This window comes from Gopherus flavomarginatus, chromosome 4 (assembly GCF_025201925.1).
Source record: "Gopherus flavomarginatus isolate rGopFla2 chromosome 4, rGopFla2.mat.asm, whole genome shotgun sequence".
Lineage (NCBI taxonomy): Eukaryota > Metazoa > Chordata > Testudines > Testudinidae > Gopherus > Gopherus flavomarginatus.
In genome coordinates, this window is record NC_066620.1 from 108,050,613 (window position 1) to 108,338,970 (window position 288,358).

Here is a 288,358-nt window from a genome sequence, read left to right on the forward strand (position 1 = left end):
CTGGCCGACCTTGGTTAGGTTGGTCAGCAGCGCCTGGTCAGACATGGGTGCTCCTGGCTGGCCTTGGTGAGGTCAGTCGGGGATGCCTGGACAAAAATGGGAATGACTCCAGGTCATTCTCTTTTTTAAGTTTTGTCTAATGGAGGAGATTCAGTCCTGCCTGGAATATCATGCCAGCTGGAGGCTTCTGCTTCAGGCTGCTCTCCCAGTCAGCAACACCGCACAATCGCACCTACCCCAGCCTATCCCTTGCTCCCATGGGTCATGAAGCCTGGACAGTTATAAGGAGCAGTTCAACTACAGGCTGATCAAGTGAAGAATGGTGGTAGAATGTGCCTTTGGACGTTTAAAAGCTTACTAGTGCAGTTTACTGACTTGGTTATACCTCAGCAAAACCAATATTCCCATCGTTATTATTGCTTGCTGTGTGTTGCACAATATCTGTAAGAGTAAGGGGGAGATGTTTATAGTGGGGTGGGAGGTTGAGGCAAATCACTTGGCTGCTGATTATGCGCAGCAAGACACCAGGGCGGTTAGAAGAGCACAGCAGGGTGCGCTGTGCATCACAGAAGCTTTGAAAATCAGTTTCATGACTGGCCAGGCTATGGTGTGAAAGTTCTGTTTGTTTCTCCTTGATGAACCCCTGCCCCGGGTTCATTCTACTTCTATGTAAGCCAGCTGCCCTCCCCTCCACCCTTAGATCTCCGCTTGCAGAGGCAATAAAGTCATTGTTGTTTCAAATTCACGTATTCTTTATTAATTCATCACACAAATGGAATTACTGCCAAGGTAGTCCGGGAGGGCTGGGGGAGGAGGGAAGCACAGGGGTGAGGTAGTTGTAGGGGCACCCTCTAGAATGGCATGCAGCTCATCCTAGAAGTGGCATGTCTGGGGCTCTGACCCGGAGCGGATGTTTGCCTCTCTGGTTCTTTGGTTTGCCTGAGGTTTTTTAGTTTCACGCGGCACTGCTGTGAGTCCCTGTTATAACCTCTGTCCTTCATGCCCTTGGAGATATTTTCAACTATTCCAGCATTTCGTCTTTTGGAATGGAGTTCGGATAGCACGGATTCGTCTCCCCGTACAGCGATCAGATGCAGTACCTCCTGTTCGGTCCATGCTGGAGCTCTTTTGTCATTCTGGGACTCCATGGTCACCTGTGCTGAAGAGCTCTGCATGGTCACCTGTGCTGATCAGCTCGCCATGCTGGCCAGACAGGAAATGAAATTCAGAAGTTTGTGGGGCTTTTCCTGTTTACTTGGCCAGTGCATCTGAGTTGAGAGTGCTGTCCAGAGAGGTCACAATGGAGCACTGTGGGATAGCTCCCGGAGGCCAATACCGTTGAATTGCATCCACACTACCCCAAATTCGACCCAGCAGGGTCAATTTCAGCACTAATCCCCTCATCAGGAGGAATAGAGAAATTGATTTTAAGAGCCCTTTAAATCCACAAAAATGGCTTCGTCGTATGGACGAGTGCAAGGTTAAATCAATCTAACGCTGCTAAATTTGACCTAAACTCGTAGTGTAGACCAGGGCTAGGACTACACTGAGGTCGAGCTGTGGAGGTACAGCAGCCAGTAGAGGTCGAGGGTCCTGCAATAGGACAAGACACAGAGGGTTATTGTTTCAAAGAGCTCAATAGAGGAGCACAGAATTAATTCTTGTGGAATTTCAAGGACATAAAATGTTTTATTTCACAACTGAACTTCAGTATATTGTGAAAGGGATGCTTCAGTCCACAGACTCTCCCTGGAGACAGCCTTGTTAATCACAGCTAAAGTGGTGGCTAGTATCAAACCTAGGACCTCTGGAGCTTAGTGCATGAGCTTCTACTGCATGAGCTAAAAGATGCATCAATCTCTCTTAGTCAAAGCTGTAGCAGACTCATCAATCTCTAGCTGGTCTAGCTGCCACTAGAGGAGAACTCCAAGCAGGCATAGGTTACACAGAGACAATAGTAAGTTAAAAATTCTAAGCTCTTTTTGTTTTACAAAAATTGATAATTATTTGGGTTGGGGGTGGGCGGTGGTCAGTGTCCTTGCTATAAAAGCTTTTTTTATCATTTCAGGCCTTTCACATTTTGGAAGACATAACTGTCCTTGTGGTGCCTGACTGCAAAGGAAGGTATTGTTCCAAACTGCTGGTGGGAAACCTGCAGTTTATTCAAAGTTTTCAAACGTGTAATGACTGAACAGCACATTTATGACTGGAATGGGTTGGTCAGCTACTGAAGTGTCCCTGGCAAATATGCCGTTCCCTGCAAAGTGATTAGCTATCTGGAGTTCCTGCTTCAGGGAAAGTTTGCAGCTATCAGCACTTGGGATTGGATCAGGTCAGAATTCATGAGCTTAACTGACCTGGTTCTGTGGATCCTGCCGACTATGCCACTGTAACGATGCTGGCTCTGGCGGGACCCAACTGAGAGTGCCAATTCAGGACAAATTGCTTAAAACAGGGCAGTTACAGCCCAAGGCTGGGGTTTTTCCACCTCTAAGGCAAACCAAACCAGCCAGAAAAAGAGGACTTTGGTCCCACCCCACTGGCTAACCACAAGTCACACAAGCAATTCCCTTAGACACTTCAGTTTGCCAGTATCACCACCAGTTCCACTCATTATGGGGACAAATGGTTATGACAATCAATACCCCAGTAAAAGAAAAAAGGACCAAGCCCCAGACCCAGGTCAATATACAAATCAGATCTTACCCACAAATCACGCTTTTGCCAATCCTTTTGAATCTAAAATCTAAAGGTTTATTCATAAAAGGAAAAAGATATAGTTGAGAGCTAGAGCTGGTTAAATGGAATCAATTACATACAATAATGGCAAAGTTCTTGGTTCAGGCTTGTAGCAGTGATAGAATAAACTGCAGGTTCAAATCAAGTCTCTGGCGTAAATCCACAGCTGGGGTGGGTCATCAGTCCTTTGTGTAGAGCTTCCGTTTGTAGCAAAGTCCCTCCAGAAGTAAGAAGCAGAACTGAAGACAAGATGGAGGGGAGGCCTCAGCTTTTTATAGTCTTTTCCAGGTGTAAGAACACCTCTTTGTTCCTACTGTGGAAAATTACAGCAAAATGGAGCCTGGAGTCACATGGGCAAGTCCATGCATACTTTGCTGAGCTACAAGGCGTATCAACCTTCTCTCAATGGGTCAATTGTATAGCTGATGGTCCTTAATGGGCCATTAAGCCAGCTAGGCAGAGCTGACACTAGCATAAGTTTGAAATACAGACAGTATAGAGCCAATATTTATACCTTCAACTACAAAAATGATACACACATAAAGAGAGCATAATCATAACCAGCCAACTATAACCTTGTCTTAGACACCTCATCTGACCCCCTTTATACAAGATTTGATGCCACTGTAGGGCCTTGGTTGCAACAATGATCTACACGGTCCCAATTCAAATCAATAATGTGACAGCGGATACACACTGCTAGCCAAGGCTTCACATAACTTTTGCATTCATTCATTGAGTGGAAATCCCTCCCATTACTGTATCAATAAACATTAATGTGGAGTCAGAAACTTACAGGGCTCAGGGGCAGTTTCTGTCCCTTCCATATCTGCTTCAGATTCAGCAACAGGATGGTCCTCGGGGGTACATCAAATAGCACCTCTGAGTATGGACCCAGAATTTGGTGCTGATCCTGTTCTGAAGTGTGCTCTGGGACTGGTTTCAGCAACAGAGCAACTTCATGGTCCTCACTCAGTGTCTTCTACTGGCTCCCATTAGTCCCCCTGCTGTATTCTAGGGTCAGCAGGGCACCATCCAGACTGACTAGGTCATCGTTCACCATGGTTGGCTCTGTGAAACTTCCCATTAAACAGGCACAATATGAGTTTGTTGCCCAATGTGCGATTCTAGTCCTTGGTCCCTGGTCCTCTGGTGCTCTCCTGAGCTGCTTACCCTGCTCTCTGCACTGGTCACTAGTCAGGTAAATTTGTAATGCTGCAAGTTTTTGGCTATTTGCTGGTATGTATGGTCATTCCTGGTACTCTTACTAAAAAGTCCACTGGCATTGTTGGCCTTGAACCAAAGATTCACCAAAATCTGGTTATGCTCCTGTGACCAAGAAGCAGCACACTTTGCAAAAGGGTTGCAGAAGGTCAGTCTCCATTGCAAACACAAAAGGCTATCTAATGGTGAGTTTGCAGCTAGGTGGTCAGAAGCTAATGGAAGGACTGATTCACTGAACTGCCGCTGTATGTGTAAGGGGCGAGGTGGCTTCCATTTTCACTTGAGTCAATTGGAGAATCTTGGGATAGAGAGGATAAAGGAAGTTGGTCTATGGGATTTTGGGATACTTTTGGCAGACTACTACGACTCAAGTCGGGGGGACGCATGTACACTGCAAAGCAACAGGGCTTGAACCTTGGGTCTTGGCATGACTTGGGCTTGGATCCTCCATCCCCACAAGCTAGAACCCTAGGTCTGAGGCTGAGTCCAAGAGATTCATGTGTAGATGGAAGGCGTGGAGGTTGGGCTCACGCCTGATTCTGAGCCCAAGCTTTCATTGAACTGTAAAGATACCCTTTTAGCCCTACAGCCTGAGTCAGTTGACCCTGGCTCTGAGATTTGTGAGTTTTATATTGCAGTGAAGACAAACACCCTTTGTGGTATTCTACAATCCACCAATATTCTTCTTCTGTTATGGTAACTTTTGTACAGCACAGAGTATCTTAGACCTTATTGACACTCAGCTACATTACTGCCTTTGCTTACCTGGATACAACCTCAATGAAATCCTGTTGGGTTGAAATCAGTGGGATTGCCCAGATGTAATTGTCAGGCAAAATTTATTCTTATAACAGTCACCTGTTTTGTTTTGTGTTCTATCTCTCCTGATAAAATTTAGTATATTATTTCCTTTTATTTGACTGCAGATGTGCCTTGAGCTAATAGTTTAAATGATTTATTTTTTTCACAGTAACTCCCACTTTTCATCTAATCAGTGCATTGAAAGGTTTTTTTTTAAGTTAGAGCCAAATTCTGTGCTGATTTACACACCAGGCGTTTCCATTAATTTAAGATGGATTGCCGGGGTCATAAGTCAATGCGGTATTTGGCCTATAGCCTCTAGTTTATTTTTGTTCTCAGACTAAAAACCACATTCTGCTCTTTTGAAGATAAAAGCACTTAGCCAAAAAAATTTAACAGACCTCTTTGCATAACCAGTCCAGAGAAAATGACACAAAATTATGTCCTTTTGATTTTTGTATGAGTATGGATATGGCTGTGCTGGAGGCTTCCACAATCATGCTCTGTTCTGAATGTGGTCTGTATTTGATAATGCTGGGGAGAATTTCAAAAATGTTGAAATGTAAGTGAAAATTGGGGGAAAATTTCTATAATTTTGTGCCTGTTTTCTTCCCTGCTTTTCACTAGTTCTAGTATTTGATCTATGCAAACATTCCAGGGTCCTGTCTATTCCAAACAATTTGCCATGGAGTCCACTCTAATTTTTTATTAATTTAAAAAATAATTATGTGACAGTTTCATTTAAATTATTTCCAGCCTGTTGCACTAGAGAGCTGCGGTCGCAAAGGATCTTGACCCAGAGTACACAGGAGCTGGAGTATGCCCCATAAATGAATGTATAACATGTTATGTGACCTGTTCTAATTATCCAAAGCAGAACAGACTTCCTAGTAATTCCTTTATTGGACATAATCATTGTACCAGTAACAAGTGTTTTTAGCACTAGAGTAGAAATAAGTACTTCAGTACCTTGTTGAATTGGGGCCTTGCTAAACTGACTGCACTATAAAGACCATATCCAGCTCCCATTGAATCAGGTCCAACTCAAGTGATGTTGAATATTTCGTTAGAGAAGTGTTGTTTCCATTACAGTGTACAACATTTTTAACATTTAAAAACTATTATTAAAATATGTAGTTTTAAAACATATTTTATCTTTATAAGCAGCAGATTGCTGCTTAATTGGCAACTGTCATGTATCAGTAGATTAGAAATGTACTTCCTGAATATGATTAATGACTCATTTCTCTTTCCTATCAGTTTATTACAGCTGAATGATGTATGGATTATAAACTACAAAATATATTCTGAACTTCTAAGTGGAGAAACAATATGTTTTTAAACTATCATGAGAAGTCCAAAATATTTTCAACTAATACAAAAGTTTGTTGTTAATATCTCACATTTATAAACCTCTGGCTTTCAGAAAAGAGATTTTTACATTGGTGTTTTAGATACTAGAATTGGCCAATTCCTAGCAAAATCAATACACAATTATAGTTTTTTTTTAAAAATGCCAGATTTATTTTAATGTGTCTGTTTCAAAAGAAGGGAATGTGAAATATATTTTGCAACTGTATCTGTTGTTACACTCTCAGAATAAAAAAATAATTTGAAGAAAGCTGAATTTTTCATCAAAAGCTTCTGCTGAAAAATGTAGCAGAATAGAAAATTTTGAAAAAGCTAAAATGTTTTCACAAAAGCTTATATTTTTTAAAAAAGGCTATTTTTGAATTGAAATATATTTTAACAAATTTCCACTGTTTTAATGCTGGTGTCTTTATTCCTCAATTATGGTGAAAGACTATCATATATTAAAGGATGATTAACATATGAAGACTTATTTGCTGCAGAGAGCTGGTGGAAATGTCTTATATTTTCAAAATGTAGATGAACTTTTATGAAAAAATTTGTTCCTTTTTTAACTAACTGATGTGTGACCATCTCTTAAAGACTTATGTCCTGATAACCAAGAATTTCAATGACTCAGGATTTATATGTTCAAGGTTTGTTGCCACATATATGAACTGGATTTGGATCAATGACTTAGAAGTGAAAAGTTCCCGTAATGAATATCTTGAATCATTGTGTCCTCCAAATTGAACTAATATCTATTTGACCCAGAATAAGAGTTTGAAATCAGAGGGACAGTCTTAGCTGCTATTTAATTATTTATTTAAATGTACTGATCGTACAAGCACCTACTGTACTTTATATAAATAAAAGGTCAAATAAGTACAAGCTGCTAAAAGGACAATAAACCATAATTAAATATGTGCCAAGTTTTTTTTCCAAGATGTCATTATAATGTTTCAGTAATATTCCAGAATGACACATACTGCAGAGTAATCTAATAACATAAGATGCAGGTAACCACAGGAAAGTTTCTAGGTGCCTTTAACAGATTATGACAACACCTGTGGAGAGTTTCCTTTGTTCTTGCTCAATCAAATGAGTAATTGAAGAAAGTACACAAAGGGAACTACTATCTGACAATGAAGCAAGAGAGGGTGTTCTCTACGTTGTCAGGACACATAGATAGCAAATACCTTCAAGGTCGGTACATGGGCACATCCAGTTGGTGTGGAAATCATAGTGAAATTGTAGTATTTGAGTTTTTTGCAGTTACAGAAATCATTTTTGAGACTTAGTACACTTGCAGTTGCAGCAGCAGCAATGTTAGAAGGCATAACTTTTATATTGGCTTTCAGAACTGAGAATTTCATTTTATTTCAAGCTACACTATTACTATAACTGCTACAAGTAAAGGACTGAATCAGTCTGTAATAGGCTTGTTCATGTTGGTAGCGATGCCTATTGGGAGTTTGTTAGAGTTTATTAGCTTTCGCAAACTAAGCAGTGTAAAAGCCTGGGCAGTGCCCTTTTCTGCTGTAGCAAGTAGCATAGGTCATTCAGTAGGTGGCACACTTCCCTCTAAGACAGTACTGAACCAATGCACCAGCATAGTATTAAAAGGCATTGTGCTGTGGGAAATATCATGAGATGTAAAACCAAGGTCTCAACCACTTGTGCTCATTAAGAGTCCCATGTCATGTTTCAGAAGAGTAATAGTGTTAGCCTCAGTAATGTGGTCAAAATTCAGCTGATTTGTTTGGGCAAATTTAATTTTTCCTCTCTAAATTCCCCTTGCCATTTCAAGTGGGTATGGTATTCTTCTTCACCTATCCTCAAATTGTCAGGTAGTATTACTGTGTGCAGTGTTCCACCCCAAAATAAGTGAAATTCTCTCTCTAGATAAAAGGCTGTCTGGGATTCTTTGAAATGAAGATATTCTAAAAGTTAAAGTTGGCTGTTTGAGAAGGCTACTAATGAGAGGATATCAGGTACTAATGAGAATGTAAGTAGTTAAGCTTTAAAAAATAAATCCATGTAATTGTTAAGGTTATATAACTCAGATGTTGTTAAATCATGCCATGCTTTTGGCAAGCTTTTACTTCATCTGTGCTAAGAAAAACTGAAAAAAAAATGATTGAATACAATATGCAAAATAAATTTGAGAACTGTTTCATTTGAAAAGAAAAGAGAGAGAGAGAGAGAGAGAGAGAGAGAGGAGAAGTGACCTGTTCCTGTTAGCATAGTGTGGATGTTGACAGGGGAAATTTTTTTAATGCCTGAAAGTAAGGATTTTTAAAAAAATTATCTGATTCTGATATTAAAATGCAAGATCAACAACAAAATGGGGATGGCACTCAAGGGATTAATTTATTTTAAATTAGAAGTGCTCTTAATGGCTTGGCAGAATACACAATGCTGCCTGCACATTCTCTTATCCAGCTTGCCAATTAGCTCTGAAAAAATATGAAGAGTAAAAGTTACATTATTCAAAATTTTTCCAAGATTTGTGGGCCTTAGAAAGTCCTGAAAGGGCCAATATCTATAATTATAGTTTTCAAAAATCTCTGCCCCTCTCTCATTTTTTTCCTAATCACTATGTCGAATGGTGATGTGTTACTATCAAGTTACAGATATTCATACATAACAAGTTAGTTCTGCCGAAGATATATTTTTAAGTAAAGGTCTAGATTTTGCAAAAGGAAATCACATTTTTTAACAGACAGCTCAGAGAAACATTTTCCTCCAGGAAATGGTTCCATTAATTCTTTACCATGCTAAGAGCACATCCCTTGGGGGTATGGATCAGCATTCACATCGCACTCCCAGTCAGTCCCTGGGCCGGGCCGGGGAAGCTAATGATCCAACCAGCAGACCAAATTTGATGATGAATCCTGGTCATGTGCCACCTGAAGCACGTTGCACATACACTAGGAAGCACATCCCTTCTACTAAGCCCTCTTCCACTATTATTTACCCACAGTGGAAAGCTAAATACCTTCACTTTCGTCCTCTTCCACACCATTTGAGGGTGAGCTTCAAAAAATTTCTGGCATAAAGATCTGCTTCATTGTGACTTAATCAGATTATGTGGAAAAGTCATGGAAAAACTTCCATATGAGGAAAAATTAGTATTATTTAGATTAGTGAGTGCATAGGTAAGAAAGGATATATTAGAGTTGCTTAAAATAATTAATGGAATAGAGAAGGAAAATTGGGAGGGTCGGTTTACCTTCTCTTAATACAAGAACGAGGTGGCATTCAATCAAAATGAAAAGCAACACATCTAAAACTGATAAAGGGAAACATTTTTTAACCTCATAAATAATTGACTAGTGGAACTCATTGCCAATAGATATAACTGTACAAAAGAGTTTACAAGCGTTCATAAAAAGATTACATGTTTATATGAATAAAAATACCTCGCCACCTGAGCAAGCAATGCTCCATAGAGAGACCCTGCTGCTACCTATGGCAGGTGGGAGACAAATATAAACAATTACTTTCCTTTCTGCCCTCTGCCCTTCCCAGGATTCTAGTGCCCTCTCCTCCCTGTTCCTGTTCTCAGAGCAGCTACTGGCCGATTGTGCTCCTCCCTTTCCCTCGCTTCCAACGGCAGCTCCCTCTTCTTAGTCCCCATCTCCAGCAGAACCCATGATGAGTGGCTGATTGCAATCCAGCTCACTGCCTGTCTAAGACTAAACTAAGCATAGTAAACTGAGTGCAGACCAGTGCCCTGAGCCTAAGATCCAGCTCAGTGCCTCTCTTCTGAAGGAGAAAAAGAAAAGGACCTTTCTGCAGCAACCCCTTCTCTCATAGAGACAAGAAATACACACTGCCACCCAGCATCGGAAAGACATCCCCAGTTGTGTGAGTAGGTGCCTTTATAGGCCTCAGGAACCGTGTATGAACAGATATGTGGGTGTGGGGGGAAGTGAGTGTGAGTGGATTGTGTGGGTTTGAGGGAACCCTGAGTGGGAAAACAGAAAAAGAAGGAGGATAAGATACACCAAAATATAGTCAAATGAAGGGGGGGGGGAAAGGAGTGAAGGAAAAGAGAAGGAGGTATAAACATAAACAATACATTAAAATAATAATATAAAGCTATTTCTATTAACATTAGTTTATTGATTTGGATTCCCATTAACAGAAGGTTTCATATCCCATTAGTTTCCTGAACCATCCAGTCCTCAAGAAAAAACACAATTCATTGAGGAGTAATAATAAAACTACTAATAATTAGCACCTCTTTCTTTTAAGGCCATCAGATAAGTTTCTACATTTGGATTAATTTAGCCACACAATAACTATGTTGAAGCAGGTAAATATCATCAGCTCCTTTCTACAAATGGAGAAATTGTACTAATACTATGGTTTCTCTAATAGTAGCTTGATGACAAAGTAGTCTGGTCTTCAAGTGCACAGGGATCAGGTAATTTTTCTCAGTGAAAGAATGTATTTCTTTAAATGTGTTAGCTATTTTTAAAAGTTATTTTACATTTCAACTCAATTGTACTAGAGTAAGAAAAATAGTATGTCATTTTCTATTGTCTGGTTGTGGGAGCAGCAGCAGTTTTCAAAGCTAATAAATGATTAAGCTCCAAGATCCGATCGTATTGGATTTTAATATAAATGGCAATGTTTAATAAATTGTGTACAATGCTGATGATTGTTATAATTAATTATATTTTCCCTGTAGCAACAGCTATGATGTGCTAGGTGCTTTCCACACATACAAGAATGAATGATCCTAGTGGCCTGTGAATTTTAAATAACAGTTGAAAATGTGACTCTTTGGAATTTTCTTACTTTTTGACTTCAACTTCTTTGTTTAAAAACCAAATGGTAAAAATATAAAGGTAATATCACAGAACCCAGAAAGGAGAGAGAATGGGTGACTCAGATGCCCCTACTGCCTCTTCATGAAAGAACGTGCTCTGGCATCTCAGGCCACGAGACTATGGAGACTATCATGGCATAGCTAAAGTGCTCTAGTTGTACTGGTATAACCCTATAATGTAGATGCAGCCTACATGACAGAAAAGGTTTTTCTGTCAGTGTAGGAGCACCACCTCTCCCAGAGATGGTAGCTAGGTCAACAGAAGCATACTTTGGTAAACCACTGTACCTGCACTGTGGTTAGGTTGGTATAGCTACTGTGCTCAAGGGTATGGATTTTTCACACCCCTGAGTGCTATAGCTATGTCAATTTAATTTTAAATGTAGACCCGTCCAGGTAGCTGCTGTACCAACCCAAGACAGTGTTTCTACCTGCTCTTCCCTAGTGTTGGCTCTGTCAAGACACAAGTAGTCAAACGTAGGCTATGCAGTTTGTCAAAAATAGCTTTGGAACCAGAACTGAAAGAGACCTTGTCAAGTTTCGTCCCCAGCTCTGAACTTTAGGGTACAGATGTGGGGACCTGCATAAACACTTCTAAGCTTAACTACCAGCTTAGATCTGGTTTCGCTGCCACCATCCAGATTCCTCCGTCTGGAACACCTACTTTCCTCCCAAAACCTTCCCCTCCCTGGGTAGCCTTGAGAGACTTTTTCACCAAGTTCCTGGTGAACACCGATCCAACCCCTTGGATCTTAACACAAGGACAATTTAACCATCCCCCCCTCCTTTCCCCCACCAATTCCTGGTGAGTCCAGATCCAATCCCCTTGGATCTTAAAATAAGGAAAAATCAATCAGGTTCTTAAAAAGAAAGCTTTTAATTAAAGAAAGGTAAAAATAATCTCTGTAAAATCAGGATGGCAAACACTTTACAGGGTAATCAGATTCATATAGCCCAGAGGAACCCCCTCTAGCCTTAAGTTCAAAGTTACAGCAAACAGAGGTAAAATCCTCTCAGCAAAAAGGAACATTTACAAGTTGAGAAAACAGAAATAAGACTAACACGCCTTGCCTGGCTGTTACTTACAAGTTTGAAATATGAGAGACTGGTTCAGAAAGGTTTGGAGAGCCTGGATTGATGTCTGGTCCCTCTTAGTCCCAAGAGCGAACAACCCCCAAAACAAAGAGCACAAACAAAAGACTTCCCCCCCACCAAGATTTGAAAGTATCTTGTCCCCTTATTGGTCCTTTGGGTCAGGTGTCAGCCAGGTTTCCTGAGCTTCTTAACCCTTTAAAGGTAAAAGGATTTTGGTGTCTCTGTCCATGAGGGATTTTATAGTATTGTACACAGGAGGGCTGTTCCCTTTTATAGTTATGACAGACCTTCATGACATTGGCTTAAAAATCCTGATACTTTAAACATGAATGCTGGGTACTTTTTATTTGCCTTCTGGTATTTGAGTCTTCAGGATTCACTTTTCTTTGCAACTATAAGGATTAGAAACTTTTTAAAATGAAAGCTGAAAGTCTCATTTAATCATGTGACTCCAGTAGCTGGGGATTTAAGAAAATCAGCAAATGTTGCAAGATTTGTGATAACATTGCAAGTTGGTAACACTGTAAAAAATGTCAGTTTTGTGTGGGCCTGAATTTTCATTACAGGTTTACAAAACCTAGTATGAATAAAAAGTTTTTAGTATGAAAATTAGAATAAATAATACTTAAAAAAATAAACATTCTGCTCAAGCACTGTGAAGCCAAACAATTAAGATGATTGCGCTAGTACCTAGAAACAAAAGTGAAACTAGCCAGCTTGATTTTACTCTGAGCAAAAAGGTAAAATCAAAAGCACAAATGGTGAAAAATAACTGATTTGTAATATCCATATTGGTTTAATTTTCAAAGATATTATTACTACACACGTAAGGAATTTTATTTAAATATATGATTTTATTTTGATTTTATTTCTCTATTTAATTACTCGTTTGGAACACTAAAGACTTGTTTTATTTTATGAAGTGATAAGAAAAATAGTGGAATGAATGTAAAAAAGTTAAATCAGAGTGCTTTGTTTCTTTCTTGCTTTACGTAGTACTACAAGAGAATATTTTCCCCTGAGTTATGTGCTTATTGGAGACAAACTATATTAAGAAAAAGGTGGGCACAGATATTCTAGAATAGAATGAATTGGCACCACCCTCTTATTTCTGCCTTTCATATCTCCCTTTACTCCCTAGAACATGAGAGCAAAAGCAGCTGATATAAAACGTTCTGAATCCTCATTGGCTGGCAGGGTCAGAACTTAAGCTAACAGCAGACCACAGAGACCATATTGGGCACAAGTGGAGCACTTGTCCTGTCTCAGCCTTTTCACTGTCTGCTGTAGTCTGCAGGCCTCTGTACTCAGAGCAGCAGCCTTGAAAGTAAATTTTGCTAGTCAGTTCACATGTATGACATCCAGTCTTCTTTAAGATGAACATTTCCTATCATCTATAACACTGAAAGCAGGGAGTCCTCCAGCTGACAATAGTTTGTATTATTTTGTATATGTATATTAAACAAGTTACTTCATTTTTTAAATTGTTTTCTAGCGACTCTTCAGATAGATATGAAAATAAAACATTTTAAAACAAGTAAACAAAATAAGCCCAGAAAATGTTTAAAGTTGAAGATTCTCTTTTGGAAATACACGCCGAGTTTAGAAATAGACGCTGAGTTTACAATCAGAGTAGTATGGAAAAAGCCAGTACTGCTTTGAGCAATTTGTTTTGTTTTTATATTTCCAAAATCCCATTTAGAGAGTAATGGAATAATTGCTGAGAATCCTATAAACCTTCCCTTTGGGAGTAGGGGGCAAAGCAGCACATGATTTAAAATACGTATTGCTTGACACAGACAAGCTACTTGGACTGGGGATGGGAACCGCAAGAAAACAGGTTCAAATGCTCAAGAAATGCAGTCAGCATCAGGAACTCTGGTATTATTTTGTTCTTCCTGACAGATAACATGATCTTGACCAGGCCAGGGAAAGGGGGTGGAGGTGGTGGAAAATAAAAAGGGCGGGGGGAGGAGGATCCCACATCCTTAAAGGAAATTCTCAAGCTGGGAAGACGCACAACTTTTGCATGGCAAGTTGAGACTGGCTCTCCTGGGAGTTCCCTTTTCAAAGGAGGGGGAGGGGGAAGCAGAGATCTCCTCTGGCTGGGGGAGGCAGCTGCTTTGCACTCGGAAGCCCTGCCTCTTCCCTCCCCCTCTCTTTCTGTCTGCACAGTGCACCTCTCTCTCTCTCTCACACACACATACACACACATACACAGAGCCCATCATTCTCTGGAACTGGATCTTCTGGTTCAACCTCCCTCCCTTTCGCGCTCCCTCCCTGGGACGCGCTGGGGGATCCGATGACATCACTGGCTGAGCTCTCCCCTCTCTCTCCTGGTAACTTCTGTTCTGGGAAGTGGTGCCAGGAATAACCCAGTCTGTCTGCAGCTCCGAGAGGCTCCCTCCTCCGGAAAAAAACTGCGGCTTCTCCGGCCTCTCTCTCGCCCTGATTTTATTCTCATTTTAAATCAAGCTCCACCATTTAAAGCGAGAGAGAGAGAGAGAGAGAGAGAGAGGAAGCCCGAGAGCAATGGTCTATCCTACTACAAGTCAATGAACCAGACGCCCCTTGGCTGTCGGAATATCTCGATCTGTCTCTATATAAAGCAATGCCGCGGGCCACCTCGCTCCAGGCACCACCTTAGCAAAGGAGCAACAAGAGCCCCCCAGCGGAACCAACAACAAGGGTACCAGGAGGGGTTTCCTCCTTCCGGCTCGGTGACTTTCCAGGTGAGCGGCAGCAGCTGCTGCAAGGACCCCTCCCCCCTTTAGCCCCCCTCTCCCCGCCCCTGTCACAGGCACCAGCTGACAGCCGCTTTGAACTGGTGCGGGGCGGAGGGGAGAGACACTCGTTGAATGGTGATTTAGTTATTTATTTTGACTGTAGCAGAAAAGTCCTTGACAAGTTGAGTGTTTTGAGGCGCAGGCTTGCGAGGGTCTCTGGAGCAACTTGCAAGTGCGCTGTGGCACTGGGGGCTGTCTGGTTGCAGCAGGGGTCCATGAAGGACATGTGAAGAATGGGAGGGGGGCATTGAGGGAAACCAGTGGGGCTGTAAACCCACCCGAGCGGTAAGTCGCCTCTTGAGGCGTGCTGAGCTTGTTGCGATCATCGGCCCGTTTTCCCTCGGATGCTGGGAACCGTTCCCCTCTTCTTGCACTGGGGGTGTCTTTGTTAATAGCCCGCTGTTAGGAAATGTGGGGAATACCCAGCATGTAAATATATGCAGATTAGGAGCAGGCTGCCTTTCGTAATCTCCTCCTGTGGCGAAGAATGGGCATGGTTACTAAGGAGAGACACGCAGGAGGGGACACGGCTGCTCGGCTCTCACGCTGGGCTCCCGATGGCAAGGTGGGGGGTGGGAGTGGGACGCAGACGCTCGGTGGAAGGGCAGAGGGTTGCATGGAAGAGCAGGGTTGCTGCTGGAATGATCCCAGGGGCTGGATGGGGAGAGAAGCGGAGGGGAGGAGACGGGTGGCTTGACGGACGCTTCAGCTGGCTGTCGCGGCTGACTTGTCCTTGTGCGTATATGCGGGGAGGGGGGGGACTGGACGCGCGTGTGCGCCCCGGGCTGAAGGTGGCGGGGGCTGGATGCGTGTGCGGGGCTGTGCTGCGCTCTGCGCCTTGATGCCTGTTCCCTGAAGTGGGTGGAACGTTGGCCCGTTCCGGGAATGTTCCATGACGTGTAAAAGCCACAGGAAGGGGGTTAACAAGGGGCTCTGCCTGCTGCTGCCATCAAAGCAGATGTGTTCGCTCTCCTTTTGCACATTCTAAACAGACCATTGTTCCCTTGGGGGAGGGAGACTGGAAGTCAAGCTTGCAAGGGGAGGGGGAGCGGCGGCTGTCACTGCAGAAATGAATTTATTATATAACCAGTGTCTATGGTCTGGCTGCATCTGATTATGTAACAGGCACATCCATGTTTGTTATATGTGAGACCCTACCTTGAAACATCTACGCTGCAGTGTGTGTGGGGGGGGGGGGGGGCGTCATAATATGCAACCAGATATTAGTCCTTCAGGAAGCTCTGTGCTGTGAAGGAGGAAGGAAGGGATATTCTTCAAGTTGTTTCTCACAGTTTTCTTTGGAATATATTACCTCTGTAATTATGGGAAAATAATATTTGGAGGGGAAATCCTAGGTTTGGAGGGGAAATCCCAGGTTTAGTTTGGCTAGTATTACTTCACTTTTACTGTCTGGAGTTCTTTACATTTTCAAAGTGCTTCACAAACATTCACCATTCCCTGCTTACAACACCCCTGAGAAATAAGTACAGTAAATGTTATTATCCCCATTTTACAAATGAGAAAGTGAAGCAGAGAGGAAGGAGATGCTATTTCTGTTCTGTTTAATATACTTAGAATCTATGATTCTGTAGAATATGTGGAATAATCATTTTAGGGCAACTGATATAATAAAAAGCCTCATCTAGCAAGGCCTAAGCCTATCTTCAAGGGTTTGTTTCCATTATTTCCATTACAATGGTAATGTGAATTGTTCAGTTTTCTTATTGTTCCCTTGTGCTACTGGAATCTAATTCAGTTTTGCCCTCACATAAATGATTATGCTATTGGAAAAAAAAGGTCTGACTCTAATCTGCCATAAGAACTCAATATTTTTCTAATTTACTGACAGGAATATTTAAAGTATTATTTTACTTCTATTATATCAAGAAAAATGTACTAATCAGGAAGGCTAAAGACTTGAAATGTTAATCACGTCATTAAAGTAAGCAGTTTTAATTAAAAATTTAAGTGAAACTCTTGGAAAATGCCAATTAGCTCCATTTCTTTCAACAATTTCTGTTCTTTTCTCCTTTTGAGATGGAACAAGTTGAAGTATTAGAATCTGGATAATTACATACCTTACTAGCGTAGTAAAAGTTATGTGCACAAAGAGTCAAGGATACTAATTTTTTTTAATACCTTGATCTTATAATGAATCTGTGTTATGGTTTATGATGGAGGGAGTAAATAAATTGGCCTGCAAAAGAGAAAACAAATAATTACCTAGGTGCATTACTGTATTAAGCTCTTTGGGCAGACACCATCATTTAATCAGCATCTAGCACAAGGAGACTGATCCAGATTTTGGTTCTGGTGCTACTGTAGGGTAAAGTAAATAATAGTAATTATTAAATTGAAAGAACAAGTGGTCTACCAAGAAAGAAAAGCAGAGAATGGGCCCAACTCTTAAACTATTTATTCAGGCTAAACTCCCATTGACTTCAACAGGAATCTAATCTTTAGATTAATGTAAGGATGTGGTATTGAGTCATATGTATTTTGATAATGAAGATGACATGTAAACATGTTAGCCTAACACAACTAAGGTGCCAGATTCTTTGCCTACTAGGTTTGCAGTATACAAACATACATCATCACTTCCACATTATCTTACAGAGTCTTTTACAATTATATTTTAAATTTCTCTTTGTCTCAATTTAGGAGTCACTTCTGAAACTTTGGGAATTGGAAGCTCTGATATCTTCCACATGGTTTCTGTTGTTTTGCCTAATTTAAAAACCATGACTGTTAACAGTGAAAATGCAGATTACTTATCTCACAGAGCTGATTTTTGCACTTAGCTTTTTATTTTTATTCCTGTAAATGAACTCTAGGTTGGTTTGCTTTTCACCTGTGTAAATGATCTTGATGTGCTACAAAATCAACGTATCATTAATTTTGACATAGCTGATGAAATCTTCCCAAGTGTTTAACATCATGCAATATATATTTTTATAGCATTTACTGATGGTTTTCAAAAGTGGCAGAAATAAGTTCTGGCTACAGTGACATGTTTCAAATTTGTTGGTATTATGAGGTAAAATGAAAACAGAATTTGGTCTGAAGTAGAAGACATTTAGTCACATATTAACACAACTAATCCTATTATTTGGCAACAGTGCAAAACTGGTCTTCACAAAGAGTTTTTTAGATTCTCAAGTGACTAGATTTCCTCCTATGTGAGATCTGTTTACAAACCTTCTTGTTACTATGAAGACAAAACAGAACCATATGCATTCATGTGGTTCTTGCTGAATAATGGTAGGTACATATGTCTGCTTTAATGTTTAGATTACTGGTGGCACATTATTTTTTTTTTTTAGCTTTTGGTTTATTGTTTCTAGCTGAATGTATTTATTTTAATAACGCTATGATGTCACTGTTAATATTTACAGGCTGTACCTATTGATTTTAAGAAAAGAAAGTTTATTGTATAGCCAAGCTTTCAGAGTTGGTTGGGTATTTATTTATTTTATTAGCAGGAGTGATTGCAAATTGGCTTTAAGCAAAAGTGAAAGTGACAAGTACCATTTTGGTGTTTTCTTCCTGACTCATTAACAAGGACAGTTCTTGATATTAATTTAGAATCTAACCATTTTGGGAATGGTAGCAGGAATATGGAATCTCTGTGTCTAGCAGAAGTGGTTGCTAAATACTGTAATACTTAATACTGTAATTTTCCTTCTTAGGGGAAAATGCCTACTGTTAAACAGTATTACTGTAGGTGGCAAATTGATAAGATCAGCTATGTGAGATGTAAAGTATTGTGAAATAAGGCAAGTCATCAAACTTTCAGACTTCAGTATGCGGGACGGTAGGATGTTGTAACAGGCTGTGGTTCTGTATATTGATGGCTATCAGTCCAGTCCTGGAAGTGGAGGAGTATGGATGACACTTCTTCCACATATCAGAGGGGTAGCCATGTTAGTCTGGATCTGTTAGTCTTCTTCCACATGATTCTTGTTTGAGTTTGCACATGAATTTCAGTTCAAGATAAAATAGTCAGGCCTGCATGCTAACCTTCTACAGTTGGATTGAGTTATGACTTAAATGAGATACATCTTCATGGTAGTGTCCTTGTCAGGATACAGAGGAAAGAATGTTCTATTCAGTCTAATTCATCTCTTCTTTCCAGAAAAAGTGAACATGAAAGTGCCATTGTAAAGGTCCGTTCTCCTCACAAGGGACATGCATAACTGTTATTAAATTTGATGGGTTATAGTCTTTTACAAATTAAGTACTCACTCTTGGGAGAATTGAAGGGAAGAGTTGTATGCAGAAACTGCATACCTTTTCTACTTAAGATAGTACAAGTTGCCAGGAGATTTTGCCGTTAAAATAATTGGTTTTTGCAAGCTTTTAATTTAAAGAGACACAGGCAACCTAATTTTTAACTGATTTTAAAAAATCCTGTTTTTGATAGAAATCCTTTAAATAGTGTATTCTGAATTTTAAAAAAATCACAAGTAGTTATTTTAATGATTGTTTTGCTCGCTTGTTTAAGTTTATAAGAGTCTTTTCAGAAAGGAGGAACTGACTATCTGGTCCTACAGGGGAAATGGTAAACTATCTAAAGACACAAGCCAAACAATATTTTACACTAGTGTCCTTCAGTTATATTGATCTTGGGTGTTACTTTTCATTATGGTAGGTCCGAAATTATCATAGGGTAATTTCAAACTAGCAATGTCTCTCTAAAGGGTGCAAACAGCAAATAAGAGTCTTGTAGTCTTTCATCATTGCTGATATTAATATGTTTATTAAGCAATTTTTAAGAATTGTTTTATTTCAACAACATGAAAAAGGAATATTTGATAAGAGCTCCTTTTTTCTTTCTTTAGTGAATTTAGGGTTTATATAAAGTACTGGATTGACAGCCTGAGAGTAAAAATTCCATGCAAGTACAAGTATTACAAGTTTTCCCATGCTAACCTGCCAGTGTACCTTAACTCTGACTTGAAAGGACTGCTAGTGGGTTAAAAACATGTTTCTGTCCAACAGCATCCATTTTTTGGCTTTTCTACTGAGAGGGCACAAGGATGCCACCGGTTAGTGCCAATAGTGTCAACATGCACCCCTGTTCATTTGTGAGACCACTAACTCTGTATACATATACAATGGAACCACAATAATATCCTGCAAAATATTCCTTATTCTGTTTTAGATCCCAAAAAACCCTTCCCACAACTATTAAAATGGGTGGGGACATTCTGGCCCATGTTTCCGTGACTCCTAATATGAAGTAATCAGAAGAAATAAAAATATTCTAAATAATTATGACTGTCAAGTTAAAATTATGTTAACATTTTTGTTTACTGTGTGGTTTAATATTCACTCTCATCTTATATAGCCTAAATATAAGACTGCATATGGATGCAAAGCCTTAATTTCATTTGCTTCTGATTCGTACATCTGCAAAAGTGTTCAGTTTCTGATCTCATCATACTGCTATAATGAGAGTGGAGTCTGGATAACAACTCTTTATGCCCACCACATTATTTGTGCATCTATATTTGTTCATGCTGCTTTGGACGTATATTTTTTTCACCTTTTTCCAGGCACAGAATTGAAGGCATAGTTGAAAATATGGCCTTTTACTTTTAGTTGATTTCTAAATTTACCATTGTTGAATGCATTTTTTCTATACTTTCTCTAAATGGGCCCCACAGGTAATGTCTATACACAAAAAATTGTACCTCTTTAACTATATCAGTATAGATAAAGTGGGTGCCTGCAAATGTGAATGCAGTTACACTGGTATAAAGGTGCTTATACTGGTACAGTTTATTCTCTTTAATTTACAGGAATAAGCAATACCAATATAAGGCCGTGTCTGCACTAGGAGTATTGTACCAGTGCAAGACTACCAGCATACTATATCAACAAAGCTTTCATATTGTGGATGCAGCTATACTGGCAAAGCTGCGCTTTGTACCAGTTTAGTAAAAGCACTCCTCATGAGTGAAACAAGCTATATTGATAAAAGCTCAGCTTTGCTGGTCTAGCTGTATCTACACTAATGGCTTCTTCCAGAACATCTACGCCAGTAGAAATCATGTCAGTTTTCACCCCTCCAACATAGCTGTGCGACTGTGGTGGCCAAAGTCTGTAGTGTAGACCCGGCCTAAGTTACCTTCATGCTGTTATAACTGTGTCCACACCAATTTAACTGTTGTGTAGATTAGGTCTCAGTGCCAGTTCTCATTTTCCTTAGAATGACACACAAACCATAACTAACTTGTTATGTTTTAATGACTAGTTATGTAAATATTTTGGGTGTGTTTTACTACATCTGATTTTTGTTACTTTAGTAGGAGCTTTACTTAGGTAAAATACTTTTGACAACCTCTCCATTCTGAGAAGTTTATACTGAATCATAAAATGCCACTTTCCAATATCCAAAAAACGTCAGCCCCTCAAAAAGGAATTATAAAAATATTTCAGTTCCTGAGCACTATCTGTTTTAAAATACAAGTTCACTTGAGTACAACAGTGGTAGATGGTACTGTACCTATATTATATTGGCATTGGCAGAAATCTTTCTGGTTTATATGAGCTGCCAAAGAAAAAAAGGTTGTACATTGTTTTTTGAAAGGTGCACTTTAATTACTACTTTGATGTAAGAGGAGTCCATGCTTGAATGTTGTGGAAAATGTTTTTTTAAAACAAGATTATCATAAATTCTATATAAAGAATTACACAGGAAAGAAGCTAGATAATTTGCATGTATATAGTTTAGCTTTTTTTTTAATTTTTTTTTAAACAAAGAGCTAAAGGGAATTGAAACTATGATGTCAGCTGACATGTAACAGTAACCCAGTGGTGTTAATTTGAAATAGAAAGGGATTGATTCTGTTCAAACAGAAAGCTAAAATTCCTTGTCAGTCATTCAAAGGAGGATTATGAGGACAAAAAATAATTTCTGTTAATTTGTACTAACTTTTCTTGGTTTAGTGCTTCTTTCAGACATATTTTCAGTTAGTTGGAAAATTCTATCAGATACTATACGATCATGTGTTGGAAATTTTATAATAATGTTATTTTCTAGTCATTAAGGCTGCAATAATGTTATGGGCCCAATTTTGCAAGCTTGTCATTTCAGACCACACAGTGAAGTCAGTGAGACTTCTATGTGTGATGGACTTGCAGAACTGGGCACAATACTTTCTCTCAAAGTATGTTATGAATAGAGAGAATTGTTGGAGATATTTAACAATCTCAAAGAAACTCCCCATTATGTGTTGTGGAAGATGATACTGCCTATAATGTAATAATAGAAAACAACATTTTAAATTTGTTAAAATAGGATTTTTAATAGGCAGTTTTTGCATACAGTAATGTTTATTCTTAACAGAAACTTTCTGTTTAAAAAAAAATTAAAGGGACATGATCAGAATTTCTAGATCTTACAATAAGCCTTTATTGGCACTGTTATTTTGCCTATTTTACCTTATAAATCACATTGTTGTCATTATTTTAAATAAAAATCAACTTCTTTCTGCAGTTCCATGGTTTTGTCTGGAGTTGTTTTAAAACAAAATCAATGTGTGGTGTGTCCCATTGTAAATAAACTGCCGCTCAGACATTAACTGCAGTGCTGTTGTAGACATGCACACTAATTTGTATACGATGGTATTATTTGCTAAACTAATGCATTAGGGACTTTAAAAATTGTTAACTGTAAAACTAAATTTACTGCATATCATTTTAATGATGGTATCAAAATAAAACATACTACTAAGTCACGTGCATTTTATTTTTGATTCAGATCAAATGCAGCCACAAAACAAATATGACTTTGTTGGATAGAAATGTCGTGGCTGGTCAAGAAACATTTAAAATTGAAATATACTTATTTCTGAGATAATAATTGGGAATACCCTTCTTTGACAGCAAGATGTGATAATATTTAGTTATAGAGAAAAGCCAATATGCAGTAGAACATATCTTGGTGACAGGTATTAACCGTGTTTATAATATAGTGCAAAGGGTTTTTTTAGTGGAGGTCTGCTTGAAAAAGTGACTGATGATAATGTATTGTGGAGTTCCATGGTTATTGTCTCTCAATGATTTCCAGTTCAGATGACAAGTAAACATATTTTTCTAAGTAAAAGTGCTGTGAAGTTGTCCTGGGATCTGAGTCAAATTTTTTTTCCTCACAAGCATGAACAGTAATGAAGGTTCTATCAAGTGAGCTAGGTCCTGAGTGACACCGGTGCAATCCCTGCCCCTTGCCTTCAACTACATATGATCAGTTGTCACTGACTGACCCCAGAATTGGAACTGAGTAAACAATTGTGTTAATGTTGCATCAAAAAGAGTAGAATCCACCTCAGTTTCTTTTAGAACTCCAGAGATGGACAGCAAGAAGGAGTAAATAGTAGCGTAAAAATAAAGTTTTGGTGACTAAAATACGCTGATAGGACTCTGAATAAACAAAGGGAAGAAATCTATTGAATAAGATGGTGCCAGTTTACACAGTCACTTTTCAGAGCGGAACCACAACCATAATGCATTTTATGTGTGAAAATAATTTCTATTTCAGATCAATTTTGTGTGAAAATAATTTCTAGCATCTTGGTGCAGTGGATTATTTTGAAATACTGCAGTACTTGTATGTCACCACAATTTATATGTGACAACAACCTCAGCAGTAAGATAATCACCCTCACTTTCTGACAAAAGGATGAGATCAATTACATTTGTAAGATCAAAGGCATTTGTTTTTTGTGCTTGGGAGAGACAAAAATGATTCTTTAAAAAGAAAAATACTTATCTCTGAATGGACAATGATAGATTCATGGGTGAAATCCTGTCCCTCTTGAAGTAAATGGTAGTTTCACCATTGACTTGAGTAGAGCCAGGATTTCTGTATAAATGTTAAGATCAGAAGCCACAATTATAGTAATCTAGTTTGACCTGCATAACAGAGGCCATAAACATGGAATAGACTCCTTTAAACTACATGTGACTTTCGAAGAATGACTTTTTCTTCTACCTGTCAAAGCATTTGGATGTAGACTTTTTCACAGTACTTTGATAAAGAATGGCGCACAAAACATGCAATGTGTTCATTAATTATTTTGTGTCTAATTCTACAGTCCTGATACAGGGAAAAACTCCTAATTAAGGCAATAGGAATTTTACTTACTGTAGGACTGGGCCTCTTCAGATGCAGTTTGTATTTCTTAATATATAAGTGGTGGACAAGTTATGTTCATTTGACTTCATGATCTACAGCTGATTCCTGGCAGTGACTGATAAACATGTTACTAATACATCTGAAGTGATTTATGATTAACGTTAGGATTTTAGTGTGTAATAAAATACCTGACTAGGAAATCGTGGCCTGATATTAGCAAACTAAAAACAAATGATCCAGATTTTTTTTTAAAAATAATGTGTTGCCAAATACACCTCTATCCTGATATAACGCTGTCCTCGGGAGCCAAAAAATCTTACCGTGTTATAGGTGAAACCGCGTTATATTGAACTTGCTTTGAACCACTGGAGTGTGCAGCCCCGCCCCCCTGGCACGCTTATATCCGAATCCGTGTTAAATCAGGTCACATTATTATCAGGGCAGAGGTGTACTATGTTGCTAACATCACAGTGAGTTAGTTGCAGTGGGGAGGGAGATGAGCTGGAGAGAGGTGCCTGAGATCTGTATACATGAATGAAGAACATCACCACCATCAAGTCACCAGTAGCATCCTATATGTATTTTGCTAGTATTAATATACATCCAAACATGTTTTATGCAGATAGCAGATTTTTGTTCAATTACCAATAATAAATGTTGTACTTTGACCTAATTTATCATAGCAAGTTGTTTTCATTTTGCTTTTCTTATGAAAACTTCAGAATCAGCAATTCCCCAGTGAAAACTACTGCATAGTTTGCCCCATTTGTTAGTGCTGGCTCCAGCAAGCTATGTTGTTGGCAAGGAGCAGGGTCACGAGTCAGTGCTGACAGGTGCTGGCAGAGTTGTACAGGGAAGCTCCATAGTGCATCTCTTGTTGTTTTGCTTGGCTGCTGTCAGTGCTTTTGGTCCCCAAAATATTAAAAGATGAAAACAAATGGGGAGTTGTTAGTGGCAGATAGTCTTTCTTCTCTAGTACCTGATGTGATTTTTGGCTTATTTCACTAGTGATTTGAAATCTCTTACCTCCTTATGGCTTTTTGGTGGTCTTTGTGAAATGAGTTGCTGTCTTAGGGCTTCTCTGTACAACAGCACTGCAACAGCACAGCTGAAGTGCTTAGTGAAGACACTACGGCAGCAGTCTCCAACCTTTTTACACCCAAAATCACTTTTTGAATTTAAGGGCAACCCAGGATCTACCCCGCCCCTTCCCTGAGGCTCTGCTCCTTCCCCAAAGCCCTACCCCACTCACTCCATCACCCGCTCCTTCCATTACTCGCTCTCCCCTGCCTTCACTCACTTTCACTGGGCTGGGGAAGGGGTTCAGGAGGGGGTGCGGGCTCTGGGCTGGAGCTGAGGGGTTTGCAGTATGGGAGGGGACTTTGGGCTGGGACAGGGGGTTGGGATGCAGGAGGGGGTGATGGATGCAAGCTCTGGGAGGGAGTTTGGGCACAGGAGGGGTCTCCAGGTTGGGGCAGAGTGTTGGGGTGCAGGCGGGGGTACAGGGTACTGGCTCTTGGAGGGGGGCATGGCTGCGGCAGGGGGTTGGGGTGCAGGAGGGGGCATGGGGAACTGGCTCCGGGAGGGGGCTCAGAGCTTGTTTGGGGTGCTGGTTGTGGGAGGGGGCTCAGGGCTGGGGTTTGGGGTGCAGGAGGAGGTTTGGGGTGCTGGCTTCAGGAGGGGGCTTAGGGCTGGGGGTTGGGATGCACTTACCTCCGGCGGCTCCTGGTTGGCAGTATAGCATGGCTGTTGCTAAGGCAGGCTCCCTGCCTACCCCAGCCTCAAGCAGCTCACGGAAGGGGCCAACTGTGGCTCCTGGAGTGGGGGGGGACACATGGCTCTGCATGCTGCCCCTCTCTGCAAGCACCACCTCTGCAGTTCCCATTGGCCACAGCTCCCTGTTCCTGGCCAATGGGAGCTGCGGGGGTGGTGCTTGCAGGCAGGGACAGCGCGTAGATGGAGACCCTGCCCCTCTGGCCGCAGGGCCATGCTGGCCTCTTCTGGGAGCGATGTGGGGCTGTGGCAGGCAAGGAGCCTGTTTTAGCAGCAGCCCTGCTGTGCTGCTGCAGATCGAAGTCGACTGGGAGATCCTCCAGGATCTACTGATTGGTAACCACTGCCCTACAGTAACTCCTCACTTAATGTCCTAGTTATATTCTTGAAAAATGTAACTTCAAGCAAAACAATATTAAGCGAATCCAATTTCCCCATAAGAATTAATGTAAATTAGTGTAGCTAATGGGAGAGGATTTTCCATACCCCTGAGCAACGTAGTTGTATCAGCATAACTCTGTAGTGTAGATCAAGCCTTAGTCTAATTTCTTGTGGGCAAAACCCACCATCTCAGATGGCACCCTTGTTGGCAGTTTCAGCAGAGAGGCCAGGCATGGAAATGGAACTACTTTCTTACTGACTCTTCAAAATGGGACCTCTGGAATAGGGTTGGGGTACCTTTGCAAGAAAATGCGTGAATGCTTTTCCCTGCTGCTTGACTGTGCAGACTTCAGTCTCTAGCAGTGATAATTTGATACCTTTCCTGGGTGCTAAGTTAACCTGAGGACAAATGCTAATATTCCCAAGCAAAGGCTAATTCTCTGAGGCCAGGGAGGAAATGAATCTTGTTGTACGGCCCTCAGCCTGCAGATACGGTGCTGAGCTGCCTTATAACTTCTACAACACCCAAGGGTCTGTAGTAGTGGCTGGGTTGAAGGTGTGGGGGGGTGGGGTTTTAAATTCAGTGAACCTGCACAGCTACTGCCCTGGATTTCTGTCACTGCTCCCTAAGCCACACCTCACATTGCAAGGGACTGGCATGCAGAGGGCTGAGACATCTCCTTGGTGCACACCTCTCTAGACCCTGAATGTGGCAGACCTGTAAAGTCTTCTTTGCTCATGGTGTGCCCTTAAGAGAAGGAATATCTAATCTACTTTCTACACCTTTTATTCTTAGGAATTAAGAGACAAGCACTGGAGAAAACTGTTACACTTAAATATGTATGGTTGGATGTATGCTGACTGAGGATGAAGTACAGAGGGGAATATTCGTGCTTGGTGGGTTGTTAATGTGACTGACAATGGGGCATTATCGCCGGCTAGTAGTTATGTTTATCAACACAGGTTTTCCCTATGCCATAAAATCTCCAACTTCTGTATGTTTTTATTTTACCTTTTAAAAGCCTTGCCTCAACCGAGGCTTTTATATTTTAGCTGCATGGGTCACACGAGCTTGCCTCAGACAGTAGCTGAGCTCCAGCAGAAATCGCTGCCACCATCTTGGATTAATGTAAATGATAATGGTGCTGAATTTCTATTGGTTCAGTACTCAGAGCAAGCATTTGGAAGTTTTTCCATTGACTTATATACCATTTTGGTTTAATTTAGTGTCATTTGATCATGGTCAACAGTTTGAGATACTTAACCAGCAAGAAAGGCAATAGTGGAGAACAATTCTGATCACTTGAACGCTGTCTCAGTCAAGTGGCTTGTCTGTCAAACTAAGAGTGTAATAAATAGAGACTGATTATTTACAGATGCATATACTATAGTATAGAGGTGTCCCATACTTTCCAGCTTGATTACATGGAAATGCCATGGACTGTCACAGCTGAGATGGAGGGATCGTATCATGATTTAATTTTCAGCCAGAGAATGCATTTCAACTCCACTGCTTGGACAGATTTTTTCTGTAGAAAATAAATAGAAATTTCAATAGAAAATTTAGGGTTTTGTTTTTGTCATATTGTATAGAGCAATATATAAACACACACAGCTTGAATAATTGCATCAAGTCAGTGGTTTCAGATTTATATCTGTGTAACGAGAGCAAAATTTGGCTTTTAGTCCTTGCTTTGATCTTATGCCTTTTGATATTCTTTTAAAAACAGTTTAAATCATCCAGCTGTTAATGTGTGAACATCAGCCTCTGCATCCACACGAAGGTGCTCACACGGGGTCATAGTCTGTTACAATAGAATAAGATGCTTTCAGTATGATTTGGGTATTAAAACCTTTAAAGGATTAGGCACAAAAGTTGTGACAGTGGTTTAGAAGATGAGGGAGACCTACATCTTTTCTCCAGGTCGTTCGTGCTTCCACTTTAGTTATATGTTAACATGATACGTCTGACCCTAGTTTGTCTCAAGTACCATCATTTTTGAGTTGCATCAAATGAGTAATTTTTTGTAAACTACTGATATTATTCATCATGAAAACAAGAAAATAATGCCTTCAGTAAAGCTGTACGGTCATATATATTGCTGTGTTGTAAAAGCAAGGATGGAATCTTACATATCCAGCCTTCCATACAAATTACCATAACCAGCGATTAAGCCTAATCATAACCCAGCAACACTCAACTGAGTCAACCTACAGCTAAACCTTCCATCTTTACTTCTCCATTTTAACTGTAGTGCTTACTGGAAGAACTTTTAATACCCAGGGTGACTGTGTAGAAGAGTTATGGGGAAATCATTCCTTTCTTATCACCAAACCAAAAACACCACTACCACCACAACAAAAAACCCTTGAGATACGAATTTAAAAGATACAACATTGGGCAAAAGAGGTCAAATTATGAATAAATGGAACACTGGTTATTTGATATGATTATTTGATAAGGATTCTGCCCTGTGTAGGTGGTTGTTGTTGGGTGTTGGAGGCACTCAGTTTTTGACTTTGTACCTTTTTTCACACCCTGAGGTTTGTGTACAACCCACTATAATTGCAGACTGAGTTGTTTGTTATTTTGCTAATAATAGTTATGTTAATGTGTCAGCTAAGGAGTGCCATCTAGTCCTGGTACGATCTCTTAATTGTACAGGGCTCCATGCTCCTGCAGCTTGCATGCAACAGAATGATGAAAAGCAAAGAGGTGAATTACAAGCCAGGTCTCAAAAACCCAAGCAGTGCCCCAAGCCCCTTATATGGTATGATACTGTAAGCCAGTAGCAAGCTAACTGGCTGGGAAAGTAGAATAAAGCTTCTAGTCCAAGACCCTTCCTGCAGGGTTGGCTTTATTTAAATAAAGGAAGAGGCAAAACAAAATCGAATAAACACAAAATACCAACCACCTCAGGCTTTGCTAGCTGGCAATGAAAAGGATGCACCCTTTCCTCTTTAGTTGCCCTTCCTAACAACAGTGGTGAGCCCTAAGACTTCCCTGATCCTGAGTCTTGTCTGACTACTCTTCTGCCTCAGAAGCAGGAAGCCCAATATGTGATTTCCTGTAAGGCACATAACTATGAGCAAGCATGTGGCCTGCAACTGCAGCTCCCAGTTTTAAAGGGCCTAAGGGTTGTAACAGATGTACTGGGAGGCATGTGCATATGCCTCCAAACCAGTGCCCTGTTACCAATACCGTACCCTAGCCAACAAAATCAGCACAGGACAGAAGATCCACAAAACAACAGCAAACAGCATCAGTTGGGGGGCAGCTCTGCAGAAATATGCAAGGAGTTGGGAAAACCCAGTTTACTGTGTATGAAACTGGAAATAAAACATACCTTACTATAGAAAAGACCTAGCAAGTTGCTGCTGCTATATGAACCTTGGTGGTACATTATAAAAATGTGTTAGCGAAGTTCCAAGAACTGAGGAGCCATTTGAAAATGTTATGGCAGTAGGGGCTTCATCTCCACCTGTCAAAGAGTTGTACATTTTCACTGACCACTTATGCATATTCTGGCCCCTTATTACATTTGCTGGTATGGTGCTCCACAGCTTTCAAAACTGCTCTCTACAGATTTTGGCTCTTTTACAATGGCCTTTCATAACCACACCTCTTGTGGTTTTGCTACAAAGTGGTTTTCACTTGGAAGAGCTGGTGTGTTACGTAGAAACTTACTATACTTCTGTGTCACTGATATTATTTGTGCATTCCAGGTCCTCCATTTTTTTTTTTGTCAAAAACAGGTGAGGATATATTGCCTATGTATGTAGTCTGGAATCCTTGTGAGATAGTCCAATTATTTATCTGTCTACTTCAGACTGAAATATTTTTCTCTTAGTGCTGTCTGTGCTTTTTGGAGTGTTTTCTAAGACATTTTGACTCTTTTCAGAATTTTAATTAGCTCAAAATGGTTAAGGAAAAAGAGATGTAATATCCTGAAAGAGACTTTCTAATAAAACGGAAAAGAATAATATAAATATTTCTACACAAAACAATACTCAGTGAAGTACAAATTCACTTTTAACTCAGTATCTGGATTTTCTGTTTCTGATCTTTGTTACTTTAATTGATATTGTGTAGTCAGTTTGAGTGAAAATGCTATTCCCATAAGACAAAATATTTATTCTAAATATTATTGTTGCCTAGGCTCTTGTTGAGTTCATGAGAAACAGCAACAATTAAGTTGGATTAATTTTTTAAAATATCTGATATGTTTTCTCATTGTTTCCATGAAAGCGATTTCAGTAAATATTGTAATGATTGCACTTTGTAGTTTAAAATGAGATTACTGGTTTTTGAGATTTGCGGGTTCTAGCTATTTTTCAGATCTGCTCTGTCATGATTAGAAATTTAAAATAAAATGGGAATATGTGATTGAAATTCCAAAAGAGTAAAGACCGTTCTTCCTACAATTAGCTCCCTTGCTTTAGTGTCTTATTTTTGTTCATTATAATTTCTATTTACACAGTGCTGATATTTATAAAAGATGATTACTAAAGTGCCATTGAGTTTTGCTTTAACTGAGTCTTTCAGCTCCTTGTTTCTTAAAGTTTGTAGAATTGTATAACTGTGTACACATGCACACACGCAGACAATTTAAACATGCAGCATCACCCCAGAATGCTACATAAATTTAATTTATTTTTTCCCATCAAGTCAGTTTTTCTAGCATAATCATTGTAGCAGTTTTCTTCGCAATTTACTATTTTTTCCAGTAACTTCTAAGGACAAAATCCTGTCTTTACTATTTGAAGACATGTTCAGTAAGGGAAGGAGCAGAATAATGCTGGGAGCAACTCTGGCACCATACCTGTCCTGCTGGCACAGGATAGCATTGCTTAGAGCAGCTGGGTGCGGTGGAGAAGAACATATGTGGTGAGGCATACCTCACTGGTCCCGGAGGGCCCTACCCATCTCTCAGTGAAGTCAGTTGTTTCACTGGGGATGTGAATTGATCTTTATAAAGGAACAGCATGCACTCTCACTTAGTCCCGGCTGTGTACTTGCTGTATATGTTCTGGGAGCCAGGGTCACATCAGAAGCAGGCAGACTACATCCCCTTGGTCCCTAACGCACAGCCTTCGAGGTAGCAGTTTCCCTTTTCAGGCCCTATTCAGAAGCTCATTCCAATTTAGCAAAGCACTAAAGCATGTGCCTAAATGCTTTGCTGAATTGGGGCCTTAGTGCTGCTGCCTTAAGTACTATGTTACACTCCTCCCCTCTTCTACTACTCCGATGTATGTGTTGGGAGAGGAGAAACTCCCTTCTATCCTCTTCTCCCATTACTTCACTTGAGCATCACAGGGTAGGATTTTGTCCGAAATATTTAAATATCTGAAAAGTAAAAAAAAGATAAAAGAAGTAACACCTTGGTTCATCACTGTGAGGTATATGAATTTACAGTGTGATGCAATCCTCAGGTTTCCAGTAGCCAAGGCATTCAAGCAGTAAAATAGACTGTAGTTATATCTAGGGCTATGATTTTGTCATGCAGGACATGGTGGCTGTAAAAACACATTTGGTTAGGCCCCCAAACCGAGTGGTGTTGGGACCTAGTTGGACGGGGTTGCAGCACTACTCTGGTTTGGCCAATCCACCCCTCTGGGTCCATCTATGGAGGGATGGATGGGCCAAACCTGAGTGTTGCTGCAACCCCGTACACCAAGGTCACAACACCTTGAGCAGGGAATCAGGCCCAGCCCCATGGAGCAGGAGCTGCTGCTGTGGGGTAAGAGCAGGATGGGTTTGCTCTCCAACACAGACCCCTCCCTCCTGAGCCTCATCTTTCAGCACCTTCACTTACATCAGCACACGCAAGAGTTATGCCAATGACGTTATTTGGTGACCTTTCCATGATTTATCTTTTTTTTCCCTTTGCATCTCTACCATGAAATTTACTAACAATTTCCATGCCAAAATCATAGCTGTTGTGTATCCCTACCATCTCCTTAGAGAAACATTTACCTGCATCAGCTTTTTGGCATATTTATTTTAAAGAAGTAGAATTGTCTGTTAACTGGGAAGTAGCTCAAAAATTGAGCCAGCTACTACTTTGTTTTATTTGTTTACCATGTTCTTCTCATAAAAATGGCATTAGCGTACTTTTAATGATCTGTTTATTGGAGCTAATTCCTTTAAGGATGAGGCAGTTCAACTGAAAATCTCAAGATAGTTACTATTCCATTTGCACTTCTTCAAATATCATTCAGATAGATCTTGAATAATTACAATAAACATAACTTTTTAAAATTAAATTCCCTTGTTATGCAACATACTACACAGGTTTTAAAGGGTAAGACTACTGTATATTTTGCAGGTGAAAATAACTTTGTTTAAAGTATACACAAAATATTTTGTGAAATCTTCCCTATATATTTGTATAGTTTTTTAACCATTACCAGAGTGAGCTGATTTAGAATGGACGTGCACGTATTTATTAGCAGCATTTCACAAGAGACAACAATTTGACCCAATCACAATTTCCATCCATCTATTTGTGTTTGCTTAAAGTCTCAAATTTTAAATGGAAAAAGAAAAGTCAATAGAATTAATACACTTTTAAGGTGTAATCAGCATATTTTGCTACAAAATGCAGTACAAAGAACAGATGGCATTTTCCCATGTCAGATCTCGCCAAAGATGGTTTAATACTACTTCGATTATTTGAAGAACTGTAATACATAATTACCCAAAGATTAACTTTCAGGATGTCGATAGCTGTTTGAAAACACTATTCCTTATTACTTTCTGTCCTTAATAGATATATAGCATAGTGGTAGCCACTTTTCATATTTACATTCAGTCTAGTCTAGTAGGGCTGTGCTCTGTGGCAACTGTTTCAGTGCAATCAGAAGTATAACTCTTGTGTCTTAGATAGTTTTAGTATAACTCTCTATCCCTCTTAGATATGAGGCTTAAAGTAATGACTCAGGCTTATTAACTTGATTCAATTTAATACAGTACACTAGGTTTGAAATTTCAAGAAAAGCTGATGAGTAGCATCCAGGTCTTTTAGGATGTTTATGTTCAGTGAAAATTTTCTCACAGCCACTTGATTGAGTGTACTGCCCAGCCTCCCTTTCCCCAAGAAATCATTCCATTTTACAAGTAACTTGATCATAAATGTCTAGATTCTGGTTTCTCTTACATCTGACTTAATCCAGAGGAACATTGCTGAAGTCAATACTGCTTTGAATTGACATGGGTGAGATTAGAATCTCTCCCTAAACCTGTATACTAGAAACTACTGACCAATATCAAGTATTAGTTTTTTAAACGGAATGTAGTTTTAGTGATAGGTGTTAGATTAACAAACCTGGAGACTGATGTTCTTTCTATAATTGCAGAATGTGTGCATCTGGGTAGCTGCACAAGCTTCCCTATGCCAACTGCCTAATGATCCTCAACTGTAATTTAGAGGAATCACCTTTAATAAGTTGTTTAATTGCTATTCTTATTAAGTCATTGGCTCTTGCTGAGACCAGTTGCTCTGGTGTTGGATTTAGAATGTGTACTCCTGCACCTTAGGAATTGGACTGACACCATCACATCATTTCACATAGGCCACTGAACAGCTATCGGTTGGTGAAAACTTTAAATCATTACGAACTTATGTTGGCTTTGAACCATTTACTTAGAGGAGAAAAGGTCCATAATCCCATTATGAAACCAGCTAATACCCTCCTAGCAAAGTGTAATTCAGAGTAAATAGGATGTGTTTTCTTAAAAAGCTGACCATGAAAAATACGTTCTTTGACCTTGCTTTAGTACAACAAGACATTTGGACACTGATCAAAGAAGTTACCTGTTTAGTTGATGATGTGCAATCAAATCATGGAAAATGACTTGTTTTAAAACATCAAACAGCCTTCCTTTTCACCAGAGAGACCATGCATTCCCTGGCTATTGTTTAAAGGTCAGCATTCACCAGCTGAATACAGTTACCGCAGATATCTTCTCTTGAATGTATAGAGAATGACTGTGGTATCTCAGACACCACTGTGTGACTACATGCTGACTTAATGGTGACCTCTGTGTTTATAGTTTTACTTTTAAATGTTATTCTGCTGGATCCTTAAATCATTTCAGGAAGGGGAGGAGGTGAAGCAGGAAGGAAGTATCTCTGTTCACTTGTGCTTTGCTGGACTGTCAGAACTATTGAGCAAGGGAATCCCTTAAGCCTCTAATTTTACACTAAATGTGTGTTCATGAAAACTCATTTCCCCTGAATATCCCAAAATGTGTAAGGAACCATTCATATTTAATTATACAAGCATTTACAGTAGGTAAGAGCTTGGTGTATTGTTTGTATTGCAGCAATGCTCCCTAGACAAGCGCTACAGAAAAAATAGAACAACTTACATCCCAAGCAAACATTGTTTCTAGTCACACGTTACTTAACTGTTTTGCTATGTAAGCACAGAGAATGCTTTTAGCAATAAAAGCCACTGCTGGTTTCTCCTCAAAAACCTTGCAATGCATTGGAAATGACTGAATTTTGGCCCTCAGTCTGCCGACACCCTGAGGGACTGTAAATGTAATGACGTCTTTGCTTGTTTCAGCTGCACAACAGGAAACGCTTATGGCCTCCCCTTCTTCCTGCTTTGAGAAAATAGTGCTCTCTCTCTCTCTCTCTCTTTTTTTTCTTCTTCCTCCTGCAGTATTGCTGGCTGAGACCTAGTTTCAGGTCTGCACTCTGCAGTGAGCCAGTACTAGCACAGTACCCTGATTGATGTTTCCATCTCCTAGAGTCAGCCAATGAGCTTGCTATTGCTCTGCTTTAGTGATGATGTGAGAAATAGAATTTCTTTTTTTTTTCTCTCTCCGGAGAAGTAACAGAGAGGAGAACACAGTTATATTGCAATGGCTTATTTTACAGAGCATGTCAGTGGATACAGCTGAGCTGAAAAGACCAGGATGGTCGGGTGATAATTTGCCTTGGGGAGACTACATCACTTGCATAATATAGAGGATACACTGTCAGGTGGGCATAAGACATTCATGGGATCCTGAAATGTGGTCCAAATAGTGCTGAATAATGCTGAATATAAAGGGCCTGAACAGATTTCTTTGCCACGATGGAATACAAAATCTTGCTTTTCACAAAGCACTGACAGAAAACCTCTTGTTTAACCCTTTCTAGCTGCTGCCTTTTTACTTTGTGACAACGCCACAGATATAAATAACGACGTTTATTGCAAAACACAAACAGTTTGCAGCTAATTGGGAGAGAATTTTGTTTTATCCAAGTCAGTCATAGCATTGAAGCAAAGCAGAGTATTGACAAATGAAATTAATGATGATGGAAAATTCCACTTTTTTAACAAAAGGCAGATGCTCTACTGATTTTGTATATTGTAGTATGATAAGAGGCAGATGTTTGAAAGATTAGTTACCTTCAAATATAAATGAATTTGGTGCAGCTGATTTTTTTTAAATAACTGTATAGAAATACTGTTTTAAGAGCAGGTTTTGTCAGTTTTCATAAGCAAGTTCTGAATTTACCTCTTTAATCTTCAATTCTATCCACCACAGGAGTCATTTGGTTTTAATAATCTGTAGTTATGTAGCATGAATCTTGCATGGAAAGATGCTTGCAAGCAGGAGAAAGAGTGAGATATGCACTGAAATAATGACGTTCACTGTTTTGCAAAAAGGGAGATGACTAGGCTTTGAAATTAAATACTATATACTGGTCCTTTCTGTCACATAGCCTCATTCCAAATATTCATAATAAAATTTGCAAAGTGTCTTGAAGCAGAGTCTTGAGATGGAAATGTTCTAACACATAGAAGTGTTATTTCACTCAGCGATGTGCAGACTCTGGAGGATTTTCTGTGTGTATGGGATCGGGGTTGAGGGAGTGTCCTTTTTTTCCTCTCCCAGTAAAGCAATATAGATTAATAAATGTAAGGTGTCTAAAATGTGGCTGTTCTACATGCATAAGCTAAAGTGAAAATAACAGTTTGTTGGGTTTCTGCATCTCTTAAATTGTTACATAACTCTTCCCCCCCCTTTTAATAACCTCCCCCCAATAGGGTCATTAGGTATGTATATAGTACTACAGTCCTCCCCTTGGGAGATTTTGCAACCACTTTATGTAAAAGGGAGGCAAAAGGTTATTTGAGTGCATTTTGAATGAAAGTGATTGATTTTAAATTAGATCCTTTTCTTTGACAAATTATTCTATCATTATTCTGTTTTTATCTTCAAAGCCATGCCCTAGATATTAGGCCTGGACCAGCCTTTTTTTTTTTTTTTTTTAATTATTATTAAATAGAGAAAAATACTCACAAATAATGTGAGGAGAGACAAGTTGGGAGGGAATCCTGGGATGAAAGGAATAATAGTTACAGAGAGGCAGTGTGATCAAGTGGGTAGAGTAGGGGACTGAGAGTCAGGACTCCTAAGTTGTGTTGAAGGACTGCCATATTATCTCATTTTGGGCAAGCCACTTAACATCTTTGTGTCTCAGTTTACAGATATAATAATAATCAACTATATAACAAGGCATTAAAAAGATTAGTTAACATCTGTAAAGTGCAGCTGAATGCTCAAAGTATTGTTATTAATAATGGAAAGTGAAAAATGAGAGTTAATGCTTAGCTATGTCTTCAGTTCATCCTGCTCTATGTAGGTATTGCATGCCATGGTTGATAACGTTTAGCATATATATGGCGCAATCGCTAGGAAGAGTAGATTATATTAAGAATTTAGTGATATTGCATGAACTACCACTGCAACTGGCACTAATTCTTACCCTTATTGATAGTCTGAGCAGGGAGGCCAAGAGCTGAATGTGCATGGACTGAGACTAAAATATTTTCTCACACCTACAGGTCACTCCAAGTCAGGGCTGCGGGACATCAATAGGGCAGCTAAAAGACAGATGTTTGCAGTGCTACTGTTTGTGATTTTCTTGTTTCCTGGATAAATAGTGGATTTCTCCAGGACTGTCAGTGCAGCATCTTTAAGAAGCAACTAAAGTTTTTAAAAATGGAATGTCCATCTTTAATATGAATTTCTTGTACTGTTCAGTTATAATCACACTACTTTTTTATTTTATTTTGACTTATTATTTTATATTCATGTATTTTTCCTAGTGTGTCAAAGTAATTGCACTGAACATGTAGGTAGCACTTGCATTGACATTAAAAAGGCTTACTATGTGACATTTCATGGCCTTATAGCATCTGAATTTGCAGGATCTTTTAGATACAGTACATGTCAGCTGAGTTTTTCTGTTCACACATTATACAAGATATTTTCTTTCTTGCTTTATGGCACTCTGTAGCTACTTAATACTAAAATCAGTTCTGCAGCTCCTGATTCCACATTATGCTATCAGTGGTAACAATAAATATTATCTGTGGACATCATATTAGATTTCTGAGTCTTTCAGTTCAATGTCAGTGGGACGATCAGAGTTTTCTCATATGGTTACTTATAATGGATCAAATCATGAAGGGTGAAGAGGTCCCTTACTCTTGCAGAGTGGAGCTCCCTGCTGGTTTTGCCAGTCTTGGGCATTACAAACCCAGTGAGGGATCGTTGAGAATACCAGGGCGGGGGCTTAGGGTGTGGGAGGGAGTGGGGCTATGCTGCTTTCACCCAACATTCTGATTGTCTCTGGGAACACTCCTCTGCCAGCTGGTAGCTTTTTGTTTTGAACTCTCATCTATTCCTTGCACCAGTGTTAGGTTTGAATAGGGTGCTCATCCTTTTCTCTTTGGCAGTCGCTCCATGAGTGAGAGCCTGTCCCCAACCAGATGTCACTCCCTCATGATCTGACTGCCCCCCACAAACTCCACTTGGATGGTCTGTGGGTATCTATATCCTTGGGGTTGCAGCACTGCTCTGTGGGTCTGGAGCCAGGCCAGGCTGAACAACTGTGGCTGGGCTTCATGCCCATGAAGGGGCAGGGACATGATCTGGGCCATTGTTTGAAGTGTGGATAAAGAAAAAGAGGTCGGCCTTGATTTCTTCTGGAATTCCCACTGATGTCAGTGGGTGTTGACTGTGTAAATCTAGGGCAGCATATGTTTCTTAGATTAGAGAAAATAATTACTAAGGGTGACATTAACCCCGGTACAGGACCAAGCCCAAAGCCTGTGCACCACTAAAATCTCATTTACATTAGACTTGAATAGATCTGAATGGGTTCTTGTGCTGGCTCTCTGCCGAGGAGTAAATTTCACCCTCTGTGTGCATGGTGACTGCATAGAAATACATTTTTTCCTTTTTAAAAAAAACCATAAACATATACTCATCCATACTAAGGTCTAAATCTTCGTATTTTGAAGCCAGCATCCTACTGCTGCAAAACTTAAAATAATTACCATCAATTACATTTTACTATTTTTTCTCCATTAAAAATATGAAATTTAATTTGCACTAATTATTTAGCAATATGGGATGCTCTGCATGAAAGTTATGAAGCACAAATTAAATTAAAACGAGGGAAAAAAAAGAAAAATACATTGTGTATTAGACTTTTCATATTTCATCTTTTATTTGTATTTCTTTACCAGTCCATCTGGAAAAAGGATTTTCTTTGCAGATTGAAGCAACTTTTTAGAAAGATGAAATGCACTTGCAGTTAGTCAGCTAACCTGAAATCAAAGTTTTAGCCTGAAATGGATTAAAGAGGAAGAGTCATAATAATAACATTCTTGTTATTGCAAGCTTTATTTACCCTGCATTGTGGTGATAGTAGCAAGTAGGGTGACCAGACAGCACGTGTGAAAAATCGGGATGAGGGTGGGGGGTAATAGGAGTCTATATAAGAAAAAGACCCAAGAATCAGGACTGTCCCTATACAATTGGGACATCTGGTCACCCTAATAGCAGGCATGGTTATTATTTCACAGAGCAGTAACATAGTGGTGATAAAGGGAAAACTTCTTCCCTGTGCTGCACGGCTAAATAAGAGGGAACAGAGAGTTTCTTACAACTGTGCTAGAACAGGGCATGATCTCACAATAGACCTCGAGAGAGAGTTGCGAGAGGGCCAGGTAATGAAATACTGTCTTCCCAAAGGATTGTGTCCAGACTAGCAGCTAGCTAATGCACATGGATGAAATTCACCCCTATGCATTTACGTCCCACTAAGGCATAACCTAAGTGGTGCATAGGCCTTGGCCCCGTCCTGATCACAGGATGAATTTTATGCATGGTGCTTTTATTTGCAAGTACTTGCAGGGGCCTCAGCTGCTGCTCTTGAAAAGAGCAACACCTGTGACCTATCACACTGCAGGTGGTCCCAAAGAACGTTGCTGTGGCTGGAGGATCGCTTTCAGAGAGAAGGATCTCAAGAGGTAAAGTATCTTGCTCCCCTTTGTTGGGTTGATTTAACCTCTTGGTAGGTAATAGTGGCAAAAATGTGGGTCTTTGTGACTGGTACATCTGTAGTTTATTACAGAGATGGGCCCTAATATGTGGTGGTGATGTGTATGTTTGGCTGGGGGTGTAGAGGTCAGATGCTTCTGAATTTTAGTGAACTTCATATCTGCAACCAAACATATAGGCGGTCCTTGTTTTTGCTGTGCCTGAATCAAGACCCTCGATCTTAACATTTCCAAACTTTGGAGACGTTTTGGAGTTGAACTTTGCTGCTTGACCACATTTCAGTTTTATCAGGTACATATTAGCCCCATGAAGAACTTGGTTCATCTTCATGGAGATTTCTTGCTTGAGCAGTTTCTTCTTACAGTACAGTGCCTTCTGGTAGATTAAAACTTTTTCCGTTGCGGTTGTAGCAATTCAGTTCATTTTGCAGCAGGCCAATTCTGCTAGCAATTGCAATGTGGTGACTGGTTGTGTTAGTGGAAAAGGATATTTTTCATTTCCGCTGAAGTGTTGCTCATGTAGATTTGAAATAATATTGCTGCAGTTTTAAAATCCTGTAGCTTTTGTTTTTTTCCCCTTAATGTGGGCTATTTCAATTAGAGACTAGATTAACTTTCTTATAAAAAGGTTTTCACCGTTTCATGTATCAGGCTAGTTTTAATCCAAGTTAGCACTTGGCATTTGAATACTTGGCATTAATACTTAAAATGGCAATTTCATATGGCTGAAATATGTATGTGTAGGTTTATTCAAGCATATGTTATTGGCTGCAAAATGTGACTGCACAAGCTATTCTGCACTCAGTCATTCTGCAGTATTTGACAAGATTCTTTATGTAAGTGAAGCAGGAAGTATTCTCTAGTAGTTAGGGTTCTAGCTAGGGGCTCAGGAGACCTACGTTCAGTTCCCTCCGGTGCCACAGACTTCCTGTGTGACCATGGACAAGTCGCTTGGTCTCTTTGTATCTCAGTTTCCCATCTGTAAAATGGGGGTAAATAGAGGGGTGTGAAGAGGATAATCAACATATCTTGCTGTTGATCCACATGAAGACTGCTATTGGAGTCAATAAGAGTTTGCTCTAAAAACAAACGGCAGGATTTGGACCGCAGTCTTTTTTTTTTTTTTTCTTGAGATGAATGTCAATTTTTTTTCAAGTGACCCTTCTTTGATCAGTATGAACTTTTTTCTCAGAGCAGAATGCCATTAAAGATCATGCCAGGCGTTGTAAGAGTGGATTATTCTATCCCTTTCTGAGCTCAATTCTGCCACCTTTACTTACATGTTGAATGGTAAGACAACCTGAATAAGGCGAAGTCAGACAGGTGGGCCACAGAATTTCAATCTGCATCCAAATGTCAAACTCCCCAAAGTTTGTGAATATTTAAATAAAGGGTTCAGGCTAATTAATTTTTATGGCTAGATTGTGAATTCTTACTCATATTGGTGAGCTTTTCAGTATAAAATAAAATAAAACTTTTACTGTAATATTAAATGTTGAAACAACAACAAAAAATTAAAGATAAAATTCTCTGCCCTCAGGCCTGTGCCTGATCTGGCTACAACTGAACAGCTTTCCTTTCAAGATGGAGCATTTAAATCAATGGCTTAAACCTCCTGTCTGGTAGATGAAAGGTAAATTCTTATCACTCCCTCCCCACCTTCCCGAGCAAATTGGTAAAATCTCATGTAAGAGAAGGAAAGTAAAATTATGCTTCAGCGGGAAATGTGAACTGGAAAACAATATGTCCAGGTGAGTTACACACACTGGTAGCTTTGGGGATGACTTGATGCTTTGCTTCTGAGTGGATGCGTGTGGGCAGAGCTCTGTGTTCCAAAATTTACTGTAAGGTTTGTAAACCTACTGAAATCTGCCAGAACCACTGAAAAATTGGATTTATTGCTTTTAGGCATTTTAAAGGGTAACATGCCTGAAAAGTCTTGCTTATACAATGTAGTGGGAGAGGTAGAAAAGCTTTTCATTTTACCTGGCTCTGGTGCTTTCTAAACCCAGAGCAGTGCATGTGAAGTCTTGTAGTCCCCCTCCAGGGGAAACTGGGGAAGGCCCTGGGCTAGATCCTTAGCTGGTGTAAACTAGCATAACTACACTGGAGTTGCCAGAGGAGCTACACTGATTTACACCATATCTGGCCCTCATAGCTTGAAACAGAAGATGATTATGTTGATCTCCATCGGATTCAGGAAGAAGTAAGGAAAGCTAATTGTTCTCATGACAGAGAGCTACAAAACGCAAAATGACATTCAAGTACTGATAAGATGATCATAATTTGACTTTTTTTACAATGAGATACAGAAGCGAAAACTAAATAAATATGCAATTTGCTAGGGGAAAAAATACCCTTGAGAATTACCACTGATAGTCAAATTTTAGAGTGGTGACAATTATTGTGAATTCTCTGCCTTTGCTACTGCTGACTCTTGGCGCACGTCCAGACTAACCCGCGGCATCGGCGGGTTAAAATCGATTGCTCGGGGATCGATATATCGCGTCTAGTCTGGACGCGATGTATCGATCCCCGAGCGCGCTTACATCGATTCCGGAACTCCATCAACCCGAACGGAGTTCCGGAATCGACACGGAGAGCCGCGGACATCGATGCCGCGCCGTCCAGACGGGTGAGTACCTCGATTTTAGAAATTCGACTTCAGCTATGTTATTCCCGTAGCTGAAGTTGCGTATCTAAAATCGATTTTAATACCTAGTCTGGACGTGGCCTTGGAATCATGTAGACTTAGTGGAACTCCACATATGTCTCCATAGTACTGGATCCCATTATAGGATTGGAGCCTAAAAATTTGCATATAATAAAAATAATACTAATGAGATAGATACACAGGAATGTGTCGGATAAAGAGTCCGCCCTCTGTTCTGTCCTCCCATTACTCAGTGGATTTAAGTGGTGTATAATCATCTTAAAACCAATATCAATGTTCTTGAATCAAAGAGCCTAATAATAGTAAGCAGACAGAGATGCCCCCACCTGTCATCTCTTTTATTTTCCCTTTCTGTGGTACCCCGGTGCAATTTTCTTGAGAACAAAGATATTTTGGGTCCCATTAAAAATCAGACTAAACTTAAAAGTAGCCCCATGTGCTATGCCACCTAAATTTTTGCCTCTGCCCTAAGAATTTCTTTTCCAAATATTCTAAAGTTACATGATCTTTTTGGGTATGTATCCAGGTTTCAAACTAATTGTGATAAATAACAAGTATTCCCTATTTTGATATCTAAGACTACTCACTGATTTAACCTTTGATAGGGCACGAGACTCAAGTTAAGTACTTAGGTTTGTATATTTCTCTAATAATTTAATTTAAAAAAAGGCAATCTGCTTCTGCTGAGGAACATAACTGAAGACTGGGAAACCTTAATGCCATCTTGAATTGTTCAGATCAGTACTCTGAAATTGATTGTCCTACTTAAGTTTAATTACTTGTTCGGCATTCTCCCTATTTCAGTCTCATACTCTTACAAACACAAAAATGCAAGATTGTTCAAATACATTTTGTAGTTACTGTTAGAAGTCATAGTATTTATTGTAAATAAGGAAAAGAGTCCCCATTTCAGGAAAACATTAAAGTACCTGTTTAAGTCTGTTCCTGGTCAGCAAGGCATTTAAGCATATGCTTAAAGTTAGGTGTGTGCTTAGGTGCTTTGCTGAATAGAGATGGACTCCCCTACTTCTGCTTTTAATATCTTTTTACAGTACAGCTTTAAGGCTGCATTAGAATGATGCCAAGTAGATCGACAACAACATTGACAGGAAATTGAACAATCAGTTGTTGCTCCTATGAATTCCATATTCTTCTTCTCTCACAAAAATGGATTGAAATGTGTACTTACAAGCCCATGTATTATCCATATTCTATAAATAAAAAGAATACCTAGAATCTTGAAATATTCTGTTTATCCATTCCCTTAACTTGAATTCAAAGCTCATCTGTACTTAAACTGCAGAGATTTTGGGCAACAGCTATTTCTGCAGTTTCTTCTAATTGCTCAAATGTTTCTCACTGCCAACTGGTGAGACCCCTAACTGACTAAACTGAGAAAAGGTACTAATACAGTATGGCAAAGATTGTTAGTAGATGGATTGACCACTCTCAATAATATGAGTAAATTTGCCTTAATACCTTCCTGTCATCAAATATTCACAAAATATTAAGTTGATTCAAAAGGTGCGTCTCACAATTTCCCCCATACTGATAAAATTAATAATAAAGATAATATTCAGTTCAGAAGATGTCACTTGGCCATGCCCTGGTGGGGGGGAGCCTGGAGTGGTATCTATAGGGAGTCGAGATTGACATTCTGAGGCAGCAACATGCAGGGCAGAAGTGCTGATGGCAGGAACTTCAAAAACGACTTGTAGAGATGCATTTACATTGCATTAATGCTTTAATATTTCTTTATTTAATGTCATCTATATTCGAAACTTAGGCTAAAGATGTAAAGGACAGTGGACTACAAGCACGGTAGAACATAGCTGGAAGGCTACAGTACTTGTTCTGCAGCTGTGAAAACCTCTGTGTTCTTCCTGCAGTTTCAACTCTGCACCTATTTAATAGTAAAAAATTTTTAAAAAGGGGGGGGGGGCTGGGGAGGGAGGATGGAGGGAGAAATCTAGGCAGGATGTCCGGGGCTCATGCCCTCGTACATACTCTCTACCTAGCCCTAGGAAGCTTTGGGAAAATACTAAAATTATAGAATTGCATGATGACGCTACCTTATTATTGTTGTTTTTATTATAGTAGTGTCTAAAGGCCCCAACAAAGATCCATTGTACGGTTCTCTTTGAACACACATTATAAGGGAGTGTCCCTGCCCTGACGAATTTACAATCTAAATAGACCAGGCAGGCAAAAGGTGAGAGGAGAGGAGTGTTATTACAGATGGGGAGCTGTAGCTCAAAGAGATTAAGAGACTTGCCCATGGTCACACAGGAAATCTGTGGCAGAGTCAAGAACTGAACTCACTTCTGGCGTCCTAGTCCAGTGTCTAAATGACAAGACCATTCTTCATCCTGTCATATGTTAACTTAGTAAACACACTCCTATTATTTTACTGTACATTGCTCAGCAGCATGATAATTCCTACAGCCCTGATCCTGCAAACACTTTACCCACATAATTTTAAGCACACAAGGAGGCCCGTTTCAATGGGTTTCTTTGCATGCTTTAAACTAATTACATGCATATTTGTTAGCAAGATTGAGCTCTTTATTTGCACATTTTGCTCTGAAGCTCAGAGCAGCTTTCTGACATATAACACATTTATTTATCAAGATCTCTGAAATAACATGAACTGTGGATATCTTTTTTTAAAAAAAATTTACTGACTTAGCAAAGTGGATTTCATGTCTTTTTGTGTCTTTGGTCAATATGTTCAGAGCATTTTGAAAGGAAGTTTTGGATTAAGGAGATGTCTGTGCTGGGGGGCAGTATCCTGTGTTTCATTTAGGTCATGTCAGGCCATTGTTATGTTTTTCTTATCATAAAGATCTTGTGTCTGTTCTCATGTTCAGCTGTAGACTTGAGTTTCCAGGATGAGAGAAATATAGTTAGGAATTAATGCTGCAATATTATATACTATCTGACTTGCCATTAAGCCAAGATTTCTTATGCTTTATTACTTGTTGACAATTATTAGTGTCTCTTTAATAACAATAACAATTAATACATTTACACTTCTGTAACACATTTCATTTTGGGATCTCACACAGCGGGATTTTTATAGTGGTAGTGAAGTATTATTATCCCCATAAACAGGGAAACTGAGGCACAGAGAGGTTAAGAGAGATGTCCAAGGTCAACCAGCAAGCCATTTGCAGAGCTAGAAACAGAACCCTTGACTCCTAGTTTTTAGCCCCAACTAGGAGGCCATCCATTCTCAGCCACAGTCAGGTTAATCAAGAACCCATTATAAGTATACTAATTAATATTAGTAGGTGACACATCAAGTACATTTGAAGTTTAGATGTTTTATAGTAGTCCTGAGAATTGCTACACTAGGATGGGAAGTCTAATGTGTGTTGTGTTTTCAGACATGCTTTAGCTTCCGTTTACATCCTTGTGTGTCTTTCTCAGATGAAGGTGTCCAGATCATTAACAATGTTGATAGTGTTATTATTTTAATAGTTAATATTATTTTGCCCTACCTACATTTCTTTTAAGAGCATAAAGGAAAGAGCCTCTACTATATATGTCACACCCAGTCCAAGTAATCAAATTTATTACCGCCTGGTAGGCGCCTGTTTGAGCTTGTGAAATGACTCGGTGGTCCCAGTTGACTTCCTAAAAGAGTGGTGTCTATATTGCAAAGGTCATCAATGCAATTGGCACTAATTATCACCCTAGCTGGATGTCTGAGCAGACAGTCATAAAGACTGATCTGCCTGCAAACCCATATACCAGAGCTGAGTCACGTTATCATGGCAACGGATGGAAGTTTGCGTGGTCACTGCACATGATGTGTGTACCTGCTTTGCAAATAAGCAGAAGTTCTAGAATTTCCAGCCCTGACAATGAGACACCTTTCACAAAAACCAAAATTATAATCAAATTAAAAGACATTTTGAGGGTGAGGCTTGTAAGTCTTATGTGCACAGAACTGTTGCCTTAGTATTCCATTTCCTCCAAGAGTTCCTCTTGGAAACACACAGTCTGGATTTTTTATGAATTTTATCACTTATTGTCCAACAGGCATTCTCTAATTCTGAATTATGGTCACACTTTCTTTCTAGCTTATTCACTCCCAGCCACTTTCACTCTGCTCTAATGCTACATTGAGCCTCTTAGCTTCCAGGACACATAGAGGAGATACTAGAAGCCTCAATAGATCCTGGAAGCAGAGCAAAGGTGGCATGGCAGACTGAATAAAACAGACAGTAAGTGTGTTCAACAGCAAGAACATTTGGCAGTCCTCCAAATTAGTGGCATTTTGCACTTCCTGCAGAAATCCAGTCTTCCCATCTTAAGAACCAACACTCTTCCCACTAAATATAACAAAATTGCACAAAGTTTCCTATGACAGTGTCTTCCATTCTTCATTGGTGGGTGTGTGGAGAAATAACTCCAGGTGTGTGGGGCATAGGTTGGTCCTGCTGAGGTTGTCATTTTTTACTTAAGTAGCAGAGTCAGAAAGAAAGGAAACTGCATATCTATTTGCATAGATGTGCCAGCATCTAAAAATCAGACTACTGATTCATTCAATCATCTGCCATGTTCCCTTTAGAATATAGGCCAAACTATCCAATACCAATTTAAGCTGCAATGGGCTGTTCATCAGGCTGTGGAATTCTGGCAAATAAACTTCTGTAATCGTGTCCTGAAAAATATGAATTTACCATCCACAAACCTATCCTGCTTTTTGTCAGCTAATTGCATTTATTTTTGAATGCAATTCTAAACCAGTTTGATTCTATATTTCTAAGGCTGCAGAGCCAGTTGTGACTTCCACATGGGTTTCTGGCTCCAGTTAATGATCACATCACTTCTTTGTGCTCCAGACTGACTCTTTTTCTGTGTGTCTCACACCTTCAGTTGTGATCTTAGAGAGTTGGTTCCCCCCGCCCCCATGCTTTCATAGCTTCAACACATATAGTCACATTTGCAACATGTTCGATATAATGGCTTTTGCTCTCTGAAATGAAAGTTTGTTCACTGTTTGCTGATGGAGGTGCTGGGAATAGAAATGGTTGTGAACTACACCTACTTGTAGGTCTTGAGCTCGGGAGTTGTTTTTCAGAGGTGTTGCTCTCTGGAGGATATTTTGAGTGACCTTATGCCACCATGCCAGTACACCAGCCTCTGGATGATCATCTACATCACAGATCAAGTACAAAATCCTCCAGTAGTGTTTATTATCTGTCACTCTCAATATATTTTGTTGTGATCATGGGTACTGAGGAGACCATAAAGAGGAGAAGCTAAGGAGAAAGGGTACAAAAACAACAAGAAAGGGCAACACATGGCAGGCTGTTATGAAGAACAAGTTGATTATTTGAGTAGTATTGAGAGCATGTACTGTGTCAAAGACAAATTGGCATTTATTATACGAATTTATATGCTTTTCAGTTTTGGATTCTGAAGAGAGGCTGAGAAGAAACTAGCTGTCCTTTTTTTTGGGTGGAGGACGTTGCTTTGCTGTGAGTTCTGAAGTGTCTGCCATTTCTCTCCTGTAATTTATGCCAAGGGGATCTGATCAACTGTCTAGTTCCTAAAGCCCATCATGCTTTGGGGAAGAAGTATGCAATGTAGCTTTCTGATTCAGTTTACCCTCTATTCTTCTCTTAATTATCATCTCTCTCTCTCTCTACTTGTTGATTTTGCTGGCACACTGAAAGGGACTGGTAATAGATGACACTTGGAACTTGCTTGTTTCATTTATTGTTCTAGAGAGAAAGCATGTTAGTTGGAATACTGAGAGGGGAACTGTAGCCCAAAGCTTCTATGACAATACAGAAAAAGAGGTTAGGAAAATGTAACCTTAACAATGTTGGTAAAGATTTACATATACAGAGGTTGACAATGAAAGTCAGCGTTTATCCGCAGTACAGTTTGTCAGTATCTGAGAAACTGCAATTATGTCCTTGACTAAGTACAGAAAAATACTTTTGGTGCTTCAGTTAAATGCTTTTTTAAAAGATGACCACTGTGCCTGCACACTATGCTTTTTCAAGTATGGTTAATTTAACTTAGGGCCAGATTGTGAATTCCCAGTGCCAATCACATGAATAGTCCTGTCTATTTCTGTGGGACTAATCATCGGAGTAACTGCTCAACGGTGTGAGTAAGGTGGTCACAATATGGCCCTTAATGATTTTCTTAGTCTTTAATATAATAAAGTTCTTCTGTTAATTATACATCCTGCTGGGGGAGGATTCTTTAAGATGTTATTTCCTAAGCATATGGAGAATCAGGAAGCAAAACTGATCAGTTATGACACCACACCACAGACTTACTGTTTGGAAGTGGCGGGGGGAGGGGGCTGTTAAATGTTTTGCTATTGGAAAGAAGAACAAAAGTTGAAATTGTCACGGTGCAGCATTCCACCAAGAGAATATCAGGTGGATCACCAGTTAATCAGGAGTCTCCAGTGTCCTGAGAAGTTGCATGAGAGGCACTTTGCCAGTGAAAGTGCTTCAGAACTGTGGGGAAATCTGGGTGCTAATTGACTGGAGAGGAAGGGTTGGTGATCCATGATCATGGAAACAGTAGAACAGTGGTCAGCAGCCTTTCAGAAGTGGTGTGCCGAGTCTTCATTTATTCAGTCTAATTTAAGGTTTCACGTGCCAGTAATAAATTTTAACGTTTTTAGAAGGTCTCTTTCTATAAGTGTATAATATATAACTAAACTATTGTTGTATGTGAAGTAAATAAGGTTTTTAAAATGTTTAAGAAGCTTCATTTAAAATTAAATTAAAATGCAGAACCCCTCGGACTGGTGGCCAGGACCTGGACAGTGTGAGTGCCACTGAAAATCAGCTCACTTGCTGCCTTTGGCGCGTGTGCCATAGGTTGCTTACCCCTGCAGTAGAACAGTGTTGGACTGGATGACTCAGGGAACTGACTGGTCCCCGGAACAGACAGCCGACTGCGACCCGACATCTTCATGACCGATGCGGAAAAGAAGAAGATCCTCATGGTGGATGTCATGGTGCTATTTCAAAACAGGTCACCGGCTTTCCATGAGGCCCATGCTCGAAAGGTGCTGAAATACACTCTGCTGGCTGACACCCTGAGAGCCCAGGGCTATGAGGTCCAGATCCACACCCTGGTCGTGGGAGCCCTGGGCACGTGGGACCCCCACAATGAGCCAGTGCTGAGAGCGTATAGAATCAGTCGAAGCTACGCCTAGCTCACGAGACAGCTCATGGTGTCAGACACCTTCAGGTGGTCCAGAGACATATACAAGGAGCAAATCACGAGACACCGCCAGTACCACGTTGAGTGATCGAGAATGCCGGTCAGGGTAATAACCCACTTCTTTCCTTCCTGGATGAACCAAGGGACACACTCCAGCCATGTACTTATGCACTACACCACTGCTGACTTGGACTCTAAATACATTCCAGGGATGGCGTGCCCAAGCCCACTTATCCACCGACGTTTTAAAAACCCAATATGGGTCTATGTTGGTTATGTACTATGTATGTATCTTGTGAACCTTGTAACCGATGCTTGTAATCCTTCATAACCCAAGCCTGATGTACAGTACCTTCCCCTTTAATTTGTGTAAATTTGACTTTTAAATTTTTTATTAAAGTTAATGTTGGGGTTTTTATCTCTTGGTCATTTATCTGAAATTTGGCTGAGATTATTAGTGATCCACAATCATTACCATCTGATTGATGGGCAGTGGATGGTGTGGAAGTGAGCTGGTGGTTTCTGTGTGTTTCCTGGTGGACAGATGTTTGCTGAAAAAGCCCCAAACTTTATCACAATTGGCACTAATTAGCACTTTTGCTAGCATTCTCAACAGAGAGGCCAAGGAGCTGGGAATGTAGAATTAATGACTTTTGACCATAAACCTTGCCTATACTAGGGAAATTTTGCAAGAAATGCTGCCTTTGTTAGCACCAGTTCAGCTCCAGTAATGTTAGGCGACAGTGGGAGCCCTAGTGTAGGATGGCCACTGGCTGCTGGTGGTGTATTTAGCATGGTCTGCACAGGATTAGATGGCACAGTGCTCGAAGTTCCAGCAGCTGTCCACAGCTCTTCTATACTAATGTGTCCCAGAGTGGAGCGGACAAATTTAGCAAGAGTGGGAAATTTTTGAAAAATCCTCATTGTGCACACAAGGTTTTGGAAGTTGGTCCTGCCAGAACAGGGCTGAAGCATATATGTGGGATAAATTTTGTGAGGAAGCTTTTACTGTTACTGCATGCATTTTACTGCATGCATTTACTTTTACTTGTTCTGTGAGAAGTGGAGGGCTTTAGTCTCTAGAACTCAGTTCAGTTGATTTTTTTTATTTAAAGAAAGACAACTGAATGGTAGGTACAGGCCTTTGTTTTATGAAATTTATATGTTTTATATTATGTAATAAAATGTTCAAGTACCAGCATGTCTGTAATGCAATTATTGACATTAGACATAATTAAATACCAGCCCTTTCGCCTGTATTAACAAACATTAAGGTTTGACACAAAAAGACAAATGCCAGGAAATTAAAACCTGAGGCTGAAACTATGTTCTTAATTCATTAACTTTGTTGTGAAGACAAGGGGAGGGAAATAAATTCAGCAGACTGTGATAGGGAGAAAATGTCTGACATTTTGGATTTCTTCGTCATCTTGGCAAAATCCCAGGTTTTTAAAATTCACTTATTTGCATTTAATTGTGTTATTCCTTGTTTTCATCATCCCTTTTAAACAGTTTTTTTTTCCTAAAGGTTATACAGTGCGTAGTTCTGTTTCAAATTACCTGAGTTACAGAGTAGAGCTATTGTTAACTATAAATATAAATGTATTTTGCAGAGCTGTAGCCCTGTTAGTTCTGGGACATTAATGAGAAAAGGCGGGGTGAAGTAATATCTTTTATTGGTGGAAAGATAAGCTTTCAAGCTACACAGAGCTCTTCTTCTTCTATACAGATCTCTTCTTCTTCTCCTGAAGAAGAGCTCTCTTTAGCTTGGAAGCTTGTCTCTTTCACGAACAGAAGCTGGCCCAGTAAAAGATATTACCTCACGCACCTTGTCTCTCATATATATTTTAGCTTTTTGAGGCCTGTTACTTAAGTACGATATTGGTAAACAAATATCTAATCTATATTATCTAATCTATCTAATCCAGTTTGTTTTTGTACCTTATCCATATATCATTATGTAAATCCTTATGAATTTTTCTAGTAAGAAAATAGCATTTATCCAGGGAGGGGTAAGATTTTATCTGCAAAGTGTTGAGACACAGCAATTGTTTACAGACATGTTATACATCTCTGTGTTTAACTCTCTCTCGGTATGAATATGTTGCTCACATCATCAAGTGTGAAATTTTGTAATGCCCCTTCTTCCCCCCCGGTCCCCCCCAAAAAAGAATATTTGCCTTAATGCTGTGTTTTACTGTAAAAAGGTGAATATTTCTTAGTTTTTGGTTTTGTCCATATTTTGTTACTCTTAAATATAGTCTTATCATTGTTTTAAAACCAATTTATTAAAAAAAGTATTCTTGCTTTCGAGCAAGAGAGTAACATGATTTTTGGTATTGCTAATTCAATTTCCACTGATTTATTTAACTGAGTTCTACATTTACATTTCCTTAAACGTATGAATTTATTGCTCATGAAAGTTGTTTAAACCTTCATTCATAACACTGGAGATTAAAGACCACTAGTTATCCAGTGAAGAAATAATGTTTGAACAGTAGCAGTACACATTTTCCTTTAGAGACTAGTACTAGGCATAGTTAGTATGTTTAATCCATGACCTTTCTGCTGAGACTTCAGCAAGATTTTGTGTACCAGTTGTGCAATTTATCTGTCTGTCTGTGTCAATCTTAGGGATTTCTATAGTGCCTATCACCACTGTATTGATATAAACATAAAGAAATAATGTTATTTAATAGGAACTGAAGATTTCAAAACTAATTTACCAATAGTCTTAGGCTACAGAAGCATATGTCAGAGCTCTATGAATTTCTTGTTAGGGCGGTATGTTGATTAGCAGTAAGATGTTTTTATGAACAAAAGGGAAAACCTCTTTGGAATTATGAAATATGTTGAATATGTATGGGCTGGTTCTTCAGCTCTGATGCATCCCCTTTGTGTCAGAGTGTCCTAATCAGGCCGTTGGGGATTCCCCTGGCTTTGGAGAATCCCTGGCTGATATAGAGCCAGAGTTGCTGGCTTTATGCCAAACCAACCCAGGCACTCCTGGAATACATACTACAGGGTATGTCATGTCCAGAGTACTTCTGCATTCAGGCAGTCAGTGCGTGGCATAACAGCTCTTTGGGGGCTATTACCAACCAGAATAGGTTAGGGCAGGTATGTGACTATTCTGCCTTGAACTAGGGGTTGAACTGGGAATTAGGAGTGTGTAAAAGTTGTGTGCAGCGATCTTTGTCCATTCTGACAGGATCTTGTGCTGAGCACAACTTAGCCAAACTCAAAAATTGGAGCCATAGTGTTTTGCATGTATGGAAGTATATGTAGGGATTGACAATTGATATTTTACCTATAATATTTACCAACTAAAATTTGTACTATAATACATTATACTTCAGAGTCATAGTATATTGGATGGACACATCTTGATAAAAAGTGGGATTTTAAAAGCTAGTGACATGTTCTTAACTTTACATGCTTTTTTATTCATATAATAAGGGAGAAAAATAAAGATTAACTTGGAAGCTGTGACTTTCTTGGGCTGACAGTAAGTGAAAAAAGAATATCTGGCAGGAGTCAGCAACCTTTCAGAAGTGGTGTGCCAAGTCTTCATTTATTCACTCTAATTTAAGGTTTCACGTGCCAGTAATACATTTTAACGTTTGCAGAAGGTCTCTTTCTATAAGTCTATAATATATAACTAAACTATTGTTGTATGTAAAGTAAATAAGGTTTCTAAAATGTTTAAGAAGCTTCATTTAAAATTAAATTAAAATGCAGAGCCCCCTGGACCGGTGGCCAGGATCCGGGCAGTGTGAGTGTCACTGAAAATCAGCTCCTGTGCCGCCTTCGGCACTCGTGCCATAGGTTGCCTACCCCGATATATGGAATGAGTGAACTGCCTACATCTCTTAATTAGCCAGCAAAACATAACAAATATCAAGGTCAAACCTTTTTGGAGAGCTGATGAGCCAAAAAAGCATTAGAATAATTTAAAAAATGTAAACTACAGCAAAAATTTGAAAACGTCATAATTTAAAACTCTGATCATTTCCAAACTTCCCCCTCAAAAACGTCTTATCCTGGGATGAGATGCAGCTTGCAAAATAGGAAGATCAGTTTCTGTTGAGGAGGCTAGTTTGATTTGTTTTTTAAATTGGAAGCTAGCTTTAGTCTTAACTATGGGACGACTACTGCAACTGCATAACAATATCTATGTTGGGGGTATCATACGCACAGTAAATCAATTTTTTTCATACCCGCAGTATAGAAGAAAAATACAAATCTGCCTTTTAAATCAGCCGATCTATCTGTTTGCCTCATTTTCATTATAACACGTTTAACAGAATGACTGAGACGATTCAATTAAAAACAACCAAGCATTGTTTTAATTCCAGTTTAATTTGGAGATTCGAGAACCTGAATACTCAAGGAGAGTCCTAGTATAGTTAATGCAGTAGTCTTTTAAGTTGCCTGAGCCTGCCTCTGTCCAGATCAGTTGTGTTTTTGTCATCAAGTCCCGCAGGAGAAAGACTGAGCCCTTCAACTGAAAAGCTTATTTAATTTCTATCATTGATATCTTCTTATTCAAGATGCTGCTGCTAGTACTGGTTCATTTTTTTTTGTATCTGTTTATTAATTTCCCATGTTTAATACAAAAATGTTCAGTAGCAGACGCAGAGATCTAATAAATACACAAATAAACAAATAAAATGATTACAGCCACTAATGGAAAGGCAGTAACAAGTACAAAAGGTCCTTGGAATAGTTTATGAGAACACTGTAAGGAAGTTACTTTAAAAAAAAAATCATTGTTTCATATTTTTTTTTAAATCACATCAATCAGATAGCAGTGAAAGGTCAAATAAATTAGGTACTGGTCAGTGGATTGACAGCAGAAAAAAATGAAGTTCTCTCGTTATCCACAGAACAGTTACGCTGGGCTTCAGTGATGCAAGCTCCTCCCCATTACTTCGTCAGTGTGCCTGAACTCCGATTTGGAGCCATCAGACAGGCCCATAGTTGTAGAGAATTTTGCTTGCCCTTTTGTACAATGGTCATTTCTATTGGACTGAAAAGAGTACAAACACTTTCGAACGCTTTTCATGTCTATTTCACTTTTTATTGATTTGTATTTTATATATTTTTGTACTACCAACTCTTTAAACTAGCCAGATTTTTTTTGTTTCTGATGGACTTTGTATGGTAGTAGAATAAATGAAAACACAATAATGTACTGGTAAGACCCTTATGTGAATCCCTGATGTATGGTGAATTCAGTCAAGGCATGTGTTTGTTTTACATTTTTCAGATGGAAACCTCCTCTTTCATGTGAGCTGCTCCAGCTACATTTAAACATAGGATGAGTGTCATCATTTCCTAATCCATGAACCAGTTTATTCACAATCATACAGTACGTGAATTCCTGCATCCTATATTGTTGAAAGAGCATCACAACAATATCACAGAGATGCCGGAAATAAACTGGAAGCAAATTTTCAGCCATGTATGTAACGTATTAAACCCAGCCATTCCACCACATGTTCATTTCTGAGGCCTAGTCCAAACACAGGTTTTGGACTGGTATCACTGTTTTGGTTAGGAGGTGTGACTTTTTAAAAAAAGGATAATTCTGATACCTTTTATACAGGTACAACCCCTGGTATAGATGCAATTGTACTGGCAAAATGGTGAATTATATCATTAGGGTTTATTCCCCTTCCCATACAGGAATAGTTATAATAGTATAAGCACTATTATATTGCGACCACTGAGTCTGTGCAAATGGAGGTTGTACTACTTTTACTTTACCAGTGTAGTTAAAGCAGTCCAACGTTTGTGTGGAGAAAAAGGCTTAATTGCTTTCTTTGTTACTTTCTTATTTATGCCTCTGAACATCTAAATTAGATTAATTTTGCATGCCCACTGAATTTCAAAGTAATGCAAGTTACTCTAGTTTACCATATACAGCCATATTATGGCAAATATACCCCTGTACATGTAGCTTTCACTACCATTTACATCACCACAGAACTTGACCCAGAGACTTTGATAAGAATTAAATCTGCATAACGGGTCTGGATTTTTCTCAGAGAGTGCAGGGAATTTGACACACTATTCTCTAGTTAGTGAGAAATGTGCTTTTAGTTTGTGATACATCAGGCTGAAAATTCACATTCCATGATACTTGGCACATTCTTGTTGTTATGCTGTTCTGACAAACAATTGTTAATACAGGCCTAGGTACTGCAAAAGTATGAATAAACTGGTTTCATGGAAATAATGACATCTTTGTCTTTATGTTTCAGTGAAGTTTGTAACACATCATGTATCCAATACCTTGGAGCTCCTTGATTGGATTGAAGGGCCTGATCCAACTCCAACTGAAATCAATGGAAAGACTCTCCTTGACTTGAGGGGTTGAACTGGGCCTCATGTGAGGACCGAGACCGTTAGACTGATGCTATGGGCATCTCTTTTGCGAATAGCTACTTCTTTGGAATCTTGTATTTTTATATCCTTGAAGGACCTAACAGTCAAAGTTAAAAGGTATAGGGGTACCAAAACAGAATAGAACACATTAGTGGACATGCTTTTCTAATTACAAAAAGTATAAAGATGAAACACTGATGTCCCTGTGTGGGTTATCGCCAGCAGGAATAAAATCTGAGACTTCTGGATCTTAATACGTGAGTCTCTATTGCCTGAGTTAAAAGACGTGTCTATCAACCAGAGCTGCAGGAGGCTCATCAGTCTGTAGCTGGCCTATCCACCACTAGTGGGAGACAACATGCCACACTGAGCAGGCATTGATTACAAAGAGATGAGAAGTATCCGAGGGGTAGCCGTGTTAGTCTGGATCTGTAAAAGCAGCAAACAGTCCTGTGGCACCTTATAGATTAACAGACATATTGGAGCATGAGCTTTCGTGGGTGAAGTGGGTATTCACCCATGAAAGCTTCACCCACGAAAGCTCATGCTCCAATACGTCTGTTAGTCTATAAGGTGCCACAGGACTCTTTGCTGCTTTTAAAGAGATGAGAATAAAGGAGGATTATTTGCTCCAAAAGTACACATCTTAGTTCCAGGAAGTTCTGATTTTATTTATAATTTTGAAGACACTTTTTCTTGTTAATATGGCGCAATTATTGCTCCTTCAACAAAACTTATGAGAAATGCTAAAAATAGAAATAAAGTGGTGTAACAGAATTAATTTTAGTTCTGGACTTTATCCTCCAGGCCTTCAATTAAAGTTTGTTGGTAGAATAGAGTGAGGTAAATGCAAACTCTGGATGATTCTCCTAGTCTGTCTTTCCAGAAACTCTGTATTTACATTATTGGAAAACCTAAATATGACTCTCTGAAATCTGAATCCTGTCAGTTCTTGTCTGTGGGTTAAAAACATGGGCTTCAGAGCAAGCAATACTGAAATCAGAGTTTTGCAGATGGGTTGACCTTAGACAAACACATCAGTGAACAAAAACGGGACAAACTCCTCAGCAATCTTTTCCTTATTAAGGGGGGGAAATGAACATGCTTTATAACACAAGTTTGAGTGCTTAGGAAAGCAGTTCAAAATTGAAGGTAATTTGGTATTTAGAATGGTGAAGGGCATTCTGGTCCTGACTTAATTGTGTTTCTAGAAAAAGAAGCTCCCTGAGATTGTATCTCTTAGATGTTGAAGAGGATCTTGTTTACATGTAAAGGACATATAGAATGCCCATGTGGAGACAATAGGTAATTCCAGCTTGGCTAATACAGTTAACATCATCATTCGCTATCTGTCTGTCTGTGCAGGTGCTTTTACGACTCCCGTTACTTTAGTATGCTAAGCATTTGAAGATTGAAATAGCAATAATCTCTGGCTAATCCTTTCTTCCCAATTTGTAGAAAAAATAGCTTGACTAGTGTATAGGGGTTTTTTGTTTCTTTGTTTATGTTTTTGCGTGAGTGGCTATGATGTGCATATGTTAAGAAATTTCTGAGGGAAAGCTAAGCTGAAGAAACAATTTTTACATTTTATGCTGAAAGAAATCATTCTCTTCTCTTAGGGGTGTGAATCACTGTCCTACACCCACCACCCTTTCTTTGTTGGGTAAGAGTTTCATGGTTCTGGTGAAATGAAGTAGGTGCTGTGGGATTTAATGGTTGCAAATGGAGAGGTGATCTCTTAGGTATTTTAAGGTCACTGTCCTGGAGGAAATTGATTATCAGGCCAGATGCCTTTAACAAGACTCTATATTCAGTGAAGAGACAGTGCAGGGACTGAAGCACGGAGTGATATGCAGACAGTGGCCTGTATTGCTAAGCAGATAGGTTGTGGTGTTTTGTACCTATTAGAAATGTTCATGGTATGTTTCATATCTTAATGTCAGGAAGATATGTGAAGGACACCAGATTATAATTTTCACAGATTTGGCACCCTCTACCCATCTCAAAAGGAAATTGCTTTTGCCTCTTAAAGCCTGTTGAAGGGAGAGGCCAGAAGAAAAAAGCAAAGAAGCTTCTCCGCCCACCCACCTTTGGCAGTCTATCCATATACCATTGCAAAATATTTTAGGAAACCAATCTGAACAAGTGCATTTGATAAAAAATCATGTCCTCAGAAGAACTTGTCTCCTCGTGTTACATAAAAGTGTCTGAACTAGTTACGCTTTGCAAGACTGCAAGCCTCTACTGTACATGTACTGAGAGAATATTTTTCTGACTCCTTTATAACAATGAAAAGATGGAAACTATGGGAGAGCATAAGCAACATGTCTCTGATTATTGAGTGGTTAAAAAACTTGAAGTCCAATCTTGTGTGTGTAACTTCTAGATTTTGCCATAAAATTATTAACATTTTAGAAACATTTAATTCCACCAAATTAGTTATTGTATGTAGGAAAACTGTCACTGATTTCTATTGGATTTCTTTTGAATTTTGGACATTTTGGACATAGACTATATTGTTCTTTACACGGAATTTAAGACTGTGGCTGGAAAATTCAAGTACACTGCATTCTTCATTGGAAGACACTTACATGACATCAAAACAATTAGGGCATGAAAATCAGGGTTAGGCCTTCTTTGAGTTCCTCCTCTCCCACCTCATTGTGCAAACTTGGCAGAGAGCAGAGAAAAAGGGCGGAAAATGTCTCATTACAGTCTCTCAGTGTCCAGGTCAGAAAGGACCAGTGCAGCACTTAAGCATGTATGTCAGTTTAACTATGCAAGTTGTCATGCTGAAGTCCCATTGAAGACTATGCATGCACTTGAAGTTTCACATATACTTAAGTGCTTTGCTGGATTGAGGTCCAGTGCTGTTCCACTGCAGATCAAAGATGTAGGTAATTAATAATGTAACCCATCCACTCTCCCATCTCAAAGTCAGTTTAGAACCTACGGTGAGCTGGAATCTGCATAGGCCAGGTCGTTTGCTACAGTAAGTATAGATTTCCTCAAAAGAGAATTCTTTCAAAGGGAATAATATTAACCACCATAACGTTAATAACTTTCCTTATAATATCTGGTTACCTCAAACTGGACAGAATGATCAGAAGTTGTGGAGGTTTAGCTTTGTTAACTATCAGAAAGCCTTTCCTTTTGACTGTAATCGTCCCTGGGGTCTTCTTAAAACTCTTGACATTGCAACAGCTCTTTGTCAGAATACAATACATGTTCTTCTGTAATTAGACAGCTGATGGTGAGGGTCTCATCTAGACCAGAAGTAGTGGAGGCAGTGAAGGTTTTGTGCTGTCACATCAGAAATTCATTGTCTGTACTGAAAAGAAAACCCTTGTCACATCTGTACATTTGGGAATGCGGTTAGACTGCTGACAGCAGTCTTTTCATCAGTGGAATGGATCCTTGTGGCCATAGCTGCTGCCACACCACTGAAGGCCTCCAGAAAAGTCCTCTAAGCTAGTCATAGGATTTGGGTACTGTGCCAGATGCCACACCATGCCTGTCAAAATAGTCTTTCTGTGACTAAGGAATAAGAAAGGAGGGGGCCTGTTCTTACATTCAGACAGCACCAGGCACTTTCCATCTCTTGGTGAGAATCTTCCATAAGCCTTTGGAAGATGGCGGCAGAGGGATGCCTTTAGCAAAATTTCAGTATGTAGTATAATTGTTACGGACATGAGCCTGAGACGTGCTGTTAAAATTCATAAAGACTGAACAAGGGAATGTGGGCTAAATAGGAGAGGCAGTGTCACAACAATGTCCTGGAGTTCAGAGGAGTTCCCAGTCTAATGTTGGCATTTAGGAAACTGGTGACTAGCCATGTAGTATTGATATCGACAGACAATACAGCTATTACATCAGATACTGGCAAACTAAGTGGAATGAGGGGCAAAAATCTGGCTCAGAAAACTCATTTATGAACAAGCGGAAACTCCATATCCCTGAGGGCAACTAACTGTAGGAAATCACAAACTCCAGGTAGACTGATTCAGTCATCAGGAATTACTGCAAAGAGAGAGGTCACTTATACCACAAATATTCTAAAATCCTGCTCAGCATGAGGTGTTCTAAGAATAGACCTTTTTCTCTCCCTGGACAGCGCCAAAGAGAGGAAGCCCTGCAGCATATCAGGGCAAGCCTGTTCCATAATATGATTCTCTGGATTTACTGGCTTTCCTTCCTTGCAAATCACACACAAGATTCTCTGGAAGGTGGAAGTGGGATTCCCCAGCTGGTGTTCTCTGCTCCCTTTGTGCTCCCCGAGGATTTGTGTTATGGAGAAGGTATCAAGAGAACCTGGCCCTGGCGTAAGAGAACTAAATACCCTGTTATTGAACCATAGATTTTTTTATTTTATTTTTTTAAGTCAAGCACTCGGTATAACAAGAAAGAAAATATGGTCCCAATTCAGCAGGGTACATAAGTGCTTGCCTAATTTTAAATTTAAAGGACATACTTCGGAACTTCACTGAATTGGAGCCTAAATTAGGAACAGGGTGGGCCTCACATTGGTTTCAGATTAGGAGATGGCCTCAAATTGGCCCAGCATGCACAAGTCCTATATGTGCACAAATGATTATTTATGGTCATTTTGCATCTGAAAGTTTGGTAATTGTGTACCCAGTTTCTTGAACACAAAAATAGGTGTCAATGCAATCTTCAGAGCCTGTGGCTGAAAACTAAGACTATTTTGTGTTTAGATTAATCTAATTGGTCATATCCCTAGATGATGCATCATCGTAGTGAATAATTATTATGGATTATTTATTTTACAGTCGTACCAGAGATGCTAGTCTCTGTTGGAGCCCCAATATGCCAAGCTATATGTACACATTCAGAAATACTTGGTTCCTGCCGCAAAAATCTTACAATCTAATTTGGTCTTTTTGATAAATACACACAGGATGTCACAGAATAATTGGGTTTGTAATACCAGAAATGAGCATTTTAATTAGCATTATAAATCAGCTACTAACACAGCATATTATATCTGCTTTACAACACAGTCTCCGAAACCATATTCTATTTCATATACTTATACCCTCTCTGGTCCCTGCCTCAGTTGCTTCATGCTTGCAAACCACTTTTGATTTAAAAAGGGGAAGTCCATAGTTTGGTGGACCCTCTAAAATGTGCTGAGCATGTGAAATATTGGATACATGTAGCAAGATAGAAAAACAAAGTCTGAATGTCTAGAATACTAGAGGATTTAATGCTATGCAGTGATTTTTACAGTACCGCAGTTATAAGCAGTGTAAGAACAGAATGCTCCCTGGCATACATTACCATCAAAAACTGCAAAGGTTTCAGTTCCATGGCAACACGATGAGCCCAGTTGTGTTCAAGGTGGAGGTATTAATACATTCAGAGTGAGGGGCTGGGTGTGAGTTGGAAAAAAAATAAAAACACTCTGAATTTATATATATATATATATATATATATATATATATATAAAAGAACTGAGACGAATGCGAGCTCCCCTTAAGGTCCTTCAAATAGTCTTTACATGTTTTTTTTTCCAGATACATGGCAAAATGAGGATATTAAATTAAAAATGTTTTTGGAAAAAGCGGGCAATAGCAGTCAAATGTTGAGCCAAGAGAATGTACATAATTCTTGAGATTGTGATGTATTCCCTGAAAATGAAGGCTTGGTCAGTTTGCATAATCAAGGGAATTATTTTTCCCTCAAGACTCGCTACTTCACTGCCGTTGTCCCCAGTGTTTTACTGTTTTCTTTCTTGATTTGTATCTATCTCCTTGTGACTCCTCACTCCTTTCTCTGCATCCCCCTCTGGCTTTCCTCATCTACTCCAGCGGAAAAGCAGGAACAGCTACATTGTGTCTCCTTCCTGACATCCCAGGAGCTGTCAGAGTATGATGGAAGAGCAATCGGTATTTTGCCTGCCTGTTCCAGCTTCTGTCTCTGATGCTGGCCTGCTTTTCACAGAGGCACGCTGGTGCTAGTGCATTAGGATTAGGTACCCTATGTTGCCATAGTTCCATGATAGGCAGGCAGGTGGGGATGTCCAGATGTTAGTACTTTGCAAGCCAGTGGTAATCTGGCAAGGTAAAGCAGCCATGACTCCAGTTTAATGGGCCCATAGTTTTCAGTGGGGTTTCATGGGTGTAACTCAGGGAAGAGTAGAGGCTGGCAAGTGGAATTTAGTCAGGCGCGGCTCCAGGCCCCAGCATGCCAAGCATGTGTTTAGGGTGGCATGCCGCTGGGGGTGCTCTGCCGGTCGCTGGGAGGGCGGCAGGCAGGGTGCCTTCAGTGGCGTGCCTGCGGAGGGTCCGCTGGTCCCGCAGCTTTGGTGAACCTCGCCTGTGGGAGGTCCACCGGAACTATGGGATCAGCGGACCCTCCGCAGGCATGCCTGCGAGAGGTCCACCGGAGCCGCGGGACCGGTGAGCGGCAGAGTGCCCCCTGCGGCATGACGCCGTGCTTGAGGCAGCAAAATGTCTAGAGCAGCCCCTGAATTTAGTTAATTGTTCTGTTGATGATGTGCCAGTGGGTAGAATTCAGCTCACTTTATCTTTTCTGTGTTGGGTTTTCATGGCTAACTTGAGAAAAAAATAAGAAATTTGTTTTTGTCATTGAAGTTGGAACATCTGACTCTTAGTATGCACAAGAGGTGAAATTTGCCCTTGTGCAGAAGACCAGCACAGGGCTTATACATCTCTTCGGAAGGCTTAATGGGTCTTAAGAACTGCACTGGCCTTCTTTTGGCTTCTGCACAGGGGTGAATTTCACCTCCAGGAAACAGAACTAGTATGAAGGTGCCATTTTTTAACCAGTCTTTTTTTCAGAGTGCTGCAGCTCTTGGTGGCCTAAACAACTTGACTAATGCCACATTTGACATGCTCCCTAATATGGGATTGTTGTGATTCCTGGTTGCTTGCTACATAACCGAAATAAATAAATTACAAATGCAATATGTTAAAATCTTGGATTTCAAATTAGTCTGTGGTGTCCCATATTATGTGATACCTTCATCTTCAATTTCCTTTTCACAAAGGAACTGTACATACACTGCTGAATGAATAGCAGGGTCATTCAGGCTGAACAGTGTAGTATGTATAGCTCCAAATTCCATTCAGGTTCCCAGAGCTGGTACAACACTCTAAACAGGGTGTCTATTTTTGAAAAGGACTTTCCCAGTAGGGGACCTCACTCATTCATTCTGACAGGAAAGATAAGGAGAAAGCAACAAGAGAAACATAAAAGAAAGGAGAAAACAAGGAGAGAGAATCAAGAACGGGAAGAGAGATGAGTTGGGGAGCAAGGGCAGAAGGATGACAGAGGAGTGACGGGGGCTATGGGGGAGGGAGAATGGAGAGAGTACAAAACAGGAAGACGATGCTGCTCTGGTTGATTTTTTTTTTGTGGGGGGGGGGTTATTTTCTCTGTTTCTCCTGAAAAATAACAAGGAGAGGAAGGAAAAGAAAATACCACCAAAAAAAAAAAAAGCAGTAGAGAAATGAGAGAGGATCTGGAGGAGAGAGTAAGACTGAGAATAATCAAAAAGAGAAGGGTATAGAAGATATGGGATTGATATGATAAATACAGTTTTAAAATGTGGGTGCCAAGGTTGTGGTGTCAGCAGTGCTGCTTTTGCATGCTGACCTCAGCACCTAAGGTGCCTAAGCTCAGTTGATAGGACTCTAGGACGAAATTCACCCTGGTGCAGAAGACCAGTACAAAGCCTATGCACTACTTAAGCCCCACTCAAACCTTATTTTGAGAGCTACTGGGGGACATAACTTATATATGGTCTATAGGTGCTGTGCTGGTTCCCCCTGCACAGGGGTGAATATTATCTGCAAATGCATAATTGGGTGATTAAATAAAGTGTCATAACTGAGAAGTAGGGCCTGCAGTGATTAGGCTAGAGGCATTACTTCTCTGGAAAGCTTCTCACAAGTCTGGTAATTTTGAGAGGGAAGTAGGTAAGTCAGAATTCTGTTGCTAACGAGATTTGAGTCAGATTGATGATAATTGTTACCACAGGACTTGTAGAGTAATTAGACTAACAGGTCAGACTTTTTTTAAAAAATTGCATATCACACTAGTATGTTCATGTCCTCCCACAATGTCAAGCTCAGTAGTTATGCAAAAGGATAAGAAAATTGATTTTGCATTGAGACTTACTGTAAGCAGATTGTTATTATTGACTCTGCTCATTGATAGCAGAAGCAGTGCTATTGTTATGCAATCAGCTAGCGGTGTTAATATACACTGAGGTCTCTTCTCTGCATAGCAGTACTTCCACTTGTTCAGACAAAGTAGACTACCCAAAAATACCAGACTAAAAGGGAATTCTAGACTTGGCTTGGGAATGGGTTTGTGAATGAATTATGTATCATATAACACATTTATTTCTTCCTGCTCCAGACTGTCTTCTTAAACATGTCTCTTATTATCATTCTGTGTCACTTGGGCTTGGTTCACTATTAGGCTCAAAGATCAGTAGTGAGAGTGTGGGGTGGAAAACCTTCTCTTGTATCAGAGGGAAGCAAAAGCTGGGTTAGAGCTGCTTTCCCTCCTCGATCTCTCCTTCACTGGGTAAAGAGGCTGAGGCTCTGAAGTTGTTTTCTTCCCACTCTGCTGGTCTCTCATAGACTCATAGACTCATAGACTCATAGGTCAGAAGGGACCAATCTGATCATCTAGTCTGACCTCCTGCACAAGGCAGGCCACAGAACCCCACCCATCCAATTTTATACAACCCCTATCCCAGGACCGAGTTATTGAAATCCTCAAAAATGGTTTGAAGACCTCAAGCTGCAGAGACACCACCAGCAAGCGACCCGTGCCCCACGCTGCAGGGGAAGGCGAAAAACCTCCAGGGCACCTGCCAATCCGCCCTGGAGGAAAATTCCTTCCCGACCCCAAATATGGCGATCAGCTAAACCCTGAGCATGTGGGCAAGAGTCACCAGCCAGCACCCAAGAAGGAGTTCTCCGCAGCAACTCAGTACCCATCGCATGCAACATCTCCCCGCAGACCATTGAGCATCTCTGCTCTGATGCAGGGATCATCAGCATTCAGATGCTTACTCTCCCCTTGCCTGTAATGCTGAGAGGTGGCTTCGGCAAGGCTGTGCTTTCCATGTCTTCGCTTGGCCGAGGGACGTTATTTCTGCTCCTGGGCGAAGGCAAAAGAAGATTGGGCTGGACTAGGTCACCAGTGCTACCAAACCCATGAGTCAGAGGTCAGAAATCATGAGATAGGGTTAAAATCCTGAAGTTTTTTTACAAAGTGATAAACGTTAGGTCCATTTTTTGCTTTCTGGTTTCTGAGCCTGTAGGCTGCACTCAATTCACATTTTAAGCTTTTCATCACAAACATGAGAGCTGGAAACTTACTTTTTCTAAAAAAGGAAAGATGAGATTCTTACATCATCGCAAGTCTCCAAGAGCTCGGGCTTTAAGTAAAGCACCTACCATTGTGAAACTTGTAATAAAATAGCAAGAGTTGGCAGCACTGGGTCACCACCCTCTCTCTCCTCAACAGTTTTGTTTTTATATGTAGCCCACGTTTTTCACTAAGGAACCAGAATGTGAGAGAACTTTTGTTTCTCTCCTTCACTGAAGAGATCAGGCCACACATTGCTCAGGCCTAGATCCTCAAATGTATTCAACTCCCATTGAAATCAATGGAAGTTAGGTACCTAAATATCTTTGCAGGTCTAGACCTGAGCCTCTTTGCCCAATGGGAAAGGGAAGTGATCAGGCCTGGGAGCAGCAAGCATTGGAGTGGGTTAGAGGGAAGGAGGAATGTGTGTTGGAGGTTTAGGTTTATTGTTGGAGAAAAGGAACACATAGGGGACATGTTAATTGCATATGCAAGGTATATATCAAGGGGGTCTCACATATTCTGCAGCGGTGTGTTTTAAGTGGCAACACATGGTGAGGGTGGGAGTGTCTAGGGAAAAAGAATGGGGAGAAGAGCTCACATTCAGGGATGGTATCTCCCTGAGTCTTCCTGCTATTAGGAAAGCACGTGGTGAAGGAGCATAAAAAGGAATGATATCCGTAGGTAAAAGTAGACTTCTTGTCACCACACCACCACCGCCCTGTTGTCTTTGGGGTAGCAGGAGGGACGCCCCCATGTATTACACTGCAATTATGTAGAATGGTGGCTGATATTTTTTTCTTGGATCACTGCTGAAGAACTGAAGTGGGAAGCTCCATGTAGATTTGGCAAATTGTAACACAGTAGGATAAATACACTGGATCAGCTAAAATCAAAACCAGCTCAAAGGGCAAACAAATGAGGGTTGTGGTTTCATCTTAGTGTTCAAGAGAAATCAGTATACATTATTAAATTTGGAAAGAGAGGGAACAATATGTCTGGAAGCAGTAGCCACATAACAAATGACAAAGAACTTACTATGTCAGTGAGAAAATCACTAGCTTCTGGTATTTAGTTTTGGCTTTGGGAGGGGATTTGTGAATGAATTACACAGCAAATAATTTCTGGCTTTCATTTCAGAGTTCACTTAATGTTTTTAAAGCAAAGGCAGATGATACAATCAATGGTGTATAAAAACTCAGACATGCGTATATACTCTCCCAAAAGCAAATTTATTCATGGTCTCCATTCATCTTCATTTGATTTTATTTTCAAACCTCAATAATTAGCTCCCTCCTCCTTTGGCTACAATATTTATTCAGCCCTTGTCAAAAAGTCTTGTAGGAGCATTGACTGGTAGCCTTAGAATGTGATATAAATGCAGGTGCAGTTGACACACCAGGCTAATGCATTCTCAGTCGTTTGGAAAGTTAAAAAGAACATCTTTCATTAGGCAGCCAAATTTTCTTCCTAGGTTTTTGAGGATAAGAACTCTTTAGTTGATGCCATGAGAAATGGGAATCCATGTCTACACTTCAGACGCATGTAATCCTTCTCCAGCTTTTCCCCTTCCCTCCTCTTGTTGGGTCAGTACTGCAGTTAGGAGTTGTATTTATTTTACTTCCAGTTTTTGTTGTAGGCTTGATGGCTCTGTAATGTTCTTTTTCCAGCAGTATAATGATCTGTATTAGTCAGTAGCCTGTCTGTTAATTTGCTTATAATCGTTTTTTCAAGGGGTTGCTTTAATACAGAGGGGAAATCAGTTATTTGGGCTGCAAATGCCTGATGCTGTATGTTCCGCAACTCCCTGTCATTGTGGTAAGTTTTTACATTAGGGCACCTGGGCTTTTAAATGAAAGTGTCAAGCACCTTGTGGTCCTGGAAACTTGAAACATGTGGCTGCCTGTAGAGAAACCATACACTAAGTTACAGCCTGTGTAGGCCCAGATTTGCTTGGCAAGCATTACCATGCCAGCATGACTCTTAGTAGGAGTGGAGAGGGGATGGGTAGCTGCCAGTCCTGATTTTTATGTATCTCTAATGTGTTCTGACACCCCAGTTTGCAGGACTTGAAATCCCCACGATTCTTGTTTCAGGCTGCTGACCCCGCACATATGGTGGTGATGTGACAAAAAACTAAAAGATGTAACCAACTCTCTCCAAAAGCTTTGTCTTTTTTTCCCTCATTTCCCCTGCCACCTCTTTCCATTTTGGAACTGTTCTGCAGGACCCTGCTCTCTCAAGGCTCCCTGCCTCCTCTGTTCTTCTCTTTTTTTCATCTATTTTTGCAAAGTAGAAGGATGCGATTTGGGGGAGAAATTACCTGTTGTAGAACTCTGAATTGCCTTCTCTTCATGTGTTGTTGTCTTTCCTCTCTTCTTTCTTCTCGTGATCTCTTTTTCACTTTGACCCTCCCCATGCAGGTCAGTGACTCAGTTGTAAGTCTTGGTGAATACTCTTTGTTCTCTGTAAGTGACTTCTTCATACAGAGAATACAGGTTCACAAGCTGTTCTCTTGCTTTCCTTCCTGCAGCTGCCATAATAATTCCTCTGCTCTTGTGGGTAGGCCAATTTTGGCTGAAAAACTTATAAACAACTGAGTAGGGCTGTGAGGGCAGTGAAATATTGGTTGCTTTGCAGTTTGGATATTTAAAAATGGATTGTATATACAAAAAAGTGTTCTCTTTAGTATTTCTGTAATAATTCAGCTCCCTACATGTTTTTTTTAATGTATGTTTTTACATTACAAATATTAGGTGCTTGATTTGCTTTTTTGTCTTGCATCTTTGTCAAACTGTGGAAGACTTGGACTGTGCCATCACAGCTCGAGTCTGAAATCTGACCTGCAATTAGGCTGGGAGAGCAGTATCTCAGGTTTCAGCTCAATTGAATGGCAAGGGAATGATGAAACTAGGCTCTGGTCTACACTATGGGTTTAGGTCAAATTTAGCAGTGTTAGATCAATTTAACCCTGCACCTGTCCACACGTCAAAGCCGTTTTTGTTGACTTAAAGGGCTCTTAAAATCGATTTCTGTACTCCTCTCCGATGAGGGGATTAGCGCTGAAATCGATCCTGCTGGGTTGAATTTGGGATAGTGTGGATACAATTTGACAGTATTGTCCTCCGGGAGCTATCCCAGAGTGCTCCATTGTGACCGCTCTGGACAGTGCTCTCAACTCAGGTAGACAGGAAAAGCCCCGCGAACTTTAGAATTTCAATTTCCTATTTGGCCAGCGTGGCGAGCTGATCAGCACAGGTGACCATGGAGTCCCAGAATCGCAAAAGAGCTCCAGCATGGACTGAACAGGAGGTACTGGGTCTGATCGCTGTATGGGGAGACGAATCCATGCTATCAGAACTCTGTTGTAAAAGACTAAATGATTAAGCACAGCCAGACACCAGGGCAGTTAGAGTGCAGTAGGGCATGCTGCACAGCAGAGAAGCTTTGAAAGCCAGTTTCATGACTGGTCAGGGGGCTACAGTGTGAAAGTTCTGTTTGTTTCTCCTTGATGAAAACCCACCCCCTTGGTTCACTCTAGTTCCCTGTAAGCCAACAGCCCCCTCCTCCCTCCTTTGATCTCCACTTGCAGAGGCAATAAAGTCAGTGTTGTTTCAAATTCATGCATTCTTTATTACTTCATCACACAAATGGGGGGATAACTACCATGGTAGCCCAGGATGGGTGGGGGAGGAGGGAAGCACAGGGGTGGGGTAGTTGTAGGGGCACCCCCTGGAATGGCATGCAATTCATCATAGAAGCAGGATGTCTGGGTCTCTGATGACCTGGAGCATCTGGTTGCCTCTCTGGTTCTTTGGTAGGCTTGCCTGATTTTTCCGGCAGGACTGAATCTCCATTAGACGAAACTTAAAAAAGGGAATGACCTGGAGTCACTCCCATTTATGTCCAGGCGCCCCCGACAGACCTCACCGAGGCCGGCCAGCAGCACCCATGTCTGCCTAGGAGCCCCCGACCAACCTCACTGAGGCCAGCCAGGAGGACCCAGGAGGCAGCAGCAGACGATACAATATGGCTGCTAACTGTCTTCGCTAACTTGCAAAGACAAGGCGCTGCTGCTGTGTAGCACTGCAGTACAGCATCTGCCAGCAGCGCCCAGGAGATGTACGGTGACAGTGAGCTGAGCAGGCTCCATGCTTGCCATGGTATGTCGTCTGCATGGGTAACCCAGGAAAAAACGCGAGAAACAATTTTTTGCCATTGCTTTTGGGGGTGGCTGACAACATGTACCCAGAACCACATGTGACAATGTTTTTGCCCCATCAGGCATTGGGAGCTCAATCCAGAAGTCCAGTGGGCGGCGGAGACTGCAGGAACTGTGGGATAGCTACCACAGTGCAGCACTCCGAAAGTCGACGCCAGCCTCTGTACTGTGGACGCACTCCGTGGACTTAATGGTCTTAAGTGGGGACACACACAATCGACTGTATCAAATCGATTTCTAAAAAACTGACACATTAAATTGACCTAATTTCATAGTGTAGACATACTCAGAGTTGTCTACTGTCAGAGTTATAACTCAGGTCTCACTCCAGTTGTGATGTCATGGTGTAGGTCCTCCAAAGATTGCCAAAGTCTGAAAAAAACTAAGTGCATGGGAATCACAGTGTGCTGGGCATAACCATAAAAGAGCGGTAGAGTAGCCCCTAATGGCAGGAAAGAGAGGGGTAGCACAGGTACCAGAAAGCAATGATTGATAACATTTTTATTCAGAGAAGCACAAATCTTATGGAAAATTTCTATAGAATTTAGTAGGGATGAAACCAAATAGGGTTCAGTCAAAATGCTGTAGAGAGTCTACTGAAATGTCTCTTAAAACCTGTAGAATTTAATGAAGAATAATCTCCTTTCTGTAGGTTTTTAGAACTGTATGATAGTATAGTTCTCCATTAAATTCTATAGAATGGTTGGGGCAAAAACACCATAGAAAAGTTATAATTTTCCATTACATTTGGTAGGATTGATATGAGGGAATGTTTAAACTGAGAATATAATTACTATTTTCACCTAAATGCATTTTTTCTTCACGTGAAGATGTTTATACAGAAGAAGGTACTTAGGACTAATGTTACACCTTAACTTTCATGGAGGCAGCTGGTATTGTATTATTTAGGCTTGGCGTGGTTTGAATGGATTCTTCACTTAGATGTTGTATATAGGGTGTTACAGCATTGTTGATAAAGATGACAGGGATCCTGGTCTGAAAAGGAAAAGCTGTTCCTTGTACTCCCCCTTATGTTAACTCCAAGTCACATGATGTGTTTCTCTTTCCTGACTGAATTAGAGATGAACAATACTTTTAGGATTGGCAGGGCTGGTTCCAGCGTTTTTGCTGCCACAAGCAGCAAAAAAAAAAAAAAAAGAAAGCTGAGATCAGTGGCACTTCAGTGGCAGCTCTACCGCTGCTGCTTTATTCTTCGGTGGCAATTCAGTGGCAGGTCCTTCCACCCGAGAGGGACTGAGGGACTTGCTGCCGAATTGGCGCCGAAGAGCTGGATGTGCCGCCCCTTTCCATTGGCCACCCCAAGCACCTGCTTGGTGTGCTGGTGTCTGGAGCCGGCCCTGAGGATTGAGATTCCAATGTTTGTGATTATCAAATTCAAGTTTGCTCGTACAAACTTACCATGAGAGTTCAGGCTGAAAGGAGAGTGGTTTGGTTTGTTTGGGGTCTTTGTACTTCTTTGCAAAGGTAAAAAGGGTCTGGTAGAGATTAAATGAGGCTGCATCTAGTCCTGCTGCAACCCCTTACTACCAAGCATAGTTCTACTTACTGGGCATGGACCCGCTGCCCCAGATTGTGATTTATGAGATGGCCCCCTTTATGTTGTTCTAATTGCATAAATCCAGTGTAAACAGACATCACATATTACCCCATCCAGTATAACAGCTCAGTGTAGGGGACTTGTCTGTGGTGGGTTAGAGACATGCTGGGAAGGGTGATCATGGTCAGAGTGTGCTATGATCTGGTTATTGTAGGTTGATATATGGTACATATAGGACAATTACAAGGCAGCACAACCTAGAGCAGCCTTAGGGCTGCTCTAAATTGTGTCAGGGGCTGAACAGTCCCTTAAAGGCAGCTTTGCCTCCCCTCCCTTTCCCTATTCCTGTACTTACTGGTGGAATGAAGAATTGAGTGGCTGTAGTCAAGCTGTTTTTATGAGGAGGGAGACTTAATGTGGACAAGGGTTTGCAGTATCAGATCCCTAATTATAGAATAATTCATAAGGCAACATCAGAGATCCATCCCCTTGGGCAATATTTAAAGGTCACTTTTCAATTAAATTGAAATGATATCTGATCTGCAAATGTTACAAATGTGCTGTGCCACAAAATTGAGGCTCAGATATCTTTACAAGAAAATGAGCTACAAAAAGGGAGAGTCCTGTGAGAGGGATGCTGATACTGAAGCAGTATGAGATACCAGGCCTTTTTTATGTTTCTGATATCAACATCATAGTTTGTCTAACGTTGTGTGACACTGTGGCTAAGTTCTCCACACTGTTCATCCTCAGCAAGCCAAGTGTTACTGCCAAAATTGCTGTTCTAAAAACTTATAAAATAATTTGCTAATTTGGGGCCTGGTCCTGCATCTTTTGTCTGCCCAACATTTCTCCCTGAAGTCCTGCATTCAGTACAGTTCCCAGCTGCAGAAATATAACAGTGGTGTCCATTTTTATCTTTGACAATACAGTATATAACTTCTATAATAAAAGTTTGCACACTTACTTTAGCCCACAACTTATACTGCTTCTCTTCTCTTCTGTTATGTTCTCTTGTATGTCTGCTGCCCTCTGTATTACTAGTTATATAAGAAAATAACTTGTAATATCAACAGTACGGTTTGCCATGTAGTATCTAGAAATATTACCTTATCGCCTTATTACAATGGAAAAATGGGAGAGAAGGGGTAATTAATCATTTCCTGCTCATGAATATCTTCAAAACAGCAATGAAGCTTTGCCACTACACATATTCCTCCAATACTTATTAGATAAGAGAGTGTATATAGTTATGACCTTAGATCTCCTAGACCTTTCCTTTACATTTCCCCCTCTGCTGATTTCATTCATGCCTACCACTGTCATTGGCAGCAATATATCTGCCATCTCCAGCCTTTCCAAATCCTTCTCTTCCTCTTTCCCCATCTCCCTTTATACCAGCTGGACACCATCTTCTTTTCATTGGAAGCATGTATTACAATCAGGCCTATTTTGAGGGTTTTTTTAAAACAAGTCTTTTATTTCATTAAAAACAAACTTTAAAAATGTGTATGTTTTACTGACGTGTTAGAAACTCTCACACACTAGCATTGTGCAAGTTCTAAGCACAGTGGTTTTCAACCTTTTTTTCCATGTGTGGATCCCTAAAAAATTTCAAATGGAAGTGCAGACCCCTTTTGAAATGTGTGACGTACTCTGCAGACACCCAGGGGTCCGTGGACCACAGATTGAAAACCACTGTTTTAGTGTATGAGAACTGAAAACTAAAACTGGCTATAACAAAGTGAAACTGGCCAAAAGTTTCACTTTCTAAACTGAGTGCAATGTCAGAAATAAAATATTTTAATTATTCTTTATTTGAACAATCTGTGGTGTCTTTAGTAACACAAATGAAGAGTTTTGGTTAATATTCAGCTTTTATCTTGACTGTGTCCATTTGTGTAATAAGATTTTTGTTGTCTCTGGAATGTAAAAATAGTTTCGCCCTCTCTGCTTGGAATAAATACTGTGGTATCATGTGGTTGCCTAGGTAAAGGTGATTTTAGTTGTTTAACAATGCAGTTATCAGATGCTGGCCAAACACACCACCAGAATCTTTCCTAAATGACATGGCAGTGTGATTGACCCTTCTGTATTTCAGGACAGACTATGTGCATGTAGGAAATTAACTTTCTCAGTGCAGCTGGATATTCCAGGACTAACTTTGTGTTCCCCAGTCATCTGAATGAATGTGGTATTAAAACTGTTGCCAAACTGCATGCTGAAGCATTCTTTTTCTCAGATGCAGTGTTGCCAAAAAGCAAGCATTAAAAAAATCATGAGTCAGGACATCAAAAATCATCATTGTCTGAAAAATAATGAATTTTTAAAAATGATAAATATTGGGGGATAGGCGTTGGTGTTTGCCTTCTGGGCTCCAGCCATATCCCTTATACACACCCATGCCCTGACACATTACCTTATACCAGGGCCAGAAGTGGGGTCGGCAGAGAGTTATGTAAGATCTCCTCCTCCTGAGTTTGGGATTTCCCTATGCGGGAGGAATACCCAGATGGCCAGTTTAGCCAGTTTTTCACCTGCCTTTCTCTGTTAGACCAGAACGGGGACCAAGATGTGGCTGATGATCCCTGCCTCAGAGCATTTACAGTCAAAGTAAAGAAAAGAATTGCAGAAGGATACAACAAAAATAGTGCTCCAGGAGTGGAATACACTGGGGCAAAGATAACAATCTGATTATGTGGCCATATAGAAAAATAATGTCCATGCCTTGACTCTAAATGCTAAACCTTCAAGGAGGGACTTGAGTTAGAAGAGGATAGAGTTATGGTACGTGGGGTCAGAAAGAATGTTTCCTCCCTAAAGTGCAATATATATGAGTCCCAATCTTTCTCCCATCAAAGAAAAGAGGCAAAACTCTTGTTAACTTCAGGGGGAGCAGGGTTGGGTTCTTAAATTTTTTGCAGAGTTAGGATAATCCATGACAAATTATTATGTTCATTTAAAAAATGTGACAAAAAATCATAGATGGGTGTCTGATATGCCTTTGAGTTATTTAAAGTTTCCTGACAAAAAGAGAGAATTAAATACCCACTTCTTATTGGTGAGAGACTTTGTGCATTTCATGTGAAATATTGCAGGTTGTGATTGCCTCTTGAATTAGCAAACTTGCTATAAAGGATGTTTCACAGATCTTCAGTGACGTGGTATCTTACACATTTACACCTTTGCTATTTTTCACGACACTTGTTTTTGTGAGAGCTCCTACAATAGAGTGCACTACAGGATTGGACGGTTCTGTCTCCCACATTTTCTGTAGGAAATACATTGTTTTAGTCTTGCTGAGAAACTGAGTGGGCACTCAGGGAAAAGGCAGGGGGCTAGTAGGTGACAGACGGAGAGAACAAAACAAGGCTCCTTTCAGCAACTTGGGATAATCATCTAGAGCAGGGGTTCTCAACCTTTTTCTTTCTCAGCTCCCCCCAACATGCTATAAAAACACCAGAGCCCACCTGTGCCACAACTGTTTTTCTGCATATCAAAGTCAGGGCCAGCATTAGGAAGTAAGCAAACAGTTGCCCAGGACCACTACACCACAGGGGACCCCACAAAGCTTAATTGCTTAGGCTTTGGCTTCAGCCCTGGATGGTGGGGCTTAGGCTTTATGCCCTGGGCCCCAGTGAGTCTAATGCTGTCCCTGCATGACGGACCCCTTGAAATCTGTGTGCGGCCCCCTGGGAGCCTCAGACCCCTGCTTGAGAACTGCCAAACTAGAGGGCACCGATGAACACTTCTACTTAGGGTTGTTAAACTAGGCCAAGCAAACTGCTAGCCTGTGGGCACAGGAAAAAATGTGCATGCTTTGTGAAATTGTTGTACTAAAAATAATTTGCATTTTTGTTTATAGCAGTGTTATCATAGTTGAAGAAAGTGAAGTAGAACTTAGCTGCCTGGGACAAAAATGTCCGTTATTGTTTTCATGATTGCCAAGGAGAGGCGTATGAATCCCTTCGTGTTTGGCTAGGGAAAATAAAGGGTAACATTTTCCAAACTATGTAAGTACCATTTTCAAAAGAGGTGATTTAGGCTCTTAGCAGCCTAAATCTCATTGAAAGTCAATATGATTTTGGATCCTAAGTGCCCAATACACTTTTGAAAATGAGACTTAGGAGCCTCAGTTACGTTAGGATTTTTGAAAATGTTATCCAGAGTTTTTTAATTTGGTGAGAAGTTGCAGCACAACCGCTAACATAATTGCTGTCAAGAGTTTTGACCGGCTCATTGATATCTTAGTAAATGCCATTATAATTGAGATCATATAGAATTAATAGTAAGGAATAAGAGATTATCCATAATAACTGATTATTTAATGTAGAACATCACTGTTTTGTTCTAGATATTAATGTCAAAATACCTAGTAATTGTTTGATATGGGCAGTAAAGTATCTTGACAGTGTTTTGGATTCTGAGTTGAAAGATTTGCACTGCAGTTCTTTTTGAATGAATGACGGCCAAATGATACAAGAAAGGCAGAAGATGCAGCACAAAGTATCATACAAAGATTATGGCCAAGATAGCTGTGAACTGTCCCAAGAAATAATGCCCATGGAACAGACAAAAAAAATCACATCAATTTTTTTGGGTTGATATTTTATTTCAGACAAACATTGCATGCAGGTATGTTAGGGTGAGATGCTTCATTTGAGTATCTCTGGATTAATTGAAATTGTTTACTTTATCCCCCACTAATATGCTAAAAGAGTTGGTAAATTAAAAGATGCCAAGTGAAAGATAAAGACTGTATATATAGCATTTTGTAGTCAGTGCTTCTCTTTAGGCTTAATCCTTGTATTGCAGTGTTAAAATTTACAGAACAGCTTGTAATTGCAGTAGTTTATTTAAACCATCTATTTGTGGTTATGGCTGCTGAGGAAGTTTAAACTTCAACATTCCCCAGCCATCTAATACCAGCAAATTGACTTCAGGTCTCTTGTAAGAATATCTAAATGTAGGCTGTTGAATAATCCCTTTGGGGGCCCTGTAACTATTTTTATGCCTGGATATGCGTCATCAGTGGGTATTTTCTCTGGTGACTAGCTTACATCAGTAGGTCTCCTACCATACATTCTATCAGTGAGTGAGTTATGATTGATGGGAATCACGGTCGCTGTTTAGCTTTTATCTGTGACCTCAAATAATGGACAACAGGAATTTCCAGGCTGTTAAATTCTTTGAATGACTGAAGATACGGAATTGCAGTGCTGATAAACAGAGGTAGTACTGAGATATTATTCACTACAAGAGGGGAGCTAAAGGGGGGGAGGAGGAGGTTCCTTATCTGAAAGGCGGTAAATCCAGCTCTATTGCTTTGCTGTTAGTGGAACGGTATGCTTCCCACACCCAAAGAAAGTAGCTGTGCTGGAGAATTGTCAAACATGATGCACTGAATAACTCTGCATGGCTTTCTAGTGATGTATGCCTGACTGTAGAAGCATAATTTAAATGTGTTTAATTAGCTGATCTTTAGGGCAGTTTGTCAGTCTGGTTTTATCCCAGGGGCACATGCTGTTTGCAGCTGTACCAAGGGAAATGCTGTGGAATTTGAAGTAGATTTTTTTCTTTTTTAATAGTTGGGAATAGGGGATGGATTAATCGGTAAATTTAATCTAGAAGTTATCTGGACTAAATCTAAAGGTGCAGTAGGTTAGGTGCTTTAAAGGTTATGTTGCACTTTCCACAGTGACCCACTGAGATTGTGGTAGCAGTTCATTTCCTGATCTTAAATACTTTCTGTTATAGAAATGAGTATGATGAATGCATGTGATGATTTATCTCCCTTATTTTCTTTCACTGTACCTTTCCCACCTCCTCTGTCTCTGACATGTGTAAATGAGGCTGCAGTGTAGTTGTGAGATTGTGTCAGCATCATTCTGTGATAATTTAACAGCTCGAGCCAGCTCTAGATAGTGAGATACTTTCCCTTTCTTCTTTTGTGCTTACTCCTTTTGGCACAGATGTGACCAGCAGATACAATATTCAGCTCCTCCCGAAGGCTGGCTCAGAGACCTGGCAAACCCTTTTGCTGACAGTCAGACTTTTCAAGGCATGACAGTGGGGTGCACAGAAACATAGAGTGGATGCAATATAAAGAACTGTGCAGCTCGTTGATTAAAATCATCTTTGTTTATCAAACTATATGATATAAGGGACAGTAGGTAGCTGGCTCTGAATTCCTTGTGGGGGATTGTTCTTGCTGCCATGTAGCCCCTATGCATGGTCTGCCCCTATTCATTTTGGTGCTGTTTGTTTTTCAGCATTCTCAGCTAACAGCCACATGATTTCTGGGCAGGATTTTAAGACTTTTAAGCTTTCAGAGGAAAAATGTGATCTTGATTTTTATTTCTTTGTGGTGTTTAGATGTTGCTTGTAATTATTAGAACTGGGAGCACTGGCTGTTGGGAATCTGAAAGGACAGGAAATAGGAAGGAGTGGGGAGGAGTTGAGGAGGCAGAGTGAGAGTTACAGAGGGTGCAGCAACAGCTTGGTAAAGAGCTTTCCACTTTAAAAATAAAGTCCTGTTAAAGTTTGTTAGTAATTTGCCTGGTTGATACAACATTTTTGGCGACGAGGATGGATCTTCTGCCTCTGAACCCACCTGCACCCTTTCTGCAAAGCCCAGGTGAGCCTCCAATTGCTTTTACTGCCTGGATCCATATGTTTGAGACTTATCTGCTTGCAGTCAGTGCTACAGAGATTTCTGAAGTAAGAAAGCATGCTCTGCTAATCCACTGCCTTGGAGCAGAAGGGCAGTGAATATTTTACACTTTTCCCCTTGCAGATGATAAATATGAGACTGCACTCGCTGCATTAAAGAACTTTTTTGTGCCAAAAATGAATGTAGTAGCTAATCACTACGGATTTCGCCAGCATGAGCAGAAACCAAGGGAGACTGTAATGCAGTACATTGCTTCCCTGAGCAGTCTGATTGTAACTTGTGACTTTGGGAATATGGCAGATGAGATGATTAGAGATCAGCTCATTGAGAAAACAACCATGCTTTATGTAAGAGAACACTTACTTCCAGAATCACAACTTACACTAGAAAAAGCAATAACCATTGCTACTCAGATTGAGTCAGCTACAGCTGAAGCCAAAATAATGAGCAGGGATACAGGAGGCACAGTCCAGGCTGTGACTCCTTTGCAGAAAAGTTCACTATCGCTGCAGACAGACAATTGCAGGCGGAAAACTAATGAAAAGCTACTGAATCAGCAAATGCAAAATACAGTAAAAGCATGCTTTCGCTGTGGATCTTCACAACACCTTGCAAGCTACACAGGATGTCCAGCAAAAGTAGCGCAGTGCAATCATTGCAAAAAGATTGGACATTTTCCTAAAGTATGTTGCAGTAGCCAGTTCAATCAACAGGTTCATGCAGTTACAGTACCAGATGTTACTGTGCTGAGCGTGGACAAAACCACTACTGCACATATTTCAGAACAGATAACGTGCACTGTAAACATTTCCGCAATACCCTCAGGCAAATCACACTTGATTCAGCTAATGTTGGACACTGGCTCAGCAGTATCTATACTACCTGATTCCATCTATTTGCATTACTTTAAAGATGTGCCTCTTACTGAACCCAAACTTCAGTTGGTGTGCTATTTGAAAAACCATATTCCAGTACATGGCTGCCTGCCAGCAATAGTTATTTTTGGTGATTGCTGTGTAACTGCAGAGTTCTACATTGTCCACAAAGGCACTCCTATCCGTGGCAGAGATTTATTGGCCGCTTTAAATCTCAGAGTAGTTAATGGACGAATGGATCTTCCTCAGCAAAGCACTCTTGCAGTACATATATCAGTTTCAGCTGGGACCCAACACCAGGTGGAGGAGAAACTCGGCTGTGCTTATGGGTTACTGCATAAAGTTAAAATGCAGAATAATGTGATGCCTGTATGACAGAAATTACGGTGCTTACCATTTTCAGTCAGGGAAGCTGTTTCGGAGGAACTTAGAAAACTTGTTCAAAAGGACATTATTGAAGAGATTAACGCCTATAGTAGTGACGCAGAAGAAGGGTGGAGGCATTTGCCTTTGTGTGGACTTAAGGGAGCCAAATAAAGCTATTGTGATTGACAGCCATCCTCTTCCTCACATAGAAGAAGTATTTGCAGACCTCCTTGGAGGAAAGATGTTTTCTACTTTTGATTTGCAGAGCGCATACCACCAGGTTATGTTGCATGAAGACAGCAGAGACCTCACAGCATTTATTACACACGAGGGACTATTTCGTTTTAAACATGTTCCATATGGTCTCGCATCAGACCCAAGTGCCTTCCAAAAAATGATGTCATTGATTCTGAAGACTCAACATGGAGTTCAGGGCTATTTGGATGATATTATCGTGTTTGGAAATACTACTGAGGAGCATGACAATAACCTGCAGTCTGTACTAAACTGCATCAGAAAAGCAGGCCTCAAGTTCAATAGGTCCAAATGCAAATTTAGACAAACTGAACTCTCCTTTCTGGGGCATACAGTTTCACAGGCTGGACTAAAATCTGGTCCAGATCATTTCCTGGCAATTTCAAATGCTCCTTCTGCAACAGATTTGCAGACTTTACGTTCCTTCTCAGGTCTTACCTCCTGGTATGCAAAATTCATTCCCAATTATGCTTCTGTCATTGAACCGTTACGAGAATTACTACAGAGAAGTTCAACCTTAGTGTGGACAATGGATTCACAGTCTAGTTTTGAAACTGTGAAAGACTTGATTGTACATAGTCCAGTACTTGCACTATTCAGTCCTGCATTGTCCACAATTGTAACTACTGATGCTTCTGATTATGGACTTGGGTCTGTCCTCACACAGCTTCATGAGGACAATGCAGAGAGGTCTGTGGCATTTGCTTCAAGGACACTAAGTAATGCTGAGAGAAAATATTCTGCAGTCGAAAAAGAAGCACTTGCTTGTGTTTGGGCTACTGAAAAATGGAGAACTTACCTGTGGGGCTGCACATTCAAGTTGCGCACAGCCCTTTGATGACGTTGCTCACCATGAAAGGACTGGGAAGGGCAGGATGTCATATTGCTAGATGATCTGCAAGACTACTCTTTCAATTATGAACTGGACAATAAGCCTGGAAACAAAAATGTGGTAGCTGATTGCCTTTCTCGCCTGCCTTTGCCTTTACCAGATGGTCCTCTGGAGGATGAGGATGTAATAGTTGTGCTTATTACAGACACTCTTACTGCAGTTACAAGAGAACAATTTCAAGCTGCTTGTTCAGCATGTCCAGTTCAACAAAAACTACGAGAATTTCTGACAAAGAGATGGCCCAGTAACCCTAAAAACCTTGACCCAGTTTTGCTGCCCTATTTTAGAGTTCGGGATGAACTTTCTTTGCTCGATGGCTGTGTACTACGAGATACACACTGGTTACTTGTGCCAGAAGAATTACAGTCAAAACTCATACACCTGGCACACGATACTCATCAAGGAATTGTCAGAACCAAACAACAGCTATGGGATCTGTATTGGTGGCCAGGGATGGACTCTCAAACTGAAGCACCCATAAAATCCTGTGTCATTTGCCAAATGCATGATAAGACAGCAGTAACATGTACCCCTCCATTACAGCCTGTTCTTCTTCCTGAATTTGCATTGGAAAAAGTGGTGATTGACATTGTAGGATCCTTTGATACTGCTCCAGTTGACTGTCGTTATGCCATCACTTTAATAGACTATTTCAGTAAATCGCAAATCTCTTCTGCTGCAGTAATTAAGTTCCTCTCTTCAGTTTTTAGCAAGGAAGGTAACCCCAAAGAACTGGTTTCGGATAAAGGTAGTCAATTTACTTCCCTGAAGTTTGAAATTTTTCTAGCAGAGAGGAACATTTTACACAGAAGTTCATCCTTATCTTACCCTCAAGCCAGTGGGGAAGTTGAATGGTTTAACAGAAGTTTGAAAGAGAGTTTGCAAACGGCTAAACTGGAAGGGCGATTGTGGATGCCCTTCACTACTGATTTCTTGCACGCATACTGGGCTATATAATATGCCACAACGCAAAGATCACCTGCAGAGTTACTACATGGGAAACAAGTGAATACTAAACTGAACATTACTGGATTGTTAAAGGCATGACCTGATGCCTCAACCGAGGATGATGTGAGAAAAACAATTGAACAGAACCAAGCAAAGTATAAGGCTTTCACAGACAAGTGACGGGGTGCTAAGGAACCAAAGTTTGAATGTGATTCCTTCGTTAGAATATGAAAACCTGGAATTTTACGCAAAGGGGACCATAAATTCACAGCTCCTCTTAAAATCATAGAGAAGAAGGGACCTTACATCTATCGACTTTCTGATGGGCGGGTATGAAATGCTTCTTATCTTGCACCTGCCTGTGCACCAAGAAGAGATTATGCCAACACCCAGTCTGCATTGGATGACTTCACCGTAGTATCAACACAACATGACATCACATTGGAACCGGGGCTTGAGAGACGGCCTGTCAGACCCAGATGACCATCTGTCTGGACTAGAGACTATGTTATGAAGTATCTACAGTGTTTTCAGTGTAATATTTTTGCCAATAGTATAGCATCTTGTTTCCTATTTGTTCCTGTGGTTAGAACAACGTTTATTGTAATTGGGAGAGTTTCTTAAGAGAAAAGGGAATGTGGTGTTTAGATGTTGCTTGTAATTATTAGAACTGGGAGCACTGGCTGTTGGGAGTCTGAAAGGACAGGAAACAGGAAGGAGGTGGGAGGAGTTGAGGAGGCAGAGTGAGAGTTACAGCAGCAGCTTGGTAAAGAGCTTTCCACTTTAAAAATAAAGTCCTGTAAAAGTTTGTTTGTACCTTGCCTGGTTGATAAAACATTCTCCTGCAAATCTTTTCTTTCTAATTTAGCACACCAGTGATTGGTCAGTGAAACTAGAATTCCTGTGCTAGTTAATTAACAGTCCCAATGATTATTTGACTAATTAGTTATGCTAAAGCTAGAACTGAACATGTTGTTGCAACATAGGTGCCCTCACTCTGTGATGAAGCAGGCCATGTATATTGCACCTGAACACTCAACACAAATAGATGCATGTAATGACATGGCCAGTGTCTCTAAATCTGCTTTCATATTAGTTGGGTATTGGTTAGGAGAGTCATTCATTAGAATTACCAGCAAGTGAAGTGGCAATTTTACAGTCACTTCAATGGGATTTTATGACTCATGACAAGCTAGTTATGTAATTCAGAATCTATAAACTGTTAAGCACAAAAAGCTTGATGAGTCTTTGAGTCATTTGCAGTAGAATTCACTGAACTCTCCTGGGATGATACACTTAGAATGTTTGTGAATGCTACTTTTTGGTGATTATTTACTGAAACTTGACAAGAATCTTTACTAACCAGCTTCACTTTAATATCTGTGGGAAAGTCACACAGTTAATGAAAATTCTTTCCCCCTCTTGTGCCCCCACATGGATTGTTATAATATTTTATGGTATTTTTGCAAAAGCTCAGTATCACAATCCAGAAGAATTATATAGACATTCAAAAATATTTTGACAAGGATTGTAAGTTTTGCAGAAAATAAATGTTAGCAAATTGTTTATGGGTTCCTGTTTCTCACTGCAGAGCTACGTGTAAGAATAAAGGTTGGAGTCCATTTTGACATGTAATATATAAGTGTAACTCCCTATGTCTTGTTACAGGATGTCATTCTAGGGATGAATACTAATTTAGGCCTTGATCTTGCAATAAACTTATTGCAGATGGATCCTTGTGCCCACTGATTGCAATGGACTCAGTGTGGATAAGGAGGTCCACTTGCACACAGTTCATTGTAGGATTAGGATCTTGGTGGTGAAAACCTTGTCTCCTTGGGAGAACCTCTCTGTGTTCAGTGGTGATGCTTAAAATCTTACCGGTCATTTTAGAAAATGCCTTGCTACATATTTCATCTTAATATTTACATTATTTTGCATATTCCCTATAGGGAATACTGTGGACACTGAGGTAACTATCTAATGAGCTAAGGCAGAATTGACAGGTGCTTTAGGGCAGTGTTTCTCAGTGAATCAGCCCCAGTCCCTGAGATGTCACTGATGCAATTTAGGAAGGCAGCAAACAGGTCCTTGGTATCAAAAAGGTTGAGAAACACTGCTTTAGGGTGACCATTGTATCTTGTAATAATATTATAAGCAAACTGGTTTTGTGCTTTAATGTATAACTGGCTCCTTCTATGCACACAGCTGTAGCTGCTATCCTTTGGGACGGAAAACAGAAAGCTGAATATGACAGGTTAATAATATCAGGTGCTGAATTCTAAAATTGTTTTGGATAAGTTTCAAAATTATAAGGGTAGTTAAGCTCTGGAATGGGCTTCCAAGCAAGGTTGTGGAATCCCCATCACTGGAGTTTTTTAAGAACAGGTTGGACAACTCCTCTCAGGGATGATCTAGGTTTACTTGGTCCTGCCTTAGCACAGGGGGCAGGACTTGACCTCTGAAGGTCCCTTCCAGCCTACATTTCTATGATTCTATGTATCTGTTATTTAAGTCTTTGGCAATCCAATCCTGTAACTCCTACCCACTCAGGTTGTCTTATGAAAGTCTATGTGATCTCTTGCAGTAGGAACGACTGCACAGATAAGTGAGGGCTGCAGGATCAGGCCCCAAATGTCAAGGAAACTTTCTGTGAGCCTGTTCATCCAAGCTTTATTATACACCTGCATATAAATGATAAAAGGAGGCGGAAATCTCCATTTTTGTTTAGTGGAAAAAAATACAGTACTGAATCATTCCTTTTTCCAATTCCTTATTTTTGTAATGATACTTCTTTACTGTACTGCTTTTGGTCGTTTTTTCCTCCCTTTTTGCTAAACTTAATAAGAACATCAAAATGTATATTAAGAATCTGTTATTTCCCCCCCACACACCTCAAAATACAGTGCAAAACGAAGTGTTTAAAAAGTGTATTGAATTTTCCCACCTATGTTTCCTTTATGGTACTTGAAAGCTTTCTGGTAACATAATCAGTGCATCTTGAGCCCTGGTCATGGAAGCTGACCCGCTCTGGAAAACAGAACATGAAGACTCAGTGTTTTTAGCAGAGTTACCTGAAGATTCAAGGGGTCTATCTGCATGGATCACCTTTCAGGATTGGAGTTTTAGCCTTCCCAGAATCATGGAAATGGAAGACTGGAAGGAACCTGAGGCTCGAGGGATCATCTGGTCCACCCCACCCTCCGACCCCTGCTTCTGAGGCAGGACCAAGTAAACCTGTAGCATCCCTTATATGTGTTTGTCTAACCTGTTCTTAAAAATGTCCAGTGACAGGGATTCCATCACAGCTATAGGTAACCTATTCTAGTGCTTAACTGTGATTTTAATAAGATAGTTACGAACGAACACGATCATAAGCTTTTGCATTCCTAGAAGTGGTTAAGTCGCTACTTAGCCTCATGCTTCAGAATGCCCTTAAGCTATGCAGTTGACTCATGTCAACAGCATATCTTGACTTGAATGAATGTTTTCATTGATTAGTAGACAGCGATGTCTCCTCCAAACAGGCCCTCTTCACTGAAGGCAGTGGGGCAAGGAGGGCCTCAGGCAGGATGGATCTTTTGTTACCTCTGGAATTCTTTGTATTGTGTGCAGTGTGTGCCCTGTGTATCCTCTTTACCCCTGAGAGGACTGAGGCACCCAGGGTGCTTGTTGAAACAATATATATTGATTAGTTGTCACTGTGATATAATTCCCAACAAATATCATACACTAGAGCAGTCGTTCTGCATATGGAGTCATAGTACAATGAGTCCCAGGTAACACTGAAATTAAATGCATATAATTAGGGCCCTACCAAAATCACAGCCATGAAAAATGTGTCACGGACAATGAAATCTTGTCTCCCCCTGTAAAATATGGTTTTCTGTGTGCTTTTACCCTATATTATACAGATTTCATGGGGGTGACCAGCATTTCTCAAATTGGTCCTGACCCAAAAGGGAGTTGCAGGAGGGGTCGCAAGGTTATTTTCGAGTGAGTTACAGTATTGGCACCCTTACTTTTGTACTGCCTTCAGAGCTGGGTAGCTGGAGAGTGGCGGCTCTTGGCCGGGCGCCCAGCCAGCAGCAACACAGAAGTAAGAGTGGCTATTCCATGGGAAAAAAATCTCCATGCCGCCCTTACTTCTGCGCTGCTGCCTTCTGAGCTAGGCAGGCAGAGAGTAGCAGCTGCTGACTGAGCATCCCCATCTGCAGGCAGCAGCTCAGAAGTAAGAGTGGCTATACCATACCATGCCATCTTTACTTTTGCACTGCTGCTGGCGGCGGCTCTGCCTTCAGAGCTGGGCTCCTGGCCAGCAGCCGCCGCTGTCCAGCTGCCCAGCTCTGAAGCCAGTAATGGTAGCAGTACTGCAACCCATCCTACAATAACCTTGTGAACCGCCAAAACTCCTTTTTGGGTTAGGACCCCTAGAATTACAACTCCGTGAAATTTCAGATTTAAATAGCTGAAATCAAGAAATTTACCATTTTCAAAATCATATGATCATGAAATTGACTAAAATGGACCAAGAATTTGGTAGGGCCCTACTTAAAATTAGAATTTTTTTCCTAAAATCTAATCTAAATCTCTCTTGCTGTAGGTTAAGCCTGTTACTTCTTGTCCATCCTTCCGTGGACAGAGAGAACAATTTATCACCATCCTGTTTGTAACAGCTCGTAACATATTTGAAGACTATCAGGTCTCCCCTCAGTCTTCTTTTCTCAAGTCTAAACATGCCCAGTTTTTTTAACCTTTACTCATAGATCAGGTTTTCTAAACCTTCTATCATTTTTCTTGCTTTCCTCTGGACTCTCTTCAATTTATCCACATCTTTCCTAAAGCATGGCAGCCAGAATTGGATACCGTATTCCAGCTGAGGCCACACTTCTCTGTCGGGGGGGAAGAGAGGATTTGAACAAGGTTCTCCCACCTCTCAGGAGAGTGCTCTAACCATTGAGCAATGGGATATTCTGATGTTGGGCTCCCTCGGTGTCTCCTGTTGAAACTGTTACACTCTGGATAAATAATGGAGTGATTCGAGCAGGGGGACTGAACCCAAGATCTCAAACAACTGGACTACAGAGTCATTCTCATTCTCACTCTCTAGGCCAGTGGTGAGCAACCTGCAGGCTGGACGCAGCCCATCAGGGCAATCTGCTGGCAGGCCGTGAGACAGTTTGTTTACATGCATGGCCAACTGCAGCTTCCAGTGGCTGTGGTTCACCGTTCCTGGCCAATGGGAGCTGCGGGAAGCAGCCCAGGCCGCAGGGACATGTTGGTGTAAAATGATCATGTTATTGCCAGAGTCACCAGATGCTGCTGTTACACATAGTCTTACAAAGTCTTTTTAGTAGCTTGTGAAGAGCTGTTATATTGTTGTTAGCTTTTTGTGTGTGTGTTGTAGGAAGCTGTTGCAAACGGCAAGAGAGTTTGGCCTTTGCCTTAATGTCCCTAACGAGTCAATTTTTGGTGCAGAGTAACTTTCTGGGAATCAGCCTTTGGAGTTTAGGCTGTGATTTCTGAAAGCTTTTGTTTGTGATCACCTCCTTTCAGGGACCAATGTATTCAGTATAGATAAATAAGCTTCGCTAAGAAAATAAGTTGATTGTACATCACATATTGTGCCTCCAGTTGGAAACCAACTCACAAGGCCCTGACATCTGGTACTCGTCAGAAGGACGATGATACCATTCAGATTTGGTTGTGTTTTAGGCTTGCTTTGCATGAATATGAATGACTATGCAAGATGTAAGGTTGTGGAGAGTCAGGCCCTCAGGTTTCAGTAAGACAAAAAAATCATTTACTGCGGTTGGAGTTCTTATTGGAAATAAGAAAGAAGAGGAGTTATGCTGCAAGGGGGTGCAAAAATATTTAATATTTGCATGGCTAACATGAGGAGAGAGTGACGTGAATTAGATTACACTAGTATAATGAAATGGTGTAAAATGAGTAAGGATCCATTTTTCTGGGGTTGATGTATAGAGCTGCTTCTCTAGTAGATTTCCATCTTCCAGAGCTCATTATATCATTAAAGCTACTTATATAGCCACTGTATTGCTGATTTAAAGATCGCCTTTCTTTCAAATAGGAAAGTTGGCCTGTTTTCACTCTCTTGATCAAGTGCTCAGTCCTGCTCCCACTGGAGATTTGCCATTGACTACAACAGGCACACAGCCTGGCCCTATATCAGAGGATCAGAGTTCTCCTTTTAATTAAGCTTTTTTATAAGGTACATCTTTCCACTTTGATTGGTTTTAAATTAAATATCGTTCTGTGTGAGTACTTCAAAGCTGTGAACACCCAGGAGGGAGTGGTAATCTTCAGAGAGTGTAAGGAGGTGTTATAAGCGGTGAAACTGAGCAAAAGGAATTTTAAAAGTTGCCATATTCGAAAAAAATCCTACTGGTGAAATCTGTTGGACAGCGGAGCAGCCTCCCAAAGCAAGTCATAGAAGCTTTATCATTTGAGTACTTCAAAAATAATCTGGACAAAGCACTGGGAAGCATACTATAAAGAATATTCCTATATTGGCTGGGAGATGAGTAGTAAGTGGTCTCCCTTCCAATTTCTATGATTCTGTGCTCACTCTTTCAAAAATAGGTATTTTTTCACTTCCAGAGAAACTCATTCCCTTTCCCCTTCCTCTGCATCGTGACCCACCTGTCTTCCTCTTAAAAATTGTATTTTCACTTGAAAGGGATTTTAATTTTTAAACTGCAAATTTGATGGGGTTTCTAATAATTTAAATAGATTGTGTTTATGGTCAAGTCCAGCCATTGTTCTACTTGTGAATTTCCCAAAGAAGATAATGGGAATCTTGCACAAAAATTGATAGCAGGGTATGGTTATACAATATCCTCTTCTAAGAGGCCTGATTAATAGCCACACATTACAGTCTGGTGATCATGAGAACTGAACTTGAGAAGCTCTGGTTTCTGTTGAAGCTACAATCTAGATTTGGCAGGAATTAATAGTCATATCTACCATACTATAATTTAAATGCCCAGACACATGGGATTTGCAACTTCATTTTGTTTGTTCTGGTCTGACTTTTATAAATGTGTTAGCTTTCAATTGCAAGTTTACTGATAACATGAGTCTTATAAGAAAGTGTTATTGGAACCACATGTTCAAATCCAAACCATGTATTAACAGTAAAATGAATAATGAACCTGTTTTAAAATGCACTGTTAAAAAATACAGTTTGTTTTTGAACTAGTTGTTCCTTTTGTATCACTACAGCCAATATTCCCCCATGGACTTCTAACAATTTCTCCAGAAATTTACTGCATCAGCTGTTTAAATGATACCAAAAGTTTGTTTCACAATTGCAGTCTCTTTCAGGAATCTCCTTTTTCCCCTTTATAAAAATTGATAATGGGATGTGTAAACAGTAGGAATGGAAAATCAGAGGTATGTTAAAAGAGTTCTGCATTCCTCCCAACCAGTCACTAGACTAGGCATGAAATCCTAACATCTGTTTGGAAAATGAGGGCACTGTGTTGTTTAAGTAGGGTTTATGTTAAGGGTGAACTGCTTGCTTTGAGCTCATTGTGCCTGCCAAAGGAGCACAGATTTTAACCTTCCCTTTGTGGGCTATTACAGTAACGTGGCAGCACCACAGGGATCCTAGCCTTTGGTGGTGGGTGCAGGGCCAGCTCCAGGTACTAGCACAGCAAGCAGGTGCTTGGGGCGGCCAACGCAACGAGGCGGCCAAAGAATGAAGCGGCAGTGGTTGCAGCTTTTTTTTTTTTCCACTGCATGGGGCAGCAAAAATGCTGGAGCTAGCCGTGGGTGGGTGGGTGGGAATACAACTTCCGAATGCCTTTTTGACCTTTTTTAAAAAAAAAGCGGGGGGGAAGGGGGCAGAAGGAAGTGCACTGCACATGTCAGCATCAACAGACAGAAAAGCAGAAGGCAGGAGAATCACTGCCAGCCCTGGCTGTTCTCTCCAATTTCTTTCTTCAGATTTACACAAAAACAAAACGTGACAAACTGAAATGAGATGCAGCTTGAACTTTTGTTCTGAAGCACATCAAAGAGGCACTGAAACACTGACTTTGAAGTCAGAATTGTGCTCTTTTCTGTAACACGTTCCAGAGACGAAATTGTAAACTTTTATATTGGCTTTTAAGGTAAATCCTTAATTGTTTGTTTTAACAGTAATAATCATTAGGAGCATAATCTGGATTATATTACATTATTGTGTCTGCGGTAAGTGGAGATTTGCTTTCTTCTAAAGAGAGAAAGGAGATTCCACGCAAACAAGAGTGAAATGATTACAGAGGTTGCCAATAAAAAGGCCGTTGTGTTTGTGGAGATTGCTGTTACATTCAGCAAATGCCAGTTATAGAAATGTCATCTTTCGGTGTGTGATGGGTTATCATCACGCAAATGCTTTAGGATTGCAGTTGTTCAAAAGTGTAATTTACCTTCTCCTCACGAGGGCTGCCAGGAAGGGGGGCTAGTGGGGCAATTTGCCTCAGGCCCCGGGCCCTGCAGAGGCTGCCATGGGAATATAGTATTCTATAGTATTGAATTTTTTTTATGGAAGAGGCCCCTGAAATTGCTTTGCCCTAAGCCCCCTGAATCCTCTGGGCAGCGCTGCTCCTCACAGCTATTTTAAAGCAAACAAAACAAAGGGTATGGCTACACTTGCACTTCAAAGCGCGGCAGTGCTTTGAAGTGCAAGTGTGGTCGCAGCGCCAGCACTGGGAGAGAGTTCTCCCAGCGCTGCACGTACTCCACATCCTCTACGGGTGTAGCTTGCAGCACTGGGAGCTGCGCTCCCAGCGCTGCGGCACTGTTTACACTGAGGCTTTACAGCGCTGTATCTTGCAGCACTCAGGAGGTGTGGTTTTTTCACACCCCTGAGTGCGAAGGTTGCAGCGCTGTAAAGCGCCAGTGTAGCCATGGCCTAAGTGTCAAGCAGTGGTGAAGGGAGGTTGTAAAGCAATGAATGTTAGTCTGTATTCCCCCCTCCTCACAACTGAAGAGAACAACAAATGTATCAAGGTACAACTTGAGGTAATTTGTACTACGTCTTTGCAATGGATGAACTGGGAATGCCATTTTAACATAGCAGGGAAGCCAGCCCTCTCTCCCAGTGCTTAAACACAGTTAATGTGCTGCTGTGTTCTGACACTTGCAAATTGAAAGCGATGTATTTATTTTGTCAGTTTGCCTTCTTTTGTACTGGATTACTTATCCTCTGCATGCCTTTGTAAACTGGTTCATATATTTCCGTTTCTTTCCTCGTCTTATGCATCTTTCATTTAAGGGCATACCTTGCTCTCAGTCTTCAATAAATGGCAGCTCCAGTGTGACATGACAGTAAAATATGGCCTCTGGCGTTAGTGAGTGGACTTGTTTGCAGGTGTCTGGTTTTTGGTTTGCCTGGAGGAGGTGATTCCTTTCAACTTGCGTTGTTGCTCCCATTTTGAGTGTATAAAGAGTTTGTAAAATGAAAATTGAGCATCAACATTTTTAAGGATATGGGTTTTTTCTTGCTTCTGTGATTGATTAATGACATTATCTTAGCTGCTTTTTGTCATTTGACTAAAATATTATCCTTCCTATGATCGAAGTGGCTTTTGTCATAGCCATGGCCTTGAAGATTCTTTGTGTGCTCCAAACTCCCATTCACAGCACTGAGAGATTTGGGTGCTTGTGTAATGCAGGATGATGATCTTTGTGGTAACAACTCTGAGGTCTTTGGGCTATGGGTTTGGATCTCCTCTTTGTATGGTAAACACACGGGAGCATTTCTAGCTGAATATTCCTTTTACAGCATTAAAACCACTGTGTCCCCATACTGCCTCTTTATCAGGCTCCCCAGGAGTAGCTAAAGTGCATTATCAAAAAGACTCACTGGGATGTTATATTTTCTGGAGCAAGACAGGACGAAAGAGGCTAAAAGAAGAATGTTGATTTGAAAGGTTTATGAAATCACCCTCCTTTTCAATTAGTTTACACAGACGGCTGTCTGGATTGCTGCTTTGTCCTTACTTAATCGCAGCTGTTTATGGAAAAATTGCTGCTTTACAGAAGTGAATCCAAAGACTCGTGTTATTGTTTCACTTGCTGGAGATCTTCACGTTATTCTGGGCACACAAGGACTTGGCTTGAAACTGAGATTAATTACTAAACCCATGGTGAATAATTAACTATTTGACTAGTTCCCAAGTTCTGTACTCATTGGGCTAGATATGATTTCCCAAACTGCTGAAGATAACAGAGGTTATTCCTGGTTTCACAAAGTCCTCATTGTTACTGACTTGTGTTGTGACATCAGCTGATACCTAAGCAAGTCTGGTCCAGCTTCTCATACAAACCACTTCCTGGGGTTTTCTCGGGTAATGGCAGTGATTCAAAAGATACCGCAATGCCTCAGAGTACTGCTTGTTGTACGTTGCACTGAGACTTTATGACGGGGAACAATGAGGTTCTAAGGAAAGAGCTTTGCTTTAGTGCTATTAAAACACACTTTTCTTCCTGTATTTACTTAAAATTTTGCTGCATACTGTTCAACAAATGTGGATGTTTTCAAATCCCTTCTTATATGTAAGCAGTAGTTATTGCAGATCATGTGTATGCATGGACATATGCACATGTGTATATGTGTATTAGACAGGAACCTGAGCCTAACAACCGGATAAAAAGATCACTGAATTTTGGATCTAGGTGCAAACTTTGTGGCTATTCCCTATTTCTGTTATCACAACGAAATGGGAACCAACTAAAATTATTAAGCAAATCAAATACAGATCATGGTATTTTGTAGCACCTCAGAGTGCTTTAGAAAGGTTAATTGATGAAGCCTCCAAACATCTCTGTGGAATAGGGGTATAGGTAAATATTATTATCCCCGTTTTGCAAACTGAGGCCTAGGACTGCTAAAGCAGTTTGCCCAAGTCTCACAGCAAGTATATGTGAGAGTGTAAGAGCTGGGAATAGAATCCAGTGCATGCCCTAAATACAGATTCTAGCAGTGATCAATACTTATAAATTAGTCTTGGTTCCCTCTCCTTTCAGTGAAGCTAGTGGTGAATTTTTAGATTCTGATCACGTTCAGGATGGTTCTTTGTAATTTCAGTGTTATCTTACAGAACAAGTTAATCTTCACAGAGTACTTTTTTCCCCCTCAGATCTTCTTCCCTTTCTTATTGTGTGACTTTTTGCACTACATTATCTGGGAAATATGAACCTCATATATGGATAATTAATGAGGATGGTCAAATATATTCAGATAAAACATGAAAAAACCTGAACCCTCACCTGTCCCTTAAACTGGACCCAAATCAAGTCTTTTATGATGTCCAGAAATGTGTAGTTAATGTTGTTGTTGTTGTTGTTTTTTTTTTTTTTTTGTGCTCTTTCAAACTCCTTGATTCCTGCCAGAGCCAGAAGGTCTGGAAATCTTGTGAGAAAACCTCTTCTTTTTGAGATTTGCCACTTGGGGTTGCAGACCCATGGGGTTTGGATTATGTGAGTAACTGTAAGAACTAAAACAATGTAAAATTTGAGAATCACCATTTCTAGTAGCAAAGATGATGATTTAGCACTGTAACGTCAATAAACTTGCCCTATGCAGGAATAACCCACATGTGAGGAATGGAAACTCTTGATGTTCAGTTTGCCAGGTTTCCTTCTGAGTCTACCTTTGAGAGGGTAGGGGAGATTTTACTCACTGTGGTAATCTGAGGATCTCAGGACATCTGCTGACTTCACTGCTGCCAGGCCCCTAGCTCCCAGGGTTCTAGCTACTTAGCTCACTTGACATTTGCAGTGGCTATTGGAAACTCCCTTTAAACTCTGCGGTTATTTACCCCAACTTCCCTTTTGGTTTTATGAGGGAAAACCCAGTGGCCCTTCTGCTTCCTTATCTTCTCCTCCCAGTCCATGGTGTTTGTATTAGCAGGAACTGCATAGGGATCTGGAATTTGGCCTTTTATAATTTAGGATTCTCATTTTCTTTAAACCAATGTTTGTTCTTAAAAGCCTTCTTGAATAAATAACTGTCAGTAAATAGTAGCATATCTATCTTGTCTAGTCTGTAAAGGAAGTTGACTTTAGTTGCATGTGGCTCCTGATCCCTCCACCCCCAATTGTCAACTTTTCACTCATCCTTGTAAGTTTCCCATTTAAGATCAGGTTGTAGGGCAGACAGCTTGGGATGTGCATATCAGAAAAATAGCTTTCAGTCCAAGATCTACATACCTCCCAAAATATATCTCAGTTCTTACAGAAAATAACATTTAACCCCCCCCCCGCCCCCCAAGTTTAACTGGAACATTAGCTACCAAAGTTTCCATACTCTTAAAAATGAGGAGGGGGGTGTTGTTCAGAGGCAAGTTACTTATTTGCAAATAAAGGTTCGTGGTTCAGTAAGATGTGTGGCAGCATTTATTAATTGAGGCCTTTACACTATACAATAAGGTTATTAATTTAAATCTCCTAACTTTATTCTTTATTTTTAGATTTATCCTAAACTCAAACCTTGTTGAACCAGTGGATTAAAGATGTGGATTTGTGTGTGCACTTACAATCTGTTAGAAACCATAACTGTTTCAGTAATAGTAAAGTTGTGACACACTACACACTGACCAGCATCAAATTTTATCTGACAGGGCCATTTTTTGCCCAATTTAAAATAACTGAAAACAAGAGTTTACCGTGAAATTGCTGACATGGCATTAACTGTAATGATATGAATGCATCACTGTAGTGCACACTTATCTCTGTCATTCACACCCAGAATTGAGTTATGCAGCATGCGATTTCCAAAGGTGAGACCACCTGTTTGTTCTGTGTTTGTACAGCTCTGCTAAATACCTTTAAAGATTTGACCTGTTCTTATTTCCTAGTTTTAAAGCAAAAGTAAGTGGTCGGGGTTAGTATTACTTTACTGTAGATAAAGTGCTTGTAATCTATAGAAGTGCATTTATGTGATTCCGTGTTAGTGATGGTGGGACAGACACGGATGACTCTTCCCTTTATTCCTAAAATGACCCGATGATAAACAATCTCACAGTAGTGAAGTGTTAGCTGGCATTGCCAGGCTTTTTAAGTGTATGTTTTGTTAATATAGAACTTGTACATGCTCTGAGTAGTGAACCACAAGCTGCAGATGGAGCCAACTGAGAGGAAGGAATTTGTCTGCTGTACAGTAAAAGGAAGTATTTGCTGTGTTATTATAGTACATGGCCTTTTGCCATCTTTGATAAAGTATTTAAATGTTGTGCACCCAAAGTCTGCTGCCCTTCTGACCCATCATCAGTCATCAGCTGGACAGCGAGGCTGGATGAAACAGTAGCTCCATAGGAGATCCATTGTTTAAGCTTTGCACAAATTTTCTGAAAACGGAAATTGCAGACAAAGTAGCTTCTTGAAACACTGGATGATGCAGCGTATCATAGTATGCCCTCTTTAATATATACCTTTTCTGGCTCCCTTCTGGGCCATTGCAGGCAGGCAGAAACATTAGAAATTTGTGGGCTTGAACTTCATTCTGATGAATTTCATTGCCTGTGAGTGAGACAAGGATTTGGGGTTTTTTTAATGTAAGAAAAAGAAAAGGCAATTACAATAATTCTGCATTGTGGCCATATTTTTATATGTAGCTCATAAGCAGCCTCTTTCGTAGTTTTTTAAAACTGTTTGTTGACAGTGCTTATAACACTGAATATGCCCATGACTGTTCTAGGTTATTTTGCAGTGTTTTCCCTTTTAATCTCTCCTTAGTAGTTAAGATTCCATCAACTCCAGTAAGAATGCCAAGTATGCACAGCTATATTTTATTCTCTTAAATTAATAGAAACAATTGTAGATACAGCTCCCAAATGGAAAAGCTTTCTCTTTAGTCCAAGTCTTTTATGGTTTACAATTGTAAGTTGCACAAGTATCACCTAAAGTGTGAATTTAAACCATTATAATATACTAAACTGGCACAAACTTGTGTGTAGCCAGTCTTATTTAAGAGGGCTTATTTTTTGGTTTAGCTTAAATCGATCGGGAATAGGTTTTAATTGAACTGAAATAAAAGTGTTGATACGGGGGTTTGCACCAATTTAACTGTAGTGGTTTAAAAACTAATTTAAGTTATACCTGTGCAACATTCTGATGTGGAGAAAGACAGAGATACCCATTCCTAGAGAGATTTTTCACGCTTCACCATAAGTAAGGCTAAAATACTGAACCCCAGGCACCAGCCACGACTAATTGGGCCTGGGCACTAGGGAAACAAGCAGGGCGGGGATGGATTTGAGAGAGTACCCTCAGGCGGGCGAGTGATTACAGAGCTACTCCACAGAAGCTACTGATGGCTGAAGTAACCTACTCTATATGAAGCACTTACCAGAATTCCCTGCTGGGAAATCTATGTAGTGTAAGATCTCTTTACCAGCCCTTCTCTGTTCCACCCCTGCCCTGCCTCGTCTGGCCCTTGTGTGCTACTCTGAAGGAGGACGCATGAAGCAGAATTCTATGCTTTGCTGAATTCTCTCCAGCATAAAGAACAAAGTTGTCGGGTACATGCATCTTTTCTGTAATAACTGGCTTAGGAAAAAAGCTACTAGTATCAATATAAATTGCTCCCTGATTTATGCCATCAGTCCATATATTTGAGACTCTGTCATAACATATTTCCCAGATTTGGACCTTAGCGTCCAAAATATGGGTGTTAGCATTAAAACCTCCAAGCTTAGTTACCAGCTTGGACCTGGTAAAGCTGCCACCACCCAAAAAATTAGAGTGTTTTGGGGCACTCTGGTCCCCCCAAAAACCTTCCCTGGGGACCCCAAAGACCCAAATTCCTTGAGTCTCACAACAAAGGGGAATAAACCATTTCCCTTTCCCCTCCAGGTGTTCCCTCCCTGGGTTCCTGGAGAGATATACAGAAGCAAGCTCCGTGAATCTAAACAGAGGGACTCCACCCTCCCTATTTCCAGTCCTGGAAAACACAAGTACTCCCCCCCCCCAACCCAGAGGGTATGCAAAGTCAGGCTTAGTAAATCTAACACAAAGAGATTTCCCCCCCGACTTCTTCCTCCCACCAATTCCCTGGTGAGCTACAGACTCAATTCCCTGGAGTCCCCACTAAAGAAAAACTCCAACAAGTCTTAAGAAGAAGGCTTTATATAAAAAAGAAAGAAAAGGACATAAAAATGGTCTCTCTGTATTAAGGTGACAAATACAGGGTCAATTGCTTAAAAGAAATATGAATAAACAGCCTTATCCACAAAGAATACAATTTAACAAATTCCAGCAACTACACACATGTAAATACAAAAAAACCAAACAATATAAACCTACTGTCTTATCTCTTTGTACTTACAACTGGGAAACAGAAGATTAGAAAGGCAGGAGACAGAAAAATCACTCTCATAGCCGAGAGGGTACAGACCCAAGACAAAGAACAAAGAACTCCCACACAAACTTCCCTCCACCCAGATTTGAAAAAGTCTTGTTTCCTGATTGGTCCTCTGGTCAGGTGTTTCAGGTTACTGGTGTTACCCCTTTACAGGTAAAAGAACATTAACCCTTAGCTATCTGTTTATGACAGACTCGCTCTTCTTTTTGCAGAACAGACTACAGCAATTTGATAAAAACTGTGATAAAGGGAGCAACCATGCATGGCAGCTTGTAGATGGGAGGGCACATGGTATCACTTTTCTGTGGTGGCCATAGCTGACTGGGGGAAAACAGTTCAAAGCTGTATATTTTTGTTTGTTTTTAGTACCAAGTTGTGTTTATGAAATAGCTGTATGTCGCTGTATGCTGATCTTTATTTTTTTCCTGATGAGGAAGAGTAAAAGGACAGTGGTTTCCTCATATATATTGCACATTATATCTGTTGTAGTTTGATTGCTTCTGAGCAACATTAAAGTAAAAATTAAGGGTTTGATTCTTTAATTTACTCCAAATTTATACAAGTCTAATTTCATTAATTACTTGGAATTTACAGTCATGTATGTGAGAGGAATTAAGCCCTAAATGAAATAATAGCAATATCAAGTGAGCAGACCTTGATTATTACACTGAGTGGTGCAGATAGTTTTCAATGTTTTCACATGCAAGTTTTTGACATACTAGCCAGGACTAATCTGGGTTGAGGATTGTTAAACCTGTAGCCCATTGAATACTGTTGACTGTCTCTGCCAGGTGAAATGGTTTAGGAGATTTGCCTCTCTGTAATCACGTTTTCTGGGTATGGGTTTCATGGGATGATGTGAGAGAGGAGATTTACTGATTACCGTACTTACAAGGAAGGAAAGGGCCATTCATTTTTACAAATAGATTTTAGGTTGTATAAAGCTCAGGTATCTTACTGTTCCTGGAACCCCTTTAGGCTATTAACCGCTAAATCTAACATGATTCACATGTACAAAAAGATGAATTCTAAAGGAGATTATAACCAGTATTCTGAGGAGGAATCCAACATTCTGTAAGAGTCTACTGTACATACTATGTTGAGTCTACTGTACATACTATGTTGCATGTCTCTATCATTACAGGTGTTCAGATACTAGATAGATACATTAGATTTGATTACTTTGAGCTGCTGCTTCATTTCACAGTATTTCTAGTTTTCAGTGTTCTGTACTATTCTATTCCTGTTTATAAATCTTTTAAGTGTGCTCATTAAAAAAGTAATTAAATTGTCATTATAATGTATAGTATGCCTGAAGTCAGTCATCTAATTAAACTGAAAGAGTAAAGAGAGAGTAGCTTCATAAGCATTTATTAAGTACTACAGTATTAATTATGCAGGGCTTCTGAACCAAGTAAAAGAGGAAGGAATAGAAACACCAATTGAAAAAGGTTTTCCATTGTTGCCCTTCTCAATGTAATAGTATGAGACACTGCCCACCCACTAGTTAGTAACATAGCACTACTGCTTTCTTTTGGTTAATTTTTAATGACATTATTGATTTTTTTTTAATGACTGTTACAGCATTTTCCTGTAATAGTTTTGACAAAAAAATGGACCTTCTCAGGTATCTCTAAAAATATCTCTAGAATATATGTTTAAAAATATGGTGTTAGATAGAATATACATTATGGGCTTGATTCCGATTTCTCACTTCTGCAAGTAGAATTCCATTAGCTACAATGGAGTTACTTCTGATTGGCAAAGGGGAAAGTAAGATCAGAATCAGGCCCTATAAAAGGCCCAACTGTAAGTATATCAAAACAATGAACTTGTGATACGAGGCCATCTTTAACTCACCATGTTTTGACAGGTTGGTGTATTAAGAATGTGTGTATGATTTGGTTCACAATAGGAGGAGATCAGAAAGGAGCAAGAGCCTTAAGTTAGAATTTCTTGTTTGTTTTGTTTTGTAATATAGATTTTAACACATTGAAATAATCTTTTCTTCACACTTTCCTTATGGTGTATTCCACTTTGTTTTTTGGGCACTTCATTTCAGTCTTAGGTGGGGTTCATGTCTAGATCTCTGATATAAAGTGATCCTGTACAGCCGTAATGATTTATTGTGGCATAGAGGGTCTAATCCCACAGCTACTCTGTGCATGGAACTTTGGTTGATTTAAAATGAGCCATCAGTTTTGAGAGAGAGCGAGAGCATAATTACTTCAGGTGAAAGATTGGTAAGCGTTCAAAACAAAAATAAATTTTAAATTGTGCATCTCAGTTCAGTGCTAAGTGCTCCTTTGAGAGTCCTGTAAAAGAAAGTCCTTTGTACTTTTCAACAAACAGATGCAGCAGCCCATGTCTCTCCACAAATGGGCCGTAATTCTCTTTTGGACAGGTCACTTCTGAGGATAAGAGGTCATTTTTTCAAAACTAGTAAGCTGATAGGCAAATGGCAAAAGCCACAACAGTATTGCCATGGTCAGTTTGAGTGTAAGTGTTTGGAAACCTGGCTGCACAAGGATCAGTGAATCTAGAATTTGTTAAATGGGAACACATTGGCAACAATCTAGTAGCAGCATCTAAAAGTTGTGGGCCTTAGTTATTTGTGAACTGTGAGCCTTTATCCAGTAGTCTTTGCTCTGGCAAAACCTGGAATGTGGAATTGGACTATAAATCCTGTGAAGAACCTGTTCCTTTTTATCTTCATTTTGATAGGCTGCACTAAATTGGAAAACCAACCAAGCAATCCCACAACCCCCAAATTTGCCTGTGGATGATCAAGGGAATTAGGATAGTTTTTAGGTACACAGAATAAAATTAAAATTGAATAAATTTGTCAGTGAGCAGTGCAGTATTCTGTGTCATCATTCACCTGTATGCATTTGTTTTGGGATGCAGAGCACTGTGCGCTAAGGCCCCAATCTAGCAAAGGACTTAGTTTTATGCGCATGACTTTAATAGTCTAGTCACCTGCTGAAAGTTAAATGTGCTTAAGTGATTTGCTGGATTGGGACCTATGATCCTATCCTGCATCTGCTGAAGTCAATAGGAGTTTTGCTACTTACTGCAGTGGGTGCAGGACCAGACCATAAATAAGAGATTCCCTGATGATAAGGGATGGATGTTCACCCTATGTGGAACTGAGAATATTATTCATAGATAGATGCTGAGGCCACAAGGGACCTCTGTGATCTAGCCTGACATTTTGTGTAACACAGTCATTGACAGCTCTTGATCTCAGTGATTGGGATAGCAATGTTTCCTCATACTCTTGTTCAGTCACTATCATCACCACTTCAGGTCAGTACCAGGGCATCTTGACATAAGGAAAATAACTTGAGGGTTTAATGGAAAAAAAGGGGGGAGGAGAAGGAAGACTGAGTAAAGGATATCAGTCTAATGGAGGTCTTGGATTACACAATACAAGTAGGGTTATACAGTGCATGTTGTGGTCAGTAAGCCTGTGTTCTGAGCTGTGCACTGGAGACTTAACGCTTGTCTGTTTGTATTGGACTTTACAGCTATCTCTGTAATAAATAAACTGCTCATGCCATGCTGTTGTTTAGCATGTTTGCAGCTTTTTACACTACCGGCATGCAGAGGTACAGCAGTCACCCTTCCCAGCTGATTGCTAAGGCAGCTCCATGAAAACCATGGAAAAAAGGCCCACCCTTGCTTTTATGGATTCTGAAAACACGCTGGCTACATATTATGGCACAGCTTTTTGCGACAATTGTGAAATCCTCCACTCAGGCGTCCTCTCTCAATTTCATCTTCAAAAGGAGACCAATAATTATTTCCTTTTACTATCAGCGTTTTTCACTACCACTTAGTTTATTTATGTATTTTTATTGGTTAAATGCATCTATCCTATGCTGTAGCCACATAATTCATTGGAAGTCCCAAACTTGGGGACTTGGATCATGATCTTAATTTATTTAATTTCTGTGTTGATTTATTTTTAAAATTTTTATTTTTATATGCAAAATTAATGTAAACCTTTAACACAGGGCTCTGGAAATATTAACTAATCCTCACAGTGCCCCTAATGAGAGAGGAATTATTACCATCGTTTCATGGGCGGAGAAACTGGGACACAGAAATGTTAGGGCGAAGGTTTTCAAATGTGGGTGCCTAGACTGAGGGATCTAAAGCCAGATTTAGGCACAGAAATTAGTGGCCTGATTTTGAAAGCACGTTGACTTCAATAGCAGTTATGGGCCTTACCCTCTCATAAAATAAGGCCATTTCTTTGGGTGCCTAACTGTAGATACCCACCTTTGAAAGTTTTGGCCTCATGACTGCCTACTCAATGGCAGGCCTAAGATTAGAACCCAGCTGTCCTAACTGTGTGCACACTCAGGTAGCCTAAGCCACCTCTCCTGGAGTTAGATTTATGCAGTGGGAAAGAGGAAAAAGTAACTTCCATCAACACACATGAAACCTCCATCTCAATGCATTATATGTGTAAATGTGTATTCTATTTATTACATAGACTATCAGGGTTGGAAGGGACCTCAGGAGGTCATCTAGTCCCACCCTCTGCTCAAAGCAGGACCAATCCCCAGCTAAATCATCCCAGCCAGGGCTTTGTCAAGCTTGACCTTAAAAACCTCTAAGGAAGGAGATTCCACCACTTCCCTAGGTAACCCATTCCAGTGCTTAACCACCCTCCTAGTGAAAAAGTTTTTCCTAATGTCCAACCTAAATCTCCCCCACTGCAACTTGAGACCGTTACTCCTTGTTCTGTCATCTGCTACCACTGAGAACAGCCTAGCTCCATCCTCTTTGGAACCTCCTTTCAGGTAGTTGAAAGCAGCTATCAAATCCCCCCTCATTCTTCTCTTCTGCAGTATATATTCAATTTTTGATACGTATATGAATTATTGATAAAAATGGCAATATGATTTTACCTCATGTATCAGTAGAGATTTTAAAGTTTTATTTCTAATGAGGGATTATCTGGCCAAAATTGCAATTTTGAATGGTAATAGCATTTATTTCTATAATCTGAGTGCTTTAGATCATTTTCCTTCAATGGAATGCATCAACATGGGAGGAAAGATGGTCTCATGGTTACAAGGCTCAGCAGATTCAGTCTTTGGCTCAACCAAAGACTTTGTATGTGAGCTTGAGCAGGTCACTTACTTTCTCTGTGCCTGAGATTCCCATTTGGGGTATGGAGATTGCTAATTCCTCAACCTCACAGGGGTGTCCTGAGTATTAACATGAGTGAAATGATGAGTGTCATATAAAATGTAGACAGGTAGAAGTTTCTCCTTCACATCTGGATATAAGTTTTCTGGAGTCATAAAAAGCGCCTTACAAAATATGAGTATCAAAACATACATCTGAGTGAATGTGTATCAATTTAGAATACACAGTTTAAAGAGAGCAGTATGGATGTTATCCATTCTGAGTAGACAGAAATATTGCTAAGAAAAAAAGGACAGATTCAATGATAGATCTCAGTACACACATGGAAGGCATACCTGTGTGATGTCCAGCCCCCATGTAACATGCAGGGCTGGATTTATACCTTATGCGCCCGGAGGCACAGCATCTTCAGTGCTCTCCCTCCCACCTCTCGCTTACAGCTGACCTTCATGTATTCCACAGAAAATGAAACAAGAAGAAATATAAATGATATTTTAAATATTTATTCAATACAATAACAAAAATACATGTAACTAAAACAATCACCTAGGTAGCAGATAGGTGCTACTTTACTGCACATGCACATATTTCTTCCTTGACTTCTGCTCCACAAATGCACTAATGATATCCTCAGAGTCTGTGTCTTTTAAAAGTTCTCCTTCAGTAGTTAGAAGGGTCCAGGCTTCTGATCCTCACAAGCACCTCAGGGCTTTAGACCTGGGGGGAGCGCTGGAGCTCAGAGTTTCAGCCCCACGGCTCTGCTCCTGGTTTCAGCCACGCAGGAGGCACTGAGGCTCCGGGCTTCAGCCACAGGGCTCCATTCCTGGCTTCAGTCCCGTCGGGGGCATCAGGGCTTGGGGTTTTAGCTATGAGGGCAGCGCTGGTTTCAGGCCAGTGCTCCCCCTATTGCTAAAGCCCTGAGCCCCATTGTGCCCTTCCCCTGCTGCAACCTCAGTTTTCCTCTGTGGTATCTTCTAGTTGTAAGGTGGCCCTAACTGCGTTCTCTCTTGTCATTTTTCTCTTTTTGATTAGCTTTTGAGCGTAGGCCCTCCTGTTGGCCCAGACCGTGGGTATTTAAGGAGATAGATCTTTGAAAGATGTCAGAGCAGAGCGCAGGGGCAAAGATTGCTTAAAAACCTTTCTTTGTGATCTCCTCATCCATGAAGCAGCCAGGGGTTAGTATGGGCCACAGCGTAATATGAAGCAGCCACAGGATCCACGTTTAGGGAGTCCTCAGCCATCCATTTAGGGTACCTTTAAGGATTATTTGTATTTCAAGCAACACAGAGGGGTCTCAGCATTCAATGTCATCTGAGTTTTGGGGTTTAGCTAAAACGTAAAGAGCTGGTGGGATGAGAACTCGCAGCCGGTCATGTTCCCCTCATGATCTCCCAGTGGGAGGATAGTTGATGGAGAGAGGGCTAGGCTCACATGTATTCTGTTACTAGCTTCATAAGATCCTAGTGGTGATAACAGTTTGCCCCTTTAAGAAATACTGCCCTTTAAAAAACACATCACTATATTAAGATTTGACAACAGTGGAATGAAGGTGGGTGGTTATTGACAGATGGAGATGGAGATAGCACACAGCCTTTTAGTGCCATTTATTTTATTCCAGCTTGAAAATCATATGTGCCAAGGAACAGCAGGACTGTACATTGGCTAGAACAATATTTGTGAGCCAGGAAAGCTAGGGTTATACTTGTGTGTTATTGCTGAAGTTATGATTCTCATGCCAAGTATTGCACATTAGACAATTATTATGTAGGGAGTTGCCTGAATGAACTTCCCGGTAATCCTGCCATATGTGCCCTCACTGTGGTGGTGTGGAAATCAAGTCTGTCCATCCCAACTTTTCTAACCCTATCACTGCTGTAGCTCTTAGACAGCAGCAGCTTTGTTTGAAAAAAGGCACAGCAGGCAAGTCAGTCTGCACTGCCATATGCTTTCACATCACACGCTTGCTGTGTTATTCAGTAGGGAATGGTTGAAATCCCTTTGCAAAAGGATATGGAAACCTCTCTTGTCAGTACAGTCTCAGGAGTCCTCCGCCCCTATGCTAAACATAGCCCTTTATTTGAGATTATTCTCCAGGTTGCTGATTAAATTTTTCTAAGCTTCACCCTCTGTAGTTTTCGCAGTGATGATTGCGTCACACCCATCAGTTGTTATTTCCAGGTCCTCAATTTTCTTCTCAGCCTCCTGCCGTTTTAATCCCAAAACTTCAAACTTCCTGTCCGTGGAAACCATAGTAGCCTGGATTAGATCCAGCCTGCCAGAAATATCTGCTGCAGGCCTTGTAAAGAAATTAGATTATGCTTGGTGGACAGGGACCACAGCTCTAGACATTGCCAAGCCAAAGGTAGGTAAACCCTTCTAGGGCTGCAAGCCACATGTCACTATGCTGCCAAAGCCCTTGCTGATCTTAATTTATTCAAGGGCATATTAAAGTCACTTCCCACTCTCTTATGAAAATCACTTTCAGAGATGACAATGTTAAAAATCTTAAACAACACGGATGATTGGGAACAATGGAATACATCATAAGCAGCATGCCTGGGTGATATTTTTGTTGTCCCTGTGGATCTGCATGATGATCCCTCTAAAATATGGTTTAAATTATATGAATTTTTCAGTGCCTCGGTGAATTTGGTTTTGTTTCTTCATGTCTGTCTAACTCAATGTGTTTCTTTTGATAAAATTATTCCGGAACACTTACAATCACAATACAAATAGGAAGAGAAGATCTCAGGCACTTGTTCTATCTGGAGAGGAGCCTCTGCCTGCAGAAGGCGAGCATTTAATCTCTGTTGTATGCCTCCACTTTCTCTTGATCCTTGGAAAGCCCACAGTGTGGGCTTTGCAGAGTGGGAGGGGGTAGGGCAGAGTCAGGGAGTAAGCCAGCTGGGTTCCTTCAGCTTTCCCCCTCCCAAATATTGGGAAAGCAGCACAGCGAGTCAGGACATGAAAGTGGGCCAGATTTTCTTTTTATTCTAGAAGTGCTGTATAGGATACCACTCCTGAGACATCGTATCATGATGTGTTCCTGTAAAAGCACATGAAAACATAAAATTTGCAATACTGTCAGAGGGCAATAACTTAGTCTTTAAAGTATGGGAAATCGCCCCCACCACTCTAAGGCTAGGCTGTAGTACAGACTTTTGCTGACTTTGCCATGTCAATCAGGACATGATGAGCTGTCTTCTGTGGCCAACATAGTTGTGCTAGCAAAAGCTCCCAGTGTAGACACAGCTATACAAACAAAATGGTGCTTTTGCCAGTATAACTTATATCACTAGGTAGGCCAGGAGCTGGGGCCTGGAGTAAGCGATATCAATCCAAGCTGACGATTGGTATACATTCTGTCCACACTAGGAGCACTTTGCCAGTATCCTAGCTACTGGTATAGGTATCAAAACCTTCCAAATGAAGACCTGACCTAATATTTGTTTTATTTTGTAATGTATTCTTTTGTTTCTCTATCATCTCTCAACAGGCACCACCCAACATTTAAAAAACACAATTAGAAATATAAATAGTTCAGTAGAAATCTTTAGTTCATTAATTTTTCAAATTACAAGTTTTCCAACTAATAGGCTGTCCCACAAGAAATGAAGTCATTCTGTCAAGCCACCTAACTCATCCTTCAGACTCCATTGCCTTCATCTACAAACTCACAATCTCCCTGAAATTTCTTCAAGGCAAGATGGTTTTTCCAGGTTGCCTGCAAGGTTAATAACTCTGGACTCAGTTGGATCAAGGAAAGAAGTGAATTACACAGGGAGAACCCAGTTGCCAAGGAATAGTATATATGGAATCAAACATGTCAAGGGGTCAGTTAATATTTCATCCAGTGACACCTTCCAGTTCAATTTTATTGGCATATTTTTTTCATAACACTATCATTAAGTTCACTGTCAATTTTTAAAGAAGTGTTTGCCTCTTGTTATGTGATTTCATGGCTGCATTCCTCTTGAGCAGATTGGCATGTCTCTTTGATGGCAGGTTCACAGTTGGAATCCTTAAATCAATAAATCATTTTAGCGAGGTATTGAGCACATCAGATTTGAATTTTAAAAATCCACAGCCACAATTGTAACATCATAGTGGCCAAAACTTGATGTTATTCGCAAAGGATGTTAGAAAAATTGCTGTACTGTACTCAGTGTTACTTTTAGAGTAAGTCACTTTTTGATCAGGTTTTGGCCGAATGCTGCCTTTTTGGTTTAAGATATGAAAGAAAAAAGTTAAGGAGACAGACAATTGTGACAACAGATGGATGACAAAGAAGCTCCATCCATACTGTGTTTGAAATAATGCTAGTAACAACCACATTAAAAATAGTTGTTCTTTTTAGAGCTGTTCCCTGTACCGGTATGGGAAGCACTTTTTTTTCCCTGAGAGCCATCAGAATAATAGCTCTTTAATCTCACTCACTAGTCATATTAATAAGGAAAAGACTCAAGTTAGGTAGTCTGTGTTAACCTAGGAAGAAGTAGGGAGAGCTTTTAAGTTTGGGTTCTTTGATTGAAACCTCACTAGCAAAAACTAGATATAGCTACTGCTACTGTGGGACCAGATTCTAATGCTCTGATCGAACTTTTGTTTCACATGTAGCCCTCTCTGAAGTCAATGTGACTACTTGTGTAGTAAGGAGTTAAGGTTATTAGAATCTGGCCCTTCGTTGTACTGAGTATAGTTTCGCTGACTGGTGTGGCCAGGAATCTTTTTTCTATTCTTAGTGTGTCATAAAACTGCTCTGTAGACTGTTTTGAAGACAGCTCTATAGAACAGGTATCACAGCGGTAGCCATGTTAGTCTGTATCAGCAAAAAGAACAGGAGTACTTGTGGCACCTTAGAGATTAACAAATTTATTTGAGCATAAGCTTTCATGGACTAAAACCCATTTCATCGGATGCATGCAGTGGACAATACGGTAGGAAGATATACTGTATTTTCCATTGCATACATCCGATGAAGTGGGTTTTAGCCCACGAAAGCTTATGCTCAAATAAATGTGTTAGTCTCTAAGGTGCCACAAATACGCCTGTTCTTTTTGCTCTATAGAACAGTTTTTCTTGCACGTTTTTGTTTTAAAGCAAAATCCTATTCTCTCATTTAAATATGGCTGTTACTAGCAGTATTACAGCTATACCGTGGACAGTGCATTTCTGCTTTCCATCTGTTGTCTCATTTATTTTTTCAGTCTGTCTCCTTACTTTCAATTGTCTCTTCTCTGTCTCAGTTTATCCAATTTTCCAGGCTGGCGGGCCATTGCAGTATTATTGCTGTCCTAATGGCTGCAGAAAGAGTGGTGGAGCTCTTCGCTAAATGGTTTTTCTGTTGTTGTTGTTTTTGTCTTTTTTAACAATGCTGTTGCCTTTGTGCTTTCTTTGCTTGTTGTATCATCTTGGTAGATAAGATGTTTGCGTAACATGCATTTTGCTGTAATTGTTTAGTTTCGGCAAACATTTATACTGTATTGTATTTTACACAGCTCATGTGCCTTTGGGACAGTAATAGATTGTAGTCTCAAAAAGAGACTGGGTTAGATCTTTGCCCCCCACTCTGGATGCTTTGGGCCACTCTGGCAGCATAAAGCAGCCAGATCCCTGTGATAGGGGATGTGTCTGGGAGAAAGAGGCCATGGGGCAGCCTTAGTCTTTTGCGATTATTGCCAAGGACTGCCTGGTCCTTGAGAAATGCAAAGGTATATTAAAGCCATATTTGCTCCCCATCCATTATCTTTTGGTGGGAATAGCATGGCTGGACTCAATTTTCTAGCCTATTGACTATAAATTGCTACTGAAGTTAACAGTCCTGCTGTTTGCAGTATTCTTTCTCTTTCCCAGTAATGTGCAATGCAGGAATACTCCTGGGAAACTATACGTGCCTGGGAGTTGCAATGGATTATATTAATGGTTGGAACTCCTAACTTGAAACTCACAGCATTTCTTCTACTGGGCAGTGGGTTCCCCATTCCCTCTGTGAAAGAGGTTGGGGGTTTCATCTGTGGATCCACAAAGATCTGCTTGGATCTCTGGAACCCACTAGAGGCCAGGAATTTCTGCCCAGAGGCCTCTTGCCTCCACTTTTCTTCATTGCCCTCTTCTACCATGATGGCTTTTGGCACCCTCTGGGCAGTAGGGGCTGGATTCACAAAGAAAGTTAGGCCGACATTTAGGTGCATAGAAAATCCCTGGGATTCACAGAGCCTGGGTTTGGCACCTAGGCTCTCTATACAATGAATGGGGAGAGAGAGCCACCTCAGAATGGGGTCCACAAAAGCCTCGCCTAAGGTAGCCAGTGGAAAATGCCAACCAAAAGGGTATATGCTAAACGCTGCCTGTCTTCTGGAGTCAAGCACCTCATCCAGGCTGCAGGGGAGGCACCTCCCTCTGCTTTGGGTTCACAACTACACATCTTTTACAAAAGAAGGGCTACAGAGCCATTCTTATATACTTACTCTCTGTCTGCGGCCTGATGTCTCTGTAGCCCAGTGGTTGATGCACTCACCTGGCATGTGGAAGATCCAGGATCCCCTGCTTCAATGACTTTTTTTAAATTATTTCTCCACAGTGGAACAGCTTCATGAGAGACTGAAGAAATCCCACATCAGACTATCCCATAGCACAATGGTTAGGGTACTTATCTGAGAGGTGGTAGATCCCTGTTCAAATCCTTTCTCCCCCTCAGGTTGAGGGGAGACTTGAACTGGAGGTCTTCCACATCCTAGTTGAGTACTCTAACCCCTGAGCTAAAAGTTATGAAGGATATGCTCCCTCTTACTCTCTTGTTTTGTGTAAAATTGGCTGTAAGGACTGATCCGGATTGGGCCCCACAGGCGAGTTCGGTGGAGGAATGCGTATCTTCCCCTGCTTCGTGCATTTCTTTCAGGCTTAGACATCTAGACACATGGTGTGAGCACATAGTGCAAATGCTCGAAATCGGGATCATAGGTGCCTAGGGAACATTAACTGCAAAAAATTAGGTGCCGAGTGATTTTAGGCACTTACAGGGTTTGGCAGCAGCTGGGAGGGGGTTTTGTGAACCTCAGTGGGGCCTGATTCTGGGATTTAGGTACCTAAAGTGGCAGTTAGGTGTCTCCGCCTTTTTGAGAGCCCAACCCTGTGTGTGTATGTATGTTCAGCAAAGGTAGAGTCCCTGAATATTTGTCATTTTTGCAGGCCAGATGAATTGAAGCAGACTATTATAGGTTTTTGCTGAATTAACCCATAGAAGTATTTAAAGAAAAGTAATGTACATCTTTAAAGTAGAGTTTAGCTCATTCTTTTCTTGATGGAACAGTTGGACTAGGAGCCCAGTCCTACTTTCCTCACTCAGGCTAATCTCCTGTTGTATCTGAGCCTCAGGCAAAATTTCAGCAAAGGATCCCTGTTCAGAAAAGCACTTACACACATACTTAAGTTCTGTTGACTTCAAGCTTTAATGTGATCTAAGCACATTCTTAAATGTAGCTATGTCTACACTACCACTTATGTCAGTATAACATATTGTCACTCAGGGATATGAATAAGTGACATAAATTATACCAACCTGAGCACTGGTGTGGACAACGCAATTGACATAAGTGCTGCTGCTCATTGGGATGGATTAATTAAGTCGACAAGAGAGCTCTCTCTCCCTTCGAGTGGCTACACTAGAGAGATTATAGTGGCGCAGCTGACTACAGATGGACTTAAGCACATGCTTGAGTGTTTTGTTGAATTGGAGCCTGAATGAGGAAAACAGGATTGGATCTTTAGTCAGACAGTCCTACGGTTACCTCTCCTAGAGTTTTCCTGTTGACTTCCATGGGAGCAGGGTTGTGCCCTAGAGACTGGAAAGAAGGTGATACAGTGATTATTGATTATATACAGGCTACACCAATTATATTTTGTTCTTCTTGTATCCTAAAAAGAGATTTTGCTTTCTCACTATTGCCAAATTCAAGTAATGTTTGAGTCTTGATCAAGTCAACATCACTTTATGGGAAAACCACACCAAAACATATTTTTCTTTAGCAAAATGCACATACTATAATTGGGATCTCTCAGATGTAACCATCATTCCCTTAAACAGGTCTCTCCAACAGCTGTATTCAGGCCTAGCTGCCATTCTTATTTCTTGAATATTGGTTCCTGTACTGTCAGAGCACCTGAGCCATTAGAAAGCATTGATTAGCAGCAATCAACGGAAATGATAAATTTAGATAATAAAATAAGGAAATCTAAAATAATTTGGGATGGACTGAGTAATTTATTAACACTTGAATTTATTTAAAAACCAAAAACATAAACCCGGCCTTGTTTTTTTTTTTTTGTGGCCAATCTTATTTTTTTTCTTGAATAGCCCTTCCAACTTATTTTCTGTTCCGTGAGTCAAGAAGTGAAAAATTGCTAACAAAATGGTTTGGTTAAGCAAAAGTTGGAGTCAGTTGCTGAGCCAAAGTGTGATTCAGGAGCTGAAAATATCTATGCACTTCACGCATACAAATCAAACACGGTTCTTTGGCAACTCCCACTGGGCTAGAAGCGGAGTTTGAAGTCATCCCTTCTCCAGCCTGCCATGTATGCATGTGGACCCACGCTCCTAACAAATTACCGTTTAAACTGAACACATAACAAGAGAACAGTGACATCAGTGCAGAGTGGTTATGGCTCAGTAGGAAGGTCCTCAGTCTCTGCTGCCATGCCTTTTGCATGTGCATTTACACTTGTGCAGTGTGACTGTAATCAGGATGGGAGAGTTTTATTTTCACCTTCCTTCGACATAAATGACATGTAAATTGGGAAGAGGCTGTGTGCCTCTCCCTGCAATGGAAACACGCTAAACTGACATTTAACCATTTTGCTGGATATCGTATAACAAAGTTTGCGTTTACATTTTTATAATCCCTCTATGGAGTCAGTGCCCTGGTAGAATGAATGTGCTGCTCTTTGCTTCAATCTGTCAGGTTGCAGGCTTGAAAAGACAACATGTACAGGTTCATGTTGTGTAGGCAGTCTTTGCAACCAGAAACTTAGGTTCAGATTCTGATCTTAGTTACGCTGATGTAAAGCCACAGTAACTTCATTGATATCTGTTTTGGAATTACACCAGTCTAACTAAGGTCTTAATTTTATTATATGGTGAAAAATATCTTAAATATCTGTGGGAAGAGCCTAAGTCCTTGGAATTCTGATTTTCCATGTTGACAGATTTTGGTTTTTCCTGGGCATCACACTTCCCTGCTATGGTTCTGCACCTATGGTTGGTAGCCACTGTCTCAGGGCAAGTTGACTTTTATTTGTGATGGAGACTGGGCTACTGCCATTCTCTGCTGTGGGCTCAAGCTCACAGGGCGCACCTGCAGGGATGCCCTTTCTTGTGAGATACATTTTGACAACTCAAGTGATTGTCATGGGTTTACAAGACACCTGCTGTCTTGCAGCCTGCTTGGTTGGCAGCCACAAGTGCCTTAGTTTCTTCACAGCGCAGGTGACCTTCCCCTCTCTCCTCCCTACTCCCGAGCTTATATGTCATCAGCTATGAGGCATTGCTGGATAATCACCCTATCCAGAGGAGGGCACACAAAAAAAGGCACTTCACCGTAGAGGCTCCTCAGGGTATCCTGGATAGGCTTTACTTGCTCTGTTTTGAATCATTTACAGTACTGGTTTTCAAACTGTGGAGTGTGCCCCCTGGACAAAGTTATCGGGAGCACAAAGTGGGGCATGAGACTGCGGCTGGATGGGTGGCTAGGGCAGGGCAGGGCACAGGGAGCCCCGGCGGTTATGGGGGGATGGGGAGTGCAGCCTTGCTCAGCCCCTCCCTACCCCCGCAGCAGCCTGCTGCTCTCCCCGTTCTCCCGTCCCTGACTGCTGGGACTCCCTGCACATTCTCCCCACTGCTGCTCTGCCCGGGCCTGCACAGTGAGGAGGGCTGTGAGGAGACCCTGGTCTGCTGTAACCTGCCGTGGGATCCTCGGTAGATGAAGCCAGCTGGGGCCTCTCGCCACCCCACGGGTGACCTGCCTGTTTCCATTTGTGAGCCATTTTCTGTCCCAGATGGGTGGATGTTGCAGGGGAGGGGGAGGCACAGCAAAAAAAAAAAATAAAAAAATCTGTCTGATTTACAGCATCAGCTTTATGTGGCGCCCTAAAATGAGCTCTGCTGATACCTTTCCATGTTCGCTTGCCTTCCCACTTTCAGATGGTCGCTAGATGTGCTTGCTTTTTTATGCCAGCTGACTGTGCAAATGGCTGTATTTTCTTAGCAGTCGTAAACAAGATAAATGGGTTGCGCCACTTGTATATAGACACAATGTCAGCCATCACTTTGTCTCTAAGCCTCCAGCCTGGATAGTGAGGCCATGAATCCCGGTTGTCAACATCTAAACTTCTATTTGTGCTGAGGTTACAGGGCTATAGTTAGGAGGATGTGCTCTTACACTACTAATTTAGACCTTCGCTAGAATAAAAAATCTAGTCTCTATGGTAGCATGAAAGTAGTGTTCTGGTCAGCCAGAAAAGGGCACAGTGGGCAACTGCGGACAGAAAGAGAGTGTACAGGCAATTTGCATTTGACATTTTACAAAAGACTCACTCACAAAGGTTCCAGTGCAGATTTTAATGTAATCAAATGAATTAGCTTTTTACAAACCCTGAATGTAAACAAGACATTGAGGGCAATATAATGTAAGTGGACACTCTCAGGTAAAATTTGGCCCCAAGATTAGGTTTTTACAGAACCTAAGGACTAATAGAAATGTTTCCATTAATATTTTTACAATTCCAGTAGGCTTTTAAAAAAGATCTAAATATTTCCCGATGTTGTTTGCAATATTACAGCATTGTGCTAGTGTTGCCTTTCTGTTTTTTTTTCCTGACCTCAACCATGTATACTATGATGATAGGCCAGTATCAGTGGATGAGTATCATGTGTAATGTAAAACACAAATATGTTCTGCCATTGGTCATGTGCAGCTAAATGAAAGTGTGACATAGCTTTTACCTTCCTCTGCTGTCAAGAACTTTGTGCTTCCAGTCTTAGTTACTGCTGCTATCAAATTGTATAATTGATTAATTGCATCTTGTTTTGAGAGTGATAACTGCAAAAATTACTGAGGTGTGTTTGGTGTCTGAAGCTTAATGCACCATAATCACAATCATATAATCACAGTTGGACAAATTGTAGACCCTCTCTTCTCTCATCTGAGCTTGCAAGGCACAGAATGCTTTGCAGATGCCATGTTTATTCTCTGTAGGCGAGAGATGACAGCAGAGTGGGTCCACACCCCTTAGACACTGTATGGGCCCTGAGCTGTCTCACACAGCAGGGGAATGAAGATGGGCCATTCACAGTGAAAACAAAATGTTCAGAGTTTAGTTTTCAAAAGCTGCACCCACCCCCCCACCCCCCGATTTTGGTTTTTAGCTCCCCATCCCCTCCCCCCAAAAAAGCCAGAAAATTTTGAAAAAAATAAACATTTTCTGTTAATTTTTTGTTTTAAATGCACATGTTCATTAAAAATATCAACCAGATCAAAGGAATGTCAGTCGTGAGATTCTGATTAGGCAAATGAAACTGTTTTCCTTTCTGAGATGGATTTGAACCCCTGGACTAGAAACAGTAGACATATGCAATTACTAGTGCCCTGTACCAATTACTGTCCAGCCATGTACCAAACAATTTGATGACAGGATATATTTTGGGCCTAAACTAAGATAGTGTCTAAATTTGTCCAAACACTCAGCGTATGTTTGGAAATCCTTATTGAATCTTTTTCAAATGCTATTTACTGTACAAATACAGCAAAGGAAATTAGTTAAAACTTAGTTAGCCCCTCCCTGTGTTACAAACCCAGTCAGTTCAAGACTTTAGGCAAGTTGAAACACTGTGAAGGTCTATTTTACACTAGAAATTGGATCCAAGTTTACAACCAAATTTGTGGAGAACCAAATTGTAAATTTCCTTAACAGCATTGCAGTCGTAATGTAGACAGGGCTTTGGTTTCCTTTTGCACTTTTGAGGTACTTGCATACACTTACTGGACTTTTCCAAAACCTTCAAGTAATAAATGGCAGAATATTTGTTGTTTTCAGTAAACTTTAGGTTCACGTTAAAATATTTTGCAAGGTGGAAGATACAAAAGACTGTCAAACGACAAGTCAAGTGCAGTGAGAGAGTTTAAGAGGTAATACCAAAATCCCAGCTCCTGTTTATCCATCAAAGGAATTAATCTTTAAGGTCAGCTGAGACTATGATGCCAGAATTTCCTGATACGTTTTTATGTTGCCACCGAGGTGCAGCTTTATCAATTATAAAATAGTTTGTGGAACTCCCAAAGGGCGGTGGGGGAAGTAACCTGACAAAAAAAGTCTTTCAGAAGCAGACAGTAACAGTTATTACCAGTGGACTTCTGCCTGTGTGTAAAAACTAATCCCTAAATTTATGAGATACAAAGTTCAAACTGAAAAAAGAGTACGAGCAGTGAGCCATGCTTTGCTTCTCTCACTGTATTTAACTTCTGAGGAGATAAAAGGTGTCTTTAATCTTAGTCAAGTATCAGAGGGGTAGCCGTGTTAGTCTGGATCTGTAAAAGCAGCAAAAAGTCCTGTGGCACCTTATAGACTAACAGACATGTTGGAGCATGAGCTTTCGTAGGTGAATACATCCGACAAAGTGGGTATGCACCCAGCATCCGACAAAGTGGGTATTCACCCACGAAAGCTCATGCTCCAATACGTCTGTTAGTCTATAAGGTGCCACAGGACTCTTGCTGCTTTTAATCTTAGTGTATGTGTATGTGTTCACAAACAACTGCAGTAGATTAGAAAATGTTGGGCAGGTATGATCACATATTATCAAATTATCAGATTATTGTTGCATTGCTGTGCATGTCCAGTGAGCGGTTCTTAAAGGATGGGTACATCCATGCTTATTTAATCATACTATCAAAAAAAGCGGTGATTGCACACATTTTTTAATCTTTAGTCATTCAAGTGATCCAAACAAATTAAAAGTTGTTATTTTTTAGTATGGCAACAATGTGGTGCCTTAATTGGGCAATATAATTCTGTTGGACACATGCATTGTTTGGGATTGTTACCGACAATATGGCTTGGCTATTTCCTCATAGCACATTCTATACTTTAACTGCAGTGTTCTTTTAAGATGTGATTAAGGAAATTCAGAAGGGCTAAAATCTTGCCATTTTTCTTCAGTCAAAACTTCCATTCATTGAGATTTTTGTTTAAGTAAGAAGTACGGGAATAAACTTTCTAAAGTATGGATTAAGGACCTGATCCATCTCTAACCAAAGTCAATGGGAGCCTTTGGCATTTAGATCAGACCCTAAATTCTCCTCTGAGTTATGTCAGTGTAATTGCATTGCGTCCACTGGTGTATGTGAAAGAAGAGTTTGGCTCCCATATGTTAAAAGGCAAATTTGAAATCAGTAATAGAGAATATAGAGTTCCTCAGTGATTCCAGCTTTAATACTCCTTTTGCAGCTATTGAGAGGGGACAGCAGGGTGGTGTTTGGCTTGGTTTTGCATCGTGAATAATGTCTTTCACACACTAGGCTTTGTTCTTATTTACACTCAGGCCAGGTCCAGACTAGAGCTTTAAATCGATTTTAAGAGCTCTAAATCGATTTAAAGCTGTAACCGTCCACACTACAGAGTGCATAAAATCGATTTTAAGGGTCCCTAAAATCGATTTTGGAACTCCATCAAAACGAGAGGAGTAACCCCAAAATCGATTTTTTAAAATCGATTTTATGATAGTGTGGACGGCCATCGAAGTTAATGGCCTCCGGGACGTATCCCACAGTGCTCTAGTGGCCGCTCTACACAGGTAAAGGTACTCTTCTGCTGGCCAGGTAAACAGGAAAAGCCCCGGGAAGTTTGAAATTCCATTTCCTGCTTGCACAGCGTGGAGCTCTCAGCAGCAGAGAGAAGAATGCAGTCTCCTGAAAATAGGAAAAGAGCTCCAGCATGGAGCACACAGGAGTTACTCGATCTGATAGCTGTATGGGGAGAAGAGTCAGTGCTTTCAGAACTGCGCTTGAGCAGACGAAATGAGAAAACCTTTGAAAAAATTTCTAATGCCATGCGGGAGAGGGGACATACCAGGGACTCGTTACAGTGCCGAGTGAAAGTGAAAGAGCTCAGACAGGCGTATCAGAAGACCAAAGCAGCAAAGGGCAGGTCAGGCTCTGCCCCCAAAACATGCCGGTTCTACGACGAGCTTAACGCAATATTGGGGAACAGCGCAACGACGAACCCCCCCTTGTCTGTTGATTCAGAGGTGGGCGTTGTGATTCCTGCAACTACGGAAGATTTATTTGATGGCGATGATCAGTATGATGAGGAACAAGAGGAGGAGGCTCCAGCAGAGAGCACAGAGCATTTTATCCCCCCAAACAGCCAGGATCTTTTCCTCACCCTTACTGAGGTTCCCTGCCAGCCATCTCAAGGCAGTACTCCAGAAAATGAAGCTGAGGGACCATCCTCTGGTGAGTGTAATTTTTTTTACTAAAAGCTTCAGTTTAATGTAAGCCTTTTTTACTGGGTGCTTCAAATCACTACCTGTACTTAGAGTCACTGACCAAGTAGATTAAAAACCTTTCCTAAAACAGTGACCCATGAGGTGGTTTTTAGAAAAGTCTCCATTGTTACAGGGCGGATTCATCCTGCTTGTTCGGGGACCGCGAGAGCAAACCGCGGGAAGCTACTCTTCTTCCCTGCTTTGCTCTCGCGTTCCCCGAACAAGCAGGGCTCCTTGCCTGCGGTTTGCTGGGTGGTTCGGGGAACGCGAGAGCAAACCGCGGGAAGCTACTCTTCTTCCCTGCTTTGCTCTCGCGTTCCCCGAACAAGCAGGGCTCCTTGCCTGCGGTTTGCTGGGTGGTTCGGGGAACGCGAGAGCAAACCGCGGGAAGCTACTCTTCTTCCCTGCTTTGCTCTCGCGTTCCCCGAACAAGCAGGGCTCCTTGCCTGCGGTTTGCTGGGTGGTTCGGGGAACGCGAGAGCAAACCGCGGGAAGCTACTCTTCTTCCCTGCTTTGCTCTCGCGTTCCCCGAACAAGCAGGGCTCCTTGCCTGCGGTTTGCTGGGTGGTTCGGGGAACGCGAGAGCAAACCGCGGGAAGCTACTCTTCTTCCCTGCTTTGCTCTCGCGTTCCCCGAACAAGCAGGGCTCCTTGCCTGCGGTTTGCTGGGTGGTTCGGGGAACGCGAGAGCAAACCAGGGAAGGAGAGTAGCTTGATTACCAGTACAATCTACTACAGGGATTACTAGCCATTATTAACTTACCATTTTCTCCGGACATGGTCTGTGTGCTCCCCTGACCTGCGTCTGAGCAGAACTCTCTGTCCTCAGCCACAAGCAATAAGTATTAAAGGAATCCTAAGGTGACCTTTTGGTAAAGTAAAATGTTCAAGGTTCGGTAACAGGCACAGGTCAGTGAGGGGAGAGACTGTATGCATGGTTGTGTGAAATGTGTCTCTTATGATTCTTTTATCACTCTTTCCAAACCCCACCCCCCCACACACAGCTGCACATTTCTCCAGCCTCCCTCTCGCTTCTCATCTACGTGGGGGGGGTATCATAAGAAGACTGAGGAAAAGGAGGACGCGTGAGGACATGTTCACCGAAATTATGGCAGTAACCCGTACAGAGAGAGCTCAGCAGGGAGAATGGAAGCAATTGGTCGCAAAGTACAGGGAGGCTGCCAGTGAACGCGAAGACAGGAGGGACCAACGCGAAGACAGGAGGGACCAACGCGAAGACAGGAGGGACGCCAAAAATGATGTCAGGTGGCAGGAAGATCAGCGCTGGCGAGCAGCAACTCTGGATCTTCTTCGTGATCAGACTGACATCCTCCGCGATATGCTGCAAGAGCTCCGTGGTTTCAGAATGCCCCTACAGCCCGTGTATAACCTCCCTCAGTACTCACCCTGTCCCACACCTTCCAGAACCAGGCGTGTAAGAACGCGTGGGGGAAGGCTCTCTGCACCAGCCCCTTCCACCGCTGCGGACACTCCAACCAGAAGGCTTTCATTAGATTGAAAAGCCCTTTGTGTCCTGTTTTTTCCCTCCTCTAATGATCCAAACTTCTACCATGGCACCTTTGCCTATTTTTTACTCTCAGGTCATGCTATTAAGTCAGTGTGACTGTAGATTGGTAATGAACTAAAGCAAGCAGCTTTGGAAAGCTGCACGGAAGCTAGTTATCAGCATCAGGATTTGACAATTGGGGATATGGGCAATACAGGGAAAACAAAGAAAGCAGCCATACCGTAACCTGGTCCATGAGAATTCTTGTTCTGTCTTCTCTGATGCACTTTCTTCTTTCAAACCTCCCTCCCCCTTCCTCCAAACCTCCCTCGCTCCGTCCCCCATAGAACAATGAGTTATGAAATTTCATGCACAGTATTGTAACAACAAACATTATGCTTGATTGATGAAAGGGTCTGATTTTAAATAAAGAACACAATTCTTGTAACAAATAGTAGTAACTTTATTTTCAATAAAAAAGCAGTTAAGGAAGGTTGCAGGTACTGTGCCTAGCAGCAGACGGAAGCAGCTAATGGTGGAGGTAGGTAATAAATGGGAAATACAGAAGTATATGTTTTCCAATGGACAGCTCTTGCAAGTAACCTAAGCAAGCAATTGAGGAATGCTGCAGGCAAAGTATCTTGCAGCAGCAACACCGCATAGACGGGGAGGGCAGCAATCAATTGAAAGGAAAATCAGCATTCAAACTGTACCCTGGCCCATGAGGAAGCTACTTTTCAGTGCTTCTCTGATGCGCACAGCATCCTGGTGAGATCTTCTAATTGCCCTGGTGTCCGGCTGCGCATAATCAGCGGCCAGGTGGTTTACCTCAGTCTCCCACCCCGCTATAAAGGCCTCCCCTTTGCTCTCACAGAGATTGTGGAGCACACAGCAAGCAGCAATGACAAAGGGGATATTGGTTTGGCTAAGATCTGAGCGAGTAAGAAGCGTTCGCCATCTCGCCTTAAGCCTGCCAAATGCACATTCTACCACCATTCTGCACTTGCTCAGCCTGTAATTAAACAACTCCTGAGCACTGTCAAGGCTGCCTGTGTATGGCTTCATTAGCCAGGGCATCAAGGGGTAGGCTGGGTCCCCAAGGATAACAATAGGCATTTGGACATCTCCAACTGTTATTCTCTGATCAGGGAAGTAGGTCCCTTGCTGCAGCCGTTTAAACAGTGTAGTGCTCCTGAAGACACGTGCGTCGTGAACCCTTCCTGGCCATCCCACGTGGATGTTGGTGAAACGTCCCTTGTGATCCACCAGGGCTTGCAGAACCATCGAAAAGTACCCCTTGCGGTTAATGTACTGGGCACCCTGGTGTTCCGGTGCCAAAATAGGGATGTGGGTTCCATCTATGGCCCCCCCACAGTTAGGGAATCCCATTGCAGCAAAGCCATCCACAATGGCCTGCACGTTTCCCAGAGTCACAACCTTTCGAAGCAGCAGCTTAATGATTGCTTTGGATACTTCCAGCACAGCAGCCCCCACAGTAGATTTGCCCACTCCAAATTGATTACCGACTGACCGGTAGCTGTCTGGCGTTGCAAGCTTCCATATGGCTATTGCCACTCGCTTTTCCACTGTGAGGGCTGCTCTCATCCTGGTATTATGCCGCTTCAGGACAGGAGAAAGCGAGTCACAAAGTTCAAAGAAAGTGCTCTTACGCATGCGAAAGTTCCGCAGCCACTGCGAATCGTCCCACACCTGCAGGACTATGCGGTCCCACCAGTCAGTGCTTGTTTCCCGTGCCCAAAAGCGGCGCGGAACGGGTAGAACCTCACCCGTAACCGTCAGGAGCTCCAACGTGCAGGGGCCCGGGGAGTCAGAAAACTCGTTCTCCAGTTCGTCATCGCTGTCGTCCCCGCATTCAAGCATTCTCTCTTGCATTTCTGCATCATGGGTCAGCAGTGATAGAACGAGAATGCGTGAATTATTTACAGCATTCGCGATCAAGGACAAGAGCAGACCTGGATCCATGCTTGCTGCAAAATGGCGTTTCCCTCACTGCAGCCAGTAAAAACAGCGCGAACTGACTGTGTGCCGTTTACAGGAAGGGGGGGGGGCTGTACCCAGAACCACCCAGGACGGGGACTTTGATCCCATCATGCACTGGGCTAGTAACCCATAATTCCAAAGGGCAGGGACCCGTGCAGGAACTGTGGGATAGGTACCCAGAGTGCAACGCTCAGGGAAAAGATGGACGCCAGGGAACATGGACGCTCAACATCGATGTAAGTAGCCCTAGTGTGGACGCGCAAAATCGATTTTATAAAGCCTGCTTTATAAAATCGATTTTATTAACATCGATTTTACCCTGTAGTGTGGACGTGGGCTCAGTCTCCTTGCTATTGCCAGAGCGATATGCAGGGGACTTAGTGAAAAAGAGAATTAAGCCCACTGTTTTTACTATGTGGATTAAATAAGCATATTTACAACACACTGGGGAACTTTAATTAAAAACAACTCTCTGCAAGTGCTACAAGCGTCAGTGAAGTCAGTGAGCCCTGTTTCCACTGAATGAAATGGCCATGTTTCTAAGGGCGAAGTTGGAATTTATCCTTATCTTACTATGGGAAGCACATGCTGTGTATAGGGGCACCCAGGTTTTATTGCAGGATGGGGTAATCTGGAGCCATGTCATTTATTTTTTTACTTGCTAGAACTTTTTCTGCTCTACACTGTAAAAATGTCGGGTAAAATCTTGGCCTCATTGAAGTCAGTGAGAGTTTTGCCATTGACTTCAGTGTTGCCAGGATTTCACCCATAAAGACTGGGCCCTGACAGTTCAAAAGTTCAAAAGTAGCTCCTTGACTTTATATCCAAATTAATTTCCTAGAAAGTTATTTCGATGCTGTAAAGTGTAAGGGTCTGGAGCCAGAACATATGGTTTTTTATATGCTCAAATGCCTGCATAGACCACTGTTTATATTACTGGTTAGTAACACATTATCATTTGCCTGTTTGTTTTTGTTGCTGATAGCAAACATTACAGACAAAAAACATAAGCATATGTCTTTTATTACTAACTGGTTCCAGGCCTATTTCATCCTTTGGATTTTGGCACTGTGCTTCTATTAAACCACATCTGCATTCTCATAACAGTGGAAATCCTGTCCTTAGCCCATCCCCTCATGTCTAGGTATTACACTGCATATGGTGCAGCATGGAAAATCATGTCATTGAACCCTTTAAGCCTTTTCAACTCAGTGGTAGTTTTGCCATCAACTTATATGGGAGCAGGAGCAGGTCCTAAGACAGGAATGGCCAGAGTGTATCTTGTGGAGTAAATGTGTCCCAAACATGAAGCAGCCTCTGGCCACCCCTCAGCAGGCAGCACCAATGTATTAAAAATCAAGGCAGTTGTAATCCACTCCATTGTGTATGCAAATTAGATGTAATTCTTAGGCTTCTGGCAAGTTGCCAGTGTACCCTAAATAACCTCACTGTATGCACTGGGGCTCCCAGTAAATAGGAAGTATTTAACTCAACAACTGGAATTTAGTTAACTACTGGGTTGAAGCGCTGTGCTCAGGGATAGACTCGGGTTCACCCTCTCACCGCTGCACAAGCATGAATAAATTCTAGAAAGCAGTAAAAACTTCTTTTTGTCAATAACGTCAGCAGATCTGTGACTGAATACACACAGTGAGCAGATCTGTTGAGTAAGAAGGTGTGTCTTTTAAAGTCTGTGAGTTGAGGTATGAAATGGAAATTCACAACATACACTGGTGCTTTCTCCTCTGAAGATAGTTAATACAAAGCAAAAATGTGAATTTAAAAAATGAAGCTGTTTTTAAAGCTCAGGACTGCAAGGCAAAGCAGCAGAAATGAGAGAACTTTATGTTTCAACAGCAGCCAAATAGGGTTTTAAAAACTATTTTAAAATGTGCTTTTTTTGTTGTTTTTCTGGTTTTGGGCACCAAAATTTCCAAACTAGGTACACCTACTGATGTTGGCAGTTTTAAGTATAGATGCACTTGTGATGCACTTGTATACTTACTGAATGTGCATGCACTGCATGCTTGTGTAGGTTTTGCAGGTTAAATTTGGGTGCCTGCGTTTGAAAATGCATCCATATATGTACCTGTTGGCCCTATGTATCAAGTGTCTTCAGCACTGAAGAAACTTGCCATGTTTATTGTAACCCAGTGCACATTGGAAACCCCAGCAGAGATACAAATTGCTTGTACTATGTTACTCACAGAGAAAACCTCTTACATGTTGTAAAAAATGGCAGTGACTGACTCATTGTGGTGGTTGTATTTATTTACACAGCCAACATCACAGTGCCATTATGTTATCAAATAAAACAGCAGGCTGGCTTTTCCGTAGTTTTTAAAACCTTTTTTTCCCCCAAATTTGTTTTCTTAATAGGTGGAGACCATCATAAAGAGCCATATTTACTGGAGTAGTGAACCAAATTGCCTTGATTGGAACCATTATTCACTTGCACCTTTGACATCATCAACCAGGTAAGAGAAAAATAACAGAGGACGCACTTAGATTTAACTGTGGCAATGGTCCTGACTGTACAGTCTGGATGAACATTTCTTTTCAGTCTTATAAGGTTTATGTGGAATTCACTCACAATCCTAGCAAATTACACTGAGTTCTGTCTAAATATTTCACATACTTTTGTTATAAGTAACACCAACTATTGTTAGAACTGAAAGAGGTTAAAGAAAAAGTACTTACTCTGTTTTCTCAGTTAGCTGACTTAGTGCATTTGGCTGCACTTTCACAGTTTTTTCCGGCATAATCAATCAGTTACTTTCCCCTCGGTATGTGGTTCTTCCACACCGTGTCAAGGGAGAACATTTTTTTTAAACAGATAGGACAATGTGATCGTAAAACCACAAAAATTGGCAGGAAGACTCAGGACCTGAAAATACTTATAACTCATTTTTTAAATTAACCAGATTATAAACTGATTATATCCCTTTAATTCAGTGAGCAGTTACAGTGCACTGTTTATGACATTGTCTGTGGTAAAGGAACTCTTATTGCTAAGTGTCCTGTACATAGTGATCCCCTGCAGTTCTAGAGTTACCCATCACATCAGGCAGGGTAGTCAGTGGTTCAGGAGATTATGTATTAATTCAGTCTAAAAATTCATGTCCATTACAAAATGCATTTAAAATTATTTTCCTTGCTATCATAGGCCTGTGACTATGAGAAAATCTTTTTTTTTCTGATGTTCCTATCAGTATAGCCATCCCCAAACTTTCAAGTCTGAGTCAGTCCCCCGCCCCCAAAATCATGACATTAGCTTTAAAATAATGAGATTTGACAACAATAAATGTTTGTTTGTTTGTTTGTTTGTTTTTATATGTACCCTTTCAGGTTTTGAGCTTGCAGGGTTCAGATTAGTCAAATTTTCAGGATTCATCTCTGAAATTATGAGGGCCAGAAACATACTTGAAAAATAATGAAAGCTGGGATTGTCATGTAATAACATGACTACAGGAGATAGGTCTTTAAAAAAAAAAATCAAATATTGTGACACAGAATCGCCAGAGTTGTCAATACTGTATCAATAATCCTAGACCTATGAGAAAAGTATGTTTTATTCTGTGCATTAGTGGGAGGGTTTAAATGAGGACAAACTATGTGAACTCATTCCTTGAACTGTTCCCAAAACTTCCTTGAGGTTTGGGCCCCAATCATGCTAGATCATAGAGAAGACTCTCTGCATGTGGATCTCTCCATTTTGCACTGTTCCCTTCCTCCTTCCCTCCTGTTAGAACCAATAGAAAACTTTTTGCACAGCCTGGGGTCAGTGCTGAAGGAGGGGGGTGTAGGTTGAGCAGGCTGGATGTGGGCACAGGACGACACATTATCTCATCCAGAGGGCCTCTGGAATTACTTTAGAAAAAAAGAACTCAAGCTGTGTTTACCTATTCTGTTGTCCCCACCCAGTGTCCCAAAAGATTGGAGAGCAGTAGCAGTTGGGAAAGCCCTGACAATGAAAACGAAAGCAAAATAAATGGAACTCCTTTCTGAAGAAGAGAGTCCTGGCTGTGTTCTGACTCACTATGGTAGCACAGAGAAAGGGCACCAACAGGGCAGAATATGAATGGCAAATAGAGCTAATGGTGATTTGGGGTGAGAGCTGCACATTAGCATGCAGGAGGGCCGTGGCCGGTCCTTGAAATGGGGTTGTAACATAAATTTTCCCAGAGACTTTATGGCAGTTCTGTGAATTGGGGCCCTTATTGCTGTAGCTCCTTCATGTGCTGAAAACTCTCTCTGATAATGAGTTTGCTGATAATGGCATACTTTGCTTTTTCTGTTGGGAGTGACTGAATTTTAGAATAGATGCTCTCAGTTAAGGTATTTAAGGCTATGCTGTTGGTGCTGGAATAATATGCATTATCCTGTGTGCTAATGATAGTAAAGTAAACACTTAATAACTGTAGGGTAGTAAATATGGTGTGTGAACTATAAAAAGATTCCTGTTAACAAACTGGACCCTTCCTTGCCTGATATAAGGGCTAGATCTTGCAGTCTGACTGTAGTGCTGGCTCAGGGGGGCTAGAAAGCATATCTTCCCTCAGGACAGGTACATGCAATGCTACCAAGCCTGCAGCGTCAGATGCCCCCTGGAAGGTGATGGCCGTCCCATCCAGGAGAAACTGAACTGTTGGTGTGATATTAAGTGCTCAGGCTCTAGTGCTGTGTGATGTGGAGGATCCAGGTGCTCTTTGCTGTCTGAGCATTCTTATGAGGATGCTGGGCCTGATTCTCTGCTGCCTGACACCTTTTGTCATTTACACCTGTCCAAAGTCAATGCAAAGCAGGGTGAATAAAAATCAATTATTATTCTTTAAAAATTAAAAAAAAGGGTTTTTAATATAATTTTTTAATGATAAAATGCTTTTTGAGGAAAAAACCCATCTAAAGATAGTTTTAATTAAGTTACATTATAGCTCAAAGATATCTCATCATGGAATAGAGATTAGAAATTCTAATACTATAATATGAGATAATATAGCCATGTAATGTTTAAGAAAAGTTTTGTAAATAAATTCCAATAGTTCATGGATTAGGGACCCAATCTTATGGGGTTCCACAGGCTTCTGTATAGATTATTTAGGTTAATTTTTCTATCTACCCAATGGGGCTCAGTGCTCAGTCTAGAAGATACCATCAGCAATGCTTAGTTTTGCAGTTCTCAAACTGTGGATTTGTGTTTCCGGAGAGAACATGCTTGTTAACAGCAAAAATGTTTTAAAGTAAATAAATAATATACAGAGGTGAGAAATAACAGACCTCAACCCTATTGTCCCTCTGCAAATTTGTGTACACAGAGTCAATCCCTTACCTCTCTCTAAAAGTGAAAAGTTTCAAAAAGTTCAATGAACAGAAGATTGTTGGGAGCAGAATAGATCTGGACAAGGAGAAGAAAGCTGGAGATAAATGTGAGAAGTGAGGGACATACGCTTTTTTGTTAAAATATTATATGTTTGCTGTTGAAGAAAAAATCCAGAATACATAACATTTGTTGTTTTAGTTAAATAAAAAAATTTCAATATGTCTGCTGATGTTCTCCTCCTAATACAGCTTGGCAAGAAAATCCTCCAAATATTAGTGATTAACCTGTTGAGTTGGAGATAGTTCACCTCCCAATGACTTCATAAATATCTGCTTCAGTTACCTTTGGTAAATGAAATAACCAAACAGTCATTCATTTTCTGATATAGCTGTAAAACTAATCTGAAAAGTTTTCAAAATAAATCACTGTTTAAAAATGTATAGTGTGTACCTTCTAAAAATGAAACCTACATCTATCTCTGAATTGTGAAGAATGTATATTAAGGTTATAACAACCAACAAGAATGCACTTGTATGTAGAAAACCATGATTAAATCAAGTCTTCCTGATGCAAAGTGGGTGTCAAATGCTGTCATTCTGATCCCGAAGCATTTTACACATACTTTGCCCTCATTGTGTGTAAAGGACAAAGTGATAACAAATCAGAACCTGGAAGCCCCTCGGGGGATCAAGGTGTCTCCCCTTTGGGTTCTGGTCCTGGTCCTGGGCAAGACTGCCCATTGCCATTTGTTCTGGTGGGTCTGTGGGTTACAGCAGGTCTGGGCTTCGTTCTCCCCATATTGGCATTAGACCAAGTTGAGTGAATTGGAACTTGGGGCATAGAAGTGGTAGCAGCTGATGTTTTCCAGTCCTATTATTACTGTAAAACGGGGACATGCAGATTTCCTCCTCTTTCCCCAGAAAACCACTGAATGAGTTAATGGAACAATGGATCTACTTGCTGGCCTCCTGAATATCTAGGATAGGGGAATGGCACTCTGAAACATGAGGAGGAGGGGGAACTGTGAGGTAAATGGGAGAGTTGTCTGTAGACTGAGCATTCCCATGGAATAAAATGACTTACCCTTTCCTCATGTGACTGAACTGTTCTTTGGCACGACAGTTGACACAAGTTGTCAGTCTCAACAGGGAGGCCAAGTACTGAATGGGCACAGAGACTGAATTATCCTCTCATACTCCAGATTGGCTGTGAGGCATACTGGCAGGGCAGTATGGGGAAGCTTGTTCTGTCACATCCTGTGCTACGCCTGTTCTGTGAATAAATAGAGGACACCGTTTTCTAGGACTGTCAATACAGCAGTCTGCACAGGAACTAAGTTAGGTGAAAGATCTGAAAGAAAATGTATGTACCTTTCATATGTTTAATGTATGTGAAGCTATTTCATTATGATTGTAAGAAACAATATCAGTGTTGTAATTGCAACAAGATACATGACTGTGTATTTTACTGTAATTTTTCTTCATGGACTTATTATGTTTCAGCCAATGACAAAAATATCCAGACTTATTTAATGATACCTAATGAGTTAGCTTCATCTCTAGCAATATAAAATTTATGTATTTGCTACTTTTATTGTATGGTAGTGGACAGCTGAGTGATAGATGGCAGTGCATTAACATTTTGTATATTAGATGCATGTAGCCCCTGAAATCCTTTGGCACTATGACCTGCTGCTTTCAAATTAGAACAGAGACAGATAAGGCTATTCTGGAGAAGAAATTCAATACTGTATTATGAAATTGAGTGCTTTAGAAAACTGGATTTTTGGGGCAGTATTTCATATACTTAGAGTTAGAAAACAATACTACAAATACTGCCATACAAACAAATGTGGTAAATTTTGTTGGGGTGGGGTTTGTTTGTTTTTTGTAGCCTTCATTGTACTAATTAACTAGTTAGTTTTCCTAGCTTAGAAATTCTGGGCCACATTCTGATAACTTTGCACGTGCTGAAGTCAGTGAAAATACTCATAGAGCTACTCAGCAATGAGTAAGAGCACCGGTGTCTGGCTCTTTGTGAATAGAGCTGTCTCTGAATCATATTCTCTAATGCACACTTCTATAAAAAGGGATTAAGTGAAACTAAAAAAAGGAACAAAGAAAAATACATTTTGTAGTAGCCAATATGAGCTATTCTTCATTTATACTAGATAGATAAATTGCTCTCTCTCTAGTGGTAGCTAATGTTCTCTTACCTCCAGTTATCATTGCTGCAAAAAACAAATATTTTTTATGTTATTCCTAACAGGATTAACAAGGTTACTAAACATTAGACAGACCTGATAGGATTAATTTTACAGAACCCTTACTACACATATGTACCTATTCTCTCTCTCTCTCTCTCTCTCTCACACACACACACACACACACACACACACACACACACACACACACACACACACACACACACACACACACACACACACACACACACACACACACGATTGTATATGCTAGAAAACTCTAAATCTCCTGTAAAAATATCTGAAGGTTCAGAGATCCACAGCCTCAAGGCGTATGTGAGATACACTATAACAGTTTAAAATCCTCCAGTGACATTTACATCGGAATGCTGTAACATACAATAATGTGGCAAATATTATCAAGTGTTTCAACAGGATTAATACTTTAAACAAAGAATTTGCATACAATAATGTTGCATAACTTTCCTGATGCCATCTAGTAATCCTTTGAACCATGCTCTGTCTCATGGAGAGCTTGTCAGAAAGTTTGCATACTTACCTTTTAAAAATGGATCAAAACCAGTACACTAGGGAAATCCATATGATGGCACTTCTTCCCCTGACCCATTGATACGTTGCCAACTAGCTCAGAAATTGCAAATGTTTGAACCGGCCAGGAATCTCAGATCCAAGTTAGCAGCTATCTCCAGATGGCTGCACTCAGTTTTGTACTGACGCTTTATAGATTCTCAGTGTTTGCATACTTGGAGTTATGAGGAGTATTGTTCCACTTGTTTTTGCCAGAAATGTACAATGCATTGGTTGATAGGTTGGGACACATGGTATAACTCAAATAAAGAGGAGGTGGCAAAAGGGATAAAAATGGGAGGGGAAAGAGAGAAAGAAAAAGCAGCATGTTTTTCAGTAGATTTTGTGTGTATGTATGTGTGTGCACGTGCACACGCATGTACAGTGAATTTCAGCTGTTTGACTGGCAAATGTAATTTGATTTTAAGTCATGAACTTCATTGAGTTGTATCCAAGAAAGACACAGCTGAGCAATCTGCAGGAAGCAATCTTTTCCTAGAGATATGCAGCTCCAAACCATACAAATTCTTCTGCCATTCATAAAATGTGTGTGCACTGCTAAACACAGACAGTCGTTTACTGTTGAAGCAAGACTTGTGTATTTGCATCTTAAACAAAAGAACAACAAAAATGGAATTAGACTTTTAAAAGAAGAAAAAATGTATAATGTAAAGTTATCTAATGAAGCACCGGTGATAAGGACAGTTCATCATTTCTGGTGCAGCTGTTTCCTGACATTTCTGCAAAATGTTGTGGAAAAATTAATGAAGGTTAGTTCAGTAATGGTTTCAAGCTTGGCTAGTGGAAAATATGACCGTGTTTCTTTCCATTGTCAATTAAGAACAAGTTAGGGTATTTTTTCTATAGGGGAAGTGGTATGCAGTTTGTTCTACACAGGAAATAGTAAATGACATCAGAGCAGCTGTGTGATAGCAACAGGTATGTGAAGAGTATAGGGAAGAATCCAGTGATGAGCTGCCAAAAAATTAACAACCGGTTACCTTCTCCTCACCCCACGAGGGGGTCGTGGCTCCCCCTACCCTCCGGGACTCCTGCCCTATTCAACCCCCCACGTTCCTTGACGCCACCTCTCCCGGGACCCCTGCCCCATCCACTCCGTTCCCTGTCCCCTGACTGCCCCTGGCTGAGGCCAGGGAGCTGGGCTATGCCACCCCTCCCCAGAGCCCTCCTCGCTCCCACTCCCACTCACCTGCGCAAAACCGCCCTTCTCAGCCCTCTGAGGCTTCCAGCTTACAGGGGAGGAGGCAGAGGTGAGCTGGGGGCAGGGCGGGGAGCTGCTGAAGCTTTATGGGTTGTTAAATTTAAAAGCCCTTTTAGAACCAGTTGTCCCACGTGGGACAACCGGTTCTGAAAGGGCTTCTAAATTTAACAACGGGTTCCTGCGAACCAGTGGGAACCGGCTCCAACTCACCACTGGAAGAGTCCCTCTCCTCTCACTTACCTTGGTTTTATTAAAGTGGAGTTATCCCTGCTTTACACTGGAGAGGAGAACCCAGTCTTGTAATCTGAGGCTGCTGGTACTCTTAAGCATGGCCAGTACTCCTCAGGATGTTCGACTCCAAAAATGTGTTTTCTTCATTTGAGTTTAGGAAAATAATATGTGTATGTGGCAGTAGGATTTGCATTCTGCTGTGTGCCTATAATTGTATGTTATCAATTTGTTTTTCGAAGGAATACTCCTCTCTGAAGACAGTTGTAAGAGAAGTCAGGTTTAATGGGGATGGGAAGACTGTATGACACACATGAAATGATCAGTTGCACAAACTGCTAGGGTTCTTATCACACACACAGTGTGGTTTGACTACTCCAACTAGCTCCTTTTAAGTAGGAAGCACAGGTTTCTTTAGCTGATCTCAGAATTTCATGCTGCACACAGTAACTTCTCAACATCTGCAATTTTTATAACAATACCAATATGTCTTACAGTACATATGATATAAGCCCCACTTCTCCCATTGTGCCACTCTTCCTGTACAAAACAACAATAAAGATGGCAGATCTGGCTGCAGTAAAGGAATTCTGTGGGTGGCATAGAACAATTGTAACTGCTCACACACAAGCACTTCTGCTGACTACCAATTTAGGGGGTGTGGCAGCGGAATAGGGTGTAGCTGGGGCTCCCTTACTCTTGGCTGATCCCCCGTGGCTGTTGTGGCCATTTGGATGCCCTTGGCAGCCATTGCAAATTCAAGCAGACCACAGGCTGCTCAAATTTATGCCAGAAACCAGACGGGTGCCTAATGGCTCTAGGATTGGACTGTGGGGGGCAGGGAACTGTGGCTTAAAATCCTCTTTGCATGCTCTCTTCAGATTTGCACTGTGGAGTCCTTGGATGTACCAGTAAATCAAGACCATAATCTTTGGACCATTTGTGTACTTTAATTTATTTGCATTTAATATATCCAAACAGACTTGCAATATTTATTTTGTCAGGCAGGAGTTGTGTATATGACAGCATTGACTAAGCTAATCAAAATTGAGTATTTTGGATCAACTTCAGCTGTGGTGTAAGTGGACCCAATCCTCACGTAGAATTGTGTTCACTTACCTCAGTGCTGAATTTGGTCTGCTCCCTTTTGTTTACTTCAGAATATTAACCCTCCCCCAAAATGCACATTGCTCCCCATTAAAACCAAAAATGTAAATGTACTTTTTTATTCCCCATCATCCATCCTAGTTGTATGCCCCCCGCTCCCATTTCCTGCGTTTTCCCAGTGGGCCGAATGTTGACGCCTACTGGCAGCTTGTCATAGTGCTGCTCCTGCTGAAGACTTTCTGACGGAAGTTATTTGCCAGCGTCGACCACTGATTCAGCAGCCTGCTCTGCCTGAGCTGTGTAAGGTTCACCTTTATATTTGTTTCTTTCCTTTTTCAGAAGTCAAAGGTTAGTTGGCAGATGAGCACCCAGAAGTTCTGCTAACTAATCTGATTGTAGTACAACTTCTTATTTTCTTTTTTTGAATTAGGAAAGGTTCAACAGCATTGAGACAACTCTAGGCTTGGACTTCTAGACTCGAATCACACCTGGAAAAAGTTTTCTTGTGTTTAGTAGTAATGAAGCTGCGTGTGATTTGCTTTGGGATGGGTGAAATTATTTCACTAAATAATTTAATTGCAGAAAAATACAGTTTGGGATTGATCAAAACTGTTTGTGAATTTGATTTGAATTTGGTGAATAGTTTTGGCCCAAAAAAAAAAAAAAAAAGTGGTGTGGGAAAAATTCCAAAAAAGTCAAAATGTTTCATTTTGACATTTTCTAAGAGAAACATTTTTGACTTTTCATTTCTTTTGTTTCTAAATTTAGCTAGAGTTAACTAAAAAAGTACAAAGTAGGGTAAAAAACATCCCCCAGAATTAACTGACACTTTTTGTTTGTCTCCAAACAAACGTTTTTTATTTTTCATTTCAGCAAGAAAAAACGAAAGAATGTTGTTACTTGTGTGCTTAGAGTAAGCATGTGGGTAGTGATTCTAGGAGCTGGGCCTAAATCTTGTAACACATCCAATGTGGGAATTCTGAATGTATGCGTTCTGAAATGCACTGTTTTCAGACTATTCAGAGTCAGGGTCAGGCATAGAGCTGGTAGGGAATTTTTTGTCAAAATGATTTGTTGATAAAAAATGCAATTTTCACAAAATCAAAATTTTCTGTTGGCAGATTTCCAGTTTTGCTAACATTTTTCTGTTTTCTTGGTGAAAATCAAAATGAAATATTTCATTTTTGGTCAGTTTGATCCCAATCAAAACTTTTTGGTTTGTTGAACTGAACCAGAATGTTGTGTTTCAAGTCAATTCAACATTCAACTACGTCATCTTAATGTGCTGCAGTGACTCATGGAAGTGGTAGTTCAAGTGCTTCCATGCTCCTTTTTCTCTTCTATGGGCTGAACTTCTTGGCTGGACTACATCTCCCAAGATGCACCATGGTCTCCCCTTTGACAACAACGTCATTCTGTGCTGCTAACTTAACATGACTATACTGGCACAGACCCCCAAAAGTCCACCTTTAACTATATGGCAGTAAGGCACCACATTAGAGGATAATATATAAATGTGAGAATCTATGAGCCGGAATATCACTAAGCTCTAGTCATCTTCCTTCTCAATCTTCTCTCTTTATTCTTTTCATATGATTCCTACCATTTCTGTAATATTCCCTTACTGTGACGCTTTTTTGTTTCTGCCACCCCAAATTTAACCAGATAACGTGATCCTGACTAGGTCAGCACTTTACCTTTGAACACTAGCTGCTGGATCTCGATCTTGCTTTTGCTTCTGAGAGGAAGGGAGTAATGATTCCTAAACAATCCAATTGGCTTTCAAAGCAAAAACATCTGCTGGAAATAGGACTTGTTGTTGACAGTATCTGTTAGCCAAGAGACCATGCTTTGTCCTCATCGGAGGGTGCTGCTGAACTCTTATTCATGTCAGAACTAGTTTCAGGAGGGATGGATCACTCAACTGTCTGCAGAGTTGTAAGATAAAGACAAAAGACTGTAATGAAAGATTAAATCAAAGTGGCATTGAGATTTCAGCTTGGTTATGGATTCTTGTATTCATTATCAAATCTCTTGTCCATCACTTTGAAAGCCAGTTGTTTAGCTCAGTTAAGACTCTGCTATTACGTGAGTGCAAAATACAGTTCTCCCTTACTGGAAATAAATCAACACCCTGGCATATTTAGGGTGTGTGCAATTTCCAAGTATCTCTTTGGGGCCGCTGAAATATTTTGAATAAAATCTTACGATGTTAGCAGATTATATACCAGAATAACAGTTTTTTTGTCAGGGTGTTATCTACAGGAACTTTATTTCCCTGGGATTTGGGGGGAGGTATGCATTTAGATGAAAATACACAAATCTGTTTGATTTTATTTTAATTTGTCACTGTATGACAATTCATGTTTTGGGTTTTTTTAGTAGTGTCTCTAAATGTGCATTGATAGTCACAAAGGGCAGGAAGATTAGGACATTACATTGTCTTTTTCTGATTGGTGTATAAGATACAGTATACATTAAAAACAAAAATGGAATTGCATAGTGTTTGCCACCATTAAAGCAGAGTCCATTTTTTATTTTTATTTCTGTTTAAATTAAAGAGCAAAACCAACATTCCTCTGTTTTGATCTACATTGGTTTGTAGGTAAAAAAAAATATATATTTTTTTTTGCTCAAAATTATATTTCCTAAAAACATGTAAAAGAAACTGATAGATGGTCCGTAAGTATGGACCTGGTCATCTAACCTTTTTAAAATATGATGCAGCAGTTGTACTTAGGATATGCCCATATAAGTTATCTACATCCAAGAGAATGTCAGATGCAGTTAGCCTGCTTACTTTTGTGACTTTGCAGTAGCCGGAAATCTGATGGCTTCAGCCTTTCTAGGCATGAGGTAGACAGAATGAATGTAGTGTGGGATGGGTATTTAAGGAAAGTGTACAAATTAATTCTTAATTTAAAAAAAATCATCTTAAAGGAGATTGAGTGCTGACGAACTATTAAATAAAAGTAGACCTGGTGTGAATTTTACCAAATGTGGGATAGAGTCATATACTTGGTCCTTGTTATAAGCTTCTTGGGGAAAATACTCCCACTCAGATAGAAATTCGCTGTAAACAACTTTCTTGCTCTTATACTTGAAGTATTTTTGAAGATGCGGTAGCTCTTGGAAGGAGCAAAGTGCACTGTGCAATAACATGACCTTATGTTGCGTTGACATTTTTAGATTTGGAATGTGACATGCTGGAAACTGGGAGTGGTGGGTGGAAGTGGAGCTAAGCTGGAGCCTGGATGGCTGTTTGTGTGGAGTACTGTACTGAAACTGAATAATGCTAACTATTTATCTAGCTAAAATCAAAATCAAGTTGCAGATTGACATGGAGTTATAGTATACTGCCTTGTGAGCTTCTAAGAATTTTCAACAACCTGGTCCAAAACAAAGGAGGCCACACTGAAATCTGTCAAACCCCAAACCACAGCCGCCTAACTTGCGTCAGAGACTCCTGCAGCAGGTCAGCTTCCCCCACACCTGTGAGTCAGGAAGAATCTATTAAAGGAAACGTTTATTGGATTCAGTCAGTTGGGAGATAGACAACGTGCAGATGTGGAAGACATTGTGGAAAACAAATTGGAGCCTTCGGCCACACAAATGACAGACTTGGAGAAACAAGTAAATATCACTTAAAAACAGAAGGACTCTGAGGAAAAGTAAATTGTTTGCACGAGGTAGCTTAATAAGAGTTTAAACAGTTCATCCTTCTTCCCACTAAAAGTATCGCAGTCCTCGAGCTGGAAACAAGGGGAGATCCAAAATAGAGAAGAAATATTTGGATGGTGGGCATTCCAGCCCTGCTGATTTTGCTACTCAGGCCCTCCTAGATCTGAAGACTGAGGAACACACTGTCTGCATTTTCCTTATAATCTTCTGTCATTGGAGCACTCGTGTCAACTAGACTGGTGCCTGGCATTTCACCAATCCAGCTCAGTGTGGATCTACATAACATGGTGTTTAAAATGCTAGTGACCAATGTTGTCTTGCATACATTAGTGATACTATAGCATTTTCCTTAACATTTTCTTAACAATTTCCCCTATTGCTTTTACCAATGGAATTTCATCGGTGAGAGCAACAGTAGGAAATTTGCTAGTATAGGTGTAATTCCCTAGGTGTAACATTGTTACAAGTTCCCATTGGGACTTGACAGACCAACCTAAGATTTCAGTACTTCCATCATAAACAGATCAGATTATTGGGAGAAAAACAGATGCTGAACACCACTTACAGTTATTTTATTGATTACCTGCTTGGAAAGTCGGCTTTGGGGCTTAACTAGTTAATGTTTAGAACATGCTTTGAAAACCTTGGATAAAAGGCCCATATGGACTGACCAGATCCTGCAGAGAGCTTGACTGCTCTCAGTTCCCGTCAAAGTGAGTGGTATATGAAAGCCCTCCCGGGATGCTTTCCGTCTTGCAGGATTGGACTGATTCAGCTCCTATTTAAACCAGTGAAGGCTCTGGGATTGGGGAAGAGCTGGGGAAAAGCTTCAGCAGCTCCCTGCTGCTGGAGCATTTTCCTGACACACTAAGGCCTTGTCTACACTACATAGTTTTATCAACAAAAGTCAGTGGAGGTTTACAATTACAAAGCTACTTCTGCCAACAAAACTCTCCTGCTGTGCTGACAAAAGAAAACCACCCCAAAGCGAGGCATAGATCTTTTTGCGGCAAAGTTATATCGACAAACTGTCAGTGTAGACACCACACTTGGTTTTGTCACTGTAAATGGCCTCCAGGAGGTATACCACAATGCCCACCCTGACCACTCTGGTCAGCAGTTCAAACTCCACTGCCCCACATCCAGGTACACAGGCATCCACCCCTCCCTCTTTAAAGGCCTGGGTATTTTGGAAATTCCACTTCCTGTTTGTTTGGTGTGGTGAGCTCCCATCAAATCTTCCCAGTGGACCACAGCAGCTCCACGCAGTAAATGCTCTTGTGCTTGGAGCACATCCAAGTTGTTGGATCTTCTGGCCTGTGGTGAGAGGAGGCTCTGCAGTCCTAGCTCCATTCCAGCTGTAGGAACTTCCATACCTACGGTCAGATTTCTCATGGCTTGTGTGATGAGGGCTACAGATAGGACATGCAGCAGTGCTATGCGATAGTAAAGGAGCTGAGGCAAGCATACCAGAAGGCAAGGGAGGCAAACCGTTGCTCTGGTATTGCGCTGGAAACCTGCCGCTTCTATAAGGAGCTGGATACCATCCTTGCCAGTGACCCCACTGCCAAGAGCCCTGTCGATACTTTGGTAGAGCTGGAGGCGGTGGACAGTGGATCTAACCCCAAGGACAAAGTTGTGGACAAGGAGCTCAAATTGGAGGACGATGAGGAGCGCACACCTGTATCATTTCTGGCACGACGAGTCAGGACCTCCATTTCCACTTCGGAAGGGTGTAGCCAGTCCTAGCAATCTGTCTCTGGCGTGCATGATGCAGGAGAGGAGAGTCCTGGTAAGTGATCTTTTGGAGTTGATGCTGCTTGGTTATATGAGGTAGAGCCTAGGTTCCCGCTAAGCTGTGCGGCCATGCAGGCAGGGAGAGATGCCTCTCCTCTGGCCCCAGCCTTGGAGTTGCCATGGCTAGAGAGAGGCACTGCCCCCAGCCTGCTGCGAGAGAGGACTGAGGGAGTCCTCTCTCCCTGCTGCAGCCCTGAGGCAGCCTGCACCCCAAATCCCTCATCCCCAGCCCCACCCAGAGCTCTCACCTCCTATCCCAATCCTCTGCCCCAGTCCGAAGCCCCCACCCTCACCCCAAACCTCTCATCCCCAGCCACACCCCAGAGTCTAGACCCCCATCCAGATCCCTCACCCCCCCAGGACCCCAACTCTCTACCCCAGATCTGAGCCCCCTCCCACACTCTGAACCCCTTGGCCCCAGCCCTGCCACACATCGCCTCCATATTGGTGCACATAACAAAATTCATTCCACACATGGATGTAAAAAAATTTGAGGGAACATTTGATAGAGCTGTCCTTTGCTTTATATATTCTAGAAGCGAGCGAAGGGATAGAAATAGCTGTGATTGAGTGTGCTTCACATTCCCCTGAGCAGTTAAGCAATGCAGCAGAACAGTGTGTTAATGCACACCAAAATTTCACAGGAATCCTCCAGAGACATCTCTAGGCAACTTTCCTGCAGATACTCCCCAATCCTCTGTGGAAGGTTCCTTGGAAAAGCTGCTCTGTTCCATTTCCTGTGCTACTCAGCAATCACTTATGCAGGTACAAAAGTGGCATACAGAAGAGCAGCATAGGGACTGGGTCTGAACCCATACACATGCAGGAGATGCATCTGTGCATCCTTGTTTATCCTAGAGTGACATATCACCTTCAGTCACCCCGCATCTGTGGAAAATAGTGGCAGAATTTACAATATTGTCCCTAGTCACTTACATTGATCCCCTTAAAAAAAATCACCTAGACACTTTGCCTCAGCTTCAATGCCCAACCCTCGCACCCAGAGCGAACTCACCATGTTTAGGGTATTCGCCAAGATGTGTGCTTGCCAAGGGACAGTGAGAAAGTGATTGGTATGTTAAAAGAGAGGTGTATTTTACTATAGTGATTCATTATTGTGTGTGAATTAGCAGTCATTCTTCTATGTATAGTTTCTTGTGCCCTTCAGAGGAACCTCTTATACACTGGTGGAGTATCTCCGCCAGATAAGGAAGCAACCAAGGCAGAGCAATGTTCTGAGAGGTGCTACAATTCTCAGAGTCCGAAAAAAGAGAACGGAGGGAGTGAAGAGAGACCCTGAAGAAAAAATTTAAAATAGAAAGGCAGGACATAAAGGAGAGTGAGGAGCGCATTATAAAGGGCCAGGAGTGGATGATAAAAGTGATGGAGGAGCAAACAAAGATGTTGAAGTCGCTAATCGTGCTCCAGGCAGAACACATGCGTACTCCCCCACCCCACTCCCCGCAGCCAATACAGAACTGCTCTCCATTCCCTTTCCAAACTTCTCCCACACATTCCTTGTAACTTCCCAGAATGTCTCAATACCCTGTTCAATCCATCCCCTCGGAAAGCTTCCAAAATGATAGCTGGACTTACACACAAATATGAGAGCCTACACTGCCCTGCACTGTTATCTCCCTTCCCACCAAGCCTTTTGTGTATGCTGTTAATTGGTATTTAATAAAAACAAACTCTCTGAAAGATAACCAGTCTTTATTTGTCTTCTACTCATGGTGGTTTGATCATTTGCTTGACTACAAATCCTGGTCATGAATCATCACAATTTTCATACAAGGCAGCAAGTTAAACGCATGGCAGAATGCTGTATAGAAAGACACATCACTGGAGCTCTTTATCAAAATGTTGCCTCAAAGCCTCCCTGGTTTGAATAGCTCTCCATTGTTCCCCTCTAATAGCCCTAGTATCTGTCTGCTCAAATTCAGCACCCAGATGATCTGCCTTCGTGCTCCACCCTAGAGGAAACTTTTCACCCTTAGCCTCACAAATCCTCACAAAGGATGCTTTGCCCATGGGAATGTTTTCTTGATTTAGATCCATCCTGCCATAAAGGCAGCACCAGCACACTTTTAATTTGCCTAAGGCACATTCCATGGTCATTCTGCACCTGCTAAGCCTATTGTTGAAGCATTCCTTGCTGCTGTCCAGATTTCCTGTGTACAGCTTCATGAGCCATTGGAGTAAGGGGTACACTGGGTCTCCCAGGGTCACTATGGCCATTTCAACGTCCCCCATTGGAATCTTCTAGTTGTGAAAGAAAGTCCCTGCTTGGAGCTTTCTGTACAGGCCAGTATTCCTGAAGATGCATGTGTCATGCACCTTCCTGGACCACCCCACGCTGATGTCAGTGAGACACCCATGGTGATCTGCAAGCACTTGTAATACCATAGAGAAGTACCCCTTCCTATTGACGTACTTCATCACAAGGTGGCCCAGGGCCAAAATTGGGATATGCGTGCCATCTGTCGCCCTGCTACCATTGCCGCAAAACCATCCACTTTTTCCTGCACATTGCCAAGAGTCACAGTCCTTCATAACAGGATGTGATTAATGGCCCTGCACACTTGCGTTAACACATCCCCAATGATCGACTTCCCCACTCCAAACTGATTCGCAACTGAGTGGTAGCAATCTGGAGTTGCAATTGCCATGCACTTCTCCACTGAAAGGCAGCTCTCATTCTAGTGTCCCCATGCCGCAATGCTGGGGCGAGCTCTGCACAAAGTTCAAGGAAGGTGGCTTTGCGCATCTGAAAGTTCTGTAGCCACTGTTCATCATCTCAGACCTGCATAACGATGCGATCCCACCACTCTGTGTTTGTTTCACAAACCCAGAGTGACAGTCCACCATGTTCAGCTGCTCCCTGAATGCCAAAAGTAATCTGGTGTTGTTTCTTTCCATGGCACAAAGCAGGTCAGGCAACTCTGGTTCCTGTTCAGACAGGAAGCTCATGATATATAGCATGACCATCCACAATGTGTTCATAACAGTGACCACAACAGTAGAGAGCAGTGCGGGATCCATCCTTTTAGACAGAGATGGCAGGTGCACAGTAAATAGGGGCCATTGAAAAACACCGCGAAATGCAGTTGAAAGACCATGGAACCTTGGGATGGAAAGAACTGCATCATGGGAGGTTGAGCCCAATCCATGATGCACTGTGATCCACTCTGTCTTCCCACAACTCCTAGCTGTAGAAGGTGGCGAGTAGTACAGTGGAATAGCTACCCACAGTGCACTACTCTCACAGCACCAAGTGTGGATGCACTCTGCCTACAGAAGGGGCTTAGCATGAACAAGCACAAGCAATGTAATTTTACCAGTTTTTGATTGTCTGCTTAACTTGTGCCAATAAAACTCTGTAATGTAGACAAGGCCTAAAAGACTCCAGCAAAGGGAAAAAAGAGCATGGGGGGGCTCCTTACTGCCAGAGTTTTTTACTGACATATGTAGCGACACACCGCAGTGTGGACACAGACTGCTTTGCTCTGCCACATATAACTGCACATACCCTACATGCTGCTGCCGGGCATGTGCAGTGTAGATGTAGTCTTAGTGTGAAGAACTGTACTTTAAATAATTATTTGCAAAGCAGTTTTCAGTGCACTCCTGTTACTTTACTAAGCAGTTCTATATATTCAGAGTATAAGTCAGGTCCCATCTTAAAATTAGTTCTACAATGCACTCAAGATCAAGGAAAAAGATAAATTGTTATCCTGAAATATGACTTGATCTGCTTTGAGAAAATTTATGAGGGGAAAACAGACTGATATCTTCTTAGCTTTGAAGTTTTGCAGATCAAAAATAAGAGGCTGAATTTTGGGTCAAACATCTGTAATGCTCTCATGCTATAAAATAGTACCAGCTTGTGAAAGAAATGAACAGCAGTTCATCCAGCTTGTTCTAATGAACAGGGAGCACTTTGGAGGTGCTAGTAGAGCAATTATTTAGGATCCATGGTATAGGAATGGCATGGAGGAGTGGCATCCAAGTGCTTGGGGTTATCAAAGAGACCAGAAATAAATCAGAAATAAATTTTTCTTCTTAAATTTAGAGAGCAAGTGAAATGTTCAGTTCAGATGATGAGCTGCAGTAGGGGAAAAGAATCAAATAAGGGTCTGTTGCTGGGTAGTAGTTGGGTCATGACTGAGGCAGCTGCTTAATTCAGTCTAGCAGAGCTGTAGGTGACCTTTCTCCTGTATTAAGAAGATGCATCAGAAGAACTGTAATTTTGCAAGTCTAGCTTCAGTCTCGTAAGGAAGTAGAAGCAATCTCCTAGTGCAGTTTCAGCTGTGGAATTCATGTGGTGGGAGTATTATTATTATTTATAATATTGTAGGAGCTAAGAGCCCCAATCATAGGCCAGGACCCCATTGTGCTAGGGGTGTACAAACAGAACGAAAAGATCTTACAGTCTAGTAAGTGTCCTGAAATATTTTAGCTTCACCTTTTCTTGTAGGAAAGAAAAAATCTAAGCGATTAGAGTGCTCTGAGCCCATGTAAGCATTTGTGTTCTGTGTGTGTTTTGACCGCAGTATTTGCTGTACTTTTTGTTTACTGTAAGACAGCGTTACGGTGGCCTTCCCTACTGGTACTGGTGCAGCTCCGAGTGAAAAGAGGAGGCTAATATTAAATGCATCTTGAAGCATAGAGTAAGATCAGCAGTGGAAGCCTGAGTACTGTTAACGATGAAATCTGAGTTTTGTTAATATCTTGTAGTTATTATTTCAGTCAGACAGATATCTCATATTTCTCATCTTTTAACCTGAGGATCCCTGTTATACTGATCTGTTCACTATAGCTTCTCTCTCATCACATCCCCTCTCCCCTCGTAATAAAAATAATAATAGTGACACCACCTTATTGGCCTCCTTTGTGGGGTGGTATGATCTTTCTCAGTGTAACAGCAAGATCATTATAAATATTAATAAATTAAATAAGAGGGGGACGGGGCTGAGGGTAGGATATGTGATCAACAGATGAAAAAGCAGAATGTTAATTATGCAAGGCACTTAACTGGTCCTGCCCTTTCACCAAACAACGAGGATGTACGTCAGTGGATAGGACAAGCCGTGCCTGTGGCGATATAGTTCTTACAGCCAAACAGGTCTACTTTGTGGGGAAAAAAAATTGCATTAGGAGCCAAGCTGCCTGCCTACACTGTGTCAATAAAACTTTAATCCTTACCTTTGTGGAGATGATGTGTAGACTGCGCATACTCCATTTCCTTTGGAGATTCTGGACTAGATTCAGAGATGACATAAATAGTGGTGTGCATTATACATTATACATCAGTAAGTGGGAGAGAAGTATAAATTGGTGAAAATGACACCATTCAAGGATAGGAAGGTGAGATTGTAGCAAGAAAAGCAGCCAACAGGAGGTTGTAAGAAGGTTTAAGATAGAGCAGCCCCTCACCATGTAATATCGTAACTTCTTACTGCCTCTTGTTGGTTTCTGTTTCAGCCTCAATCTTCTGTCCCCTAATGGTGCAAGTTACACCACTTACCCCCCAGTTACCCACACCTAACATACATAACCATTTATGTGTTATGTGGCCTCTGAATTTGGCCTTTTATTTTATAGGAACATAAGAATTTCCAGACTACATCAGACCCATGTTCCATCTAGTCCATTATACTGTCTCTTACTGTGGCCAGTACCAGATGCTTCAGAGAAAGGTGTGAGAGACCCTGCAGTGGGCAGTTGGGGAATAACCTGTCCCCAGAGAATGTTTCTTCCCAACACCCATTAAATAGAGACCTGGCTTTCACCCTGAAACCGAAATAGAAGTTATGTACTCTTGGCCATACACTATTTAACATTATTATCAATGACCTGGAAGAAAACATAAATTCATCATTGATAAAGCTTGCAGATGACACTAAGAAGAGGGACTGGTAAATAGTAAAGAGAACGGATCAATGATTCAGAGCAACCTGAATTGGTGAGCTGGGTGCAAGATAACTAAATGTAAATGTATACATCTGGGAACAAAGAAGGTAGTCCATACTTACTGAACAGAGGCCTCTGTCCTGGGAAGTAGTAACTCTGGAAAAGACTAGAGGTCATAGTGGAAAATCATCTGTATATGAGCTCCCAGTGTGACATTGTGGCCAATGCGCTTCTGGGATTTATAAACAGAGGAATATTGAATAGGAATAGATAAATTTTTTACCTCTGTATTTGGCACTGGTGCAACCGCTGCTGGAATTCTGTGTCCAGTTCTAGTGCCCACAATTCAAGAAGGATGTTAACAAATTGGAGAGGGTTCAGAGAAGAACCACAAAAATGGTTAAAGGATTGGAAAACATGCCTTAGAGTGTGTGTCTACACTGCAATTAAACACCCGTGGCTGGCCCATGTCGGAGCACTCGGCTTGGGCAATTGGCTGGGTCGGCTTGGGCAATGGGGCCATTCAGTTGCGGTGTAGATGTTCAGGCTTGGGTTGGAGCCTGGACTCTGAGCCCTATGACAGAGAAGGGTTTGCATTGCAATTAAACAACCCGTAGCCCAAGTCCACTGACACAGGCCAGTCGTGGGTGTTTAATTGTAGTGTAGACATTCCCACAGTGATATACTTAAGGAGTTCAATCTGTTTTGCATAACAGAGAAAGGGTTTAACAATATCCAATGGCTGAAAGTTGAAACTAGGTAAATTCAGACTAGAAATAAGGCACCTTTTTAACCAGGAGGGTGATTAACTATTGGAACACCTTACCAGGGGTTGTGGTAGATTCTCTGTCATTGGCCATTTTAAAATCAAGATTGGATGTTTTCCTAAAAGATATGCTCTAGTTCAGTGATCCCCAACGCGGTGCCTGCGGGGGCCATGTGCATCTATGTGCGCCCACGTAGTGGCCGGTGGACAAGCATCTGCCGAAATGCCACTGAAAAGCGGTGTCACCAATAGGCATTGCTGCTGAAAAGTGACACCTCTTGACGTTGCCATTTCTCAGTGACATTTTGGCAGATGCTTGTCCGCCGGCCACGGTCCTCGATGGCTCGTCGTCCGGTGCCCGCCACCCGGAAAAGGTTGAGGACCACTGCTCTAGTTTATATAGGAATGATTTGGGGGGTAGTTCTGTTATACAGGAGGTCAGACTAGATGATCACAATGGTCCTTTCTGGATTTATAATCTGTGAGGGAAAAGCCCTTGTCAAAAGGGAAAAAAAAAATCCATAAAATGTTTTTGTCTTATTTATCTCCCTCTGGGCCAAGTCCTGCTAAGGGAGCAGAAGCCTTTCAGTTGGGCCCGTGCACATCCTAGCCACACTTACCCTTACCCTCCCTTCTGCAAAGGTCCTGAATACTCTAGCAACCCTAGGACTGTAAGCCTTGTAGATTGTGGGGGAAGTCTGTGCCTTCCTTCCTAGCTCCTCCTCCCACTCCAGGAGAGGAAGATTTCAAGCCCAGCTGATACCTTGTTTTCTGGGCTATCAGCTGCTCATGTTTTTGGGGTTTACATCTCCCCTTTAGGGACCAGTAGGGCTCACTGTCAGCCATGGAGACCCACCTTACTGCTGTGTAGTCGGGAAGGCTTTGCACATGAGCACAACCTCCCCAATCTAATCTCCACAGAGCTAAGAGAGGAGTCATGGAAACTGTTGCTTGGCACAGGGAATACCCCCCACAAGGATTCCACATGCAGTTCACAGCTGTGGAGTCGGAATGGGCTGTGAACTGCTGCCTGGAGTTTACAACCTACTGGTTCTGTGCCGCAAAGTGTGTAGGGGGTAGGATTTGTTCCATACTGTACTTAACTACCTGAGAAAATGTTTTGTGTGTTTTTAAAATCCTAGATTCCTGCACACACACAGTACAGTTAGATTTAAATTTTGTCAATATTAGTCACATTATGTTTACATTTGACTTTGTCTTCTGTAATATTTTCTGTTTCCATAAGATTTTCAAAAGAAAAATCGTTAAAAGCACTGGCAGCCTATTTCCATTGTCTTGATATAATTTTAGCTCTGACTGCTTGGCTGAGGCAATACATTCAAAATCTGGTCACTGTGCCTTCAGCATTATAATTTAAGTACCAAATTGTGGCTTTAAGTATGTGGCTGCTATTAACTTCATATATATCTACAGCCGGAGATTGTAATTATTTTACATCCATATTTCCTCCTACATAATAATATTGCTGTTAATTTCAGATCAGAATTTCATTGGCTGTAGAATAACAGCATCATCTAATTTTTCTTGTATCACAATGTTTATCTGTTCTGGTAAAAAAACCATCACTATCTATTACCATTTACTGCTAAGGGAGAGGATAGGAAGGCAAAGCTATGATTAGGCACAAACAATAACGTTACCAGAAGGAGTTAATCACAAACATCAAGAAGAGAATATACTCCTAAATTTCCCATTGGAGTTAATGTTAACCAAATGAGCATATTACTTCCCATTAAGTTTGTTTTATTGTAAAATATGGACAAAATAAAGATGTAAGGTCAGAATAATCATTTATTTGCATCAATAACGATTTATATCGCACACTCCCCCCCCATTTACTGTGAATTCTGTATTTGTGATCAGCTGTACATTTTTGTTTAACCTCAGTTCAGAAATGATTGATGTGAAGTATTTGTATCCACAGAAGAGGAATGAATAATAATGAAACAAAACCCCCATGCAGACATAAGCAAAAGGAGTCATAAGATTAAGTAGAGCCATAATTGTAGAAAAGATCACTTTCTTGCACAGCTCATTTGAAAAAGGTACTTCCAGCAATACTTTTGCCCTAGTGCACTTCAAACAATTACAGAGATTCTTAAGGGACCTCTAACCTTGACTGACTTATCTTTACATTAGTGGTAACAAGGCATGAGTGTCCAAAAGCGTCAAAGTACAGCCAGGGGATGGTGCCTTGATGATTTGGGCTGTAAAGCCATTGACAATTTTATAAGACGTAATATGTAAAATTTTTGAAGTTCCTGCCACCCACCTATTATGGGTGGAAGAGAAAGAGGCTGGAAATCTCAGTGTGACTGATCTATAACCCTATACACACTGAGCAAAGTCAACCGGTCTACTTCCAGTGTAGAAATCGTCCATGATTCATATCAACCCTCATATTTCCGGGCGTAGGGCAGTTACTTGGCTACAGCTATGTACAGTTGGTTGAGCATACTGCTATTTAGCTTAACAAAGAGACAGTTAAGGGGTGACTTGATTACAGTCTATAAGTACTTATATGGGGAACAAATATATGAAAGTGGGTTCTTCAGTCTAGCAAAGAAAGGTATAACATGATCAAATGCCTGCAGTTTGGAGCTAGACAAACTCGACTGGAAATAAGGTGTACCTTTTTAATGGTAAGAGTAATTAATCAGTGGAACAATTTACTAAGGGTTGTGATGGACTCTCCATAGCTCACCATTTTAAAATCAAGGTTGACTGTTGTTCTAAAAGATCTGCTCAGGGAATTATTTTGGGGAAATTCTTTGGTCTGTGTTATAGAGGCAGACTGTCAAGATGATCACAATGGTGCCATCTGTCCTTGGAATCTATGAATCTGTGAAAGCTCTTGAGTGCTAATCCCAACTCTAGCCATTCTGTGCCTAAATATCCCTGTGCATAAAATGGGAATAGTACTTAACTCTCTGAAGATTCATTTGTTTGTTAATATTTTTATAGAGCTTTGAAAATCCCATATCCTATAAACATACCTGAGCATAGTGCTTATTACGCTGAGTAGTTCCATTGGGTCTGATTGTCATTTACACTAAGCAGAGACAGTGCTAGACCATTGAGGGCCCTAATCAGGAATATTTTGCCCCCATCACAATCATAATTAATAATATTAAAAGGCAAATGGGGGCCCCCTTGAGCTGCTCAGGCCCCTAAGCAATTGCTTAGTTTGCTTATGCCTAGTGCGGGCTCTGATACTAAGGTCACTTTACACCACTTCTGCAATATAAAGAGATCTGAAAGTGCGAGTGAATTATATTCTAGAGTGGTGTAAAGCAGCCTTAGCGTACAGTAGAACCTAAGAGTTATGAACACCTTGGGAATGGAGGCTGTTCGTAACTCTGAAATGTTTGTAACTCTGAACAAACCGTTTTGGTTGTTCTTTCAAAAGTTTACAGCTGAACATTGTCTTACTACAGCTTTGGAACTTTTCTATGCAGAAGAAAATGCGGCTCTTGTCTTAATTTAAATGAAAAAAAGAACAGAAACAGTTTTCTTTGTCAATTTTTTTAAACTTTCCCTTTATTTTTATTAGTTTATGTTTAGCACAGTACTGTATTGTACTTGCTTTTTTTTTTTGTTTGGTCTCTGTGGCTGCCTGATTGTGTACTTCTGGTTCCAAATGAGGTGTATGGTTGACAGATCAATTAGTAACTATAGTTTTCGTAACTCTAAGGCTCTAATGTAAATGAGACTTGAGACCATTGTGTTTTCAGGATTGGCCATTCACTGGTCTACTGCATGTGATTATGTCCTCCTCTAGTAACTAATCCTAGTGAGTATTTGGCCTTCTATTTTCTCGCAGGTAAAGACTTCTTTAGTTCAAGTGATAGTGGGCTTGGTGCTTAAGGTCCAGGTTTTGATCCCCCCTCCTCCACTTGAAACAGTGTGATGAAATATATTTGTTAAATGGCCATGCTACAGTGTTTAAACGTGCCTGTGCTTGGTGAGCAAAAGGGAAGTATTGTTTCAAGTGCACAGTTATGTTTTTCTGAATCTATTTCATATTCTAATTGACTGTCCACTGGGAACTTTTGCTAAAGAGCTGTTGGCTATTTCCTGTGAGATGTTAGAGTATAAATCCTCTGTGTGTTTTCTATGCTGTCTTGTCACATACTAGTTCTTCGGCCAGCCTTTCAGTGCTCTGAGTGAAAAGCAGCAACTTCAAGAACTGTGGGCTTTTTTTATTTTTTTCCTTTAGTATAGCTCATGTTCTCAAGTTAAATTTAGAAAGAGGAAGCTGTTTTGCATAAAGGTAGGATTGTTTTTAAAACAAATAAAGTTGGTGTTAGACTTGCCCAATAGACACACAAGGTCATAAGAGGTGGGTAGTCCTGGCTATTTTTAGGCTTTGTATTTGGCTCATTTATTTATTTTATTTATATTTAGTGACACCTTCAGTGTACATTCAGTTACATTCAAACTGCTTCCTGAGTCTGTATGAAACTTGCAATTATAGGAGTAGAGCTTGTCAGGTGTTGTCATTTATTATGCATTGCAAATGGCTTATTTCAAGTAGGAAGAACAAAGCTTAATAAAAAAAGACAAGCATTCTCTTAATATTTGCCCTTTGCAACAACAGACCCTTATCTGATCACCCACGCTCATCTGGCTGCTGACGCTGTTCTTACTTCATCTGCAAGAGCTATTTTTACACCTTTTGTGTCTTTTGAGGAACCAATTGGGCATGCTGGCTTGCAGTGATTCACCATCTCCAAGTGAACAGAGTGTCCTAAAATGTTGCAAATGGGGTGGGGGTGAAAGGTGTATCTAAATAAGCAAGCTAAATAGTTCTTTTAGGTGTTCTGAGTGCTAAAACACAGCAGCAGAGTCTAATTAAAATAGAGTATGTGCTTTTTGTTGGCAACACAGTGACTCTCTCCCAAAGAATATTAACTAATTAGTATTTGTACAGAGTTGTGAGAATACAAAGCACTAAATATGTGCTATTCCTAGTTCTGCCACTGACCTGCTGTGTCACTTCATGGGTCTGTGCCTCAATTTCCCTGTTCTAAGGTGGGAAGGATGATATTTACTTTCATTTGAAAAGCACTGTGAGGTCTGTGGATCAAAAGCATTACATAAGTAAGGGGAAGATCCTAAGCTGCTGTAAATCAGCTTAACTTGACTGAGTACAATGGATGTTGCCCTAGAGACACAGAGCTATAAACAGTGCCTACTGTATACCCAGAACTCTGGAGCTTAGAGGCATGTGGGACCAGGCATTTGGGTACATTTCCAATAGACTGTTGACTGTCCAGGAGGGTGGGAGGGATTGGGCTAGGTTATAACAGAGAGTGCTAATTTTCCTGTGCAACTGAATTCTGCATTTCCTCTAAAAAGTGGCACTCACATTAGTTAATAGTGCTAGTTAATGTCTGATGTAGTTTAGAAATTTGCTTAACTTCAAACAGCAAAATACTGTATTTACCTGGTTTCGTACCTTGAAAGGTCTGTATATTTTTACGTAATGTCTAGGATGTTTATCTCAAATGAGGAGTACCAGTTGCAGTAGACCATACACAACTGACTGTTATACATGCTGGCTTGCAGCAATTCATGCATCAGGATACCCTAAAATGTTGCTACGATGATATATACCAGGGGTGGCCAAACTGCACTGCCTGTGGCTCTTTTACAATTAAAGTACGGCTCCCGGAGACCCCCACTGCATTCTCCACCTACCAGACTTGGCGAGGGGGAGCTCAGGGCTTCTGCCCTGCTCTGGAATGGTGAGGATGGGGGCTTCTGCCAGAAATGACTGGTGCCTGCTGAGAGTGGGGGGCACAATGTAAAGGTTTGGCCACAGGTTGACTGTGTGTTGTGTGAAAAAATACTTCCCTTTGATTGACTTAAACCTGCTGCTTATTAATTTTATTTGGTGACCCCTAGTTCTTCTGTTATGAGGAGTAAATAACACTTCCGTATTTACTTTCTCCACACCAGTCATGATTTTATAGACCTCAATAAGATTCCCCCTTAGTCGTCTCTTTTCTAAGTTGAAAAGTCCCCGTCTTATTAATCTCTCCTCATACAGCAGCAGTTCCATACCACTAATCATTTTTTTGCTGCCCTTTGCTGAACCTTTTCTAGTTCCAGTATATCTTTTTTGAGATGGGGCGACCACATCTGCACACAGTATTCAAGATGTGGGTGTACCATGGATTTATATAGAGGCAATATGATATTTTCTGTCTTATTATCTATCCCTTTCTTAATGGTTCCCAACATTCTGTTTGCTTTTTTGATTGCTGCTGCACATTGAGTGGATGTTTTCAGAGAACTATCCACAATGACTCCAAGATCTCTTTCTGCAGTGGAAACAGCTAATTTAGATCCCATCATTTTATATGTATAGATGGGATTACGTTTTCCAGTGTGCATTACTTTGCATTGCTCAACACTGAATTTCATCTGCCATTTTGTTGCTCAGCCATCCAGTTTTATAAGATCCTTTTGAAGCTCTTCGCACATGAGAGAGAGAATGCTTCATGTCACCTCAGAGCTTTAGTTCTGTCCACTGTCCCATCTCCAGCTGTGGCCATCACTTCAGAGGAAGGAGACTAAAAAAACCCCAGTATACATTTGGGAGGAAAAGTAGGGGGAGTAAATTCCCTTCTTGGCCCCTGTAGGTGAACATGGAAACAACAGAAAAACTCAGTGGGAACAGGTTAGTCCCAAGTGTGCAAATAATCTTGTTTTTATAGACAGCGAGCTCAGGGTTTAGTAAACAACCCTAAGATTTAAAATAAGATTGTACACAATGATTGGTACTATGTGCAAAAGTGAATGGAGGGCCAGATTCTGCAAACATTTATTCACAGGTGTAGTTCATACTCATGTGATGAGTTCTGTTGAAGTTAGTAGGTCTAGTTAGATGAGTAAGTGTTTGTAGGATCAGGCATCAGTACTTCAGTGTGAAATGTGAATTGCTTATTTTGATACATGGAATGAGAGGCGGCATAGATGTTTTTAAATTATACAATTATCTTTGCTAATGGATAATTTTTAGTTTAAAAAAAATCTCACTTCCATTAAAATACAGCAATTATCTCTGTTTAAAAAAATTTAAAATGTGATTTCACTTCATATATTTCTATATATTTTTGCTCCAAAAATTATGCTGTATTTCCACAAATAAATTGTAAACATTTTTTGGGTAAAATTTGGGAATACTCACTGTTTTACAGGAGAGAAACTTTACCAGAATACAGACATTGCTTTCCCCAATAGAAATATTGAAACTTCACCCTGGCCCAATTTGCAATGGTTTTTTATTTATTTATTTATTTTTGGTGAAAATTAACAACCATTTCAGTATTTATATGAGAAATTTAGAGAGATGAAAATCTGTAACATTCATAAATCCATTCTGCTAACATTATCAGTCCAAACTCTTTAACATATTGGTTGCCCTCTTTAATGTATGTCAAGTGCTGATAATTTAGAGAACGAGTATGTATTGTTTATACACTAACATTTTGGTTCTCCTTTCTTTTGACCTTCAGAATTGCCACTGAATTCATGCATTTATTTCATCTGTCACTTGAAAAGTGCGAAATTTCTCTCAGATTAACATATTTCTCTGCATTTAGCTTTGTTTTTTTTTTTAATTCTTTCCCTAATCTCATGTACTTCTTCCAACTCTTCCAAGTACATATAGTGGAATATGCTACATGAGTCCCTATTTTCCACAAGTTTGAGTTAGCCAATATTATTAGGATTTGCGTTGTTATAAAAATCCCACTGATGACTCATGTCTATCAAATCTGCAGTTGTTCCAACAGAACTTTTAAAAGTGCACATGGGCAATTATTGATGTTTTGCCCATCAATTTTCATGCTTTAACTTATTCTCGAGGGAAATAAGTAGCCATGGGAGAAGATTAACAATTTACACAGTTCTCTCATTTAGCTGCATGTCTGCATAATCCCAGTTTTTTTGCTATGTATACAGATAGATTCAATATGTCCTTTTTGGAACATGGTCAACCAGGACCGTTAAGTGCAGTATTATCTGACAGTCTCAAATACCTCAGGGAAACTGTTCCAGAGTGCCTAATCTAGCCACATAGACCAATCAGGTGCAAAATATTTACCCCCTCTTTTTAAAGTAATGTGATCAGAAAGATCAACGAGCTGTTAATTGACTGACAAGGTTGTGTGTATTGCAGGCTATTTTGCCATCTCTCTGATAGCAGTTATTTGTTCAGTTGAAGGAGAAGAACTGTGGTTAGTTTGGGAACTTTTACCAATAAAGGAAGTGTTTAAGATGAATTTGGCTCTTATGCAGATTTTTTTTTTTGAGCAATCATCCTGTGGAAATAAGTCTGTGTTCAGTTGGACTCTGGCAACGTGTACGCTTTTTTTATACATATTTTCCATCCGGTAGTAATGTGTACATTATGTGTGATGCTGGGGAAGGAAATAGTGATGTTCTTTGAGTGAGCAATCCTTGTCATTATAGTGAAAAGGTCAATGGTAAAGCAGGTCTGCTGTAGTATGGCTTCTTAAAATAACCTCAACTTAAGTTTAAAGGGTTTTTTTTAGCGAGAGTGGCAGCTATACTTTTAAAATTATATTTGTGATATTTAATTTAGCAAGTATTGTGTGTTTGGCTGCAGCTGGGCTGTGAGCATCTATAATGCCAGGCAGGATCCAATAACTACCAAAAATCTACATCTCCCTGCAACCAAGCATCTCAAGATTTAGTACAATGTGCTGTTCACTTTTTCTTTGTGAACATTCTGGAGGTGGTGGATTCGTCTATTTCCAGGTCACAGCAGTTAACTTCAAACCATTATTTGTTACAATTTAACGCTAAATAAGGACCAGATTCTGCTCTGAGTTACACAGTGTAAATCTGGAGTTACCTCCATAGCTTTAATGTTAATGGCTTCAGATTCACAGTAGTGTGATTTAGGGAAGAATTTGGCCCTTAACTTAAGATGCCATTGAAATAATTTGGCTCTTTCTCTAGAAGTTTTCAAATAAATCCTCATGCTTATGTCCACAGCCCCTTAAAGTCAATGTAAAGACTTCTGTAGACTTAAATGGGCTTTGGATCAGGCCCACAGAATGAATATAAACCTCCCCTCACTGCCATGGCAATAAATATCAGAGAGGTAGCCGTATTAGTCTGGATTTGTAAAAGCAGCAAAGAATCCTGTGGCACCTTATAGACTAACAGACGTAGTGGAGCATGAGCTTTCGTGGGTGAATACCCACTTCGTCGGATGCAGCATCGGACGAAGTGGGTATTCACCCACGAAAGCTCATGCTCCAATACGTCTGTTAGTCTATAAGGTGCCACAGGACTCTTCGCTGCCATGGCAATGTGCCTGATCCCTAATTTGGAGGGATCACATCCAAGGCCTGGTCTACACTACGAGTTTAGGTCCAATTTAGCAGCATTAAATTTAATTAACCCTGCGCCCATCCACACAACAAAGCCTTTTTTGTCCACATAAAGGGCTCTTAAAATCAATTTCTGTATTCTCCCTGATGAGGGGAGAAGTGCTGAAATCGACTTTGCCTGTTCGAATTAGGGTTAGTGTGGACACAATTTGACGGTATTGGCCTCCAGGAACTATCCCACAGTGCACCATTGTGACTGCTCTGGACAGCAATCTGAACTTGGATGCACTGGCCAGATAGACAAGAAAAGCCCTGCGAACTTTTGAATTTCATTTCCTGTTTGCCCAGCGTGGAGAGCTGATCAGCACAGGTGACCATGCAGTCCCAGAATCGAAAAAGAGCTCCAGCATGGACCTTACAGGAGGTACTGCATCTGATCACTGTATGGGGAGACGAATCCGTGCTATCAGAACTCCGTTCCAAAACACAGAATGCCAAAACATTTGAAAAAATCTCCAAGGCCATGATGGACAGAGGCCATAACAGGGACTCAGCATAGTGCTGCATGAAACTTAAGTAGCTGAGACAAACATACCAGAAAACCAAAGAATCAAACAGACGCTCCGGGACAGAGCCCCAGACATGTTGTTTCTATGCTGAGCTGCAGGCAATTCTAGCGGGGGCCGCCACCACTACCCCACCTCTGTCCATAGACTCCGATGATGGGATACTTTCAGTCGCCATGCCTGAGGATTTTGCGAATGGAGAAGATGAGGAGGAGGAGGAGGAGCATGCTGTTCTCCCTAACAGCCAGGATCCTTTTCTCACCCTGACTGAAATACCCTCCCAAGGCAGTATCCCTGACCATGAAGCCATAGAAGGGAACTTTGGTGAGTGTACCTTTGTAAATATAAAACATGGTTTAAAAGCAAGCGTTTTTTAATGATTGATTTGCCCTGAGGATTTGGGATGCATTCATGGCCAGTGCAGCTACTGGAAAAGTCTGTTACTATGTCTGGGGATGGAGCAGAAATCCTCCAGGGACATCTCAATGAAGCTCTCCTGGAGGTACTCTTTCCAGAAGGTTTCTGGGGAGAGCAGCCTTATTCCATCCTCAATGGTAGGACACTTGACCACGCCATGCTAGTCGCAAGTAATCTGGTATCATTGCATGACAAAGCTTGGCAGCGTATGGTCCCGGTGTTTGCTGACAGTCAAGCAACATCCGTTCGTTATCTCTCTGTGTTATCCTCAGACTGTTTGCCTGTGGCTGAAAAGAAATCCTCTCTGCAGTTAGCCAAGCTGGCGGGCGGAGAGGAGGGGGCAGTGGCACTGAGCTCTTCGCATTTGGCTAGCAGGGATCTTCCCTGATACCAGCCATGCGGTGCAGTAGGGGGAGGGTTAAAGCGATCATCCCAGAGAAATGGATGGGGGGGTAGTTTGGTTTCTGCTGCTGCACGTTAACACAAAACCCGCAGCCCTAAATGGACAACTCAACGGGCTGTGGTTGGTAAGGGAAAGAAGGGCACTGCCGTTATGAAGGTTGCAGAAGCCAAAAGACTGTGGCTCACCATGGCCGCCTGCAAGCCGAATTCTGTTGTTTGGCGTGTTTGATGTCTAAACACCAAAGCCCCAGGCACTCAATATAAGATGCAAAAAATGATCTTGTACCAAAATCACATGTGCTATGTAAGGTGAATAGCATTGTTCACCGTGAAAGAGTATAACCATTGTTCTGTAAAATGTATTTTGTTAAATACTTCTCTCCCTTTTTTTCCTCCTGCAGCTGCAAATGTTTCAAGCCTCCCTCCTCTGTCCCAAAGGCTATCTCAGATAAGGCAGCGAAAAAAACGCATGCACGATGAAATGTTCTCTGAGCTCATGCAGGCATCCCGCACTGAAAGAGCTCAGCAGAAAGAGTGGAGGGACACGATAGCACAGGACAGGAAAGCGGCCAACGAACGTGAGGAGAGGTGGCGGCAGGAAGATCAGAGGATGCATGAAGCAACGCTGGGGCTACTGTGGGAACAAACGGACATGATGCGGCGTCTGGTGGGGTTCAGGAACGTCAGCTGGAGAGACTGCCGCTGCAGCCCCTGTTTAACTGCCCTCCCTCCTCCCCATGTTCCATAGCTGCCTCCTCACCCAGATGCACAAGAATGCAGAGAGAGCGGAGTAGGCTCCAGGCACCCAACCACTCCAACCCAGTGGACAGAAGGCTGTCATTCAACAAGTTTTGAAGTGGCCTCTTCCTTCCCTCCTTCCCCACCCCACCTGGGCTACCTTGTGAGTTATCTCCCTATTTTTATAATCAATTAATAAAGGACACATGGTTTTTAAATGATAGTGACTTTATTTCTAATCTGTGATCGAAGGGGGAAGGGTGGTTTGCTTACAGGGAATTTTTGAGTCAACCAAGGGGGCGGGTTTTCATCAAGGAGTAACAAATAGAACTGTCACACGGTACCCTGGCCAGTCATGAAACTGGTTTTCAAAGCTTCTCTGATGCGCAGTGCTTCCTGGTGTGCTCTTCTAATCTCCCTGGTGTCTGGCTGCACTTAATCGGCCACCAGGCGATTTGCCTCAACCTCCCACCTCGCCATAAATGTCTCCCCCTTACTGTCACGGAGATTATGGAACACACAACAGGCAGCAATAACAATGGGGATATTGGTTCCACTGAGGTCTGAGCGAGTCAGTAAACTGCGCCAGTGACCCTTCAAATGTCCGAATGCACATTCTACGACCATTCTGCACTTGCTCAGCCTACAGTTGAACAGCTCCGTACTACTATCCAGGTGCCTTTGTAGGGCTTCACGAGCCAGGGCATTAAGGGGTAGGCTGAGTCCCCCAAGATAACTACAGGCATTTCAACATCCCCAACAGTTATTTTCTGGTCTGGGAAGTAAATTCCTTCCTGCAGCCATTTAAACAGACCAGAGTTCCTGAAGATGTGAGCGTCATGAACCTTTCCTGGCCATCCCACGTTGATGTTGGTGAAACGTCCTTGTGATCCACCAATGCTTGCAGCACCATTGAAAAGTACCCCTTGCAGTTTATGTACCGGCTGCCTTGGTAGTCCAGTCCCAAGATAGGGATATGGGTTCCGTCTATTGCCATACCACCGTCTATTGCCTTTCCCATTGCAGCAAAGCCATCCACTATGACCTGCACATTTCCCAGAGTCACTACCCTTGATAGCAGCAGCTCCGTGATCGCGTTGGCTACTTGCATCACAGCAGCCCCCACAGCAGATTTGCCCACTCCAAATTGATTCCCGACTGACTGGTAGCTGTCTGGCATTGCAGGCTTCCAGAGGGCTATCACCACTAGCTTGTGAACTGTGAGGGCTGCTCTCATCTTGGTATTCTTGTGGTTCAGGGCAGGGGAAAGCAAGTCACAGAGTTCCATGAAAGTGCCCTTACGCATGCAAAAGTTTCGCAGCCACTGGGAATCATCCCAGACCTGCAACACTATGCAATCCCACCAGTCTGTGCTTGTTTCACGGGCTCAGAATTGGCGTTCCACGGCATGAACCTGCCCCATTAACACCACGATGTCCACATTGCCTGGGCCCACACTTTGAGAGAAGTCTCTGTCCATGTCCTCATCACTCTCGTCACCGCGCTGCCATCGCCTCCTTGCCTGGTTTTTCAGCTTCTGGTTCTGCGTAAACTGCATGATAATGCGTGAGGTGTTTACAATGCTCATATCTGCTACGGTGAGCTGAACGGTCTCCATGCTTGCCGTGGTATGGCGTCTGCGTGTAAAAATGACGCGAAACGATTGTCTGCAGTTGCTGTCATGGAGGGAGGAGTGACTGACGACTGTAGCTATCCCACAGTTCCCACAGTCTCCGCCAACCATTTGAATTCTGGGTTGAGCTCCCAATGCCTGATGTAGCAAAAACATTGTCGCGGCTGGTTCTGGGTACATGTCGTCCACCCCCCTCCGCCCCTGTGAAAGCAACAGGAAAAAATCGTTTCTCGCCTTTTTTCACTGTCACTGTATGTCTACTGGATGCTGCTGGCAGATGCAGTACTGCAGCACTACACAGCAGCATCCCCTTGCCTTGCCTTGCAGACAGCAGACGGTACAGTATGATTGGTATTCGTCATCGTCGTCCCATGGGTGCTCCTGGCCAGCCTCAGTGAGGTCGGTCGAGGGCGCTTGGGCAGACATGAGTGCTCCTGGCCGGCCTCGGTGAGGTCAGTCAGGGACACCTGGACAAAAAAAATGGAATGACTTCAGGTCATTGTCTCTTTAAGTTCTGTGTAATGGAGATTCAGTCCTGCCTGGAATATCATGCCAGCTAGAGGCTTCTGCCTCAGGCTGCTCTCCCAGTCGGCAGCACCGCATGGTCACACCTACCCCAGCCTACCCCTTGCTCCTATGACTCATGAAACCTGGACAGTAGTAAGGAGCAGTTCAGCTATAGGCTGAACAAGTGCAGAATGGTGGTTCACTCTACTTTCCTGTAAGCCAGCTGCCCTCCCTTCCCCGCTTTAATCAGCCCTGACTTCAGTGCCTTAGAGGCCTTTATATCTTTATAATGAAACTTCCAACAAGGGTGCATAGTGCTGCAAGTTGAGATGGATTTCCTGAAATTGACACCTGTCTACTGAGGACTAAATGGAAACCAACCTATTGTGTATATATACATATCTGTTCTCAGGTAATCTTTCTTTCAATCAGCACTGACTTCAGTGGCTTAGAGGTAAAAGGCTCTACATTGAAGTAAATAGGGGCCTCTTCCTCTACTTTAATGGAATTTGGACTGTTCCCTAATCATCTGAGCCATTCAGCATCCTCTGTTTAGTCATTTGTGATATTATTCCTTGAGCACAACAAGGCTGAAATGAGCTGGGCAAAACCTAAGTAGAAACAAAATAATCAATTTTATAAATATTAACAGAAGTGTACAGCTATTCAACTTTCAGCCTGAAAATTCCAAAATGTTATGCAAAATTTGAAGCAAATTTTAATAACAGCATCTAAATATATTGAACGTGCCTGTTAGAAAGTTAGATGATATGCCAGTGCTGCTTTTACAAATACAAAATCTGGCCTTAGAACCCACAAATTACTATGCACGCAAAATTGCATACACTAATAATTATGAATAAAATCCTGGAACCAGCATGCAGTCCTGGGATTCCAGAGAGTCTAAGTATTTCAGAGTTGTTGCTTCAATCTCTATGACACTGAGCTTGTAATTGGATCTGCTAGTGCAGTCCCCTAAACTCATGACTTTGTTGGGAATTCCCACAGGCACAAGTGTGTGCCCGCACTAATCAAATTGAAAGACTGGGCTCTAAGATTCTCCCCTCTGGCAGCTGAAATTCAGGTATGTTTAATGACAAGTGTACAATCAAATATATATTTTGTTAGCATCCTCAGTAAAGCAATGTTTATTTTGTACATGCATGAAAATGCAAAAATATTGTGAAATGAGATTTTATGAAACATTGTGAAGATTAGCGCAGCTCATTTTAACTTACAAATGTTTTTAGGATTCTTAATATTTCATTGCATTTTGAAGCAACAATGCTGTGGAATGCCTCTAATGTAATGGATAGCTTTGGACAACAGCAACTGAATTCAGTAAAATAAGATAAAATACAGAAATCAAATTGACTATGATGAAATTAAACAAATGAATAAATTGGGATAGTGTTTTCTATGGTGAGAAGATATCTACAGCACTCAAAAATACTCAAATACAAGAGCTGGTAGATTAAAGAGAATATGGTTACTTCAGTTAAACTGAGCTACTTTCTTTAAATTGTATGTGGCAAAAGGATTCCATGGTGTTCCTTGAGAACTGCAGCAAAGGCACAAACATTCTTCTGTTCTGAAATAATACAAAACTTTGCCAAGTGCAAGTGACGAGCACAAGTATTTGCATGCATAGCCAGAAACGTTCAAATTGTCAGGTAGGATGCCAGCGACAAAACCATAATCAGAAGAATTTCCTAACCTAAAAATGTTGGAACTATAAAGTAAAAAATCTGAGAAGGGGTAAATGTTGTCACAAAGCTCATTTATCTGGGCATCTTCACTGTGTTCTTAATAAATATAGTTTGAAGACTGGAGAAATGGAATTCCCCTTGTGATTAGATTATCATCCACAGTGCATAAGAAATTTGTAAACGATAGTATTCTTTGTTTTGGTTTGGTTTTCTGTGTGTGAATGTAGAGCTCATGAAAGGTGCCATACTGACAACCCCAGAGACAGAATCCATCTGTTTATCCAGGTTCAGTCAATTTTACAGATTCCACAAATTGAACCCCTAATGCACCTCAGCTCTAAGGTACAGATGTGAGAAGAACAGTTTCCTTGCCCATGCAGTTCTTGAATTCATAGGCTGCTGATTAGTGCCAATTGTTGAGCCCACTTTTTCAGACCTGACTTAGCTCTGATTTTGTCTTAATTAGTAAGGACTTCATGTTCGGCTGTATTGTGGCATGTTGCCATAGCGACTTTTGTCTACTGGGGACATAACCACCAAACTCATCATGGGCCAACTAAAGCCATCATATGGTAACAATATTCAATCAACAAATGGCTGTTGATGTGGGTATCATTGGCAGAGCAGAGGGAATTGGGGGAAGGGAGGTTATGCCAAAAGCATTCTATTACTATTCGCTGCCAGGAGTCCAATCCTGAGGTAGATCTTCACTTATGATCAGATCCTCAGTTGCAGACCATACTCAGCTCAAAGTTGGCCTTTGTGCTCCGTTACTTATGAGGCTGGTTGGCAGAAACTAGAGAAACCTGAGGACTCTGCCAATGCCCCCTGCATAAATACAAGGGTCCTGAAGCAGCCAGTACAGCAGCTCTATGCTAAGTATTGCCCTACGGAGTAAAAATTCTCCAGGGGCCAGATACAATGGTTTTAGTGCAGCTTTATGCTGTCAGAGCAGCACACACAAATAAGCCTTAATACTGAGCAGGTCTAACGTACTCCGGAGTCAGTAAGAGTTTTTCTGTGTCAGGAACTCAGGAAATACATAAACTTCCAATTTCTTCATTTACAAGGATTGTAATATGAACTACAAGCTGGGAAGCACTGAGAACTGTGATTTACCAAATTTTATTTTAATGCTTTCCAGTACAACCACTTAATAACTTGCTCTAGTTATGACATTTCAGGTACTCCATAGTCAAATGAATATTTGTGCCTTGTATATAGCAGAACAGGGGCATCCTTGAAAAAGGAGTGAGAGGGAATAATGCTCCCGTAAAAGTGCTAAATTCTTGATTTGACAAAAATACAGTTCCTAGTTTCTCAGTAATCTTTTCATGATCGACATTTTCAATGATGTAAAATGAAATAAGACGATTGTGCACTAATGTGGTTTGATGGCTTGGCTATATTTCCACATTATGATAGGAAAACCTGGGCTTGGTCCACTTCCAGAGAGGACCTTACAATGCAAGGCAAATGATGCGCTCTACTTAGCTTGCAGTACAGTTTCTTATCATTGTAGGTGGGCTCATCTCAATAATTCCAGTGGGAGCAAAGTCCTGCCAAAGGTATTAAAGAAAACATGCGTCATTATTATCAGTTCTTTAGCTTGAAATATTGGTAGTTTCTGCATGTTAGATAATATAATTCTCTATGCAGAGCAGTATAAATAAGGTATTTGTCATAGAAGTATTGCTGATTTGACTTGGCACATCAATGCTCACCATGGAAGTTGAGGCGAGGAGATTGCACATGAAAATATGAAAAGCAGGTTTCAGAAATATGTTAGTAAAGTACTAGGCCTTTCCATTTACTTTAAACTATGTATTACTAAACTATCAAAAACAAATTGTTAACTGTGCTAGCAGTGGTCATATTTAAAAGTTGTTGCTAATCTGTGTCTAGAATTGTTTCTCTAATAGAAATTAAAAGGGATTTTTTTTTCTGAGAACCATGCTAGCTGAACTGGGCTACAGATAATCCTCCTGATTAGACTATATGCTAGTTTTAGAGCATAGGTGAAAGAATTTTTTTAATTATTCTGAAAATAATATGGATCTCAGAATAACTTGGATTTTTAACATGGGTCTCCCTATCTGCATCGGAAAATCTCTTAAAACTGTGCTAACATTCTTTATTAAAATACAGTTGTTGCTATCGTGGTTCCAGCTACAGTCTGGACACTGAAAGTTATCAGGCTCAGACCTCCAACTCTGCAGGGGAAGCTTCTTGCTCATAACTAGGGAATGGCCAAGTGGATTTGTCAGGCTCTGCTTTACACGATAGGAAGTTACCATATTTCTCTGTCCAGTGCCAGTTATTTATTTCAAGACTTTCTCCTAACTGCATTTGTTTCTTTCACAGGACTATTCAAGACAGTCATGCGTCTTAGATGTCTAGAAGATGCAGGTAACACTTTTATTATGGAAAACAAAATTACATATCTTCCTATCTTGTCCCCACTTTCCTGCTCTTTGCCAATTTTTTTTCAACTCGGGTGCAATCCTTCAGCCTTAGAAATATAATACATTCCATCAGCTTCTTCCCTTCATCTTCCATCTGGTGTGGAATCCTGACTCCCTTTTTCCTTAGCCCTGTTTCATCCTGGAAATATACTATGTTCTGATAATATGCCAGCAGAGATCGTGCATTTTTCTTCCAATTCAAACACTCTGCTTGGGTGCATAAATCAGGCCCCTGAGCTTTACTTATTTACAAACAGAACTGTGGAAACCAATTGTACTTAAACGTATCAAGTGCTGAAACCTGGTTAGATACCATGCAGTTCTAAATTACTTTTAAATATGACATGCTTAAGTGTCATAAATGTAGTTTTTAAACTACTGCTGTCATCAATAATTCTTCTTTAGAAACATACTCTGACTAAAAGGTTATACTGTAGTGTTTTAGTTTAGATTTTAAATGCTTTTTTAAAAAAAAATTATGTAACATTTATTTACTGTCGACTGTTTAAAAATAATGTAAAAGGCAGTAATCTACATTTTCTTGCACAAGGCAATTATGTGATCTAGTGATGAGAGCAGATTATTGAGAGTTAGGACTCATCTCATAAAGACTATGAGGAGTCCCGTGGCACCTTAAAGACTAACTGATTTTTTGGGGCATAAGCTTTCATGGATAAAAAAAACCCTCTTTTTCAAATACATGGAGTGAAAATTACAGATACAGGCATAAATATATATTGGCACATGAAGAGAAGGGAGTTACCTTACAAATGGAGAACCAATGTTGAAGGCCAGTTTAGTCAGGGTTAATGTAGTCCGCTCCCAATAATTGATGAGGAGGTGTCAATACCAAGAGAGGGAAAATTGCTTTTCTAGTGAGCCAGCCACTCCCAGTCCCTATTCAGGCCCAAATTGATGGTGTTAAGTTTGCAAATGAATTGTAGCTCAGCATAAGCAGCAAAGAATCCTGTGGCACCTTATAGACTAACAGACGTTTTGGAGCATGAGCTTTCGTGGGTGAATACCCACTTCGTCAGATGCATGTAGTGGAAATTTCCAGGGGCAGGTATATATATGCAGGCAAGCTAGAGATAATCAGTTAGTTCAATCAGGGAGGATGAGGCCCTGTTCTAGCAGTTGAGGTGTGAAAACCAAGGGAGGAGAAACTGGTTCTGTAGTTGGCAAGCCATTCACAGTCTTTGTTTAATCCTGAGCTGATGGTGTCAAATTTGCAGATGAACTGAAGCTCAGCAGTTTCTCTTTGAAGTCTGGTCCTGAAGTTTTTTTGCTGCAGGATGGCCACCTTAAGGTCTGCTATAGCGTGGCCCAGGAGGTTGAAGTGTTCTCCTACAGGTTTTCGTATATTGCCATTCCTAATATCTGATTTGTGTCCGTTTATCCTTTTCCGTAGCGACTGTCCAGTTTGGCCGATGTACATAGCAGAGGGGCATTGCTGGCATATGATGGCGTATATTACATTGGTGGACGTGCAGATGAATGAACCGGTGATGATGTGGCTGATCTGGTTAGGTCCTGTGATGGTGTCGCTGGTGTAGAAATGTGGGCAGAGTTGGCATCGAGGTTTGTTGCATGGATTGGTTCCTGAGCTAGAGTTCCCATGGTGCGGTGTGCAGTTACTGGTGAGAATATGTTTCAGGTTGGCAGGTTGCCTGTGGGCGAGGACTGGCCTGCCACCCAAGGCCTGTGAAAGTGTGAGATCATTGTCCAGGATGTGTTGTAGGTCCCTGATGATGCGTTGGAGAGGTTTTAGCTGGGGACTGTATATGATGGCCAGTGGAGTCCTGTTAGTTTCTTTCTTGGGTTTGTCTTGCAGTAGGAGGCTTCTGGGTACACGTCTGGCTCTGTTGATCTGTTTCCTTATTTCCTCATGCAGGTATTGTAGTTTTGAGAATGCTTGGTGGAGATTTTGTAGGTGTTGGGCTCTGTCTGAGGGGTTAGAGCAGATGCAGTTGTACCTCAGTGCTTGGCTGTAGACAATGGATCCTGTGATGTGCCCGGGATGGAAGCTGGAGGCATGAAGGTAGGCATAGTAGTCGGTAGGTTTTCGGTATAGGACGGTGGTAATGTGACCCTCACTTATTTGCACCATGGTGTCTAGGAAGTGGACCTCCCGTGTAGATTGGTCCAGGCTGAGGTTGATGATGGGGTGGAAGCTGTTGAAATCATGGTGGAATTTTTCCAGAGACTCCTTCCCATGGGTCCAGATGATGAAGATGTCATCAATGTAGCGTAGGTAGAGGAGGGGTGTGAGTGGACGAGAGCTGAGGAAGCGTTGTTCCAGGTCGGCCATAAAAATATTGGCATATTGTGGGGCCATGTGGGTGCCCATAGCGGTGCCACTGATCTGGAGATATATATTGTCATTAAATTTGAAATAGTTGTGTATGAGGATAAAGGCACAGAGCTCAGCAGCCAGTTGTGCTGTGGCATCATCAGGGATACCGTTCCTGACAGTTTGTATTCCATCTGTGTGCGGGATGTTCGTGTAGAGAGCCTCTACGTCCATGGTGGCTAGGATGGTGTTTTCTGGAAGGTCACCAATGCATTGTAGTTTCCTCAGGAGCTCAGCATTTTCTCTTTTAAGTCTGTTTTTGAAGTTTTTTTGTTGAAATATGCTACTTTTAAATCTGTTATTGAGTGTCCAGGGAGACGGAAGTGTTTTCCTACTGACTTTTGTATGTTACCGTTCCTGATGTCTGCTTTGCGCCCATTTATCGTTTTACTTAGAGCAGGGGTCAGCAGCCTTTCAGAAGTGGTGTGCTGAGTCTTCATTTATTCACTCTAATTTAAGGTTTCATGTGCATTTTAATGTTTGTAGAAAGTCTCTTTCTATAAGTTTATACTATAGAACTAAACTATTGTTGTATGTAAAGTAAATAAGGTTTTTAAAATGTTTAAGAAGCTTCATTTAAAATTAAATTAAAATGCAGAGCCCTCCGGACTGGTGGCCAGGACCCAGGCAGTGTGAGTGCCACTGAAAATAAGCTCGCGAACCGCCTTCAGCACCCATGCCATAGGCTGCCTACTTCTGACGTAGAGAGTCTCATAAAGGACTCATTTTCAAAACTGCATAGGAACTCTGGGGGGTCTCAATTTTTGGGTGCCCATCTTGAGCCATCTTAAAGGGGCCTGATTGGAAAAAATTGGGTGTTCAGAACTTTCTGAAAATCAAGCCAATTTCAAAAAGTTTAATAATTGGACACCCCAAAATGAGGCACCTAAAGTTATTTATCATTTTTAAAAACTTAAGCCCTGGTTTCTAGTTCGAGTTCTTTCACTGACTTGGTATGTGACCTTCAGTTGTCTTCTTAACCTGTTCATTCTCTGTCCACACATTCTCTGTTCTCGCTCCTGACCATGGGTTTTGTGAAGCTTAATTAATGTTAGTAAAGTCCCTTAATAAGCTTGGAAGAAAGGTACAATACAAATGCAAATTACTACAATATTCTTACATTTTTGTATTCATCGCTCTTCCTTTTGAGAATTGTGAAACAAATTAAATTGCTCATGTGGTGATTACCCACTTGTACTAATCTGCGTGTTTTTATTTTCTTCTCTTACAGATAACTGCATTGTTGTGGAAGGGCTGAAAAGGACTTTGCTATAGTAGATCAACAAATCTCTCTCTGGATCATTCTGCATCTCAACACTTACAATGGAAAATGTTCTAATGCCATACTGACTCCTTGCAAATGCATGAGAAACTGTTTGGGAAAGTTCCTGCCATGAACAGAATTGTATGATCATTATATTAGCATACACACTCAAATCTAATGCCTATAGACTACTGTGTGGAAAGTTCAAAAGAGAAAGAGAAGTCTGTGAACTTGCAAAGGCTCTGGAAAAATGGGAGCAACAAAACTTTAAGAAGCATAGCATTGGACACACTCCATGTGTCTGCACAGCTTTCAAGTGAACTAGCACTTAAGACTTCATATAACAAAATGGACTCTGGGGACACAGCTATAGGGCAAAAAGCTACCTCAAGGTCTGGAGAAACTGCTGAAGTACCAACTAGATGGAGGCAAGAACATTCAGCTGTTATTAAGATGAGCACGTTTGGCAATCAAGAAATACAGAGACAACCAGAAACAGATCATGAGCAAATCGGAAACACAGCATCAGCACAACTTTTTAGTTCTGGGAAACTCGGCTCATCCGGTGAAGTTGGGCAGCAAGTCACAGAGAAGCAATATCCACAGCATCGGCCAAGTCCCTACTCATGTCAACATTCACTTTCTTTTCCCCAGCATTCATTGCCACAAGGGTTCTTGCACAACATAAAGCCACATCAGAGCTTGGAAGGCCACACGTGGCAGTTTCCTGGCCACTTGCAATCAGTTGCCTCAGAGGACATATTTCCTTTTCACTTGCACGGCCACAGTGGAGGTTACTCTAGAAAGAAGATTTCAAGTTTGAACCCTGCTTATAGCCAATATTCTCAGAAATCGATAGAACAATCAGAAGATGCTCACAAGAAAGAGCACAAACCCAAAAAGCCTGGCAAATACATTTGTCCTTACTGTAGCAGGGCTTGTGCCAAACCTAGTGTACTTAAAAAACATATTAGGTCCCACACTGGGGAACGGCCATACCCTTGTGTTCCTTGTGGTTTCTCTTTTAAGACAAAGAGCAATTTATACAAGCACAGGAAATCACATGCCCATGCAATTAAAGCAGGATTAGTACCTTTCACAGAGTCAGCGGTATCTAAATTGGACCTAGATGCCAGTTTGATTGATGTGGAAGCTGAAATACATTCAGATGGTGAGCAGAGCACAGACACAGATGATGAGACCTCATTGCTTGTGGAAAGTTCTGACAAATTGAGCCCAGTCCCACAGATGCCACTGGACATTGCTAGCAGAAGTAACTTTCACTCGTCCATAGATGAATCATTGGGAGGCCCAATGAAAGTGCCCATTTTGATTATCCCTAAAAGTGGGATTCAGTTACCCAGTGAGAATTCACAGTACATTGGATCTGACATGTTACAAAACCCATCCTTAAGTACGAAGTCTGATGACTCTCATACAGTTAAACAGCGACTTGCACTAAGACTGTCAGAGAAAAAAGGGCAAGACTCTGAGCAGTCACTAAATCTTTTGAGCCCACATAGCAAAGGAAGCACTGATTCTGGTTACTTTTCCCGCTCAGAAAGTGCAGAGCAACAAATAAGCCCTCCAAATACTAATGCAAAGTCTTATGAAGAAATAATCTTTGGGAAATTCTATCGGATTAGTCAAAGGACAGCACTAACAGTAGCAACAGCCAATCAAGAACACAATTTAATGGGTAAAAAGGGCAGAGGGGAGCAGCCTCTACCTCTGGTGAACACCAGATTAGACATCAAGATGCTTGAAGAACATATTTCTCATCTAACTCCAAATAAAGACACACTCATTGATCCCAGTAAACTGAGCACTATTACATCTACCCAACTCTTCAGCAGTAGCAATACAGAGTCCAAACAATCCCAGACTACAACATCATCCATCAAAAATGAACTGAACCTTTACCCATTAAGTCAGCAGGGTGACACGCCTGGACTTTTAGAGCCTCCAGTAGATGCTTTTCCACTTATTAGAAGTAACTCCATGCCAACATCTTCTGCAACCAATTTAGGTGTTCCCTCATCTTTGAGAGGAAGCCATTCCTTTGATGAGAGAATGACAGGTTCAGATGATGTGTTTTATCCTGGGACAGTAGGAATATCCCATCAGAGGATGTTAAGAAGACAAGCTGCCTTTGAGCTGCCCTCAGTGCAGGAGGGGCACTCAGATCCAGACTATCATGGGAGAACAGGAAAAAATATCCTTGTTTCTTCCAGCAGGTCAACAGGTGATGAAAAAGGGTCATCCTTGAAGGAGAAGAAATTGATAGCAGGGGAGAGAACCTTCTATGACTATGATGCTTGTGGAAAGCACTACAGAAAATGGGAAGAATTTGAAACTCAAAAGCTGAACTACCGAGACTTGCCATGCTCGGGCGGGATAAAACAAGGAGGGGAGTACTTTGTTGATTCATTTGGACAATCACAGCCAGTGCTGTCTGTATACGGAACCACATTCGAAAACAGAAAACGCAGAAAAGAGAAAAGTGTTGGGGATGAGGAGGATGTTCCCATGCTTTGCAGCAGTGGTACTGGCACCCCAGTGGGGATGCTGCCTTCAGATTTTGATCCCAAACCCCAAATTCAGGAAGGGACAAGAAGCACATGGGATAATGCTGCCCATTATCATGCAGAGCGTTTTGAAATCTGTAGACCTCACTTGCAATCTGGAAGCCTATCAGCTTCATTAGAAGAGTCATCTTTAGCTGCAGAACAAGAAAAGACAGCAGAGTCACTGAACAGAAAACCCCCTGGAAATGTCATCTCTGTCATTCAGCATACAAACTCATTGAGCAGGCCAAACTCATTTGAAAGGTCTGAATCTACAGAACATATTGCTTGCCTGCAGGATAAAACCTACTCGCTGTCTGAAACCTGTGAGAGTGAGATTTCTGAGTCCCCAATGAGCCCAGAGCGGGCTCAGCAAACAGAAAATGCTGATAGTGTGAATAAACCGTCTCTGTCCCAACAGCCACAGCCATACCATATGCAGCCCAGACTGGTTCGCCAGCATAACATACAAGTACCTGAGATCCGTGTTACAGAGGAACCAGATAAACCTGAGAAAGATAAAGAAGTTCAGAGTAAAGAGCAGGAAAGACCTGCTGAAGAGTTCCAGTGGCCGCAAAGAAGTGAAACTCTTTCTCAACTCCCAGCAGAAAAATTACCACCCAAAAAGAAACGCTTACGGCTTGCTGACATGGAGCACTCCTCTGGAGAGTCCAGCTTTGAATCCACCGGCACAAGCCTCTCTCGCAGCCCTAGCCAAGAAAGTAATTTGTCCCATAGTTCAAGTTTTTCAATGTCCTTTGAAAGGGAAGAAAATACCAAGTTCATCGTGCCTTCCAAACAGGATGAGTTTGGAAAACAGTCCGAGTTTTTAACTGTTCCAGCTGGTGCTTACTCACTTTCTGTCCCTGGGTATCACCATCAGAAGGAAATGAGACGTTGCTCGTCTGAACAGATGCCTTGTCCGCATGCTGCTGAAATCCCAGAGATACGAAGTAAATCCTTTGATTATGGGAATCTGTCTCATGCTTCAGCAGCTGGGGCACCTTCTGCAGGATTATCTCCATCACGAGAAAGGAAGAAATGCTTTCTGGTCCGTCAGGCTTCTTTTAGTGGATTCCCAGAGATTCCCCAGATTGATCAAAGTGTGGAACAAAATATAAAGCAAGAGCAGATGGAACACATACATGCTGGTCTTCGCTCTTCCCAAGTTGCTTGGCATCATTCTCCCACCTCTGTGCTTCAGCCCATTCAGGCAGATGACTCTGGAAAGCAGGCTGTTGGTTCTGGCGCACAGCTTGCCCAGCAACATGCCATCCTTGCAGACAATCAGGACATTTTAAGGAATCCCTTGATTCAACAAGCACCTTATATTTCAAACAAATATCCAGCAGAGCAACAGCACCTATTTGCACATCAAGAAAAGGTTCCATTTCCCCCCATTCCCAATGCCTTGTTTCAGTTTCCATATCCTGCTGTCAGTATGGTTCCCTTACCAGCTCAGCAACCTGTCTTATGGCAGTCATGTGCAGAACCTTTACAGAGAAACTTGCCACATCATTTTGTACAGCAGTTACAAAAAGCATGTGTCAAACAACCTTTCCAAACAGAAATTCATCCTAGTTATCACCTGGAGCACACTCAAGAGCATATTGGAAAGAAACCGGCTGAATACATGCATGCGAAAGAGCAAACGTACCTGCATTACTCAGGAACATCTGGGCAGTATTCGAAAAATGCTAAGTACCTGCCAGACCCTAGTATTAAGTCAGCAGAGATCTCCTCTGATCAGCATCTACAGACAGGTTTTGACTCCCCGAATGATGGATCTGTACAGTCTTTACCAGGAACAGTTGTTCCTGTCAGGATTCAGACCCATGTACCATCTTATGGTAGTGTCATGTATACAAGCATTTCCCAGATCCTTGCACAGAACAACAGCCCTGCTATTGTCATTTGCAAAGTGGATGAGACAGTTTCTCAAAGAACATTATCAACAAGTGCAGCCATGCAAGGACTAGGATTTAACATAGCCCAGCTATTAGGCCAGAATGGTGGGTTAGAAAAATATCCTTTGTGGAAAGTACCACAGACTTTACCACTTGACTTGGAATCCTCAATCCCATTGTGTCTGACATCCAGTTCTGACACTGCCTCTACCCTGGGAGGAAGCAAACGAATGCTTTCACCAGCAAGCAGCTTGGAGCTCTTTATGGAGACTAAGCAGCAGAAAAGGGTCAAAGAAGAAAAAATGTATGGACAGATTGTTGAGGAGCTAAGTGCAGTAGAGTTGACTAATTCAGATATAAAGAAGGATTTTCCCAGAATACAAAAGCCTCAGCTAGTTAGGCAGAGCTGTGCTACTGAGCCAAAGGAAAGTGTGACGTCCGTGTCATCCTCTTCACCATCATCGTCCTCATCATCTCAAGACTTCCCATCTGCCAACATACCAACAGCTGACCCTTTTCTGAGCAGGGAAAAGCTTTCCAGTTTTGATTCAGCATCTCCAGGGCACAAGTCGAGTGGCCCTTCTGAAGGAAGAGAGTCACCAGAAGAACTGGATGTGGATGAAACAGCATCAGATATGAGCATGAGCCCACAGAGGTCTTCACTGCCATCAGAAATTCAGACAGAAGAACAACTGCAACAGCAGAAATTGCCTGCTGGTATGTTGGTCCAGATGGCATCCAATCCAAATGGGAAAGCAGCACGCTCAGCCATCCTCCTAACAGATGGAGCAGATTTTCAGCAGATCTTTCAGTTCCCTAGTCTACGCACTACTACTACTGTGAGCTGGTGTTTCTTAAACTATACCAAGCCCAGTTACATTCAACAAGCAACCCTCAAATCTTCAGTTTATGCTTCATGGTGTATTAGTTCGTGTAACCCAAACCCATCAGGGTTAAATACGAAGACTACTCTAGCACTTCTAAGGTCCAAGCAGAAAAACACCGCAGAAATTTATTCTTTGGCTGCTATGCATAGACCTGGAGCTGGTAAACTGACCTCGTCAAGTGCATGGAAACAGTTTGCTCAGGTAAACAATAAGTTAAAAAATCCCTTTCATCCAGACCTTACACCAAACCAAAAAATGAAATAAATTATGATGCATAAATCAACGTAAGGATAATGAAAAGCTGATATTTGACAGTTGCAATTCTGAATAATAAGTAAAAATTGTATCTATTACAGCTTTTCTAATGTTTTGAACAGAAAATGCATCATCCCATAAAAGTTAAATAAAGGTTCAAAGCAAATATGTCCTGTTTAAGCCTATATGATTATCCTATGTACCTCTTTGTCACTTTTAAAACTATCCACACTGGAAAATCAAAAGGTACAACATACTCTGGGAGAGCATTCTAGGGCCATGACTCTTGACCCCTGTTCTTCCCCTGCGTGCTCTGACAGCTGATTCAGAGTATGATTTCGGTGACAATGGAAGACAATAGAAGAGCAGGACATTTGAGGGCCTTATTTCACATGGGTCATTTAGTTTTTACTCCAGCCTTTTTCTAGTAACAAATATTGTCATTAATGGGAGTTACCTGAATAAAGACTGAATAACAACTGAATAAGGACCTCCAGATTTGGTCCCAAGTGATCAGCATACCACAGCCATGATTGGCCAGCATGATGTGGTGATGCTTTTGCTGTATCAGCAGATAACGCGCCTTTAAAATGTGCCTGTTCTGCCCCTCCCCCGTCTCTCACCAGACGTAAAGAGCCAAATTAATTGGCTTCATGGAATTGCATCCAAACTCACAGCTGAATTCAGCCCAGAATGTTTAAACTACTTGAAATGAAGTTGCATTTATTCTATGTTCCAGACTGTAATAACACTCATTGACTTTGTTCCACAGATGAAACACGAACCATTCTTCTTGTTTGGCAGCAAACTTGAAAAGAAAGTAGTGGGGAATATTATAAAAGAAAGAGTAAAAGGAGAAAGTCATGGAGATAAAGACATTGCGTCCAAACAGACTGAGCCAGTACGAATTAAAATCTTTGAAGGAGGGTAAGAAAATGCAGCTGGAAATATCAAACCAAGCCTGTCATTTCAGATTAAACAGATTTGAATTTGAACATAGATGGATTAGGGAAATTAACAGCCTTCTGGGCTCATGCCATGTTTTGTAGCTCCCTGTGCATCTCCTGTTTATATGTCAGTCATGCAACAAGATATTAGGAAACACAGTAAAGCCTATGTACTTACTTCCAGCTCTGCTTTGCCATTAGCCAAGGGTCCTGGAACAATTTGTATAGTGGGGGTGCTGACAGCCATTGAACCAAACTCTAAACCTTGTATATGATGGAAACCTCTTCAAGCCAGGAGGTGCGGCAGCGTCCCCAACACCTCTAGTTCAAGCACCTGTGCCATTAGTACAACTATACTTTCTATATACATAGAAAGCATTACTGAATTGTCATTTCTCTTATTTGGGGCAAAGAAGAAGATGGATGGCTAATATTTTGATTTCTAGGCAATCTTCTTGTGTTCACTGGACTCCTGGCAGACACCTTTCTATTATTAAATGCTGTATTATACACCAGCCTTGACAAAGAAGCTATGCATTCTTATTGTTATTCCTGGAATGTTTTAGTTTTTTACTGAATGTTGACTTTCGGGTACAAAATTTTGGTTGGTAATAAAATCCTTGGTATCAGTGTTTAGACATAAGAACAATCAAATTAAAAACAAAGTTTAATCTACTGCTGTTAAATTGGTTCAAAACAAATTAAATAGCAAATAGCTGAGGAAAAAACAGACCTAATAGTCCGTTGACGTAGTTTTTAAGCATATCTAGCTTGTTATGATCAGCATATTAATGAATTGTCCATTACAGTGTATTCTCAGTACATGCATAAGAATTGTATTTGTATTATGAAAATCTGAAATGATGGTGTTTGTATGTTGGTAATTGTGAATGTCCAGGTGTCCAGCTGGGTGGTTCTTTTCATACATGTCAAGCCCAAGGGCTCTCTTCACCCTGCAGCAGTGTCTCAGAATAACTAACCAGTCAGGACAGGGTCACAAGACGTTCAGCAATCCATTTAGTCTTCTGTCATTTTTCAACATTTTCAGCATCCCTCTCATTAAAAGGCTTGTGGATGTGTGGGGGCAGTCTCAATCAAATAAACTTTGATATTTCTCTATAACCTGTAGCAAAAAGGGGGCATACCCTGCGTCTCTCTTCGAAGACTGAGAATGTCATCTCTGAGATTGTTCCAGGGCCTGACAACCCAGGAATCCCTGATCCTGGGTGTTCCCTGTGGTAGTGCGTTGTGCTACTAACCAAAAACCAGTAAACTGGCTACAAAAGAGACTTTTCAGTGACCCAAATTCAGAGGTGAGTCTAAGTTTACAAGACGTATAAAGTGCTGTTAATTAGACTCTCACCCACTTACAAGTGTGTATCTCACACACCTGCCTTTACATATCATCTCTGAATTTGGATCACCCATCCTAAGGGATTCTAAATTGATGTCATCTGCATGCTAGCGGTCAGAAGAGTGTAGCTGAGCAAGAAAAGCAGCTAACAGGAGGCTCTGAAAGATGTTCATTTAATGTGGCTACCGTATATTGTACCTGAAACTTTTTGCACCTTTGTCAGGAAACTTGATGTGGTAATTACACCGTCTTAGACTTCCTTACATACTGATAAGGTCTAAGGGAGTATGAGCATAAATGTGTCTAAGTGACTGTAAAGGGATATAACTTACATCATCTTACGTATCACCTATGAATTTGTCCTGATATAGATCAGGTATCTTGAGACAGTTGTAGTATGGAAGAAAGAAGTTAAGTGACTCGCTGTGTACATTGATTGCTGGGCTTTAATAATCTATATAGACAGGCTGTATGTCTCTCTAGCTTGTGGGGTTTCCCCAATAGAGATCTCTTACCTGTGTAGCGACAGTGTGAAGGATGGTGATTCTGTTGTGTTAATGCATCTTCCTTATAGATCTGTTTCAGAAGGGTATCATTTTGTGTAACAGTGGCATTGTTTGCAGAAGGGTAGATTCATTCCTTTCACTAGCTTGTGGTGGGTTTTTTTTTAAACAGATCTAATATTTTCTGCATGTCATCACTTAGCATTAGTTCATCATTGTTTTTAAGAGAATCATCATTTTGTCTGTCTTTTGTTTTATTTGATCCACAGAAGGTAGTATGAAATAAGAGCAATTCTTTTGTGCAGGCTTAGTCTTTGCACTTTGCCTATGCAGGTTTCCTCACAGTTGTCATTCTAAAAGCATTATTACCACTGGCAGGTAGCTTGATTCAAATTACGTTATTTGAATAGCAAAATCTACTTTCCCTCACCTACGACTACAGAACCCTGGAAGGATTGGAAGTGAAATTTCTCTAGGAAACTCAACAATTTTAAATTTCATTAGCTTGTACGCTACATCCTACAATACATTTCAGTCAGTTACTTACAGTTTACACTGAAAGCAGGGTGGGGAGGGGTGGGAAAAATCTTGCATCTCTTCAGACACCATGCTGTTTAATGACATGTGCTGGATTGCAACTAGAGTTCATGACTTGTTTATTTTGTTCTTTTATACTGGTGATGAGAGCAAATTAGAAACCCAAAATAAAATGGCAGTTTGGAGTGGAACTGCATGACTCAGGGGCTTTGTGTTGAGCTTTTTAACTCTTCTGCACTGAGTTCAAATCCAGCCCAGATCAATAATGACCACACTTGTCATGTGATGACTATGAGGTGAAATGAGTAGAGAAGGGGGAACAAGGGGAGAGATAAAGAATAGAATGTGATGTGGTTGGAATAATGAGGCAGAAAATAGAGCCTAGCATCTGAGTTTTGAATGGACTTGAGGGGGTGAGATAGCTGGCCAGAAAGGAGATGAGGACAACAGTACACAAGTAGCAAGAGAAAGAGGGTCTGAACAAGAGCCGTGGGAGTCTGAACAGAACAAAAAAGCTGAATCTTTGAAATGTTCTGTCAAGAGAAGTGTAATGACTTGAGCACAGCCTAGATATGTGGGTGTAGAGAAAGGACTAGTACAAGATGATGCCCAGATTATGGCAGGATGGTGACCGAGAAATGGGAGGGAGAGGAGAAGGATTAGTGTTGATGGGGAGAGATTAAAAGCAGCAGCTTTTAATGTGAATTTTGGATGCCTAACCTCAGGTGCCCAAATGTGAAAATTGGGTCCACATATTGGTGAATAACAGGACAGAGATGAGTAGGGAATAATATTTTATATATGTACTGGATATTAGTCTCAATACCTTGAGTCAGAGATGCAGCTTCACATATGAATCACAAAGTTTGTCAGAAAAAATTGATTTTTTAAAAAACATTTCAGCCCTATCACCTTAAAATGCCATGTACTCCTCTAGAATCCTCTTCAATGTTAGAAGCATCTTCCATGTGATGCCTTCATTTTTAAGTGCCGGCTACTACTTTAGAGAATAGTTTGTGAGCTGAGCCTCCCCAGTGCCTGCTGATTTCAATGGGAGTGGTATGTATTCTGAACTTCTCAGGAAAGGAGCAGCAGAAGGCGGTTAGATACATTATTCTTGAGCAGCTGTACTTCCTGTAGAACCCTTATGGTGACCATATAAACCCGTATTCTGGGGTGTTCTCTTGTGTACTCCGATCAGATCTGAGCCGCTGGTCTCAAGTTGTTAAACAATAACTAAGACATGCAAACATATTCAAATTACTGCATTTCCTGAAAAGTAAATACACTCTGGGCCCCAACCTGACAGTGCAGCATTTGTAGAACTCCCACTGACTACAGTGGAAGCTTTGTGCGTGTAATGCCTGTAGGATTGGGCCACAGAGGGATATAAAGACACTGTTTATGTACATGTATGACTTAGAGGCTATATAATTCAAATACATTGCCCTCTTCCAACAGGTATAAATCAAATGAGGATTATGTGTATGTCAGAGGACGTGGGCGAGGAAAATACATTTGTGAAGAATGTGGGATTCGCTGCAAGAAACCAAGCATGCTCAAAAAACATATCCGCACTCATACCGATGTACGGCCTTATGTATGCAAGTTGTGTAATTTTGCCTTCAAAACTAAAGGTATTTGGCCTTTTCTACTTGAATCCTTCCCCCTACCTCCACCAATTCCTTAGTTATTTAGCATCCATCGTTCCAATCAAAGAGGAAACTTTCATCAAAATTAGATGGTTTTATTTATGAACATGAGACTCCATTAAATATATTTTCCTTCATATCTAAATGATTCAAGGATTTATGTGAGACTGTGAGACTCCTTGCATAACTTAATTTTAAGAGCTGGAGGCTCCTATCAAGCCCATTTGTCTGCAGAGGAAATGTAGTAGCATAAGAACAGCCCTTGCAAATACTACGTTATGCTAAAAATGTTACATGGTGCAAGTTTTAATTGCTGCAATCTAAAATGCTCCGGCGGGGGGGGACTCACGGGTAGTGGCATGATGCAGAAGCAGCGTTTCAGGTGCAGAGGAAAGCATGCTTTCAGGGTCTTGTACAGTGGTTCAGTTTCAAGTTTATAAATAATGTACAAATCCACAGACTCCCAGGTGGGCCACTCCATCCACAGTTGCATTAATTATGAACAGGGATCTGATAGCTTGTGTTCACATGTATTTATCAGCACTGAAAAAAAGCATTCATTTGTCACCCAGAGTCCATGGATGATAATATACATTGGAATTAGGATTTGCTTTGAAACTACCTCTTTTAAAAAAAAAATCAATTTCTTTAGCAGCATTTTTCGTGTGTATATAACACATGCGAGTCTCCTCCTCTCCATTTTTAACATCCTTTGAATACTGGTAAACAAAAGGCCTCTGAGGTCAAATCCCACTCTCTGGGCACAGCCTGAGTAATTGGCCCTGCACTGCGAATATTCATTGTGTAAAAGGGGAGTGATCGCAGAGCAGCTGCATGGCTGCTACTGCAGACTTAGGGCTGTAGTAGCTTCTTTGGCTCTAGTACCTCTTCTCCTGCCATAGGGAATAACTGGTGGTTATGCATAGTAGCAGCTCCACCAACTACATCTCTTCAGTCACATTCTCTAAAATTTGCTCCATTTCCATTCAAAACCCACTGAGTGTGCTGGAATGCAGAGGGTCCATATATTCCAAGAACAGAAGAAACCTTTGATCATCTTGTCTGATCTCCTGTAGAACACGGGGAGTGGATTTGTGGTGTAAAGGAACAGTGGAGTCCTTTATGGGGTCTGAACATCCACCTCCTTTGCCCTGTGCAGTAGACCTGCACTGGGTGTGGCATGGGCCCTTCACGCCTGCACAGTGCGTTGACAGAAATTATTCAGAGACTGGTTTTGATGTTGCATGGCAGCCTTTAGGAACTGTGAGCCAGGATTCCTGAATATTTAACATTGAAATAAATTGTGTCTGGTGATTAGAGGACAGGACATAGAGTCAAAACTTCTAGATTCTGTTCCCTGCTCTGTCATGGAGTCACTGTGGTTTTGGGGAAGTCATTTAACTTTACTGTGCATCTGTAAAATGGGTATAAAATACTTGTTTCATTGGAATATTATTTATTCACTGATATTAACCTTGTCCACTCACTTCTCTAACATCTGTCTTCATGCCTTCTTCCATGGGGACCTCTACACATGGACTCATTCATTCTCCTCTTTTTCTTGAAATCATTCCTCAAGGCCCACTTTTTCCATAATGCCTGCAAATAATTAGCCAACTAATTCAGGAAAGATCATGGGGCAGTCAGCTCTAGCTGAGGGGCATTTTTAATGGTTTATTTGTCACTTCAATATAGATATATATAATGCTTATTAAAATATGTGCATAGTGGCCCTAGTGCTGCAATCTGCACTATTTTCTACACTGTAATTATACCACTGGAGAGGGGGAAAGCAACAACCTATTTCAAAACTACGTACATGAACCAGGTAAATCATTTTTACAGTGTATTCTGTCAATATATTTCTTCCAAAGGATATGTTGTTGTTGTTATTTCTTATGTATATAACAGTAGTGACCAGAGACTTGAGACTCTGTTGTGCTAAGCACTATACAAACACAGAGTAAAATACATTACCTAATAAACTCACTTTCAGAGACCCTAGTCCTGCAATAAGCGCTGTGTGGGCAGGCTTCTGCCTGTTTGCCCACAATCAACATCATGCTTGAAATCAGCAGTGGAGCTCCTCGCAGGTACTGCCTGGTCACTCATTGTAGGAATGGGTACTAATTTAAGATAAGAACCTACAAAGAGGTATAACAGACAAATAGAAGGAGTTGATACTTGTAATCCCTACGTAGTACCCTGTAATAACCTTAGTCCCAGATTTGGACCTTAGCGTCCAAAATATGGGGGTTAGCATGAAAACCTCCAAGCTTAGTTACCAGCTTGGACCTGGTACCTGCTGCCACCACCCAAAAAATTAGAGTGTTTTGGGGCACTCTGGTCCCCCTGAAAACCCTTTCCTGGGGACCCCAAGACCCAAATCCCTTGAGTCTCACAACAAAGGGAAATAATCCTTTTTCCCTTCCCCCCTCCAGGTGCTCCTGGAGAGATACACAGACACAAGCTCTGTGAAACTACACAGAGAGACTCCCCCTCTCTGTTCCCAATCCTGAAAACAAAAAGTACTTTCCTATTCCCCCAGAGGGAATGCAAAATCAGGCTAGCGATCCAACACACAAATCTCCCCTTGATTTCTTCCTCCCACCAATTCCCTGGTGAGTACAGACTCAATTTCCCTGAAGTAAAGAAAAACTCCAACAGGTCTTAAAAGAAAGCTTTATATAAAAAGAAAGAAAAATAAGTACAAATGTTCTCTCTGTATTAGATGATACAACACAGGGTCAATTGCTTAAAAGAATATTGAATAAACAGCCTTATTCAAAAAGAATACAAATCAAAGCACTCCAGCACTTATATTCATGCAAATACCAAAGAAAAGAAAACCATAGAACTTACTATCTGATCTCTTTGTCCTTACACTTAGAAACAGAAGACTAGAAAGTAGAGCTACTTCTCCAAAGCTCAGAGAAGGCAGGCAGACAGAAAACAAAGACAAAAACACTCAGTTCCCTCCACCCAAAGTTGAAAAAATCCGGTTTCCTGATTGGTCCTCTGGTCAGGTGCTTCAGGTGAAAGAGACATTAACCCTTAGCTATCTGTTTATGACATACCCTAACTAGCATTTACTGGAATGCATTTTACCTTTGGCATCATGATAGAAATGAGTCTTGAGGAGGGATTTGAGGGAGGCTAGGATTGTGGCTTTAAAGATGAGCTCAGAGAGGATGGTCCATGCATAAGAAGTAACGTGGAAGAAAACATGAAGTTGCATGTGGAAGAAATGAACGTGCAGGCCGCTGAGACTGGCATTTCTGGCAGGGAATAGGAAGAGAGGGGCAGTATGATAACAGAGGTGCTGGAACAATTTGTATAGTGGGGTTGCTGAGAGCCATTGAATCAAATTGTAAACCCTGTATATGGTAGAAACAACTTCAAGCCAAGGGTTGTGCTAGCATCCCCAGCACCCCAAGTTCCAGCACCTATGTATGTTAATATACAAGAGGAAGATGAGTAAGAAGGGATTAGGTTGGAGTGGCCTTCAAAGTACTTACAAGAATTGTTTAATTGGTATACGTTAGTGTTCATTGCCAGTTATCAGCTCTCGGAAATACTGCCACTATTTTGCTGAAGAGAGAGGTTTATATAAGCAGTTTTGGGGAAGACGTAAATTCCCACACTCATTAAATTACACTGGCTCTGATGGGGATTGAGTTTGAATGAGTCAGTTCTGTTTGTTTTTTAACCTAAACACCCTTCTATCGATTAGGCGGGGAAAAGGAAAACAAAAACTGACTGGGAGAGATTTCTTCGCTGATGTCAACTAATTAGCATCATCTCTGTACCTTTGATAGGAAATCTGACAAAACATATGAAGTCTAAAGCACACATGAAAAAATGCCTGGAGCTGGGAGTATCGATGACATCTGTGGATGATGCCGAAACTGAAGAAGCAGGTATGTCACAATGAGTTAATTTAGCTGGAGTGGCCTTTAGAGTGTGCAGATGACTCATTACATAGTGGATGACACAGGAGGATAAGTTAAGAATATTTTCGGGGTGGTTTTATTTTGAAAAAAGGTCTTTTGAGTATCTTAATAAAAAACAGTAAGCACAAAAATAAATCTGACATATTTGTTTGAGGTGAATTCTAATTATTTAATACTACAGCAGCTGTGGCTGGAAAAAAATTCTTACCATCTGTCTGGTCCAGTTCTAGTCTGTTGAGTATACATGTTCTGATGTTAATAGTGTCCACAGAGGATGAACTTCACCCCTGTGCACAGGCATGGAGGATAGACTTTGTGCTAGCCTTCTCCACAGGAGTGAATTTCACTCAGGTAGATTATGGGGTTTTATATTATTATGAATATTCAGAACAGCAGTTTAGTTTCTGTTAAAGATCTGACTGAGCAACCATTCCGCACCGAGAACATCCAGTGATACCAAAGGATGTTCTAAGTATGGAATGGGTGCAGGATGGGCCCCGAAATGTGTCTCTGTGTATACTTGATTGACTTGCTATGATTATTTCAGAAAACATTGAAGACATGCACCAGGAAGCAGAGAAGAGTAGTATGGCAGGCATATCAAAAGAACACCAGTTTTCTGATGCTGAGGAATCGGATGGGGATGATGGAGATGACAATGACGACGATGAAGAGGATGATGATGATTTTGATGATACCCAGGGAGACTCAACACCAAAAACGAGATCAAGAAGCACCAGCCCCCAACCCCCCAGATTCTCTTCACTGTCAGTGAATGCTGCAGCGGCGTCCTATGGGGCTTCTCCTGACAGTTCCATTTCAATGGGACACTCCTCACTGATCAGTTATTTGGTTACTTTACCTAGTATTCAGGTTACTCAGCTTATAACACCAAGTGACTCATGTGAAGACTCACAAATGACAGAATATCAGAAGTTTTTCCAAAGCAAAAGTACTGATTCAGAGCCTGACAAAGACAGGTTAGACATACCTAGTTGTATGGAGGAGGATTACATGCTTTCATTAGAGCCCACCTCATCTCCAAGGGACTTCTCACCTTCTAGCCGACAGTCCTCACCAGGGTGTGATTCTTCGCCATATAGAGATAATTCACCAAAGAGGTATTTAGTGCCCAAAGGGGATTTGTCACCCAGAAGGCATTTATCACCAAGGAGGGATATTTCACCCATGAGACACCTTTCCCCAAGGAAGGAAGCTGTGTTGAGAAGAGAGTTATCACCGAGACGAGATGTTTCACCAAGACGTCATTTGTCACCTAGGAGACCAATGTCACCTGGAAAAGATGCATCTGCCAGAAGAGAACTGTCTCCAAGAAGGGAGAGAAGATATATGGCTTCAGTTAGAGCAGCATCACCCAGAAGGGGTCTGTACCATAATCCAGCATTGTCTATGGGTCAATATTTACAGTCTGAATCCGTTCCACTGGGACATGCAGTAAGTATGAAATAATATTTTAATTTTTATTTCAAAGCTAGTGCACTATTTAACTTGTACAGAGTTCTTTTGAAAGAACTTTGTAAACTTGCATGCTGAAATCACTCACCTAAAACTTCTATAGAGGAGGAAAGAAGCGGCTTGGAGCCTCATAAAAAACCTGAGGAAAGAACAGTGGAAACTCCAGTAGATATGGACCAAGCCACGACATTGACTCAGACACTTGCAGTGGCTTGGTACAGAACATTACAGACTTGGGGCCAGATCTCCAGCTGGGATAAATCAGCGTAGCTCCACTGACTTCATTTTCAGTGGAGTTATGCTGATTTACACCACCGGAGCATCTGGCCCCTCATTAACTATTTTACATGTAAAATGTATCTTACCGAGTGATGTACGGTTGCTCCTATGGCTTGGTATTGAGATTCGTAGCCATTCACCTCCAGATTGCCAGCTGGGACTGAGCCCAGACTAGTAGTGAGTATGGCCCTTTACACTGCAGTGTAATGTACAGAAGTGCACTGCTGAAGCACAGGTGAAATAAATAGAAGTACTGATGTAAATGAGACTCCAGATGGGAGCAGGGAGGTGTCCATATGCACCACATGGCAAGATTAGGGCCTAGAAGTTATCATCTGATGGAAGCGTTTACATCACACAAAACATCATCACACTTGGCAGTCTCACCAGTGACACAAAGGACTGAGTGGAAACTGAACTATCTTCAAACTTAGAGATGCTTTCATCCCAGTTAGTCTGTAAGAATGCTGGTGGGACAGTGGGAATAAAATTTGCACTCCCAGTTCCCATGCTGTACCTGCTCTGTGAATGGCTTTCTAAAGCTGTCAGTTCAGTATCTTTCGCAAGCCCTAACATTCACAAAGCTCCCAGGTGTTACAATAATATAAATAAGAATAAACAGTATTTTTCACAAATCTATTTTACTCTGTGATTTAAGGAATCACTTCATTTTTGTTTAGGGTGTTTCTTTTAGTCACAAGTTTTCATGTTGCTTTTGCCGTCTTGCTGACATTTTCATCCACACCTGTTGGTTCAATATGGGCAGTCAGTGGCAGAACTGTAGATCCCTTCCTGGGACAGTCCGGCAGTGCTTTCCTCATCTTCCATCATCCATCTTGTTCGTTCACTGCAATTATGGTTCTTCCCTGGGAATGGCAAGAATTGAACTGTGGACTCATAAGAGTAGCAATTTCTAAACTTTGGAATTGATTCCCTAGTGCACTTTAGCGCTCCCACAGACATGAACATAGAAAAAGGACACGCAAACCATTTTTACTGGCAAAGAAAAGGATAAATAGTTATTCATTTAGCAGTCATAGTATCTTGGCATTGAATGAATATTGCATGAGACCCCACAGCTGCCATTGTTATACTGTGAAGGGAGAGCTGTTAAGTCCCTTGAATGATTAAATATCCTATATATGAGACACTTCCATTGGCATATGTATTCCTGGAGGTGTAATAAAACTGGTGAAAGGGGATGTGACAGACTTCCCCATGGGCAACATGACAATTCTTGCTGTTATAGTTACGCTGTGCATTCTGTGCCTAATCCTGCAAGTTGCTTAACACATTCTGAGAGGTGCTTAGCACCATCAGTTTGCTCTTTCAGAAAGTTCTCTGAACCTTTCAAGACTGGCTCCTGAGACCTCAGCATTTCTGAGATAATGTCAGACTCATTTTAATAAAATACGTATAATTCAAGTTGTAATGAATGGCAGTAATTCTGTCATCTCTCATGTTTATTTCCTTCATATTTTTGGATCTAAGCCTAGACAGGACATCAGTATGACTGGGCTAATTTTAAAACTCTTTAATCTAGTGGAGAAAGTCATGGCAAGAACCGATGGCTGAAAGTTGAAGCCAGACAATTTCAGATTAGAAATTAGGCATAATTTTTTAACAGTAGGTTCTTTACCACTGGAACAAACTACCAAGGGTAATGGTGGATTTTCCATCTCTTGACGTCTTCAGATAAAGACTGGATTCCATTCTGGAAGATATGCTTTAGTCAAAAACAGTTTATCGAGCTTAATAGGGGTAACTAGGTAAAATGTACTGGTCTGAGATGTACAGGAGGTCAGACAAGATAATCTAATGGTCCCTTCTGACTTTAAGCTCCGTGAACCTAAAATCACACACTTCTGAATATTTTTTAATCTATTCTTTTTACAAACAACACCTGAAATGACTATAACTGAAAATATTAGAGGGGGGAAATGGATTATTTTTCACTTTCAGGATCTGGTAATTAGAACTTAATTTACAATTTTGCCACTGATGCTGAAACCAGAGGAGACTCTTGTTCACTCCTGCATAACTGTGCTGGCTCCACAATCCTAATAGGAATGAAAAAGTGGTGTGTGTGTGTGTGTATATTCAGAATTTGGCTTGTTTTACAGACTATATATATATAATCTGTAAAACAAGCCAAATTCTGAATACACAGAATTATCAGATCAGTTGAGTAAGAAGGGACTAACTTTGTCTGCTCTGCATTGATGTTAAAACTCCCATGGCACTTTTTATATGAATAAGTATTTGTTCTAGTTTCCTTGGCCAAAAATGTTCTTTCTCCATTGTTCTATTGGGCTTTGATTGGCTGCCACCCTCCATTTCCGATTGGCTGCATTTTGGTGGTTCTTTATATATCCTTTAAAGTGCCTTGGGATTAAAGCACTATATATCTATGAATTATTATTTCTATAAGAAATTTTAAAACCTTAGAAAGGCAATTATTTTTATAGGGCCTACAAAAATGAAAAGACTTTTATGTGCCTTCTGCTGACTGTACAATAGCAGTTAACTAACAAAACACTAACTTCAAAGTAGGTCTGACACTACTGTGAAGTTGGTGCACAAGTTAAATTGCTATCTATCTTGTACTATAAAGGCACAACCGTGCATTAGGGGGTGTTGGGGCTGTGCTGTGGTGGATCCTCAGAGCATACACTACTCGGTTGACCTTTAAAGAGGTTCAGTATCAGATCTGCTGGCCAGTGCAAGGAGTCCTTTCCCTTCATTCCCCTTTTGAGGGGGTTAGTACCACTAGCACTGGGCAGGAGTTGAGTGACCCAGGGCGGAGAAGCTGTAGTAGAGGCAAGATTCACACAGAACAAGATGCATGCACACAACTCAGGTACAATGTAAGGCATTGCAGCTGATGTCTAGCAGTTTCATTTCTGAAGAGATGTCTGTGCATAATTGAGGGCACCCCTTTATTTCATCTTTTCTTTTAATTTCATCCTAAATGCAGATAGGCCTCAACCAAATCCCAGCCTGTACTCTCCCCGACTTTGGAGGTTAGGGGGATTCAGACTGTGCACTTGCATATGAATTTTCAGCTGGACCTTGTTTCTATAATGGTTCAAACCAGAACCCTGCATTTGAACACCCATGAGCTTTAGAATCTGGATCCACATGTGAATACTGTGACTCAGGACCCTGTATAATTCTATGTACTTCTAGGACACTGCAGGCTCTTAAACAATTTAGCAGCTCGTATCATAGTAGTAGTTTCCATAGGAGGTGGACAGGCTGTTTGCTGTCTGTCTGCCCTTTGAAATTGTTGCAGGATACAACAGGGAGAAGTTATTGTTTACAGATTCTTAGTCCATTAAGGGTTCTGTGTTCCTAGGTTCGTTCTTCTAAGAATTACTTTACTCTGCAGCCCCTCTGTGTTGCCATTGCTCTGTTTCTATTTTGGTCAAGCCTTTGTCCGATGTGGTCACGTCAGAGACCATGGATTGGGAAACATTTAAGAGGACAGTCAGATTGAGAAACTGTCTGGCAGACCAAAGAAGGAAAACAAATTCAAGCAGCTGTGCTGAGGGACCATGAAATTCTAAAACAACGGCAGGCTGACTCTCTAAAGCTCGTGCACTAGAGAACATTGAAATAGTTGTGTCTTTCTGCACTCTCAACCTGGTGCTCTGGCAATTTCATTTTATTCCTCAACTTTCGTATCTCACTGGCAGCATAGCGAGCTGCTGCTGTGCTTACCTAGGACAGGGTGTTTTTATAGTGTTTAAATGTCTCGTCCTTATATAGGAGAAACCCTGACATAGATTATTCTCTGAGTTTAACCTATCTCAGGTCATCCTGAGACACAAGTGGGAGGGATAGCTCAGTGGTTTGAGCACTGACCTGCTAAACCCAGGGTTGTGAGCTCAGCTCTTGAGAGGGCTGTTTAGGAATGTGGGGCAAAAATATGTCTGGGGATTGGTCCTGTTTTGAGCAGGGGGTTAGTAATAATTGGAGATGTACCTATCTCCTAGAACTGGAAGGGAATTTGAAAGGTCATCAAGTCCAGCCCCCTGCCTTCACTAGCAGGACCAAGTACTGATTTTTGCCCCAAATCCCTATGTGGCCCCCTCAAGGACTGAACTCACAACCCTGGGTTTAGCAGGCCAATGCTCAAGCCACTGAGTTATCCTTCCTAATGTCCCTTCCAACCTTGATATTCTATGTTGCTATCCCTCCTGCCCCAGCATCGATTTAAATCTAACATGACAAAGCTGCCGTACAATGTGAGATTCATCCATCAGGTAGCATAAACACTGAATCTTTCATTGTCCCCTAAACCAGTTCCCTGGTATAGGATCAAATGGTTGGTTAATGCCTTGGGAACTAGGATTTCCCAGTGAAGTGCTGATGCTTAATGCATTAGCCTTTTGTGGCACAATCTCCAGACTGCCCATACCAGCACCGTGGTTAGCTGCACAGCTCTTGAGTGGTTAATAGTCTTACTAACCCCTCCACTTTAAAGCAGTGCTTAGGATTGTAGTCATTTGATTCCCATGAGAGTCCCTGTAAGCTATGTGGATAAATCCCATATAACATTATGCAAATGTAGTCCTACTTTTCTTCCATTACTATTGCTCTAGTCACCAATAAGCAACATGTAATCATCAAATAAAAAACAAATGGGAGAAATTAAGAGACCAAAAAGAGGGCTCCGAGTGGCTCAGGATGTGGTTAGTACGGACTGGAGGTGAGCTTTTCAATTCTGGGTCGCTCTTTCAAGATAGGACTTGGTGGAAAAAGACCAAAAGTCAGTATCTTATGATTGCAGTACAGTGGCCTGTGGAAAATCCCTCAATCCCATTCCAAGTGGATAAGTGTCTGTGTCACAAAACCACCACTTCAACTGGCAATCAGTTGGCACCCTTCTTATTATTATTTCATATTTATATTGGAATAGTGCCCAGAGGACAAAATCAGGATTGGGCCACCATTGTATTAAGCATTGTGTGAATACTTGCCATCTCTGCATGGAGGCCAAGGATTTAAACCGGCCTGGAAATAAAACTATCCTTTCAACAGAGAAATGGTGTGGGGTGAGGCACATTGCTAGGACACTCTGGGGAAGCTGGCCCTGTTACCTGTGTCATACCTATTTTGTGGAACAGAGGGTTTTATTCTTCCTAGCTTCAGCCCAGCAGCCCAGCACCTTTTGCCAGAACTAAAATGTGTGTGTGGGGGGGTAATTTTTCTTATACTAAAAAGTGTATTTACCAGCAGTAAGGCGCTGCTGCCAAACGCAGACTGCCAATACCAGCACTGTAGGAATTTTCACACTTTGCAAGAATAGGGGTGTTGACCATGAGGCCCCAGCCTAATTTCACCCAGGGCAATAGATTCTATCTCCCTAAAATTCCCTCTGCAGTTTCAGTTGACTATAGTGTTCTTCATTTGCTGACCTAAAATATTGTATGTTGGAGTCATGTGCCATAAAACAGCTGCCACATGTCACCTCAGAGGGAGATGCCTTTCAGTGCCAAACAACATGAACCCTACATTTACCTTATGTCCCTGGTTTAAGCAGATAGTAGAGCTTACAGAGTGCTTAAGAGACCCATTTGGATGAAAGTTGCTATATGGACAGATGGTCATTATTTTACACGCAACACTTAAAAGAGAAATTGGTAGGTTTAGAAGCTTCAGGAGTGATTCTGCTGACCACGTTGTTGTTTTTCTGTTTACAGAGAAAAGGGTTGTCTCAGAGTCCTTACTTCAGTGTGTACGGAGAAAAAGGAATTTCGAACCATCATGGGTCTAGCCTGTTCCCTGAGGGTCCTAATGACTATGTCTTCAGTCACCTTCCATTACACTCCCAGCAACAAATCCGAGCACCTCTCCCCATGATGCCCATTGGAGGTATCCAAATGGTGCATTCAGTACCTATGGCCCTATCAGATTTACATCCTCCGTCCATCGTGCCCCTGCAGAGGGAGAGCTCTGAGGAAAAGCAAAGAGTAACTTCAGAAACCATTACAAAAGAATCCTATGTCATTTCTAAGCACCGTGAGAAATGGACCTCTCCTCACATTTTGCACCCAGCTGTTCCATCCAATGTATCCTCCTCTCCATTGCTGAAACAAAGCACTTCAGAAGACAGTTTTATAGCTACAGAAAGAGAACAGGAGGAGAACATACAGACTTGTACAAAAGCCATAGCCTCTCTGCGAATCGCCACAGAAGAAGCCGTTCTGCATGGGGCAGAGCAGCCACAGAGAGCTTCTGAGCCTTATCAGAAGCCCTTAGAAAGTGCACATTTTAGCATTAAACACTTTAGTGGATCTGAGCCAGGCCAGGCCTGTGCTTCAGCCACCCATCCTGACTTGCACAGTGGTGAAAAGGACAGTTTTGGTACATCACAGACTGCATTAGCTCATTCCACCTTTTATAACAAGAGCAGTGTAGATGTCAGAGAATTAGGCTTTCACAGCAGGAAAGAATCTCCATCAAGTACACAGGAAAGAAAAGATACATCATCTGAGAAGAGCAAACTGCATTGATCTGAGATGCCTGGAGACTTTTACCCATACATTTATCCTCCCCACCCCCTTTTTTTCTAGAGGTAGAAGTATTCAACTTTACAGCATGCCTGTCCTAAGTTACAGTAGTTTGCAATTATATATACTTTTGTTATATCAAAAGAATTAGATAAATGACAAGTCATCATGAGCCTGACCAAAATGAAATTTGAAATTCTTATTAGGTCTGGTACTTTTAAATTGTACAGATGTTTGTGCCTTTTCTTTACTTTGCTTATATTCTTATAAGCATTTTTTTAGCTGTAATTTGTACATATTTTAGAATTTGTGTATCTGCTTTGTAATAAATGTAATTTCTTTCCTTTTTTGGACACTTGGATCTAAATGATGTAAAGCAAAACAGCATCAGTATATATGTGAGGTTGCACTAAAAGCATATTTTTATATGATTAAAATTGAAAAGCTTTTATGTACAGCTCTGATTCTGTAATACTAATATTTATTTACTTTGTTTCATAAATTGTAAATTTTTTTCTTAATGTTGTGGATTGCTTTTCTATGTGAAGCATGGGATTTACTGTTGCGTAATTAGAACAAAAATGTATATTGTAAACGAGATATTTAAACTAGAGTATCTTATCTTATTCTGCACTTATGCATTAGTTTAAAAAAAAAGATAAAGGATGTATCAGCGAGTTCTTAACTCTTGTAATTTTTTTGTCTCTTGTTTGCTGGATTGACTATAACTTAAGTGCTGATTGTGATTTTAAATTGATAGTACCGTAAAGCATTAAAGTAAAACAATGTGCTATTGTGACTTTTTTCAAAGCTTTATAAAACAGTTATAAATATATTAAAAGTATTTGGTCTTATGTGAACATGTTGATCTATATATTCTCCTTTTTAAAAAATGGAAAAACATTCCACCCCATGTAAATAAGTACAAGTGCATCACTGGTACAATTATATGTAACGCATTTGGACACTAGGGGTTTGATCTGCTCTCATTGAAATCAATGGGAATTGTGCCATTGATTTCAAGGAAAGCAGGATCAGGCCATAGGTCAACACATGCCTATACTGGAGTGTCTTTAAAAACGAGGTGACAAAGCACATCTAAGTCTATAGACCTTTGTTGTCAGCTGGCCCAATGGCTTGGCAAGCAGTGCTGTGCGCTGCGTGTGGGAGACCCAAGCTCGGGAGTGACCTTGGGTGTCTCTGCACAAACTGATGGTGTGGAGCTTAGCTGGATTGCAGAGGGTCACACTTGGGGTCTAGAATGGTGGGAATGGGGGTGCAGGGAGAAAAGAAGATGGACACTTGCTCTCGAACACCACCAGCTGGTCAATCCCCACAGTGATACTGGTTTCAGCTTTAGGAGAGACTACCTGTCCTCCCTTCTGACAGGAGGAAGAGCACCACAACTGTAGTCGTCAGCCCTCCTGGCCAGAGGAAGAGCACTCCAACTGCGAACATCCGCAGAGTTCAGGGGCAAGGAAGTATTCTTGTTCTTCAAGAATATGGCATCTTTAGTACACCATCTGGATTGGTGTTCAGTCAGGAGTAACCCCTGCTTATACGTTTGAAGATGTGATGGGTTACCACTGCCACCAGCACACACACACACATGAAAACAACCAAGAAAAATATGGGTTATTTTTTGTGCTATTTAGTATATTATAATTCTGTGAAACCAAGTTTGTATATTGAATTACAATACAATTAAGGAGTGTTCTTTAAAAAGAAATAAATATACAGTTATGTGAATGAGAGGTCTACTTTTCATGTGTTCTTTGAATTTTCCAAGTTTATCTGTGAAGTTTACTTAGCATGATAGTGAATTATCTGTGCCATCTATTCCTAAACATATGGCTTAGTAATCAGTAGAAGGGGTTATGTGTGGGTGCAACAGCTGAAAATGCGGATCACACTTTGCCCTCCTACCAGCTACCATCAGAGTACATCTTATTTTCCAACAATGAAATGTTGGAGCAGGTCCCCAGTTTGCACCAGCTAAGGATCTGCCCCATTATTTCCATTGCAGTGCATTATTCCAGGTACTTATGGGAGGCTTACCAAGTTCTATCCATGCCAGGAACTGGCTCATCTAAACCTGAAGAGAGGAGAAGCAGGATATCTAGTTGGAGCCACGATGCATACAGCATCATGCACCCATATAAAAAGGAGGAGTCTGTAATAAACAAACTTAAAAATCCTATCTGGCAAAAAAGTTGTTACCCTGCTGAGGTGCATTTTACTGTATTAACTCATTCAAGAACAAAATGCCCTGCACAATGGACAAATAATCACACATTTTTATTAGAATAGAGTCCAGGATTGGCACAATGGTAATCAGGTCTAATTTCCAATATAAAACCTCTCTCTATTGCTGGATTTATAGCTTGCTTGTTTTAATTCATTTGCAGCTGCAATTTGTCACCCAGCTGCTCAGCCTGGGAGCAATTTTTTTTATAACTATTGATCAAGTATCATTGAAATTACTCGGGATATTTTTTGGTTAAAGTGAAGAAACTCCAGAAGTGGTTTTAGATACTTTCTATTTTAATACTGATTATATGTTTTAATGAGTTAGTATTTATACAATGCTTTGAAAAACAGCAATCATTCTACACATGCTAAGTATGTAGGAGGAATGGATTATTAGTTTTATGCTTTGAAAAAATATCGAAAAATGAATCTAATGCAGACACTTGGGACAAAATTTTCAGGAGCACCTAAGTGACGTAGAACCCTAACTCCAATTTTCAAGAGTGACCAAGGGGGAGATTCTTCCAAGTTATTTAGGCACCGAAAGATGCAGATGGGCACTTTTCCAACATGCCCAAGCAGGTTACACTCCAAACTCTCATTGATTTTAGGAGGTTGGCTGGTGGAAATGCATATTTACAGATGCACTGTTTCATGCCCCTTTGCTTACCCAGCCTTAGTCACATGGTGCTGGTCACCTCCTAGCCCCTCTGTGTGATTGGGATGGATGGAGCCCAGTAGAGTAGCTCTGAGATATACATGCTCTTATGTAAAAATCCTCCAGAAATCAATAAGGCTGAAAGAAAGAGATTTAATCCAGAGAGATTTAATTGGGTACTATAGAAATTACTCTGAGAAAATATAAAAAATTAATAGGGAATATTTTCTTTTCCCTGGAAGTTTTGAAAAATCCTATAGAATTCTAAAGCAAGGATATAATTACCTATTGTATTGGAAGGTTATTGATTTCTTATATAATCTATACAACTTTTACATAAGGGTCAAGGATGAAACAGACCCCTGCCAAGCTCCCTACCTCCTTCCTTCTCAGAGTAGGGTCACCATAGCAGTGTCAGTACCTATTTAACTTTCATGACAGCAAAGAAAAGGGCAGGATGTGCCCCACACTACTATCTGCACAATCGCAACTTTAGTATTACACACTCACTGGGGTAGCTACCATGTCCTGTGCCGTGTTAAATATCTGCACACTAGCATTTCCTATATTAGGACACATTGACAAAATGCATGGGATTTTCAAAATGCCTTAGGCAGACTCAGTCAATGACATTTGTCCTCCTAAGTCATTTAAGTGCTTTTAAAAATTCTAATTAATATGTTTTGGAGGCTCTAAAGAAAGTCTTCCAAGTAAATCCAGCACGTGCAGTGCAAACACCTCCCCATTCTACCATGCATTTAATTCTCACCACATTTTTGACGTTCATGGTTGTAAATCACCCACACACACACACACAAAAGGGAGCCAAGACCATGTGCATTTGTGTCAAGTGAGTGTATTACTGTGACAATACTTGGATGTGCCCTCCATTTCCCGAATTGCAGACTCTATTGCAGGTTTTCTACCTACGTTTTCTGGAGGCCCAATTTAATCTTAAGTGTTAAATAGTTTGAATAGCCCTTATATCACTCTTTTGGGCTTTGCGTGCTCTACATCAGCCACGTGAGCTCTAGTTTTGACATGACAGGCAGAGTTAGGTATGGAGAGTGGCTTTTTGAATTACTTCGCTTTTGTCCATGTGCGACAGGGCCGCCCGGGGGCGGGGGAGGGCAAGTAGGGCAATTTGTCCCAGGCCCCGGGCCCTGCAGGAGCCCCATGAGAATATAGTATTCGCTAGTATTGCAACTTTTTTTTATGGAAGTGGCCCCTGAAATTGATTTGCTCCAGGTCCCCTGAATCCTCTGGGCGGCCCTGATGTGAGACCTACATGGGCTATGGTGACCTGCTGTATTTACATAGGCTTCTCTTGGGGTATTGTATTAAGCGAGGAAGGTTCCTCTTTAGCATTTCTTTCATTTGTGTGCGAGGAGAGAGCTCTGTAAGTGTGGCTGCTATTTTTTGTAGCTAGAACAGATTTTTGAAATGTCTTTAAGCTTTTGGAAAGGTCTATGGCTGTATGATAGGTACACAACCAAAATCAAATACATGGTATAGGTAATGATATCTTGGAATAGGGATGCTAATTTTCACTGGATGTATTCCTGGAGGTTTCATCACATGACATAATCTTTATTTCCTAGCAACTCCAGAACAATCCTGTCTTGGAGCACGACTGGTGCTGAGGGATTAAATTCACACCTGTGAGAAGCCCAGCATGAGGCCTTTGCACCACGTGAGTCCTCATATAGGGCTTAGTTGGGATTTGAGGCCTTGTGCTGCCCTTTATTCTTGGAATAAGTGGCCCCCAGACACTTAATGTCATTTTCACAGAGATTTAAAAGAATGTAAATTGCCTCCTTTTGTACTGTACATTCCTCTGTGCTATAAAAGTAACAATCTAGTAACGTAAGGCCTGTATAGGTGAGATCCTTAGCTCGTGTAAAACAGTGTAGTACCATTGACTTCAGTGGCGCTTTGCTGATTTACACCAGCTGAGAAACTGCTTGAAGATACGCCTACACAAGAGTAGAGATGTAACCTACACCAGCTCAGTTGTTCATAGTTTTGGCAGCAGGCTAGAGAGAGGAGTGTTAGCAAAAATAGAGGTAGAAAAGTAAGTAGTAACAATTTCTTGCTCCACTGGGTATCCCTGTATTTCAGCTTTATTTGGGTATTCATCCTGAGGCAGACAATGAGTGAAGGAATGTAATCAGCCACAGACTTAATTAAAAACAAAACAACATTACCACATAAACCGTCATGGCACATTCTTCAGAGATGAATGACATCCACTAATTGACATGACTATTCTGAGACAAACCTTTAAGTGTTAACATATATGGAGGCACACACAGACCCAAATAGATGGAGAAACACTGTAGTAGCAAAGCAGACAATTTCTTTTCCCTCCTCACAGTGAGGATAAAGGAAAGGATGGTCGTTTTGGGCCTGATCTGACACTATCAAATCCAATGGGAGATTTAACATTCACTTCAATGGCAGGAGGATTGGGCTGTGAGGGCTCATTTCTAGAAGGTACTGCTGAGCACTCTGCCACCCAAAACAAAGGGAAATGAGAGTGCTCAGCCCTTTACAGTCCTTTCCATTTCTTCCCCTCCTTGAGACTTAACGGTCTGTGCCTGTTCCTGTTGTCAATAGGAATTTTACCAGGACCTTCAATGGTGGCAGGCATGGGCCCTAAACCTGTGTGTGTGACATTGGGCCATAACTGTAGAGAGTTTTTGCATGAATACTCTGTGTATTTTCAAAGCATACAAGCAATGGCACGTCTCCAACATGGGCAGTTTCCAGACTGCAAGCCAAATGAATGCTCAGGGCAGGGCCTGTGCACTTGTCTTTAGTGCCTATGTTCAGGATCTCCAAAGAGTTAGCAATAGGTAGTGAATATTTCAAGACCCAGATTTTCAAGAGAGCGGAACTGCTCTCATTTAAGCACCTAACTGAAGTGATCAGTTTCAAAAGTGCTGAGCACGTTTGAAAATCTGGCCGTTAAACATTACACTTCTCAATAACTGAGTTTGAATCCAAATGGAGTTGAAGCCCCAAATGTCATTTTCCATAATCATTCTTCCCTGCTCAGCACTCATATTTAACAAAAAAGCAAGCAAGCAAGCACATTGATGGTTGAAATTGCTTAATTTCACTGCCAGGAAAAATGAGAATGATAAAGTGGAGATGAAAGAATTTCCGTGACAAGGTTTTTCCTCTCAGTTTTATATTTATGACATTTTAACAATTAAATGTGGGATTGCTACAGAAAGACTGCCCAAGTTTCACCTGAGATCTGTTTCACCATGTTTTTGTGGACATGCTAAAGAGGAGAGAGCGAACTTTTAACACTATAGTGTACTACACAAAGGATAGGGGGGAAATGGGCACTGGAAGGAATACTCCTTTACTCGCAGAAGAGGGGCTAACTGGCCTAATAGTTTTTTTCTATTTCTCTTTCCTATGCTGTTGCTGTGGGCACTGAGATCAAGCAGATCTCTCTTTAGAAGTGTTGTAGGATGAGTAGATCTGCTTGCCTGCTGTATCACTTATTATGGGGGACAGGAGCCTGAAGGGAATACAAAGTTGGGGGAGCAACAGTTCTTTGGTATTATTCCCTCTCTCTGGTACCCCATGCAACTGTTGCTGCTGGAGCTCTGTGGAGCTGGGTCTCTGCCAGGCTTTACAGCAAAGGATCAGCCACTGTCTGGGCACTGCCCTGCACTAACCCTGGGGATTTGCATGCACAAATCCAAGTGAGAGTTAATGCTGCTTAAAGCAGCATTAACTCTGGCTGGGGTTTCTCTTTGGCTGCTAGTGTGCAGCTGTGTGGGGACTCAGCCAGTGGTAGAACAGCTCCTGCAGGAACCGTGCTGCCAATGGGGAGCATTAGAGTGGTGTAGAGATGTCTCCTATTCTCTGCTTCCCAGGAGATGCAGTGTTGAACAGCCCCACTGCCCATTCTACAGCCCCTATGCTCTCCTGATAAATAGTTGGCAGTTCTATAAGGTGAACCTTTCAGAGTTTCCTGGCATCTCCAGTAAAATTTCTCAGGAGAGGGGACTATTGTTAATCTCTCTGATGCTTTTTTAAAAATAAGATGTTCCATATAATACCAAAAGTACCATATACTGTGATGTCAATTGCACCTAAAGGAATATGTCACACAATAACGAACAATGTGGTGTTCAGATGCGCAATACCCAAGCATTACAATTAAAACAAAGGGTAACTGAATACAAAGATGCCTGACTCTTTTAAAATGGTGCGGTTTATTTTTTTTTTTTATTCCATTTTACTTTTTGGCTGTTCTGTTGCAGGAACATCAGCGGTGACGATGGTTTAGTCATTTATATTCCGAGTGTTTTAATATGATGCCAACTCCTGGTTTTAGATGCACATTTCTTGACAGATGGCCTAGATCAGCAGAAATTACTGTTGTCAGCTCCATATCAGGTGGCTTAAAATCATCAATGTCACAATATTCTAAATGGGTGATGCACAATGCGACATCCAACGAGAATAACGTGGAAAGCGTGTGTTCTCCAAAGTGTACCATCATTGTAACGCTACAGAATTTGCAGTAAAATGATAGAAAATCTTTCCATATTATCACTTTTTTTACAGTGAGGGTAATTAGCCATTGGAACAATGTACAATGTCCTGGTGGCTTCTCCATCACTGACAATTTGTAAATCAAGACAGGATGTTTTTCTGAAAGATCTGCTCTAGGAATTATTTTGGGGGCAGTTGTATGGCCTGTGTTATCCAGCGAGTGAGATGAGATGATCACAGTGACTGATCCCTTCTGGCCTTGGCGTCTCTGCATCTTTGAACTAATGAAACGTTACAATGGTGTTTGAAGGTGCAAATCAGCCTCTAACAAAACAGGAGTGTGCATGCTTTCAACACAAAAATGACTTACTGGCTGCTAATTAAATCTCGGTGCAAATGGGGTTTCATTTTTATTTTTGATGGAAAAAGTGGTTTTATTACATGTACTTGGGTGAGAGCCAGGGATACAGCTCAATATGAATCAAGCAAAGTTAAAGGCCTTCTGCAGCAACATATGGTTTGTTTGGGAAGTATGAGTCATAAATGGAACCAGATGCAAAAAAAAAAAAAGAAAAAAAAAGTTGTAAGAAGGTAGCAACTGTCCTGAGGCAGATGCCAATATTGTTATTTCTGATACTGTTTCCACCTCGTTGTGAAAAATTTACATCTGTACATTAGTGAACAGTTTTTTCCAAAACCAAATCTCTGTTTCAGAGCACTTGAATGGCACAGGTCCATCTAGCCTCTCTGTTCATAGGCTAACTACAGTACTTATACACGTGATTTTATTCTTGTGACTTATTAAAACATGATTTCTAGCACTGCTTGCTCTTTTCAGCATGTTTCTTGCCATGGCCCTTGTCATAAACAGATAGTTAAGGGTTAATGTCTCTTTTACCTGTAAAGGGTTAAGAAGCTCAGTAAACCTGGCTGACAGCTGACCAGAGGACCAATAGGGGGACAAGATACTTTCAAATCTTGGTAGAGGGAAGTCTTTTGTTTGTGCTCTTTGTTTTGGGGGTTGTTCGCTCTTGGGACTAAGAGGGACCAAACGTCAATCCAGGCTCTCCAAATCTTTCTGAATCAGTCTCTCATGTTTCAAACTTGTAAGTAACAGCCAGGCAAGGTGTGTTAGTCTTATTTTTGTTTTCTCAACTTGTAAATGTTCCTTTTTGCTGAGAGGATTTTACCTCTGTTTGCTGTAACTTTGAACCTAAGGCTAGATGGTGTTCCTCTGGGCTATATGAATCTGATTACCCTGTAAAGTATTTTCCATCCTGATTTTACAGAGATGATTTTTATCTTTCTTTCTTTAATTAAAAGCTTTCTTTTTAAGAACCTGATTGATTTTACCTTGTTTTAAGATCCAAGGGGACTGGATCTGGACTCACCAGGAATTGGTGGGGGAAAGGAGGGGGGATGGTTAAATTGTCCTTGTGTTAAGATCCAAGGGGTTGGATTGGTGTTCACCAGGAACTTGGTGAAAAAGCCTCTCAAAGCTGCCCAGGGAGGGGAAGGTTTTGGGGGGACAGGAAGTGTTCCAGACACTGAAATTTCTGGATGGTGGCAGTGTTACCAGATCTAAGCTAGTAATTAAGCTTAGAAGTGTCCATGCAGGTCCCCATATCTGTACCGTAAAGTTCAGAGTGGGGGAGGAACTTGACAGCCCTACATCTCTTGGACTGCCAAACCTCTCTGTCCTGCAGAAGTGCAATACTTTGAACACATTGCCAGCCTCCTTTACTGCAGGGTTGGCTCTCTGTTAATCAAGGTCTGGTGCAAAGACAGATAGGTAGGGCCCTATCCAGCTGTCTCCCAACCGAGGGCTGAACCCTCTGACCTCCTCGTGACACAGCCCTCCTCACATCTGCCAGGGATACCCAAAGGCTCTGAAGCTCTCAACCCATGTGCCAGGAGCATGACAAGTGACATGGGCAGAGAGCCATTTGGGAAATACCTCTGCCAAGAGTTTTGATAGCCTATTTCATGGTGCTAGGCTCTGAGCAAATGGGGAAGTAACAAAATGGATGAGCAGGAAAGAAGAAACATTGAGGGATGGGCAGACTGGGGGCATTTCTGGATTATTACTAGATTTGTCAGCTCTTTGAGGGGCACAGGCCCCTGTATGTATTCTGGGAGGTCTAGGCAACCATATAGATAGTGGTAAGCCTAAGCTCCTGTCATAACATTTTTCCCAGATCGGGACCTGAGCGTCCAAAATATGGGTGTTAGCATGAAAACCTCCAAGCTTAGTTACCAGCTTGGACCTGGTAAAGCTGCCACCAGCCAGGAATCTATACAGTGCCTGGCACACTGTGGTCTCCCCAAAACCTTCCCTGGGGGACCCCCAGACTCAGATTCCTTGAGTCTTACAACAAAGGGGAATAAACCATTTCCCTTCCCCCCTCTGGGTGTTCCCTCCCTGGGTTCCTGGAGAGATATACAGAAGCAAGCTCAGTTAATCTAAACAGAGGGACTCCACCCTCCCTGTTTCCAGTCCTGGAAACACAAGTACTTCCCCCCTCACCCAGAGGGTTTGCAAAGTCAGGTTAGTAAATCTAACACAAAGAGATTTCCCCCCCTGACTTCTTCCTCCCACCAATTCCCTGGTGAGCTGCAGACTCAATTCCCTGGAGGCCCCACTACAGAAAAAACTCCAACAAGTCTTAAAAAGAAGACTTTATATAAAAAAGAAAGAAGAGGACATAAGAATGGTCTCTCTGTATTAAGGTGACAAATACAGGGTCATTTGCTTAAAAGAAAAAAATGAATAAACAGCCTTATCCAAAAAAGAATACAATTTAAACATTCCAGCAACTACACACATGTAAATACAAAAGAAAACAATATAAAACTTATTGTCTTACTATCTTTGTACTTACAACTTGGAAACAGAAGATTAGAAAGCCAGGAGATAGAAAAATCACTCTCAGAGCCGAGAGAGCACAGACACAAGACAAAGGACAAAGAACTCACACCCAAAACTTCCCTCCACCCAGATTTGAAAAAGTCTTGTTTCCTGATTGGTCCTCTGGTCAGGTGTTTCAGGTTACTCCTTTCCAGATGAAAGAGACATTAACCCTTAGCTATCTGTTTATGACAGCTCCACAATCCCAAAAGTTCATAGACTTGGAAGGGACCTCAGGAGGTCCTCTAGTCTAAGACTCTGCTCAAAGCAGGACCAATCCTCAGATTTTTTGCCCCAGTTCCCCAAATGGCCCCCTCAAGGATTGACCTCACAACCCTAGATTTAGCAGGCCAATGCTCAAATCACTGAGCTATCCCTCCCCCCATTGCTGAAAGACTGTGGCTAATAGATTTTTAAGGTTTTTGCTACTGCTCATTGGACTCTATTTTCCACCCTTATTGAAGCTCATACCCAAAATCCTTCTTGCTTTTCTCTCAAACTTTGACTCCCTCTGAAAACAGCTGCCCAACTCCTTTGTTTTCCTCCTTCTCTGCATAAGATCTCACAGGTTGCTTCAAAGAGTAGATTAACAAGATCCATCACCATCTCTTTTCTTCCCCCAACCCCCATGCTTTACTTCCTGCCCCTTAAGAACCTTTCTTACTACAAGCAGGAAATCACAGATTCTCTCACACACACACCCTAGGCTGGGAAAACATATGTAGGCCTGTTGTGTTAACTGCAGTAATAGTAAGGCTTATGCCCCCTTTGTGTGCTCATCTCTCCTGGAGAACAACATGACCATGCACTTCTGAATGGGTGTGACGTTCCATCCAGCATAAGGCAGTTTAGCCACACACACAAGCCAATATGTTACTCTATTAACCAATTGCATGAGTGTAGCATTTAGGAACCAGCCAGTGAACAAACAATGAAATCATGTAATAGAATGTGCTGACATATGCTATGCTTTGGTCTAAGCCCAGGCTCTCCTATGAGCCAGGTGTCAATTCCTTTTTATGTGTGTGTTTGGGCGATAACAGCCTGTCACAGTGATGGGCCCTCATGGAAGCTGGAGCACAACCTCCTCAGGACTACTCCCTTGCCATACTGCCTAACCAAGTGGCTATGTAGTCACTACTACCTCATTGCACTTTGGTCAGGAGAGTGAGCAGGGACCTTAACCCCACACAAATACTCTCCTATCTCCCCCTGCCCCAAGTGAAAATGAAAAAAAAAAAAGTTGATGCCCATAGATTATTATGGGGAGTACTTTTGAGCAGAAGTATAATATTGCCTTAGAGGTAGGGAGTGCATGTTGTCTAGTTGTTAGAACAGGCACCAAGAGCCTGGAGACCAGGGTTCTGTTTCTAACTCTGCCACTCACTGTGTGAGACCTTGGGCAAATCATTTGACTTCGTCATGCCACAGCAGGGACTTTTAAATTTGCAATGCCAAGGCATGCGGTCTGAACAGTAAAGCCCAAGTGACGAGTGTACCAACCTTCTTATCTGTAACAGGATTTGGGCATGGACCCTAATGGTTTCAAAAGCCACTTTTATGGCCTTAGATAAACTATAGAGACTTGGCTCCTAGACAAGGAGAGGAGTGCTGCCGTGTGTGTTGACTTGATGGTTCACAGATTTTTTTTTCCCTTTTAATTCCATGATGGTGGGGGGGAAGATCTGAGTAGGCTTCTTCACAGACTCTAAAGGAGAATACTAGACCTATTGCTTTTGGACTGAAAATTCCTTGGGAATGTGGTTCCCTCTGCCCTTTTTCTTCTTCAAGAGCATTTAGCCTCGTTTCTCACTTGCAGTGTTTGTTTGTTTGAGGGGTAATTTCAAACTATGGGGAAATGTAACCCCCCATTGTTTGTGTTATCACGCACATATAATTTATTACTGCAAATTACAAATATTAACTTGTAGTGCTGCCTCCTACATTTTCTTTCCTTCTCTCTCATCCTTCTTCATTTAATCTTAGCCTCTGTGATTCTGGCGGGGAATGGGGGATTCTGGTTGTATAAGGATCTTGGCTAATAATAATTGAACAAGTGCTGTGGCGCATGCTGAGTAGGGATTGAAGTTATTAAGAGAGCTGCCATTCAGGGCAGGCTGCTTCATGTGCCCGCACAGCTCCTGTGAAACTGAGCTAATCCCAGCTCCGTGGAGGGGCTGCAGGGAGGCTGCAGGGAAGCTGGTGTGACGGGACGTGAATGGGAAACTGCCACTTGGTGGGGAGTCCAGGGCAACTATTAGATTCGTTTGTGTGATTAAATATTTCACTTTAAAATTTTCACTTGTTTAAAAAGAAAACGTGAATACTTGTAATGGGCCAGCTTGTGTACTCTTGCTCAGACTGCTGTTACCCTTGGTAATAATCCTATGCTCACTACCAAGAGTAAGGTTTGCACTATCTAGCCTTAAATCTACCACTATCAGGGGTTAGGGAGCTCATGTTCATGACTAATGCTTTGTTCTCTGCTCTCAGGCTAAAAATAAGGTTGGGAATGTCATAGAGGTAGAATTATCAGCTCCTAGGTGGAGAGGGTTTCCTCTGTTGCGCCAACTATACCGGCCTTGTGCATTGGGAAATAGAGACTGAACTCTGTAGCATGCTCTGCTGCAATCCTCATATCTCAGGAAAGGGCTCTGGGAGGTTTCATGTGCAGTGTTCCACAAGAAGAAATGAATGAAAGGATGGGAGAGCCCAACTACAGCCTCTCCATACATTTCTCCATGTAGGGAAATTTCATAGGCCTCAATCCTGTAAAGATGTAAGCATGTACTTAACTTTATGCACTGTGAGTAGTTCTACTGACTTAAGTGTGTGCTTAAATCTTTGCAGGATCAGTTGTAATCTCTTTGGGGCAGGGACCTTGTCTGCCTCTGTGGGCTAGATTTTGTTTTAGGCAATGTGTAGCCCTATTTTTTTACAGTCCCAATCACAATGAGATAACAGTCCTGATTGAAGCCTCTGGGCGCTACTGCAATATAATAATAATTACTATACCACAGAAGACACAAAACTCTCCTGGTTTCTGGCTCTCTAATAATCTAAAAATGTATCTCCTCTTTGTTGAAAGGATCACTAAGGTTTAGAAAGCTGTTAGGTGCACAAGCTTGAAAACCTTACTCTAGTCTGAACATTGTCTGATGTACAGTTCTGCATCAAACATTCTACATTGCCTGATGTACAGCATCAAAACCAATCAAAGCTGTTACTTTCCCAGACTTCTGCCGGCATAAATTGATGCAGCTCCATGTACTTCAGTGGCGCTCTCCTGATTTACCTTAGCAGAGAATTTGGCTCTCAGTTTTGCATGCTTTTGACAGGTGGTTTTCCCTGAGTTTTGCATTGACCTTTTCGGCTCTCAGTGGGTACAAGACATATGAACCGAAACTAAATAAAAGGTTTGCCCTAACTTCAGCTGAACCCAAACTGCCTAGCTACACCTGGCTCTACTGTGGTTAGATCAACTGTGGGAAAGTCACTTAAACTCAGCGTGCCTCAGTTGCATCAGTAAAACTGGGTAGTAGTGATTGCCTCCTGAAATTTGCAGCTTACAGAGCTATTATGAGGCTAAATTTACTGATGGTTGTAAAGCACCATGAGCTCCTAGAAAGGCTGGTGCTAATAAAAGGGCAGAGTGTTGCTATTTGTTTGGTGGTTTGTATGTGTTCTCTCTTACAGGCTCTGAAGCTGAGAGGGACATATAAGCCACACTGAGCAGAGGGTCACATTGACACCAGGCGTAGGTTAGAAAGACACATATGAGTTCTCCAGCTTGGAGACCTGTGGAAATCTTGCTGAACAACCTCAATTTCTTATTTATTTTTTTAATAACAAAGAGTTTTCCCCACGCTCTGCAAGGTTAACAAGCCAAGTGCAAGGTTAGTTAAGGTCAATGGAGGAAAACTCGTGAAGCACTCTCCTGTTGTCTCAGCAGTACAATTTTGCACAGTTCACTCTTCATCATGAGCCTAATGGACTGACAAAAAAGAAAAAGATAAGTCACAAGCTTTGAGGAGTACATTCACCTCAGCACACAAATCTGACAGGCAGTTCACTGAAGCCCTGCAGGAATGAGATCCAGACTACAAGCTGTTAGGCCTGAGGCAGACTTAGAGTAAAGAGCTTAGCTCTCAGATTTCCAAGGTCCAGTGGTATAACACTGGCCTTTTCAAATGGTGAACCAAGGACCCAAATGCTGGATACAACAAAAACAAGAGAGCAGGATGCCAAAAATGATGAAACTCTCTTTCTTTCTCATAGGTAACATTTGCTATAACCTCATTTTCATGATCTCATCTCTCTGAGGCTGAGCATTCACAGGACTAAACAATGAAATAACAGCAAGTTGATGTGGGACCAAGGCAAGTGCTGGTCTCAAATAAGTGCTATACCTTTTAATGAAACACTAGTGAGAGGTATGATAAAGAGCTATCAGAAGGGGGGCTCGCCCATGCTGAACGACAGTGGAGCCAGTAAAAACTAAGGTCTATATTTTCAAAAGTGGCCTGTAACTTTGGATACCTCACTTATCAGAGGCTCAGCTTGAAACATTTGAAAAGGGCCTATGGCCTGGTCCTGGTGGTGCTCCCCTTGCTAGGCATGCATCATGCTGCTGTGTTTGTGCCTCACATACTGAGCCCATATGCTTCAAACTTCCAGAGTCTGAGTGGGTGTGACCCACATGCTTCTATTGCACCACTTCATAGTGTAAACAAGGGCAGAAACCATGGGGAGGATACATTATTTGTTTCAGGGACTCTGTATGCCTGCTGACTTGCCAGAGCCAGGTGAGGTGAGTGCTGGATGGGCCAGAATCTCAAGATTGTGGTTGGCAACAGGTTATCTGAACTTACATGGGTGATTTTCACTGAGGGCAAGCAGCCTGGCAAATCACTCTGTGAGAGTGGAACCAAACTCAAGGAGAGGAGAAGGCATTTATAAATAGGAGGCGTGGGAACCAGACTGAAAGAACTCAGTAATAGAGCAGTAGAAGGAACAGAAGGGTCTGCTGAAGGACTGTGTTCCAGGGACTCCGCCAGTTTTGTTGGACTTAGACTGCAGGCTCACTTACCCCACTGGAAGAAGAAGATGACTAGAATTTGCTGAAGGCTGTTAGCAAATTGCAAACTGTTGTTGTGAAGTGCAAATGGAATTTGAAAGAGACTGTGGGACTGACACTTATTTCCCAACTTTAAGGAGGGGCAGGCCCTACAAAAAGACAAGACACCATTCATTGAGAGACAGAGAAGAACCCTTGGGCAGTATATGTGTGTGTGAGTGCACGTGCAGGCGTGCGTGTGAATACTTATATGCTGCATTTGAACATTGGAAGTAACAAGTATTATGCCTTGAGGAAAACCCCCTGAAAGTTGTTGATAATATTTGTAAGTGTTTCATGGGTTATAAGCAAACTGTTATGCAAATTACACACACTTACCACTCTTATAGACGTAGTAAACTTTTTCCTTTAAAGATTTTGTTGGTCTCTCAGAGATTTAATGGTGTATAATATATATAAATCAAAGCCTTGAAAAGACTAAACTCTGGTCATACTGCAGCAGAGAGCTAAGCTAAGGTATGGGAAAGGGGAAAGCAATATTATACCTAATATTATATTTCCCAGGAGGTTACAGCATTGTCTTTTTCCTTGGCATGTCTGGCACACTTCCTGGGCACAGACTCGTTGTCCGTTACCCCTTCACAAAAACGGGTCCAGCTGCCCTTGATCTCCAGGCCCAATGGTGACCTCCTCCCGTCCCAGACATCCCGGTTGCTTAAGCATACTCTTCCCTGGAGTTCTAACTTGTGCATGATAGTAGAAGCAAGTGACCACACAAGCTCTGCAACAGAGGGGATTTCCCTAGGGACTGAATGCAAACCCAGGAGCTGTCTGTGTCTGTGTGTCAGAACAGAAGCAGATGGGACAGGAAAAGCTAGGAGACAGCCAGAGAAGCAGTCTGAGTGAGGCCTTGAAAGGAGATGAGAGAGATTCTCTTGGGCAGAATGCTAGCTGGAAAGAGACTTAGAATTATGACCAAGAATACTGCTGTCCTGTTGTACTTTCTAATCTTTGTAAATATCTAGATATTTCTTGGGTGCAAACCTAACTCCATCAATTTCTCCTCCTAATTGAAACAACCTGATAGATCTCCCAAATTGGCTAACCACTTGGGCTAAAGGGCAAAAATATAGTGCTAGCCACATTCATTAATTAGCCATAGATGGATGCACCAGATTACTCCTTTGCTCTGAGCTTCTTTTTTGGGGTGGAAACTCTTTTCCACAGCCATATAAATACCCTTTTGAAGTAATAAAAGCAGCATTGTTCTTCCAGAGCAACAGTGCAACCTAGTGATCAATTTACTCATAGGCCCAATCCTGTTCCCACTGAATTCTGTGGCAACATTCTCATTGACTTCTCTGGGAACAGGATTAGGGCCTCTGTATATCCCCTGCAAACATGCCTTTTTTAACTCTTCCTCATTCCTGTTGAGCACATTTGATTTCAGTACTTACCCTTTATCAACAGAAGCAAAATACCCACTAGGGGTGGCTTAGTAGAGTATAACTGGCTGTGGCACAGCACATTGTAAAGGAGATTTCAGTCCCCGTTGCTGAGGTTACTATAGCAAAGTAATTATTTAAAGCAGCCTTAATTATATATCAGAATTTTCTTGGACTTTTCATAACTGGAGGATTTGCAATTCAAAATTTTAACAATTCATCAACAGTTATTTCTTTGTGCTGTTAGAATGAGGAATTCACTCCACTGGCTTTAGGTAGGCTGCAGTTATTTTTGTCATCTGTGTATTGGACATCTGACCAAATTACATGTTACTTCATTTGCCATAACAATATTTTATTGTGATTTTTTTCATTTACGGTGCCTTCCTCTTCTTCAATCAAGTCTATTCTTATAATGTGGCTTAAAACAAATGGTTGATCTTGTTATTATTAAGAGCACAAGGGTACATATCACTGCCTGCACAGCTCATAATGGATGATGATAAATACAAGTTAACACAATGTTATTATCTGTTAACATAGCCATTTATTATCATGAGTGTTTCTTGGCCTCAATTTTCTATTGTTCTAGCCAACATGTTGGCCAGTGGCAGTTTAATTAGCCAGTGGTCAATTGACCAAATAATACCTGCACTTGGAAATCAAAATGGATCAAAATAAAATGAGACGTTATTGTCAGAACAAATGTTTTGTTTCCTGAGTTTTGCTCAAATTAACCATAGGAAATAATTTATTGGTACTCATCTTAAGCGGAAGGTAATATACAAACTAGGCTTAAATAATATATGCATGTTTATATAGATGATAACCCAGTTTTGCTTGGTTACTTGAATGGAAATCTGGACTAACTTTACTGACTTCAGTGGTGTTATTCTGGATTTACCCTGATGTAAATGAGAGCAGAAATCTACCCCATTTTCCTTTCTTGATTCTTGAATCCTTACCCTCTCCTTCTTGCTTACCCCTGAAAAGAAGACAGTACTTTGTAGGATTCTATAGTTCCAGCTGTGGGCTGGGGAACTTGGAAGGAGAGACTTCAAGGCCATGGCTACACTAGAGAGTTGCAGCGCTGGTGAGGGCGTTACAGCGCTGCACAAGTCATCATCCTAGAACTCAGAAATGCTAATTCCAGAGGCATTTTGCTAACTTGAGTTACTGATTAAGATGTCAATTCAGCAGAGCATTTAAGCATGTATTTACCTTCAAGTACCTTAAGAGCTTTGCTAAATTGATACCTTGGTCAGCTGAATGGTTTGGTATGGAATTGGGAAGGTGTTTCAATTCAGGAGCTTGCCTTTGAGCCAAGAAGGTTTGGTTTAGATATTATGTGGCAACAGTCTGGACTGAGTTATGCTTGTAAGCCTCAAAGAAATGTTGAAGTTGCATAATGCCTCATTAACACTCCACTTGAAGGGATGAGTGTTCAAATGATCTGTGTATGTAAATGAAGGCAGACATTAGTGGGATCTGAGATACTCTGTGTCTCTTCATGCTTCTCTATGTAGAAGAGTTATAGATAAGGCCCAGTGGGACAGTTTATTTATTCCTTTCTCAACCTATATACCATTGTGGGCTGCATATGGAGCTCTCTATGTGTTAGGTGGGCCGCTCCCACACAATATATATACTACCTGTCTGGCCCGGAGGATATCATGTGGGCTGCAACTGTGCTGATTGGGCTGTGGGCTATGGGTTGATAAACCACTGTTTTATAAGAAATAGTATTTTCATTAGCTTTCCTGTATATAAAAAGTGTTTTCATATTTTCTTATATCTGCTGCTGTTTTTGCTTTGTCTGTAGGCTGGATGTAGTAATAGTTAGGCATTTCTCTTTTTAATCATCATCACCACAGTACTGTTGCCTTAGAGTTATAAGGAACCATAAACAGGGATGGATTTAGCCTTGGAGTGATTTGCACTTGATGACATGCTAGTTTTATATATTTAGTAGTGTGGGAGCAGGGAGGCAACCCCTTGCCCTGAATAATTTATACAGACAAAATAGGCAGTTGGTACCAGTGGAAACAAATTTAAATCACCCTCTAGAGACAAACTCAGATACTTGTTATGATTAGGATTTGGCTTTCAAGAGCTGGCTTGACACTGATATTGGGAGATAAAGGCCAACAGACATTAAGTGAGGCTTAAAAATTAGTTTAATGAATATAAACTTTAAATCACTTTTTGGGGAGTGGCTCAGTATTATTAGTGTAAACGGTAGCTGGGATTTGCAAAGGGCTAGAGGGAGTTAGGCACACAGCTGTCAGAGAATGTCAATGGGAGTGGGATGCCACAGGATGCCTTGAAAATCCCAGACCATGTGTCCTTGTGTTGTCTTATACACTGAAGCTGGTGAAATCTCTAGCAGAAGTCTGTGGCAATTTATTTATTTAACCCATTGCTCTCTAGCTCACAAAACTCAGAATTTCATAACATATTTCCATGTCAGGGACATTCTGGCCAGTGAGACTTTGCAGTTAGGTCAATAAATAGCCTTAAGGTTACACATTTCTAAATCCCTCATCTCTTCCACAGCCTGGATGAATTTATGACCAAGTAGTTAAAAGAGTTAAAAGAGTGCTCAGGGCTATGACAAATCCACAATGGGGATGCCAGGCAGAGAAAAGGATGGTAAAAAGCAAAGCAAACAGTACTACAGAGGAGGGGAGTAGAGGGAGGAAATTGGAGCACAGAGAGTCAGGAGAACAGAGACCCTTGTGGGTGTACTCAGTATTACCTTTGTTTGGTGCTTTGCTACTATGCTAGTAAACAGCAAAAGAAAGTGGCTTGACTCCTTCCATCCACAGAGGGAGTGCAGCTGTTGTGGCTGCAACTGAGGGATGGGAAAAATACTGCCCAGGATGAAGTGATGGATGGAAAAACCCTCAGATGTACTCATTGTGCTGATTAATATCTTGAATCACTGCCTCGGGGAACGTGAGAGTCACCTCAGTCAGGCTGCGGTAAAAGAGTTCCTTTAGCAGGGTTGAGATGCAAGAAACATTGGCATAGATACATGGAGGAACCCCAAGAAACTCAAGCTGAGGCAGCTGGAAATGGCGGCTCATGATGAAAAGAGCTGCAGCACCATGTCATTGCTACCATCAGCTGGCTGAGTTGTCTCTAGACTCTAAACCCTTGGGCTCATGGTTTGTCACTTTGTAAAGAGATTTCCATTCTGATTTCAGAAGACTGTCACTGTGTTTGCTCCCAGGCAGGGATTGTGGAGAGCTGTAATGGCACAGCAAGGCCTCTCTGACTGCAGGCCCAGATGTGGCTGATAACACTAATGTAATGTGAAATCTCTCGGGGAGAGAGAGAGAAAAAAAGAGAAATCAGGCTGTCTCTTTATCTGCCTTTCAAGACATGTATTAGACAGAATGCATACAAAAATATATTTCTACTACTTGATACAGTACATGCAAGTTTTCCTGCTTTATGTGCATGTGTTAAGGACATGGGATTCAGATAAAGAAGCTATCTGCTATATTTGAGGATTAAAACATGCTACAGGAAAATGTATTTATGGAAGGTCAGGCCCTAGATGATTCTCATTCCTCCTCTACCCCCGCCTTTGGCTAATAAACAGAAAATCCTGCAGCTCCAGTTTGGAAACAGCCTGTGCGTTGGGTTCCATCCCAACAGGCTCTGCAGGTTTCACCCCTAAAGGCTCTGTAGGCTGTTCTGGGTAACAAAAGCTGAGTGGAGAGGTCATGCTATCACCTCTGCAGTTGGATCTGCCATGCACCTCAGGTTACTGTCTGTAAAAACAGCCCCTCCTAAAAATCAGTACTAAGGTGTCAATATGAAGTGTTAACGTCAAATGAAAAATAACCAGTCAACCTGCTGCAAAGTATATAAATATTCCCTTCTCCACTGAGCAAGAACAGTAACACATCAAAACATCAGAGGTCCCACTTTGCACAGACCAATTTGGTAGTAAAATGCGATTATATGTCCTTCATATTCTGTGATGACTTCTCCCTCTAACATTTATAGCTCTTACTATGTATTTGAATAGTTTAGTTTTACTTTGGAAGGGACCTGATGTTTCAAGATGCTCCTCATTACTACCTTTTACTTCGTAGTGCCAGACTATATTTTTTGCAGATAATGGTGTGTTAATAGACCAAGAGGTGTTGTAGTGATAATACAAACAAAAGATCTCGCAACCAGTGTTATGCGGGGTAGGAGTGACTATTATGACCGTGTCTATCTAACTCTAGCCAAATCAAATTTCCTACTCAGCATCAGTGAATCTGAATTTGTGAGAGGCGAAATGGCACATAAGTTGGCATGAGAGCTCTGTGTGAAGCTGGTAAGTAGAGAAGGGCCCACAGAGCTCCATTCCAGATCTGGATTCAGATTTTCCTGCAGTGTAGGGTGGGGGTGGGGGAAATGGTTAACTTCTGAGTTCTTGTTAAGCTAATTATAGAAATAAGAGCTAACGGTAAAGTTCAGATCCAGATACAAACTTTCCCAAAGCCAGAGGATGTTCTCATTGGGCTTCCCCTTTGGGCTCATCTCGAGCTCTAAGCTAAGCTCCTTTAAACAGCAGTAGCTGTTCCTTTAATGTGAAACATTAGTCTAGGTCTTTACCTCCTTTCAAGATAACAGCTATGAACGCCCCCTCTGTAATAGGAGGTACACTGCTCTGTTTGTAGGAGACAGATGTAACAATAAATATCAAAGCAAGGTTCTGTTACACTGGCAAATGAGCTTCTGCTATAGACAAGAACATTGCTTTGTGTAAACATTTATAAAGCAGGGATACATATCTCTTGAATAAAACACAGGTCATTTTATGGAGGTGTGGAGTACATGTCTCAGAATATTTGAATTACATTGTCATTTATCATAATTATGTATTTATTATACAAATGTATAAGGCTTGCACCACCATAGTATCTGAGTACCATTCACAGAACATAAATAATGCAATATTTGCCACTGAAAATGAGCATCATATTAATACAACATGTATTTTGAACATGCCAACCCACCATCCTGTCTCTTTTCATATCATATCTTAAGCCCTACGTCTGTGGTACCCAGAAGAAATGAAGAACTAGGGACCTCCCACAGAGACCAATCTGCCAACACTCCCTCTGACTTCCATCCTGTGGTTGACTGTAAAAGCACCCCAGCTAGTCATAACCACCATCACAGGGGAAAGTGAAGAGGGTTTTTCAGATCACAGGGACCTACACCATTTAATTCTTTATAGATAATAATCAACAGCTTGAAACACACTCAAATGAACTGGCAGCCAGTGCAGAATATACAGCATTGGTATAAAGTGCTCTCATTGATCTGTGGGCAAGCTACATGCTGCACAAGCTGAAGCTTTGAGAGTAGCCTTTGTGGAACTCATTATACTCACAGTAATTTAGCGTGGAGGTAATAAAGCACAGGTGCTTTTATGAAGCCCACATCCGGGAGGAAAGAATTAAATTCCTTGATTAGCTAATGATGAATACTTAGGAATCCAGGATCAGCGATGAAAGCAGTAAGCTCAGATTCTACAAGGTACTTAGGCTCTTAACTTCCATTGAAATCAGTGGAAGTTAGGAGCCTAAATATCTTTGTGGCTCTGGTCCTAAGTCTCCAATAGAGCAGATTACCTTGACATTAGAAGACACTCACCTCCATTTAATAGCATGAGCACAGCCCCTTCCAATTCCTCGAAATACTTCCCATTGCTGACAAGTATCACCTGGATCTTAGCTAGGCTAAGCGAAAGCCAGCTAGCGTTTTAAGAAGTCCTTAATTCAGACACTGGGACAGTAAGGGAAGAGCAAGGTTCAGGTATGTTGAAAAAGATGAAGCGATGAGGCTCATGAGAATGCTGCGGGGGTTACATCCCTTAGTGCTGCCCCCACGGGTGTTGAATAAAAGGGGAAAGAGTGAAATATATTTTGCTGTAGTCAATTTTGTGCCTTGTGATGGGGCCCACACTGGCCCTAAGGGGGTAAATTAGGCCCAGTTAACTGCCCAGACTGTGCCCAGAGGAGGAGCCAGGGAGCAGGGATTGATTAATTAGACACAAGGCTCAGCTGAGCAGGGACAAGTGGGACTAGGGTTGCTAACATTGTATTTCAAAAATAAAGGACTGTTTTCTTAGCACCCCTGCCCCACCCCTCCTGCCAATATTATTATTTAATATTAATTATTATTAATAATAATTAATTAATTAAGCAGTGCTCACCTACATTCACCAGAGGTATTTTTTGCTGCTTTTTGCAGTGCGTAGCAACTCCTGACCTTGTACAGAGATGAAAAAATATGGGATGTCCCTTGTGATGAGGGATTGTTGACAACATTAGGCAGGGCTTGTATGTGACAGGAAGCTGGCCCTAGAAGGCGGCTGCAGGGAAATAGGCTGCAGTCCCTCCTCCCTGGGAGCTAACCCCCAGGATGGCCATCAGGAGGTGCCACTAGCTGTGAGTGGACCCTGTGACATGCTTGCTACTCTACCGCACTGCAGAAGTATTAAACAATTACCAGTAGTTTTGCTGCCATGACACTATTAACATTAACCTTGTGTTTCCCTTTAGCACTATCTGTATTTGGAGAATATTTTTCAAGAGCTCTGGATATTCAAGGTTCTCCCGGAACTTCAATGATGTAGAGTTCCCTCTAGAGCTTCAGTGATAACACTCTTTGTTGTCATGTTTTATAGTGCAGAGATCAGTTCCGCCTTCTAGCTGGGTCTGCTGAGACTTAGGGCTTGTCTTCAGTACGAGGAGGGTCAATTTAGCGTGTCTAGTGAAAACCTGCTAAATCGATGGCAGAGTGCTCTTTGGTCAATCCTGGTACTCCAGCTCCCTGAGGGTATGTCTATGTAATCCATGTGCCTAATAGGGCGATACCCCTTTAAGAGACCCATTGCAGGGAGGTAGGAGTGAGCTGTGTCTGGGTCATTGTTGCTAGGCAGATTAAGCATTCCACATCTAGAAGCTTCTGGAATTGGGTGTGGTAGTTTTGGGTCTGCTCCAGTAGGTTCCCTGTTGCAGGAGTCAGACTGCATGAGGGCAGCAGTCAGGGCAGTTGCTTTGCAGGGGGCCATGTACCTTGTCTGGGTTGGGAGAAGTTGAGCCCAGGAGTGGAAGCAGGCTGTTGTCCCTAACTCTGCAGCATTTTGCAGCAGGTTAGTGCTGTTGTTAACCCTCTAACAGGGAAGCCTGGACAATGCTAATTATAGCAAGGGGAAATTGGGAAGGAAAAATAACTATTTTAATTGTATGCTTGATTTTAGCCGAACTTTTCTAGTTAAGTTGTTTCAACTAGTAAAAGCAGCAGAGTCCTGTGGCACCTTATAGACAAACAGATGTATTGGAGCATGAGCTTTCGTATTCACCCACGAAAGTTCATGATCCAATACATCTGTTAGTCTATAAGGTGCCACAGGACTCTTTGCTGCTTTTACAGATCCAGACTAACACAGCTACCCCTCTGATACTTGTCTCAACTCGTGCGATTCACCAACTTTTCTTTAAATGTCATAATGGGGAAAGAGTTGTTTATATTTTGCTCTTCTCAGTTTTGTGTTTTCTTGTAACAGGGTTTTCTTTAAATCTATAAAGGTAACTGAGTGGTTGGTTAATCAGTCAGCTGACTGGCTAACTGTGATTTCAGCAGAGGAAGAGTTGCAGAGATTCCAGCTGAAGATTCCTACAAGCAAGTGGAGGGAAGATGTTGTTTTAGACTCAGCAAACTGTATAGACCTGGTGATCAAAGAGTCCAACTGAGACTTAGGTGAACAAAACCTAAGATTTTGGGAACTTTTCAGTTTCTTCTCGCTGTATTTCTGTGGGGACTGAACTGTTCAGATTTTAATTTGTTTTCTTTATTTATGTTTATGTATAACTGTGAAGGTAATGTCTATGGATTATAAAATAGCCATGTCATGCTGTAAAAATTAGATTATTATTTGTTTCTTTATCATAAGATTTTATAAAGTTCTTTAATTAAATTCATTTCTTTAGTTTCTTTTGGGACTTGAATGTGGGAAGGTTGACTCTATGCAGTCCTTGCTGAAAATCCTTAGAGACTGAACTCTGGTTTCCAGCTACTTTCTATGGGAGGTTTTTTGTTTGGTTTTTTTTTAAGGCACTGGAGATGGGAAATGAAGTGAACTCTAACCCTACACTTATTGGGGATTGATGCTGCGGCGATCATTTCACCATCAACTCCAGTACTCCACCGGAATGAGAAGTGTAAGGTAAGTCAACAGGAGAGTTTCTCCTGTTGATCCAGTGTGGGGTAGGCACCGCAGTAAGTCGACCTAAGCCATGTTGACTCCAGTTGGAGTTGCATAACTTAGGTCTACTTACCCCCATCGTGTAGACCATGCCTCAGAAGAGTAAGGTAAGTCGACTGGAGAGCGTCTCCCATTGATGCAGCACAGTGAAGATACTGGGGTAAATTGACCTAAGTCAACTCTGGATGTGTTATTCATGTAGCTGGAATAGTGTAACTTAGGCTGTGTCTACACTGCCACTTTCAGCACTAAAACTTTAGTTGTTCAGGGGTGTGAAATCCTCCCCCCAAGCAATAAAAGTTTTAGCACTGAAAAGCGCCGGTATAGACAGTGAGTGATTAAGCTACCATTCCTCATTTGGGGTGGGTTTTTTTTAATTGCCAGGAGAGTTTTCTGCCAGCAATAAAGTGTGACTACACTGTAACGTGGGCAGTGTAGACATACCCTTATGTCGACTTACACTGGTAGTGAAAACAAGCCCTTAGAAAGTGGTCTGCCCTGGGTTTTTCTTTTGTCACCAGGTTGTTCTGTTTTTTTTTTTCTTTTGTTGTTTTGCCATATTCAAAAGAGGGAAAAAGAAACAAGACCTTTTAACCCCTACCCCTCCCAATAGTGCTTTGGCATCTAAGATGCCTTAAACTAGTAATTAAATGAACTATTTTAGTATCTGTTAGAAAGTTTTGTCTTCCAGTTTTTTTTTTATGGTTTTGAAGGATGTTGATTCTGTTTCTCAATGTTATTTGCTCCTGCCCTTTTGGCAGTATGCTAAAAATCATAATATTTCTGACGTGGAGTCTGCAGAATAGTGGAATTTCATCCTGTTAGGTTTCTCTTGTGAAATGAAATGTCTTGACTGTTTTATAGAGCCTGTGAAAGTAGAATCATCCAGTAGTACACCAGGAAGTACCCCTTTCTGGGTGGTTTTGTGTTACTTGTTACTTTTATATATATACATGCAGTAGCCTTGTGTGATCTGATGTGTAAGTGGTCCCTAATCTTGACACATTACATTTATCTGTGTCTCCAGAGTGAATTAGAAAAAAACAGGCCTTCTTTCCATTCTGAATATGGCCATGAATATAATGCATAATGGAGATGGTATTCTGCATTTTGAGCATCTAGTTAATCATAGCTGTCACTGGAGCTGGTAATATCTTGACAGCCAAATAAAAAAGGAACTATACAGGGAGAATGTGTTGAAGTGTGGGGGCAGTACAATTTTTATGGGCACACGTATGGAATGACCATATTGTTCAATGAGTGACTGAGTTATGAATGAATTATGCAGGTTTAACTAAATAAGTGGCAATTAAAATGTGTAGTGCCTCACACAGTCATATTTTTAGTTTATGCCAGATGGATCATATCCAGTCCTCAGTAGCACACACACACTGATGTAGCTGAGAGCAGAAGGTGTCCTATACATTCAGTCTAATGGCATGGTTGTCTCATTTTTTGTCTGGGTCCTTCCTTGTGGTCTTTGTGCTTCTTCCTCTTTGTACTACATTAGTGCCTATGGGAATAACAGTGGTGGATCTTAGTGCAGTATTAAAGGTTTGAATTATGGATTGTAGAGTATAGAAATTGTGTGTTTGTTATGATGGCCACAGATTATTGCTAGACATGTTCTAGATGCAGCCTACAAATATGAATGCTCCTGTATTTTGGGGATCTTTGGATCTGAATTCAGATCCAGACAGCTGTGTCGAAAGTCTAGGAGTTACTGACATTCAGCCTTCTTTCTCTCCCCACTTCTGTTGCAGCTGTTTGTCCTTCTGCTGCTCACCTGTCAAGTGCCAGCTGTAACCAGGCCAATAGTCTGGGGGAGAGAAGGAACCAGATGAACAGAAAGTGATGAAAAGAGAAAAAAGAAGAGAACAGCACCGAAAATTCAGAAAGGGAGGAGGACAGATTATGGAGAGGCAGGAGAAAGAGTTAAAACAAGGAGTTGCATCTGTGGAATCAGGGTAGAAAATATAGTAAACATTCTGAAGCTAAAAGGTTCTCCCCAACCTTCAGCTCTTCAGAACCTCCCTGACTCAGCCCCATGCTGAGGATGTAAAAACCTGTCCCCGTTTCTATCTTTGAAAACCCACTGTTATCTAATCCCTGTCTCTGGACTTTTAACATGCTAATCAACCCAGTATCTGAGTTCTGCGGGCTCAGTTACTGCAGAGATAGGCACCTTTCTCATGCAGGGAGTAGACCGATTACATGTATGGGATGGGAGGGTGTTTACAGGGACAGAGCTTATCCTTTGCAAGACTGCTGAAGCAGGAAGTTGGAGGTTGGAAGGGCAGTGAAGTGATGGGAAAGGTTTAGGGAGACATGTTGAGGTGGAACTAGAAAGGGCAAAACATAAAAATGAGGTAACTTTGAAGTTATATAGGAGAGAGAGAGATCACAAAACAAGAAGTGACTTGGGACGCATTATGCTGAAAGCTTTTCCTGTTCAAATGTTCTAAATGATTTTGGGCCAGATGGGCCCTTTGTTCTTATTGTGAGATGAGTTCATGTCATTCCATTATTATTTTACAGTGCAAATAATTAAAGCCAGCAACTTGGAAATGCAATAGTTGAGCAAGTTAAGAGACAAATGAACACAAAATGGGACAAGAAATCTGAGCCATTTAAGGATGCTAAAATATAATACCTCCTAAAAAAGATTTTTAAATGGAGAGTTCCTGCCCAGTGAGTTGCAAAGGTTCAAAGATATCAGGGCTATCTATTCCTTGGCATATTTAAATATGGACTAATAGGGATGTAAGGAGTAAGAATGGGCAACTGGAGCCTGACTAGATGGGACACGTACTCAGAAAGTACCACATCTGGCTGCGGAAAGTTTGGTGATAAGAGAAAGGCATCAGGGCCAATCCAGAGCTCAATGGTCAGATGGAATTCTAAAGCAGCATGGGGATTCCCCTAGAAAATGCTTCAGTCTTTTGTCCTGATGAATATTCTGGCAACTGATTTAACTTAAAATAAAAATCCTTCACAAGACAAGCAAGAGGGACAATGAGGTTGAACAAGCAGCATCTCACACACCACCAGGACACAGCCCAGAGGACGAAGAACCTTAGCCCTTGTTTGCCACCTAGTGGAGGAAGCAAAGTAATTCCCCTGTTTGTAATACTGAGAGTTAGACTTGGTAGTCAATGTTAGAAAAGGGCACTCGGTGCCTTAGAACTAGGCCCTGTGTGCTGGGAGGAACTGGGTAGGCAGTGAATTGGAAATTAGAATTGCACCCTTCCATGAACTACTTAATCCATTTACTTCATAGTTACCTGAAGCATCTCAGCAATGGGTGCCATTTATTGCTGGTAATGTTGGGAATTATAATCGGCTGAGGTTTTTAAAGAGGTCTGCTTTCTATTTTCTTTTGCTGGAATCTGAATGCTGTGGTGCTCATTTTTCATTATTTTAGGTCAGATCAATTTTTTTTAGAAAAGATCAAAGATAAATTAAATAATATGTAGTAGACAGCACCTCAGTCACAGATACTACTATAGTGTCATGAGACTATAGTGGTCACCTGCTCTGGCTTTAAAGGGCTTAAAATAGCCCAGGAGAGGGCTGTGGCTGGGAGCAAGCAGTTCCCAGCTGATTGGTGAAGGAGGCTCAGCTGTGGCCATGCCCCAATCAGGGCTCAGCTGGCACTTATAAGAGGGCAGTGGGCCAGGAACAGAGTCAATCTCTCTGGCTACGTCTACACTACAGGATAAATTCAAATTAGCTTAAACCGATTTTATAAAACAGATATTATAAAGTCGATTGTGCGCGTCCACACTAGGCACATTAATTCGGTGGTGTGCGTCCATGGTCTGAGGCTAGCGTCGATTTCTGGAGCGGTGCACTGTGGGTAGCTACTGTAAAATAATGAGGCCAATAACGTCGATTTGCGTCCACACTAACCCTAATCCGATATAGTAATATCGATTTTAGCGTTACTCCTCTCGTTTTGTAGGAGTACAGAAATCAATTTAAAAAGCCCTTTAAATCGATATAAAGAGCAGTGTAGTGTGGACGGGTGCAGCGTTAAATCGATTTAATGCTGTTAAAATCGGTTTAACAGCGTAGTGTAGACCAGGCCTCTCTCTCTCTCTCTAGAGGGAGAAGGGCCTGATTGCTGGGAAGCGGAACAGAGTACTGAGGGGAGCAGGGCTGGGGAATAGGGCAAGGGAGCTGGGAGCTTCTGCCCGGAAAAGTCCCAGGCTGTGGCCTTGTCAAAGACCAGAAAGGTACTAGGGTGTAAGGGTGCAGCCCAGGGTAGGCAGAGGCAGCCGGTCCAACCCCCCCTTGCCTATAATGAGTGGCTTTTACACTGCAGTCTGCCCCAGTGAGTGGGGGCTAGATGGTGACTGGCAGTAGCCCAAGACTGAAGTGAGGTGGGGTTAGTGGATGGGGGTTCCCCTGGGTGGGGAAACCCAGAGGGCAGGTGTACTGCCAGGGGGCAGCAACCGAGGACAACAGGCACCGGGTCTGGGAAGGACACGGGGGCCAGTGACAGCAAGGCACCAGCCTGCAGAGGGTGCTCTGGGTCAAAAGAGCTAATTTCGAGGATGACCGACAGGAAGTGCCGCAGGGGTGAGTCTCACACTGCTACATCTGCATTGTGCTGCTTTGAGTTAAGAGGTGGTTTGAAAGCCATCATTTCAGGGAGTAAAGCTCATGTGTAGTTACAAGATCGTAGCATGTATTTGTGACAGGAGGTGGAGAAAAACTATCTTTACAGTCTGGGGAAAGCCCAAGGGAAAAAAAATAAGCTGATTCTGACTCCATTATTTGGACCCAAGGCACTGCAGGAACAGTCCAGAAATGTGGTATTTAGTTTCCTACTGCCAAACATACATATGCTTCAGTTAAGTGGTTAGGAATAACTTTCCCTATAGGCAGGTTTATTCCATTATTGCCTACCTCAGGGCTTCTTGCATTTTACTTTGAAGTGTCTGCTGCTGGGTACTGTCGGAGATAGGAGAATAGACTAGCTGGATCACTGTCCTGGTTCAGTATGGCAATTCCTATGTTACTGCTTGAGGACACTACACCAGTGGATGATGGCATGTTTTGAACGCATTCAGTAACAACTGCTTCATATGATGCTGTAGTATTCCAGATGTCACCCGTTTCAGCATAATTAGATATATATCTGAGTACTTCCATAGTATCTGCAGGTGTTTAAGAACCCCCATGTTTGATGGTTCCTGCACTTTGACAAACATTTTACACATAAAGTGGGAACTATGCTTAGATGTACCCTTGCAGTGCAGAATTCCAGGAGTCCTCATAGCTGACCTAGTATATTAGCATATTTTCTGTACACTATTGCTATCCCAATAGTAAAACTCATGCACAGAACTTAAGTACTGTACTGGAAATCTATCTCAAGAGCAGAACTCATGTAGTAGATTCTAATTCTTGTTGACTTTTTGACCTAGCCAACATCTGATTTTTCTCTCCCCCTCCATTTTCTAACCTTGTTGCTACACCCTACTTATTCCCTCTAATAATCTTCTATTTAAAATGCCCATCTGCTGCCAATTGCTGCAAGCACATGCATCTGAACAGAAAATGCCGCATTTTATATAGTCATGTCTAATTTAAAACAGAATCAGACCCTGCCCACTCCTACACCTCCCATAAGAGACATCCGCACAGCCTTTTGTACATGCTTCCATATTGCCACAATTGTATCGTGTAGGACATGTAGAACTTATATAGTGTACAGACAAGGATATTCCAAGGAGCTTAATTGCATGAAAAAGTTTGGCATGTGTGATGGCAAACAATGAAAGAGTTAATAAGGGCTATATGTCTTGGCAGTATAGGGTAAAAGTACCATATCAGAGGAGCATGCAGAATTGCATCATATGCTTTCTATTTACCCCATGTAAAAGAGATAATATTTCTACTCTTTCCAATGCAATATGATGTGTGAGTCTGCATTATAAAAAAGCAATTAAAATAATTAAAATATCTTTGTGTATGGGGAAAAAACAGTGGAAGTTGGTCATTTTGAGCAAGTAGCCAAATCTTTGGTTCTCTATTTATTTATTTTTTATTTGTTCTTTTCTTGAGCTTGGAAATCCCACAGTTGGAAATGTATAGTTAGTTAATAGAGCCACTGAAGGTGGTTGGTTAAATATTTCAGCTTTTTTCTAACCTAATTATTGATCCCACAATGTTTAGTATCCAGGAAGCAATCTCAAGTTCCTCAAATGAAAACCACCTTCCAAAGGTGAAGCTTTTTATAAAGATGAGTCACTGGCTGGCACTTGGAAATTTTTTGGCACTCAATTTAAAAGTGAGAGGTTTTGAGGAGAATACTCGCGTGTGTGAAAGTCAGAATGAAATGCCTGTCTTCTTTCAAAGAAGAGAATAATACAATCACAAAATATCCTGTGTGAATCATGGGGCACTTATATTTGGTGCATTGCAATGACTCACTTAAATCTCCTCTTAAAGAGTTTCACAGTATGTGAATTCTCTCCCAGATTTCTCAGACCAGTAGAGAGTCCATTTCTGCCTGAAGTGAATGGGGCATAATTTAAACAGATGCCAGCTAAGAGCATAAGACGGTTCTCTAGTTCCTCTGGTCACTAAGGAACTGGCTTTTTAAACCCCTGTTCTCCCTGAATTAGCACTGCCTCCTTGTCAAGGGATCAAGGTATAGCAGGCCGGAGCCTTGTTAGCATGCTCTCAGCCTAGCCAAGCAGCCTGCTTGGCTCAGCACACAGTCCCCAAAGCAGACCACGCTATGAACTTCAAGCAAGCACACAACAGCTAAACAAATCAACAGACAACAAACATACTCTAAGGCTCATGGAGCTTTCCTCCTTCACCTGGAGAACTGTCTTGCAAAACTCTCCCATTTGCTGCTCCTGTTTGCTAGCTGTATTGCCCCTACATGGAACATGAGTTTTCACTGCTGGAATTTTATTGCCATTCTTCCATTGGGGAAGGATTGAACTCCCCCTAAACAACAGTTCCCTTGAGATCTGTATGACTCACAGGGGTTAGTGAAGGTCAAGGGTGTGCCTCCTCTCCAGTATGTGGTGCCCTGTTCCCTGGGCCCTTGGGCAGTATGGCTTCGAGATCATTAATTTACTTGCGAGAGCCATACTATCAGGGAATACTTGGTGGCTACTTCCCTGGGAAAAGCCTCCCCTAACCCCCTTCAGAGGTGATTCCAGAGCAAGGAGGCGGGAAGCAGTTGAGAGAATCATAGAACTGGAAAGGACCTCAAGAGGTCTTCTAGTCCAGTCCCCTGCACTCATAGCAGGGCTAATTATCTAGACCATTCCTGACAGGTGTTTGTCTAACCCTGCTCTTAAAAATCTCCAATGATGGAGATTCCACAACTTCTTTAGGCAATTTATTCCAGTGTTTAACCACCCTGACTGTTAGGAAGGTTTTCCTAATGTCCAACCTAAACCTCACTTGCTCCACTTTAAGCCCATTGCTTCTTGTCCTATTCTCAGAGGTTAAGAAAAACAAGTTTTCTTCCTCTTCCTTGTAACAACCTTTTACATACTTGAAAGCTGTTATGCCCTCTCTCAATCTTCTCTCTTCCAGACTAAACAAACCCAATTTTTTCAATCTTCCTTCATAGGTCATGTTTTCTAGACCTTTAGTCCATTTTGTTGCTCTTCTCTGGACTCTCTCCAGTTTGTCTAAATCCTTCCTGAAATGTGCCCAGAATTGGACAGAATACTCCAGTTGAGGCCTAATCACAGTGGAGTAGAGTGAAAGAATTACTTCTCATGTCTCGCTTACAACACTCCTGCTAATACATCTCAGAATGATGTTCACTTTTTTTGCAACAACATTACACTGTTGACTCATATTTAGCTTGTGGTCCACTATGATCCCCAGATCGCTTTCCACAGTACTCCTTCCTAGGCAGTCATTTCCCATTTTGTATGTGTGCAACTGATTGTTCCTTCCTAAATGGAGTACTTTGCATTTGTCCATATTGAATTTCGTCCTATTTACTTCAGACCATTTCTCCAGTTTTTTCCAGATCATTTTGAATTTTAATCCTATCCTCCAAAGCACTTGCAACTGCTGTCAGCTTGGTATCATCCACAAACTTTATAAATGTACTCTGTACGCCATTATCTAAATCATCGATGAAGATATTGAACAGAACCAGACCCAGAACAGATCCCTGCATGATTCCACTTGTTATGCCCTTCCAGAATGACCCTGAGCCACTGATAACTACTCTCTGGGAATGATTTTTTCAGCCAGTTTTGCACCCACCTTATAGTAGCTTCATCTAGGTTGCATTTCCCTAGTTTGTTTATGAGATGGTCATGCTAGACAGTATCAAAAGCTTTACTAAAGTCAAGATATAACATGTCTACCACTTCCCCCACATCCACAAGGCTTGTTACCCTGTCAAAGAAAGCTATCAGGTTGGTTTAACACAATTTGTTTTTGACAAATCCATGCTGACTGTTACTTGTATCATCTTATTATCTTCTAGATGTTTTCAAATTGATTGCTTGATTAATTGCTCCATTATCTTTCCCAGTACAAAAGTTAAGCTAACTGGTCTGTTTAACATAAATGCTTCCACCCTCTTCTATACTGGAATGATAGTCCAGGTAGAAACCGCAGAGGCATTCCACTGAAAACAATGGTAACATGCATCTGATGAAGTGGGCTGTAGCCCACGAAGGCTTATGCCCAAATAAATTTGTTAGTCTCTAAGGTGCCACAAGGACTCCTCATTCTTCACAGAGCAACTTGTGGATTTTGTGTCATTAATGTCATGCTCATGTTACTAATGCAAAGCTGTAAATTAAAATATTTCCCTCCTTTGGCCTCCCATTGAATGCTGCAGATCCACTTGTGGAAAGCTCTCTCACTGGAGATAATCAATGATTAATACAAAGAGGATAGTGGGAGCAGAAGATAGAAGATCAGATTAGAAAGGGCATAGGCTGTGATCACATGTTTGCATTGCATTCCACATACATCTAGGTTTTGTCACAATTCACAGCAATACGTAACAGAAAAAAAAAATCAAGCCTTTCCAAATGCTTTTATCAACTGCCTGCATTCTGATTTCAACTGCCTATCCCAGCTCCAGAGCTTGGTCAGAATAGTCATTGTTGAAAGTCAAGAAGTTAGTCTAAGAGGGTGGGAGTGGAATGGCACTGAGCTGGCAAGCTCTAGCTCAGATATATGGTATAGCTTGCCTGCCAGAATTTGAATCCTTGGAGTTTAGTTTGCTCCTGTTTCAGTGATAATAAGGCTAATAATGCCCCACTGGAGACTTTGTATGACTCGTTCATCAACGTGAAGTACCTGCTGGTTTATATATGAAAGTAACGTATCTTAAGACATATGCAATTCCATTCAAACAGACCTGTAGAAGTGCATCTTGGCTCAGATTCATTCCTGGTTTAAGTCAGTGGGGTTATACCAGGAATAAATTTGGCCTTGTGTATTTTGCTGTTGGAAATAACATGAATACTGAACGTGCTCCAGAAAGTGGCAGGGGATAGATTAAGTTTGAGAGCTAGAAAGAGTGTCTGGTCATAAATTAAAGTAGTCTGTAGCAGAGACTGCTCCACTTATCTACCTCAGAGAACACTGGGATATTCCGTACTGCCAGCCAATGAAGATTTACTCTGCACAAGCCTGATTCTCCTCATTTACACCGGTCTAAATCAGGAGTAACACCAATGAAAACAAACAAATAAAACCAACAGAAGTGAGAGGAGAATCAGGCAGGATGTCCTTGCTCTCAGAGAGACCACATCCTGCAATAGAGAATAGTTCTATATTGTAACCCCAGTGGACAGAGGCCACAAAGCTCCATTACATGGTTATATCAAACAGAGACCAGAAAGACCAGGTAATTTGTTCTGAATGAAGAACACCAGATCTCTTATCACCCGTATGTGTTGAGTGCTGACAATGTGCTCAGTTATGTACGGTAGGGGGTCACAGATGTCATAGCTTGTGTAGACTCAGCTCTTGGACTCCATTCCAGTCCAAATGCGCCTTCTGTGCTACCCTACCATCTCCCTCTGGTTCAGTGACACTCTAAAACTCCTGCTAAGGGTTATGTGTGCACCCCTTCCCTCATCCTATCACCTCCCATTAAAGGTTCTATATGTCCATCACTTCCTCCTCCCTCATTTTCCCCCACTTGCCAGAGTCTGTCTGTCCCCTATTCCCACCTTCACTCCATGGTAGGAGCTCTATGTGCCCTCTCCTCTCATAGCAGGGTCCCCCAATTCCCTTCTCCCAGCCTGGGGTTTGTGTGTGCCCTCTTCCCCTCTCCTTCCATATCAGTGTCCCCCACTCTCCCTCCAAAGCCAGAGAATGTGTGCACACCCCCACTATCCACAGTACCCCCAGCATGCTTCCCACCACTGTCGTCATTATTTATCTTGGCAATAAATCATTCAGGGTGTAAGGATGCCAACGTATTAAACTCTGTTAGGCAGATAATCAATTAATGGGTGCCATTAGCGAGTTTGCACTATACACAACAGCAGAGGTACTTGAAGCTGTGGCTGGCTGTGCTAAACAGATGGCAGGGGCTTTGGGTGTTTTCTCCCTTCCCTCCATTTCAGTTTTCTGATTTTTTTTCCCCAAATCCATAGGGCTCTGCTCATCACTGCCTAGACTATTCCTTGCCCTTTTGGAATTGATCAGATGTGGCAATTCAAAAGGTATCACATGATAGACAGAGAAATGCCTTCAAGTTGAGTGGAGGTCTATGCAAGCTTGGCCGACAGGGCCAGCTCTACAGTTTTCACCGCCCCAAGCAGCGCGCCGAATTGCTGCAGCGGGCAGCGGGGGCAATCCGTGTGCCTTTAGGGCAGCAGGCGCGTTTCCGCGGCAGCGGCAATTTGGCGGCAGCTTCTATGTTTAGCTGAAGCTGTCCTGACAGCTAAACATAGAAGCTTCTGCCGAATTGCCCTCATCGCGGAAATGCGCCTGCCACCCTAAGGGCACAGGGACTGCCCCCGCCGCCCGCGGCAGCAATTTGGCGCGCTGCTTGGGGGCAAAACAGGGACTGCCGCCCCTTGCAGAATGCCGCCCCAAGCACCAGCTTGGAATGCTGGTGCCTGAAGCCGGCCCTGTTGGCCGAAAACATAAAATTAAAGTAAGTTCCTGTCCTAAAGCACTTACACTCTAAACATCAGACACAAAAGAAGACAGGATGGACTTGGCAGCCCAGTGGAGGGAGTCAGCTTAATATGGTTTTGTTAGATAATTCACTTCTGGTCAGATTCCATGGCTCATTACTAACCATTTGAGCCAGTGAAAAGGGGTAGAGTCCCATGCCTCTTTGTAGTCTGACCCACTTTGGTGTAGGGGATGAGATAGGGTCAGGAAAGGAATAAGGAGGGGTGTGGAGGATCTCTGATATGCCGACCCTCCTCTGGCAGAGGGTGTAATAAACACTCGATATCAGTGGCCCAACTTTGAATTGACTGCAGCAACTTTAAGTGGCCTGGAAGGTGCAGCTGGCACTGTTACCAGCTCCTAGCCACTCTCCATCCCATTGGAGTCTGGCGCAAAGACAATTTGACCTTTCATCTCTGTTGTAATTTGGGGACAGAGAGTGGGTTCGGTGAAGACTGTTTGGAAGAAGACTTTTTGGGAAGGATAAGGGGTAATCTGTCACATATAGTTCCAAGTGCTGCACAGACCCATACCTGTTTCTGAATCCCTCTAAAATTAACTACTTGTATTCTGTTCTATAAACCTCCATGTTCTGCTTTCAAATCCCACCATCACTTTGCTCTTGAGTAAGTCAGTTAGACGCTCCAGAGCTCATTCTTTTAATCATACATAAATGACGAATGTCTCAGTGGGACTGTCACAGTCACTTCTAACGTCAAAGAAATCCAATATTATTGCCTCTTTTCTCATGGAAACAAAACAATATGTAGACTCAATTGCTTACAGTCATGCATGAAATAAGCTTTTTTTAAGTCCAAACCACAAGACAAAGTTCTGTGGGATTTATTCAGCGAGAATGTTTTATAACTTCCCTACAGCCCTGTCTCCTTTGGACTGGTCAAACTGGAACTACAGTAGGGAAAATCTTGAAAATTATTATAGGCAGGGCTGGTCATGCCACTTATTGTTGCTTGATACTTCCCATTTGAATCCTGTTTTCAATTTCTTATAACGTTGCCAAACTTTAACAGTTTGGGATAACATTGTTGATTCTGGGTGTCTGTCTCAGGCTGAAGTGTTCTGGAAATTTTCCGCCAAAATGATTCAGCCATTTCCAAGAATAAGGATACAGAAAAATGTTTTTGCCCCTGGTAAAAAGTTCTGGCAATCTTTTCTTTGAAGACTGCTACCACCACCATGCTTTGCAGCAGGGACTTGAAATTTGACAGGAGAGGCATTCATGTCAGGGATGTACCTTTTTCCATCCCTGTGAAAATCTCCTCAAATTTGGCCATGTTATAAACCTTCGAAAAATCACAGTTCACACATGCTTGTAAGGGTGCTCAGTATACACTACCAGCTCTCCAGTTTTATGGGCTCAGGAACATCCTAGTTTTTTGTACCTCAGAGGTAGCAACCCTACCAAGAGCTGGAACGTGGAGGAAGGAAAGGAGTAGATTGGCTCAAGGAGTCTGGTGAGGCTGGAACTGAAGAAGGGAAAGGGAAGAGAAACAATGATTGGGACTGGCTGAACAAGGAGATTAGTACTGGGAGCTGGGAGGAAGGGGAGTCTGGGGCTGGGAGCTGGTGGTGTGGAGCCTGGGACTGGTCAGCAAGGAGTCTGGGACTGGGAGCCTGTGGGGGAACTGGGAGCTCGTTGGCTGAGGGCGAAAACTGAAATCAGTCAAGGAGCTGAAGGCAGGGACACTAGATCGGTTGTGGAGCCCGAGGGAGTCTTGCACTGAGAACTGGGGTTGGGAGAGTGGAGAGACAGACTGGATAAAGAGGGTACTGGGAATGGCTGGCCAATGAGACTGGGACTGAGTATAGGGGTGGGGAGAGACTTGAATTGGAAGATTCGGACTTCAGATGATGAGCCCAGAAAAACTGAACAGGGATAAGAAGCCTGAGGAATGGAGCCAAGGACTAGTAGGTAAAGAGAGCTGGACAATAAACATGACTGGGGCAGATTGGAGGAAATGGGGGATGAAGGAGTTAAGCTTGAGGCTAAACCGGCAGAAGAGTTTGTGTCCACTGTAGTACACTCCCCTCCCCAAACCTGGAATGAAACCTAAAATTCCTGTGTCTAACTATTCCTCTGCTTTCAGCAAATTGCTGTGAAATCCACTGGCAAAGTGTGTGTCTCATCACCCTTTAGTGGATCACAACTACTACACAGAGGATCACAACCTACTACTGCTGTCAATTATTCCATTAGCTCAAGTGACAGATGTGACATTATGCCTGTATTCTTCATAGAAATATTGGTATGATATGAATATGGCATAACTAAGATATGTTTTATGCAAGATGGGTTGTGTGAGATATCATTGGAAAGGTTATGATTTACTGAATATGCTAGTCCACTTAGTATACCATATATCATTTCCGTATCTGAAGTTAGAAATATTTGACTATGTAATAATCACAACTGTGTTTTTACCTGGGGAACACCCACCAGACAGTATGCAAACATCCTGGATGGGCCATTAGGAAGGACAATAGGACTTTAAAGATAATAATCTCCTTCCTTCCTGACAAGTTTCCTGGGATGCTGCTTTGACACTGCAGGGTCATGTGATCACGTCATCTGGGACTTTGATTCCCTCAGGGAACTGATGGGCAGGTTCCCCTGGGAGAATAACATGAGGGAGAAAGGAGTCCAGGAGAGCTGGCTGTATTTTAAAGAATCCTTACTGAAGTTGCAGGAACAAATCATCCCAATGTGTACAAAGAATAGTAAATATGGCAGGTGACCAGCTTGGCTTAGCAGTGAAATCTTTGCTGATCTTAAACACAAAAAAGCAGCTTACAAGAAGTGGAAGATTGGACAAATGACCAGGGAGGAGTATGAAAATATTATTCAGGCATGCAGGAGTGAAATCAGGAATGCCAAATCACAGTTGGAGTGGCAGCTAGCAAGAGATGTTAAGAGTTACAAGAAGGGTTTCTTCAGGTATGTTGGCAACAAGAAAAAAGTCAAAAGTGTGGGCCCCTTACTGAATGAGGGAGGCAACCTAGTGACAGAGGATGTGGAAAAAGCTAATGTACTCAATGATTTTTTTGCCTCTGTCTTCACGAACAAGGTCAGCTCCCAGACTACTGCACTGGGCAGCACAGTATGGGGAGAAGGTGACCAGCCCTCTGTGGAGAAAGAAGTGGTTCGGGACTATTTAGAAAAGCTGGACGAGCACAAGTCCATGGGGCCAGATTCATCCGAGGGTGCTAAAGGAGTTGGCAGATGTGATTGCAGAGCCATTGGCCATTATCTTTGAAATCACATGCTGATCTGGGGAGGTCCTGGATGACTGGAAAAAGGCTAATGTCATGCTCATCTTTAAAAAAGGGAAGAAGGAGGATCTGTGGAACTACAGGCCAGTCAGACTCACCTCAGTCCTTGGAAAAATCATGGATGAGGTCCTCAAGGAATGAATTCTGAAGCACTTTGAGGAAAGGAAAGTGATCAGGAACAATCAGCATGGATTCACCAAGGGCAAGTCATGTCTGACTAATCTAATTGCTTTCTATGATGAGATAACTGGCTCTGTGGATGAGGGGAAAGCTGTGTACATGTTATTCCTTGACTTTAGCAAAGCTTTCGATACAGTCTCCCACAGTATTCTTGCCAGCAAGTTAAAGTAGTATGGGCTGGATGAATGGACTATAAGGTCCATAAGGTGGATAGAAAGCTTGCTAGATCATCGGGCTCAATGGCTAGTGATCAATGGCTCCATGTCTAGCTGGCAGGTGGTATCAAGTGGAGTGCCTCAAGGGTCGGTCCTGGGGCCATTTTTTTTCAATATCTTCATTAATGATCTGGAGGATGGCGTCGATTTCACCTTCAGCAAGTGTGCAGATGACAATAAACTGGGAGGAGCGGTAGATACACTGGAGGGTAGGGATAGGATACAGAGGGATGAGGACAAATTAGAGGACTGGGCCAAAAGAAATCTGATGAGGTCCGACAAGGACAAGTGCAGAGTCCTGCACTTAGGATGGAAGAATTCTATGCACTGCTACCAACTAGGGACCAAATGGCTAGGCAGCAGTTCTGAAGAAAAGGACCTAGGGGTTACAGTGGATAAGAAGCTGAACATGAGTCAACAGTGTGCCCTTGTTGCCAAGAGGCTAACGGTATTTTGGGCTGTATAAGTAGGGGCATCGCCAGCAGATCGAGGAACGTGATTGTTCCCCTCTGTTCAACATTGGTGAGGCCTCATCTGGAGTACTGTGTCCAGTTTTGGGCCTCACATTACAAGAAGGATGTGGAAAAATTGAAAGAGTCCAGTGGAAGGCAACAAAAATGATTAGGGGTCTGGAACACATGACTTGTGAGGACATGCTGAGGGAACTAGGATTGTTTAGTCTGCAGAAGAGAAGAGTGATGGGGAGATTTGATAGCTGCTTTCAACTACCTGAAAGGGGGTTCCAAAGAGGATGGATCTAGACTGTTCTCAGTGGTAGCAGATGACTGAACAAGGAGTAATGGTCTCAAGTTGCGGTGGGGGAGGTTTAGGTTGGATATTAGGAAAAGCTTTTTCACTAGGAGGGTGGTGAAGCACTGGAATGGGTTACCTAGGGAAGTGGTGGAATCCCCTTCCTTAGAGGTTTTTAAGGTCAGGCTTGCCAAAGCCCTGGCTGGGATGATTTAGTTGGGGATTGGTCCTGCTTTGAGCAGGGGGTTGCACTAGATGACCTCCTGAGGTCCCTTCCAATCCTGATATTCTATGATTGATCTTGAAATGTGGTACTTTTCCATGGGAAGCGGGTGGGGGGAGGGGTCAAACTGGGAAAGAGAGGATTCCTGCCATATGCAAGTCCTATTTAAGACTGGGGAGTGAGTTAATTTTGGCTTCTCTCCACAGCCTTCCTGCCCAAGAAGGAGAACTGCTGAAAACACCTGAAGAAACTAAGGAACTAAACGGGGGACAGGGGCTGAACCCAGGCGAGAAAGGTTAGCCTGTGAAGGGTATATGTGGAGATGTAAACTGCACTGCTTGCAGCTTAACTTCAAGAAACTCTGCAACATGTATAAAACAACTTTTAGGGCGAGAAATTACTATTTGTAGCCAATTTCTTTAATGTATTAAGCTTAGTTTGTGTGTGTGTTTTTATTTGCTCAGTAATCTGCATTGTTCTATTTGCTATCCCTTATAATCACTTAAAATTTACCTTTTGTAGTTAATAAGCTTGTTTTCTGTTTATTCTGAAATCCAGTTTGTGCAATTCATAACTGTGGGGGGAGAGGAGCAAAAAGCTGTGCATATCTTCCTCCACATTGAGGAAGGGTGTGAATTTCATGTGCTTACGCTGTGTAGATCTCTGTACAGCACAAGACAATAGAATTTTAGGTTTACACTCCAGAGGGTGTGTGCACCAGAGTGCTGAACAATTCCCTGAGCTGAGTCTTCCCACACACAGCTGATTGCAGACTCTGTGTGATTCCAAAGCTCTGTGTGTATGTGTGTGTGTGTGTGTGTGTGTGTGCGCGTGTGTGTGTGTGTACATGCACGCAGCAGGACAGGGTGAGGGAGCCCAGGCTGGTGGAAGGGGCAGGCTCATTGGGACCCCAATACATCAGATGGCACACCGGAAGGGGAGTCCAACCTGTCACAACCTGTCATCAATGTGATTCCACTTGATGGAATTCTTAATTTTTCAAGGTTTTCTTTAAACCTATGAAATTACAGTTACACGCAAACTACATTAAAAGAGCATTATTAAGGTTCAAAAGTCAAGCTCTACAAAGCTGGGAAATGCCAGAATAAAGGTTTCTTGTGCAACCTCAGTTTGGCCCTTTGGCATGTATGCATTATGGTAATCTTTAATAACATGATCAAGTTCTAGTTTTCCCTGCCTCATTCAATGCACAGGATCGAAGGTGCTCACTTAATGAGCAGCTATTTAATATTTTAATCTTTTCCTCATTGTTCAATGTATGGCCCCCGGCCTTATTTACAGCACACTATTCAAAGGCTGCTCTGAAAACAGAATTATTAATTTTCTCACGAACTTCTTTATGGTGCTCATCACTATAGGATCAGAGTGCTTCACAGACATTAATTAATCTTCACAACAAGGGGTGGTATTATCTCCATTTTATAGATGGGGAACTAAAGCACAGAGTTCAAGGTTAAAAAACATCCGCTAATTTTGGATGCCCTATTTGAGATGACTAAATCCTGTTTTTTTCTGAATATATAGCCTTACATAATACTTGATATGTGAAAATCACAGTTCCCAGTGACTTCTGTTGCAGTTGTAAGTACTCAGCACTTCTGCAGATCAGACCACAGGGTAACAAGTTAAGCACCCAGAAAATACAGCCCTGAGTCAGATTCATTGTTTTTTCTGCACATTAAATAGAATTTCATGTTGGTAAAAGCTGTCAGATGGAAATGTAATCTTTTCCAGAAACAGCTACAGAAGGAGTAACAGCAGTGCAGTTTCCCTCATACCTTACCCTTATTCTAGAGGGACCACATGTTTTAACAGTTCAGTCTCTATACCTATTTAGGTCCTAATCCAGGAAAGCACTCAAGCAGATGCTTAATTTTAAGCACACTTTTAAATGCCTTGTTGCATCAGACCCTTTTTCGCTGGCCCCCACTGAAATCACTGGAAAGGGTGTTAAATGTGTGTAAGTACTGTAGTTTTTGTGATGTAGGTGGATGTCTTTTAGGAACTGCAGAGAGACTACCAATCCATATGGACCACCAAATCATTTTCAGATTATAATGATTTTCAATTGCATTCGCAGCCTGGAGTAACCTTTTTTCCAACTCCCTCCATTATTTCTTTAATAAATTCCTTATATGTTGTCCTGGTCTCCTGATATTCAGGTTTCTGATGCTGAGAACAGCTGAATTCCCCTCTGGGAAAAATATATTTCCACATGTTTTTTGTATCTTTCATACGTGGTGTTTTATTGAGTAGTTTGAAATGTAAAAGAAATAAAAAACCCTAACCCAACCTGGCACATTATCAGTGCCTTTCCCATAGAAAAGTGTCCTAAAGAAGTGCGAGATAACATAGTGTTATATACAAACAGGATAGATGAAGTTCAAGTTAGTATATATTAAAGAAATATATCTGAGTAAATGTCTGCCTAATGTTCTGCACAAAACTGAATTTAGTCTTGCTACATTATTTAGGCCTCTTTCTTAATGTCTTATTTCAAAACTCCTTTTTACTCTGTCTTTATCTTAAGAACTAATAAAATATACAGCAATAATATTGCCTGTCAGTAAAATGAGCATAATGACATTTGGCAAATTCAGAGATGGTGGAATGCATAAATAATATCTGTAAAGAGGTCTGAAAATTTATCAAGGCTGAGGGCCAAATTCTGGGTACATCTGAGCTGTATTAGATATTACCAATGCAGGGAGATTAGAATTGATGCTGTAGAGATGAAAAGATCCATAATTGCTAATCTCCTGAGCTATCCATTCCTCTAACTTTTATTAATATAGATTTAATAATGTTCAGTTCCAGGGGCAAGTTGTAATAGCGCCAAAGATATTTTACTTTTCAAACTTTTCTCATAACATAAGAGCCTGCACTAATATCCAAATACGAAATTAATGTCTGGCAAAATTATCTCATTGCCAAATCATGTACTTGTGGAAAAAAATATAATTCAATTTCATGATAAAGACACAAGGTTCACTCCTCCCCTTCAGCAGCTGTGAAGCTTGTCACTGTTGGGAGGACAGAATTGCCCTTAAGGTTTACACTGAGCTAGATCAAATTTATGCATGGGCTTTTGTTGGCTATTTGGGACCAGATTGTGCATTCCTTACTGAGGCAGGACTCCCACTGACTCTAAAGGATGTCCTGCCTGAGACAGGAATGCAGGACCTTAACTTTGGAAATTACACTAGAAGGTCAAAAATGCCATAATTTACAAAAGTCAGTATGCATACAGAATAAATTACCAGGAAGAGCAATTAAACCAAATAATGCAAATGAGTTTTAGAGACACCTACTTTTATTTCTGGCAAAAGATGGGATTGGGAATGTGGTAAAAAACAGGTAGGTGGGACTGAAATTAACCTAAAGGCAGACATATCCAGCCAGATGGCCTTTTTCCTGTTCCTAAAATTTCTTATGTTTTACCCATAATTTATAAAAGACTTTCCCCTCACTAATGGATATAAGTGCATTTCCCACTGCAAAGCACTGCACTGCTCAGTGTTATTAAACCTATGGGACCTACAACATTTTAATTGTAAGCAGATATATACAGGATCAATACCGGGTCAACAAGACACCACACTCAGAGAAAAACCCATTCAGAAGTTAATTTAACATTCCAAACATCACAGTCCAGATCCTTGGCTCAAATGGGAGCAGGCTAAGACCCTTAGTACTCTTTGCATGCTCCTAAAGCTTCTGGGATGAGGATTCCCCTGGCAGATGGTTGTAAAGTAAGCACAGGAGAGAGGAATACAGTGTTGTTCCTGATCCCTGACACAGTGATCCATAAGGGATAGCTGTAGTTGGCACAGCTTAAAGCAGCTTTTGGGTTGCTCTAAGATCTCCCAGAACCACCTTTGCATCTCCCTTCCTGGCATGCACTTCCAGCCCTCAAAAGCACAAAGATACCAGACCTCAATTTTGGGCTCCACTGTATTCCCTTTATACTGGCTCTGAGGATGGAAAGGGACAATAGCTGGTGGAATTGGCCCCTAAGAATGTCTCTGGTGTGTGTGTGTATGGGTTCCTCAGGCAATATGGAACCAGAGGACTAGTTTTTTTGCCTCTCTCCTTGTACTTTCTCATACAGAGGCATACTAGGGAGAGGGACTGTCACTAGAACGCACTGTACTTTGGGTATTTTGGGCTGCTGCAGTGGTGTATGGATGGGTTTGCTGCAAAGCATGTTAGAATCGTCCTGGGGTAGGAATTTCTTACACCTGGCTGGCTCCAGAATGTGGGAAGTGCACATATGGCATAAAGACACTTTCTCCTCCTTTCCCCCAGCTCCTGCACCAAGCTCAGCTTGGCTGGCACTGAGAATTGGAACCATCAGAGTTTAAATTCATGGAATTTTTATGTCTTAAAAAAAGCAATTTTAGATCATTTTAGAGATTATTACCATTCGTTAACTATACTTTTTTCATCTCAGAGACTTAATGGCTCATAATAACTAAGAAGCCTAGCTACACTGGTACAGGGTTACAAAACAATAATCCCAAGAAAAAGGTTAAAATCTAGCTAAAATATTCCCAAATAGTTGTCCTGTAATGTATGTGTGACAGTGTAGCAGTATGGTGTAAAGGCTTATTGGCATCATTTAGGATACTCTGCTTGTGGCTCTGCATCTTGTGAGGCTTCCTAAATTCATGCTGATAAAAACATATATATCACCAGACCAATATCACTTTCTCTCTGATATGTCTGTGATTTGCACACTATATGCATAGCTTTATAGCTAACAGATTTTTTTCCCCAAGGGAAGTACCTAGTGGAAAAAATAATATCCCTACTTAGAAACACTAGAAATACCTTAATTTGATCTCCTTTTTTTGCTTTGAATGTAGTTAATTTTTTTATGCCCTTCGAAGAAAGCCAGTAGGCAAGATATTTAACCAAACTCCTTATCTGGAAAAGTACTGCACTTATGAGTCCCTCCAGGATAAGGAATGTGTTTACTTTTGCCATACTGCTATATTGTCTGTGTTTACACTACAGGCTATGTTTTGTTTACTACTAAAAATATATTGAAGTTGGCTGTCAATTCGCATCATTTAATGCTGTTGGTTGGCAATAGTAAAAAACCTATAGTACAATATACTGAGTACATGATATATTTTAATGTCTCCTTTTAACTAGACAAGCCAAGATAACCATCAAATAGAGTAATTCATTGGACTGGTCTAGCTGCTTAGCTGTAGTTGTCCGTATTACATACAGGAGAGGCCGTTCAATTCCTAGTCAATCCACACACTGTTCTAAACTATGCTCCCAGTGGTCCCCAGGGGCCAGCCATCAGCCGGAGATTGCTGGAGCACAGCATCTGGAATAACCCCAGCAGGTCTTCCAGATCAGAGGCTGCAGTGAGGTAACACAGGAATCCTCCCTCCCGGTTCTGTGCCAGCTGGGCGATGTCCCTGTACTGCAGGAAGCCCCAGCAGGAGATAATGTGCTTTCTGTCTCTTTCTCATTGCCAGAGTGGTGTGAAAGGACTTGAATGAGACACAGACTTAAGCCCTCCTTGAAGAGGTGTAAATGACAACACCAGATGCAAGGCAGAGGAGTGTGTTTAAAATTGTAAAGTTGGGTTCATATTATATTAATATACATTTGGTACATTTACTTTAGACACAGTTTAACTTAAGACTACCCTTAAGACTGAGGACTGGCCAGCTCCGTTTAATGAGCCCTGTTTTGCCATTTCTCTGCTGGGTGTAGGACTTAAAAAGGGAGGAAGTCAATCAGAGAGGGCCTGGATGTGCAGGAAAGCAGCTAAGCTGGGTTGTGGCTGGAAATTAAGACAAGCCACAGGAGTGTGGGACGGGCCCATGCCCCAGAGATACAGTCCTGGGGCTGGTGTTCTGGAAGGTGAACAGAGAGCTGAAGAGGCGCCCAAGAGGCTCAAGCCTGGAGGGAAGAGAAGGGTGCTTTGGCAGGGTTTAATTTTGTTTGTAGTTTTGAGCTCTAGTGATGGGCCCAGGGAGAAACTCTGAGAAAGAAGAGTGTGAGTCTGTTCAGTTCTGGAAAGACTTTGCTGCTGGCCTGGGGGTCAGCTGGGAGAAGCCAGCTTGGGGCCTGACCTGCGCTTGGATACTGTGTTAAAAGAACAGTATTAAGGTTGTAAAGTCAAACACTCAAAAGTTAGGAAATGCCAAAATTAAAGTTCAGCTCCCTTGTGCCTATGCATTGCAGTGAAGTTTTAATTACATGATCACCTACTGTTTTTTCCACCCTGCTCTGGGGATGAATCAGGGTTGCGTTGTGAAACAGTTTGTTGTCTGTAAGACCCCGCCTCATTTGTTGCAGAAGTTGGAAGGTATGTGGTGGAAGAAAAAGTATATTTTCATGGTTAAAGCTGTTGAATGCCAACCTTGAGAACTGGATTCTATCCTGGCTTCTGTCACAGTATTTCTATGTGATGCTGGGCAAGTCACTTTAGACAGATATTTCTGGGTGCCCAACTTGAGATCCTAGGATCTGATTTGCAGAAGTGCTGAGTGCTCACAGCTGTAATTGAAGTCAGTGAGAGCGGTGTTTTGAATGTATAAAGTGCTATATAATGCTAACTATTCTGAAAAATCAGGTCTTAAATATCTCAAATTAGGCATCTAAAATTACTGGATACTTTTGACCTTAACCTTTCTGTGCCTCAGTTCCCCATCAGTAAAATGAGGCTAATACCCACTCATCAAAAAGTAATGTTGTGAAAAGAAATTCTTTAACGTTTGTGAAACCCCCAGATATTACAGTGGTAAGTGCCCGATAGAAGCCAATGGGGAAATTAACATTTTTTCTTCAGAGTAAGCCTTGAATTCTGAGCAGTAAATAAGGCCTGGGGCTGCACATTGAAAAATGAAAAATAGCTGCTCGTTAAGTTAGCACTGCCCATTAATTTGCATTGAGTGAGGCAGGCATCCTATGGAAAAATAGTTTGATCGTATAATTAAAGACTATCATAATGCATACACACAAAGAGGATTGAATTAAGGTTGCACAGGCAACTGTTTATACATCCCAGTATTGCATTAGCTCTTTTTGCCACCAAGTAACACTGGGAGCTCATGTTCACAGGATTCTCCAACCCCACCCCATATCATTTTCAGAATCACTGCTTCACAAGTTAGAGTCCCTCATTCAGTAAGTATGGCCTACAGTCTTTGTTCCTAGATTATACACTTATATTAAGCCATATTAAGACACATATTGTTTGCTTGTCCCCAGTTTACCAGTTGATCCAGATCTCTCTGTATCAGTGACCTGCCCTCTTCTTTACTTACCACTCTCCCAATGCTTATCATCTGCAAAGTTTTATCAGTGATGACTTTTTTTTTCTTCCAAGTCACAGATAAAAATGTTAAAGAGCACAGGGCCAAGAACTGTTCCCTGAAGGACCCCACTGGAAACACACCTGCTTAATGATGATTCCCTACTTACAACTATATTTTGAGACCTGTCAGCCAGCTTTTAATCCATTTCTTGTGTAGTTCATTTAATGTGTGCTATGTTATTTTTATATCATTCTAGTTTTAATATTAACCTGGCACACATTAAGTGGATTAAACTGGCTAATTGATAGGTCTCTGCCAGTTGAGCTAATGGAGTAACTGAGAGTTGTAGTAGGTTGTTATCCTCTATGTGGACCAACACAAGAGAGGGATCAAAAACTTTGCCAGTGGGTTTCACAGCTATTTGCTGACAGAAGAGAAATGGTCAAACTCTGGGATCTTGGGTTCCATTCCAGGCTCTGGAGAGGGGCATGCTGTAGTGTGCACAGACTCTTTTGGCCATTTTCTCCAAGCTTGACTCATCTGCTCTATCCCCTCCAAGCAACTACTGTCCTGCTGCTGTCTTTATTCCACACCTTGATCCTTGTTCCAGACCCATCCACCTCACCTAGGCAGTCTCAGTCTCCACTTCTCAGGTTCTGATCCCACTCCCAGTCTCCTTGTTCTGTAAATGCTAATCTCACCCTTTGGACTCCTCATCCCAGTTCCAGTGTCCTCTGCTCCAACTCCCAGGCTCCTTGCTCAGCCAGTCCCAGTTCCCTCACCAGCTCCTTGATTGTCTCTTTCTTTCCTGGCCACCAGTTCCCCCCACATCTTCCCTGTCCTCACTCGCTCCCAGTCCCTCAATCCTCTCACTTCTCATCCAATCTGTCCTCTCCTCACCCAGCTCCTTGTCCCAGTCTCTTTGTCCACTCAGTTCGCCCCCCAGACACGCTGGCTGTGAGATCTGCCTCCTTTCACCCCCATGTCCTTCTCCTCACCCCTACTGGTTCCCAGTCTCCTTGCCCTGCCAATCTGTGTCCCCCTCTCCCCCCAGCTCCTCATCTGATCTCAGTTTCTCCAGCTTTCTCCACAATTTTCCTCCATACTCTTATCACAAGCTCCCAGAATCAGTTTCAAACTTTTCCACAGGTTCCTTACCCTCGTCTGCTCTGACAGCCCTCTGTGACCCTAAGCCAGATGGCGCACTGTCATATTTACCTGAGGTGGCATGTGCTGTATTGCTGGAAAACTAATAACTTATTGATCATTAGTATTCTTGCCTGATTTATGTACAGTTAACCCACAAAGAACTGTACAGCTGTGCTGGAAATAAGTGACTAAAATGTGTTCAGACCAGGCATGGGAGGGAAAGGTGGTAAACAGGTTTTATCCAGACAAAGGAAAGAGGGCAACACCTCAAACCAGGTGTGGCCAAATTGAGAGGGCTAGTCATTTGTATTGGAAGTTCCAGGAAGACGTCTTTTGCATTGTAAAAATCACCAGCAGGGGAGGAACCAGAAAGGTGTCTACACCCAGCAGGGGAAAAGTGCTTTATGTGGGGATACCCTTTTAAGGTTTACTGGACTATAAAGGACAAGGGAGGAAACCCCTAAGTGATCATTCTCCTAAGGAGTCAAACAAATCAAGTGCTTTGAGCTTTGTGTGTTGGGGCCTGATTGAAGGTCTATCCCCCCACCCTGACCTCGAGCAGCCATTTCAAGGAAAGTCCAGTAGCCCTGTGCTAGAACATGTGTAGTTGCTCTATGGGGATGGGCTTGTACGGTCTGGTCAGCACAGTCTGGAGTTGTGAGAGCCACAAGCATATCCTGTGAAGACAGAATGTTTAGAGATTTTAGCTGTTAAGCTCTAGCTGGTAAGTCTATACTGAGCATGCGTGAACCGCTATATTTCAAAGGTGTATAACCTGGCCAAATTTGAGCAGATTTTCACAGGAACAGCAAAAGGCACATGCCAGAGAATGTTGTGAAGGCCAAGACTATAACAGGGTTCAAAAAAGAACTAGATAAATTATGGAGGACAGGTCCTTCAATGGCTATTAGCCAGGATAGGCAGGGATGGTGTCCCTAGCCTCTGTTTGCCAGAAGCTGGGAATGGGTGACAGGAGATGGATCACTTGAGGATTACCTGTTCTGTTAATCCCTATGGGGCACATCGGAAGACAGGATACTGGGCTAGATGGACCTTTGGTCTGACCCAGTATGGCCTTTCTTATGTTCACTGGGCAATGGCCATCCCCTTGCCAAACTTCAAATCCCTACTCTAAGTCATGTGGGCACTATAGCGATAGAAAGAAATGGGCAACAGAATTCTTACCAATGTATTTTCTCCTAACTTCATTCATGGAGACAGCTGAACTACTTTGGGTGACATTTTTTATGAAGAATTCAGCCTAAGGCAGACTCTCAACATGGAAAATTTCAGCACAAATGGTTAAAGTTATAAGCAACTGAAAACATGGTCTTATAATGTGAAGTATTGGGCAACCTTACTAATATGCAGGGCTTGTCACCCTGCCTATCACACACGGTAAATAATATCCAGTTATCCAATGACAAATACAGTTGGAGACAAAAGCCATTCTAACATGGAGTTTTATGAGATCATAGGTGATTCTGTTGCTAGCAGGTGTTAGATAATATGAGAGAAGGAAATGGTGTTAAGATGACTTGCCAGGGTCTGACTTTAAGATTTCCATCCACATTCAGGCCTGGATCTTGAGCAACATGGCACAGTATAGACTGCATATCAGGTTGTATGCTCATCTTCTTCATGGATATGGTGGGAGGAATTTTCAATCTGTGCCAATCTGCAAAACAGCTGCACAGATGCTCAACGGCTGCTACCGCAGCCCTGATTATTAGATGCCAAAAGCAGAAGGGACCATTTTGATCATCTAAGCCATAGAACTTCCCAAAACAATTCCTAGAGAATATCTTTTTTTTTTAAAATTCCACTCGTGATTTAAACATGGTCACTGATGGAGAATCCACCATGACCCTTAGCAAGTTGTTCCAATGGTTAATTATCCTCACTGTTAAAAAATGTACGCCTTATTTCCAGTCTGAATGTGTCTAGTTTCAACTTCCAGCCATTGGTTCATGTTATACCTTTCTCTGCTAGACTGAAGAGCCCATTATCAAATACTTGTTCCCCATGTAGGTATTTATTGTCACCCACGCTCCCCGAATGGTAGAGGGCATAAGGGAGGCAGATGATTTTACAAGGAACCCTTGGCCTGATAGCTACATAATAGTTAGCCAAAGGGTGGCAGGTAAGGTCTCAACTGAGAGACCATAGCCCATTGGTCATCATAATGTTTGCAAAATATTCATAAGGATATTATTTAAAGAGTTATGTGGCTCTACGGAAAACTATGTTCTTAAGATACATAAACTAAGAAAGGTCACCAGAAGGTGTCTTACAATGTCACTCTATTTGCATACAAAGCCATCAGCTAATCAAGTTGATTGTGAAGTTGACAAGAGATCAAAAAATCTGCAGAAGGAACACACACAGCACGAGGGTGTCCTGTTTGTGACTAAGATCAAAGAATTAGTGTGGTATAGCAGGCGAATGCACGGAGTTATGTTATCCTTCACTGAGGAGAGAACTGAGCATGGCTTGTTTCCTGAATAAAGGGAACACAGTTTACTTGGCTCAGAAATGCTGGTGAGCAAAGTTATAAGACATAACAATAACTAATTAAAAATGTCTATGAATGTTCTAGAATGCATGTTATGATTTTATATTACATATAACCATTTGTTTCCAATATTTTAACTTATTACGTCTCAAATCTCTGTACTTTGTTAAATAAACTGTGACTTGTTTTCACTATAAACATATCTAAGTGTTGTGTGTTAAATGGAGTGGTGATTCTAAGGTGAAATTGTTAACCTGGTGTGTACTGCTTCTTTGGGAGTAGCTGATCTGTGACTTCTGTGTCTAGTGAACCAGGTGCTGGTCACTCCAAGGGGTGCTTGGAGCGCTTGTTCATAGGAATTTGCCTATCATGAACCTGTAGAAAAAGAGTGGGGCCAGCACAGGCCTGGATGGGAGTGTTTATGTTGCGCAAAGCTGGTGGGGTTGGGAAATGTGCCATCAGCAGGGACAGACAAGGCTTCCTCAGGGTAGTAAGGTGCCTCATAACCCTGGGTACCCTTGGTAAGCCTCACACTGTAATCAAGTCACCCTTTAGCTCTTAACCTTCTCTTTGTTAAACTAAACAGACTGAGCTGCTTGAGCGTGTCACCATAGGGCATGTTTTCTAATCCTGTAATCATTCTTATGGATCTTCTCTGAACCCTCTCCAGTTTATCAGCATCCTCCTTGAATTGTGGACACCAGAAATGGACACAGTATGCCATCAGTGGTCACACCAGTGCCAACTAAGCAGTAAAATAACCTCTCTGCCCCCACTTGAGATTCCCCTGTTTATGCATCCCAAGATCACATTAACCCTTTTAGCCACAGCATTGCACTGGGAGCTTAGGTTCAGTTGATTGTTCACCACGACCCCCAAATCTTTTTGCATTCTTTGTTCCTAGATGTACACTTTTACACTTAGCTGTAGGAAAATGCATATTGTCTGCTTGTGCCCAGCTTACTAGGCAATCCAGATTGCTCTGTAGAGTGACCTGTCCTCTTCATTATTTACCAATGTTTGTGTCATCTGCAAACTTTCTCAGTGATTTTATGTTTTTCTTCCAGGTCATTGATAGAAATGTTAAATAGCGTAAGGCCAAGAACTGATCCTTGCCAAGAAACACACGTGTTTGATGATGATTCCCCATTTACAGTTACATTTTGAGACCTCTCAGTTAGTCAGCTTTTGATCCACTTAATGTGTGCCATGTAAATTTTATATTCTAATTTTTTAATCAAAATGTTGTGCAGAACCAAGTCAAATGACTTACAAAAGTCTATTACAACAACACTATTACCTCTATCAGCCAAACTTATAATCTCATAAAGAGGATATTAAGTTAGTCTGACAGGATCTATTGTCCATAAACCCATGTAGATTGGCATTGACTATATTACTCTCCTCTGTCTTTATTTGTAGTCCTGTTTCAGACACTCCATCATCTTTGCTGGGATTGATGTCAGATTGACAGGCCTATAATTACCCAGGCCATCCCACTCACCTTCTCTAAATAGTGGCACATCATTAGCTTTCTTTCAGTCTTCTGGATTTCCCCCCATGTTCCAAGACTTATGGAAAATCAACAATGGTCCAGCGAGCTCCTCAGCCAGCTCATTTAAAACTCTGGGATGTAAGTTATCTGGACCTGCTGATTTAAAAAAGTCTAACTTTAGTAGCTGCTGTTTAACATCTTCCCAGATACTAGTGGAATGGAAAATGTTATCATCTTGCCCTACCCTCTCTCCTCCACAGCCCTATTCCACCTGTCTCCGGTGTGCAATCTGCAATTTGTGACATGCAGGGATGGTGCATCTCTCCCACCTTTGGCAGTGTAAATGCCCCAGTTTGGATGCTCCATGGCTTCAGAGGTAAGATTTAGTTTTTGTTCCCATGTACATGAATAATAAGTGCTTTTTAAGTGGTCCTCTGGTTGAAGATGGATGTTATTCCATATTCCCTTGGTTTCAGCTCCCTACACAGAGTCTCCTTTAGATTGTACCAAGCTGGCAGTGGGACATGCAAACAGCAGTTGCTCAGCAGTGGCTGCTTATGCCAACTTAAACAGAACATAGTGTGTGATAATTCAATTTATATTCTCTTCCTCCCTACAGAAACCAGCTATTTATTATTCTACGAGCCAGATCTCAGCTAGTGTCAAAAAGTCAATGGAGCTACACCAATTCACACCAGCTGTAAATTTGGTCCTGCATATTTATATCTGAATTCTTATATGTATTTTTAATAAACTCACCTTCATGAGAAGGAGAGCATTTGGCTCCACAGAATGAATGCCTGTTCTGTGCAGGACAGAATGCCAACACACAGCATTTATAGTTAAGTTACTTTTTCTAACCCTAGTGTTAATCTTGGCATCCTGGAGACCTAAGAGAACAGAATTAATGATCAAATCCTGCAATGCAAGGACTTTTCTTGAAAGGTGTATTTACTGTGGCTGAAAGATGCCAAACTGCCAAAACTGGAAACAAATCCTCCGTTTATCTACAAAACAGGTGTAGCATGGACAGGGGAAGAGGAAACTTCCTCATAGCACCCTACTAATATTCCTTAACCCTAACCAAGAGGGACCACTTTTAGAGCTCAGTGGGTAGTTAGTTAATCTTTGTCTTTTTGGCTGAGACTACTAACAATAGGGACAAGCACAATGGGAATTGGTGTGATTTGTGCACCACTAGGAATTGAATTGATTGTAGAGGTCTCTTCGCAGAAGTCACTGAACAGTTAAAACTTTTTATATATATATAACGGTGATCCTGGATTGGATATGACCCAGTGACTTGAAGATGAAAATTGTTGTATCCCATTACCAATTTCCTGAATCATCTGTCCCTTGTCTGAGGGTCCACCTGGCCCTATGCTGACACTGTATCTGTCAGCTTCCAGCTGAGCTGACCACATCCCCTTCCTTCTCTGCCAAGGGCACCATTTTTAACCCCTCGAGGTCTTTTGATCTCAGCCCTAGCCTTGGGAAGGTTAAGGAATGACTTGATTAGTCTGTAAGTAGCTACATGGGGAACACATATTTGATACTGAGCTCTTCAGACTAGCAGAGAAAGGTATAACATGATCCAAGGTTGGAAGTTGAAGCTAGACACATTCAGATTGGAAATAAGGTGTAAATATTTAATGGAGAGAGTATTTAACCATGGGAAAAATTTACGAAGTGCATGGTGGATTCTCCATTGCTGATGATTTTTAAATTAAGGTTGGAGGTTTTTCTAAAAGATCTGCTCTAGAAATTTTTGGGAATTTCTATGTCCTGTGTACTACAGGAGGTCAGAGTAGGTGATCACAGTGGTCCCTTCTGGCCTTGGAATCAATGAAGAGGAAAAACTGCTTGAACTGCATGGTGCCAGCAAGCTAGTTTTCCCCCAATTGCTGGCCCAGACATTGTTTTGTAGTGAGTACCTGGGAAGCTGTCTTTTCTCTGTTATTGTTTTAGTCTTCCTGGCTTCCATGACAACTCTTCTTTTTCCGCTTCTTTTGCATTCAGGCAGGGTAATATCATGCAGGTACACTAAGGGACGTGATATTTATAAAATATAATACAATTGTTTCCCAGTTTGTCACAGTATGAGTTTGGAGCAGATAGTAACCGTGTTCATGTCACAGTCTGACCTCTTGCACAGCCTGATACAAAGATCACTGAAGCCAATGCAAGTCTCTCGATTGGCTTCAGTAGGCTTTGGATCATGCTCACGGATGTTAGCTATGACAGTTATGTTTATACAGCTGATATGGGAACTTTTAAGCTATTAAAATACTTTCCAAAAGCATGGAAACATTTGGAAAAATGATAAAAATAGAACAGAAAAATGTATTTCTTTTTAATATTCAGATTGTACTGCAGCAAGGAAGATGTGAGAGGGTTTTATAAATCAATGTTAATTAATAGTAATATATTAAGGTTTTGCCTGAGGCAGTATTGGTTACAGATCTGTCAGCTGATCTGTTCCAGTGGATGTTAGAATCCTTCTACCAAAGACAACTTCAGAATAAAGGAGTTTAGAACTGCTAAGCATAATTATTACTATTGAGCAAATCAGGATTTTTCTTCACCTTCAGGCAACTCGTCTCTTTTCATGTATTTTTCACCAGCAAACACAGTTAATATGGACAATACTGAGAAACTCCCAATTCTCAGAGATCCCCTCTGAAGCATACAGTCTTGTCACACAAGCCTTTCATAAAGAATTCACCTTCAATAACACTGAGTAGAACCAGGCATAGTGCTCATTGTCTTTCATGAAATAGTTCTTGCATTCAGAGTAGAGTGACCAGATGTCCTGTTTTTAAAGGGACAGTCTCGTTTTTGGGGACTTTTTCTTATATAAGTGCCTATTACCCCCCACCCCCTGTCCTGTTTTTTCACAGTTGCTATCTGGTAATTCAGAGGGAAAGGGAGACTGGTGAAATTGTTTGTCCTCTTGTTGCTAAAGCAGATGCTTTGTCCTATTTAAGCGGGCGGTGGGGGGCGGGAAGGGCAATGGCACCCCAGTATCAGAAAATGGAGGCTTTATGAGGTCATCAGTGTTAACATTAACAGCATATGCTCGGGCTAGTTCTGTCTCCAGGTTTCCATAAAATGAAACAGGTTCTGTGCATTATCCACTGGTGGATTCAGCTAGACTGGAATTTTCATTTGTGTTATTGTCTGTTTCCTCTTTTGGGTCCTATGTTCCCTGTGGTGGCTATTCTTGTATATGGAAATGGAAACTAATTTCTCTGGTCAATATTGTATATAGATCACCTGCCCTGTCAAACAGAATCATAGCATTGCAGACACTGTTCCTGATATTGTGTAACGTTTCTATGAGCTTTTCTGCAAATTAACTTTCCATAAGAGTAAGCAAGTATCCTTAGCTTATTATCCCGTTAGTCCACTCTGCTTTGGTCAGAATGGATTCTTTCCATAGAATATAATACAAAGCCTAGTCTCCAATAAAGCCACACACATTTCACTTAATGCCTGTCCGGAATAAGACTGGATAAGTCATTGAGGATGCAGACCTAAGCAAATTCAACAATTGTTTACTTGTATTGTGTTTCGTATCACATGACACTGAACACTTTACAGTTGGGTGGTGCACAGTGTCATGTGATTTTTCACATGCCCATAGACTTCAATGGAAGTGTTAGCTACTTACCTGAGGGCAGAATTGGGACCTAATGCAACACATACATGTTACTCCCAGAATATAACCACAGACAGCATGTTCCAGGTTCTCAGCTGGGAATGTGACCCCATATATTTATCTCATAGAGAGTATAATTATACAGAGATAGAATATAGGACTATAAAGAGACTGTAATTTACATTGAGGACATATTATACCATCAGTTTTTCTGAAAATTAAAAGTGCTATCTAGAATACAGATGGCACCATGTGACCCATTGTGAAGTGTTTGCAGGGGTTGGCACATAAATTAACTTTTCCGCAAGAACCCTTAATTTAATGGAAAATGTTTATATAATTTTCTCCTTCCCCACTCTTTGCCAAAGGATGAAAGTTTCTCTTCAGCTGATTAATTTTCCTTTATGAACTGAAAACACCCTCCTAGTAAGAAGCAGATGTTACAGAAATTTTGCACAGCAGATGTGGCATTTTGTACTTCAAGAGGAATTGGCATTGGTGCAATAACTGGATTTGAGACATGTTTTCCTCTTGTAAAGCCCATAACTTTTCCATATAAACAAAACCCTGCAACCTTTGAACTGTAAACTGCCCCAAGGATTTTCTTCTTGAACCTACCTAGGAAAAGTGCTGGAGATTTGATTTAGGGGGAATCAAAGTAAAAATCAGAGATTGACAATGGTAACATTGAACCAAATTCATCTCAGCTGTCAACTGAATGGGCATATGCTAGATGGATGGATTTGACCTAGAATATTGTGTCCAGAATATTTCACCCTTGTCCTGTTACTTGTTTTGTAACAACATGATGAGAACCCTCACCCCCCAGAGTGGTCTGCTGTGTAGTTTCTGAAATATTGCTAACCCTCATGTGCCCATAGGCTGTAGGCCTGTATCTGTGCAGCACACCTGTGCACTACTGTCTGCAATGATGGGTAGTTTTTTCTGTTCTGTCTTGAAACATCTATAGGAAATGCTGTTTTTCCTATACAGTATGTTCACTGTGTGTGATTGGTTCATTAATTTATCCTGGGAAAATGGCTGTGGCAATGCTACATGTGTATTTCCTTATTCCTTTTTAATCTTGCATTATCTTTGGCTTAATAACAATTTCTTTCTTTCTGAAAAAGAGACATCTATAGGCACTCATCCAGTGCTCTGGTCACTTGTCCTACATTTCTTTACACAGATAAGTACTGTCAGCTCCATTTTTCAGTTAGGTTAACTGAGGCACTGAGTTGCTAAGGCCTTCCCTACACTTGCAAGTTAGAGCACATTAAATCAGCCCTGGGCGCCCTAACTCCGGAGGTGTCCACATTGGCAAGGCACTTAGAGTGCCTGGACTCTAGGGCTGGAGCGCTCCTGTCAATCCACCTCCACGAGAAGCATAGAGCTAGCTGAGCCCTGGCTGAAATGCTGGGGTGTCAGTGTGGATGATGTGTTGCATTACTGCACCATAACTGGCCTCCAGAAACATCCCATAATCCCTTGAAGTCAAGTGGCCACTCTAGTCATTGTTTTGAATTCGGCTGCAGGCATGCGGATATCCCCTTTCAAAGCTCCGTTTCTGACACCCCACATGCTTATCTGCTCTGGGACACAAAGCAAACCGTTACTGTGGAATGTTCCTGCTGCAGAGGCAGGCATTTGTGCATGTGTGAGAGAGAGGTGGGGGGTGGGGACTGATATTGGGGTTTCCTCCTTCCCTCTGCCGCTATCTGAACTTACAAGACAGCATGCTGACAAGCTCTCTGCCCCTAGGGTGACCAGATGTCCCAATTTTATAGTGACAGTCCTGATTTTTGGGTCTTTTTCTTACATAGGCTCCTATTACCGCCCACCCCCGTCCCGATTTTTCACACTTGCTGTCTGGTCGCCCTATCTGCCCCCCAAAAGACACTGTCTCTCCCGCCACATAGACACAACACACTCTCTGTCACACTCCACCCTGCCCCCCCATTTGAAAAGCACCCTGCAGCCACTTGCTGCATGCTGCAGCCACTTGCACACTGGGATAGCTACCACAATACACTGCTTTCTGTGTCATTGCAAGAGCTGCTAGTGTGGCCACACCACTGCGTTTGCAGCTGACAGTTTGAACACACGACAGCGCTTTCCCTGCTGCTGTCTCTGAGGGCTGGTTTAACACCTGGTGCCCTACATATGCAAGTGTAGGCATAGCCTAGGTGACTTGCCTAAGATCACACAGCAAGTTAGCTGACATTCTGGGAACAGAACACAGGCTTCCTGATTGCCTGGTGGGCCAATGGGCCAGCAGCTATGGTAAGATTTGGCTCAAGTTCATTGTGTCAATGCACCTTTTGCACACCTCCTTACTTTGACTTTGGTAGGACACCATCCTTTATTTATATTATATACATTAATAAATTAGTATTCGAAGGAGGTTGAAGTGGGGGACTGGTGGGAAGGGATTGCTGGAGAATGAGAGAGGAGTGGATAAACAGGGAGGGAGACTGAAGGGGCAGAGAAGGAGGGGAAAAGCAGCAGAAGGGGCAGGGAGCATGAGGTCAGGCACCTGATCACTTGCAGTAATAGGAGAAAGGTAGGACTAGGGGGGACCAAAAAATAAAATAATTGAAGAAAAAATATTCATTGGCCAAGTGCCTGATCATCATCAGTCTGAGCAAGATACATTTGGCTCAAGAACTGGAAGAGAAGCAGGAGAACATCTGACACGTTTGTAGCTCTCTGTTGTGTGGTTGAGCTAGCAGGGGGAGGGGGCCGCAAGCCCCTAGTATAAATTAGACAACCTCACACCATCAAAGAATAACTCCTGCCTACGGCTTTTGCTGGGTCATGTAAGGGCCATAAGTACCCTGCTCTTGTAATTCACAATGTGGGTGATGTGTCAGGGCCAGAGACAGAGAACAGAGGCTGTGGCTGCAGTGCTGATGTGTTTTGGCTAGTCTCTGCTGCTTGCTTGTTCTGGAAAACAAGAATAGCCAGAGCAAAACAGCCACAGTGCTAACCTCTCCTCCCAGTTATGGCCACTTACACGCCTCTTAGGTGGATGCTGGTGGGCAGTGCCTGCGCTGGATCTCCAACACCCAGGGAAGTCATCTGCGATGGCAGTATTCCCAGGTGGCCAGATTAATCACCTTTGTGGCCCTGCTTACACGACCAAAGCAGTGTAAAGGTGCTGTAGGGCAATGCATGCTTCTGTCCCTAAGTTTTGAATTGAGCAAATGATGATACCAGGAGGTAAGTCTCCTCCAGGCTGCTGATGTTTGCCATGTGGAAGAGGAAGGCAAATCTATTGGGGTGGCTCGATTCTGGGTCCAGAAGAGGATGGTTCACGGTCACTTTGCACAGCTGCCCACAATCCATTACCAGTCCTGAATGCAGCTAGAAGGCCCTGAGTTACAGCTTGTGTCCTCAGCTGTGACTGGACCTCCTGCGAGCTGTGTGGATGCAACTTCTCCTATGGGAGTCAATGAGATTTGCCTCTGTATGCACACAAGTGACAGGTGAGAGGGATTGCCTCTTTTGTGTATTGTCTCCTATTTTTCTATTGTCTAAATATGCATTAGTGGCATGTAGAAAGAGAAAAGCAAAGTGCTTCTAATACATTCAACATAAGCCTCTCTCTGTGCCACCTCCTTGATTTTCTTCCTGTTGAGATACATAAGCACTCAGAACAGAGACCTGAGACAGCAGAGTGCGGAAGTTCAGAGCTGTGTGTGTGCATGCTGTGTGACAGGCCTATTTGTCATCTCTTGGGTACATATTCTGTGCCTACTTGCCATCGGAAGGGCACATGGAACAGCACAAGCATCTTAAATGATCTTATTCATAGTTAAACATTTCAAATCAATCACTTGAGAAAGAGAACTTGTTTTGTTATAGGCGGGTGGTGACTAATCGTCTTGTAGCCCACCTTAACCACGTTCAAGAGATGTCAAAGAGCTGACAAGTAGAAAAGCCTCTTAGTAACTCTTCATTATGTACAACTGATGTGGGAGGCAACTACCCCCGCTGCTGTTGGATCAAGATGGGAAAAATAGGGCTTCCAAGTTCCATTTTCTTATCCTGTAAGCTTCATTACTTAGGTAATGGCAAAAAAATGTTCCTCATATGGTGTAACTAATACATGTATAATCCTTCTTCCCCGCATAGAAATTGACAATAATTGTCACATTCAAAGCTCATATTTTTAAGCCCTTTTTTGCATGATGCAGCCAGGATGAAACATTTAGGGTGCTATCTTTTTGTACTGCTCCATTGGTGCAAATAGGACATAAACTGGTTTAATGGGTTAACTGAGAATGTCTTTGGCACAGGAGTTGTTGAGTGGCACAGAATCAGCATAAAAACTCTATGCCACTCATCGACTCCAGCCCTAGAGTATGGCTGAAGTGCCTTTATGCTATAGCCACCAGAGCAGCTGTTTGGAAATGTAGGCAGCAGGCGTAGGTTAGGGCAGCTCTGAGGCTGCTGTAAGTTAGACTTTGGGCCAAAGTGGCTGCTTCTTGACCCTAGAATTGGGGTGCTACAAAAGATGTAGGAAAGTCAGTTTTACTCCCACCCACCTGGGATCTGAACCAAGTGTCGCTCATCTGGACATAAGGATCAGCATCTAAAGCCGCAGCAGATGCTAGTCATTGGCATAAGGTTTTTTTAAAGCGTAATTGTGAATGATGAAGGCTATCCTGTAGCTGGAATACAGGACATTTTAGGAATGAAAAAAAGATAGGTGCTCTTTGAGCTAGCAAATATACCACCAAATGGTTATTTCTTCCAAATATATTTCTAAATCTTTAAACCAGATTGTGGCTCCTATTGTTTCCTTTGGCAGCTTATTCTACCCATAAGTTTCTCTCTGGGTAATGAAATTCCATCTACAGGAAATCTTCTAAGTGTCTCCCTGTGCCTGAGGTTTTTAACTTTTTTGAAGGCTGAATCTCTGCTCCTCTGACCTCTGCAGCACTGTTGCCATCAGACTGGCTAAGTCACCTAATTTGGCAACTGGGAGCCTCCAGTTCTCAGCAGCTCTCAGTTAGGAACATTTAAAAGAGCTTCACTCTGTGGCTATGCAGCACTGACAGGAATGCATCTCTATGCTCAGTGCCACTCTAGGTGGGATCTCTATGGTTAGAGTCCTGAACTACAACCATGTAGATCCAGCCTGGAGGAGTCAAAGCATAAAGCAGGGCTGCCCAGAGGATTCCGGGGGCCTGGGGTCTTTGGCGCTGGGGGGGGGTCCTTCTGATCTGGGACCCCCGCTGCTGAATTACCGTGGAAGCGGGACCTGCCGCTGAAGTGCAGCCAGGTCTTCGGGGCACTTTGGTGGAGGGTCGTGGACCAGAAGGGCCCCCAGCCGCCGAATTACCACCGAAGACCCGGCTGCACTTCGGCGGCAGGTCCCGCTTCAGAGGTAATTCGGCGGCGGGGGGTCCTTCCACCCAGGAGCAGAAGGACCCCCCACCGGCGAAGACCGGGAGCAGAAGAAGCTCCGGGGCCCCGGGCCCCGCGAGAGTTTTCTGGGGCCCCTGGAGCGAGTGAAGTACCCTGTTCCAGGGGCCCCAAAAGACTCTCGTGGGGGCCCCTGCGGGGCTTGGGGCCTGGGGCAAATTGCCCCACTTGCCCCCCCACCCCTGGGCAACCCTGGCATAAAGATAGAGGCTAGATCATAATCCTCCATCCCACCCATAGCCACAGGCTCAGAGCTATGCCTGGAATAACACTGGGCAATACTCTGGCTACATGTCTTTGGCTGTATGGGTGTGCAACCCAGACACGGGGAGCAACTGTCAAGCTCAGAGACTCCTTCCCTGGCCCCATGCAACAAGGAGCAGACAGAGGTAGGCTCCTAGCTAGGGGCAAGGGGCTAGATACACAAAGGGACTTAGATACCCAGCTGCCACTTTAGGTGCCTAAGTAAATCTAACATTTAGGTGCCCCACAGTCAACCTTGGTCTAACTCCCTAGGCACCTATATTTCTGCCAGAGGGCATGCACAAAACTGCATATATCCTGACATCGCCAAGCTGCTCTGTACCCAATCTCACACCTAAGGCACGGCGAGATCTCAGACTAAGCATTCCCCTGCATAGCTCACCTGTGAGGCCCAACCTATGTGCTCTAAGCATGCTTAACCTGCACATAAACTGCTCCTGGGAGTGAGCTGTTCAGGAATGTTGAGGGTGTGTGCATAGATCTCATTATAGACAAATGGGCACACTCCTGGGAGGTAGGAGACCCAGGTCTGAACCCACCTTCTGTCTGATTTGGAGAAGGGACTTCAGCACAGGTCTTCTACCTCCCACTTGCATGCCCTCGCCACTAGACTATTCTGGGGCAGTCTCTCTGACTCCCTCCTGTTGATGCTGCTCCACTTTGTATAAATAATTAACTACTCATAGAGAGAATGAGAATGATTCTATAGCCCTTTAGTTAGGGGAGTGGGGATTTAAAAATGGGTATCTCACACTCTTGGTCAGGTCCCTAACTACTGGGCTTTGGTTATAAGAGGGTGGTGCTCCCCGCCCTGTGAGATAGGATTGACCTGTCTTACATGCCTAACTCCGGGAGAAGAGTCATGTCTATGATCCCCATCAGAGAGAGGTGCCTTTCTCTGACCCAGACTTAGGCACTTAGCTGAGATGAAGGTGTTAGGCTCCTCCCCTCTCCTCAGTGTTTCCTACTGGTTTGCTCCCTACTCAGATTGTTTGCTTCTGAGAATCTCATTCTGAAGTGCCTACCTCTCCCCCGGCATTATCTAGGGAGTTTGGGTGCTTGACTTGGAGCTGAGAATTCTGCTGGGCAGCGGGGCACTTAAGAGTTAGCTGCTGCAATGCCCAAGTCCCTTTGTGGATCTGGTCCTGGGATCCCAGCCAAAACATCCCCAATTTGATGCCAGGAAACAGTCAGATCCTCCTTCCCAACCCAGGGCAAGCAGCAGCCAGCACTAGGGCAACCGCAGTCCTCCACCTAGTTCACGACAAGGAGAAGCCACAGCAGAGCCTCAAGAAGCTGCCAAAATTCCTTGGACACCAGCCCAGTGAGATGCCAGAGCCAATCACGATTATAGGGTTTCCTGTGTTCCTAAAGCTCTTTCCATGCCACAGGCTCTTTTAGTTTAAAGTCTGATAATCAGGACATTTGTGGTCATTTATGTAAATAAAGTAAAGCATATTAATCATATATGCAAGCTAGGGCACAAAAGTCATTTGCATAAAGTCTCCAGATTTCAGAACCTCTGACCTTAACAGGTATATATGCCTTCTTAGTTCATTCAAATTCCATTGAATTCCATAGAATATTAGGACAGACCTGGTACCTTCATATCAGTCATGTGGTTAAATTCATGACCCTGTTCTTGTATCAGGAACTTGAAAAAATCTGAATTCTGTATATGTCACTAAGGAATATTTTGAAAATATTAGACATCTGTGGCATCATACAGCATTCCTTGTAGGCAAATTCTTGGTGACTCCAATAAGGAATTTTGCCTGTGTAAGGACTGTAGGACCATGCCTGTAGTACTTCTAATTTTTGTGTAGTTCTAAGATCCTAGAGTCATTTTGGTTACCTTGTGCTGCAGCACTCTCTCTTTTTTATGATATTATACTTAAATGACCAGTGTTGGATAGTGTTCCAAAGGTACTATCGGTAGTGTGAGAGCAATCACTCTAGATGCTTTCAGAACAACACTGGAATAGTTTATTCTGCGCCTAATTTGATACCATACTGGCCACATGAGTCTCTTTGAACTACTGTGAGTGTTAGAGCTCTTGCTACCACTACCTCCAGAATGCTCTGTCTATGAAGTATTTTGTAGCATCTCTGCTCTCATCATTTCGGTAGTACTTAGAGGCACCAACGAAGATGGGAGCCCCGCATTGTGCTAGCACTGTGCAAGCACACAGTCACAGGCAGTCCCTTCCCCTTACACAAGCTAAAGAGACAAGAGTTAGGAGGGGAAACAGAAGCACAGAGGTGACATGAGTTGCCACGATCACACAGTAGGTCAGTGGCAAAGCCAGAAACAGAACCCCGGTCTGAGTCCCAGTCCAGTGCCCTACCCTCTGGGCCATGCTGCCTGGCACAGATGGTATTTTCACCTATTGTTCCCTGTCATATGATTTTACATTTTTCTGAAAAGAATTGCAAAAGATACTTAAACTGTCCTCTCAACCACCTTCTTTGATTTATTCAAATTCATCCTCAAAACTCACTTCTGCTCTCTCATCTAAGAGGAGCTAGAAGAAAAGAAGTACTTTAATGGAACCACTGAAATGTGTTAGTGCTATAATACCTGGTCCAAAACACACTGAGGTCAGTGGAAAGACTTCCATAGACTTGCCATGGATTTTGGAGCAGGCATTTACTAAGTAATTTTGTGATCTTACTACCCCCTCATCCTTTCTCCCTTCTTCCCCTATTTTTTTTGCCTGCTTATAATCCACCCTTATGATGTCATATTAAATTTTGATTGTAAACAGTTTGTGGAGTAACCAAATTGTACTTATTTCTATGCAATGCCTAGCACAGTCTGAGTGCTTAATACATAAACATTAGTAATAAATACAAATCTAGCCAGGTCATTGAGAATGGAACTACCCTCTTCTTTTTGTACAGACTGACTGCTTTGTCTCAGCAGCAAAATCCATTCCCTTAGAACACTTTGTCTTTTAGGCCATTGATTACACAATCACACGTAACCTTAAAAAATAATTGTAATCTTTGCATCACTCCATTATTTAGCTTCCTCCATAGTGAATTATTTCCACACATTCATATTTGTTCCTTTGGTCCTAAACTGACAGTGAAGAACCTCATGCTGCTTTAACTATTTCTAAACCAGTGTTCAGAGCTCTGGAAGGCTCCACATGCAGCCCTACTTGATTGGGAGGTCAGTAATTGAGTTACAGGGAGGATGGTTGGGGAGGGGGAAGGTGTGGAAAGGAGGAGACACTTGTGGCTGTAAGTATTCCACTGGGTAAAGAGAAAGCACTTGTACAGACCAGAAATGATACTGAGAAGGAGGAAGTCAAGCTGTAAATTTTTCTTTCCTACAATAGCATATAAAATAGGGAAGTAGAACTCGGTTGATTTTGTCTGAATATGTAGACTGGTATTTTTCATGTTTGCAAGAATATCACCCTGTGTGTCTCATGCTAGTCTCTCCCTCAGGAGCTGTGAACCTTGCATAACTATGAAAGCAGTATCCACTCACTCTATTTAATTTCCAAATTTCATGAAAGAAAATGTGTCAAATGTCAAAGTGATTTCAATTTGGCTGACTGCTGAGTGCTTCGAAATAGGTTCTGCTTTCTGTACCATATCGTCTCTGCAAAATGGTTTAACAGGATGAAGCTATTCATTTCAGTTGACACAGCCTTCCAAGTAAATGAAAGATATATTTTCTCCTCTAACTTTATTAGGCCACTATTAAGTTAGACAAGGAAGACAAGGGCACTGCGGAGAAACCAAATGAATTCTTTGCATCGGTCTTCACTGCAGAAGATCTGAGGAAGAGTCACACAGCAGAGCCATTCTTTTTAGGTGACAATTGTGAGGAACTGTCTCAGACTGAGGTGTCAATAGGGGTTTTGGAACAAACTGATAAATTAAATAGTAATAAATCACCAGGACCAGATGGTATTCACCCAAGAGTGCCGAAGGAACTACTAATTACTAAATGTGGTATGTAACATGTTGCTTAAAACACATTTTGTACCAGATGACTGATGGATTGCTAACACTGATTTTTTAAAAAGGCTCCAGGGACAATCCTGGCAAATACAGACCAGTTAACCTAACTTCAGTACCAGCCAAATTGGTTGAAACTATAGTAAAGAACAGAATTATCAGACACAGATGAACATGATATGCTGGGGAAGAGCCAACATGACTTTTGTAAAGGGAAATCATGCCTCACCAATCTATTAGAATTCTTTGGGGGGTGGGATTGTCAACAAACATGTGGACAAGAATGATTTAGTGGATACAGTGTACTTGGATATTCAGAAAGCCTTTGCCAAGGTCTGTCAACACAGGCTCTTAAGCAAAGTAGGCAGTCATGGGATACATGGGAAGGTCCTCGCATGGATCAGTAACTGATTAAAAGATCGGAAACAAAGGGTAGTAATAAATGGACAGTTTTCACAGTGGATAAAGGTAAACAGGGGGCAGGTCCCCCAAGGATCGCTACTGGGACCAATGCTATTCAACATACTCATAAATGGTCTGGAAAAAGGGGCAAACAGTGAGGTGGAAAAGTTTGCAGATGGTACAAAATTACTGAAGATATGCGCAAAGCTGACTGCAAAAAGTTACAAAAGAATCTCATAAAACTGGGTAACTGGGCAACAAAACGGCAGACGAAATTCAACGTTGATAAATGCAAAGTAGTGTACATTGGAAAACATAATCCCAAGTATACATACAAAATGATGGGGTCTAAATTAGCTGTGACCACTCAGGAGAGAGATCTTGGAATCATCATAGTGTGGTTAGATGTTGATAGATGTTTGGCTGCATGTTTATGTTCACTCTGTGTGCAGCCCCAGCCTTGCAAGGAAAGCTGTTATCCTTGGAGAATATTTTTGTACTACCCTTAATATTGGAATGTTCTGGTACCACTTGATATCGAAATGTGTTTGAGTAAGTACTTTGTAATTAGCACTTCTTAAAAATGTGTATTTCTGCAAAATTAGCTGTGTTCTTGCCAGATTCTGTAAGCAGGTCCTGCCTCATACCAGGCCACTAGTAAGAGGGTTAATGTTTCAGGCTCTCTTTTTACTACACATGGAGAGTTCTCTGAAAACATCTGTTTAATGTCCAGCAGCAGTCAAAAAAATTAACAGAATGTCAGGAATAATTAAGAAAGGGATAGATAATAAGACAGAAAACATCATAATGCCTCTATATAAATCCATGGTATGTCCACACCTTAAATACTGAGTGTAATTCTAGTCCAAAAAATATATTAGAATTAGAAAAAGTCCAGAGAAGGGCAACAAAAATGATTAGGGATATGGAAAAGCTTCCATATGAGGAGAGATTAAAAATATTGGGGTTGTTTCTCTTAGAAAACAGAAAACTAATGGGGGTTATGAAAGAGGTCTTAAAACCATGAATGGTATGGAGAAAGTGAATAAGAAACTGTTATTAACCCCTTCACATAACATAAGAACCAGAGCTTACACAATGAAATTAATAGGCAGTAGGTTTAAAATAACCAAAAGGAAGAACTTCTTCACACAACACATAGTCAGCCTATGGAACTTGTTGCCAGGGGATGTTGTGAAGGCCAAAAGTATTACTAGGTTCAAAAAAGAATTAGATAAGTCCATGGAGGATAGGTCCATCACTGGCTATTAGCCAAGATGGTCAGGGATGCAACTCTATCTTCTGGTTGTCCCTACACTTTGGTGTGCCAAAAGCTGAGACTGGATGATGAAGATGGATCACTTTATGAATTGTTCTGTTTTGTTCATTCCCTCAGCAACATCTGGCACTGGCCACTGTTGGAAGACAGGATAGTGGGCTAGACAGACCATTGGTCTCACTCAGTATCGACATTCTTATGTTTTTATGGTTACCGGAAATGAAACACACTGATAGGATATATCCTTCAAGCTCCTGTTTTCCTCCTTTCTATCTACTTAGATGACCCTTATCACTGTAGTATGAGCATCTCAGAATCATTAATGGATTTTTTACCCTCAACACACCTGTGAGGTAGAGAAGTATGTTCCCCATTTTATAGTTGGGGAAGTGAGACACAGCATAGATTAAGTGAACCCCCAAATCTATATCTGCATTTAAACTCTCCCAAAGTGCCTCGGGGTTCAGCTCATTACAGAGGTGAAGGCCAGCCATAAAATTCAGCTCTAGGTCCAAACTCAACCAAAGCTGAGGAGTGCACAGGTTTGGAGTTTTGGCTTGGGTTCATATCTAGTTCCTATATTCTGTGGCAGGGCCGCCCGGGAAGGGGGCAAGTAGGGCAATTTGCCCCAGGCCCTGAGCCCTGCAGGGCCCTCATGAGAATGGCTGAGGATCACCCCCGCCATCCCCCTGGTGCCTCAGCGTGCCCTGGACAGTGCTGCAGCCACGTGGCTCCAGGAGGTCCTAAGCTCCGCCCCGCTCAGAGCCACATGGTAAGGGGGCAGGTCTGTGAGCTCCGGGCTGAGCGGCTCCTCCCCTTACCATGTGGCTCTGAGCGGGGAGGAGCTCACCCCCTCCCTCCTCGAGCCACGTGGCTGCAGCACTGTTCAGGACCGCTTCTCGACGCACGGGCTGAGACGCTGGGAGGCAGGGGTAAGCGGCTGGGGCCGGTGGGGTTAGAAAAGGGGCAGGGAGTCCCGGGGACAGTCAGGAGACTGGGAGGGGGGGTTGGATGGGGCAGAGGTTCTGGGGGGGGGCGGTCAGGGGACAGGGAAGGGGGGGTGGTCAGGGGACAAGGAGCAGGATGGGTCAGGGATTCTAAAAAATTCTCATTTCATTTGAAATGTTTAGCAGGGTTTTTATTTGTTTGTTTGTTTTTGTTTTTCTGCTTCTTGGTGAAACAAGAACCAAAAAAGCCTCCAAGGTTTTCAATTTGTTGTTACCCCTCTACCTCGCCTCCTTTTTCTCCCTCTTTACCTTTTTCTCTCCCCGCCCTAAGAGGGAAAAGGAGGTGAGGAGAAACAAAGCCCAAGAGAGAAAAAGCTCAATGAAAACTATTTTTAAAGACTTTAATTTAAGTGGAAAACAAAAGTTGAATGAAACAACATTTTTCTACACATTTTTTCTTAAATGTTGTTTTGATTGAACAAAAAAATTACCCCGCTTTAGTTGTAACCACACAGGCTTCTGTATGCTCCTTATGCTTAGCCTGAATGGTCCATTGGCCTGAGTTCAGTGTCATAGGGGGCATCTGCTAAATATGGCTTGCTTACCTTAACTCTCAGCTTCTCACCCAGCCTCTGTCCCAGTGCCTAGATATCTGGCTGAAACTGTTACTTTTGCTGGATGGCATGAGCACATTCCTCGTTCTGACCTATAACTGAGTCACTCCTTGGGCAAAGAAGAAAAATAGTGTATTTCTGCTCTGCAGAATAACCACAAGATATTTCTACATTATTTTAGCCAAGTATGTGCTTGGCCTGTCTTCTATGGCTCAGTCATGTGCAGGTAGGTGAAATAGTGGGTGAAAAACTGGTTGGAGGACAGTAAACAAGGAATGGTTATCAATGATACACTTTCAAACTGGGGAAATGTGTCCAGCAGGTCCCACAAGGGTTCAGTACTATTCAATATTTTCATAAATCAATTGGATAATGGAGTCGAAAGTTCACTTATGCAATTTGCAGATGACACCAGGCTGGGAGGGGTTGAAAGCACTTTGGAGGACAGGACTGGAATTTGAAATGCCCTTGATAAATTGGAGGATTGGTCTGAAATCAGCAGATGAAATTCAATAAAAACAAGAGCAAAGTACTACACTTAGGAATGAAAAATCAGATGCATAACTACAAAACGGGGAATAACTAGCTAGGCAATAGTACTGCTGGAAAGGATCTGGGGATTATAGTGAATCACAAAGTAAATGTGTCAACAATATGATGCAGCTACAAAAGAGACTAATATCATACTAGGTTGTTATGACATACGTTGCAACCTTGTACAGTATCTCTGCGGATACATACTGTATTAAGCTTATGAATGGTTTATGTATCACTGTGGGCCAAGGACTGTATGCAACTTGGGGCAGTGAAGGAGAGTGAGGGGGGAATGATACCACAGCTCCTCCAGGAACTAAAAGCCGTGGATGGTGATTTAAGGTGAACCACTCAGGTTGTAAAGACCTCCAGAGAGGTACCATGCCTGGGGATGCTTGCATAAACCAGTTCAAACTAGATTTTCCAGAGACCAACTGACTAAGAAAGGATGTGTGGCATAAAAAGTCTACATTTAAACTGACTCAGGGCCTTCTTTTGATTCAGCAAGCAGACAAGTCCTTCTGACCAAAGAGGCAACCCTTCCAGAAGGGCTGGAAGAACTTTGGCTTACTAGGGCCCCCGTCAGATTGAGCAGTGACATCAGATAAGCTTTTAGAGTGTGTCATAAACATGCAGTTAAGGGTTAATTCCTCTTTTGCCTGTAAAGGGTTAAGAAGATCATATAACCTAGCTGACACCTGACCAACAGGACCAATAAGGAGACAAGATACTTTCAAATCTGGGAGGGAGGAAAGTCTTTGTCTGTTGTTGTGTGTGCTTTTGCTGGAGAAGATCAATGAGGCAAGCCATCTAACTCCATTAAAATTTAAAAGTTTTGGATTTTTTTTAAACAGAATTTTTTTATTGTTTCTTTAAACAATCAAACACAGTAAGCAGCAAATATTTGGCCACACACTTCTGAAACCCCAAATCATGTTCAGGTTTTGGCAGACTTATTTCAGCTTTTCAATTAAAAAAAACCACAACAAATTTTGAAGGAAAACAGACATTGCCTGTGATTTTTTCTGCTTTTTAAAAATCCCTAGTTCTCGATCCAAAAAAAGTTTTGACTTTTTTTGTCCAACCTTTTTAATGATCTTTAGTGCCTTTTAGTACTAGCTGATGCTGAGAACCAGTGATACCTTGTAAAGGTGACTTGAAAAGAAATGTTTTCAAAACTGGGTTTGTGCTGAGATGTGGAAGGTTTTTAAATGTTTATTTTTCCCAGGGCCACCTGGGAGGGGCACGTGGGGCAATTTTCCCTGGGCCCACAGGGGCCCCCACGAGAATACAGTATTCTATAGTATTGTAACTTTTTTTATGGAAGGGGTCCCCAAAATTGCTTTGCCCCAGGCCCCCTGAATCTTCTGGGCGGCCCTGTTCTGTGGTCTTCCCATTCCGTATCCACTGTACTGATATGATCACTGAGCGCTGGAGTAGGGGCCGGCTTAAAATGGCTCACGGACTGGATCTGGCCCGCAGGCTGTAGTTTGCCCATCCCTGCTCTAAGCACACCCGCTGGATCCCCCAGTGTGAAGGGTAAAAACAACAAGAAGTCCTATAAACATATTTCCCCTTACCTATACCTTAATCTTTCATTGCTTTTTTTAAATATCAGGAAACTGTATTAGTAGCCACGGAGTCAGTGTATACTGACCCATCAAGCCCTGTAGGAAGGAGAGGGGAAGGAGTCTATCTTGTCCCAGTTAGTGTATCACCCTGGGGTTTAGGTGGGAAATAGGTGCATGGACCCAAGAGTTAGGCAGCAGGATGTGTTCCCAGAGGCAGAGACTTACGTGCCTGGGAAACTTTTACTGCAAAAACTTAGGCTCAGAAGTGAGTTTAGTCACCTACAGTGTTAGGCAGCAGCTGAGTGGAAGTTTTGTGGATTGTAGTGTGACTGAAAATGGAAATTAGGTCCCTATTATCTTTGTGGATCTGGGTCTATCTAACAAGGATTTGCTTCTCCACCTGCATGATAAGGGACAGTTTTCCATTTTTAGGGGAAAAGTGTTTTATATTTCCCAGGAACTGACCATATTTTGTACTAATTTATTTTGGTTACAGCCGCTGCTGCGCACACTTAGAAGTGGATGTATGTGGCTCGGAAGTCACAATGACAGCATTAGATGCAAAAGGGAAGTTATGTCATTAGCCCAAAGAGTCCAATTGCTCCCTTAACCATAGCATAGCAAGGCTGTTGCCCTAAGAGATCACATTTTATTATTATGAGCATAAGGACAAAACCCTTAGTGTCAAAATCTTAGTGTCAAAATCTAACAAGCTTCTGGAGCCATGGGCAATTAACTCCGAAATAGTTATAATATGCCAGGAAAGTAGAATAAAAGAATCACTATGACAAAATGCTAAATACCCAACTTCTCATTGCAAATGGGAGAGAATGTTGGATTCCAAATAGAAGATGGCTAGAGATCTGCCAAGAAAACAGTTATACCATCCACCAGGTCCACAAAGCATACATCATAACTAACCCTGAAGATTAGTCTTATCTAGTGTCCCAAACAAAACCAGGAAGGCCACTGACTCTCTGTTTCTTGAAGGCATCCAGAAAGCTAGTGTCTGTGTTTGTGGACTGTCAGAAGTAATGAATGCTCACCAGTAACTGTCAACGAAAATTACCGTGAGCATCAACCACAGCCTCTAGCTAGTGAAGCCTTAGAAGCTGAACAGGACATTGCAGAATGAACTGTTTTGAGAATAAGAAAGTGACTGATGAACAGAAGCCTCAGGGTTTCAGAATTAGTAGTTACTGGCAGATGTGCAAATTTTAGGCAGGATACTTGTCTCATTTCTAACGGAGGTTCAGGCCCTGTATCCTGATTTTCATTCTAGACAATTACGTTTTTGTGTTACATTTTGTTAGTTTTAGCTGCTAGGTTTTGGCCACAGTTATCAGGAGACCTGTGTCTTAGGCTCCCTCTTGTGTGCATCCCTCAGGTGACAGGTCTGGCTTCCTGCTCCTCATTCTTGGTGGACCCATGTGGTCCAACCACTCATGGACTGGAACTCTGGCCTGCAGGCCCGCAGTTTCCCAACCATATTAACACAACAGGCCTCACTGGATTTGACATGTTAAAGAGTTTCCTTCAAAAGTCTGTAACAGAAACAGCGTCTTCTGAACAAAGCATTATTTATTCTTTCACCCCAAGATACAGAGCATACAGTATGAAGGGTAAAAACAAGGAGTCCTATATGCATATTTCCCCTTACCTATACCTTAATCTTCCTTTGCTTTTTTTAAATATCAGGAAACTGTATTAGTAGCCACTGAGTCAGTGTATACTGACTCCTGTCAAGTGACCTCTGTAGATGTGACCCAAGTCATATGAAATAAAGACTCTTACTAACTCTTCTGTATGTCTCATCATCATTATTGAAGAAGTTCCAAAGACACAGAACAGCATGTGCCTTAAGCTCTGCCTTCCCGCTCTGCTGAAGCTGGTGTTTGTTGGAACTGGACATCCTAGTTTCCCACAGATCTGAAGGAGTCACACAGCTGAAAAAAAAAATTACTAAAATCAGCAAGGAATTGCTGCACTCTTCCTTGTCCAGCATCTGTAACCAGGCCACTGCCTAGAAACTACTCATAAAAAGTATAAATATTAAGTCTAAGATTTATCTTTTTCAAAGTTCAGGAAAATGCCACAAGCACAATAACTGATAATTCAAATTCATCTCCTAGAGCATCCATTTCATTGAATCATGTACAGCCGTCCCATGAAACAAAAAAGTCTGTATTTATGCTGGCAGGACTCCTAGGCATTAGCAAGGAAATCTGCATCTTTAAAAACCTTGATGTTTTACATAGAAATTCCCAAAAGGCTGATGTTCATTTTTCACATCACTATAGTTTCCAAAATATGCAGCTAAACCACAAACCCTGATACCATTAAAAGTTGTGCAGCAAATGCCAGATATTCTTGAAGGCAATAGTGTTTTTGCCTTTGCTTTAAGCTGAGATACCTCCTAAGTATGGTACAGTGACAAAGAGAGGAGAAACATGGAATATGAAAATGGTAAGCAGTGCACTGGTGTAAGTGACTACACAAAGTACAGGCAATGATGAATGAGACATTGAATCTTGACTCAGGTGATCCTGATTTCTCAGTGATATTACAGGTACTGTCTTGAGGATTCTGCAGAGCTCTGGGCAGAGCCCAGTGTCTTGTTCTGTGGGGGATGAGAAGCAAACCACCCGAGAGAGCAACTGAGGAGAAATATGTTCGAGATTTCTTTTCTTCCCCCTTCTAATGGCTTTATTGGGGAAAGTGCAAGTGAAGAATACAAGGGAACAATGGGAATGCAGAGAATGAAAGGGATGAAGGGGAAAGAGAGCATGAAGAAATTACAGGGAAGGAAAACAGGCATTTAAAAGATAATATACCACATACAGAAGAAGAAAGGAAATATTGGACTTAAGAACTAGAAAAGGGAAGACGAAAGAGGACAAAATCAAGGTAGGTTCAGTAAGTTTAATAAAGTTACTTCAAAATGATAGTAGACAAATTTTGATATATTAAAAGGCACAAATACAAACAACACCTCAGTAGCTCATACCATTCTAGTTATAACCTCCCTCTCCTTATCACAACTGTGTGTGTACTAGCTGGTTTGCTGTATCTATCTCATAGACACAAACACCTGTAGTGAAATGAGGAGAGTTATGTTATTATTGTGAGCTTCCCAATATATTGCCAAGGGTGCCTCTGACAGGTGGGGAATAAGAAGGGGTGCTTCAGAAAGAATTTGTGAGTGAGATAGGCGACATGCGAGGAAGTATCTATGTGGAGTGGATCTTGAAGTTGGGATAGCCACAGCATTTTGGTGTTTCCAGGCCTCAGCTATCCTTAGTGAACATGTTTACACGCCTTTTGCTGCTTTTATGTTCTGTAATTTTGGTGCTCCGATACCTAGTGGTTTTCAAAATTGCACATGGGCATTTCCATGTGTCTCTGTTGACTGATTTTTGTAAGGTTTAACAGATCATAGCTAGAAGGAAGATGTTAGAATGTGACTTTTTATTCTGCAATTGAAATTGGTGTGCATTTCTTGCACACAGTATAAGGGGGCAAGCTAGATAAGTGGTGGTCAACCCCAATCCATCCAACCCCCCCTGCTCCTTGTCCCCTGATTGCCCCCTTTCGGGACTCCTGCCCCCTATCCAACCCCCTTGCTCCCTGTCCCCTGACTGCCCTGACCCCTATCCACACCTCCCCTGACAGCTCCCCCGGGACTCCTACCCTCTATCCAACCACCCTCTGCTCCTCCTCCCCTGACCACCCCCTCCTGGGACCTCCGCCCAACTGGATCCCACCTCCTTATCCAACCCCCTACCCCGTTCCCTGTCCCCTGATGGCCCTCCCAACTCCTATCAACATCCCTGGCCCCTGACAGGCCCCCGAGGACTGCCACTCCCAACTCTCCCTGTTCCCCATCCCCTGACTGCCCCCCCAGAACTTCTGCCCCATCCAAGTGCCCCTCCTCCCTGACTGTCCCTCCAGGACTCCCCCACTCCCTTACCCAACCCCCCCCCAATTCGCACCCCCTTTCCAGCAGCAGGAGCTCATAGCCATGACACCTGGCCAGGGCTACTAGTGAAGTCAGGCCCTTCCCAGCATGAGTAATGTGGCAGAATCAGGCTCTGGGGCAGGGTTGTGGATAGAGGTCGGGGAAGTCAGGGGACAGGGAGCAGGGGAGTCGGATAGGGGGTGGGGGTCCTGGGAGGGAGTGGTCAGGCGAGGAGGAGCAGAGGGTGGTTGGATAGGGGTGGGAGTCCTGGGGGGCTGTCAGGGGGCAGAGGTGTGGATAGGGGTCAGGGCAGTCAGGGGACAGCGAGCAGGGAATTTGGATAGGGGCGGGAGTCCCGGAAGGGAGTGGTCAGGAGACAAGGAGTAGGGGGGCTGGATGGGTTGGGGGTTCTGAAGAGGGCAGTTGGGGGCGGATAGGGGACAGGGGGCAGGCTGTTTGGGGAGGCACAGCCTTCCCTACCTGGCCCTCCATACAGTTGTGCAACCCAGACGTGGCCCTCGGGCCAAAAAGTTTGCCCACCCCTGACACAGGACCTGATTCTGCCATGTTACTCATGCTGAGAAGGGCCTTACTTCACCAGTAGCCCAATTCATATCAATGGAGAAGATATCAGATGAGTGTCTGCTGTGTGGTTTGATATATTGCATTGTTACCACTGACTGGCGCCTATTGTCAAGTACTCATGATTATTTCCAGTAATTTAAAGGAATAGCTAAATATTAGCTCTCATTTTTGTAGTCCCATCTGTTTTTTGACACTAATGTTGATCTGGGGCAATACACATCTCTGAAATAGCGTGAAAAGCAGTACAGCAGGAATTTGACTTGAAAAATGAGGTTGGTTATTATGAAACGGAACTGTCAAAGCTTAGCCACTAAAACTGAGGGGAAAAAAAAAAGTTTTCAAGTGTTGAATTTAATCTATATTCAACTATGTGTTTGTACCTCACTGTTCATATCACTTTTCGAGGCTTGAACTAGCTATAGCTTGGAAAGCTACATGGAAAAACATTACATTTGTGACTCAATATAATCAAGGAGCAGCCTTTTCTCCTACATATTGTATCGTCTTTACACATGGAAAGGTTGAAAACATTATCTTTGGGAAAAGATTCCAGACAACTTCTAGGGCTCGGATCATTTAACCCACTCAGTGTATTATTTATTTATTCTATCTCTTAATTCATTTGGTGCACATGGTGTAATATGTGTAATGTTTACCCTCAGTACTGCCGCACATATCTGGTATATCCTGTTTCAAGTGCCAGGGTACTAATGGAATGTCAGCACAGAGAACAATGCTAAATGCTTCTATTGCACAGAAATGGCAGCACCGTTCCAGTGCTAAATGGTTAATTAAATAGGAGGCCTCCTTTGCTATTCTTCCAAAACCCTTCTTGCTTCTAATCTATACCACCATGGTGCATGGTACGGTGCAACGCCACATTACTATTACTTCCAGTGCTTCTACTTTCTGTTACGCTATGATGGGAGAAAGGTGAGAGAAAGCTGTTGGTGGCAGAGGAGATGTTGATTGAGAGTAGTTAAAAACAATATTTCTTTGTTTCCCTGGCTCAGCAACCACCGTCAGTATCTATCACTCCCTTCAGCAACCTCCTCATTTTCTCATTCCTTCACTGCCTCAGTAATAAATGTTCTTTTCATTCCTATCACCACTTTCTAAGTGCCATTTCTTCTGTTTTCCTTCTTTAGTTTCTCAGATTACCAAGATCCAAATGTTTCAGATCATTCATCTTCTTGAACTGAATAGCGAGGATAGAATAATTGTTAATTAACTAAAGGCTCAAGACTTTCTTCTGTTTCTAGACCCCCCGCCCCACACTTTTCTTTTGAGTTTCTAAAATATTTGATAAGTTTTTCTTTTATTTCTGGTGTCCATCTGAGAGCAGAATCAGAAATATCGGATATGTCCTGGGAATGTCTGTTTTCTGAAATGTCTAATCCAATTTTTCAGAAACAAAAGTTGCAGAAAGAATGGATAAACATTTAAACCTTTGGATGCTTACTTGATCCAAATCCAAACTCTAAGCCTTTTGAGGTTGCTCTATCTCTCATGCATATCAACGGACAGACAGATGCATCAGAAATGTCCTCTGATAGCTGTGGATATCCAATGATACCGCCCATTAAACTAGTTTCCATGCTGCTACTATAGCATTGAATCATAACAGACTGGGACAGAATAGTACTAAAAAAGGGATGCTGAAGGGATGAACTTGCAGCTTGTATCTGCAATTAAGGCCTTAATTCAAACTATACTCAAGGATACTTTATATCTGTTATATTCCAAAAGCAACTCCTCTCTCACACTCTTTCTGGGGTCAACTCTCAATAATGTGACTCCCTCTTCTTCTGGCCCTCATTCCAAGACTGAGGGCCCTTCACTGATACCCCTTTAAGCGTCTGCAGATCCTTCTTTTTCAATTTCCCCCACAAGCATAGATAGTACTTATTTCTCCTCCATTTCCCATTTAGAGTCCTGCAGACCTTCGGCAGCCTCTATTGCCCTGCCCCAGTAGAGCCAAGAAACAACTGTGGATGATACTCCTAGATCCCTTCCTGCTAGTGCTCTCTCTTGCTCCCCCATTCCCATAGCAATCGTAGCACTCTCTAAGCATGAGACACCTTCAGAGATCCTTGGATCTAAGCTTTTTTGGGTCCAAGGGCTTCCTCCAAACCTGCTGCCCATATTGGTACATTCATTGATCGTGTCTTAATCACAGCACAGTGTTGTAAAGTTAGATTTGTCCTGTCTGGTTAAGCCAGGCTTTTATGAGACAGGAGGCAAAGAGAGAGACAGGAAAGAAGTAGGAGGTGTAAAATGGGAGGTAGCATCAACCTTATGTTCACATCTCAAGAGCTACTGAGAACATACCCTTGGAGATGGAAATGGCTTTTGATTCCCTCTGATTATCCAGTCTGGTCAGAATATCCTTCAAGAGCAGGAATAAAAAGGCCCAGTGGATAATGATAAATGATAAATCCCTGGATCAGACCCAGCATATGGTGGTAAAAAATGAGATAAACGCTCGTGAACAGGGTGAGAACAATTCTGCCCAAACAAGCCTCGTGCCATGTAAAGGGATTTGCCAAGGTCTACTCAACACCCCCGACCCCCAATCAAAAAACCCAACACCAAAAACCAACCTGCGTTAACTGTCCAATCAAATGATCTTTCCTCTTCTTTGAAGATGATTATTAGATGCTATTAGAAGCAACAGATAACTGGTCTGTTGATACAACAATTCTGTGAGTTCACCAGAAACCTTGAAACTCTTTTCACATTATTTGTTTGACTCTTTTCTGGGCTTTCTTTCAAGAACAGTTTTAAACAGCCTCCTGCCACCTTTTACCCTAATTGGACAATCTACATTTCAACCAAGACCATTTCATCACAAAGGCCTGAATCATTCTCCCCCTGTCCCAATCAGGTCTGTGCATTCAGGGGATCCTTCACAAGTGGACCTCCCACTCATGTGCTGAGAGGAGAGGTGTCCTACGTCCATGGCAATTTACCCCTGCTTTGTGAGTTCAAGGTCTGTATAGGGCAAAGGGATGGAGACTGGGATGGATGCACTTTGTCCACACCTTTGGTCCTACAGAATTTAGATAGAAAAGCTAATACAACTTACAATACTAATACAAGGACTGCATTATCCTTTCTGCACAGAACACATTCAGAGCTCCTGGGGGTTGAGGCTGCCACAACCTATTCCACATAGGAAGAGGTGCATACCCTGCTCTCTCACCAAATAGAATGAGTAACTTGGTGAGGAAATCCTTGTTGTGATGTTTTCCCCTGAGCATCCTCCTGTGGGGTTCTCTGGAAAAGGATATGCTCTTGGCCAGAAAGGCTAACTGACTTGCTCAAAGTCACTCTATGGGTGTGTAGCAGGATGGTCATCCTGCTCCGGTCCTAAAAGGGGTTAAAACGGCCCAGAGAGAGGGCTGCCTGGGGAGAGCTGTGTCTGGGAAAAGGATTGAAAGCACCGGAGTAGCTGACCACAGGTGTGGCCAGCTCAATTAGGGCTTAGCTGGCCCTGATAAGAGGGCTGGGGGCCAGGAGCTGAAGGAGTCTCTCTCCAGTCCTGGAGGGAGAGGCCCTAGCTGTTGGAGAGCAAGGTACCTGAACTGGAGCAGTGCTGGGGAATAGGCCAAGGGAGCTGGGGAGCTCCAGCCTGGTAACTCCCCAGGCTGAAGGCCTTGATGAAGGCCTGCACAGGTACTGGGGCTACAGAGGTGCACTTGGGAATAGGTAGAGGCAGCAGGTCCTAACTCCTTGCCAATAATGAGTGGCCATTACAGACTGTAGTCTGCCCTAGTGAATGGGGACTAGATGGTGAATGGCAGTAGTCACTGAGGCAAGGTGGGTTTAGAGGGTTGGGGAGGGGAGACCTAGAGCATGGGGGTACTGCTGGGGTAGAACCCCAAGGTAAAGGGCACTGAGGTCTGGGAGGGACATGGGGCCAGTGGCAGGTGAGCCACTGGCCTGCAGAGGGAGCTCTGGGCTGGAATGGAGCTAATTCCCAAGACGACCGGCAGGAGGTGCCATGCAGTCTTCACTTCGCTACAGGGTGGTAGAATTTATGATCCCCAATTCTAGATAGTCTGCTTTAACTACCAGACCACAGAGAGATTTAACCATGTGACATTAAATGATTAAAATATGACCGGGTAGATTATTGTTGCTACCACAGTTATATAAGCGCAACAAATCTTGTACGAAGTGTGTGAAGTAAGGAGTCTATGGAAAAGTTATAATTTGCTGAATAGGACAATCATATTTTGCATGCATGTATCATTGTGTCAGAAGTTATGAATATTAACCGTGTACTTGTATTTCAAAAGTTTTCTCCTGTGGTAACACTCACAAGGTATTCAGCCAGCACACTGTGAAGGGGCTATTCAAGTTGATGACTTATTAACAAACACAATAAACCATGGAAGAAACCTATCTACACCTAATGGATTTTCATGTGAATGTTCTAGCTAGAGTATAGGTAATGGCCTCTGCTATGACTCAGCAAATCATGCAAGGGCATGTGACTAAACCATGTGACTCCAGATTCCAACTTGTTATCCATAATTTTCCACAAACTAAAACAATAGGTTTCCCTCCACATGGCAGAAGCTATAAAAGGCCCTGGAAACACCTCTGGAAACACCTCCATTTTGCCTCTTTTCTGCTCTGATCTTTGGACTATTGACTTATACTAATGGGAGCATTCTAACCAAGGGACTGAGGACCTTCCAATTATTTGGGAGTAACCAGAGACTTAACAAGTCAACAGTTTATTTCATCACTGCTTCAAGCCTGATCCAAGAACTCTTTGCAACACTAAAGCTCACATCTCTACTATAAAAATGACCTCAAAATTATATTCATATCTGTATGTGTAGTGATCTTTTTACCAATACTCTCTTTTCTTTTTAAATAATTTTTAGTTTAGTTAATAAGAATTGGGTGTAAGCATGTATTTGGGTAAGATCTGAAAGATTCATTAATCTGGGAGGTAATGTGCCTGATCCTTTGGGATTGGTAGAACTTATATGATGAATAAGATTTTCAGTAATCTCTCATCATATTTGACTTGAGTGTCTGGGTGGAAGCCCAAGGCTGGATTGCTTTAAGGGAATGGTGTTTTGGTTTCTGGGTAACCAGTAAGGTATTATAGAAGCTGTTTTGTGGCTAGCTTGGTGGATCTAAGTATTGGAATGACCACCAGCTTTGAGGATTGTCTGCCCCATTCTTTGTAGTTTGCCCTAATTAAGTAACCTCAGTGTGGCCTCCCTGGGACCCCAATCACAAACTAAAAGACTGCACAAAAAGCACTTCTGCATCATACTGCTGTTCTACCTGTGTGGTTTTGCCTTTTTTTAAATGAAGAAGGGGAAAAGTTGGTTTTGATAACATCCTCTCATCGATGCTACAAAATAAAGGATGATACAATACCATGATCCTTATATATGTGGAGTAATGAGTAGCCCTGTTCTTAAAATAAAAAAGAAAAGAAAATATTTTCAAATTGCACATCAATAAATCAATATATCTTTCCAAATCCAGAGACATTTTCATCTTGTTTGAACAATCCTCTTGCAAAACCCTCTCATATGTTGCAAATTCCCAAACCGCAGCTGAAATACAAAACTGAAAGGAAGTGCCATAAAGAACTAAAGCTTCATCCAAATCACAGATTTGTCCTGCCATTATTGCTCCACCTTGGCAAACCAGGCAGTCATTTTCCGTTCATTTAGGACTTAGTCAAGCAGGATCAATTCTGGCTTTGCTTGTCTATGTCCTGTGATGTAATGCCATCTAATGTAGCTGCAAAGTACAAAAACTGACTTCTGCCAGCAAGACCATTATAATGTACTCCCTTCTATTTTGACCTTTTGGTTAAATTGCAGGCACTCAAACAAGATGAAACCGGCAACATGTGGCAACATATTGAGTAGAAATACAGACTATGGGACTATTCCTGTGACCTATCTACATGTTATCTAATCTAGTCACTTACTACATTTAAAAGACTGTTAAGGTTCCAAAGTCAAGCATTGAAAAGTTAGGAAATGCCAGAGCTAAGGGTGCCTGCAACACCTTAATTCAGCCCCCTTGTGTGTATGCATGGTAATACAATCTCTAATTACATGATCACATATTAATTTTTCCACTGGACTCCTGCCTCATACCATGCACCATGCCACTGGGGCCTCAGCTACTAGGAAGAGTAATTGCTAGGAAAGTCCTGAACAGCTCCCATAGCCCTGGAATGAAATATGTTCACACTCTTTGTAGACATGGCACTCTTGCAGTCTGGTCAGTAAGTAGGAACTGTGAGGGGATGGAGCATGCTCAATGCAGATGAAGTCTTCAGCATTAGTTTGGCAGCTAAATTCCCAGCTGAACACGTGTGAGCCAAGATATTCAGAGTCTCAGAACTTTGCCAAATTTGGGTAGATTTTGTTGAGGAGAGCAAAAGACACATCTCTAACACAAAGATATCCTCCCCCTTTTAAAAAAAAAAAATTAAAATTCCTGCTCCAAAGCCTGGAGCTCCTTGAGTTTCTAAATGAAAAAGATATATAATATTTTTTATTAATATGAGCAAAATGAAAGTATTTTCTCCAGCCCTGTTCTGAGGAATGACTGAAATGCTTTGCTGAAATTTTCCAAAAAAATCAGCCTAAGGCTTGGAAAATTTCAGCCCATATGTTTAAAGTTTGACAAAGTTGCAGGGAAATGGAAAGTACAGGGCAAACTTTACTCATGACTTAAAGGGGTCTCTAACTGCACTGCCTATAATATGGCCCCAACATAATAAAATCTGAGTCCTGCAGTGAAGGTGGTGGTAAAACAGTAGGGTGTTGGTAGAGGAAGGACAGGTGTTATATCAATAGATACTTGCTAACTCAGCAAGGCAGGTTGCACAGCATGGTGAAGCAAAATGTGTTTAAAAGTATCAATGCAACAAATAAGTACATATAAATACATACTTAGGCTTGGAAAGATTTGATTTTTATTGGTAAATGTTGATTTCACTGCACACTTACAAACCAAAGAGAGAATATTTCCAGTGATAATAATTGAAATTTACAGATAACACAAGTAAGAAAAATGCTGCCTGAGAACTTCTTAGTGTGATTTAAAGATATGTGATGTTGACAGTTTGTGTTGTAATAGTTATAAAGCTTTAACTTTTTGAATCTCAGTGTCTACTGTCACTAAATAATGATTGTTTGACGCCCCTTGATAATTTCTGGCAACTGTGAAAATTTAAATCAATAAAGATTAAAAAATGCTTAAACTTCATAATTTTGCACAACTATGAAAATTTAAATAGATCAAAATAGAAAAAATGCTTTGAAATAAACAGTGATATTATCCATCAAAATTATTTTAAAAAATTATCAAGTCATGCCAAGCCTACATTCAAAGTGCTATACAAGCATTAAGTAATAACTCCTCACAACAGTCTTGGGAGGGAAATATGCAGGTATTAGTTACCCCATGTTACAAATGGAGAAACAGAGGCAGCAAGGTGAAGTAATTTGCCAAAAGCCACACAATGAGTCAAGACAGTGTGAGAATTAGAGCTCAGGCGTTCTGAACTCTGTGCTCATTTTTGTAGAGGGTGCTGCTTCTCACTGCTAATATATAGCACGTTAGGCAGTATTCTTCATCAGTGGCACTCCGCCTTGAGGAGCTCCAAGATGCAGTCTGCAATCAATTGGAATCAGAAAGCCACAGATAATTGCAGTACGGTCTGCCATTGTCTTGTGCCATTCTATTCCAGCACTGTGACTCAATGCCATCACACACTGCTGCTGCAATATCATGCCAAGTGCATTGCAATGTTATGTCAAGATACTGCGTGGTCATTGTTTTGTGGCTCTCTGCAGCTCTGTTTGCCAGTGCACTTTTCCTTTTATCACTCTAGTGTACAAAGATACAGATTTTTTTTAGCTGATCCCAAAGACAAAAAAGGCGCATCGTTGAGGGATGCACTTTTAATGAAATTGAAGGAATTGGACTTTATATATTTTTCCCTGGAAACCAACAGTGGCATAAACAACAACAGATCAGCCCAAGTAAACAACCATTGGCAATGATCCCAGAGTCAGTCTTAGGCTGAAATTCTGACTCTATTGAAGTCAATGGCCAAACTCCCACTGACTTCATTGGAACTACAATTTCACCCTTAGTTTGTACCTACATTTAGACCATAAAGAAATTTGGTGGCAAAATCAAGCTCTTTCAAGCCTGATATTGCCTGAAATGGGGACGGGGGAATTTGAAACTGGTGAACAAGAGAAATGGCTTGAAACTAGATAAACTGTTCTCAGAGTGAAAACATTACGCAGCATGCTGCCTGCTCAGTGTCCACTTAAACTGTCAGTGGCATATTTCTGAGCATGTTGTGCCGTTTGATTATGCACATTGCCAGTCTAACTTACTTACAAGTAGGACAATGCAAAATGATCTGCAATTATCTTGTCTTAGATCCAGCACTGAAAACTTAAATCTCCAGCATGTAGTCAGCATGCTGTATGCACACCTTCCATTATACATGACAGACATGCTGCTGTGTGTTTTCAGACGCATAGCAGGATTTACATTGCTTGCTCAGTGTCATTCCCACACTCTTGCTCCTATGCTGTGATTTTCATCTTTCACTCTGCCACATAAACCTCCTCCACTCTCTCCTCAATGAGAAATACCGCTCTGAGTGCTCACCAGTACCATTGAATATTAAGCCTATGAAAATGACTCAGAAGAATAGATTGTTCTGTGATTATTCCCCCCCCCCCATGAGATCTGAAACATGAGGCAATATGGACTTTGTTTTCCTATCCATGTCTCCCTGGAAAATCTTTCACCTTTTATCTATGTACTGGGCTGGATTCTCCTCATACTTGCACCATGGAAAATGAGGAGTATCTCCAGTGAAGTCACTGGAATTACACTGGTGTAAGTGAAGAACGAATCAGGCCCCCTAAGAAGTCAATGAAAGCTTAAGAAATCAGTGGAGCAACATTAATTTACACCAGCTGAGGATACTTACTTCCATAACAGTCCTAGTATAAGATGTCTTTTCTGTGCCTTCTTCAGCAGAATCATTTAGAAGGATCATGCTATGGCGGAAGTGTGGGGATATCCATGTTACTTTGTGTCCTGTATTAAGGAAAGGCCTTTGTGAAGAGGTTTATCTTCCATTGAGCTCTTAAAAAAAAATGAGACACGGTAACCTTGATTCACAGCAGCAGGGAGTTCCATTGTCAGTTGGCCTTCACTGAAAATGCTTGGATCATTGCACCTCAAAGTTTCACCCTGGATTTGATCAACTGAATGTTCTCTATGACTGAAGTATTTCCAGAGGGTTGTTCCACACTATACATGGTTCAAAAATCCAGGTCGGTATTGCTAATGATATTGTTTTAATTGTTATAGGGGGAAAAGGTAGTAAAGCAGAATTCAGTTCAATAAATTGATCTGAGCAGTGTCAGACTAACCATGTCACTGAATTCGTAACTTAAATTCATAACTTTGCTAGACAGTAAAAATCATGGACTCAGTAGAGACACTGGTTTTATGTTTCATTAAAACAATCTGTAACTTAGTAGTTCTCTTTTGCCTTATGACAGCAGAGTTGCTAATTCCCCATTTCATTTTGAATGGTCTCTTGCAACATGCATTAACTCCTTATGCGTAACAATCTGTTCCACCTTATATTGAACTGTAATAGATTACCTTTTTAATACCTGAATAAGAACTCTGTGTAGCTCCAAACTCCAAAGCGTGTCTCTTTCATCAACAGCAGTTGGTCCCCAAAAAGATATGACCTCACCTACCTTGTCTCCCTCATTTCACTGAATCCAGATAGCAGACATTGCTTTTCTTTTCAGTGGCAATCACTGTTAACATTTCACATAGTATTAGATGCTGAAACACTGTATTACTTAAAGTTACATAATACATCACAACAGTTTGGTATGAAGTGGCAAGTCAGTAGTTTGCACCTAGGCAACTTTCTACTATTTTATTTTTTAACGTTTGAAAGGTTGATCAAGAGTGTTCGGCGAAGGTCTCTTTGGCCAGTATTTTACATTATTTCAATACTCTGCTTGCATATTATTTAAAATCTTCACCTTGTTTTGCAACAGAAGCCAGAGCTCACAATGCCAACCATTGCTTCAAATTATGTTACAGTGCACTTGCACAGTACAGATGACTCCTATTAATGCCTTGTTAGAGCTTTATAAGTGAGGCCGTACTATATGCAGGATGCACAAATGATTCAAAAGCATTTTTTGATATTGATAACTTGACCCTTGTTATGAGTGGTGATAACTAACGTTGTTTCAAAGTAGATAAAAATCATTTTGCCTCATACATGTTTTCCAGGCAGAGGAGGCTCCAACCATTACTATTTGGCATCTGTTTTTCTGGCAGAGTGTTCTGCATACTCCTGAAACCATAAAACCAAAACAATTAAAACCGTTGTATTGACATCCAGGATTTGTTAGGCATTAGGATAGGAACCTGGAATTAATTACTTAGAAAACAACCATTTCAAGCTATCCATTCTCAGATCTAATTTTTGGCTCTGATTCATGCAATGGGGTTTATGTGAGTAGTTTCTGTAGCTAGAACTTTTTTTTTTAGGGTGACAGGAAGCCACCACATCGATCAACCTTCCTCCTTTTTGATCTGGGCTTAGGACCAGCACTGGTGGAAAACTGTGGAACAATATGGAATTCCAACAAAATTAATCAACATTATAAAGGCATTCTACACCAACTCAAAATGCTGCATTAAAATGGAAAATGGATTCATTCATCAGATAAGCCATTCAGCATCAGGACAGATGTAAGGCAGGGTTGCCTCCTGTCTCTTTTTTTGTTTATGCTTGTAATCGACTATGGATTAAAACAATGTGACAGTGATACATATGGCCTAAAATAGAATGATTCAAGGCTATTTGATCTAGACTTTGCTGATGACATGGCTCTTATCAATTAAGATGCCAACGGACTACAAAAATACATAAACCAAGTAAAAGAAATAATGGAGATGATAGGTTTGATATACAATGCAAAGAAATGTAAAGTCATGTTCATGGGGACTACAGGACAGAAATCACAATTGAAGAGGAGAAACTGGAGAAGGTGGACAATTTTATGTATCTTGGAAGTACCATCAGCCAAGATGGTACTAGTTCAGAGGAAAAAAGAAGAACCGGGAAGGCAAACACTGCTTTTGGAAGACTCAAAATCATCTAGCAACAAAAAAACATCTCCCTCAAGACAAAACTGAATGTGTACAAAGCAATTGTTATTCCCATCACAACATGTAGCACTGAGACATAGCAACTTACCAAGAAAGATATGCAAAAGCTGGATGCATTTAATCACAAATGTCCGAGAAGAATATTGGGAATAACATATAGAGATAGGAAGATGAATGAAGAAGTCATAAAAATGACTGGACAAGGCACCCTCTCACAATAATCTACAAAAGACGACATCAGTGGCTGGGACTCATAGACTCATAGGGCTGGAAGGGACCTCAAGAGGTCATTGAGTCCAGTCCCCTGCCCTCATGGCAGGACCAAATACTGTCTAGACCATCCCTAATAGACATTTATCTAACCTACTCTTAAATATCTCCAGAGATGGAGATTCCACAACTTCCCTAGGCAATCTATTCCAGTGTTTAACTACCCTGACAGTTAGAAACTTTTTCCTAATGTCCAATCTAAATCTCCCTTGCTGCAGTTTAAGCCCATTGCTTCTTGTTCTATCATTGGAGGCTAAGGTGAACAAGTTTTCTCCCTCCTCCTGATGACACCCTTTTAGATACCTGAAAACTGCTATCATGCCCCCTCTCAGTCTTCTCTTTTTCAAACTAAACAAACCCAATTCCTTCAGCCTTCCTTCATAGGTCATGTTCTCAAGACCTTTAATCATTCTTGTTGCTCTTCTCTGGACCCTCTCCAATTTCTCCACATCTTTCTTGAAATGCGGTGCCCAGAACTGGACACAATACTCCAGTTGAGGCCTAACCAGCGCAGAGTAAAGCGGAAGAATGACTTCTCGTGTCTTGTTTACAACACACCTGTTAATGCATCCCAGAATCACATTTGCTTTTTTTGCAACAGTATCACACTGTTGACTTATATTAAGCTTGTGGTCCACTATGACCCCTAGATCTCTTTCTGCCATACTCCTTCCTAGACAGTCTCCTCCCATTCTGTATGTGTGAAACTGATTGTTCCTTCCTAAGTGGAGCACTTTGCATTTGTCTTTATTGAATTTCATCCTGTTTACCTCAGACCATTTCTCCAATTTGTCCAGATCATTTTGAATTTTGACCCTGTCCTCCAAAGCAGTTGCAATCCCTCCTAGTTTGGTATCGTCCGCAAACTTAATAAGCGTACTTTCTATGCCAACATCTAAATCGTTGATGAAGATATTGAACAGAACCGGTCCCAAAACAGACCCCTGTGGAACCCCACTCATTATACCTTTCCAGCAGGATTGGGAGCCATTAACAACTACTCTCTGAGTACGGTTATCCAGCCAGTTATGCACCCACCTTATAGTAGCCCCATCTAAATTGTACTTTCCTAGCTTATCTATAAGAATATCATGCGAGACCGTATCAAATGCCTTACTAAAGTCTAGGTATATCACATCCACTGCTTCTCCCTTATCCACAAGGCTCGTTATCCTATCAAAGAACGCTATCAGATTAGTTTGACACGATTTGTTCTTTACAAATCCATGCTGGCTATTCCCTATCACCTTACCACCTTCCAAGTGTTTGCAGATGATTTCTTTGATTATGCTGAGAATGGAAAAAGAATGCTTACCAAATACTGCCCTTGAATGGAAGCCAGAAAACACAAGAAGAAAGAGAGGAAGACTGTGACTAACATGGAAACGAACAGTTCCGAACGACATCAAGCACCTCAACATGAAATGGGAAGATCTGGAGAGAAGGACAGTTGACAGGCCAGGATGGCAAATGTGGGTAGCCCAATATGCAGCAAAGCATGGGATGGACTAAGGTCTAAGGTAAGGTCTCATGCAGTGGGGCTTTAGAAATATTGTTTATTCTCTCAACTTTTATTTATTAATGTTAGGAAAGCACTTGGAAATCCTCACATGAAAAGAACTATACAGACATTCACAGTAACATTCTTAAAAAGTAGTATTATTTGCAATTACATAATTTTACAATATATACATTTCCTCTAGTGCTTGTTCATAGTCCCGTTAACGTTCACCTGTAGGAAAACAGAAAACTTAATCCTGCTGACCCCTTTGCTCTTTTAAGGGCTGATCCAAAGCCCACTGAAGTGAATGGAAAGACACCAATTGACGTCATTGGGTTTGGATCAGGCCCTGAACGCTTTTACTTGGAAAAACCATGAATCCTGAATTCCTTGTCCTACACCCGGGAGCCTCATTTGTCAGTAAAGGGCTTCAGAATTTTCAGAATAAATATAAATTTCACTGCTTCTCAATGGGACTGAAACTTGTCATCTCTGTGCTTCAGTGCCCTCATCTTTAAACTGGGGATAATCATGCTGACCTCCTTTATAAGCATTTTTAGATCTATTGATAAAAACCACATACAGACTATGTGGGACTCAGCCACTCACTGAAGACTCACCACACAAAGTGTCCAGGAATATGCACTGAGACAGGGGGTGCTTGTGAGAGGTGAGTGTGACCCCATTACAGGTTCTCAAAGGGCAGCTTTTAATCTGTCTTCTGGGGTGCCTATGCTGGGAGAAGCCTTCCCTAAGTGGGTATGGGGCTTTTAGGACCCCTTTTTGACACTCCTGCTCTCTTCCTTGGTGTAAAGGGGCTAGAGTGGGTCAGGATCTTGGCCCCCAAATACATCATTGTGAAATACACATCCAGAGGAAATATTTCTCATTGGTCCAACTGGAGGACTCTTAGCTTATGCCTTGAAAAATAAGGATTGGTAGCTCTTGAGATGTTATCCTAGCTAATGTAACAGCATAGGAGGCTGTTCATGGAAATGTCTATATATTTTTTAAAACTTACTAAATGATTTGTTCCTATTTATATGAGGGACTCCATTCCCCAGGCTAGTCAGTGTGTGTGTGTGTGTGTGTGTGTGTGTGTGTGTGTGTGTGTGTGTGTGTGTGTGTGTAATCCTGCTTTTCAGTTTGTAAGCAGGGTCTGAATGAGCTCTCCCCTGATATCTAGTGATGCACTGGAGGGAAAAGACTTCAATAGCAGACTGTATTTGCATAGACACAACTATTCTGCTTAGGTGTTCGGTGAACAAACAGGCTTTGCCACAATGCACTTTGAATGCAGGAGTAATGAAACGATTTTATCTTTATTGTATGAATAAAGAGCAGCAGAACTGTACTTAGCCAGTCCTGGTTGAGGGGGTAACCCTGAACTGAACTTGCTAAGCAGGGTGTAGGCATGCCAAATTCCACCGACGATGAGATGGGTATTTCTGTCTGAGATGGGTGTTGGCAAAAGGGTTCTTGAAACCATTTGTTCCTCCCTTCTCCAGTGTTTAAAGGCAGTGCTAGCTGGAGTCGGTTGCTGTTCGTTAAGTGGTCACTGCAGTTGAAATCATTGATCGAGGCAGTATTGTGGCGATGAAGGCAGCATAGAAGCTTCCCCAGTGAAATCATTAAGAGCTGGGCTAAGTGGGAGAAACTCAGAATGTGTCATTGCAGAAGTGGCGATATGCAGCAGTGATAACTGCAGCAAAGATAACAGGAAGCCAGTTGCAGAGATGTGAGTGATGTGTTCAAGGGACACTCATATGTCAAATTTTCACACTGCCATGTGGGAAACTGAGGCAAAGGGCACTGCCCAATGTACAGTGCGGTGGGTGTTTGCTATTGCTACATGCTTCTGAATGTACTTGTGGTGTTTTCGCAAATTAATAGGGGATTCCCTTTTAATAAAATATTTCTTCTGATGTACACACATTCAATGCCTGTGAGTGGGGAAGTATTGCCTCGCAGAGGTGCCTGGGATGGGGTTTAGTTTCCCCAGATTATTAGGTGGGGGCCTGAGCCAGTTCCATTTCTTGTTGTTAAGAAGAATCCTGAGCTACTGAACCCAGGACATACCTCCTTTGCTGTGGTGATCAATTTTGGCTGTTCTGACTTAAAATTCACTTAAGTCTTAGATGCTGGTGGGGTAATGAAATGTTATCCTTAGTATATGATTAAAGAGAAGAAGAACTGTACTTTATATGACCTAATAGAGGCATGCAAACATGTTCAGTGTTATGCTCTCTGTATGTACCATTGCCAGTTGTGATCATTATGTTATCCTTTAAAATTGCACTGAAGACAAAGGGAGAGGGTATAGAAAGAGAAGGCAGTTTTGCTATGCTGGGAATCATACCTCCTGCATATGGAGTCTAGGAAGGTAGAAACACTCACTTGCTTGAGCAGTAACTTACTACCACCATTTTTAACACAAGACATTTGGGAGTGAATGCACTGCTCTAAAAGTTGTCACCACACTCTTAACATGTTTTCAGATGTTTCTGTAGTGTGTGCATGGGGCTCATTTGGCTAGTCATGTGACTGATGTAGGAAAATCCCAGGTTCAAAGCACCAATTTGGTGCCTTTGTTCCTTTCTGCAAGATCTTTGAATTTCTTTCCCCATTTCTATTGCCTGCTTTCAAAATTATGTTGTGTTGATGTTAAATTCCATTCTCCTTGGATTTTTAAAAGGTACAAAACATGAATGCAAAAGCAGACACATAACTAAACAGAAAAAGTAGTCCAAACTATTTGCTCCCTACCCCAGGCACTAGTGCAAAAGCAACATACAGTCCTCCAAAAAGCTCTCAACAGAAGGAATATACCAGGGGTCGGCAACCTTTCAGAAGCAGTGTGCCGAATCTTCATTTAGTCACTCTAATTTAAGGTTTTGCGTGCCAGTAATACTTTTTAACATTTTTAGAAGGTCTGTATAAGTCTATAATGTATAACTAAACCATTGTTGTATGTAAATAAGATTTAAAAAATGTTTAAGAAGCTTCATTTAATATTAAATTAAAATGCAAAGCCCTTGGACTGGTGGCCGGGACCCAGGCAGTGTGAGTGCCATTGAAAATCAGCTCACGTGCCACCTTCGGCATGGGTGCCATAGGTTGCCTAGCCCTGGAATATACAATCAATCTATCGAGTCTGGTATCCTGCCTCCAGCTGTGGCAACTTCCTTATTTCAGAGGAATGTGAACCTCCCCACGATGGACCTACTTTCTGACACAAAAGACTTTCCCCAGAAACTGTGTGGATAACTCAAAGTGTCAGGGTAAGAGAGGGTTCCCTATATAACATTCGCACTAGCTCCTGAGATACAAAAGAGACAGGCCTAATAAACATGATTTGTAACTAAATGAGATACTGTAAATAGTGTTCTGAACCAGGGGCAGCTCCAGGCACCAGCCCAGCAAGTGCGTGCCTGGGGTGGCAAATTGCGAGGGGTGGCCTGCCGGTCACTGTGAGGGTGGCAGTCAGGCTGCCTTTGACGGCATGCTTGCGGGAGGTCTGCTGGTCCTACGGCTTTGGCAGCAGGTTGGTGGCGGGTACGCCGAAGACATGGGACCGGCGGACCTCCTGCAGACACGCTGCCAAAACCTCGTTACCAGTGCACCTCCCGCAGGCAAGCTGCCGAAAGCTGCCTGCCTGTCGTGGTTGGGGCAGCAAAATACATAGAGCCACCTCGTTCTGAACTACTATCCAGCCCTCTCTCTAAATTATGCCATCCTGATTCACTGCTGTGTAAATACAGTTTCATTCCAGTGGAGTTACCCAGATATAAAAAAGGAGTAATGCATTAATGAATAAGAACCCACATATTTGCATATGTAAAATAGACTGGACTGATAGCACCATCTAGTAAGGTTGCCTGACACTTCCTGTAAGACCCTGGTTTTAGTTGCTTATGGCTTTGCCTGACTTTGCCCAACTTGAACTGTTTGGGCTGAAATGTTGCATGGGGCTGAATTACTTTGTAAAGCTTCAGCCAAAACAGTTCAGCTGTTTGAGCCCAATGGTAGGAAAAAATACATTGTGAAATGTTTAAAAAAATAATAATAAAGTCCTCTTATTTGAGATGATCTAACACTCCCAAGCTTTGGTGCAGGCACTTTTAATCTGGTAGGGGGTGGCCTGTGTGTCAGGCTCTGCCTTTAGCTATGCCTATAAAAATCTGCCCAAATTTGGCCAAGTTATTAGCCTTTAAAACAACAAAACCCTCTCATTCTACACATGCTCAGAAGAGATTTCTTAGAGTTTACTATCTAAAATCTCTGAAGATATAGTCCTCACTCAGCACGTTCCATCCCCTCACAGCTTGATGGCACATGTAGCTTGCGCACACTAACAGAACCGCTGAACATACTGCAGCCCAGGGAGACGGGGTGAAGCCAGGTTTTCCCTGTAATGGTTGCAAGTCCCAGCTGCTCCTGGGGTGGGGCTCGGCAGTGGAACTAAGAGCAGAGACTCTGTCTTTCTTATGGTCTCAATGACCTCCCCACTGCCTGGGTGCCAAAGGAGTAGAATGTCACCTGATTTGAATAGAGAGAGCAGGAGCAGACAGAAGCTTGAGCAGACTGGATTTGGTGAGAGACAGAAACTGTGACTGGGAATTGTGGGGTGGGTGAGACTGGGAGTTGGGGCTAAAGGAGAGAAAATGGATGAAGAACCAGAAGAGGTGAACTTGGACTGGCTTAGTAAGGAAATGGGGGTCAGGCTGGGCAAGGGGACTAGGACTGGGTATGGGGAGAGGGACAGATTAGGAGGGGAGGTTGAGGCATGGACAGCAATCCCAAAGGGGGAGATTTTTCAAGCTTCTATGCCAAGTTTTAGATACTGGGACTAGATAAGCAAGATGAATGGGACTGGGACAAGGAGCCCAGGGTAGAGACATATCAAGACTGAGACAGTTTGGAAGGGACAGGGCAGAAAAGGTCAAGCTTGGGGTGGGGAGAGACAGAAGGGTGTGTGATCATTAGACAGCCCAAGATTCCTGAGTCTCACCATTCCCCAGCTGTCAGGAAATATCTGTGAAACCCACTGGCAAAGTGTCTCATCTCCTTCTAGTTCTAGTCCACACTGAATATGACAACCTATGCCACTGCCAATTACTCCATGAGCTCAAGTGACAGATGTCTGTGTGGTGGATCTAAAGGTTAACACCTTGCTGATGAAATCCTTCCTGCAACCTGGGATTTTCCCTCCAAGTTCCAGGCAGGTTGCTACAGTGAGTATACTGTACAAAAGTATACTATCTATTGCCTCTTTGTTTCCTTCTCATTTCAAATTATTGCCCCTATTTTCAGAGAACAACCTACTTTGATTTTTTTAATAGTCCTTCACCTCTCATGAAAGGTGATGTGCCAAATCCTTAAGTTCTTATTCAAATTTTATTCAAGTAAAATTCATTTAGTCTTCAGTGTTTCGCCTGAACAAAGGCTGGGATACAGATTTTAGGATTTGTCCCTGACCATATACATCTTCAAGGAAGTTATACTTTTTGGATTGTGTTTTTTTAAATGGGTTAGGTTATCTACTTACAGAAGAAAAGTCTCAAATAGCCAATATTTTAAACTTGCTTCAATAAGAACTGGATTCATTTGTTAAGATGATTGGCTCTAGTCAAGTACTCCTTGGCTTGTCAACCTCCTTTCCTCAGTGGTGTGTGGGGGAGAAGTAATTGCAAACTTAAATCTATGACTGAGATGTTTAGGGAGGGTAGGGAGTATTTCCACGCCAAGTTTGTTATGCCGCTAATGATGAAGAGACTATGGAGCTCTTGAAAGCCTATTTAACTCACATTTGTTGGCCTACTCAAGGCTAGATCTTTGCCCAAAAAACAAACAAGCAAACAAAAAACACAACACTTTCCCTCATGTCTTTTGCTTCGGCTGACATATGAGGTTTTTAAAATTTCATTTCCTTTTCGAAAGTCATAATTAAGCTTAGTACAGAGCTATGCCAGCCTAACATTGTGAAGGTAAGTTTGTATTTTAGCCTGGTATTTAGTGTATTGTTATAGGTGAGTCTTCATAGCACGGAAACAACAATACTTGTTGACAACTTTTGCAATGAGATCAAGAATTTAGTGGACATGGAGACCAAACTGACTTGTGTTATTTCTTAGAGAAGAAAGGGAAAAATAGTAAAGCTCTTCCACTAGCACTTTTGTTGCCCTTGAATGTCTAATGTGGATGCCATGGAGGAAACATTTAATGTATTATATAAGAATGAGGCATTCAAAGCTCTTAACAGAGTTCTCTGCTTAAAATGTCTCTTTAACTGAGGAGACTGGACTTTGACATCCTTTAGAGTCAAGGCTTTCTTTGTACTTGATTGTAGCTCATGTCTTGCTGATAACAGGACAATTTTGCTCAGTGCTACTCACCACAAGTGGTATAATAAAGGGTTTCACAACTATATCAAAAGTGTAATAACAAGCAGTCACACAAACATGTTTAAGCCAATGTGTAAAAACTTCCAGGTATTGAGGTAAATGAAAGGAAGGAATACTGCTTATAGTTTTCTTCTCTACATGTCTCCCTTTCACCTATTCAAGCCAAAAAGATCTTCCTGAAAAGCCCTCCCCAATTCCAGATAAAACCCTTATTCTCTTGTACATATTTGGTTAACTTGAAGGCCCAGCCTGGGAATGTACTCATTTTTAGGTGGGTTGCCTGGTTGCTTTGAGTTAATCCACTTATAAAATATATTCTTGCTGAAGAGTAGCATATGCCATACTGCTCAATCTTATGTGTTTAAGAGTTTATTCACAACTGGTATGCATGAGGGGATAGATTTATTGTGTGGTCAATAACTGAATTTCCTGTGTCTTCTGGGTTTAAATGCACAGTTTACACATCAGTGAGTCTGGTGGCACTTTGTTATCAGGACTTCTTGTTGTTTTTGTGGCTACAGACTAACACACCTACCCCCTGATACTTGACATATCAATGTAGTTTTACACGACTTCTCAAGTCAAGTAAGACACTTTTCTCCGGAAAGTAAGAGAAAAAATAAATCAATATCAGAGTCTTTCCAGTAGGTGGTCTTCATTCCTACTTTCTCACTCTTAACTCTTCTACTCTATACCCAACTATCTTTCACTTTCCATTCTACTCTCCCCTCCTCCTGTCTAGTCATTGCATTTGGCATCCAAATGGCAACTAAGCCACCTCTGCTATAGTTGATGTTAAAAGTAAATATTTAACAATATCACAGTAGGTACTATATCAACACAGATTTCCTATTTGTGATGGCTCTCCGGGTACCCAGGACAGTGAGTTACCTTCTGATCACCCTGCTTCCAGTGACAGGGAAACTTGCTAGTGCTTAATTGGGTGTCAGGTTCCTGACAACCCCAGCTTGTTAGCCACCCCAGCACTTACCACTGGGCCATGCCAGCTCTTTCTTTGCCTTGCAGGTTAACAATAGGTGCACCCCAGACCAAAGCCCCTTGGAAGGGTTTCCCTGTAGTGTCCAACCCCTTATCCACTGAACGCTCACAGAAACACCAGGTCTGCTGTTCCCAAAGAAACTATGTACACAACAGCTGGAATGATTCAGCTCAGGATCCACTCCTTGTATATAACCACAGCACTGAGATCTATTTATAGTGAAAACAATGTAATGTTTATTATCCAAAATTTGAGATTCAAGAGAAAGTGAGTAAAGATAATGGAAACAACAAAAGGGTTCCATATAAAACACAATCATGACATGATTTCTAGAAACTAAACTTAACAGGCTAACCTTTAGCCTAAAGTTTCTCACCCCAAATGTCCTTCGTAGCATTCAATCAAGGCTGGTTGAGATCCTGTTTTCAGGGACGTAAATGTGCTGTTTACTTCCTAGGTGCAGGATAAGGGGCATCTTCTTTGCCTCTTATTACCTTCCACCTCCTCCCCCCACCCAAAGTGCATTGTCTTTGTAGAAGGCCAGGCTAACCCCCATGGCTAGTTTTCTTGTGCACTACTTTCCTGTTGACTCCATATGCAAATAGGGTTTCCATTGTGTTACAATTGCTTAATTGTCATTTTGACAGAGCTACACATCTTACTTCCAGTCTGGAAGAAAACCTTTTTCCTCTTTGGTTGATAGACTTTAAAATATATTTCAGTACATATACCCAACTCCTTAGATATCATCCATCCATCCTGCAAAAATTATGAGGATCAATATGACAAGCTTTTATTAGAGACTTCCTAGTAATGACAGTCTTTAGTAGCTAGAATATAAATTCCAGACTTGGGAGATATCTGTAACTTCTATGCACCCCCTCCAGGCCTTCTTGCCAGCTGGCATTGTCACACTATTCCTTCAGTGTAATATTATAGTCCGATGAAATCAAAGTTAGAAAGCAATTATTACATTTTAGTGTCTACCACTGTCGGAAGCCACCTCTTGCATTTTGTTGAACTTCTGTCCATGAGCATTAGCAAATTGCAATTTGCTATCTGTATGCCTGATTTTAGTAAGCCTCCTTGAGTAACTCTCCCTAGATGCTTATCTCCAGACAGAGTTTTAAACAATCAAATATTTAATGACTTGACAGTTTTCTTCTGCATTGGTGTGAATTTTTCTTTACTGCCAGGTCCTCCTGGCTTATAGAGCAAGTGGCTTGAAACATTATAGCCATATTGCCAGTAAGTGGCATATTGTATTTTAATTGGCAAAGGCACTAAAGCATACCAGCTGCAAATTACTTTTCTCTAGCAAAGAGTGGGCAGGACAATTAAAAATAAAACCAGAAAAAGCTAGTTTGAGGAGAGATAAGGAAAGGGGGAAAATACTGAAGAAATCCGAGTCCAAAACTCCTAAGTAGTTTGAAGCTAAACATAGCTTCTAAACGTAAGTAAATTTCAAATCACCCTATAAATAAGATATTCAACAGAAGTGTATGTGAACCTGAATGAGGATGCGAATTTGAGGCAACCTCCTACTCGTTAGCCATCTTGTATTAAAATTTAATGTAAGATTTTTCTCAAGATGGAAAAGCATCAATTTGCCAGCTCAGAGCTCTTGGTAGTCCAGTAAGAATATTGAGTTAAATGGAAATGTCTATCGCATTGTTACTGAACTCCTGCTGCAATTGCAAAGAGTTAAGGAATCAGAAGTTGAAAAAACAAGCCCCATCAGTTCACTTATGACACTATGGTCAAAAGAGCTAATACAATCCTTGGCTGCATAAACAGGAATCTTGAGTAGGAGAAGAGAGTTTATTTTACCTCTGTATTTTGCACTCATGTAACTGCTGCTGGAATACTACATCCACTTCTGGTGTCAACAATTCAAGAGTGATGTTGATAAATTGGGGATGGTTCAGAAAAGAGCCACGAGAATGGTTAAAAGATTATAAAACATGATTTATAGCAAGAGACTCAGGGAGCTCAATCTATTTAGTTTACAGAGAGAAGGCTGATTACAGTCTAAGTACCTATGTGGGGAACAAATATTTGATAACGGGCTCTTCAGACTAGTGGAGAAAGTTATATCAATCAAATGGCTGGAAGTTGAAGCTAGACTAATTCAGACTGGAAACAAGGCATACGTTTTAACAGAGGGATAAGTAACCAACATTTGTGGTGAATTCTCCATCACAGACCATTTTAAAAATAAAGATTTCATGTTTTTCTAAAAGTTATGCTCTAGGAATCTTGAGGAACTTCTATTGCATGATCACAGAGGTCCTTCTGGCCTTGGAATCTGTGAATCTAATCCATTCTGCTGCTGGTTCATGATTATTCCCCATAAAATATTTGCTAGCAATTTATATGGCCTGGTTTTAAAACATGTCTAGGAAGAATTTCTGTCCCCCACTTCTTGGCAAGTGATGGTCATGGAGAGAAGAGAACCAACCTTAATTGTTTAAAAAAAGTTATCCTACTCAGGACACCCAGTTTTTTCATCAGTGTCCCAAAGCTCTTTCTAACTTATTTAAATACCAGAGCTGCTTTCACACTTCACCCTCAAGTTTAATCATTTTTGGCATCTTGTTTTTACAGGGGCAATTCTTATAGGGCTCTCCTACTGGAGATGATAGTACCACTAGGGCAGGGCAATGGCTGTAGTAGTTTGGAGCCATGTAAACATCCTATCTAATAGGGCATAGGTGACAAGGAACAAATGCATAGATGGGGCAGTAGCAGGATGAAGCTGGAAGACAGAAGGTTATTTCTTGAAGGTTATATCAAGGGGTGGACACTGTAAAAAATGGAAGCCCTAAGAGGCCAATTTCCCCTGATAGCATTTTGTTACTCCAAGTTATGTACTTGTGTATCACCTAAAATTTTTGTTTCAATCATCTAAATACTTGTCCACACTTTATCAGCCAGGGTATATTAATCTTTCCTCTTATTGTAAGTTGTTCCTTCCAGGCCCCCTATCATTTGGTATGATTACTTGAACCTTTCTTCAATTTGCCAATAACCTTCTAGTATTGTGGTGTCCAAAAACGAATGCAGTAATCAAAGTGCAGTCACCACCAGTTCTACACCAGCTTTGAAATATCTATGCATGATCAGCTCAAACTGCAGGGCCTATTTATTTTACTTGCCCTTTGAAGATAGCTAGGTGGGTTGAGGTAGGGCTGTTAGTATTTGAAGACATATTTCTGTTTGATAGAAGGGGTCAGCTGATTGGATTGCATTTTAGTTTTTCAATTTTAAGTTATTGGTAGGGTGCTCAGATACACTCCAGGGAGTTATGCACAGAAAAAATCAAGTTGTGCAAGCAAAATTATGCAAAAGTAAATTTTTACAAACAAAATATATAACCATATTTGAGCCTTCTCTGGAAATATATGCAGGTATTTTGTATTTATATAGCACATTTTATCACAAGCTACTGTAGTGTTTATCATTCCTTGAACAAAAAAGGGGACCCAGCAGGTGTGATTATTTTAAAACTAAAGTTCTTAAGGACTGTTCAATTGAGATTAGTTTTTATAATTTTCAGCAAAATGGCCCTTTTTTCTGCAGTAAATTAGATACTCACATCTCTTCCTTCTCCAAGTGCAAAACAAAAACAATTCAAAAGAATGCTTTGAGTCATTGTGGTATCTCAAGTATTGTGAAATGTAATAAAATTGTGCAGCTATATTGGGTTCTTCTCTGATACTGCTTATCAAAATACTAGCACAGTAAGTAAAATAAAACATCAGTAAGACTAAATCAATGGATTTTTTTTGTAAAGTCTTATTAAATTCCAAGATTGAAATAAAGGAACACCCACTCTTTCAGTTTGTCTTCCACAAGAGAGTGCTTCCAATTGGAGAGGACAAGATTATACAGTGAGTTGTTGCACTCAGCATCAGCTGTGTTTGTTACGGCATTTGTGTATCCGAAAGCTAATGTTTTCAAATTCAGAAGATGGTTGGCTATTGATGACCAAAACATGGCAATGTCAATTTCCTCTGAGTGTAGATCATGTCAGATGCCACCTTCCCAGTACACAAAGTAAACTCCTCTGCTGAAATGTCAGAGGTGTCAGAAATTGAAGCATAATCCTCCTTGACATGAGACTTACAGGAACTCTTCTGGCATTGAAAATCCTTACTCATTTCAGGAATTTAATTGCAGGCTGCCCACTCTCAGTATCACTGATGTACTTCAGATTTTCAGCTGAATTGTCAACAGCTGAAGGAAACAGGTGCACCAACTTGCTACTTTGATCGCTTGTTACACTGACATCTATAGCCTGAGAAACCTTTGAGTGATTTCCTTCAAATCCAGAATGTGTTTCAAGGAAAAACAGCAGTTCCTTCATTTTCTCAAAAGCAAAGAGTGCACTGTCTCTGGCTTTCAAATGTAGCAATTGGGTCAATGGTTGGCTTGCACATTTCATTGATAAAACACATCACTATCTTCAGCATTAAACACAGAGTGCTGTCAGATGAAACCCACTCTTTCAAGTTCTCACAACAAATGTGGTGCAGAGTTGCCAAACCCACCTATTTTTCAGCAAAGCCACAATAATATTGCAAGTGCATTTTATGGTACTGAACAGTGCACTGACATCCTTGAATGGCTTATGAAAACTTCTCCCATCAGATTGA

At 41.5% G+C, this 288,358-nt stretch overlaps 1 protein-coding gene across 3 annotated transcripts; it reads left to right on the top strand.

Moving 5' to 3' along the window:
• The first annotated feature begins 14,843 nt into the window (after positions 1-14,843).
• Positions 14,844-188,376, top strand: HIVEP2 (HIVEP zinc finger 2). Of its 3 annotated transcripts, none has more exons than XM_050949378.1 (9): positions 14,844-15,126; positions 121,898-121,995; positions 160,075-160,119; positions 163,760-169,354; positions 170,181-170,335; positions 174,211-174,386; positions 178,220-178,321; positions 178,902-179,809; positions 185,818-188,376. In XM_050949378.1, the coding sequence occupies exons 4-9, from the start codon at positions 163,970-163,972 to the stop codon at positions 186,628-186,630; spliced, it is 7,539 nt and encodes a 2,512-aa protein (XP_050805335.1). In that variant the 5' UTR covers positions 14,844-15,126; positions 121,898-121,995; positions 160,075-160,119; positions 163,760-163,969; the 3' UTR covers positions 186,631-188,376. The 3 variants fall into 3 exon arrangements, with proteins under 3 accessions (XP_050805335.1, XP_050805336.1, XP_050805338.1); XM_050949379.1 differs by lacking the exon at positions 14,844-15,126 and adding an exon at positions 34,963-35,133; XM_050949381.1 differs by lacking the exon at positions 14,844-15,126 and adding an exon at positions 76,101-76,159.
• Positions 188,377-288,358: the final 99,982 nt, after the last annotated feature.

Coding starts and splice junctions, on each gene's coding strand:
- HIVEP2 (XM_050949378.1), top strand. CDS start 163,970: ATGCCTATAGACTACTGTGTGGAAAGTTCAAAAGAGAAAGAGAAGTCT. Junction 170,336..174,210: donor ATTAAAATCTTTGAAGGAGG/GTAAGAAAATGC, acceptor CTCTTCCAACAG/GTATAAATCAAATGAGGATT. Junction 174,387..178,219: donor TTTTGCCTTCAAAACTAAAG/GTATTTGGCCTT, acceptor TACCTTTGATAG/GAAATCTGACAAAACATATG.